The 213978-nt window shown below is 34.2% G+C and overlaps 1 protein-coding gene across 1 annotated transcript; it reads right to left on the reverse strand.

Moving 5' to 3' along the window:
- Positions 1-8310: 8310 nt before the first annotated feature.
- LOC129223084 (arrestin domain-containing protein 3-like) lies at positions 8311-147704 on the reverse strand. Its single transcript, XM_054857650.1, has 7 exons — positions 147593-147704; positions 86971-87093; positions 80978-81204; positions 27893-28072; positions 17051-17248; positions 14919-15033; positions 8311-8555 (listed from the first exon to the last, which is right to left on the reverse strand). Exons 1-7 carry the CDS (start codon positions 147702-147704, stop codon positions 8311-8313), a joined length of 1200 nt encoding a protein of 399 aa, XP_054713625.1.
- Positions 147705-213978: the final 66274 nt, after the last annotated feature.

Genomic DNA, 213978 nt, shown 5'->3' on the forward strand with positions numbered 1-213978 from the left:
GAAAACACTTTCTGTTTCTCATAGAAAATATAAAAGTAACATACATATATACATCTGTTAAATATAATAAACATTCATTGTCCCATTTAAGAGCTGTTTACATTCAAGCATTCAAATTTTTCTTTCGCGATAAAAAAAAAGATGCTGTAAGAAAACAAAAAACTTGCCAAGAAGTTTACAAATTTTAATATTGTAGTGTTTCATTCAATCACTTAACATTGACACTCAATCTCTAAACGTTTTGATCGCTCGTGATATTACGCTGATAACAATTTTCTTGAAAGGGATTTTAACTAATAAGACATTCAGGATTTAATGGAAATGTTAATGGCATTTTAAATAACAACCTTGCGGTGATTAACAATGCTACCGAAAAAGGTAAAACATTCCATTCCACGTGTTTTCTTTGGGGTAAATTACAAGCTTCAGGCATTATATGGTGCAATGCAATTTCAGAAGAATAGAAAAGAAAGCTTCCCACAAGCATAATGAAAAGTTACTGTCATTCACAAAGCGTCAAAGCAAGTTATAAGTTACGGCATTTGTTTGTTTTACCTTTTTCATCCGCCATTAGAAAGTGGCTGCAGCGCCCCCTATAGTTTATTGAGTTGCGAATAACTTTTTAAATAAACATTTCAACTCGTTTCATTATTGCATCAGCATTTCTTACGGATGAGTTTTACGTCAAACCATATATATATATATATATATATATATATATATATATATATATATATATATATATATATATATATATATATATATATATATATATATATATATATACTTTTTTTTTTTTTGAAGAAAGTAGTCAAACGATCTGACGGTGATGTTCCTTTATGTTAATAGTCTATAAAATATATAGTTCAACTTTTAGAGAGTATATCTGCAACGAGTAATTGGTTTTTCTGGCTTGCATTAAGTCGACAATGTACACATTCTGTTCATATATTGTTCCGGTTGTAATTTCAGCTCGGACAGTTGAAAATTCGATTACTAGCAATGCGTTGTAAACTCTTTTTTATGTTACTATTGTTGTAAATCAAAAGCTTCAATTGAAAGTCTTCATTTTTTTAAAATTCTTACTTATACTTTCTTAAAACGTAGTAGTTCTTGTTTGCTGAGCTTGCCACACCGGAGTAATACATTTATTGATAGGACTCACGAATGCCTAAACTCTACATTAATCGGAAGTACTTTTCGTGGAAAAAAAGAAGATCTAAACAATAATTTACTACTATATGATTTTTATATCAGTGGCGTACAAATGATTTTCTTTAAGGGGGTGTTAGGGGGAAGGAGCAGGGTTTAATCTAAAGGAGCATTGGAGCCAAGGGGCGAATGACTAATACATTAATAGGGAGGGGGCGGGGTGACTGATGTAAATAAGAGAGAAAAAAAACGTAGAAATGAAGCAGGTCGCTTCCTTTCATTTTTTAAAAAGTATATATATGAAGTGATTCAATGAAAGCTAAAAGGGGTCTAAAAGTCCGGGACTCCACTCGGAAAATTTCCTTAATTGAAATCTAATTTCAATGAAATTGTAGGCCATCTTTAGCGACGTTGGGCGAAGGTATGAGCATGAGGTTCAGAATTTTTCCCAGGAAATGGTTCAATATTTAAGTTTCAAAAACGTAGTTATAGGCTCTTTTACATATTATTTTAAGAAGAAGAGAGGTTCTCGAAATTAGAGCATTAAAAAAAAAAAAAAAACAATTGTATGAAGGTTTTTTTTTTTTTTTTTTTTTTTGTTACGCTGTGCAAAGGTATGGGTTCGAGGAATTTCAATTTAGCAATTGTTTTTTTAGAAGTTGAAGCTCCAAGCACGCAAACGTTTAAAGAAGTTTTATTGAAATGAAAGAAGGAAGTTTAGAGGTTCCTCCTTGAAAAATATACCAATGCTAACATTTTTCGCGGGACAATTTAGGGCCAATGCTTCGAAATGGAAGCCTCTGCTTTATTGGATTACATAAAACGATTTCAATTTCAAGTTTTTAAGTTGCTGTTTAGTTTTGTCCCCCCCCGTCCTTCCACCTCTCTCCCAAAGACGAACCAGAAGTCGAAAATTTTTGCTAGTGGAGTACTTTTTATTTTTATACAATAGAAACTAAAGGAAAAATATCTTTAAATTGATAAAAAAACTTCGGAACATAAGAATGTTTTTAGGTAAACTCGAAACTCAAAGGTTGAGAGGGGTATTAAACCTTGCGTACGTCACTGATTCACACCAACTAAACGTAGTCATAACCAACGCCTGATAACCCGAAAGGCACAGGAAGCACGTGATTTCGTCCAAAAATACTGCAGGTCTCTAAATTGTAAATTTATCTAGCTTGTGCAATTAAATTAAAAGTTCCTTTTTCAATTATTTCCAACGAAAAATTAAAAATAAAAAAGGCCTCACAATATTTCAGCTATTATTTGGATTGAGTATATTTTGGTAAATTTATTTAATTTTTTGGAACATCTATTTTCTTTTTAAAACGACTTTTTTAGGGTACTTTATTAGCACAAAAAAATATTATCTAGTGTTTTGTCTTACTTGTTTTGTGCACTTTTATACATGCTTGAAAAATTTGGCATTGCTTGAAATCAATCTTTTCTTAGCAAATATCGCAGATTACCTATTGTCTACGTAAATTCTCGAAACTTATCAGATCTTATTTTATTAAAAAGATTTCAATAGAGAGGTCTTGAATTTTCTTTGAATCAATCGTTTAATAAAGTGCTACTATCAAGATCTTATAATTAGTAAGGATAATTGATGTTGGAAGAAGCAAAGGGATGTAAATAGACGTTTTAAGGTTTAGAGCAAAACATGTTTCAAGTTTGGCTCCTAAGTAGGTGTTGATTGAAAAGTTTTCTACATCATTCTGTATTCCAGCACCTACCAGGGATACTAGTAACTTCTCGATTAAAAAAATGATCTTCCCTTAAGCAACATCTTCCCCTTAAAAAAGGGAAGATGTTGTTCTATAGTTTGTACTGGTAGTTATTTCCAAAACTTCTATTTTGGCACTTAATCCCTTTGTTTCTCACTGCCTTAATTGTAATTGGGAGAGGGATAAAAATTTGGACTTGAAATAAAAACTGTTGAAATCATGTCTTGATTTATGCTTTTAAAGAAAAAAAAAAGGTCCGTTCTAAATATTTTATGTGCTTTTAGCAAAATGTCTGATTTAACGATTTAACTCGAGATAAACCTCGTGTTTCTTAAACGAATATTTTTTTTTCTTGTTCTAACTATTTTCAGGAATTTTACTCCATGTCTGACGAAGAAAAAAGCTTTTTTTTTTTTAAAAAAAAAAATGAATTCTGTAAAATGTACGTTTCAATGTTTTATTATGAATGTTAATTGGCATGTACCACAAACGTATTAGAATGGGGTTGTTTCCTTCAGTCAAAAGTACTGCTTTTAGTCACTGAAATTGATCAAATAAGCAAAAGAAAAAAAAATCACATGGAGCCAGAGAAAACTTTTATTTTCCCAACAGTTTTTTTAAATTATTTTTTCTTTAAATGTCTGATGGTGGAAATAAGGCGTGGTCTTCATGACGTCACGAGTGATGTACTTTGGCATGCTGAATGCTTACGATTGCTGTCTACCGCGTTTCCAGATTATGATAATTAAGAAGCGGATTAAATATTTTGCGCTCTACACTTGCTATTAACCACATCGTTGCCACGACATGTCAGTAAAGAAGCAAATTAAATATTACGCTCTGCGCTGATGGCATCAGTGAATGGCATTTCATCACCTGTAATGTCATATGCAGAAGCGTAAAAAATGAATCTCAATCTGCGCACAGATTGAAATAAGTGTTAAAAAATATTAAACATTTGTCAAACTGTTTAAAAAATAGTGAAATCCTATGTTTTTAAGCATGCTCTCTCAGAAAAAAAAAAAAAAAACTTTTAAAATTTCGGAAACAACCCAATTATTTCACAGCATTCGCTAAATGTTTGCTGCTTTCCTACAATGCATCAAAATAAAATAAAATTCCTAGAGAAATAAAGTCTGGAAAATTATTTCTAACATGAATCAGAAAATAAAATGCTCATTAAGATTGAAAGATATTTATATTTGTGGTGAAAACTGATATAAAAAGTTCACTACACGAATAATTTCATTATATTTACGGTTCAATAATTGAACTATAATGGTCTAGCTCTTCTAATTTTATGCCTATAGCCAAAGATACGACAATAAATGCTACATTTTCCAAAAACTAAAACGCGAATATAAAGATAAGCTCTTTAAGAACAAGTCAAGTGCTTCGTGTTTATGAAACATTGATACAATAAAGCCAATAATTTACACATCGTGCTGTGTAATGTATGAAAATGCCCAATCTCTCTTAGTCGTAAACGATACAAACAATTTAGTTTGGAAACAAAAATGTCATAAAAAAGGGCAGCACATTGCATATCAAAAATAAAAGCAATGTTTTATAGATTTTTCCAACTCTGATTTCAATACCACTGTAATAATAAGGAGCAAATTTACTGAAAATGATGATATCAGCATCTGGAACTTCAAGAACCAAAATAGTTGCTGCAGGGTTGCCAACCTTGGAGAAGCAATTTGAGGAGCATCTGTGGTGATTCTAAGGAACAATTTAAAACTTTGCGGAGCAGTTCGGTATTTTGCATGAAAATTAATAAAAAAAAAAGAAAATTAATTTGAATTCTGAAATTTTGAATCCAAATTATGTTTTTCGCAATCACGAACTGAGACAGGACCCTACTCATTGGAGTTATTGTTTCTAGAAACGGCTCCTGTCCCCCCCAAGCCTGCTTCTCTTTCTGGGCGGTTACATGTGCGTAGTTGTGTGTGTGCGTAGATCTGTGTGTATGCACGTAGGCGTGTGTGAGTGTATGTGTGTGAAGTCGCGTGTGTGTATGTGTGTGAACGTGCGTGTGTGTAGGACATGGACGCCTCCGACCAGGAGATCGGATAGCTCAAAACCGGAGCAGCCGCGCCGCGCCGCCAGCAGAGGACGGTGGGCGGTGGTGCTGCAAAGGTTTCTGGTCCAAGTTGAAAAAGGCACGGACACCAAAAATGGTCAAATGAGAACAATAAGCAATCGTGATTGCTCAATAACTAAAACCATTTATCTAAAATTGTTTTATAGCTTTAATAAAACATTTTAAGCGAGTGTATAAAAATAATTACTTTTAAATTAATAAACCAGATTTAAACACTATTTCAATCTTTGAGTACATGCATCTTTAATTTCCCATATTTACATGTTTCTTGTGATAAAATAGCAAAATTTAAGCTTCAAAACTTTCGGCTGGGAAATGAGGCGCAAACGAACTTCTTTGTGGAGCCGCAGAGTTTCGCCATTTTTGCGGAGCAGTTGGCAGCCCTGATTGCTGTGAAGGACATGTTCTCGAAGTTGCAAATAGGAAAAGTATGGGAGGGGAGAGCGGAGCTTATGCAGAACACAGATTAATAGGTTCTGACCAAAAAACCCAAGAATAGTGTAATAACAAAAAAAAAAAAAAAAAAACAATTATTAATCACAAGAGCATATTGAGACATTGTTCTGAAACAAAAAGCATTTGTCCTCGTGACTCTGTTATCAAGATATAAGGTCTTAAATTGGCGCAGTATAACCTACCAAGGCTCGTACACCAAAAAACCAATCAAACCAACCAATAAGGTCTTAAAGTCTGCCGACATTTTCATAACGTTCCAAATTTAAGGACTTGGCGAGAAATTGAAGGTACTCCGCAATTGCATCGTCTGAATGCGACAGGACATCCATCTGCAAAGCGTGTGAAAGATTTTTTCCATTACTCACCGAAATTCGCTAAATTTGGCGACTTTCCTCAAAAGTCTAGCAGATTTTAAGACCATATATTTCGACAACGGGGACACGAGGGAAAATAATTTATGCATCTAGGAACATGTTTTACTGATTGCTACTTATTTAGATTTTTTACATTATTACACTATCATATGGTGTCCATGGTAAGAAACGATAAAACTGGTCATACGAAAAGTTCTTAAAAAAGCGTCTTTTGCATTTGCAACAAAATAAATTAAGGTCTTTTACAGGATGGATAAGTTAGGTGCATGCATTTAGATTCTATTAAAAAAAAAGTTACAGGCTGAATGTTAAAGGTCAATGAAATGTAATAGGATTTCTTCTGCTAAAATGGCAAAAGAACAAAATTATTTTCTTTTACTCTTAATTTTTTTAACTAAAAAAATGTCATTAATCCAGACAGTATGGATTGATTCATTGGTTGGTACTCATAATTAAAAGACTTTCAGATGTTCAATGAATAAAAGATTGCGATATCGATGAGTGTGCATTTTCCTCTTACTATCGTTGATTATTTTAAGGAAAATCCTTAAAGAGATTTTTACCCGTCGCGTCGCAGAATAGCGCATATATCTACTAATAAAATGCAACATTTTTGAACACTTTATCTTTTCTCTTCAAGAGTATGACTATTGTTGAATAATCACAATGACCAGCAAAAACGTTTTGAATATTATTACTTCAAAATTGATATTAGCACCAAAGACAAGGAAAAAAAAGGCGTCTCCCCAGTTTCGCCGACATTTCATCCCCCTCCCTCGTTTTTCAGTTTTAATTATACCTTTGGATGTATTAAAGGGAGAGGCAACTTGAAATGTCGGCAAAACTGGGGATAAACCAAAAAAAAAAAAAAAACATAAATGATTTATTGTTTTAAGTCGGAGATAGCTCGAATCGCAACAATTATTTCGATTAATCTACTTTCCATAAATAATGCTCATAAACGATGCTAAAAAAAAAAACTTAGAAGGTTGACTGAACATTTTGTTTAAGAAGCGTCGGTCAGTAATTATAAAAGCTATTACTTGATAATAGTAATAACCTCTTTCAACTTTGTGTGAGATATTTACGAATAGAAACCAAAGCTTTTCAACTGCAATTTAGCCAAAGTTTTCGTAAAACACATACAAGTGTGCGATCATGGTTTTGTTATCAATATTTTTGTTGTAACTGGAAGCCAAATCTGCATTTTTCTTTCCTCAAAAATCATAGAGAAAAGTATTGTAAATTAGTAATGAACGATGCAAATCATTACTACGCAGATTTCTAGGTAACTTTAGTAATGCGAAAGGTACCTATATGTTATGTATTCACATCTCAAGTTTTTTTTTCGTTGTGATAAACGAACTATATTTGAAGGGCTCTGGGTAGAAATGTGACTTGCCACAAGAAGTGACCTTTCGATCAAAATTTTTGTTTCTCATAACTAAAATTGAAATAAACATAACAATGTATTATGTCATTTGGAAAAAAATATATCAGAATATAGAATGTATAATACCTTTTAAAATTCTACAAATATGTTTTATAAGTTGGAAATTGGTCTACTGAAAAATTAACATCGTGTGGCATATGACATTTTTGCCAGGAGCCCTTCATTTTATCAGAGATCGAAGAATGCTCATTTGAGCAAATAGATGAAAGTAGTTTAAGAAAAAAAAAACCCCTCTGAATTTTTCGTGTTTCTAGTACGTTAATTTTCAAAAATTTACCAAGCATAATACTTTTTAAAACGAAATAGTAAATAAATGTAAACTTGGCTATCAACGGGAAAATATTCGCAAAATGAAAATTATTATAAAATGTTCATTACACCATCGTAATTTTTGTGCATCCATATTTGATGACAACCATTTTGTTTTGCTATTGTTTCCTCTTTTCATAACTGATCATGTCATTTAGGAAGAAAAGCATCATCTCCTTAATCTGTTGCAATTGTACAATCGTTCGCGCATACGTAAATATAGTTTCCGCTCCAATCGGCAGAACTTATGCATAAATATTTAATCCAAAAACATAAATCATTACTTCTGAGTTCTGTAACAATATTTAAAATCTTTTAATTTTATGGAAAACGTCGTCAAAATTAGTCTTTTCGTGACAACTGTATTTCTGGTGAAATGAAGATATAAGAAAATCTACTGGATTTAAGCAAAATTAAACTGACGTCACTGTTGCTAGTAGAGTTCGTTTGCTAACAGTACACGTACAGAGAGTGCAGAGCATTCACATCACAAGGAATGCTCAGGCACAGAACATTCGAGTTCTGCTGTGTAAAACTCAATTGCCATCCAGTGGAAAACACAAGAAACTTCTTCCTCAAGAAGTGCTGAAACACCAAGTGATATTGTAGTTTGATCACCACACTCTTTTTTTATATCATGAACAAACACAACACGGTTTCAAAGAAATTCATACAATTACAGATCCGAACATCATCAACGCTTGAAGACACCGATTTCTGTCATCACTTTCATGCTTGTGTCGTCGTCGTCCCCTCCGAGGGAGGTCTGGGTGACCGGGGGGTGTCCTGGTCTGTTCTGGTGGAACATCCTTGGTCTGTCCTCGTCTTGCCGCTCTTCACACTGACGTAGACTGGCCTGTAGAGGACAACGGTCTCCCCTTCTTCGGGACAGCCTAGTGTACCGTCGTACACTTGGCCAAGTAGGAATTCGGGACCAATGTACATGCCACCTTCGACGTGGTCACAGCACATCTCTGGAAGAAAAAGAGCGCTTTAGCGATGTGTCACTGTTTTGCACTGAACAAATTTTCCAACCTTAAGGTGATTTACACCGTGTGAGGCAGCAGTAAATATTGTCTGTTGCAGTTATTGAGCGACAATCATGAGGTATCCTCCATTCAGGAAAAAAGAAAGATAATGTTAACAACAAACAAAAATAATGCTACCTTGCTCGTGACTTGGTGGAGGTTATTAACGAGAATAAAAGCAATGCAAGACGGACGAGATAAGCTTGTCAACAGTGCAGACGAAATCTCGAAAATAAGTGCTTTGAAGGATACAACGATGGAATGTCAAGGGATACCGATGTCCTCTCGAAGACTTTCTTTATTCGGCAAATTTTGTTGGAGAATTTTAAAATTTGTAGACAATATTACAACAGTGCAATTATTCATTATTGTTATAACAAGTATTGCTATTTTTTAAGATGATGCCTTATGTCATTTCTTATTAGATGTAGGTATGCGTACATGCTCATATTGTATCATTAGGAAAAACTCTGAATTTCATTCGGTAAATTGAGAATTTATCCTCTCTCAAAAATTAAAAATTCAAGGTGACCCTGACTGTAGGCTCCATCAAGAGTAGAGAACGAGGTTACAACTACAGCACTGCGGGTCTACTAGATAAACTGTCCCACCATTTTTAATTTGCAAACGCACACGTTTAGCAGAAGGATTAGAAGATGCAGTTCCACCAGGAATCACTTTTTCGTACAATCCCGAAACAGGATTTATTGCCACAGATATACTGGTATAATGACTGGAACCTTTAATCGAAGTAGCCCACCCTTGGCAGGGGAAAAAACCCATGTATTTACTTTTTCTAGATGGACACTGTCAGTGGCGGATACACCCGGCGGGCAACCGGGCATTTGCCCGGTGGGCCGGCCATGTTTCGGGCTGATCAGTTGCCCAGTAAAATGTAAATACCGCTACGTAAATTCTCTAGTTTCAATAACTCTTTACGCATGGGCTCAAGGCCGCGGATGGAGAGTGCAAGGCCGTCGCCAAGGGGGTCGTAGGGGTGCTACACCAGCCCAGTTTTTCAGAAATGGGGCCGCCAATTTCATTTTAGTAATGCAATAAGAAACAGAAAAACAAGGGCAGTATTTAAAAAAGTTAAAATACTTTTGTCCATTTTTCAATTTCATCTATGAATTGCAATTCACAATTACTTTACTTATGAATGGCAATTCACAATTGTTATGAATTATAGTTCATAACAATTGCAATAAAAGTGACGATTGCAATAAGAGTTTTTCAATAAAGCGTTAACATAAAATGCAATCTTAAAACACAATTTGGAGCATCCAAAGTTCTGTATTATAAAGATTATTTAAGTAAAGGCCTCCTAAATGTGCGTTTCTAACTTTTTTTTTTCTTTTTTGCGAAAAAAAAAATATTCAGTTTCTTTCACTCAATATCCCTCGAAGGGTTCAAACCCACGGTTGAAGACCCTTCAGTTTAAAAATGATTATATAAAAGAGTATGATTCTCAGGGGCCGCCGGCACACCGACCTTTTCTACCATTTTACCTTTCCCTATTTTTTTTAAATGAAAAATATCATCCTGAAAATCAGAGTTTTGTATATAAAAAAATACACAGCCCCCCCCCCCGAAATATGGTTTTAACTAGGAGAAAAATTGAAATATAGCGAAAGAGATTGAAACTAATGAAATTAACAGTCACACCAGTAGTTCTAAGTGTTCGACTGTAAAAATCGTGTATGAATTGAAAATTGAAACAAAACTTTATCAAGAAGCGAAGAAGAAATGATATTTAAAATAAAATAGAATGAAAAAAAAAAAAGATCAAAGACCATTAAGGTTATTTAAGGTCACCAAAGCACCAGATCAGTTCAAGAAAAGTGTTTTACCCTGGGGCCGCAAATGGCTTGCATTTCAAGCAAATAAAATACTAGGCTGGAAATTGAAAATGTTATTATGGAAAATCTAAATGTAAATGGTTTTGAAGAAGAACACTGTTGGAGGGTGTTTCATATTTTATATCAATAAATTTAAATAAAAGAAGATTGGGACGCAGCCAAAAGGGGGGAAGAGAAGAATCTAAAAGCTTATATCTTCCTTTTTAGTCACCAAAGCTTGCCTAAAGTGCGTTTTTGAAACTTAGCTTTTAAAGGAATTCCTGGGGAAAACTCTCGAACTCCATTCCCTAGTTTAACATCATTAAAGATGGCCTACAACAGCGTATTTGGGATTTCAGCTTCGAAAAACTTCGAGGAGAGTATTTCCGCCGCAATCGACCTTGAAACGTTCTTACCCCATCATTAAAGAGTGCCAGAAATCAGTGTCAAAACAATTTCGGAGGCCCCTTAAACATCTCCTTCCCATACAATCATCGAAGATCACCTAAAATTACCTTTTTTGGAATTCAAAAAAAAAAAAAAAAAAGGGGAGGAAAACCTCTAAGTTCCCACATTTTCCATAACATCATGACAGAAGTTTTTTTGACCTATTCCCAAAAATTAAATTAAAACCTCAAATTTAAATCTAAACACCACACACCAAGCAATTTTTGCAACTGGCCATAGTAGTTTCCCTATCGATCTACTTCGTTTCTCACTTTCAGATCTGTATGATTTAAAAGTCCATGTCATGGTGTCATGGACTCACAAGTACACCAGACCTTTACATCTTCCATTGTTCACTTACATCATCTTTCCGCATTAAATATTATCCCTCTAATTTCTTTTTCCGAAGTTTTGATTGTTTACCGGGTGAAAGTCCTCGATCCTCTCTTCTTAGCAACATTATGAAAGATCGTTTATAACTTCGTTTTCGAATCTACATTCTACAGCATCAAAAAATTTCAAAGAAACTCCCCCCCCCCCCGCTTTCCTTTCGTCATCATCAGTTAAGCACGTCAGAAATTTTGTTTTTGATGTTTCAGTTTCGAAAAAATTCCAAGGAGAGCCTCGCCATAACTCCCTCCTAAAATCGTAGAAAGTCGGTAAAAGTTTCGTTTATGGAACTTAACTTTTGAGTAACTGTCGATGTCCTAGTTTTTATTTTAAAAAAAAGTGTACAATTACCTTTTAAAGATTTCAATTTCAAAAAAATTCTTGGTGGATGTTGCCCGATCTCTCCTTTCCCTAGCATCACCCAAAATCTTTTAAAACTGCGTTTTCAGAGCTAATATGTTGAAATTTTCTCGGACCCCATCTTCCCAACATAATTGAAGATAATATATAAATACAAGTTCGGAGTTTCACTTCCGAAAAGTTCCCGGAGAGGACCCTCGAACCTCCGCTCTTCCAAACATCACCAGAGATCATCTAAAATTGCGTTTTTAGGACTACAATTTGAAAGTTTTTCCGGGGGAGAGACCCCAGGATCCCTTATATATGACTCAATGTTAAACTAACAATTAGGTTTCTAATGCTAATATTTAATGACTCCCATATGCAAGAAAATCAATCTACTCCCTATCTCTCTCTGTATTGATACATGTGTGACAAAATTAAGGGGTCACACACACCCTTCGCCTCCCTAATAACCTCCATATTCTAACTGAAGTAATTTTAGAGGATATCATTATGGATATAATCAATACAGCACCAGGCAAAAAACGTAAAAATACTTAGATTATTACATTCACCTCTTTTTTTTTTTTACAAACAAAGGTTTAGCTTATCTTGTATCAATTGTTCACCATTAAAACACAGAAAAGAATACCATCTGTTAAATTTTATTTAAAAGAAAGTATTAAATTTTTTTGAATAATTTCCTCATATTTAAGTGATATCGTTTCCCAATCATTTTTGTAAAAATTGGTATCTGTAGAAACTATGGGGCTGCGACATCCCTTTATGCCAGGGCCGATTTCTTTAACTAATCCGCCACTGGACACTGTACGCACATCTGTCTGCAAGCGTAAGAGAGTGCTGCAGAACATGATGTAATTATGCTCCTACCAGAAGGTCACACAACTCTTAGAATACTAATCCTTGATTTTTCGTTCTATTAGCCATTGATTAATTACATAATGAATTTTTGAATTTTTACAACAAAAATTTAGGGAAAGGAAAGGAAAGGAAAGGGTGTCATCCGGTTACACGCAGCAAAATTGAAAAGCATATGCATAAGTTGCAACAATAAGGAATGTAATGAATGGTAAAGAATTACAAAGCGAATGTCTAATATAACATCTATCCTACATCTACATCTAACATCTATCCTACATCTACATCTAACATCTATCCTACATCTAATCTAACTGGAATCGGAAACGAAGAAAAAGTCAATGTTTTCCTAATCCAAGAGCCATAGTTGCACAAATAAAAAATCTCCTGTATCTAATTACCTTGGGGAAGCATTTTTTTCCATAGTGACAAGGCAGCAATAGTTTTCCCAAATAGTCAAAGTACTCCATACGTAATTTTTGTCTCATATGATTTTGTAGCTGCAAAACTTTCACTAAATAACTCTACAATAATTTTAATTTCATCACATTTCTCTTCATTAGAGCCCATTGAAGAGTTCCTAATTGAACTTGATGATTTCTTAACTTCAATTCCTCCAGCCACTTTAATTATTTCGGGTGATTTTAATGCCAGATAAAGGTGCTGGGGCTAGCCGTATAACGAATCAAGGGGTGAATTGAAATTAGACTTCACAGCCACCCATTAGACATAACAATAGACATTTCTCTCCAAATGGAAAAGGATGTTCAGATTTAACTTTCGAGAAAAACTTTCGCGTCCAGATCACATAGTCCATGAGACAAGAAATTTCTCCAAGTAGTCATAAGTATATAAATGCTGAAATCCAAGATTTTCTTTTTAAATCTCGATTCCTTAGGTATACACTTCATACAACACAGCAAAATTTAGAAGTTATTTAAGACAAAAAATACCTCTAATAACTTCAATGTTAACAATTCAGAAAGCCATTGAATTTGATAGTTACTTTTCAATTTTGATACAAATGATACAAAAATCCGCAAATGGCTCCCTTAAAATGAAATATTTTGCAACTATACAACTGCAAATCCAGCAACGTGGTGGCATAATGGACTTTTTTCACTAGAAAGCAAACTAGCGCAGTAAAGAAGGGATTCCAATGCTGCAATGATTCAAATATGCTTATTCATTACAAAATATTTTGAAAAAAAAAAATGGAATCCTATATTCTGCAATAGAAACTAACCAGCTTTACGAATACCAGAAGGCTTCGAACTTAGTGACTTGTCTCCGATGGTTTTAAGTTTTTCTTTAGTTCTTCACTGTAGAAACGATTCAGAAACGTTCCTGGAAAAAAAATGGGCAGCTGATGTCCCCAATGTCTGACAGTAACCTATCTTGCAAAACCAGGAACATTTCCCGCTAAAAAATCAGTAACCTTCCAGAAATTATCCTTGAATCTTTCTGAAGAATATGGAGATCTCACCGTTTAAGGCCAGTCTAGAGCATTCAAGGAAAATTGGTAGGTATAATACAATTGATTAGAACCTTCTAGAGCTACCGAGAAAGCTCAAGAAGCCTCAATGCAACCATAGCAAAAGTATGAAGACAGAATTGCAAGTAAGACCATACTTGCCTATAATTCTTGTCTTGCAAAGCTGCAGCTTTCCAGAGACTTATACGCTGTAATTGGGAGCTAATTTACCTAGACGGGCCGTAATCGAACTAAAGACGATACACTTAATTAATACACTCAGTTAATCTTTAAACTGGTTGATAAAAATTTAAGAATATATAAACTTGAAGCAATTTAGGAAACCATGTTTGCAAAGATACTTGGTTTTACGGGGAAATAGGTGAAAACCCGTGAAGTCCTGTAACGTTATACGGAAATAATTACTGTCCAACCACGAATTGTATGGAATTTTCAAATGTCCAGATAAGACGAATCTATCTAAATGAGGGGGAAAAGTAAAAATTTGATGCCGTTATTCCGCTTATTTGAATGAGACTCTGCTTCTGCAAAAATAAATTCACTAAAAAATAATAGATTCGTCCGTTTCCGGCTGTAAAACGGATGTTTGTCTTTCCATACAATCCGTGGTCAGACAGTAGTAACGTTTTGGTATTTTTTTAGTGTTCATTTATTTTATTGTTTTACTTTTTCTTCCCGTTTCGTTCGAGACTGTATTTTTCAACTTAAAAAACGACATATTCGCCCAGTAAGCAATTAAAAAAAGTCTTTCGAATTCAGAAAATAGTCTGTAGACTTCCTCAAGAATCTGCGACGAACGTCGCTGCGTCTCTGTTTCTGCTCCCGGGAATAACATCACGACTTTCAAAAAACTACCTTAGAAACAAAATACGAAGAACGGGTTAGAATTATCAGCAGAACAACATAAGATGTACTTACCGTATTCAATCTTTGGCTGTTGGTTGGAGTTGGGAATTCTGAATGGACATGTTGCTATCGTAATAGGGAAGTTCATGTGCAAATCATCGCCTGATTTTTCCATTTCAACCCATACCTTTTACAAAAACAAAACATGCATGAGTAAACTATAGTTTTCCGTCCTTGTAATTAAGATAATAATGTTTATTTTAAAGAAAAATTTGAGGAATAAAAAGCTTCGTCCAATAAAACTATACAAACATATCTGCAAATTGCGATTTATTGCTTCTAATTTTACGCTATAGAGAGGGCAAAGCCATCCGAGTTTAAGAATAACCGTTCATGCAAGCGTCGGTTACACTAATTGTTTCTCATTGAGTGTCTTTGTAATAAAGCCATAAATACCATGAATTGTTAAATCCTATAGCACGATTGGTAATTTTTTCTTTTCTTGAGTTCTGAAAATTTTGCTAGAAGCTGCAGAATGAAGTAAGTTATAGAAAACTTGTACAAAACTGAATTGATGGGTTTTTGCAGGAGTCCGGGAGTTTTCGCTACAGTCATTTAAATTCATGCATGAAAACAAGATTCTTTAACTCTACTATTCCTATAATACGAAAAATACGCAAGAATTGCTTCTTCTTGTAAGTGTCGTAAGGAATCTTTAAAGCTGCACACTGAAATATTATTACACTTTTAAGAGACCATAAAACTTTCCGATTCTCAAACTCGATATCATTCTGAACAAAAATTTGAAGAAAAGTGCTATTTATATCGGAAGTTTTAGGAAAATTGAAATGTAGAATTGTGTTGTGAAATAGCGATTTTGCCCAACGGTAGTCTTTCAATGCATTTGCGAGTCCAATTGTTTGAAGATTTTATAGGCTTAGCAAATTTGTAAACATTTTTCGTTATGTCTCCCTCACTTTTAGACACGTGGCTTGAAACATAGACATTGTGAATAGTGCGCTACAAATAATGGCTGTTTCCTCCTTTTATGCCAGGAAATGTTTTAATTCTTAAAAGCTATTTTTTTTTAATGGATGAATTGGATGATAAAATTTTGCTCATTGCAGCGAAGCCTACCTAAGAGTAACTCTGTGGGACAAATTTAACACTATGACTATTTTTAAAGCTATGTAAACCCCGTTTTCGTTTAATCTCTCGTGTTTTCGTTTACTACATCAAGAGCTAAGGTTTAAAAGGAAACATTCATTTCCTTCCTACGCAAGGTTGATTAAGATATGGAACCAAAAAAAAAAAAAAAACACAGCTCAGAAGTCTAAAAATAGAGCAAATATATTCAACATGTGACCCAAGGACAACATGTGTTCAGTTGATTTTTTTTTGAATGGCCCAGAAAGTGCACATGACAAACTGTGATGTAAAGCTTATGTTTTTGCAGATGCTTCTTAGCAGATACAAATGTCCCCCATTTCGTAGCCCTATTTAGCAAGGGAAAATGTTATTGTCTTAATGTATTTTGGTTCGTGACTTAATTTTTCACCAACTTCAAACAGGAGAAGTTTGCTGTTTTTAGAGACATTCCTATAAGAAATTATACCTGCTCTTGAATACTTTCATTAGTTTATTATTTTACTTATTTCTTCATTTTATTATTATTGTTATCTATATTAGTTCAATATTTTATTTCCTAATTATTTTTTTGCAGGAAAATAGTTTAAAATTGGAGGGAAAAGCCAAAGATCTTCCTATTGTAATCAAAAATCATTTAATAAGAAAAATCTTATAAAATGTAAGCTATTCGTTTTATTTATATAAAATACATACAAAACATTAATCTACAGCAAAACCTAACGCATACCTGTTTAAAAAAAGATAGGAAGTGTGACAAGATGAGGTTTTGCTCAATTAACGTGCACTTTTGCAGATCTTTGTTGAAAATGTAATTATATTTTCTGACATTAACTACCCAGCACCGAGATAAGGAAGGGGCTGCATTTCGTATTCCATTCTGCCCATCTTATCTTCCCAGTCACGTTATTTACATAAATGAAGAGCTTTAACGCACAATGAATCATTATTGCATTTCTCTGCATTTTAATACACAAAAATTGTTTTAACATCGAATCAAATATTTACCAGCATTTAATCTTTTGTGAACAGATAATACAGAAATATGTAGCTCTCACCTTTAGGACGTAGTAGATCTGAAGTAGTCTGCAGACCCCTATAAGAGTAGGAGGCATGACGGGAACTACCAGGCTTGACGAACTGTCGAACTTGGAACGCGTCCCTGGACTGATCGGATCTCCTCTGTACTCTAGGACAGTGTGCGAAGCCTCTTTGGTCAGTCCCAGTACTCCTCGATCAATGAAAAATTCGACATACTGTTTTCAGAAAGAAAGAATAATACTTAAGCTATTGAATATATCTTTGCATAAATGTTTTTTTGTGCGTAATTGAACTTCAACCTATATTCATTGGTCAATGAATTAAAAACCAAAGATCAATATTTTATTGGAACATCTTTTGCACGGATAACCGCTCTGATTCTTTTGGGCATCGAGTCTACAAGCTTCTGGAGTGCATTTATATCCAGAGAAGACCATGCATTGGCTATGCAGCTTTTTGAATTTTGCAAATCAGACGGAAGAGGAGAGTGCTGTTGAATGCGTCGTTCTACCATATCAGACACATTTTCTATGGGTTTAAGGTCTGGGCTACGTGGTGGTCAGGGAAGGTGTTGGAAGTCTGCCTGATGCTCAGCGAACCAATTTTCAACACTTCTGACACGATGTATAGTTGTATCATCGTCCATGAAGTATCCGTCGCCATCAGGACAAAAATACAAAATTGCAGGGAGCACTTGATCTGCCAGCATATTTAGGTATCGCATGGGTGTTTGTGGCACCACTTCCATGCCAGCAGAACAGGCTCCATATGATGATACTTCCTCCAAACTCTTGCACAGTGCACGTATTCAAATGCAAATCTCAAAGGGTTCTAATTCATTGGCCAGTGAGTGCAAAAACGGGTCAATCCACCAAGCTGTACGTTTGAGTAAATTGAGTTCAAAGTTCAACCCCTTCTATAAAATCATCACATGGTTAGACATTTTAGGTTTACTATCTCCAAGTGTGGAATAAATCCAACATTTTACAGTGGTTTTCAATGTGAATGTTAATATCTCACGTGATATGGGGCATAACATGAGGGTTGATACGTTTTTGAACATCTTCATTTAATAATTACAGAAGCATGTTAGCCACTATTACATGTTTTATTGGAATGTTGTGAAAATTAAATGTCATCATACTCTTACGTGACAACAAATCTATAAAAAAACCCCACAGAATATATGTGTATGCATATATATATATATATATATATATATATATATATATATATATATATATATATATATATATATATATATATATATATAAATATATGTTTCCTATACGAATCCAGTTTGCGTCGGATCTCGACCAAATTTGGCAGAGAGGTGTTTGGGAACCCAAAAAAGGACATAGGGACGTTTTCGAACACCAAAAAAGTACCGAACCGTTCGAATTTAAATTTTAAGACTCAAAAATGGTATTTTTCTATAATATGAGGAAGAAAAATGCTTGCAAAATTTAGGGTAAAATATCCATAGAAACCCCTGATTTTTCCGCATCAGATAAAATTTGCTCCAATGTTCAAAGGTAATTACAACATGAAACATAACTGTTATTTACTAATTTCACGCTAAAATATAGGTAAACCTTCAATTAGAAATTCATTGTTGATCACTTTCATTGCTGAAAAATGCTTTTATTAAAATTTGTAGCGTGAAGAAAACATTGAGAAGAAAGATCTGTTGCCATTTTTTTCTCTAATATGAACAAATAAAACTCTGGGTTTTATTTCGGGGCTTTTCCTGTAATAGAAGGAGTTTAAAAATTTTACTTCTTGGTTATTTTCCCACAATCTGTCCGGAATTTTTACAGATTTTTTTTTTCTTCAAGCCTGATTGTTGAACACGCGTCACTTGACGTAACTTTTATTTTCAAGGTAGACCGTACAAAACCGGGCGATGCAGATAGTATCAAAATATGGCAGCAATAGTAAGAAATAGTACCACTGTTCAGGGCTGCGGAATCGGAAGGAAAATGGCAGACTCCGACTCCTGGATTTTGAAATGTCCGACTCCGACACCAGATTTTTTTATTTTTTTATTTTATTTTACTTTCCAATTCTCCTTCATCATGGGAAGAAGAAAAACCTCTAAATAGAAATTAAAACATTAATTCCTTTTTATGAAAATTTCAAATTGTATTTTATTGTAAATCTAAGATGCATACAACGTTAGAAACCCAATTAAAACTAAATTTTCCAATAGTTACGATCTTAGAAGTGAGATTACTTAAAAATCTCATTTTTTTAAAAAAATTGAAAAAAAATTTAATATGTTCCCCTTTAATGTTTAACAAATAGATGTTGATCAAATCGTGTGCTTTCAATTTTTGAAAGCTGTAACTTCAGAGAAAAAAAGCTTTTTTACTAAGTCAAAAAACCTTTCTTGAGATGAGCCGGTCAGCCCAGGGTGACACCCATCTGGTTGGTGACACCCCAAAAAAGTTAATTTCTGAATTTATAAAAATATAAAATACTTTAATTCTGAAAAAATTCCAAAATAAAACTTGAATTATATATCATGTATAAAATTTCAACGAAAATAGAGCACTATATTGCGGGGAGAGGCCGGGCACACGTCCGTCTGTAGCAAATTTTACAAAGTGCGGTGGTATACAGCTTTGTACGAATAGCTTTTACTATACCTATATTTCTTCTTCGCTCAATTTTTTGTTTTAATTTTATCGGCTGCTCTAGAATCAACCTTAATATGAAGATTTTAAAACTAACTGAAATTGTTAAATGTGTTGTAACCAAGAAATTATATTCTTATTTTATTTCATACTTTTTAATGAGAACCAAGCTCATTGATATAGTTTTTAGATTAAAAAAACAGATATGTTTTATATCGGATCTTTTGGATTCTTGCTTTCGCGCCAACATTTATTTGAATTTACCGATCACCCTCAGAATTTTTTTCCCGAGCTACAGGTCCCGACTTGCTCAAGGGATACATTACTTTTATTATTTTAAAACTGAAATCGAAGCAAAAAAAATATTTTCATTTGAAAGTGATTACTTAGAAAATGTTAGGCAACAAAACCGTTTGCTGACAGTTTCTTTGCTATTAGTTAAAGTTAAAAAACAAGCAAACTAGGGGACGGCTATTACAGAAAGTTCGATAAGCAATGAAGCCATCTGGTTGCCAATGACAGTTATTTTCTTATTATTCGACTTTTATACAAGTAATCGAACCAATTTCCTTTACCCCAAATCCTTTACCCCAAAATCAGTCCGACACCGACTCCACAGCCTTGCCACTGTTACATCTCATAATGATGATAGGCATAGAAGTAGAATTTCAAACATTAATAATAAATTACAAAGAAAATTCAAATATTGAAAAACTTGTTACTGATTGAAAAAACTCCTAACCAAAAGATAACATCAGGCAATATGTCAAAACATCTGCATAATGTGGAGTGCAGAAAATCTGCAGAAATGGAATGAATGGTTTTCCTTAACAGCCAAGTATTACTTCTTTACAAGTATACCAGGGTGAGGGATAACTGGTTTTAGCTCCCCATTGTATGTTTAGTTTCTTAGAAGGGGGATGACATTGAATACGGAATTTTGCTAAAATCAGTTTTTCACCCCATTGTATGTCAATTTATTTACCGATCTATGCGAATAACTCATTAAAAAAAAACTTGGTTAACTCATTTTTGCGTAACACCGAACTTTGGCGCTCTTTAGTGTTGACTTCTTACAACTAACTCATGTTGAACTATAATTCAGAATTTCTTGACGTTTGTGATTGTCTTTTGCAATTTACGTTGCATGTGTAACTTAATTTTATTTTGTTTACTGTTTGTTATGTATGTGTGTATTTTGTTAACAAATCTTTATCTTGTCTTACATGCAGCTTATTAACGTATAAGTAACAGACAAAACTAGAAAACATAATAATTCAATTTTTATATGCGTTTCTGCCAGGTTTTTTTTTTCTAAACCATGGAATCTTCAAAAAACTTTGAGCATTTTTAAGCTTATTTATTCCCAAAAATGAATCAATCATCGCTCATTTAAGCGATAACTTTTTGTAGGTTGAAATAAAAAATAGAAATAAACATTTTTTTCCTTAACTTCTTTTTCTTCTTTTCTCAGCGGTTCACAGTTATTGACATCTTTTGTTTTAGCTTTATCGGCTTTATCCTCCGCCAATCTAATATTCGCTTCTTGGGTAGGTTTTGTGCAAATGAGAAAACTTCTGAACATTGCATGTAGTTTTATTGGTTCTTCATTGGTGAATAAGTTTCTTATTGGTTGTTCGGTTAATCCGATAATTTTTCTTTTTAAGTTGTTAGCTGTTCTGCTTCGTTGCTTTTGACGGACGTCTTTTCATCCATGAGATCACTTCTTCACCCGTTTTTGCATTCAAAAGGAGTTCCTTGTTACCCCGAAACACGTGTATGCAGTAAATTCGGGCGATTAAAAGTTGTAATATTTTTAAAAACTTTTTGTTTAGTTTATTTGTTACAAGTAATAATTAAACGGAAATGAACCACAATACCGTTTTTATTGTGATTCATTTCAGTTTGATTAGTCTATCATAGCTAAAGGGAACTTTTTATGTACAAAGTTTTTGACTATTGACTGATTTACATATTATAAAATTTCCGATTTTCTACATCTTACGTATTTTTTATTTTGAAGTACACGGCTACTTTCAAATTGATTCAAAATAATTCGGGAGGACTTTCTGCAGATTCTTTCAGTTATAAACGTATTCAAAAATTTCTTTAAAGGAGTTCTATAGAGCATTTTGTTTTCGTAGGAATGTTTTACCACCACTTCTCCTTCTCAGAAAAAGCATCTTCTGTAGGTTCCCCCCCCCCCTAATACTTTTAACTGTTATAAAAAAAATTTACATAAAAAACTTTTTTTTTTGCTAGATTTTTACAGTGCGACTCAGATGAGTTGTATCAACCTTAAAACTCTGACAATGTTTACTTTTTTTAAGGAAGTTCAGATAAAAAGGGACGTTTTAGCGGATTTGGATTATAATACTTTTCAAAGCAACCACAGGAGTAGCCCAACTCAACTCAGCACCAACTGCCCTCCCCTATTACCCCCAAAAGGGGTATACATTGTCAATGTTATACACCAACTTATCTGAATCATCCTATAAAACCTATCACAAATAAATAAATACACAAAAATAAATAAGTAAGAATAACTAAATAAGTAAGTTGGTTGGTTGGTTGGTTTATTTGATTTTAATGGCGCAAAAGTCCTTGAGGGCTATACTAGATCAAACGATTTTGTTTTAATACTATTTATTTTTCAATTAAGAATTAAGTCAGAAATTGGTAAAAGTAAACGTATTTTGAAGTAAAAGGCTAAAATTTCAAGTACTAGTTTAAAATAAACAGTCATTAAAAACATGTAAACATTAAAAACATTTAAACTAATTATAATAAATTACGAAAAAATGGATGAAACAATATCTTGACAATGAACTTTGGAAATAAGAAAAGGACAAAATCATATAATGACCAGATAAACACTAAATTAACACGAAAAAACCAATCTCCTGGAGGTAGGAGTACAAATTGCAGTGAGGTGGATCCCCCAGCAACTCCTTCAAAAATGGATTAAAATCATTAAAATATTTAAAACATATATGATTAAAATTTGAACAGTTACTTAAAATATGTAACACCGACTGATTTACATAACATGTAATGCATGTTACAGCTGGTTCGCGGCATAAGAGGTATTTATGGATGAACCTGGTAAGAAACCTGGTAATAACTTAGAATAACTGAATAAAAATAAATAAGTAAACAAATAAAAACAAAAAATAAAAATAATAATGATATCATAAATAAAAAAAATCAATAAATAAATTTCAATTTACTGAATATCAAGTAACTAACAAATAGTTTAGCTATGTACGCATGACTTGTTTTCTAAAATTCATGAAGCTGAGAAAACCTGTCACACTAAAACAATCCAACACCGAACTTTTTAAATTTTGTTACAACACCTTATCACTTACATTTGTTGTGCTTTTGAGCAATAAAAAACTATCAAAGTTAAATTACAATTCTATTCTATAAGTGGTGAATGATGAAAGGCACAAAGAGCCTTTACAGCTCCCGCCTTTTTAATAAAAGAGAAATATCATTCTCTAATCTCCGAAATTCCTATCACAGAGAAACAAGAATGCGTCGTTGCAGTTCGTTTCGCCCCATTTACTGTATTTTGAGTGAGAGAACTAAATGGCGACCATTCATCACTTGGCGTGCAAATTGCTTGGAGGCAAGCCAACATTAGTTTGCATCTTTTACGAAGCACTCTTTCTCTCTCTTTTCGTGCTATCAATACTCTTCCATTAAACACATTCCATTAATGGCTTGTTTCTTGAGAACATAATGAAATTCCAGTTGGTGCTTATGCGAAAAAGAAAAAAAAAAAATTATTATTCAGATATTTAGGGTATTCTTAGTAAATTGTTTCAATGCTCAAAAATGTATTGTTTATAATTCGTAACTTTTGATTTTTTTCTGCTTTAGAAAAGTGTTATTTCTCTACAAAAACTAAACGAAAAATTAAAATTACATTAATTAATGCTTGGCATTTTGCCTATAAATGACAAAAAAGAACAATAAACTGTTTGTAATTAAGTGAATTTTCAGAAGAGAATTACCACAGTGGTAATTTTGAATCTTATTACTGTTTTTAAGCTTATTTTTGAAAATTTGAAAAGAAAAGAATTTTTTTTTCTTTTCAATGTTTTTTAGTTTTAATTTCTTATCTTGCGTCTTACAGTTATTTTTAAAATACGTAGACTGATAGGATTCAATTAAAAACAGTTGTGTAAAGTTAGTTTATTCTTTTTTAAATATAATTTTCAAAAATTTTAAAATTTCAAAATGGAGAAATAAATTGTTGTAATAATCATGACGTAGTACCTTTTAAAATCTCTACTGTTCATCCTTTTCCTTACCGTGCTTAAAAATTTTTATGGTAAAAACATTACTCATTGGACTTGGAATTTCCTGAAAAATTTTACTGCCGCTTCGGCTCTGAAGTGAGTTAAGTTTTACTACCCATAAAGGACTAGCTCATTTGCTATTGGTCATCGCAATAAAACAGTACTAAGTTAAGTCTGAAACCTGTCTTTTTTCCTGGTTCAATAATTATGGAACTTCGAAGCTTCTAGCGCTTAGGATTAAAGGTACAGTAAAACCTGTAAAGTTGACCACCCTTGTAAGTTGACCACCTGTCTATGTTGACCACTTTTGTCAGGAACGGAATTTGTCCTATCTCATATAATGAAGGAAAACCTCTGTAACTTGACCACCTCTCTATCTTGACCACCTGTCTATCTTGACCACTAATGCACGCCGAATTTGGTTTGAAGTATTGTAAAAAACCCTTTGTAAGTTGACCACTTTGTTTATTTTTTAAACCTTTCTTTAGCAAATTATTTTATTTTATTATTTATTAATTATTGTTATTATTATTATTTGATAGCTTTCCAAGAATGTTTTTAATGCTTTGATGACGGACTAGCATTTTACTAACTAAACAGCAGCATAAAGCTTATGCTGCTCTTTATTCTCTAAACTTGTTTTTCATTTGTTGTTCTATTTGAGATAGCTTTTTGTTCTCTGTTCAATGAAAATAGGTGTCAGTAGAAAAGTTCAAAATCTTTTCTTTCAGTTGCAATATGTTATGGCAACACAGGAATTGTGCAAAAAGAGCTGGCCCGGATCTAGCTATTTTGGGCCTCCCTGCAACAAAATGTGTTGGGCCCCCTCCCCTAGTGGCCAGCAGTGTCTATTTGTAAAGTGCTTAAGTCTTAGTGCTAGTTTTTTTCTATTTTATCTTCAATTTCTAGGGTCAGTAGCCACTTTAAGGACGCGGGCCCCTCGCACTGCGGGTACACAGATCTGAGCTGCTAATGAGTAAAGTTACATGTTTCTGGTGCAAGGGATTAAGAGAGAGGACATTTTAATTTTGCCTTTATGAACTGGGAGAGTCGAGCTTGTTACTCTTTGTGCTATACATAAAAAGGCTTCGAAAAGAAAGTTAGTTGAACTTGAGATTAATAAAAAGTATCAAATATTAAAATTAATTGAAAATGGAGAAATCCAGAGGAAATTAGCTGGCATATATGGAATTTCTAAACCTACAGTGTCTAATATAGTTAAAAACAAGGAAAAAATAACGAAATTATTTTTTGTTTATTATTAAAAATACTAATAGGTATTTTTAATTATTGTTTCACTTTCAATGATGTTAAACACTGAAAGTGAGTTTAACAGAAAGAGTAAGGGTGAACTCCTCAAAAAATGAATACATGACGCAAGAAATGACAAAAAAAAAAAAAAAAATTACCGCCCTTTATAAGTTGACCACCTGTCTAAGTTGACCGCCAAAGTGCTGAACCGCAAGTGGTCAACTTACACAGGTTTCACTGTATCTGAAAACGCTCGGAACTTTCTTTTTGAATATTCATATTTAGAAACATTGGGGAAGGTTGCCGTCAATGATCCGGTTCCCACGACTAGACAGCGAAGATATTTCCCGTACCAGAATTTGAGCTGACGATTAATCAATTTTAGTACCTTCCTTTGTCCGAAAACAGTCTACTGCAGAGTCGTCAAATAGCTAAAATTATTTCATCATATTGTTAATGGTTCAGAAAAGATTTCTACCATTTTCTTACTAATTATTGAGGTTTTCATTTAGTTATGGTATGCTTTGAATATCACTGATCAATTAAACATGAAAATTGACTTAAAAGAGTGCCTTTTCAAGTATAATTCCCCGTACTCTATGTTTCATCATGATTCGTCATAGCAGGAACACCTATAAGAATATTCAAAATGACGCAATTGCTATCATTGGACCGTTAGGTGTTTCCATGAATGGATCACTTGACAAAGTGGTTTATTTCTGAAAAATCTCAAATGTTGTTGTAATTTCAGCTCAATTACCTTTGAAAATTGCTCAGTTGTTTTAAAATAAATATAATAGTGAAAAAATAATCTGAGTAATTCATGAAAACTCCTATACTTTATTATAATTTCAAGTCAAAATTTTTTAAAGTTGATAAAAAATTTAAAACATAATAATACATTTTCAAATACTTTTGTTGTTCCAGAAAAATGCAAAAATTAGTAAAATATGGCCAGTGGACAAGTGAGAGCATGTAACGTGCTACAGTAGCATACAGAAATGGTGGCAAAGACCGTAACAAATTCTGCCGTCAATAACGAGTCCTGAGAGCAACTTTAAACAGTCGGATTTAAGATAAAAACCGGTTTGTTGTTACTTTAGTCACTAATTAGAAATTTTGGAGATAAGTCCTCCGAAATAGGAATATGATTAGTGAATCATATTTTGAAACTAGAGAAGACTTTTTTGGAATTACTTCCGAAAAATTGGAGGAATTGGCTTTTTAAGAGGCTGAGAAAAATAACATGTCTCACAGATTTAATTAAGACAAAAAGGTCTGTTAGTACTGTATTCTCTGGTAGTTTGAGACTTAAGCGTCTGGTTTCAGTAATAAAATGATCAAAATGTTCTCTGACATTTTAGATAGCAAGTACAATCTTGCGTCAAAAGAAAATTTTCAAAGTCGATTTAACAAATTCTCAACAGTTCAAAAGAGATTTAAAAGATATTAGCTAACAACAGTGTTGCAAAGGTTGGGAACATATCAAGTGGTGAACGTGGTGTGATGACAACAACTGTGTGTTGTGTGAGTACTGGTTTTTTTCTGTTCCTCTTATCCGAAAATAAAACATTTTAAAATAAATCTATTTTTCTTTAACTTACTGTTATTTTTAGTGCTTATTGATCACCTGTGATAAATAATTGTAAGTCACACATCGATTTTTTTAATTTGAGAATGTGGTCCATCGATGGAAACTCGATGGTCCATCCATAAGAACCGGTAGCCATGAATGGACCACATGCTTACTTATTTATTTTTATTTTTCATTCTTTATTGTGTATATTTATTATGAAAATGAATATTTTTATTAAAAGAGAAATACACTGAAAAAGTGTTCCTATAATTAACATAAAATTTGAGTCAGATTTCCTTTCTAAAAAATCGAAAACTGTAAGTGGTTCATTGACGGCAACCTTCCCCTATAATTAGTCTTTCTTTGATGTAGTTTAAGTAAAAATTAAAAATTAGGTAGCAATTTTTGGTGTTGGAAGCAGTTGTTTTGTATGCCATAGGTTGTGGGTTCAGTTCCCATTATAATGCACTCAGTTTTCGTTTAGCCATATAAGAAAATAAGTGGGGCATAATATGAAAATATTCAGGAAAGACATTTTAAAAGAACCTACTCAAAAATAAGGAAGGGGCGCCTTCTCGGACAAAAACGAAAAAAATTTAAGTAATTAGCAATGGAAATAGCATAGCAAAACATGTCTCTTGTCTCCCCGTTATCGAAATATGAGGTTTCAAAGTCTGCCGAAATTTTGACAAAAGTTACCAAATTTAGCGAATTTAGGTGAACAATGTTAAACATCGTTCACATGCTTTGCAGATGGATGTCTTGCCACATGCAGACTTAAGTCGTGTGGTACCTTCAATTCGTTGCAAAGTCTTTAAATTTGGCGACTTTTCTCAAAATTTCGCCAGAATTTCAGACCTTATCGCGATAAGCGGGACACGAGGGCAAATAATTCATGCGTCAAAAAAAGAAAATTTTGAGTATGATCTCTTTTGATTGCTACTTATTTATTTATTCATTCATTTTCTCACTAATACACAATGCGTGAGGTTCCCCGGTAAGTATTCGGCATTTTTCGGTCTTTCTCGTGTTAAGCGAGGGTCGTGAATTCGTTAGAAGTCACTGTTAAGCTCAAATTGTCACCTGCACGAGCTTGAGCTTGAGCCTGAGCACCTCATCACTTTGGTTGTCTAGGTCGGCCTTGAGTCGTATGCTCTCTCCGCAGCAGTAGGCAGATCGCTCCAGAGAGCTCCGGACACTGACGATGCCCCGGCGACAGCACAAGCAACAGCTGGCTCGCTGGTCGGCACCCATCAGTGGTTTCTGCAATTAAAAGAGAGAAAGAGGAAGTTTAGTAAGAGCTAAAGTTTACATTGGAACCCCGATTTTACGTATTCCATCGGACTAGCTATAAACAAACGCACAAAGCGGGAAAACGTAAAATCGGGGAACCCCATCTTACATATTCCATTAGACAAGTTATAAACAAACGCACCAAGCGGGAAAACGTACTATCGGGGTCTGGGTAAAAAATTAAGGAATATTGTTAAAAAATTGACATTTTCTCCTTCGACTACTAGGGGAAGAAATCTGTAATTTTTACGTGACTTTTGCTTTTGCATACAATTTCATTTATAGCATATTCCATACAAGCAAATTTTTTGCAATGCATTCGCAGTTAAAAAATTGTTTTAGTGTGCCTTGTGCTTTGACAATAACGATAGCAAGACGGAACAGAATAAATACCAGAAGGGCTTCAAACAGCCGAGAAACAAATTTATCTCGAAAAAGACACAAGAAAAAAGTTTATGGGAATCTTGTAGAGGGGAAATATGGGTTCGGTCTGTTTTCAGCAAAACGTATTGAGCGGATTTTCCAGGGGTGCTAGTGGACTCAGACTATATTTTCTGAAGACCCCCGCTCCCTCTTCTCTTGTAAAAACTTTTAAATATGCATACAAAATCATTGAAATCATTAAAAAAAAACAATGTAAAAGTTTTTTCTTTTTAAAATAAGTTTTCAGTTTTAGAATATGTTGTCAGCGCAAAATTTTCGGATTTCTTGGAAATTTCTGATCGCAAACACTCCTTGGATTTTCCGAAAAAAAAAAAAATGCAACGTAAACTGCGGAATATTTCAACACTAGCAGTTTTCACGTATCAACAAAAAATGACGTCAGAAGCGGGATAAAAGTGTTAAACGGATAATGTAAAATCGGGGTTCGCAATCAAGTTGCAGTCAGATGATTACTCTGTGTTCCTGAAAGCTATAATTTTGCATACATTTCAGTCTATATTTTTAGTGTGCTATATAGATCATACAAAAATAACACCAATGAATCGTAATATTCTAAAAAAATATACCACGATTAATCAAGCAATAATAATAAAAATAAATAAATAAATAAATAAATAAAATAAAAAATAAATAAATAAATAAATAAATAATAATAAAAAAGATGAGATATATCTTCTGTGAAAAGTGAATAATGATAAAAAAAATAAAATAAATAAAATGAAAAAACATTACTCATGTATTATGCGAAAAAAAAAACAGCAATCAGTACAAAATCCAACGAACGAATCTCATTGGACACGGCGTAAAGGATTACGTGGTCGCGATTTACCAACCGCAAATACGACCTCCTTTTCGGACCATTCCATTGGACGCTTTTTCTGAAGCCATTAAGATTTTGTCTTCAAATTCGTCACTAAAACCAACTAACTGAACTCAACCTCTCAGTAGAAAGGAGTGAATTCTGTAAAAGTTGTTTTTTTGCCAGTACGGTATTTATGCAGGAAAAGCGATCTGCTTGTGCGACTCGATAGTTTGTTTAAAAGTTGTTTGTCTGCCAGCACAGTGTCAGTGCAGAGAAAACAACCTGTTTACTCCACATTCTATTGTTTTGTTGGTATCGCTGAGTTATACATGTACTACATACATACCGAGTTATACTGTTTATTCAGTAACTTGCTCGCTTGTTCTATCGCGCTCTGTAACATGAGCAATTCTAGCATTTCGTAAAATTTACTAAAAAAAAAAGAAAATTATTTGGAAATCATTGCAGTAAAATAAAATTGTCTGAACAAGCGTGACTCAAACCACATAAAGCACCCTCGATCGTTAATTTCAAGTCGACAGGATTCAAGGGAAGGGACAAAAATTTACATTAAAAAAGAGCCACACCACTTAAGAGGTTTTTTTTTTTAATTCCATTCAGGAAAAAAAAAAAAAAAAAACTATTTTATTTTTTTTAAAGCATAGAAATAAACATTCTTTCAAAATTTTAAGTGCAACAGAAAAACAAAGTAAAAACTAGTTTAATGTGTGCAGACAATCTCTTCAATGGTAGTGTGGTCCCTTCCTTCTTTGGAGCGATTTTATAGGAGGATCACTTCACGTTTTAAAAAAGAATGTATCATGTAGAAAACTCGTATTAAGTTTGATCATGGAAAACCTTATAGAAAATAGGTGTGTGGTTTGAATTTATTTAAAATTTTTTAAAACTTGAATGAAGATGAATTTGTTTATTAATCCAGAAGTATTTTTCCACATAACGTCAAATTTTACTGTGAATAGTTTGTTTATTTTTTATTTATTAAGTGTTAAAGATTTATTTATCTATTTCTTTTTTTTTTTTTTTTTTTGCATTTTTCCAACTTTGTGTTTTCTTTTTTGAATTGCACTTAACCTTAATAATCCGAATCAGTAACATTTCACTAAGTGAATACAATTTGTCTTGGATTTCCTATGAATCTCCCTTCTTCCAAGGTTCTGCATATTCGTTTAAGATTTTCTTTTAAAGAAAATTCATTGGAGGGATAAAAAATAGTAAATGTTGCCAAAAACCAGCAAAGCAAAGTTCACCATCATCCATTTTTAAAAATTTTACAGGAGAGACACATGAAGCATTTCAGCTCTGTCCCACTTTGTTTTTCCAGAATTTTTTTCGCTTGAAAAACATTCGGTGTACGGCTTCATTTTTGTTCCCATTTTCAAATTAGCAGTACTGTCTACTTATATAACGATACACATGATTTAAGCTGATTTTTTCAGTAATTAAAAAATATTTTATTTACATTTTATAATTTTCTATTCAAATTCCGATGAAATTCGTATGGTTCTCACGTACTAACCTTTGAAGTAAAAAATATGAGTTGATCAAGTAATATATAGTAATAACGTTGCTGGTGTTATGTTTTTGTTGTGACGATACGGTAAAAGTACGGTTTGAGTTGGTTTGAAAGTAAAACGGATTTTTTGGGTTTTCTACCTGATTGGAAGGATTCGTTACAAATTTGTGGCGTAATAGAGGTTCCCAAACTTCTGATTCACGGCACCCTTTAAAGAATTTGATTTTTCTCACGACACCCTAGTCTGGTTCTATTATACACTGATTATTACTTCCATGAACACTTCGCGAAACCCCAGCTGGGTGCCGCGGGGTTTTTGGCATCGGAGTTTGGGAAAGAGATTATAATCAAAGAAGTATCAAACTATGAAGGAAAAAAAAACTTCGAAAAATTCATAGACTAGGCTAGTTTTGACATTAAACGCTTCATTTTAACAGTTGAAAAAATAAGACAAAAGCGATTGAACTAATTTTCAAAATCAAAAGAATTTTTAACTTTAAAATCTTTAAAAACAAATATTTCTTGATGAATTTAGTTGTTTCTCATTTTTTAAAAATCTTTTTTTTTTTCTGAAAAGGATGGTCGAAAACACGGGGTGAGTTACCTTTTTTCTTAATGTTGACTTATTCACTGTCTTAAAAAAATAATCTTGAAAGGTGTTCAGCCATTTTCACTGTGACCTACCAAGTGAGCAAGTCGCTATGGTTAACAGAATAAAGTTTCAAGACATTGCTAAGTTTCGCCAAATGAATATTTTATTTAACTAACAATTCTCGTCCCGCTAATAATTGCTCGCAGTGTAAAATCACCAAAAGGCGATATCTTGCTAGAAAAGACAAACACACGCTACAATTCAAGACGGCTTTCATCACTTATGACGTCACACGCTGTAACATCTTGTTTTAGAAGTCTGACAGTTCAAAAAATAATTAAAAATTAAATGTTGGGAAAATAAAAATATTTTCTGGTTCCATGTTTTTTTTTGCTTTTCTCAATTTCAGTCACTAAAAGTTGTACTTTTGACTGAAGAAACAACCCCATTATCAATGCCCTTTTTTTGTTTGAAAAATAAGCCAATAAAAATAGTTTATCTACTTTTATAGAAGGTTAAATTTTGGCTATCTTACTCCTAGAAATCTCCCCAAATCATAAAATCAGTAAAAACAAATGACACTGCACAAAAATTTAACTGTAGTCATAGCACCAGAGCTCAGAACTGTGCAAAATGATACTTGATTCTTCGACTCTCCAATAAATAACATTCAAATTTTCATGATAAAGAACGTAAAAATATATAGTTGAATCATTGGAATTCTTTCCATGCTCACTGAAATCGGTCTTATTTATTGGCTCGATATTCGGGGGCAATGTCGGGTCCTGAATTAAATTTATTGGCAGGAATTCGATAAAAGCGAACGGCACGTTTCTATTACGAGTGCGCTGTTGAATAAAAGAGAGTTGCATACTTCCTACAAGTCGCTTTTAGATGGATTAATAGTGCTGCGAATGGTTGGAAAGAAATAGAATTAAAACTTGGGCGAGCGAGTTTCACTTATGGCGGCAGTTAAATATTTTACTGTTTCTAACTTTTCGAGAAAATATGCTAACGAGACCAGAAATACCGTGAACAAAATGCATTTGATTAAAATGTGTTTTAAAAATTCAGAAAGATTAGTTCTGGTAAAATAAATAACAACTTCAAAAGGCACAAATTGCAGTTAACTGCAGGCTCGTGTTTTGGCGTTACAAGGAACGCTTTTTTCAATGCAAAAGAATTGAGCTTATGGTTTAAAAGACATCCGACAAAAGCTTTATGAGGAAAGCTTGACTCTAGGCATATTGAACGACTAAAATATTTAGTAGTACGTAATATACATATAAATAATACGTATGCAAATTTTTGTACAAATATTTTTTTGTAAATGCATCCATTTATGAGATATTTACTGTCTTTTGAATATGTTTGACGGAAAATTTTAAAACAAAATACAAAACAATTACATATGTGAAATTTATTGATGCCTATAGATGCATATTTTACTTTTACATATAAAGGTATGTTGAATAAATGTAATACAATTGATAAATATCAATTTTGGTAAATTGGCCAAAACTATGAGTTGAAAAAAAAAGTGGAAACACTAAATAGTTGCGTCTAATTAAAGTTGGCTAAGGAATAATTATTATCACTTTATCTTCAGCAATAATTTCAACATTATCTGCACCAGGCCCATAAAAAGTGCCAGTATTTCTATTCGTTCTTGCAAGTTCAGCAGTATTTTTTTTATTTAGTATCATCAACTTCCAAAATTAGAACTACATAATACTTAATGGTTTTCTTTTGAATTTCACAAATTCAAAGCCACCAACTTTAACAGTTTTTGCATCTGAACTATTAATGCCTACTAGGTCATCATATTTCTCTCGTATTTCACTAATACAAATATTTAACCAGAGTTGCTTTTGATTTTAAAATCCTCACTATTATGGGGGAGAGGCGGGGGAGACCACTTTCCCCACAGTGAAGGGACCTACTTACCCCATAGTGAGGGGACCCACTTACGCCATAGTAAAAGGACCCATTTACCCCATAGTGAGGAGACACACTTATCCCATATAGCGAAAATTTACGGAGTAAGTCCAACCCCTCCTCTTAAACACTTATTAACAATATTTCATGCAAAAATTCTTGTTGCAGCATTCACTTTAAGTTAAACCATATATAAAATTTTAACGATCATAAAAAAATAATAAAAACTAACCTGGAAACACTTTTTTGAAAAATGCTGTTTGATCTCACAAAGGAAATATTTTTCATGATTTTGTTTTGATTAAGTTCTATGACCTAGAAAAAAATTCCACGAAACCCAAATATATGCAAAGCCAATCAATGTGATGACATATGAAATTATCAGTGTAAAAAAAAAAGCATAAAAATCATATCCATATTTCAGTTTTAGGAGGGGTTACCCACTTACCCCAGTGACCCACTTCTCCCAACCAATCCTATTTTGTTTTAATGCTCATTGTTATCTGCTTAAAAAAATCTCCTTTTTTAAAATTATTTTGTGTATCTTTTTATGTGATTTATATATTCAACGTTTTATTCCTTCTTAAAAAATAATTTTCAGTTTTTTCATTTGTAAAATATTTTTTACTCTTAATTAGAATTCATGTCAGCGATTTAATTTTAAATTTCACTATTTATATATGTGTCGGAATAATTACTCCAATTTTGCTGAATAATTTTGATTCAAAATAACTTCACGAGAGATGTTTTTTGAAATGTAGAAAATAAAGAAATTTAGATGCGATAAAACAACTAAGACACTGAAATTATTCCTCATGCCTGATACATTCATCACTTCTATGGGCCCGATATTCCGCTACTATGTCGAGTTCCGAATTAAATTTATCGGAAGTATTCCGATGAAAAACGGCGACACATAAGTTCCCCTCGAGAGGGCAATGTTGAATAAAATTGAGCTGCTTATCTCATGAAAGTCGTTTTCAAATAGAATTATAAACGCTCTGAGTGGAATTTGGAAAATGGGGAGCGAAGTAAAACTAGGCAAACGAACTTTATCTTTTGAACTGTATTATTTTGTTCCGTTCTTTGTCCTAGTAAAATGTACTCATCAACTATATTTTCATAAAGGAAGCAAATTTAGCGATTACATTTGAAAGAATTTTGCTTAGAATGTGGCATGGTTAGGTAGTCAAATGCGAATAAAACAATGTTGAAATAATTTTTAAAGCTGAACTAAGAAAATTAAAGATAAGTTGAGCAAAATAATAAAGATGAGTTGAGAAAAATTATAAAAATGAGTTGAGAAAAATAAGGAAGTTGTGTGGGAAAATATTTCATATTTTGAACGGTAAAATCCATCGTTGTTCTAATAAAATGTACTATACTTGTGAACTAGATTTTTATAAAGGAGTCTAAGTTAGTGATTACATTTTAAGCAGCTTTGCATGAAATATAACAAGATTATAGTGTTAAACGAAATTAAAACATTGTGTTAAAAAACTTGTAACTGAAAAAAAAGCTACGAGGATGAGTTGAGCAAAACAATGAATTTTCATTGGGATAATTTAAGGCAATGAGTTGGGAAAAATTATACTGTTTAACTTAGATTTAATGAAAATGAGTGAAGAAAAGCCATAAGGTGAATTTTAACAAATAATTTACGGCTATTAGTTGGGAAAAATTTTACTGTTTGACTTAGATTTAATGAAATTGAGTTAAAAAATCATAACCTGAATTTAAGTAAAAGTGGGAGATTTATATGGAGAAAATTAGCAAGAGAGTTGAGCAAAATAGTAAAAGAAGTACAGACAGTTGAAATAATTAAATTAAGAAGAACTAGGCAGTAGTGTTGAGAAAAGTGAAAAAGTTGAACGAAGGAAAATGAAATTAGTCGGGAAACTCTTTACTAGGAAAATATTTTTCAGAATTTTCTGAAAGAAATGTAGGGTTTAAGATAAAGAGTCTTTCGGCTAAAGATGGTGCAGGCGTGTGGCATCGCTAAGTACGGTAATGTTTTGTAGCAAGTAGGGGATTGTGAAGCAAAGTGAAATAGTTAAGGTAATTTACCTTTTTCAAAATGAACAAATTGAACTTACGCTCATTGAAATTTGTTTTGAAAATCACAGTACATAAAGAAGGAACAATATATTTTACTTTAAAGCTCGCATTGAAACCTTATTTTTCATTTTTCACAATCAATTTGTATCTTGAAAAAAAGAAAAAGAAAACAAAAAAAAAAAGAGTTGAAAACTCTCCCACCCCTTTTTTTCCCCCATGGGGAAAAATGAAATATTTTTCGACTGAAATATTTTATATTTCATTGTTAAAAATTTTTTTGATCAAAAGAATGAGTAAATAAAGTAAAGAATGAATAAATGAATAAATAATGAAACTAAAAGAATAAATAAATAAATACATGAGAAAAAACAATGAGTGAACAAACGAGAGAATTAATATATTGTGAGTGAATAAATGAAGTGAGTGAATAAATAAATAAGTGAATTAATAAATGAAGCCATGCAAATGAATTAATTCATGAATGAATGAGCAAGTAAATGAAATTAACTATTTTACTTTGCCACGCGTATACCTAACTGACAAATTATATTAAGCATTGAAAATCCAAACATACCTGATATTTACAAAATAAGTACTGCACCGGGCATCTGTAGATCTCAGTTAAAACTTAAAATGTTAATTACAGAAACTGTATCATTTTATAAAAACAAAAATTACGTTCTATAGTCCATAAAATCTTACAATATGTACTATAAAATTTTGAAAATGGCTTGCATTCTTATATTATTTCATATTTAGAGTCATTTTCTTTTTGATCGGAATCAGCCACGTATATGTTTAAGAACATAAATAAAGTATTGTGGGTAAGTGGCGCTGCTAATTGTAAAAATATTGTACCATTTCATTTTGTTCCACATCTCTCTGCATCGAGTAATGTCGCAGACGATTTATTTCTAACTTGATCGTAGATTTCGAGAAGAACAAGGCATAATAAATCTATGTTAAGATTGTGAATGTAAAAAAGTTGCACCAACAACGAGACAGACAACGGATAAAAATCATTACAAAGGGGGGGGGGGAGAACATTTTTCAATGTCTTCTTAAATGTTGCGTGAGATAAATCAACAGTTTATCTCATGCAACATTTAAGTAAATTGACTGGCAGGACAGTGCGATGTCACAACGTGCAGTTTCTTTATTTTTAAATTTAATTTATTTTTAAGATGCAGTTTAATCAAAAAGTGACGTTGTAGGTGCTAGAGTTTTCTATCATAAGCTAAATCTTGATGGATATTCAGAGGAATATAGTTTGATTCGATGACAAAAAGAAGTTAGGATTTTTCTTTTGAGAAAGGTGAGTAATATTAAAAGAAAAATGTGAGAAACTGATGAAAGTACTTTCACAGAGAAAGAAAGAAAAAAGAAGAAGGAAAATTAAATATCTGTTAAAAATTTTTAATCAAAGTTCGTAATTTTTTTGATTTTTAAAAAAAAATCAAAAAAGTCGGAATTTTAAAATTTAAACCAGATTTTGAATTTTTTTAATGTTCAAAAATTTGTGGATATTAATTACTATACATTTATAAACATGAAAAATTTCATACAATAGATGAATCCATTCAGCTTACTTTTAAAACTAAGATAAGTTCTCTAACCTTTCAATAGTATCTTAAGATTTATAAATACGTTAATGCTTAGATAAGATGCGATTTTGCTTTATGCTTTGCTTCAAGAAAAAGTCTTCCACCATCATGTACATTTTTAGTGTAAAATAATGTGTCGAACAATTACTTTTCCTAACTATATTAGGCATGGTGTCATAAGAAAAACTAAATTTTTATTTTGTTCTAAACTGAAATTTTTGAGTTAAAGCAATATTGCAAGAGGGAAAATCTATTATACACACAGAAAGAGGGATCTATGTAATTTTGTCTGTTGAAGTTATGATGTCTAATGCAGTGTAATTAAACATAGAGATTAATTAATGATTTCGTTTAAAAAAATCAGTTGATTTAAATCAATGATTTTTTAAAAACATCACTTAATTTAAATCATGATTTTAATCAAGCTGACTTAAATCAACGAACCCTGTTTTTATCCCATTCTATTCTTCATATACCGGTCAATTTTAATTCTCAAAGCATTGTTAAACCTATTAAAAAGTCAAAAATATATTCGTTTAACGAAAACACTAATTTCGACCTTTTGGATTCTTCGTATTTAAATACGTTACATTGTAATTTAATAAGAATGTGCCAACAGTTAACTTAGCTACGAATCAACTCCTAAAGTTTAAATGAAAGTTTAAATTCATTGGCCTCTCACTCATATTTTTATGACATCATTCAGAATGGATTAACCCTAACATTTCCTCGGGAGCAAAGTTGTAAAAATGTCTACAAAATTTACAGCTCTCCAGGACACGTTTCCTCTAAAGTAGTTTTAAAGGAAAATAAATTTGGAGAGCTTCGTAACCCAAAGGTCAAAAGCTTTTCAATTTTGAGGACATAAAGTGTCAAGAAATATTCTTTATACCACATTTGATACCATCGGGAGAAAGCTTACTATATTTATGAAACATCCTCGCGCGATTTGGCTGTGAACTTTAGCGTCTTTGCTTTGGACACTGAAGGTTTGAAAGAAAAATAAGGGAAAAAACCGGTGGAATTGATCGATAGCGATAGGTACTTCAACTCATTTATCATTTAGAGTACTTAGAGTAACGGCTTCTTGCCTCAGAAACTTGTACAAGAAACAGAAACCTGAATTCTTTATACTACAATGCAGCAACCTTGACTTCTAAATCGGATTTTCTGTTCCGTGTTTTCTCTAAATTGTTCTTCCAAAAGCCAATTGAATATTTAATAGATACTTCCTGGTAGTCTTTAAATATATAAGGACTTAAATTTGTGTGAGCGATCGCAAGGTTTTTTTTTTCATGTGACATTTGTAATCCAAAGTGCTTACCGTCTTGTTTGCCTTGTTTTGAGGGAAACGACAAGAGTTCGATTGAGAAACAAGATTTTACATTCGTATAATTCGAAATAATTGAAATTTTTTTTAACTGCTCTTAAAATAGTTTCTGGTCACGTCAGTTGAAAGTGGTATTTTGTTATACAAAAAATAAAGTGCTTATATGTCAAGAATTTATTAATAGCGAAACAAATGTGAAAAAGCAAAGTTGAAGAGTAATTTAAAAAACAAGAAAAATGAACATTAAAACAATTAAAAACCTGCATGGCTCGGCTGTATTTACATTTTTCCTGGATAGCATGGGAAAGCACAGAAAAGGAAAGAAAATTACGACAAAGATTTATTTAGCAGTAAGTTACTGCCCCAAAGGCAGGGCTAAGGGAGAACTGCTACAATGTACCAGCTAGCCAGGTTATCACACCAAGAGACCACAGTTTCGTTCATGTTAGAACTCATCAGTCTGTAATAGTGTTTAACCGAGCTGGAGGGAGATGTCACAACAAACTGGTAGATAAAGTAAGTTTGTTATTTCTACATGCTTACTTCATCAGTATGAAATGTTCACCTGTTTTTTAGAAACCAATTTTTGACTATTCAGCCCTAAATGTTCAATAATCAATCTTAATACCGAATGACAATAATTGGTTGTTTTGGAAGACTCCAGAACATAGTATTGCGATTTGAAAACATTAAACACAACAACGGGCCAATCAGCTTCCGTATTCGTAGGCCCCATATGGCCTGCGACCGGCAGTAGGCTGGGTACCACTGGTTAAGAACGCTCTCAATCAAGTCGCTTTCAGAAAAGGAAAAAAATACTAAATTGAAATTAATTCATCCGCTTAGGATTTATGATGCCCTAGACAGGCAAACAGGTATTAACCTCACAACCCTCTTCTAACGTCGGAGATTATATATATATATATATATATATATATATATATATATATATATATATATATATACAACTTTTTTTAAAGTTGTCATCCGTATTGTCTTCCTACCTTTTTCACTTAATTGTATCCTTTTTGCATTCCTTATCGTCTGTACACCAAAATGAAGTTAACACATTCGACAGTTTATTGTTCTGTAAGACCTTTTGCCAGATTGTCACCTTTTATTGTATATTTCTACATCAAGTCACTTTAGAACAAATGACTTTGGTAAATACACCATTGATTCTCCTAAGTTTAAGCTAAATGTGGATACGCTTCCCGATACATTATCATTTTTCTATCCATTGTCCCCAATTATTGTATTCATTTTTTTTTTTATAAAATTGAGCCGCTGCCGTCTCAAATGGGAACATCCATGATTGTCAAACCGGGGCCGTCCCTTCTTTGGACAAAGACAAGGAGAAAGGCATTCACTGTTACAGATGCCAAAGTTGGGTATATGAAGCCTGTTTAAAGAGAAAGGCTTCATATACCCAATACAACCCAACACACCCCTCACAAGGAGAAAGGCATTCAGTGTTACAGATGCCAAAGTTGGGTATATGAAGCCTGTTTAAAGAGAAAGGCTTCATATACCCAATACAGCCCAACACACCCCTCACAAGGAGAAAGGCATTCAGTATTACAGATGCCAAAGTTGAGTATATGAAGCCTGTTTAAAGAGAAAGGCTTCATACACCCAATACAACCCAACACACCCCTCACAAGGAGAAAGGCATTCAGTGTTACAGATGCCGAAGTTGGGTATATGAAGCCTGTTCAAGTGCGAAAAAAGGTGACATACTTTTATATGACTTTCTTAATTAATTACTTTCCTGCAGCAAGCTAATACTTCGCTTATTTCTTGCAGGAAGCGTAAAACAATAGGCACATGCCTTGTATTCCTATTAGCAATTTTGACTTTTCTTTCTTTCCACCGTAGGGTGTTCATAAGTTTTTGAATTACACCTGAAAAATTCATTGTTTTATATAAGTACCCCATTTTACTCAATTGGTTGTCCAAAACGGGGCTCATGTTTCAGAAAAATACTTTTCTACGTTGACCTAATAATTTTTAGAACAAATTTGTTTCTGATAGTCCAAGAACTGTTTTAAAAAGAATATGAATTAAGTTTTGTTTTCCTTTCACTTATTTTATTTGGCAGGCCAAAACATGCTAGATTTTCCGTATCAAACAACTTTCCCCCCATGAGTAGCCCTATTTAAAATGCGCAAACGACCCATTATTTCATTGCAATGGGATTTTCTGTGAACAGATTTTCTTTCGCGAACTCTTAACCAACACCTGTAAGATTTATGAGCAGTGAATGAAATGCTTGACAAAAAAAGCTACGCTCAAAATTCGTTGCCTAAATTTGACGTAAAATCATATTTTAAAAGATATATTTAACGATTGTAGTCGTAAATTTTCAAAAATGCTTAGAAAATACAAACTATACGTTGGCTCAGCATCAGTCCTAATATGCCGGTTTTTATTTATTTATTTATATTTACTACACGTCGCAACAGTTTCGTTTCTGATTTGTTTATTTTATTATTTCCCTGTTTGTCACCTCTAAAAAGTAAGATATCCCTGTTTTACGATCTTTCCTGTGCTCGTAAAATTCGTTCACAGATCTGTTTAGTTACTTTCTGACTTTATTTCGCTCGAATTTGCTCTGCATTGGTGCGCAAATCTATGCTCGTATAACTTTTACGACATACTGTTTTTTCCCTTTGACTTGAAATGCAATGCATTTTTCTTAAAAGTTATAACGGTTTCATGTTTTGAATTCTTCTCATTTGTAGCAGCATTCGGAATTACAAACCCACTGAGTTTCGCTGCACCTCTGATTAATTACTTAAATACCATTTAAATCAGTCAAATTGCACTCCTTAAAAAAAAAAAAAAAGTATCCAGACTAAATAAATAAATTTAAAAAAAATAAAGAGAAAGAGAGTTGTCAAATTTTGCAGCAGTTTTAGCACCCTCTAAATATTATTCAATTTTCAAGTATGATAATTTTTTTTTCATCCAAAGGAACAAAATGAAAGGGTGCCTCATGAAAAAATAACACCTTTAAAAATAAGACGCACCCTAGTCTCCATTCTTTCTTGAGCAGCTTTTCAAAGCCCTCCGACTGTTCATAGAGTTCACAATATGTTGATTATAGCAAAACCGTTATGAAGGCTTTTCCGGTATGTTTTTTCAAGGAACGCGTTTTCCATGTACTAGTAAAGAAGGAAGAAAACCAACACCTCAGAGCAGAAAAACATGAGGAACGATACAGTTTTGTCACCACACTTATTAAAAGTAAGAAATCTAAATGAATTGAACATGAAATTTCGCCTCGTCGATGAAAATATTAACTTGTAATAAAGGCTAGAAAGTATTTTATTAATGCAGTTAGAAAATATATTAACACTTCGCGTCTGTCTCTGCATGTATTTGTTTTCCTCTCGAGCTCCAAAGGTACTGCATGAAACCGAAAGAAAATTAGCAGACATATGCACCCCATGTGAATTGGTGCTGATTAGTTTTTGTGCTCCTAGGGAGTGAAGCAAACAAACGTTTCTTCTTTAAAGATATTTGCTTTATCTTAAGAAGTAATACAACGATTCAGTAAAAAAATGGCACTCTCGGGGTGATTCTGAATGTCAAGTAACTCTATTATTAAAGGATGGAAGAAAATTTAATTAAGGCTACGGTAGACACCAAAAATGCTGAAAGTTGAGCAAAAAATCGAAAAGAATTTTTAGCCATTTTTTAATACTATATCATCTACTGTATTCAGGGGAACAAGATTTTTTTTTCATTACATGCATTATTTAATGAATTATGCGTTAGTTTCGTTTCCGAATGAACGAAGTGGGTTATAAACTTTCAGCCACGCCCATTCGGATGATCTTATCCCCACTATCCTCAAAGAAGCTCTTGCGTCAGGACTGCCAACCGAAAGAATAGGCAAGCTGCTCTGCCCCACGCTGTAAATAAAGTTCATTTTATCACTCCTTCACGACCTACAAGAAGCGCTTGCCCGTTTTACCCTCCAGTACCGAAATTTTTCAACCCTCTGAGTAGTTTCTCCAACCGCAAAGAAATTATATTGCATGCCATCACTCTCTCTCGTCTTAGTTCATAAATCGCTCTTTTGTTCATACAACAATTAACAGCTATGAGTTATCACTCTTCCGCCGGAGCATAGGCAAAGCTCCAAGCAGCTTGTTACAGCATCCAGAGACTGCAGTTTTACACTTTATGAGACGGAGCAGCACCATTATTGCGGCCTCCTCGGTTTCATGCTAAATCAAAATTTAGCTATCATTGTTAAAGTAATCACAGCTAATATGACTGGCTTTACAACCTCCAGCTGTGCTATGTTTATTTCAAACCAACGAGAATCAAATTGCAGTTTCTGAAAGTCGCAACGAGCTGTGTGGTACATGATGTACCACACGGCACATGTTTATAGTTAACAGTTAAGCACGATGTATTTTTCAAAATGGTGTGACCCGGAACGCAAAGGCTTGAAGCAAAAAATGTTTAAAAAAATAAATAAATTGAAATTAGCTGCGTTATGTGACTGACGTAAAGTTGAACATTTTCTGTGATTTTTTAAAATATTTATTTGGTTTTTATTGTACTTGGAAAAAAAAGAAAGAAAAGAAAAAGAGAAGCGAAAGAGTGAAATAGGTAAATGAAGTTCAGGCGCCAACCAATGCTGGCGCCGACCACAATTAAGAGATTTGGTCCATCCTGTCGCCGCCATCTTGTTTCTCACATCAAAAAAATAAAAAATCAAAGGTTACCAAGGCAACGGCAGCCGGCTGCCATCTTGTTTCATCATCGTTGTGAGAGACCTTGAAACCGAGGCGCAGCCATTTTGGTAACCAAGGAAACGCGCATCTTCCTTCACCATTCCCCCCCCCCCCCCAACTTCATTTTTCGCTCGGAACGATAAATGGATGCGAATCGAATCCTCACTTTTGTTGGGGCGCTCAAACGAATAATTTGAAAAATAGCAAAAAAGAATAGTAGTTTGTTTTTTGTCCTTTTCCTATCTGAAACGAAAAACTTTGAAAAGCAAAACCTCCCATTGAATATGATCCCTTTCATAATATTTCTGAATGAAAGCAACAGATCGAAGAAAATAACAATGATTCTGGTAAATATTTTAGAAATGTTTATGTTTTGAGTTCAAAACTTTTCTCCGGTTTCTTTCAAATCGGGCAAAACGTTTCTCGTGTAACAGATGGTTTGCCAATTTTGGAATGATATCAAATATTTTTCAATAGTATTTTATTTTTAATGTTCAACAGATATGCAAATTTTAAAAAAGTCTTTGAATATTTTTTTCTGAAAGTACTAAATTGATTAAAAATTATAATAACAATTTAGAAATACATATTGCTGGGTTTCAAACATTTTGTAAGCAAAAAAAAAAAAAAAATCCAAACATTTATTAAGATCATAAGAAATTATCTGTTAGACACGTTTTTGATGTTAACTGCATGAAATGCAATTCGGTTGTTCTCGAAATTTTAAAAGTATTTTTTTCTGAAACAGCATGCTTGATAACATAGGATATAAGCAATTCTAAAAAATTTGACAAAGTTTAATTTGGTGCGCCGATTGAAATTTAATTTTTACGCTTCTGCACATGACATCACAAGTGATGAAATGCTATTCACTGAAGCCATAACGCATAGCGAAAATTAGCATGTTCTGGCAACGCGGTTGACAGCAAAGGGTTCATTTAGTGCGCCAATGGTATAGCGCGCCAAAGTACATGACTTGTGATGTTATAAAGACTATGCCTTATTTTCAAAGTAGGACATTTAAAAATACTAAATATAAAATAACTGTTGGGAAAGTAAAAGTTTTTTCTGGCAAGATGCTTTTTTTTTTTTGCTTATTCTTTCAATTTCTGCGACTAAAAGTAGTACTTTTGACTGAAAGAAACAACGCCATTTATAACTTTTCAGTTTCACAACAATGTCAACTGAACTAAGAGCATTACAAGCCTGGAAGGCCAAGGAAGGACAGTCAAAGGATTACGGCCGTGCTAAGTACAGAAGTCGTATCTGTTCTTTTTCTTCCTTTACTATTTTTGTTATATTTTTAAAATAAAAACTGTTATTGTCACCAAGTGCAAGTGGTAGTGATTGTAACAAATCCTTGTAACCTATTTTACCTAAATACAATGTTTTATGGACATTTGAGAATGTGAAATAATTTTTAAAAAAAATTCCTAAAACGTAGTATTAAATAGAGTTTGTGGAGTCGTACAACTTTAAAAAGCAATCTTTTTCTTCTTGTTCAGCTGAAAATATGACTTTTGTGCACGACAGTTTTGGGGAATGTAGTCTCATTAGTATTTTATTAATTGAAATACATTGGTAGTAATAATCCGAATGAATAGGTTGTTGATTTTGTTTCTAAATCACCCGGTAAACCGATCCAGAGAAAAATACAATTCGATTTAAGTCACACATGTATGCAGCTTCCGTTTGATGAGCACGACAGGAGTGGACGCCCGACTTCGCTCAAACGATAGAAAGCGATATTTTGATCCAGAACAGAATTCGAAAAACCCCCTCTTCAGTACCCGCAGGGGTACTGATATGTTATGGGGGGCATGGAGGACTTAGTGACCACAACCTACTTTACCAGTCACCATTAATGCACTTAGAGGACTTTCGACAAGTTGGCATTGAATCCGACTCTCCAGTTACGAGTATGGTTGCTGTTGTTGCTTAAACCACAGTAGTTTTCGAGCGCGAGTAGACAACGGGAGCCGATTTAAGGAGGACATATACAGCTTTCGCCAACAGAGCACCAATGAGTTGGAAATCCAATTTAGTTCAGACAGCACACTATAGGTGGACACACTGTGTACCAACATTTCGATAATTTTGATCCAAACCAGAAACCGAACAACGTCAGGTTCAGCAGATACAGAGGTATAGATTTGGAATGGAAACTTGGAGCACTTTGTGACCACGATTGATTTAATGTGCATCAGTTACCATTAGCGTTCACAGAGGGTTTTCGACCATCCGGTATCAAACTCGCTAATACCCTCCAGCCACGAGCCCGATCGGGACACAGCGTCTTACAAATATGGTCAACGAGCGAAGAATTATTTTCAGGAAAAAAAAATAGTTGATTATCTATTGACCACAGTCAGTTCCATGCCATGAAAAGTTGATTTGAAATTTGATAAGTTGATTTAGTTGTCAAGTTCTCCACCAGTAGCAGTAACATAGTTTTCACTACCGTTCTACTACTTCAACTTTCCAAATGTAACTTGCATATTAAAAGATATTTCAAGTGATTTGTAGCTCATAAAATGTTTATAAAAAGAATTGAATAAAACTATTCTTCAAATTGATCGATTTTTTTTTCAAAGAACCTATTTATTCATATACGATTTAATAATAATAATAATAAAATATATTTTAACCAAGGTAAAAATTAACAATTTTGTATGTATATTGTCAATTATTTAAGTTACGATTAGAAATCTGTGATCATTCCTTTTTAAAAGACACTTTTAAGAAACGAAACTCTATTTCTCCGTTGTAGAGATAAGGAAAGAGTAGACACTTGAGAAGCGTTTTATCAATGTTAAAACAGGCCTGAATGTAATTTGGTGTACCTAGTTCTTGAAGCACAACCGAAAGGTTTTTACCAAAACAAGAATTTTGAAGAAAAAAAAATCGCGAGAATAACTTTACTGTCAAAGTAAGTGCAGCGAACTAGGAGTTCCGACAACTGCCGTCAGGTAGACGCACAAAACAGGTCTACTCAACAGACGTGATTTTAGACTGAACCAAAATAGCGTGTTCCACAGAAAACCCCATAAACTAAAAATTACCCATTGTCCCAAAGTTAGCCACCCAGTCCCAAAGTTACCCCGTTTTACGGTATCGTTGATTTGAAACTTGCAAATGTTCAGATCTCTATCAACAGCAGTAAAATATATAAAATAGTTCTCTCTTTTCAGAAGAAAATATGTACTATTATTTTAGTATGGAGAACACAGACATAGTTTAGCAGTATAATCTTAAAAACAATATCTACATCGAGATTTTTTCTAAAGTTAATATAATTATTTTATAATCTTTACTAATAATAAAGCTGAGAGTCTGGATCTCTGTGAGGCGCATAGCGCCTAGACCGTTCGGCCGATTTTCATGAAATTTAGCACAAAATTAGTTTTTAGCATAGGAGTGTGAACTTCGAAGCGATTTTTCGAAAATTCGATTTTGTTCTTTTTCTCACTCAATTTTAAATTGGTGGATTTAATTGCTCTGCAGCAATACCGAGTGAATTACCATAACGCGGACAAGTAAATTACCATAACATGGACGAGCAAATTATCATTACATGAACGAGCAAATTGTCACAACATGGACGAGCAAATGAACATAGCATATTGGCGAGAAATTCATCATCCATTATTTGTAAATATACAGGCGAACTAAATGACTTTTTAATTTTCTACTACGGGCAAAGCCATGTGGGTACCACTAGTGTTGCAATAAAGTCCTTCCATGGAATTTAACATTCTGCCGAAAGAGTAATTATGGAAATTGCTCAATTGGCAAGCATGGGAGTTCAAACTCATGTTTCACAAAAATGTTATTTTTCACGCGCAGACAATTCGTTTACATATTCAAATTAATAATTAGCAAAAGTTTTTTTTTTCAAAAGCAAATTTTACGTTTAAAATGTATTGGATTAGCATAACTATTGTTCAATCACTTGAAAATTGGCTTGAAGTTCATAAAGTAATTTTTGAAACAGCTTATTATTAATAATAATGAGTATACCCACAGAGAAACAGTAGAACATTGAGCAAAAATTTAAAAAATAATTTTTCTAACTTATATTCAGAATTGTAGAGAAATACAGGATAGAACAATTAGTGTCAAAAATTACAAAACAATAGTTTAAGCCTGGAACATGAAAAACTCAATTCTTCACTTAAGTTATTCATACAGTTTCAATGTATGTAATAACACTTAGTAAAAAATTTAAAAACTTTCACGAATCTACAGTCTCACGGAGGATAATTAAGAAAACATTAGTTACACTTTGTAAAGTCACGCAATGAATTTAAGAGATGAAACTCTCAGTGCCTAGACTAGAGAAAAATGAGTTTTTCAACAATTATTATGCCATAGAAAAATAAATATTTTTTCGTCTAGACATTCGTTTTATAGCCACCAGTGTCATTTGTAATTTTTCGTTGACAGTTTTGTGCTTGGCAATCAAACTTAAAGCCATCAGTAAAAATAAGCCGCTAATTTCTAACTGGATACTTGGCCGTGATGCGCTCTCCAATGCTAGACTTTTCAACAATTAAAAAAAATATTTATAGAATTTTTGATATGTTTACTAGGGTGGTTCAAAAATACGTGCAAAAAAATTTCCCTTAGATAACAGGACACTCCTCAATATTTTTAGACTTGTGGATAGTAATATACTGGAAGAATTTTAGCTTTCTCTTTCAATTGAAAGAGGGTGCTCAACCCCCTCCCCTAAACTTCATAAGTATGGGAAGGGGGACTAAACAAATACATTGAACTGAAAAAACAATGCTACATTTTATAATATACACGAGCAATATACATATACATTGCAAGAAAATAATTATTTAGAAAAAAAACAGCTGGGGAAATTAAATATTTCTAAATTTGTTGCATTTTCTATGCTACGACTAATGTTAAATTTACGGCTCATTGAGCACCCTCTTAAAATTTGAGCAAGAAGCTAAAACTTTTACAGCATAATACTATTAGTAAGTCTAAAAAATGTAGGGAGGTGTCCTGGACTCTAGCTGAAAAAAGTATTTTTGCATCACCCTAATGTTTACGCTGTTCAACAATAAATAAATCGAGTAACACATAGGCATATAGTAATTCGTTTTGTTGATCTCAATATGCTAAAACTAGTATGTTGTGGCCATCACGAAACTTTCTTCTATATTTTTCCTTTTTCTGATCCCTCCCCATGCTTGACGAGGAAGCAATATTCTAAACAAAAACAAAATTACACATGCAAAAACTTGACGAGCATCCCAATGTCTGAATTATTGTAAAAACAAAACAAAGAGCGAAAATGGAAAGTTACTTTAAAAGCCTTACTTGAATTAATTGCAAATATTTTATTTATTAACAAACATAAAATGGCAACAGTTAAAAATTTTAAATCATTGAGATAATATTTCCGATCATTTCCATACAATTAAAATCACGAGAAATACGCAGACGACAATCTATTACGATTTATCTTTCTTATTGTTGCATTAATAAAACTATTTTTATTCGCAAAAAAAAAAAAAAAAAAAAATTAATTTGAATTTTGGCATCTTGAATTCAAATTATGTTTTTCGCAATCACGAGCGTGTGTGTTTGTGTAGGCGCATGTGTATGGGTGCGTGGGTGCGTAAGTGTATGTATGCATGTGTGTGAGTGAGTGTTGTGTACGTGCGTGTGCGTGTAGGTGTTCGTGTGTGTGTGTGTGTGTAGGCGTTCGTGTTTGTGGGACATGGACGCCACCGCCCAGCAAAAGTGGATTTCGGGGGACAGTGCTGAGGACCAGCCGCGCCGCCGCCGGTGGACGGTGGTGCTGCAGGCCTGGTCCAAGCTGAAAAAGGAACCACAACGCCAAAGACAGTCAAATGAAAGCAATAAGCAATCGTGATTGCTCAAAAAAAAAAAAAAAAAAAAAATCAACACCTCTTGGAGCGGTTGGAGTCAAAATTGAACCAAAGCCTGTTTACGTATGGATTCACATATATTCCAAATTTCAACCAGAACGTAGCATTACTTCTTCAGATAGGGCACTCACAATGGAAAAAAAGAACGAGCGATTGCGCTACCCCCTTTTTAGCTGTTGACACCAAAATAAAATCAGCTCTTATACCCACTAAGGGCTACTTGTCAAAAATTTTTTGTTTGATTCCGTTAGTTATTTCTTGAGATACAGCAGTCACAATTGACGACGAAAAACGTTCTATAATTCAACCCCCGTTTGAGCTATTGACACCAAAATTGAATCAGCACCTGCTCCTGTTAGGGGCAACATATGGACCAAATTTTGTTTGATTCCGCCAGTTACTTCCTGAGGAATAGCAAGCACGCGTAACTCAAAAAACGTCCCATTGCTCCACCCCCCTTGGAGGAATTCGTGCCAAAAACCAATGGGCACAAGTTCACATAGGGGCACATATGTGTACCAAATTTCGTTCAATTTCATGCGGTAGTTTTTGCTGTAGAGCGGCCACAAAAAACTGGTCACACACAGACGTGACACACATACACACACACACACACACACACACACAGACATTTTCAACTAGTATGTTGTGGCCATCACGAAACTTTCTTCTATATTTTTCTTTTTTTTTTCTGATCCCTCCCCATGCTTGACGAGGAAGCAATGTTCCCAACAAAAACAAAATTACACATGCAAAAACTTGACGACTATCCCAATGTCTGAATTATTGCAAAAGCAAAACAAAGAGCGAAAATTGAAAGTTATTTTAAAAGCCTTGCTTGAATTAATTACAAATATTTTATTTGTTAACAAACATAAGATGGCAACAGTTAAAAATTTTAAATCATTGAGACATAGACTAATAATAAGAGTAGACCGAGCTTTTTCATTCTTGCTGATGAAGAAAGTTGGTTCATAGATGTATCACGTGACTAGTGGAAGGGCTTGGCGAAGACTTTGGCAGCATGGTTGCTAGATGGCAGCATTATCTATAGTTTGACACTCGACATGTATTTTAAGACAATGTGTTTTCATTAAAAAAAAATTTCCAAGTGCAGAGATTGAACTATTTTTTTTAGTTATGCATTATTTTGACACTAGTAATAGTTTTTGGTCACAGTTTTCAGTAACTTTTGTTTCATTCGGAACTACTACGTAAGCGTTGGCGTAAACGTCATGGTGTAAACGTTTTGCGTTAACGCAAAAATGTACTAATCGGTATCTTAAATTGAAATTGTGGGTAAAAATCTTACCGTTTGCCGATTCTTTTTGGGCGCTTGAATATTTAATTGCTTAGAGAGTTATTGAAATTGACTAAAGAAAATGCACAATACTATCTAAACGAAAAACTCACTATAATAACAAAATATTTACAACTTTGAATAACAAATTTACAAATCGGACTCCATAAAAGATCATTCTTCCGTGTTCCATCAATTTTATTTATTTTATTTCGATCGTCTGCTACGATTAACGCCCGCTGTTGCTAGGATATCCACCAGTCACATGGTTTGGTTTATGAGCAGCAAAAGGGTTGCCATAGCTCGGTCTATTCTTATTATTAGTCTATGCATTGAGATAATATTTCCTATCATTTCCATGCAATTAAAATCACGAGAAATACGCAGACGACAATCTATTACGATTTATCTTTCTTATTGTTGCATTAATAAAAATATTTTTATTCGCAAAAAAAAGAAAAAAAAACACCTCTTGGAGCGATTGGCGTCAAAATTGAACCAAAGCCTGTTTACATATGGATTCACATATATTCCAAATTTCAACCAGAACGTAGCATTACTTCTTGAGATAGGGCACTCAAAATGAAAAAAAAGAACGGGTGATTGCGCTACCCCCTTTTTAGCTGTTGACACAAAAATAAAATCAGTTCTTATACCCACTAAGGGCTACTTGCCGATAAATTTTTCTTCCATTCCGTTCATTATTTCTTGAGATACAGCAGTCACAATTGACGACAAAAAACGTTCTATAGCTCAACCCCCGTTTGAGTTATTGACACCAAAATTGAATCAGCACCTGTTCCTGTTAATACCAACATATGAACCAAATTTTGTTTGATTCCGCCAGTTACTTCCTGAGGAATAGCAAGTACGCGTAACTCGAAAAACGTCCCATTGCTCCACCCCCCTTGGAGGAATTCGCGCCACAAACTAATGGGCACAAGTTCACATAGGGGCACATATGTGTACCAAATTTCGTTCAATTTCATGCGGTAGTTTTTGCTGTAGAGCGGCCACAAAAAACTGGTCACACACAGACGTGACACACATACATACACACACACACACATACACACACACACACACACACAGACAGACAGACATTTTCCAAAAATGGTCGAAATGGACTCAGCACACCTCAAAACGTTCGAATCCGTCAAAATTCGAAATTCGAAAATTTGCATGAATCCAATACTTTCTTCTATATATTAGATATAGAAGAAAGTAAAAATAGTCGAAATGGACTCAGCACACCTTAAAACGTTCGAATCCGTCAAAATTCGAAATTCGAAAATTTGCACGAATCCAATACTTTCTTCTATATATTAGATATAGAAGAAAGTAAAATAAGACCTTAGAACAGTATAAAAACCACTTTATTGGAGTTAGCTAAAAGAGTTGTCCATCGTAGTAAATAAAGATATTTGTCGGATGAATTTACGTCCTTAAGCTCACGTCGTTTCGCGTTGAAAAAGAATTTTGTTGGAATTTCAAATCACGAGCAGAAATTTTCTGCAAAATTTGGGCCTTTTCTTACTTTTTGGGAAATTTGGAGCAGAGTAAAAATGTTAAGATAACTTACTTTTTTCAAAATGAAAAAATTGGAAATTTGTTCTGAAAATACGTTTTCGACAATAATTCGCAACTCCAGAGCTCTAATACGCTACCTTGCGGTGATTATCAATCAGGGGCGGATCTAGAAAGGGGGCCATGGGGGACATGGCCCCTCCCAAAACCCCCCCAAAAGATTGTAGGAATTTTTTTAAGGGGAAAGAAAGAAAAATATTATGAGAAGATAACAAAATTTAACACATGTATTTTACTGAAAAAGAAGTATATGCCTTAATTGGGAAATAAATTATATTCCTATCCTCAAAACAAAACTTTTATTTCCAAAATTTTTCTCAATCTTTTACGTCATTTCTTGATTCCAACTACAGACAACACTTGGACGATCTCTAAATGCTGCGGTTCTCAGAGTATACCTATTGTTCACAAGACCAAAGAGAGCCTAAATTTTCGTTTTTATGGCTTTAATTTCGAAACTAGGAGGAGAACCCTTTTTCCCATGCCCTTTCACAAATGCCTTGATATGTAGCAAAAAATTGCATTTTAAGTCTTTTATTTGGAAAAAATGTCAACGGAAACTAGCTTATCCAGCCCTTATCACTTAACTTGCTTAAAAGCAACTTAAATGATTTTTTTTGGGACTTCAATTACAAACGAGTTTTGATAGGACCCCCTCTCTTCCTAGTTAATATTGTGATGAGAGCTTTAAAAGGAGGTTTTTTGGAGGAGCTCACGAATCTTCCATCCCTTTCTAAAATATGTATAAATATAGTTAAAAATCGAATTTTTGGAGCCTCAAAGGCAAAGTATTTCCAGGAATGAAGGATTCTAAGCATCTTCACACTTCTTTTAATGTAAGCAAACATTACCTAAAGGTGCATTTTTAGGCTGGACAGCTGAAGAACTAGAAGAGCACCCATCATCTTCTAACTTCTCAATGTATAATGACAGAATATTTTGGTTTCTAAGCTTTATTTTCAAAAAGTATTTTGGGGCCAGCGCCCGAAACCTGATCTTTCGCCGTACATCATCAAAAATAGACAAAATGCGTTTTTAGCTACGTAATTTTCAAAAATTGCTCGGAAACTTAAATTTTGAAACATTTTTGAAGGAGATTCCTAAATTCACCCCCTCACCTAATGTCTCGATACTCCGAAAATTGAGTTTTTAAAACTTCATTTTAATAAAATTTCTGGGGAGTTATCAGGACCCAATTTCCCAATAGGCAGAGTAGGCAGCTGCCTAGGGCGGCAAACTTTTCAGGGGCGGCAAATTTGCTATTTTAAACACATTTCTTGAATTAAATTTTTATTCTTGAAAGTAAATTGTTAGCATTCTTTCATTTTAAACACAGACAATTTTTTCTTGTAATTTAATAATGATTACTTTCACACATCTTATAAAAGTCAAATGTTTTTCAATCATGGTATTTGCCGAATCGGCAGCAGAATTTGCCGAATAAAAATTTTTTTGAGAGATCACTGTGATCATTTCATCGGGGCGCCTCAGAATGTGAAACGCCATCATTTCTTCATAAGTTTGATAGTTTGAATCTGGGGAACACTTTTTTACGTTTTTTTTTTTTTTTGAGTCAAGGATATTTTGTTTCTTTTAGGGGGGGGGGAGGGGGCGGCAGATTTCAAATTTGCCTAGAGACGGCATGGAGCTAAATTCGGCACTGGGAAGTTTGTTCAAAAATTTCGGATGGTCCCTCCCAAAACAATCGGCTGGATCCACCACTGTTAACAATACTAAAGAAAAAGGTAAAACATTCCATTCCACGTGGTTTCTTTGGGGTAAATTACAGGCTTTAGACAGTTTATGGTGCAATGTAGTTTCAGAAGAATAGAAAAGAAAGCTTCCCACAAACACAATAAAAAATTACTGTCCTTCACTAAGCGTCAAAGCAAGTTATAATTACGGTATTTGTTTGCTTTACCTTTTTCATCCGCCATTAGACAGTGGCTTCAGCTCCCCCTATAGTTTATTATGGTTGCAAATTAGCGGAGATATCAATTCGCAACTCCAGCGCTCGAATATGCTACATTGAGGTGATTTACAAAATTAAAGAAATAGGTAAACTGCGTTCCACGTGTGTCTGTTGGTAAACATAGGCAGTTTGTTATGAGTATTTAGTAACACAATCTATGTGTCTAAAATTGCTTTCAACTACAGAAATTGTTTCGTCCCTTAATAGTATTCTCGAGCTTCTCAAAATAATGTTAGTTTTCCTTATTTCTATCTAAAAAGTGAGTTGATTGAGAAATGGTGAAAGCGTAAACACAAGAAAACTCCTGATTAACAAACTTGGATAACGTTATACCGGGTAAAATGTTCATTGTTTTGTGAATTTGTAACAATATGGTTTTTTTTTTTAAATCTTAAATTAATTTAACTAACCATATTTTACAGCAGCATTTAGTTGGAATAGACAGTATGCAAAATATTTTCTTGAATATATTATTGTAGAACGAAATGAAAAATGTTTAATCGAGAAAGAATTTACTTTATTGCTTTTATTCTCAGTTGATTGGTTTCGCCAAATTTCTTTAGGGTTATAGTTTTAGTACTGTGCGAGCTAAGTACCTTTGGCGAGATTCCACATGTTAGTTAAACCATTTTTATTTTTTTTTATCATGAGTAGAATAAAATGGTAGAAAGATTACAGAATTCGATAAGTAAAAAGAAATAATGGTAGATCAATTGAAAGGAAAAGTACCACCATATATCCGTGAGAATTTTGTTGATGGCTTGCATAGCATGACACAATTAAATCATAGTTCAAAAATTAGAAACATTTGAAACAGAAAAATTTTAAATTAACCGATTCGGCAATTTGAGAAAAATAACTCTGCTACAAATTCAAAACAATTAGCGTTAGCAAAGCATGGCAAAGAAGTATCATCTTCTTTTGATAATAATTCGTAATGTCATATAATTAAATTTTCTAGCATTAATTGTTATTCTTGTCAGGCCACAATTATTATCCAATTTTATCAAGAATTGATAAATATCGAATTCAACATCGTGGAACTGACTGCTTAGAACTATGAACTACGTAATTTGCATTAATTTCTAACGTTTAGTAATGCTTCTTGAATTCTCATTTCTTTCTACGTGGGCCAGAATATCAACAAGACTTTGAAAATTAATTAAAAAAGAATAAAGCGAAAAAATCATGCATACGAAGAACATTTACTAGGCTTAAGAGCATTTTCTACGCTACCGCATGCGTTGGTTTTACCTTTTTCATCCGCTATTAGACAGTGGCTGCAGTGCTCCTTATAGTTTGTTGGAGTTGCGAGGGAAAAACTATTAATTATGGCACTTATATTTCGACATAAAATCCATATTTTTCGAAGGATTTCCTCCATTCAAATTATTATTCAGTGCTTCATCTCAACTTTCCGCAACAATGCTTTTATTAAAATTTATAGAGTGAAGAAAATCACTGTGACGAAAGATCTGTTGCCATTTTTTTCTCGAATATGAGCAAATAAAATTCTGGTTTTTTTTAAAGGCTTCTCCTGTGATCGGGAGATTTAAAATGTTTACTTTTTGGTTATTTTTCCGAAATCTGCCGCAAAATTTTACTGATTTTTTTTTGTTCAAGCCTGATTGTTGAACACGCGTCACTTGACATAACTTTTATTTTCGAGGTGGACCGTGCAAAGCCGGACGATGCAGCTAGTTATTTTAAATTTCTGGTGAAAAGAAGAATCAAGTGCTATTTCAATAAACAAGTCGTATCCTAGAGCTGAGACGATTGATAGGCTGTGGGACAAAGGCATAAAAGATGCTTAAAAACATGGTTTCGTTTGTCAACTTCGGGGACTACAAAAAGTGACATTTTTCTGAATCCTTAGTGTCTACAGATGAAAAAAACCCATTGCTCACAAAAAAAATAGTGTCTCATAATTTTTTTTACAGACCATTTAGAAATACAAGACAAAATGAGTAAAAATCAAAAAAGGCGAGAAAATTTAAAATACATCAAAAATATTATGCAACCACAATAAAAATACTATGCATGTACAACATTAAAAAATTTTTTTTTTCAAGAAGCAAACATTTCCTTCATCAGGGGTGCCAACCTAGGGGAGGGGTCATGGCGCAGACTGCGCCATTGAATTTTTTCGGAGGCGGATTGTTTTAAGGGGTATTTTTCTCCTTAGGGGCTCTTGCTCTTCAGAGGTCTTTGTGAAACTTAAGGGCAGGGGTTATGCCCTTGCTTTTAGGGTGGGCACCCCTGCCCTCGTCCTTAGTAAAAATCCAATTTCTTACAATTTCTTTTAGTACATACAGCAGGAGAGCAACAAGCCAATAGTCCAGCAAATTGACCAAAAAAGGCATATATTTTATAATTTAAATCTACTTTTTATACTTACTAGATTTATCAAAAACTAATTCTAAATGGATTATCATATCTAGAAAATTTAGTCCTTTATTCTGGAGTATCATCGTCAGAATCACTTATTTCATCCATCCAGTCTTCATGCATAGAACTGATTTCTTCTTGGGAATTTACACAGCTACTGTCACAAGAGCAAAACTCTGTGCATGAAAAATTTTTCATTTGCAAGTACATCTCTTCGAGGAGCACTTTGTTTTCTGGCATGCGCAGGAGATTTGTTTTTGTATAATATCTGGTGCAATTGGAATAGTGTTCCATTGTTGTTGCCAGCATTTACACTCCAACCATGTTGTGATGGACTAGGAGCATTAATTGAATTTTGCAAGCATCGGCGATGAATATTTGCTTTATAGTTACTTCTCTTGATGTGTAACAGAAGAGAATCAATATTAGGAGGTAATGATACATCTAGTCTAAATTTTTACTTAAATATCAGGTAACGAACTTCATCAATGTGCTTCAAATGAGGATATCCGTACAGTGCACAAACAAATGCTTGAAAATCTTTAACCAACGACTCATTTACTTCCCATGAAGAACCCAGTTCTTGAAACATTTTTAGGCTATTCAGTTTAGACTGCATTAAGAAAAAAGGTTTGCTTTTGCCTTTGCCTTTGAAAGCACTACATGTGTCGCAGATAGTAAATACATGTAACCCAATCAATGCTGAGCAAAGATCGTTACCTAACATATAAGCAATGACGGAGGTGTTCTTTAATTTTAAACTGCATGAAGTGCCCATTAGTAAATAGGTATCAGTTGCAAAATACTGATTCATTGCTAAGGAAAGAATGAAAACATTTGTGTTTGAACTCTTTATCAAAACAGTAGCAGCAGAGCTTTTCGATGCATAAAAAGCGTGCAAACGAAGTCTGGTGTCAGCCTCTTCATGGTCAGACCTTAATTCTGTAATTTCTCTCACATCTAGTTTGCTCTCTGTAGGAGTTAGACGGTGACATTCCTGTTCATGTGAAAGAATCATGGACACGCCTTTAAGGACAGCAGAATCGTAGGATGTCCATTGGTTGAAAAGGAAATTCACTAGGGCTTCTTTGTTATGACCACGTGCAAGGAACTTCTTTAACTGTTTCAATGTTTTTTGATTAGGGTTTCTAATGCTAATAAAAATTTCGCTACCAAAATTTCTTCTTTCTCTTTCACTTGCTTTAATACTAATCGGAGGGCATGTATCTATTACAAAATGTGCAGCTGTACAATTATATTTTATGCTTATGTTGGCGACATATTCGATAAGAGTGACTGCTAATTCTCCCATTGTATTTGGTACATCTTTCATTTGCTGCAGCACTGCCATCCCATCCAATATTATTACTCCATTTCTTGTAATTTGACTTAGATCGGCATTACTATCAGCCAGATCCAGTACCTTTGGACCAAGGATGCCTTGCTTGTGTTAACAAGGCATCCGTCAATATTTGCAATTGCAGGTGGGTGTGGAGTTAAGTCATACTTCATGATACTTCTCATGTCGAGCTCTGAGGATTGTTCCATTACAATTATGCGAGCTAAAAGATCTGTGGAACTTTTAAAAAACTCTTTCTCAGACTGCTCTTTTAATGTATGGTTTTTTTTTAGAATCTGAAAATGTCAACAGCTTTTGCAGCTTGATTAGAGAGTATATGACTGAATCACGTTCTTCAAAAAGACGTTCTTTGCATTATTTTTCATAAGCTTCTTTTCCTATAAACTTTGCTTTAGTGAGATTAGATTGTACAGAGTTAGATGCATATGCTCCAGGGTTGGCAAAAACCCGGGTTTTTTTAAAAAAGCCCATGGACCCAGGGTTTTTTGGGGGTTTTTAAATAAACTCAAATAACTTCTTTTTTGGGGAATTTGGGTTCTTTAATAAAACCCAAAAAACCCAATTAAACCTGGTTTTTAAAAAAAAAATGTGTTTTTTTTTGTTTTTTTTAGGGAAAATGTGGGGTACTTGTAGCATATTGTAGCGTAAGTATATGGACAAAGAACAAAAATGTCTTGGGGTAAAAAAAGCTGGAAAATTCAGCGTTTTCTGAAGAAAAGTAAAAAAGACTACAAAGCCCAAATGTAGTGAAGTTTCAGATTTTTTAGTTTCCATGATTACCAACAGTTAAGGCAAAGTTACTTTTCAAGTGATAAATCTATTGTTCGTTTGTTCGCTTTTAATTACTTTTTTTTTTGCATTTTACTTTATTGTATTTCATTTTATTATGCAAAACTACTGTAGAGCCTCAAGTAGTTTAAATCCCTTTTTACTGAATTCCAGCTTAATCAAGACATTTCTTTGAATTTTATGTTGCCCGTTTTTCTATTTTTATGTACAGAGTAAGAAATATTAAGCTTTTTCGTAAGATAATGAAAATACTGTATATCATATTCTGTTTTCTGTCCGACCGTTTGTAAAACCTGTTAATTTCTAAAAAATGTACCTTGTTTATTCGAGATTCGTGACGTGCTGGTTTGCAGAAAATAATTCACATGAAAGCGTTTTAGTTTTTAGCTCGAGTAGGTACAATCTACAAATATTGAGAAAATCAGACGTGACAGGAGTTAGTCAAGATAATTTGAGTTATTTTTGACCAGTTAAAAAAAAAGTTAAACATATTTATTTAAAATCTTAGAAGTATTTTTTTAATGCCATTAAAAGTTAAGAAATGCTATTAAAGTTCAAAATTCATTTTTATGTCCATTGTCTGTGGTGAAGAACAAATGAAAAAGGAGTTTAAATTGTGAAAGTATTTAAATTAATTAATTAAAAAAAAAAAATTCTCAGAAAATTTTAAAAAACCCAAAAGTGGGTAAAATAATGGGTTTTTTTTAAATGGGTTTTTTAAAAAAACTCATTGGGTCCAACCCAATTGGGTCCGATCCGACCAACTCTGATATGCTCCATTTGAAATATTCACTAACGCTTTTTCGCTCCACGTAAAGAGATTTATCATCGACGTTATAGTATTCATAGCACTATTTACCATCGCCTCATGTTTTTGAATTTGTGCGGATTGAAAATCTTTTTTCATGAACTCCTTTATTGTCTTCCAGCGAGTTGCTCACAAGATGAAGAGACATGAGCCCTCAAATGGTGCGATAGCATCCAACGATGCACAGTAGCTGGATTTCTGGTAAATCCTGTAAACCCACCTTTTGTTTTTGAGTCTCGGGTAGCTGTTTGCTCTATTACTTGAGCCATGGCTATGCCACAAAATCCATAGCTTGTTTGTCTTTGAGCCACAAATTTACCAGCACTTAGCTCATTGTGTGCACATGGATGTGTCTCAGGCAAATTCAGCATCTCATTTAAATAAACAGGTAAATAACGAGCATAGTTGATATGATCATTACTGAAAAAACAAGGTATTAATTCTTCAACAGTAACAAGATGTAAATCCCAGTCGGCGCTTCTTGTTGCTCGTAAAAATCTCAACAGACAGCCAACCACCTCCAAGTATGATATCCAAAATGCAAATGTCATGTTGTTTTTACAGTTTTCAGCAACAAACTCATTAAACTTCTTCATAGTCAGAAGAAAATCTTCAGGAAACTGGTTTTCTTTTAAAACTTCCAGTCTAAAACTTTGATAGAGATGAAAAGATATCTTCAAACAATCAAGTTGCTCTTTGACTGATAATGAATCCAGAAATTCAGACCATAGAAGTCTACTTAATGCTTCGAAGATTATTTTGTGGCAGTGTATGCTACGATTGTAGTGCTTACCACTCAGAAGACCATTTATTGATCCTTCACCAATGATTCCAGATTCAATCATAATATTGCAAAGTCCTCCATTCTTGAAGCGTTTGCCTAGCACAGAGAGAAAGGACAGTGAAGTATGAAATTCACCAAGACAGATTACTAAATGTTTGAACTTTTCCTCCTTCCAACGTATTTGTTGTGCCTTAGAATAAATTGCCTGATCAAATACTAGAACAATTTTTTGTAATTCTAGTTTTTGGCACAAATACGAGCTTTTTTCCAGAATTGCATTAACTGTGGAAAATTCTGTTGGGTTTGCTTCTAACACAGGGAGATATCGTATTGTTGATTGAGAAGGTATATTTTCTTTATTCAATGGGCAATTGTAACCAGTCCAAGCCGGTAAAATTTCTTTGTCTTTCATAGGGAGTTTCGAAAAAATGTAAGCAGCATCTGCAAGTCTTGCATTATCTAATTTTACTCTTTTATTGTTGCACGAGAAGGTTTGAGAGATTTGAGGAGAACAACTTTGTCCAATGGAATAATTAGATATATGTATTACTGGTGGATCAATTTTCCTTTTCTTCGATTTTTTCCCAGTTTTAATATACATTTGTGGACTTTCGGAGGAATCTTGTGCTTCTGTTTGTACATTTATACCATTAGTGCTATGAGTAGTCCTGTGTCCAGTGACTGTTTCTTCGTAAAAGTCAATATTATCCCAAACCAGAGTTGCAAACATTTTTGGAACAATACCTATGGGAGGACTATTTGTTGTGTTTAACTGCATTTCTGCTAGTTGAGTGTCATACTCAAGTACAGCTGAAAGTAAAATGGAGTGGCCCAACACATTTAAAATATTGATTACACGTGCTGATCCAATTATATACCTCATTGCCATTGCCAGTGATATGTGCTTCGGAGTCTGTTTTCTTCTTGCTGATGTAACATAAATAAAATCTTGAGAAATAGAAAAAAGTTTACGTTTAACCTTTTCTAATACACTAATAAATTCCACAGTTTCCAAATCTTCGCTTTCACCAACACACTATGCTAAGAAATTAAATAACACTGGATGAATCACGCGTTCAACAGAAGCTTCATTTAAATCTTCTGCAGTAGGAGGCCATATGCATTGAAAAGAAGGTGAGTTCTTTATTATATTATGTAGAATTAATGCTGCTTTATACAGAATATTAATTTCTGTACTGTTACCATTTGACAAATCATTTGATAGTTCAATCATGTCTTCATCGGTATCTGTTGAGTTATTGGAGAATGAACTTTTTTCAATTAGCACACTGTAAAAAAAATCCGTAAAATTTACGGTTTTTTAACGGCAGCTGGGTTGGTTGTGCAAAACCGTAAAAGATGCGGAGAATGCCCGTCAACATAACGGTCTTTTACCATACAAGAACAAATTTACGGTTTTAAACCGTTCATAGCTGAAGCGTAGAATGGGGAAAAACCGTTTTGTCAACGAAACGGGTTTAAACCGTCAAATCTACGGGAAAAACCAGTTAAAATTACGGGTATTTTTTACAGTATACAGGTTGCTCATATTTATTGCACAAAACTAATTCATGAAGATTTCGTTGCTTTGGCTTCACAAACACTAGTTGAGGAAAGTCCCTCTGTAACCATCTTTTCAGCTTCCTATTACTTATATTTTGCTCTTCTGTATTTAAACTTTCTGCAGTGCTTAAATATATCTGTGATAGTTTGTTCATAGAAAGAATTTCAGAATTTCTTGCGATTCATTTCTCTACTATGTCACAGAAAGCAGAATATGCTGCTGGCTGGTAAATTTTGGAAGTGGTCTGAACGCTCAATTTAGTGTAAGATTTATAGCAACTCTTATGATATTTTGCTCCATTTGCAATTAGATCAGTATCTTGAATTTGAATAAGAAGTCGTTGATCATTTTTCTTCAAAGCATTTTCCAGCAAAGATTTACTTGCAATGAATGTCTGGCACACACTTAGTTTTTTCTTGCATTTTTTCCCAGAACATTTCTCAGAGAAATATTGTTCTTTACTGCAGATCAGGCACAGATCAGGGAAAATGTCTTTTCGGGCAGCAGTCTTAACTCTTAGCCGTTTTGGACGATCCGGTATTTTTGGTAGTTGAACTTCACCTTCACAGGGTTTCTTTTCGAATCTTCCAATTCTAGTTTTATCTGTAAATCGCATGTAAAATTTTCGGTGGTAAGAGTAGCGATTTTCATAACATTTTTCATAGCATGCATCTCCACGAAATCCTTCCAACTCCTTCAACTGCTCTGCTGCATCTTCTCTTTGCATTCACTTAGACCTATCCATTTCTGCATGTACTCTCTTATTTTCTCAAAACTTTTTTTTGAAATAAGAATCAGACCTTCATTCATGTCTTCTGTGACATGAATACAACAAAATAAAGGTAATTCATCATCCATGATTGTAATCCAATGAAACAAAAAGCTCAAATCCAACCAAAAATGGCGTAAACTAAAACCACTTAATTGTATTTGGTGTTAATGTCAAATAGAATTGTATGCGAACTTGTAAAACAGTCATAAAAATGAACTTGAAATATCGTTTGTTGCTAAAAAGCAATATTGTTAGAAAAGAAAAGCATAAAACTAAGTGATAAGAAAATGAAATATGCTTTTTAATTTTTAATTTTATCGTCTGCTAATGTTTAATTTTATATTTCCTAAACATGTCTTGGCATCGATTAGAGTTGTTGTTTATTTTCTAAAGATTTTGTAGGTCGGTTTCTGCTATTCGACGATCTACAAATATGTTTTTTGTGCAGTAAAGTTTTTGTACTTTGCAATGTTTTTATACGCTTGCTCTAGTGTAATAAACGAAACCCCGAGATGAAGAGCATGCAGATTTGCGGATGGATACAATTTTCGGTTTCCTTTTCGTATTTAATCACAAAAACAAATATAGTAAATAATTTAAAACGTATTAATTCGCAACTCCAACGAACTATAGGGGGCACTGCAGTCACTGTTTAATGGCGGAATTGAAAACTAAAACAAACGCATGTGGTAGCGAAGAAAATGCTAAAAGTGTTGTGATTTTTGTTCGTATGTATGATTTTTTCGCTTTATTCGTTTGAAAAGATTTTTCAAAGTCTTGTGGATATTCTGACCCATATAGAAAGAGATTAGAAACCAAAAAGTATTACGAAAGTAAACAATTAATGTAGAACACACAGTAAGTTGTTCTGAAGCAGCCATTTTCACGATGTTGAATTCGGAATTCATAAATTTTTGGTTCGCTTCGAACGGCATTTTCATTTTGTACCGTTTTTTCTATACATTAGTACATATTAAGTTCAGTTTCGTGACATTTCCAGGATTTGTTGACATTTTTGTCACATAGTGCACATACGTGGCAGACTGTCAAGAGTAACGTTTAACACTAGATAATTTATTTCTATGACTATATGATTGGATATCCAAAGAAATCATGCATTTAATTCATTCGTCATGGAAATAATTTACCTGATATGCGAAATCTTGTCAAGATACATTATTCTTTCACATAATTTTAAAACCATAACACTATAAACAGATTTTTGGCGAACTTTTATTTTTTATTGTTCAAATTCTTAACGTTCTTTCTGGATTTTTCAATCTGTTCTGCGATAAATATTTTCAAGAGAATTTATTTGCATACTGTCTATTTCAGTAGGATACTGTAGTAACAAATTTTATTTAAATCATTTATGTGGAATTAGGTTAAAGAAAGGTGTCCAGTCAATGTTGTTAAGTTCGTTTTTTTTTTCATCGAATTGAAAAACTGATATTTATTCAAATTCACTCAGAACAAAATAAATAAAATGTGTACTCACAGTTTATATATGGTGGTAGTTTTCTTTTCAGTTGATTGACCATTATTTCTTTTTACTTATCGAATTCTGTAATCTTGCTATCATTTTATTCCACTCATGATAAAAATTAAAAATGGTTTAACTAAAAACGCGAAAACTCGCCAAGGCTACTTTGCTTGCACAATACTAAAATTACTATAACCCTAAACAAATTTGGCGAAACCTTTCAGCTGAAAATAAAAGGAATAAAGTAAATTCTTTCTCGGTTATTCATTTTGTTCTACGATAATATATTCAAGAAAATATTTTGCATACTGTCCATTCCAACTAAATGCTGCTGTAAAATATGATTAGTTAAATTAATTTAAGATTAAAAAAAACTCATATTCTTACAAATTCATACAAAACAATAAAAATTTTTACCTGGTATAACGTTATCCAATTTTGTTAATCCAGAGTTTTCTTGTTTACGCTTCCACCATTTAGTACTTTTTTGAAAGAAATAAGAAAAACTAACATTATTTTGAGAAGCTCGAGAATACTACTAAGGGACGAATTAATTTCTGTAGCTGAAAGCAAACTAAGACACATCGATTGCGTTAATAAATACTCAGAACAAACTGCCTGTGTTTACGTCAACAGACACACGTGATGCGCAACGTGGCAATGTTTTAGGTGCAGACGCAGTTTTATAAATCACCGCAAGGTAGCGTATTCGAGCGCTGGAGTTCCGAATACATTTTGCAACAAAAAAAAAAAAAAAAAAAAAAAAGTAAAAAAGTAATTATACGGTTGAAAATCTGTTTATTTAATTTTTTGACTATAAATATTGCGTCTAATAGCGCCACCTGGAAACAAATTTATTTGTGTAAGTGCTAACAATCCATGGAACATAGTTCCTATTTCAATTACATATTAAAACTTGGTCTTTTGATCAATATTGACATTTTCTTAGTCTTTCATTTGGAAAATTCCCATTGAACACCACTTCACTCAATTTTTTTTTCAAGTGACTAATTTGAACGCTTTGAAATAAAAAGAAGAAAATGCAAGTTTCGTGGAACCCTTGAGTGTTCCCCATGGAACCTTAGGGTTTCGTGGAACACAATTTAAGATACGGTGCACTAAAACAATAATTCTTACCATATTAAATTATATTTTGCATAGGAAAAAAATGTAGAGAGAACCATTGCAGCGGAATCGCGGTGCATTAATTGTTAGTATAAAGAATTATTTGCAGCAGATTATTATTCTCAATTTGCATCAGTGCTAAATCAATATATTTCTTTTGCTCCAATTGCAAAACATTAATTCTTTCTTCATGAAGCACATTGTTCGAAATGCAATTTTTTAATTTCATTCAAAACATTTAAAAATATGCTTCTAGTCCATTAATGGCTTTACCTCGTGATAAAAAGAAATTTTTTTTCTTTCCTTAATGCTTTGATGCTACAAAGAGACAAGGAGCTATCACGTTCCACCAGCGCTACCTTTGTGCTATGTTACCATAGTAACAGAATGGAAGATGGGAATTTATCTCTTGGCGATATGTGTTGGCTCCATTTTTATCCCATAAAGAAAGAGCAGTAGCTCTTGTTTCTGTTTTCATTTCAATCAGGAAAAGAGGTTTTTATTTCTCTCAGTTTGGACTCCCGCTCGGAAATAGGTCTCTGGATTACTGTATTAAAAAGTCAATAGCAGTTTAGTCTTTCTTTGGATGATTATAGTGACATATGTACTGAGCAAAGTTTTAGTCAGCACTCAAAAAATAGTAGTCAGCATTTCTCAACCATGTGTTCATTATTAATTTTAAATTAATTATTGCGCGGTTCCACCGTTCTTTGTCGAAATCTTTGGAAATCATTTTAGGAGAACACCTAAGTTCTTAATATTTAGAGATCTATATTTCTATATATAGGGGGACCCGGGGTAAAATGGGTAGCCGGGGTAAAATGGGTATAGTTGCATTTTTCTTGATTTTATTCTACTGGACAACATTTTTTGAAAATAAAAAAATATGATGAAAATGTTTACATATCAGGCAACATTTTGACTTGAGGAAAAAAAATCTAGCAACTCATTTACCAGGCTTAGCAACAATTTTATTTTTCAGAACACAAGGCAATGCATTTATAGTGAGTGATAAACTTCTTTCTAGAAAAATTTACAGGAAGAGTTTTGGAAGTTTTTTATTTGGATTTGATAGAAAAAGAATTTTTCTAACAGAAAACTCAAAAAATAAGTAAATTTTAATATTTACAAAAATTTTGTAGTACTTTTAGTTGCACGGGGTAAAATGGGTATAGCCAACATTTTCGAGTTAAAGACATTGAATGCATGAAGATTAAAAAACTTAATTATCTTTGCAAGACAAATGTTAGATATTATTTATCTTTTAAACTAAAAGTATGTTTTTAAAAAGTTTTATAAATAATTACTCTTTATTTATTTATGCCAATTAGTACTTAAAGGTATTATATTTTTTGATTATTATCGATATAGTTCATGATTACTGTAGGTTAGTAATTTACTGTAAGTTTATTATGTATAAGGTTCATTGCTACACATTATAAAACATAGTAAGTATTGATAGCTAATATGCTGTCTTTTTAGTTTCATTTTAAAACCACCAACCCCATTCCCACATAGTCTAAGTACAACCTCACATACTATCACAACAGAATCCTTATGCCTCATAGCAAAGTTGTACTGAATAACTAAATCCTCCTATTATAACTCTTGGTTCACAGCCATTTTTTAGCACTGGTAAAGAAACGAAAAATTTACAAAACAAAAAAAGTAAGAGTCTAAACGAAGGTGGGACATGTAATTACAGAGCAGGTGGCTGCAAGATTGTACACAAACAGGCAAGAGACAAACAAAAGCAGAAAAAATATAAATAAATACACATAAAATAAATAAATTAAAAAAAACATTAACAATAATTGATAAAATAACTAATGAAGTAGAAGTAAAAACTAGTGGTTCTTCTACTTGTTAATTCCAGCAATTGGCGACAGGGACGTTGTTAAATTTGTGGAATTCATAGGTTTGATCACTGAAATCTCAGCTGAAGGTGAATATACTGAGAAGTTTGCTACAAAATCATCTGCCAAATTATCCTATGTGCTCCCCAAGAAAGATGACACTGATGTTGTGCAGGCATCACAAAGTTGTAAAAATACTACCTCAGCCAAACCGCAAGTCTTTGCCAATGCGCCTTTTGTTCATAAATTTGGTTCTGTAAACATTTTTTGTGGTTGTTTTGAACTAAAGTTTTTATCCTCCAATGCAATTATACTCATTAAAAGAAAATTCTCTCCATTAGTTACAGTGTAGTTCAACTTTAAACAGCATATACCCATTTTACCCCGGTGTGTACCCATTTTACCCCGAAGCACGGGGTAAAATGGGTATACACAGGGGTAAAATAGGTATACCCCTTTACATTAAATTTAAAGCAAAAAGTTAACACAAGCTATACCCAAATTAGACCTAAGATACACAATGTATAGAATATTCAACAAAAACACAATTATATTTCATGATATTTCTGCTATGGGTCACTGAAATTAAAAATGCTGTTTTTTATACCCATTTTACCCCGGGTGACCCTATATATATAGCTCTATCTAGCTTGATGTTTCGCTATCTTTCTCTTAATAATTTATATTGATTGACAAAATATTAATTGCAATAAAACAATTTTTGTCACGTCGACCTCTATATAACCGTCAATCTATCTTTCTCTATCTTACCAAAAATAAATAAATAAAATAATTTTATCGACATTACATTGAACGGAAAAAGACAGGACACCAAACTGTCAATCATTTTGAAAATCACCCTATGCAGATATTTATAGACACACATAGCATTACTAACAACAATGCATAGGCATTCATTTCTAACTTAAACTGAATTCTAGGAGAAGTTTTCATTGTTACAGGCTCTTAACAACTAGAAGGATAGTATAATTGAGTTTCTTTATTTACAGCAATACATTAAAAAATAACACAACAATTAGTTTCGGAGTCTGTTGGATCAAAAATACCAAAAAAAAAAAATCATTACAGTCGACTCCTGCTACAACGCGATCCAACTTACGCGAAATGGCTATAACGCGATTTTTTCCTCGGTAAAGAATTTTATTCCCAACGCGAATTCTTCACCCGAAACATGAAAATTTTCCGAAGGGAATCGCGGTTTTTTCGTGAATGAACCTTCATCCCTTTGACATCGCTGAGGGAGGAAGTTCCTACACCGTACTAGTCTAAACATCGCTTATACAAATAACTACTCTTCATTTTCCATTTATTTTTTTCATTCTTTATGGTAAAGTTGATTGAAATATAATGACACCTAAGAGCGCTGTTTCATTTAAAACTGTGAATATAGAAGGAAAAAGAGAAAGTTTCAACAACTATAGTGCATTTGTTTTTCTTACTACATAATATACGTACCGTAGCGGTTTATTTTACGTCTTCCTTTCCCATTGATCATTGACTTTGTGCATCGTAGCAGTTTTTTATGTTAAATAAAACGGGCTTTCTTTTTTTTTAATACAATAAATAAAAATTCAATTTTTTGTTTAAGAAACAGTAATGTATAGTTAAGAAATGGTTTTTAACAGTTTGAGGTGGTGTTTACAAGTGTCTTTAATCGTATGGGTACGTTTATAAAAGTTTTTACACATACCCTTTTCCACAACGCGAAATTTCAACTTACGCGAAGGGTCTTGGAACGCATCCCTCGCGTAAGTCGGGACTCGACTGTATATGTATTGACAGAAGATAATGATCTTTGAATCTAAAGCCACCTTTCGGCTCAGCAAAATTATGGCCACCTTTCCTTGTTCTTATAATTTCTCTCTCTTTTTAGTCTTTAAGTTTAAGCGAAAGTATTTCGATCTTTGAACGGTTCAACCTTTGGCTGAGATCATAGAAATGGGAACCAGATTTCTCATGTCTATGGCTAAGAGGCGCAATAGAGGGCAATATATGGACAGGCAATAGAATGGTTCTAGAAGTGTGCGTAGCTAAAGATTCATTTATGTTCATTAACTAATTCGAGTTAATAGTAAAGTGGTAATTGGAATGGAATGGTTCCAGATATGCGTTGGGTTAAAAATTGATGAAATGGTTACTATTTAATGTAATTCCGCAGGCGACAAAAAGGGGACGAATCGCTCGAAGTACAAAGTCAAAGGCGGTGTCCACCAATCCGCTACAGGAGGGTTGCACGAGTCGCCTAAGGCGGCTAGTTTCTTTGAAAACCTGTTGTTTTCTCTAATTGCTGACATGCAACTAAATGCACAAAAACTCATCTGCTGTATTTGATGCATGCATAACTGTGGATGGGTGATTTTTTTTTTTTTTGACAGTTTATTTTAGTCTTTTTTGGATAATTTGACATCCTGAGATTCGATTTGGTTTTTTTTGAGAAGCTTTTTCCAGTCTGATAGCTCAGTGATTAAGTTTCTCCAAGTTTCTTGCCTACTAAAAATGTTGTGTCGCGAGAACATGGGATGGACCCTTCAATTTGCGGTTTCAAGAAAATCGTTTTGAAACGAAAGTTAAATTGACAAAAAGGATTAAGTGCATTCAAAGTTATGAAAAAAGTATCCTGATTTGAGCAGTGTGATATCGTTATTGACAAAACGTGTTATCCGTATATACTTTCTCCTGTAGTGTCTATAAAAGACTAAGCCTTTGTTCCTTTTGTCTCTTAATTTTTCAGAGCTGCAAGAAAGGATGCCGTGCTGCCCATAACGTTGCTAATGCCATGTTGAGTAGAATGGCTGAAATAACATTTCCGTATTTATGTACAACGTGTGACTTAACGTTCACACTTAAAACTCCTGAAAGATACACAAAAAAAAAACTTGAAAAAATTTTGTCTGTTTTCTTTCAGTCAATCTTTTTTGCTGTATTAGTCTTCGTTTTTTACAAGTGATTCGAAACTCCGGAGGGAATTATGAATGACTCTGTGGTTTTATATTTTATTTCACTCTTATTATTTATCGTCTGTGTATTTCTAAACTATTACGTTAAACTTCTTCGATGATGCATTAAGGTATAAGACTGCGTTCAAAGATATTCCTTTGAAAAGGACATTTTTTTAAATGTTATTTTTTAACTACATATGTTTCAAAACTATGAAAAAACTGCAAAAACAAGCTTTCAAAATATTACTTTTAAAAAACATTCGACAAATTTGAAGAAAAATAGCGAAAAAACGTGCCTAACGCTAACAGCTATGGACAAAATTTGGCTATAATCACGCGTAAATCCCTGTAGCAATACATTTGTATGACATTTATGTGTTTTGCTCTAAAAAAAGTGTTTTGCTCTCTATTTTTCAAAATAGTTCTGAAATATAGCTGAACAAAATTTCTATATTGGTATTTTTTTGTAAACATGCTTTTGTTTAAACTTATCCTCATAAAAATGTTACTTAATTCAGAAATTCAACTTCACTTTTAGAGGAAAACATCAAGCATATTACAGAGTATTGTCTCAGAAAACTTCTTATCAATACTTTAATAACTTTTTGATATATCATTGTTACAGTAGACAACTTTCTTCAAAAATATCATTCTTCAGAAGACGCATTTAAAGGCAATTTTCGGTCTTTAGGTAGGTGTACGACTCTGTAATAATATACAGCTGTAACTCCAGCTGCAATTCACGTAGAGAAAAAAACTAAGACAGTTTTGGATAGCTACTGAATCAGACTGCAAAACGGAATCATAAAAAAAGTTTCGAATAGTTCATCGAAAATGTCGATTTTAACGCAGTCGGGATACCTTAATACGTAATTTACACCACTTGTGAATAGTCTTTGTGTCTTCGTTTTGTGAATAAATAGTTTGAGTTTGTCATGACCGTTATTGTCCAAGAATTGCAACTACACAAAGCCTCGAAAGTTAAGAGCGAGGAAGTCGCGATATAAAACCTATATTCTTTGAATCGAGTCTAGATAGCGCGATTCTAGTTCCTTTATTCTGTTTCAAAATAAAACTTTAGTTTGTTACATTTAATAGATACAAACTTACCAAGTAACGATAACAACATTCTTCAACAGCAAATATCTCCGCAGGGAACGCGTTAACATAAAGAAACATTTCTTTCGAATATTGCTTCTTGATTTACATTTTTAAATATTTTCCTTCATTTTTTTGCTATGAAGGTATACTTTGTGATGCATGAGTAATGTCCAACCGTTTTTTAAAAGAAAATATGCAGATTCAGTTATTACTTATTCATAGAAAGATATCATAGCTCTTGTCTCGTACAAAGAAACATAATTTTTTATTTGTGATCACGTCGCACTTTATTGTAAAATATTTTTTATATTTCTCTTCAAAAGCGGTTCTAACTATATTGAAGATTGTTTATCAATAATCATGCGGGCACGAATTTAAATCTACGAGGTATGTCGAGAAGAAAGTTTGATTTTAGTTTGGATGGAGGCCAAATATGTAATTGATGTTCCTTCCTCTATGCATTGTTCAAAACTCAACGCTAGCTTAGACATTTTCAAAGCAAATATGCATCCAAAGTTTGCTGCTAACACAAAGAACGAAAGGGTACGTTTGTGTTTGATTTATATAAAGTTGTATATGTGACATAAATTTCAATTTTAGAGCATTAAAATCTCGTTTTGTTACGTGATGTGAAAACTTCAGACAGAACTGCTTCATTTGATACGCTTAATTTATGCATTTGTGCAATAGTTCTGGTCAAGACGCATATATTCTAAAATTAATCACTTTTAACGGCTACTTTTTGCTCCTTGACAGCCGGTGCTTGAGTAATTTTCGAAAACAAGAGCTGTAAGTTTGGATTGACAAATAGTGTGGAATTTCGAAGTAGTTTTGTAGGCAGGTAAACTGTAGTACAGTTTTCGATTTTGTATGATTAACACAGGACGCTGTCAATATAATATGAAGTAGTGTGTAATCTTTGGGTGCAACTGACTTATATTTTGTAGCATTTTTTCACTGTCAAGTTGAAAACTTTAATGTTTGACATTAGTTTACAAAACGAGATGACGACCAAAAAAAAAAAAAAAAGTGATCTTAACAGGGTGATGCCGCGTGGAGAAGACAGAACCTAAATCAGACCAATACAGACAGAACCAATACAGAAACTAACCTTGCGTTCGACGAACCTCACCAGTCGACCGGTAAGTAACCGGTTACTAACCGCAGCGTTCTATGATCAACCGGTTACCTCACCGGTTACCATTCTAAGCTGTTTATTGGTTCATTGGAGCACGTGATCATTAGCTGTCACGTGATTAACTAACCGGTCGCTACCGGTCGTGCTCGTCGAACGTAAGCTTCAACTATTATTTTTTTAGTATGATTTGACAGTGATTCTCTTGGCTCAACAGGTACCAAGCAGCATTCCCACTCTTTTATAAAGGCATTGCCTTTTTTACATTCCTTGCCTTTTGCTGTTTTAATATATCTAGAATTTCTAACAGTTACTTTATACTTCGTAAGATTAATAATTCTTCATCTGGGGTCTAAATAAAAACTAACACATTTGCTTTGTGATTTCATTTATCGCAATCATTATATCACACGTATGTTGCTATCGTTATTTGAGGTACTTTTTCAAGATCTGAGAATTTTTCCTCCCGTCTTTCCCGATGAAAAAAGCAGAAAAAGATAAATCAAGGTCATCTGATTGTGGATCTGATTTTCAGGAATGCTGAAGCTGATGAACCTTCCACATTTGACGCTATGCAGAACCAATGACACCCAGTTTGACACTATGCAATTGGAATACCATCTTCTTCTCTCAATGAAATTATGATGACGGTTTTAATTAAGTAATAACTAGAAATCATAGGACTTTTTTATTGTCTTTGGAGTACTTCATTTGTTCTAACACATCCGGTCAGATTTCATCTCAAGCGAATGTTTTTGTCATAAAATTCTGTCATCTACTATTTTACCACTTCTCGAGCTATTATTATCCGAAGTACACAACTTTATGCAAACAAACGGGTTCTTTGCTTGCTCGGAAACTCGGCAATATTTTTCCAATGTGTGCTTTTTTCACGTTAATTTTTCTTATTCAATACATTTTTTTTTTGAGAAAAAAATATATATTCGATTAAAAAACAGTTTCTCCGAGGAATAAATTAGCACACAAATTTCTAAGTTGATGGAACATTTCGGTTATTATGAAGCCTTTCTTCATTTCTGATTTATTACATCAGTAGATCGCATAATAAGTTTATTGCGTGGTGGATGAAAGTTCTTTTCAATTACTGCAATATCACAAATAGCACGAAAATCAGACATTTCCACAAGAACGAGAAGAAAAGGAGGAAACAGAAGATGCAATGTCAAAGTTTACTTCCAGTCACTTTTCTCCGGAAATTCTTTATGTTCTGATATGCCATTTGCGGCACATCTATCTTGATGAAACTGATAAGTTTCGAAAGACTGCGTAGATAAAAAGATGAGATCGCCAGTTAAAATACTGGTTTTCAATCCAATATTTAACCATAACAGGAATTCATTTTAGTCTGTTTTCGAAATCTCTCCATTGTAAGTTATGAATATGTTGGAATCCTTCAATAACATGAAGCCTTTTGAAAACTTCCTGTAGAGACTTCGATCGAAATGTAGGTCTTCTATATTTTATTGCAATATTTTGCTTTCTTAAAGTAACAATGTTTTTTACATTTACGAGTTAGAATGAGAGTAGAGTAAGTCCAAAACATTAAAATTTGACCTAAGCACAAATTGGAGGTCCACGCTAGTTCACCAGAACGGTTTTGCCAGTGGTAGAAAATTAAAAAGTCATTTGGTTCGTCTATAAATTTACAGGTAACTTATGTTATGCTTATAGTAATATTTTTCTCAACATATTTTCGGCAGATGTAAAAACTTATCACATATATCTGCTGTCCAACCATGGATTGTATGGAATTGGCTAACGTCGATTTAAGACCAGTCTATCTGAATGAGGGGGAAAAGTAAAACTTTTTGATGGGCGTGTTCCACTCATTTGAATGAGACTCTGCTTAAGTTAGAGGCTAATATACATCTGCAAACGCTGACATCCCTAAAAACTAATAGATACGTCCACTTCCGCCTGTAAACCGGATGTTTGCCATTCCATACAGTCCCTGGTCGGACAGTACCAGCTGATTAACCTCGATTACGTCAACCATTTTTTTTCCCCACAAAAATGCAAAAGAAAACAAAAACATGGTTTCACGTGCTTATGTACACTCGCCACTGAAATTGGTACATCATTTTAGACTTCAAATTTTTCGAGAGATCTCCAAGTTGTCGTCAAATGCTCACCCATACCGCCGATGTAAGTTGAAATTTTACCTTTTCATCCTACCAAAAGTTTTAAGATTTGTGAGCTTCGAAAACGATTGTTTTGTTTATTGGATTGAAATTCATAAGAACAGTTCGTTTTAAGGAAATGTAACATTTGAATTCAATTTTAAAAAAGTTCAAGTAGGCCAAACTGTTAACTATAAAAATTGTTAACGTAAGAAAATGTAAACATTTCTTCTCGGAATTAGCATATTGTTTGAAAAGAAATATCAAGTTTTTAAATCCGAATTAGTAGTATTGAACCTATAGCGAACAATTAAAGGATTTTTATTTTTAATTATAATTAAACTATTATTCATTAAAAGTATAAAAGTAACACAAGAGAAAAAAAAACGAAATTTCAATTGCTTACAGAAAACAGCAGCTGTAGAAAAGTTTTAAAAGAGGAATGAAGTTTTCCTTCCCAGCTTAAAAAACAAAATAGTACATTTTCTCGAAATTTAATATTTTAGAAAGAACGTTGCAATAGCGTTTTTTAAGCGTAAGATATTTTAATAATTTACTGAACATAATTCCAGAAAAACAGGGAAAATAAAACCTGACGACATTTTTGACAGGTGAAATATTTGAACTTGATTCATTTTTAATAAGAAAAAATTTTGGATAGCTTTTAAATAAAGTACATTTTTAAAAATGCGAAGAACCAAAAAAAAAAAAAAAATGCAACCTAAGTATCCAGCTCTTGGCAAGTGACTTGATTACAAGACTTAAAAATATTCAGAATATAGCGAAGGCTCTAGAAACCAATACCCTTTTATTGCTGCTTACAATTGAGAAACTATAATATTTTGTTTAATTTTGATTGTAACGTTCTGATTTAAGCTACAAACTTTCTCCAAATATCATGACTGAAAAAAGAAGTGCGTTTAATAAGAAAATAGTGAATTTAAAAACTTTATTTTGCAATTTTCGGTGACGGTTTATTTGCTGATATTTTCCTCTTTCCCCTTAGACGCTAAACATAATAATTTATTCTTCCTAACAATCTCGGTTTTTGACCCCTTGAAGTACATCGCTATTGCAATTTCTATAAAATCTATGAATTTATTAGGCGTTAAAAATATATTTTAGAAAAATAGATAATTTAAGGCAAAAAATATTCTTCCACCCCTATAGTAAAAATATGCAAGAAATACGAAATATAACCAGATTGAGCTATTAAAATCTTGATATGGAATCATTTAAATAAATATAGCTAACTTGGGACATAGTTACTTCTGGTAGCACTCCGTAAAGGGAGAATAACAACACTGTAATTCATCTATCTACAGCACTAAGCTCTACATTCCAAACTCTTTTCACGAAAAGTACAAAATCCTTTTATATTTTGTTTTTTATATTCACGATTTTTTGTACATTTTTAATGGTTGTTGTACACACACGCCATGGTCCTCCTCGTTGGAGGTGGTTTTACCGGTTAAGTGATGACTAGTTGTTATACAAGAATCTAAAATGACAAAGTACTAAAATAGCTTTTAATATAGCTTGATTGAGCTATTTAAATCTTTATCCGAAAACATTAAAAGAAAATATAGCTAAGTTGGGACATAGGAGCTTTTGGTAGCACTCCTTAAAAAAGAAAGCAACAAGGCTGAAATGCACCATTCTACGACTAAGCTCTTCTACTACCCGAACTCTTCTCATGAGAAGTACAAAAGCTTTTGCATTTTTCATACACGATTTGTTGTACGTATTTAATGGTTGTTATGCCCATACGCGACGGAGGTGGTTTTATCGGTAGAATAGGGATTGGTTGTTTTTCGGAAACTAAAACGAGAAAATAAAAAAAGAGCCTAAAATATAGCTTTAGCTACTTAAGTCTCTATTCGAAATCAACTAATCAAAATATAGCTGTAATGGGACATAAGTGCTTCTAGTAGCACTCCTTAAAAAAAAAGCAACAGGGCTGTAATGCGTTATCCTACGACTAAGCTGTACATTCCACTCTTTCATGAAAAGTGCAATAGCTTTTGTATTTTTGACAATTGTTTTTGTATTTTTGCATGCAAGATTTTTTTTTTTTTTTTTTTTGCACATTTTCACTTTCTTTTACATAATAAAGGAAGTATTGTATTCGCAAAAACATTTTCCTCAAATACCGGTCTAAATTTCCATTTTGCTCACCCTACGTATTGTATCTGCGTATGTATCTTGCATAACTCAAAAACGATTTGCCGTAGAAAGTTGAAATTCGGTATGCAGGCTCCTAGTGAGGTCTAGTTGTACCCTTCTCCTTTTGGTTGCATTCGGATGTTCCAAAAGGGGCCTTTTACACGTTTTTGTGGAAAATAAGTGTTAATTTCTGTGCAAACTCAAGTAATGTTTTTATTTGGCAAACACTTGGGATGGTCGTCAAGTTTAGTCGCTAACTTGGTGATATATTGCCAAGTTGGCAAATCATTTGGCGAAAAAAATTATTTTTCGAATCTGGTTTCAATTTGGCGATATTTATAGAGTTTTTCATATTGAATCACGTAAAAATTGTCGATACTGCTAAAATTAATCTCGGTATTTTTTATTTATTTATTTATTTATTTTTTGGCAGCGACAAACTAGGGGTGAAAATATTTAAAGTGTCCTTGATTACTCCAAGACACTATTAGGGTAAAGTAGCCATTTTTCTTCTTTTCTCTTTTCTCTAACGGACGCGTACATAAGTGCACGCACCCATTTTTTTTAGAGCTATTAAAAAACATGGATCATTTTTACAGATGTAAAAGGAAGTAGGGGAGACCGGGGCAGATTTTCGCGCGGGGCACGTTTTCGATTTGACTTTAACTCGTTAGCGAGCCGGTAGAGCGAAGCACCGACCAGACTACTTGTAAGGCAGCGCCACTAGACGACAACTACGAGAAATTCAGTTGGATGGCTGTTCACATCGCTTCGTAACGTCAGTTTCACTTGTTTTTACACAGGTAAGTAAATTTTGATGACCTCATTTAAACTAAAAACCAACATATACGTCTTAAGTTAAGTTTTTGTCTGTTGTAATATTTCGAAAGAGCACATTTAGGAGCTACCAGTGATTTGTCCATAAAATTCTTTTTTTGACCGTCTGCGTGAAGCGGGGCATATTTTCGCATTGAAAACGTGTCCCGTCGCATCGAAAATATGCCCCGCCCCCTTAGATCGCTACTATTTATCGATGTTTATTATATTATTTACTCTTAAATGAAGCATAAATAGTTCTGGCCCTTCTGGTAGTGCAGGGGCCGCAAATCTTTCAGACTAGATGACGGAAAAAACTTTTTTAATTTTGCTCCCCACTTTGTAGCCCATGCTCGATGTTTTCAAGAACGTCCTTGTCTTCTCTTATTAGACAACCATGAGTCCCATTTATCTGCTGAAGTTTTGGACTATTTAAAAGCTAATGGTGTCACCCTGCTTTCTTTCCCACCTCACTGCAGCCACAAGCTTCAGCCGTTGGATCGCAGCGTGTATGGGCCATTGAAGAAGCACGTCAATACTGCCTGTGATGCTGGCGTTTGCACAAATAAAAGGCCTATGAAAATATATGATGTCCCATCAATTATGGCAACAGCAACGCCTCTGGCTTTAACGCCAAACAATATAATGTCTGACTTCAGGGTGTTTTAGGGATTTTTCCCTTGAACCCAGATATCTTTACAGGTGCCGACTACATGCCAGCCTATTTCACCGACAGATCTGCCCAGTGCAGGCAGAGGTGTAGGGGCCTACAACAGGGCAGCGCGAAGAGGCTGATATATAAGTTCTAACACAGCCAAACGTTGGTTGTCCCACCCCAGAAGAAGTGAGACCTCTGGAAAAAGCGGGTCCGAGAAAACAGACCGGCAAAGAAAGAAAGAAGAGAAAGTCGGCCATTTTGACCGACACTCCGGTCAAAGAGCAGCTTAGACTAGAGCAGCAACAAGCTAAGCAGAGAAAACAAATGAAAAATGAGAATGAAAAGAAAGATAAGAGAAATGTAAAAAAGAGTTTATTTAACAGACAAATTTTAAAACCTAACAAGCCCGAAGAAAATGAAGAATCAAGTGATGAAGAGGAAGAAGACTGTGCTTGCATTTACTGCTTAGAATTGTACAGTAAATCTAAGGCTAAAGAGATGTAGGTAAAGTGCACTCGTTGCAAAAGATGGACCCACGAGTCTTGCATCAAAGGAAACCCTATGTTCTTTACGTGAAATACACCGCCAGCCGAGGACTGCAGTTCCGTACTATTAGCACTCATTGCTGGAAATGACTGAGCTGGCGGTGTATTTCACGTATTTCTGCTATAGCCCTGGCTAATGGGCGGTAATTTACTGAATATACCTTGCCTCGCGTTCAATCTTGGAGTTGAACCGAACCATTGCTTCAGTCACTCGTCTGGTCTGCTAATTCTATATTAGCTACCAGTTTGTTTCGCACTCTTGGCTCCCTTAAGAGGTTTTCCATCTCGAACTCAGGCACTTTCCTATGCCGGGTTGATGAGTGCTAATAAGCACAGAATTGCAGTCCTCGGCTGGAAATGACAGAGCTGGCGGTGTATTTCACGTATTTCTGCTTCAGCCCTGGCTAATGAGCGGCAATTTACTGAATATACCTATGTTCTTTGTACGCAATAATTATGACAGTGACGTTTAGTGTTTTTAACATTCCTACATGTATTAAAACTATTAAGTTGCCAAGTTGGTGATGAGTTTTTTTAAATGTACATTTACTGAAAATCAATAAATAACCTACCTTGAAAATATTTTGTTTGATTTCCTGAATTATATTGATATAAGTGCATGCGAAAACTTGCCCCTGTCTAAAAATAAGGTATGCGAAAACTTGCCCCGGTCACGCGGCACATTTTCGCACGTGACATAACGACTTCAAACTATTTTCCTGTAAAACAAAGCTTAATTAATTGATGTAAGTAATTCCACGTTACAGCCAAGATTCCTCTGAATGGTGTAGTACAGTTTTTTCAAACTTATGTAAATACTAGTGGTACCCGCACGGCTTTTCCCGTAGTAGAAAATTAAAAGGTCATTTGGTTCACCTGTACATTTCAAATAATGGATGATGAATTTATCGCCAATTGGCTATGTTCATTCTCTCTCCCATTCCACGTCATGATAATTTCGTAATTTACTCGTCCATCTTATGATAATCTTGCTCCGTGAAATGTTCTTAAAATTGAAAAAGAAAAAGAAAAAAATCGAATTTCCGAAAATTCGCTTCGAGGTGCACACCCCATGCTACAAACTAACTTTGTGCCAAATTTCATGAAAATCGGTCGAACGGTCTAGGCGCTATGCGCGTCACAGACATCCAGACATCTAGACATCCAGACAGAGAGACTTTGAGCTTTATTATTAGTAAAGAAGTAAAAAATATAAAAAATAATTTAAAAAATGCGCGAAAACCTGCCCCGGTCTCTCCTACTGTGGTGTCCACATCAGATTTTTAATAGTTGTAGTATATAAACTCTAAGGTCCCCTTTTACCTAACTTACCATGAAAGTGATTTACCAGTTTGATGAAGAATAATTGTTATACAGGAACCAAAAACGGCAAAGCATAAAAACAACTTCAAATATAAACTTGATTGAGTTATTTAAATCTTTATTCGAAACCATTTAAATAAAATACAGCTAAGTTGGGATATAGGAGTTTCTGGTAGCGCTCCGTAGAAAGCAAGCAACAGGGTTGTAATGCATCATCCTACAACTAAGCTCTACATTCCAAACTCTTGCCATGAAAAGTACAAAAGCTTCTGCTCCCTTAAGGGCTACTATTTTTTTTTCTTAAAAGGAACTATCTCTTGGTACCACACCTCTATCTTCTCTTTCTGTTGCTATGGATACCTTGGGAGAAGAGGAAAACTCATTTCTTCCAAGAGAGGTGTCGCATCTATTTTTATCTGTATAGCGAAAGAGAAATACACAAAGAGATTTTTTTGTCCGTTTGCGTATTCCATCAAGAACAGCCATTTTCGGTGGAATTTATGCTGGAGCAGATAATTTAAGATTTAATAAGGGCATTAACTGAAAGAATTTTCATTTTTGTTGCAAAAATTATTGAGTGCACTGCTCAATAACTAAATTAGCAGCTGTTTTACTTTATTTACGTAACATGTACGCACTAAAGAATAACTTGCATCGAAAGAAAATTTTGGAGAAAAGTTTTTTTTCTCTTTTGGTTGTTCTGAATTACTTTTAAGATAGGTTTTACTGCACAACGAGTTTTTTGAATAAAGATTATAATATGCACAAAATTATGTGTAATAAAATATAAAAAAAGGTAGTTAGTCATCATATGGGTTAATGTCAGTTAAAAGAATATGTTATGGTTAACAAGAACAGAGAGAAAAAAAAAAAAACCCCGCCGTTTCACAATTTTTAGTTCGTAAATTAAGGCTAACTGGCTTTTAAAGCAATTTTCAAACGTATGCTATGAACAGAGTCACATCAAAATGAATGAAACAAGCGCATGGAAGTCAATCGCTTGCTATTTTTCTTTTACCGCTACTAACCTCATTCACATAGAATCGTCTTAATTGGCAGCGTGACAATTTTCCACGGGAAACGTGGTGGGACCAGTTTTTGCATCACACTATAAAAAAAGCTCAAGCGATTTGTTTGTCTTCAGGAAAGGTTAAAGATTTCTTTTGATACGGATACATTATAGCTTTTCTGAAACACAAAACAAGCAATAAAGGGGGCGTAAACTATTGAGGAATAACAGTGATGAAAATGTAAGCAATAAAAATGTTACGTACTAGGTATTGTTCATCCATGCAATCGATGTGAGGACCAATAACTGTAAAATATTTCATTCCCTGTGGGGGTGAGGCATATGGAATGTCGACCGTGACCTTGACATAATATCGGACGGTGCAGGGTCGAGATTCGAAGCTGCAGGGTAGGGCACTTTCCGGAAGTTGGAAGCGGAAAGGAAAGGAGTGTCGACCTCTGGGAAGGATGGGCATGTTGCCATCGAGCTTCTCTGCAATAATAATAACAGCAATGAGAATAATAATCGTAACCCTACCAATAAACTAAAGGAAGAACAAATATGCACGTCACAGCAAGAAATAATAATAATCGCATGATGAAAAAACTTTTTGTACTTCAAATACCATAAATTTATTTTCAAGCTAAAAAAAAAAAAAATCTAATGACTCAATAGGGGTGCGACATCGATGTCGATGGCTTGAAAACATCGATGTTTTGCTTTTGGTTTCGATCGATATTAATGATTTTGTATTTTAATTGAAAATAATAATAAAATTTGCTCCAATTTTCTCGCTAGGTAATTAAGTATACTTATGAAATTGCTCGAAAAAATTCATTTAGTTATTTGCACACATTTTATAAGAGCAATTTTTCCGTGTAGAGGGTGATTTTTGGGAAGATCACTACAAGATGGAAGAAAATACAACTGGAGTGCGGAGAAGAGGTCTAAGCTATTGGAAGTATTCGCCGCAGGTAATCGGGGTCCAAGACCTGCAGTCTATTTCAAGGCTTCAGCTCTTAAACTACAGAAAAATCCTATGCATTACTACGGTGAAAATTATAACTTTAAAAATTCAGAACTGGTAAAAGTTGCGTTAAAGTATTTGACAGTGATGGGAACTTCTGTCCTATCGGAAAGCGTTTTCTCTCTCACTGGTTGGATAGTCAGCGAAAAGAGAAATGCGCTTCTGGATTGCAAAGTAAATACTTATTTTTCTCAAAACTGTCAACACCAAATATTAAGGGTTACTTAGCGACTTCCCCCAACACGTCGACCCTCTATTACTTACAATTTGTGCTTAATTACGTAGTACAACACATCTTTCTTGCATTGATTAAAAGATCGATGTTTTGAAACATCGATGTTTGAAAACATGGATGTTTTTTGGTCAATGTATCAGTACCATCGATGTTTTAATTTCTTACAGTGTGTTTTGAAACATCGATGATTTGCCATCGATGCCGCACCTCTACTCTCAAGCAAACTTTTTAATGAATTGATACTTTTGATACGCTAAGGTCATTTCAATTATTCTTAAAAGATTGTAAAAGCTTGAAGCTTATTATTACAGTAATGGTTGTTATACACCACCCCAAAGTTCCCCGTGCCAACCGCAAAGGTGAGGAGAGAATTCGAAAAACAGCATAATATTAACAATTCTGATTAGTTAAAGATGAAATGGCTTTATTATAATTCCTTATTGGAGTTGTCATTTTAGATTATTAGATTCTCATTCAAGAGCTATTTTGCAAGACACTTTCAATTTATACGCATCATTGCAATCAGGCAAAATTTGACGAAATCTTACATTATTATATGGTGCCCCAACATTCCCCTCCAATTCCGCCGACACAAAATTTCCTTCCCCCTGTTTTTGAGTTTCAACCATACCTTTTGACAGATTTAAAAGGGGAGGAAACTTTAAATGTCGGCAAAACTGGTGGTAGACCCATTATATCTATTTACCATACATGTAACTTCTTTTATTATTGCTAATTCGGTACCTATCTTATAATATATTAAGGGTGCACACGCATATTATACATGCATATATACTGAACTATAAGGTATTATCAAATTTGGCCTGGTTGCAGTAAAGCGTAGGTATTAATATATATTATTAATAAAAAGAGGGGGGTTAGTTCCAACGTACTTTAATTTCCAAACCAGCAACTAAATGCCAAAAGAAGCTTGCACCAAATTGAAAGAAGAAGCAACCATAATCTAACACGTGCAAAAGCCGTTTCCTCTTAGTTCCGGAAACCTGTTTGGAAGTTCTCCCAATCTATCAACGCGGATCGATTCGTCGCATTGTTTAAACTCTGTAGAAACCGTCTTTTATATAAAACGTGAGAAAGATGGACTATGACAACGTTCCGGCAAACTGGGATGAAAACTATCGGAAATCGTTTCTTTTCCTGTCTTGGAGTAGCATTGGATTCCGTTATTTCATTTTTTCCCCTCTCTCTTCTCTTCTTTTATTTTGGCCTGTCGTCTGCAAAGTAAGAAATTTATTCTTTGACAGTTTGTTGAAAACAAAGTTTTAATGTTGTTTCTCGGAGGGAACCCCATTGAACACGTTCCTAATACTTCAATCAGAAGCGATTGGCAATGGTAATCAAGTCGTTTTTTTTTTGCAAAAAGAAGAAATAACGGTTTAGGTCTCTTTGTTGGACACCGAGAAAGCTTCTTCTTTTGTGTGGGTTTTTCATTGAACATTTTATAAAAAGGTTTTCCGATTTTAAAGATTGCAAAGACTGCACAATTTGAAACAGTACACAAAATAAAATTGGTACAGATGGACTGCTTTCATATCAAAAGTGTAACTTTTCTGTCACACACCTTTTACTGTAAAAACGTTAAAGAATAATTCATTTAAAAATGATTTTTAATTTCATCAAAAATATATCTATTTAAAACTGCCAAAATTTTTTAATAATAATTTTTATTTTAGTATATTTTTGGTTCACAACATGTGAATTTTCACCTCCCTGGCATGTCACACCTTGTGTGACTGTTAATGTTGTTTAATAACTTGTTTAATTAAAAGTATGTACTTATTTATTTAATTATCCCTTTCAGAAGTGTCTCAAATACTAATTGTTTAAGTATATTTAATTTTTTAATATTGTGTTTTAGTTCGTTTTAGTAGGACAAGGAGTCATGTCACACAATAAATTCTCACTTCCGTTATCTAAACACAAAATGCCATTCCTCATTAACACGTGGCAGTAATGACATCAAATTTTATTTTCTGTGCTACAAGAGAACTCCCTTGTTTATTTTCAGCCATAGTTGAAGTTGTGAGATTTTTTCGAATAACAAGAAGATAGATTTTACTTTAAAAGCTTAATGTGGTTACTCTGACTTCTCACCTCCGTGAACTTAAATTTCGGGGATGTAAATTAATGTAAAAAAAAAGTTAACATGTTTATCATTTGCTTAACAAGTGCAGATTGTAGTAATGAAGAAAAAAAAATCTCTGAAAAATGTATCTATTAGTCCTATATTAATGGAAAATTCCTCACCTCCGTGACAGACCTTACCAATGTCATTATTTCTGAATTGAAAAAAATGATGGAGGAGAAATACATCAATAATAGGCATTCTACCAAAATTATAAATTGCCAGTATATCTTCAAATTTACTAAATACTATTTTTAACATACATTTGAAACTACACTAATTAAGTCGTATTTTAATTAAGAGAGTTAGAAGTTATGTTCCCACTAATCATTAAAATAGCTAAGTATTTGCACAATCAGCAAAATTACTACTTTGATATTAAATTGGCCTTGATTTTTAAATATTAAATTTTTTTTTCGTTTCTTTTTAATTTCCATGAACAAGCCATTTTTAATTTTTTTTTATTTATGTATAAAATAATTGGAACTTAGCTGGGCCATTATTTATGGTAACTTCTAGTAGGTAACACTTTCATGTAACAATAAAAAAAAAAGAAAAAGAAAACAAAAGGTTTCGAAATTTAAAAATATTTGCCTTCAAAAGTAACGTTTTCTGGAGAATGACCCATATATATATATATGAAGCTTTTATCGGATGTCTATTCATCCATAAGCCCCTTTTTGCATTGAAAAGGGGGCTTCTTCTCGCTCCGAAACACGTGTTTGCAGTAATTTGCAGTTTTGAGCAATTAAAAGTTGTTTTTCTCTTTTTCCCCCCTTCTCAAGCACACAAAGGTATTTATTCAATTTTACTCACATATATATATATACTTTTTCTGCCAGTGGTAGATTTGCCATGTTGCAATTGCTGCGAGGGATCCCTTTGATAAAAGGAATCCGAAAGAGATCCAAAACTGCGCTTGAAAATAATCTTTACCTTAGAGACAAAGATGTCCCAAAAAATGCATTGCGATGGGTTCCCAAATATTTTCGAATGAATTCAAGATTAAAATTATCATATGCCGTTTTTTTTTATTATTTTTGCATTGTGTCGATACTAAAAAGTCATTTGGTTTTAACTTTTTGTTTATTTATTCCCTAACATTCTGCTTATTATTTTTAAATGGCTGGTATTCGTAAAAAGAAACAAACACCATTCGAAATTTGATTTTTTTTCCTCAATGTAGCGAGAAATTATTTTGAAAGGTCTTTAAATTAGCTAATTTATACCATTCTATAGTGAAGTGCTTGATAAAATGCTTTAAAGAAAATAATTGGGTGGAAAAAAGGTAAGAAAAGGTGAACCGGCAAAGTTAACAAAGCGTGATCAGAGATTTACAGTTAAAAAATTTATGAAAAATACACATTTGAATGCTGTAAAAATTTCTGCAGAATTTAATGAAAAATTTTACGGTTAATTTTTCACCTGAAATTTTTTTCCAAGTTCTCTTATTATTGCTGGATTAAATGGGACCTCTTCCTGCAGAAATTTTCTTCTTCGTGCGAAAAACGATTCGTGCGAAGAACGATTTCTCTAAATATGTTACATTAAGTTTAAATCTGTCGATCGAGGAGATATTTCAAAGCTTAAAGGGCAATTTTTGAGGCACCAGACACAAACGTTGGAAAAACTTCGTGCGAAAAACGTTTTGGAATAGCGTCTTACTTACAGATGAAAATAATTTCAGCATTTTTGGTTTAATTGTTGCATAATTGTGACGAGGAGTTTAATCTTAAGAACTTAATTGGATCTGTTAATGAGGACGGTGCAAGTGTTCTTGTGTGAGAGTGCATATCAGACTAGGACTTAGTAGTTTGGAAGTTTTTGATGAAATAATGCATCATGCTGTTCATTTAAATATCTTAAAAAACAATTTTAAGTTATTAGCTCAAAATTTGGTTATCAGAAACAACTTTATTTTTTTTTTATCAAGGTAACGATAAGAAGCACACAGTTTCCAACGTTTGTGTCTGATGCCTCAAAAATTGCCCTTTAAGCTTTGAAATATCTCCTCGATCGACAGATTTAAACTTAATGTAACATATTTAGAGAAATCTGAAGGCTAGATTATGAAAATACGGCTTTGAAAGAAAACTAGAGTTAGAAACAGTAAGACTCGAAGTGTAGTTGAACACTTACTCAGAAATTGCAAAAAAGAAAAAAAAAAAAAAGCTGTTGTTGATACTGCATGATATTCCACTAAATAATAACTTAGTAAAAAGTTAGATTGTTCATTAATATATAGATATTTTTTCAAAGTGTACGAAGACTTGTGAGATAAAGCTTCTCGCACTTTTTGATTATTGATTTCTCAAAAATAAAGTTTTATTAGATTATTAAAAATTTTCACGTAGTTTTGTTGAAAATAGATCTTATAATGAAATACACATTCTAAAATATTAGTTTTAACCAACGGATAGGCGCGCATTTCATTGAAAATCGTAGGTGTACGAACACTTTTGGGAGCCACTGTATATATATATATATATATATATATATATATATATATATATATATATATATATATATATATATATATATATATATATATATATATATATATATATATATATATATATATATATATATATATATATATAAAGGGTTTTTCTTTTTCTTTTCACAATTCTGATTGGTAAATCCTGTCCGCTAATTCTTCTACCATGGTTCAACTTACTAAGTAGTTGGGGTTTTATAAATAGCTTTGGTTTCTACTTTCTCTCTCTCAAAAACAAAAGATGTTGCACGTATTTACAGCTTTTCCTCTACACGTATTATAAAGCATTTAGGTGCAGTTTTCTTTTTCTATTAGAATTTTCGAAAAATCAACAAGATTGGCTTTTCTCTCACCTTTTCCCCAGATAACGACTCTATCGTCAATGAAGACATGATCATCTTTCACCGTTCTTCTGTCTCCACTGACAACCACTTTCCATTCCGCATGAGCTTTCCCTCGAAGTAGCACACGGATAGCTGAAACAAAAAATCACCAGAATTACAGCTTAAGCTATGAATTCCCCGGATAGCTGAAATAAAGTCACGAAAATCACAACTTTAATTTAAAATTTCACGGACAGTTGAAACGAAATCGCCTGGATCAAGTTTCATACCTAAAAATTTCATGAATGGCTGAAAAAAAAAATAATCAGAATCACAACTCTTAGGTAAAAATACCGTGGAAGGCTGAAAAGAAATCACTAGGATTACAATTTACGACTTTAAATCTAGGTGTGTTTTTGCTTTCTCTAATCTAGACACATCTTTATAATTCAGTACATATATGTACTTTTCATATATGCAGTCAGACCTCGATATATGGTCACCCGCTTAGAAGATCGCCCCGCATATAAGGTCACTTTTCTAAAGTCCAAGCTCGCTGAATTGGAATTCTATGTTATGTATTATCGGATATATTGTCAGATCATAATACATTACTCGCTTATAAGGTGATGTCTGATTTCTTTAACTTTTTTCATTGCATAATAGATTCAGTTCCAAGAATTTTCCGCGATATACGATCCTTAAAAAGTGAAAAGTCATTTTTCCTATTAACGTAGTAAATTAACGGTAGAAAGTGAGTGTTACGACAGTGATACTAAAAATGAAGCATTAACATGCGCACTCAGTATGTACATATCACAATTTTTTACCAGTTATTAGAAGCCGAAGAAAATTTTCAGAAGATTCTTAGAAACCATTGTGCTTAAACTAAAGAAAAAACGCGTCAGTCCTGTATTAAACCAATTTTAAGTAAGGTAAGTTGCACATTTGTTCTTTTCTTGGGAATATTTGAATGCAGTTTTATTCCAAATGGAAGTTTTAAAAAAGCATTTCGAAATTTCTTAATTCCAAAAATTGCAATTGGTTCAAATCAATTCAACTATTATAATTTAATTAACTGATGTTTTTAGACGTATTAAATTTTGAAAAGAATTAATGTATACATCCTTGTAAATACATCCCTATTTATCAATAAATATACATATGAATCGGTTATAAGGTCACCCCGCTTATAAGGTCAGTTTTGTGAAGTCCCGTGGAGTGACCTTATATCGAGGTCCGACTGTACATATAGTTTCCTTTTCTACTTCCACTTGAAACATATATTTTGTGCAATTTTCCAATTCAGAATGGAAGATGTTTTTATCCTTTAAACTTTTAAACCATTTTAAAGTTGGGAGAACTAAAGCCGTAGGATGGAATTTAGGAAAAATTTAATAATGAACAAGAATAAGGATAATCACTACAATGAGTTACTTTGAAATAAAACCGAAAAATAAAAAAGAACCTACTCTGTCTTCGGATACATTTTTCTTAAATTATGACTTATCCTACAGGAGGTTTGGAGATCAAAGCATCACAATTTCGTATTGCGATGTTCTTTCTATAGTGATTTCACTAAATATTTCTTTTTTTGCTAAATCTCTTTGAGAGACAACTATATTTCAATTCTAAATACACAAGAACATTGAGAAAATTTTCCTTTGCAAAAGGAACATCTTTTGCGTGACGAAAAAAAAAAAAAAAAATAATTCGAACTGTTTAGGTGTCATGAAATTAGAAATCACCATAAATGGCAAATTTTTCCATTGCTGATGTTTCTTGACTGACACGCATTTAAAATTAACTCATGACGGTAAGGAATTTTCTTTAAAAATTCATTTTGATTCATTGCATTAGTATAATACCAAAGAACTTTTACTGAGTTAAATTTTAATGGTGCTTTTGCAAACATTGAACTTTATTTTTAAGAATGCATACAACAAAGTTTATTTTTGATTCTTTATGTTTCGTTGTACAACATGATCTCTTCAAACAGCCAAGACATATTTTTTTGCTCCTTTTCTGGAAAATACAACTAAAATGTTAGGAAATAGTTTTACTCACACGCAGTTGGGTTGAAGTGTCTGAAAAGTATTGATCATGTCTCTGGAGTTGTATGCGAATGGCGATACTTTCTAAAACTTGCCTTTGAATAACATCTCTCTCCTTGGAGAGTAAAAAACTTAGGATGCATTTATTCATAACTTTTATAAAAGAGGGAAGTTTGGATGCTAAAAGCTGGCGCAACAGCTGCAAGAATTTTGTATGCTCAGAAAAAACACCAACTGAGAACAGCGTTTACTTTCCAGAATTAAAACAGAAAAGAAAAACAATGGTAGGCTTCACCCCTAAGTTAAATGTATCATTACGAAGGATTTTTTTGCATAAAAAATCGGATAAAAGGACTAAATTTCAAAAGCATCTTATGCAAGTATGAAGTACAGAAAAAATAGTGAAAAGTACTTTTAACAAGTTAAGGAGACAACTGGATAAAGATTGCTCTTAGTGAGTTCATAAATAAAAACAATCCTCTTTGACAGTAGTACTGAAACTATATCAGTTGTATTTTCATTACTAGTACATTCATTTCAGTTACTTACATTATTAAGGGGAATAAATGTAACAATGACATCATGCGCTAACAAACAGTCATGAAATCAAGTTTTTCACACCCAGTTACAGTCTACCCAAGGGTTACATGGATTGGCAACCGTCCAGTTAAGACGAATCTATCTGAATGAGGGGGAAGTTACAATTTGATGTGCGTATTCCGCTCATTCGAATGTGACTCTACTAAATTTCAGGGCTAATATACATCTGCAAAAGCAGTCATCTCTAAAAACTAAAAGATGCGTTCATTTCCACCTGTAAACCGGATGTTTGCGTTTTCATCTAATCGGTGGTCAGACTGTACTCTCAGAGAGTGTAGTATTCGACACATTGCAGAAAATTGTATGCGTAAATTCATCCAAAAAAGACGGAAGGATCTAAAAAATTGAAATTCTGCTTTCCTATACACCAACCAGTGGTACAGCTAAGATTATTTTTCGAAAGGGGATCTGAGAAAGAGAGAGAGAGGGAAAAAGAGATTATTTACAAAAAAAAAAAGAAAAAAGAAAAAAAGAAATAAAAACAAGAAAAAAGAAAAACTCAGCATAATAACAGATGTCCTCAACTCAAATGCAGTGAAGCTTTAAATTCTCGAACAAACTTCTAAACCGGGATTTGAAAACGTTTTTACCCCAACAATCTTTTAACAAAAGAACTCATACCATGCTTTGAGTTTAAGTGACATCTTACCAAAAAATCTATTTTAATGTAGCACCATTTTTTTTTTTTTTTTGTAAAATAATAACATGCAAGTATTTTAGTTCTATTATAGTTACGCCACTTGTAAAATTAAGTAGCAAATCGTGGTGGATCAAACATTGCGACACACACACAAGAAAAAAACGAGCTGATGTGTGCAGCAGCACATGACTTCCTTTTACTTCAATTTAATGTCATTTCCCCATTATTGGCATTTTAAATGTAAATTCAATAGTTTATTCTCTAAATATCACAAACAGTGAACAAATTGAAACCAAATAAAAAAAAATCGCCAAATTTGTCGCCAAGTTGTCGACAAAACTTGGCGACCAAAATACCGGCGATATATCACCAAGTGTCCGCCAAATTATAGCACCACTTGAGTTTACATCGAAATTAACAATGATTTTCCCCCAAAAAGGGGCAAAAGACCCCTTTAGAAACACCCGAATGCAACCAAAAGGGGAGGTGCACAACTAGACCCCACTAAGAGTCTACGTACCAAATTTCAATTTTCTAGGACATACTGTTCTATAGTTATGCGACATACACACGCACATGCGTACATACAGACATCACGAAAAAATTCGTTGTAATTAACTCGGAAATCGTTAAAATGAATATTTCGCGTGTCTATACGTTTTTAGACACTTATCGAATATCCACGTGTGGTCGAGTAGAAAAAAAAAAAACACAACATTCATTCGGGGGTGAGTAAAATGGAAATTAAGGTCAATTTTTCAGTGAAAATTTTTTCGCAAATACAATACTTCCTTTTTACTTCCTTAAAACGTTTTTACTTCCTTTTACAAAAAAGGAAGTACTGTATTTGCGAAAAAAATTTCACTCAAAAATCGACCTTAATTTCCATTTTACTCACCCCCGAATGAATATTGAGTTTTTTTTTTCGACTCGACCACACGTAGATAAGTGCCTAAGAACGTATAGACACGCGAAATGTCCATAATGATGATTCCCGAGTTAATTACAACGAATTTTCTCGTGATGTCTGTTAATACGTATGTATGAGCGGATGTATGGCGCGTAACTCAAGAACGGTGAGTCCTGAAAAGTTGAAATTTGGTACGTAGACTCCTAGTAGTGGGGTCTAGTTGTGCACCTCCTCTTTTGGTTGCATTCGGGTGTTTCTAAAGGGGTCTTTTGCCCCTTTTGGGGGGGGGGGAAATCATTGTTAATTTCGATGTAAAACTCAACTGGTGTTATAATTTGGCGGACACTTGGTGATATATCGCCAGTCTTTTGGTCGCCAAATTTTGTCGCCAACCTGGCGACAAATTTGGCGATTTTTTAAAAATCTGTTTCAATTTGGCCACTGTTGGTGATATTTAGATAGTAAAATATTTTAACAACATTAAAATTTCCAGTAATGGGGAAATGACATTAAATTGGAGTAAAAGGAAGTCATGTGATGCACACATCAGCTCGCTTGTAAAAGGAAGTAAAAATAGTCATTTTTACTGAAAGGAAAATCCGTCATTAAGAAAAAAATTTTTTTTTTGTTGAGGTTTTGTGCTTTTCTAGTCGTTTAAAATCTGCATTCTTAAACGCAAAATTTATTGTTAAACTGGCATCAGACAATCGAATAACGAAGGCATATCTAAAGTATACTGCCATCTCTACTAATAATAAAGCTGAAAGTCTGTCTGGATCTCTTCTCCTTCCTTGATCTCAATCCCTTTTTCCTTTCTTGTTTGTTTGTTTATCATGTTTCTTTGTTTACTGAACTGCCAAATCTCCATGGATTGACTTTCGTTTGGCAAAATGTAAAAACAGCAATAACCATGTCTGGCGACCAAAACATTTTTCTGACACCTATGATTTTAATGTTTATGTCGGACTCTTCTCATAACACACACTATATTTATACACTCACTTCTTTTAATGTTAAAACTTTTAATTTGAAAGCAGGCTCAAAAAATGGAGAGCTTTCATTTTCAAAATTAGATACAGTCAACTTCAGTTTTGCATGCCACTTTCGTAGCACTTTAAAAATTTGTCATGTAGAACTATTTTAAATTGTTCTGTAAGTATTCGTTTTTCAAAAAGAAAAAAAAAAGAGAGAGAGAGAGAGATAGAGAGAGAGAGGAGAGAGGGGGAGAGAGGAGGGGAGAGAGAGATATTCTGTGCTTATTGGAAAATTGCCTTTTCAACTGTGATTGAAAAAATTTACAATTTTTTCCTTTGTAAAACCATAAAAGATGAGGATAATGATGTTTGGTTACCTAATGAGCAAAACTGAATATATTACATCGATATTTTGCGATACAAACTGAGTCGATATATTTGGTGTCGATTGTATTAATCTGCTTACTAGGTGCTTCGGATTTTTCACTTCTCTTTTCTTGATTCATTTGAAATTGTGGGGAGAATTAAATTTGGTCTGCGTTCAAGTATCCAGTTACAAATTGTCTTGAATTCAGTATTTACTGACTTTGAGCCAATTTTTATCTACTTGACGAGTCCGAACCAGGCTGAAGTGTTCTTGAAAGAAAATGCATCTCATTCTTTTCCTTCAATGGAGGACTTTTTTTAAACCGCTCATAATAAAGTGAAAGATTTGGGTATGGTTAGCAGTATTGTAGCATTACACAAATTGTGGAGTTTGTTACATCATTGTTTTAAAAATTAAAATTGTTGAAAGAACCTTGCACTATTATTTGTGTAATGTCCCACCTGCAGTCAGTAGAATTCAAAGCGCATGCGTTAAGATCAGCATCGGCACGGAGCTGGTAAACTCTTACTAGTGAAACGAAAAACGGCTTTTGTGGCCGAACGGTAAAAACTCGTGCTTTGCTATCTGTCTGGGAGATTCGCGTTGTGGGTTTGAACATCACTCAGTTGTTCTGCGTGGTTCATTTTTAATGCTTAAAACAGTGGTTTCCAATCTGTGGTACGCGAGTTCCTAGACAGCCCGCTTATCACATCCAAAGACTGCAGTTTCGGTGTTATTAGTCAGTCTGCATTAGTGAATAACCGAGTTGGAGGCAGATGTTATCTCATTGAAGCTGAGAGTGCCAACAATCTCGTAGATAAAATAAATTTATCCTCATCACTGCCATCAGCAGTAAGTTACCACCCCTAAGTTACCACTCTTTACTTACGCTTGAACAGATCTGTATCTGCCCAGTGGCTATCGAGTGGAACAGTGAGTAGGCAATGGGCGCCACCGGAGTCAGGCCTGTACCTGGGTCCACGGTGTCTAGAGTCGTAAGTGGTTGGATTTCGTTCCCGTAATGGTTTAGGGGGCCCCGGCCGAAAGGTCTGTACTCTGGAAGCCCACGATGGCATAGCAGAGCGGGGTTCCCTATTGTGCACCACCCCTAAGTCAGGGCTAAGACACAACTATATGCAATGTACCAGACAGCCCGCTTATCACATCTAGAGACTGCAGTTTCGGTGTTAGTAGTCAGTCTGCATTAGTGAATAACCGAGCTGGAGGCAGATGTCATCTCATTGAAGCTGAAAGTGCCAACAATCTGGTAGATAAAATAAATTTATCTCATCATTGCCATCAGCAGTAAGTTACCACCTCTAAGTCAGGGTTAAGGCACAACTATACGCAATGTACCAGACAGTCCGCTTATCACATCCAGGGATTGCAGTTTCGGTGTTATTAATCAGTCTGCATTAGTGAATAACCAAGCTGGAGGCAGATGTCTTCTCATTGAAGCTGAGAGTGCCAACAAACTGGTAGATAAAATAAATTTATCTCATCACTGTCAGCATCTCTGTATGTGATAATCGTGCTGTCTGGTATACTTCATATAGTTCTGCTTAGCCCTGGAGTAAGAGCGGTAACTTACCGCTAAATACCCAAATTTTGCCTTCAATTCACAACACGAGTCGAACCGCACCATGCTGTGGACACTCGCTGGTAAGATAAATTTACTTTGTCTACCAGTTTGTTGGCACTCTCAGTTTCAATGAGATGACAGCTGCCTCCCAGCTCGGTTATTCACTAATCCAGACTGACTATTAAAAACGAAACTGCAGTCTCTAGATGTGATAACCAGGCTGTCTAGTATACTGCATGAAAACTTATTTCAAAACTTTGACTGGAACGTGCAGCACTGGATTTGTAGCTTTTCTTAATTTCTTTTTGTGCAATAAAAAAATGTAAAGAGAATTGAAGCGAAGTAAAGTTATTTGGCTTGGCTCAAAGTTTTCCCAAATGACTATTATTTGAAAGTTATCTTTGTTACTGCTCACAGCTTTGTATTTCCTTCTTGTATTCTTTGTTTTCAAGAAACGACATTTTTCTCTCAAGACACACAGAAATTTTAAAAGATACTCAGAAAATACATTATTATAAAAGTTACTAATAACATTAATTGACCATAAATATTGTTTTGTGTAAACAAATCTTACGCTAGAAGCGAAACGGTAATGATTCTTTCAACACTGCTCACAAAAGGGATAGAAAAAGAAAATAAAAGAAAAACATGAAGCAAATTTGAAACGATTTACTCAGTCTACCCATATAAGCAGCAATTAAACGAACAAGTTCGCACACACCTTGAGTAAATGACCATGCAATAACCAAATCACTTATATTAAAACATTGTGAAATTTTAAGTGACAACATGTATATGTTACAGCGTTTGGCATATTTGCCATTCTCGCGTTAAAAACAAACCTGAATGAGAAAATGAATGAGCAAGACAAACGTGTGGTAATCACGGAAGCAATTGAATGCACTTAAATCCGAGACCTGCAGGTTGGGAAACGGAATAAAAAGGGCCATTCAGTGGCTCGTTCGTTTATTCGTTCGTTTATTTTCCGCAGTAAAGAGCAATTAACCAACATTCGCTTCTTCCTTTGAGAGTTGAATAATTCAGCATCCTCGGTACAGCTTATTCAGAATATTTTTTTAACATTTATTTCTCGCGTGTGGCAACGCCCGATTTAATATTTAACGCTTCTCCCAGCCATCACATTTGTTGGGAGATTTCAACACAGCGTCTTAATAGCTCCAAGAGTTTTCCCAGATAGGAATTCGGGATTCTATTGAAAGCGCTCATTAAAACTTAATTCAATGGGAAAGGAGTGTATTAGAAGAGTAGCGGTAAAAGCGGATTTCATGGCTTTAAAACGATTTTTTTTTCTCCGGGAGATTCTGTCGGTAAAACAATACGCGGATTTATCAAAAATATTTTCGAAAGGAGAAAACAGTGCTTCAAAAGAAATTCAATCCTCGAAGAGAAAAGGAAAATAAATCAAGACTTTCTTCTGTTTCCGAAATAAATTGAGTTCAAGAAGAAAAATATCGCAGTGTACTAAAGCAAGAAGGAAAGAAAGTTTTTTATGTTGACAATTACAGTATATTTTTCAGAGGTACAAATATAACGGAAAGTGTTTTCAAAATTTAACGAGGCTACTATTCTTTGAGTGCAGACGGTGGGAATGAATTCTCGTGAAACAAATAAATCAATAAAAGGATTTAATTGTGATAACTTTTTATAAGAAAATAATTTACTTTTCGTCAAAATTCTTTAACGACTAGAAATGTCTTCTCTTATTAGTTAACAATGGCGCTGTTAATCTCAAGACACTAAAAGCAGATGAAGGTAATTCGCAATTCCAATAAACTATAGGGGGAGCTGCAGCCTCTGTCTAATGGCGGATGAAAAAGGTAAAACAAATAAATGCCGTAACTTATAACTTGCTTTGACGCTAAGTGAATGAAAGTAATTTTTCATCGTGTTTGTGGGAAGTTTTCTTTTCTATTCTTCTGAAATTACACTACACCACAAACTGTCTGAAGTCTGTAATTTACCCCAAAGAAAACACGTGGAATGGAATGTTTTACCCTTTTCTTTAGTATTGTTAATCACCGCAAGGTAGCGTATTCGCGCTCTGGAGTTGCGAATAGATCGATTACAAGTATAGAAATGATATTTTTGCTCACTGAAATCTATTTTCAATTCGTTTGAAAATATTTAGAATTATAAAAACATCCACGCATTACATTATTTATGATCTCTTCACATTCTTAAACTTACAATAAAGTGTGTTCCCTACATCACTTGTCCATGGTTCTCCTATTAAACTGTTTTCCTTTTATGTGAAGTAAAACAACAAGCAATATTCAAAGTTTCAGCAACGGTTTGAGAAAAATCTGAAGAATTCTATAAAGGATATTTTTCTACTCAAAGAAATGCAACTAAAAATATAGGAATATAAATAATATAGGGGAATGTGGGGCAAAGTGAAGAGGTGAAATATTTACTCTGCTTTTAGCACCACCTATCTGGTAATAGTTTAACTATGTAGTAGAACATGTAGTCTATTCCACTCAGGAAAAAAAATACGTTTGAAGTTTAAAGTTAATGATAATACAGGCAATTTTCAAAAAATGAAAATCATATTATAATGTTTAGCTGTAATTCAAAAATTATTTTGATTACAAAATGGGAAAAAAAACAAGAGTAATTGACATTAATATTTAATATTAATCGAAACTTTCTATGATTCGATGCAGTATTTATTTAGTTCATATTAAGCTCATTTGTATTTTAAATGTTTTGCACAATTAATTATATACATGCGGGGCAAAGTGGATGGAGAAAAGTGAAATAGTTCTTTTCGTTTGCTCATTCAATCATTTACTAAATCATTTACATATTCATTTATTAATTCATTTACATTCCTTTAGAGGTGGGCAATGTCGTTCTTTTTAGTGGTCCGTTCATCAGAGGATCGTTCATCCTTTTGTTCCGTTCATTCAACTCGTTCATTTGAACGAATTCGTTCATTTAAAAAATGTTGCTGGTGATCTCTCTGTACGACCTACTCACGTACATTCGAAATGTTTCATTAGATCTGTAATACGCTTGATAGGAAAAATAACTTTAATCATCTAAAAGTAAGAAAATATTTATATAAAAAATGAATTAAAAAAACTTGATTCAGGTTTTAATGTATCAAGCAGTAATAGTTCATTTTGTAAGATATTTCTCAGTTGCCGATTGGTAAAATATGTTTTCCATTCGAAAAATTGCAGGATCAATTTTAGTATGTCACAAAATTAAGTTATTAAATTTTACTATATAAAAAAAATAAATAGTTTGTGACGTCAGAAAATTAGCAAAATTGAACTTATGTGAAATAATGTACTAATTCTAAATAGCAATATCATATCTCCAAGTGTTGTATGATCACAGGTGAAAATAAAACAAAGGAACAGAAAAATAAGGTAACATTTTTTTAATGGGGCGGGAGGAAGGAATTAGACAGTAATAGTCCTTAATAAAAAAAATTCTGGATATTGAATGTTAAATAACGGACGGGACGACTCGGAAGTCGCCAAGCAAGTTAAAAATAAGGCCAAATCAATATAGATGGTAGTTGGCAGGAGGGATATTACAAAAGACAAAAGGATCGCCAGAAAACAGACAAAAGGTACTTTTAGAAATAATTTTGGCAACAGAAAGAGCGAGAAGAAGTTTAGCGGAGGCGTGGGACAAGAAGTGAGTGGAAAGTTCAAATATTTTGTTAGTAGCCCAAACAAGTTACACAAAATATTACTAATGGATACATTGAAAAATTACAAATGAACTTCAACTTCCGGTTAAAGAAAAATGATGAATAACGCAGCAAGCAAAGAAGTTCGAAGTGAATATATTGTACTGCACTGAGAAAAAGGAAATTTGAGATTTATTAAGAGTTAAAAATTTAAAGATGAATGCAATTTAAAAAAATGTAATTTTTTCACAAGTGCATCAATACAATATTCCAAACTGCCCACCTGAACGACCGTTCAGAAGAACGGTCGTTCATTTTTTAGGTGAACGAACAGATCCGTTCTTTTTAAGGATTCGTTCTTTTTGACTCGTTCGTTCATGAACGACACATCCCTACATTCCTTCTTTCAGTAATGGGGTCGTTTCAGAAATTTTAAAAGTATTTTTTTCTGAAAGAGCATGCTTAAAAACATAGGATCTGACCATTTTTTAAATAATTTGTTCAAGTTTAATATTTTTAAAAAATTACTTAAATCGGTGCGCTTTCATTGTTTATATTTCTGAGGATGACATCACAAATCATGAAATGCCATTCAGTGTTGCCATTCATGGAACAAAATATTTAATTCACATCTTTACTCACGTGTATTGACAACGATATGGTTGATAGCAAGTGTAGAGCGCAATATTTAATTCGCTTCTTGATTATCATAACGTGGAAACGCAAATGCGCCAAAGAGCATCATTTGTGACGTCATCAAGATCACGCCTTGTTTGAAAAATCGGACATTAAAAAAAAAATAATTAAAAAATAACTGTTAGGAAAGTGAAAGTATCTTCTGGGTCACGTTATTGTTTTTACTCATTCTATCAATTTCAGTGACTAAAAGTAGTACTTTTGACTGAGAAGGAAACAACCCCGTTCACCCCCAATTTCTTTTTCATTCGCTATTTTATCCGCACATTTATTTTTTCTTCATACATTAAGTATTTTATTCATTTAATTATTCGTTTATTGCTTCATTATCTTTTAATTACTTATTCAACACTTTATTTACTCACTCATTTGATCAAAATTACTTTTTATGATTGAATAGAACATTTTTCATAAGCGAAATATTTCATGTTTTGAAGGCCCAAATGTTCCGCCAAAAATAAAAAATAATGTTTCAATGCAAGTATTGCAAAAAATACAATGCTATTTCTTTGTATACTGTGATTTTCAACAGAAATAATCAATTTGTTCATTTTGAAAAAGCTTATAGTCATCTTAGCTGTTTCATTTTGCCCCACGTATTGCTACAAAATAAAGATGAAAGGCTTTGCCAAACTGAAAATTAAATATTCACTTCAAGGGAACACATTAAATTAATTTTATGTGAAATCTATATAAGATCACAAAATTTTGTGACATCATCGTGGACAAGTATCTGATTCTTGAAAATTCTAGTTATTTACAAGTAAGACATTTTAATGCTTTCATTAACCGCTAAGCCAAGTTATTGCACTTGAATAGCATTATTCTGGATTATCGTCCATCAACGCCCACGCTCTTTTCCAGTAGCATGTCGTCGACATACACCCACAACAAACACCCACTAAATGTTATTTTATGGGATATTTTACGACGAAATGTCCGTTCTTTACGTCAAGAGTGAGATATATTATCCAAAAATACCAACACGGCTACTTATCATTTAGTTCTCATGAGAGGCAAAAATTTGATGCGCGTGTTCCGTTCATTTGAATCATGATTTTAAGCGACTCTGCTTAATTTAGAGACTTACATACATCATCAAAACCTGACATCCCTGAAAACTAATAGATGTGTCCATTTGCGCCGGTAAACCGGATGTTGCCATTCCAGCTAATCGGTGGTCAGACTGTTCTAAAGACATTTGAACATATCATAGTATTTTTGTTAGAAATTCAGATAAAGGTAATGGTAATGCAAAAACTAAGTGCAATATTGATAGAAATATATTTTCTATCTATTAAAATTAGATTCTTTGCGCTAAAAAAAAAGGAAGAACCAGGAAATGTTTTTAAAAAATTCTGCTTAGTGATGAAAAGTTTTATAACGCGTTATATAATTATAGTTCCAATGTGTATTTGAAATTATTAATTCACTAGAAAATCGCCTGTCAAGGTATGACGGGTGAAAATTGCATCTACATTTGAACGAAGCAATTGTATGTTTGGTGATAGTTTAATAGTTAAAATTTCAACCCTAACTCCAGTGGGTGAACCCTAAACTCTTGAAGATAGAGTTCATTGTTGACCACTTTTTTGTTTCTTCATTCCCCTGAAATGTCCGTCTTTCCCGTAAAACAGTTAAGTTATCGGATCCAGTTCAGACTGGTCAAAATAAAGCATTTCCTTGCATGTCAAATATTACTAAAAATATTATCAAATTATCATGCTATGGCGCGAGTTACATCGTTGATGACGTTAGAGCGTTACTCGATCAGTGAATTTGCTATTATATGTATGAGTACAATAAAAGGTCTGCTGCAAAAGCTAATGCATTTTCCACACATGCATGATCTGTTCACTAATCAAGTAAATATATTTAAGAGTTGAAGATTCGGGATTTTTGATTTTAAGTTACAAAATACATAAACTATTATAGGAGTCAGTGTTCTTCAATTTATTGTTATCGCATCTTTCTATCCATTCGCATAGAAAACTTTTAAATATCTAGTCTAAACTGCTGCCACACAAATTGCACAAATCTGTCGAGGAAACCAGCCAATTAAAGGCTAAACCGATGTACGAAATAACGAGACGATGCTGTGACTTCAAAGTGAATAAATGAATTGCTCGGATTGGATTTGGTCCTCCATCCGGCTCCGATCGATTTTGACGATTGACCCGATCGATAAAAACAGACCATCCAAACGTAAATGGGATACTTTACAATGATAATAATAAGAAGGAAGCATTCGATTTTATCTTCTGTTTTAAATTGAGATCTGCAGTGCCTCCCTTTATCTTCGACGGAAACATTTTCTCTATTTTTTGATAGCGAATGGAATGAGGATGAGCTTCCCGATCTAATGGAACAAATGTAGCTAAGTTCTGCTAACTATGATAGATTGTGGTAGACTTTTTGTGAAGTTGAAACACTTAAGTCCCTGAATAACGTTTAAAAATATACATTTTTTAAATATTATATTTATCCTTTTTAATAAGGAAATAGAAAATAATTTCCCGCCAATAGTTGAGGCAAAACTAACCTGGCAGCATTGTGAAGGCTACTCCGATCCTAATTACTGCATTACGATGGCGCCAGGGTAGGTTTGCCTCAACCATAGTTTAACAAATGATAGTAGCTATAATAAAACATCTGGCCATTTCTGACTAATAGGGGAAAGTGGGTAAATTCTGTGCATGATGGTAATTTTGTGCTCTTGTGATCCCGTGTTCACATAATACAAACGGTTCTGTGTACGTTAAAATTTGCACGAGAGCTAGAAAACTTACTGTAAAGAAGACGTCATTATGCTTGTTTGTTTTGTCTGTTTGTGTGTTATAATACAGTCTGAGTAAAAACTTTAAGGCCAATATAATTTTCTTTGAAAAAAGGAAAATTAAATTAAAGGGATTTTAATATTATTGTATTATTAATTATTAATGTTCATTGGTAAGAAATAACGCAACAGACAGGATTTGTAAAGCATGCAATAACCAGAAAAGCAGTGGTTTATTCAAAGTTGGCATTTCAGCTTGAGTAAAAACTTTAAGGCCACTAGTATTTTTAAAAAACTGCAAGTACTTATACTGTAATCAATGTCACCTCAGTTAACAAGATTGTGGAAACCCTTCAACTTGCAGTTTTGTGATTAATTTCTTCAAAGTTTTTGTCCTACTTGTGACGATATCGTAAGGTAAAAAGTTAACTGTTCAAGAAAGAGGGCAGATTGAAGCTTTTTCTTCAACAAGGATAAGTAGGCGTACTATTGCGAAAAAATAGGAAGATCGAAGACTGAAGTCCACAATTTTGTTCGATTTAAACACAATTAGGGTAAAAAGAAAACCCGGGAAAACTTAAAGCTTTGTCCTCGCGTCATGGAAGAAGAGTTTGGACATTATTACATTACCTGAAAAGTACTCAACCAGGAAACTTATTCAGACGATAGGTTTAAATGTTTGTCGTGTGCAAATTTTATTAATGCTGCAAAATTGCTCAACCCTCATTTATTGAAAATGCATAATATAGAGAGTTTTAACTTTAGCTAAGAAATCATGACCTGGGATAACCAATGAATACAAATATTTATACGCGTCCCATATTGGACCACTCATAGAACGCGACATCAAATTTTTTTAAAATTGTAACTATGTTATTACTAGGATGTGTTTAGACATATAAAACAAAAATTTTGAAAATATCTTTTATATTTTAAAAAATACAAGCTGTCCTATAAATAGGACAACGGTCCAAAGCACTACAAAAATCTCAAATTTTTATCTTACCTTCTGAGGAAAAAAAAAAATCACAGATGAAACTTTGGAAAACATACTAAACAAAGTCCAACATTGCATTTTTGGCATATAGTTGTTGGTTTGCGCTTACAATTTTTCAATTGGCATTTTCTTTGGCGACCATCAACATTTTTTACCAGTATATGCTCATTGTTGAGATGAAGGAGTTCTTTGTTATTTTGTAGCAGACTGCGCTGTCTTATTTTATTCCTTGGAATTGATTCACCTAAGTAACTAATTGTTACTGATCGTCGGAAGCTTAATATATCTTGTGCTTCACTCGGACAAAATAATTTAGAAAGCTTCCAGGCTGCAACAAGAGCTGTTTCAAAGCAGTTCAAGAAAAGTGGCCAATACCACTTTTTTCCTTGGATTGAAGCAAAATAAACTTCAGCATGACTGTCAAAAAGGTCTACTCCATTTTTATATTTGTTATAGGTGGTGACACAATATGGCACATCGACTTCTTTTCTGCCTCCCTTGATCCGGCGTTCTACTTTGTTTTTCACTTTTGTATCTTCAAAATTGCTCATCAAAGAAACGACACGATTATCATTCCAGCGTACTGCAGCAATTTTGTTTCCAGCATCAAATGCTGCGTCGGAAGTACCTCTTTCTGTCTTAGACAAATCTTTCACAGACTTCAATGGACATTTTGCCATCCTATTGACTCTTACAGTCCCAGTTGCACAAAATTCCCTTTGCTTCAATCGAACAAGTAACCCATGGGAGGTAAAAAAGTTATCCATGTATACCTTGTGAAATGCAGGATTTTTCACAACAGATAGTAAATTTTCAACTACGCGTTGAGAAAGTGGTTCGTTACATTTTTCATGAGCTCCTTGATAGAGAATGATATTGAAAGTGCCATCGTAAGATGCCAGCATCCATAATTTGTATCCAAATTTTACTGGCTTGTTTTTCATGAACATCTTACAGCTATGTTTACCAAAATAACGCACCATTCTTTCATCAATTGTTAGATTCTCTGAAAAAAAACTCCAAAACTACTGCAAAGCAACAATAAGTTTTTCAAACAATGATCGAATTTTGTAATAACGATCTCTTTTGTCGATTGTGGAATTTTCATTGAAATGAAGATAATGTTTGATGTCACTGTATTTTTTTCTTGATTTTTTTTCTTTTGCATTACTAATGTTGTGCATATATCTGGAACATTTTCCCAATACATTTTTTCACGAGATAAACTGTGATAACCGCTATAAAACATAACACTAGGAACAGCTTGAATTCACTCTCAGAAAAGAATGATCATTCTTTTGGGAAGCATATCAGTTCGTCTCTCTAACGGTGTGTGATATCATGTCTTCAGCCATTATATGAAAAAGTTATTTTGATTCACAATTTTTCCACTTCACATCCTTCATTTCGAAAATAGCCCCATCGGGTTTGTTTTTCGTAAAAATTTCTACAGTTCCAGCAGCATCTTATACATCAGATTTGTCATTCAATGCTGGTGTATGACAATTTGTGAAAGAGTCGTCTATTTCATATTCGTCACTAACTAAATCAGGTTCGGGAGGAATAATAATCACTTCTGGTTCATCAATTTCATCATCAAGAGAGAGAATTTATATAATCAAGAGCTTCCTCAACTGTCAGAAATTTTTTCATCATTTTATAAAAATCTCATTATTTCACATATCATCTAAGAAACACCCTGCACTGCAAAGCGAGTCAAAAAGTAAATGATACTCCGCTCTTAAAGGAATCCTAAATTTCAGAATGGTTTCCTCTAAAGAGAACAGGTGTACACATACAAAAGATTTCGTTTCAAGGAATGCAAATCTTTACATATCTTGTACATACCAAAATATTACTTAGTGGGGAAAGGGGAAGCTTCTGTCAATCAATTAGACACCTTTCCACCTTAAAACTCCACCCATTTGATCTTGGTTTGTTATTGTATGAATACAGCTTGTTTCACGACTATTTTTGTAGGAATGTGAAACAGAAAAAAATAAGGGTTGGTATTGGACTGTTGTCCTGTTTTTAGGACACCCGAATATTTCGCTAAATAAACCTATAAAATATAATTGTTTTCTTGAACTTTATTATTTATAGCAAAAGCACTGTTCTTCTACTCCAAAAATAAATTCATAAATTTCTTTTTAAAATGAATGTATAATTTTTAATTAATCATAAAATAACATATGTTTATTAAGTTCTAAGTTTTATGGTTATTTCCCAATTTAAATTAAATTTATTTGACAAACTTTTGCTTGTATATTATACACACCTACGTCAGAAAAAGTATGTGACAAAGTTTATAAAAATCGGTCTATTTATTTGTGATTTATACTTGTTTATTTCAGCTGTCCTATTTATAGGACAGCGGTCCAATATGGGTTAGTAGCAATTTCATGGTCGGAAGATAAGGAGAAAAAGCTCAATGATTTAAAATTTTTACCTGCTGTCAGTTCATATTTGTTAACAAATGTGTGTTCTGACCCGCGAAATTCATCTCAATATGAGATCGGCTCTCTAGGACATGTTTTGTTTTTCTAATTTTTAATTTAATATTAGTTTTTGTTATTGATTTGGGGTGTCTGTTATTCTTCATTTTTGTTTTTCTCGGCATCCTTCAAAAAAAGTGAGACTAAATTCTCTATTTACTGTTTGTAAAGGTGTTCCCGGCTGCATTTAAGCATACGGTACTCGAATTTGGACATGTGAATAACACTCGCTCTTCATTGGTCGAATCGTCTGTCAATCAATCAATCGCCTTTCGCTGGAAGTGAACTGAGAACGTTAGGTTCGAATGTAAACATCATGTTAAAAGCTGTTTACTGAGTTGTATATTTGAGAAATAAATTGCTTTGTTGAGATATAAATTGTTTTGCTATCTTTTTATGTTTCTCGAAAGCATAGTGGCCGCAATTTTGCTCTGATTTCAAAAAGAAGGTTATGTTTGAGCGGCTACTATTTTGTTGTTTACATTGTGGATTTCTGTTGCTTGCGATTCGAGTATGCTTCTTTATTGCCTTTTTCTTTAATGAATTTTATGCATAAGTGGCGTTTTGTTTTACGCATGGAATGGATCATTGAGAATACTCACTTTTATCTCATTGTTCGATCATTACTAAGGTGAAGTTTGCTACAAAATAATCTTACAATAAATTTTTTCCAAAGTTACTATGAATCGTTATACCAACTGAAACTCGAGTGATGCAATAACTAGAAGCAAACTTAAAAGAGACATTAAAAAGACGATGATTTAAAGGCTTGCAAAATAGCTCAGAAAAGTTATGTGGAATAGTTTGCTGGAAAACATATCCTTTATAGTATATTTAATTTCTGTTCTACGCTGTCACATACTTTAACGCTGATTTAAAACATCAAGTTGCAGTTATTATTATTATCATAGTAATTATTTTCATAGGAACATTTTTTTTCAGTCAAGCATAAGCAAAAAATAACTATAATTGCTTAAATATAAAAAATAACTTCTTTTTCTATTTTAATTGCATTTTATAAGAAATTTTATATATAATTTTGATGTTTAGCTGTGTTTCCCTTTGTCAATTAAAACATTTTGCAATTGATTGATTCAACAATAATTTAAAATATTTTAACACCAATGGCAAGTTTTGTACTAATAAATCCTGCAATACATCACTCTGTAGTTTAACAGTTCAATTAATCAAAATTTACTTTGAAATATAAATATATACATAAATTAGCCATAAATAATTGTTTTTTAATCATTTATTAACACTACAAATCTATAGAAAACATAGCTGCACAATTTAATTTACACGTTCATAACATGTTTAAAAAAATCTTTGAAAAAAAAAGGTATTCAAAGTTCAATTAAGTATTTTAAAAAAAGGACGAAGGAAAAAAATAAACTTACCAGCAAACGAACTTTTGACCTGATGGGCATGAATTTCTCGTGTTCCACTTAGTATTTGTTTTCTTTCCAAATTCTTGGACCAAAGTATCTATGTCTACCGTGGACGTTACGTTACTTCCTATTTAAGATACTTTCATCATTTTCTACAATAATATTGTGAAACTTAGCAGGTAGTTGTTCGCTTTTTATTTTCACGAAGAACGAGAGCGAATCCATATCGGCCATCTCAGAACAACATGGCGCGCGTTTCAGCGGCGGCGGCGCGAAAGGCAATTGATTGACAGACGATTCGACCAATGAAGAACGCGTGTTATTTACATGTCCAAACTCGAGTACCGTATGCTTAAATGCTTCCCGGCTCTGTATTTCGTCGGTCGGAGAAGTTCGGTGGAATGGGTCAGCGCTGCATTTATGCTGAAATAAAATGGGAAAAATTATTTCTAGCCTGTCCAGTAGCAGCTTTACGCTCTTGCTCCTGTATTCCACATCTACTGAGTAAGCTAGAAATAATTTTTCACATTCCATCTAAGCATTAATGCAGCGCTGACCATTCCTTCAAACTCTCCCACAATTTTGACGGAGATTTCTTTAGAGCAAATCATAGTCTTGATTATATTTTTACTGCAGTTGATATTTTTTGAAGAAACTGCCATTATTCTGACGGGAATACCTTCCGTAACAAATTTTACACTTGGATAGTTAGTTGAATTGGGTAAAAAAAATTGAGATCCGTATCCGTAGTTCTTGACACTAGTGATCCGTATCCGTATCCACGGATCTACTTTTTTAACGATCCGGCGCATCACTAAATACTACTATACGCGCAAAAATATTATAATGTGATGCTTACTGGTTAGTTTTTGTTGTCTAAACTAATAATGCATATTTAAAGTTCGAAAAATTCCTTCCAAATTATGAAATTTTAATGTTGTGTTACTAATGATTGTATCGATTTTACGGTACTACGCACTAGTTATGTATGTAAGCTAACTTTGTGGGAGTTTAGCGGTAAGAAAGAGCATCAAATGTAGATTTGAAATCAATAGCTAGTACGTGTTTTCCGAATTTCGAATTGTGTTACTTTCCTTGCCGACGTGCAAAGTGTACTCGAATCAAACCGTTTTAAGCTTCATGGCACTAGAAAAAATGTTTGTCTTTACGGATAATTCTGCGTAATCTTTGCGGTGTAATTCTGCGCAGTAACAACTTGCAAGGTATTTAAATGTTACTAGCACTAATATTTTAATGTTGGGTTTTATGCTTTTAAAATTGAATTAAGAATTAATGCACAGCATGCATTTGCAAAAAAATGTTAATGACGTACATTAAAACAATAATTTTGTTCCAGAGCAGTTCGTCCTTCCTAAGTTTATATTTCGAGCTTGAGAATGTCTCTTGTAGCTTCAACATTGAGGTCCAATAGGAGAAGTCTGTAACTGTTTAATATAATTTATAGTTAAAAGAATATCAGCAAAACAAATCTGGTTTCTGTTTGTGTAAAAATAACATTAAATAATGAATATAAAATTGAAATGGCAGTTTTTTGAAATAACTTTTCCTCAAATCAATGCATATAGAGAAATTACTCAAAATGGGATGTAGAGAATTTCTCATAGCACGGCTGACGACTACCTATTGTGTAGAATTTCCAATTGAGAAGAAATGCCCTTGTAACCATACTGAAGTAGGTTATATTAACCCTACAATTTGCTTCGAAGATAAACTTAAAATTCAGATGGTCAAAAGTCTTTTTTCGTACCCAATTAGAGTGCTTTCAATAGGATGATTGACATCAGTGAAAATGAATTTACCTTTAACAAAGAAATAACCGAATTATTTGGAAAGAAATTACGCAATTTTGCAACAAAATCAGTTGAATTTTAAGCACAGAATAAACGAGTTCTAAATGAAGATAACACAAACACTAAATATTTAACAAGTTCAAAAAAATATTTCCAATATTTGAATCAGTAATACTCAGTATGTTCCTATCATTTTTTCTGAGGGTATACTCAAATCCACTATGCACAATATGTGTATACGACCATATACATAATATGTCCTTTTCCAGAAGTGCTTTTATTTGGTAGACAGTGTACTATGGTAAAGAGTATGTTATAGACAAAATTTCAAGTTTATAGGTGAGAAATTAAAAGAGTTATAACACGTCCAATAATCCGGACATATATTATTGAAATACATATTTCAGATAATAAAACGATGAAACATCAAACTTCTTTGTAAAATATTCTATAAACAATAATAAAACATAATAAGCATTTGAAATGGTTAGTATAAGATTGTATATTTTTTAAAAAATCAGAAAAAAAACTCGCTTTTGCGACGAGAATTCGTGGTTGGAGAAAATGAGCCAGTCCCATTCTCTTCAAACCCCGATTTCTTTTGTTGTTAGTCTCAAAATGAAAAAATTTCATACAAATAATAATAAGCAGACAGTAAAGAGTCAACTACGAAAAAAATTGAGTAGTTTATTCAATTAATAAATGATTAGCAGCTGTTTAAAGTTCATGTCCGGTGTTGATTACCTAAAAGAATTATCTAACTTTCCTCCCGATATTTGTGCAAAGCCTTTGCATTTATTTATTGTTTTTCTTATTACCGATTGGCAACGAACTGTAAGAACTTTTTCAGCATTGCAAGCCATGTGTTTTGTCATTCAACCATTATGTTATGTGAAATGCAGCTGTGTCTTCTGGTTTCATGTTAACTGAGCTAATAGTTTTCTGCTTTAAGATAAAATAAAATAGTTATTTAAAATTATACAGTCCACGCTTATTCCTTTGCGAGCCATCGAATATACATGGACCTTCGCAGCCGGATACTTGCTTGTTTTCAAAATGGAACTGTACACACTCAATCGCAAACGAGGTGTACTTAGAACCAAAATCGGCAAAATTGCCTCATTTATTCAAAGCTTTGAGCCAACAGAAGACAAAAACCAAGACTTGGTTATTATTGGAACTAAATTGGAAGCTGTGTATTCTGCAAAAACCGTCGCTACAGAATTAATCGACGGATATTAGTCCAGTCAAATTAGGTCATGACCCAGACATTCAAAAAAAAGAATGTGCACCTATACCAAGTTGTTCAGTATCATGAGGAGATAACGTACCAAAAAGTCCCAAGAGTTTGAGCGTCGGGTTTGCGAGTTATGGGGGGGCAAAGAGGGGGCTCAAAATGCAGATTATTGCTTTATTTCAGCTGTATTTCCAACACTATTCGTTTTAATGAAAGGGTAATTGAATAAAAGTTGAATATGGTACATATAACTAATATTACAAGTAATATTTTTTGCAAAGATTTGTCTTTGGGGGGGGGAATTCCCCCCCCCATTTTTGAGATAGGCATTGTACAAATGAAAAAGTTTCCTTGCTCGTGTTTTATTGTTTTTAAAATAACATTTTTTGAGTACATTCCCTTTGCTACCCCTCCTCCTCACCCTCCCCCCCCCCATGTTAATGAAATAACAGGCTTAATCGGGTCAAAATACAAATTTTTGACGTGTTTCTCAGACATTTCAACGTCTATTTCTGACAAATATTATACCAGATTCAATTGAATGCAGGGAAATTTTTTAAAAACATGATCCAGATTTAGGTTTTATGTGGTTTTTAGCTTTGTCTTGTTCCTCACCATGTGTTTCCGTAGTTTGAACGACTCGTTCAAAAATGTTTAGTTTTGATAATTGAAATACTTTACTTCCTTATTATTCAGTCTTCAAAATTTCATAAAAGGTTTTAATTTCCTGGTTATTCGTTGATAAAACCACGTCTTTAACTCTTCATTGGCCGAGTTTATAAGACGCTGGATTTTGTATGAATGCCGTTTAACTTCTTAGTTAGAATTTCATAATTTAAATAATGGGAATTATATGCTTGTGAGAAAAACACATATTTGTTAGTGTGTCACTTTTTTCCCGATTTTATTTCACGTTCTACATTTTCTGCCATTTTAGCTCATTTTTCTTTTGCTAACATTATAGTCGTACATTCCGGACAAATTTTTTAGGACCACGAAAGAATGTACCGCAATGCGGCTTTTTCAACATTTTAATTTTGCTCTTCAATTTCATTTGTAAGCAAAACTTTCCCAGAAATACCTTAATTTGGAGACAAAAAGGTTTTTACATTCTTTTAAAATAGTACGTTAATGGAAATGAAAGTTCAAAAGTGTAAACCTACATTTTTCTTGAAGTAAACAGAAAATATATTTATGTTATGTACCCAAGAAAAACAGAAGCGGGTCGGATTGAAATGTAAAAAGATAAGAACAGACGTTAAACACACTTTGCCGAACTTTGACTGTACAAGCGATACACGAATTGATTATTCATCAGCATTCGATTGATTGTTAGTCTGAAATACTGAAAGATTATGAACTATCTCAATTAAAAACGTTGAGCGAAAATAGTACACTGAACTTCCGTAAATGATCGAATCCAAGTGTCAAAAATTGATGGCTACTTTTAGAACCGACGCAGCACCGCTAGGGACATACTTGTTAGTATTTCAACCACAGGAAGGGAGGGGGTGGAGATTTGCAAGTATAATCTTTGCTCTTGCCAAAAAAAACAAAGGTTTTTAAAAAATCAGAGATTCTTTGTCATTTCCTTTTTTAAATGAAAGTAAAATGTTTGTAATTTTTTCTTAAACCTTTTCAGAAATATAACATATTATACATTTGGAAGCAAAAGTCTTTGTTTTTACTTTTGAAAATGTTCCAAGGAAAAAAGCAATTCAAACTTGAAAAATGCCAAAAATTACGTTCGAAAATCAAAACAAACATCGTTTAAGTGAGTTCTTTCCTATGGTGCATTTACTTTTTTTTCTGCACTCAACAGAGGTTATAGAAATAGAAGCTGCAAATCTGCAAAGTGAAGAGAAAACACAAATTAATTTTATAGAAGACTTTAAGCAGGCCCCGATTAACCTCTGAAGTGGGAAAGCTCCTTCTCATTTCAGGGCCTCACAAATTCTGTGTTGGAAATTTTTCTAAAAATTCAACGCACAGTTAAAAAAATTCACTGTTGCTAGACACAGCAAAATTCAGATCAATGTTTAACCTCTCCTCCTACCCGACTGATAGAATTTTTGTAAATTACATATGTTTTCACTGAAATTCTAAACAATAAAGGGTCGTTAGTTGCTGAAACAGATTTGTCCTGTCACAAAATTGTTATGAAAGTACATTGTAATAGTTCGGCCAAATTTGATAGAACCAGTTCCAATGTTTGCAGTACCTTTAAAAGCTGAATCTGGAATTTTTAAGCAGTTTTTCAGTAATTTTTGGGCTTCCTGAAAGTTCTGAGGGGGAGCTCTAGCTTCCCGAGCCTTTTGGGTAATCAAGCCCTGCGCTTACGGCGCAACGTCTTACCTTTCAGATTTCAGAAACTAATCTTTTCTATACATTCAACATTCATTCCGACATCCGATTCACACTGAGACCCAAAAACAGACGTACAGAGCAGTACCTACAATGCAAAACTGCAATCGCTAGACCACCAAATTTTCTTCTATTTTTGTCCTTCAAATTTTTAGAACCGATGTGTGTGTGTGTGTGCTTTCGTTTCTATATTTTAAAACTTTGAGGATTCCTAATGATTATATATATTTCTGTGCATAGTATGTTTTATTATTAAAAGGAATTTGTTTCAAATTCACAACTTGGTGACTCCTGTTAAACTATTTTTATTAATTAAGGTTCGCTAAAGTTCATAAGTAATACTATGTGTTGAGTTTCTCTATATATAGTTCCTCAAATTTTCACTAAAAGATTACAAAAACATTTTCAGCTTTTAAATTTGAAGTATTGGTTTTTATTTAGTTTCTTAAAGTTTTTTGGTTTAAAGCCCCCCCCCCTTCACCGCCCTCCGTCCCCAACAGACCCCCGCATTGCTGGGTCTGCGAGTACGTAGATTCGAGCCTGCGTACAGGAGAATTAAATTTCAATGCCATTTTGACGCCATTTTAACTTATAACTGGAAAAAAAAAACACTTTAAATACAGGATTACTATTAATATTCTTAGTATAATATCCATCGGCAAAAATGAATCTATGAAATGTCATATTCTATAGCACTTCTTTAAAAAAATCCAAAGAGAATGCACTTCGGAATTTTTTTCTTATTCGATGAATAAATAAGTGTCAACGTTATTTGGGATTCAGATACGTATGATTAAGCCCGTCATTTCATTTACTCATGGGAGGGGGGGGCAAAGGGAATACACTGGAAAATGTCATAAAAAATAATAAAATACCTGCAATGAAACTTTTGCATTTGTACAATGTATATATCTCAAAATCCAAAGGGGAGGGTGCGGGGGGGGGGGGGGTCAACTCCCCCCTTAATGACGAATGTGTGTAAGAATAGTACTTGCAGTGTTTGTAATTTGTTCCATATTCAACTTTTATTCAATTACCCTTTCATTAAAACGAATAGTGTTGGAAATACAGCTGAAATAAAGCAATAATCTGCATTTTGAGCCCCCTCTTTGCCCCCCATAACTCCCAAACCCGACGCTCAATTTCTTGGGACTTTTTGGTACGTTATCTCCTCATGATACTGAACAATTTGGTATAGGTGCACATTCTTTTTTTTGAATGTCCAGGTTCGGCCCTTTTTCGACCTAATTTGACTGGACTATATTGCAACCTTCCTGATTCCGTGGATATCAAAGATAACCTAACTTTAGCGGAGGCTATCGCTGAAGAACTTGAAGAACTGGAGGTAAAATATAAAATTTTACTTTCTAAATTGAATAATGAAGAAGTTAAAAATGGAAACATTAAAGTTAATATGAAAATTCCTGACCTTCCTTTACCAACATTTAATGGTAAATATGAAGATTATCAGAACTTTAAAACTCAATTCACTACCGTTATAGGAGAAAATAACGCTTTAAACGATACTCAAAAATTGTGTTATTTGAGGGCTTCGTTAAAAGCCGATGCTAAGCTTATTGAAAGTCCCCAAGACACCTACGATTCGCTATTTAAAGCGCTAGATAGTCGTTATGAGAACAAACGTGCTATTGTTGATGCACATATAACTAGCTTAATTAATTTTGAAAAGGTTCATGAGAACTCCTACCAATTAAGATTGCTTGTTGACAATGTAAAAAGACGGCTCTCCTCTGATATGCCCCCCTCTTGGCGAGATTTTAATTTTTCGCTCGATACGAAAATCGCCAATAAGGCGATAACTTGGCAACCCTGGTTTTGCAACTTGAACGCTGGAAAGTAGTTTCTCGAAGTCTGTCTTTTTGCACGTGTGTGTGTGGTAGGAGGTAGGTGCTCATATGTTCCGCTCTTAGGGAGATTTTAAGTTGAATACTCTAAAATAAAGTTTCAATTCAAACTTTATTTTAGAGTATTCTTTTTCTTGTTGTTTTTTAATGTTAATTTAGTTGAATTTTCTATTTTAATTATGAGTTCGGTTTGTGATGTTGTCCAAATGTATCAATTGAAATTTTTGAATGAATCTTCTTTTTCTTTTTCGTCAGGTCGTCCAACGTTTGGACGTACCGGAGTCCTAAATAGATTTTTTATATATATATTTTATATTTAAATATTTTTGTAAAGTAATGATAATAAAAAATGGGATAATTTCCCTAAGAGCGGAACATATGTGCACTGCCTCACGTGAGGAAGTAAAAGAAAAGTAAAAAAGGTAAGTGAACATATTTTGAATTATTGTGTTTTTAGTGTGTTTCTGGTAGTTTGTATTTTGGTCTGGTTGGCATTTTTGTAGCACAAAAATGGTGTTAATTTCACATAAAATCTGTGACTTTATTGTATACTGAACGGAGGAGATCTGTGACTTATATCCGACTGTGATGTATATTAAAAGTCGGAGGGATAACGGACCGAGCGGCAGCGAGGTCCTGGCGAGCCCCAGGTCTCATAGTACTTTCGTAATGAGACCGAGGCAGGGCCGGCGAGCCGAGGGCTCGTATCCCGGAGAAACAACGGAAAAAAATTAATGCATTAATTTCATTAAATAATTAATGACATGATTTGAATTTTTCCTGTTGGCGCTAAAAAAGCATCGCTAAGAACGATGTATGACATATGACGTCATACATAGTTTTCTTGGCGACGCTTTTTTGGCGCCAACAGGAAAAAGTCGCTAAGAGGGGATCAGAGGGGTATATCAGATTTGTTCCAAAAAGACATCTTCGCTCAATTCAAAATTTGGGTTTCGATAGAAATAATTTATCTGATGCGTTTCTATTGAATGTATTAAGTCAGAAATTAGATCGAGAATCCAAGAAAATATTTGAAATGTCAAACAAATCAACGGAAATTCCCACTTTTGATAAATTTCTAGAATTTTTAGAAGAACGAGCTAGAATTTTAAATGGGCTAAAAAATTGTTCTTCAACTAGTAAACAACCATTTCCCAACAAGCAAAAACCGAATTTCGATAGCAAATCCAAATCGCTTGTAAAAAAAGGAAAAATTAATCCTTGCGAGTGTGCACAAATCTACAAAATTATACCGCTGTCCTAAAATCAAGGCTAAGTCTTTATCGGAACGTATTGAATTTGTGAAAGCGCATAATATATGTCCTCGATGCTTGAATCATACCACTGATTCAAATTGCAGATCTGAATTTCGCTGCTCAAATTGTGTTTCGCAAAATAAAAACGCGTTACATTCGTCACTTCTTTGCTGGTTTTCGAATGAGAATCGAAAAATGTTTGCGCAAAGGGAAGACGAAAGAAATTCATTCAATGAATCTGCAGTTATGAACTCGTTTATTTCAGCTGTGGAAAAAAATTCCGTCAATTAACCGTTAGTTACGAACTCGCTTATTTCAACTACGAAAACAAAAAGTAGTGGTTTAATTAACTCGTGCGTAATATTTATTGCTGAAAGACATGGCAAGAAAATTCCAGTTAGATGTACTTTAGATTCAGCTTCTGAAAACTCAATTATATCTAAAAAGATTGCCGACGGTCTAGGATTAGTCAAGAAAAAAATAAATATTCAAATTACTGGTATTAATAACTCATTTTCTAAAGTTTCACATTTCGTTACTGCTCAAGTCTCTAACCTCTTAGGCAGTTTCAAACAAAATGTTGATTTTTTAATTGCTTCAGAAATTATTAAATGTCATCCTTCGAAAAGAATTGACATTCGTTATTTAAATATACCTTCTAATATTACACTTGCTGATCCTAACTGGTGTAATTGCTCGGAAATTGATTGCTTGATAGGCTGTGAATTTTTCTTTGATATTTTAATGCCTAATAAAGTTAAAATTCAGGGAAGTAATCTACTTTTGCAAGAAACAGTTTGTGGTCACATTGTTAGTGGTTCCATTCCAAATTCAAATGAAAACCCCAATCAAGGCAATCACTGTTTTCTAACTAAAGGTATGGTCTCTTTAGACAACACTTTAAAATCATTTTGGAATATAGAACATGTTCCAGATAGTGAAAAGCCTATAAGTGATGAACTCAAGTATTGTGAAGATTACTTCACGAAAACTCATTATAGAAAACCCGATGGTCGTTATGTGGTTTCGTTACCCTTCAAATCGGATATAAACGCAATAAATTTAGGCAACTCAAAACAAATCGCTTCCAAGAGACTAGATAAATTATGGCGAACTCTCGAATGCGATCCTAAATTAAAAGCCATGTATACTGAATTTCTAGACGAATATCAAACTTTGGGTCACATGGAAAAAATTGTCGATTCTCAGGATATCTACGATTCTGAATATTTTCTTACTCATCATGGGGTACTGCGTCCTGAAAGTGTTTCAACCAAACTTCGCGTAGTCTTCAATGCAAGTCAGAAAAGCAATTTAAATATCTCTTTGAACGATGTTCTTCATAAAGGAGGTGTTATTCAAGATGAGCTCTTAGCTATAATGCTACGCTTTCGTAAGCACCGGTTTGCATTTACCGCTGATATTAGCAAAATGTTTCGTCAAATTGAAATCAACCCTGATCAAACTCAGTTTCAAAAAATACTCTGGAAGCAAGATATTAGTGAACCTGTATCAGTTTTTAGTTTAAAAACTGTTACGTATGGAACTGCTCCTGCAAGCTTCTTAGCAACACGAGTGCTAAAGCAATTAGCATTAGACGAGCAAAAGGAACTTCCTCTTGCGTCTGACGTTCTTTTGCACGACTTTTACATGGACGACTGCTTGTCTGGCGCTTCTAATGAACAAGAGCTTAGGACACTTCAAAATGATTTAGTTGAGCTACTTCAACGGGGAGGCATGACGCTTCATAAGTGGTGCAGCTCCAACGTACCTTATGGCTTGGAAGTTTTCTCATTCGACAAGGAGTCTGAAGCCACAGTGAAAACTCTAGGAGTGTTATGGAACAATTCTAGTGATGCCTTTCGTTTCAAGGTTGCTATAGCAACAAATACAAAGCCTACAAAACGTGATGTTCTTTCACAAATAGCTCGTCTTTTCGACCCACTTGGATTATTGGGACCCCTCATCAGCAAAGCCAAGTTTTTTATGCAAAAGCTTTGGCTCCTTCAGCTAGACTGGCAGGATCCTTTGCCAGCTCCTGCTCTGCAAGAATGGCTCTCATTTATTGAACAGCTCCCTACTATTGAATTTTTGAAAATACCAAGATTCGTACTAACTCCAAATTATAAAATAATTGTCCTCAATGGTTTTTGTGACGCATCTGAAAAAGGATTTGGTGCAATGATATACACACAAGTTTACTCAGAAACCGGTGAAAGTTCCAGCCGACTTCTTTGTAGCAAATCGAGAGTTGCTCCTATCAAAACTCTAACCATTCCTAGGTTAGAATTATCCGCTTGTCTGCTCTTAGTGAAACTTATGCGCAAAGTAATCCAGTCTCTCAAGATCCAAATAGCTGAAATAAATCTCTGGTCGGATACAACGATCGCTCTAAACTGGATAAAGACATCACCGCACTTGCTCAAAACTTTTGTTGCAAATAGAGTAAGTAAAATTCAAGAGCTATCTGCAAACTGCAAGTGGAAATTTATTCGATCTGAACTTAATCCCGCTGATGTTTTGTCACGTGGTTTAGACGCTTCATCTTTACTTGACTGTCAACTGTGATTTAATGGTCCTGATGTTTCATCAATGCTCAAAAATGATGACATCAGTTTCGATGAAAATTTCGAAAAACCATTCAAACAAGAGTTTAAGGTTAACACTTCTCCTAGTTTAATTTCAAGTAATGAATGTGATTTCTTTGATTATATAGTAAATTTGTCCAATAATTTTGTAAAAATAATTCGTATTGTAGCATTTATTTTTAGGTTTGTAAATAATTGTAGAAATGTAAGTAAGTTAAGTGGAGCTCTGTCTACTGAAGAATTTAAATATGCTAAATATGCTTTAATCAAACATTTTCAAGGTAAGAATTTTCCTGCAGAAATTAAAGCTTTAAAGAAATCACTTCCAGTACAGCCAAGTTGTCCGTTAAGGTTTCTTAACCCTTTTCTAGACCAAAATGGTTTATTGAGAGTTGGAGGACGATTGTCCAATTCTGATCTTGCCTATGATCAGAAACACCCTCTCATTTTGCCTAAAAATGAAAATTTTACTAAGATCATATTTTTGCACTTTCATTTATGTAATTTACATGTTGGTCCGCAGGGTCTACTAAATGCCGTTAGACAACATTATTGGCCATTAAATGGACGTAACACTGCGCGAAAAATTGTACAGGAATGTGTAAGATGTTTTAAAGTAAAACCCTCTAGTGTAAGTCAAATCATGGGAGATCTTCCAGGTGAAAGAATAAAGCCTAGTCCCCCATTTACGAATGTGGGTCTTGATTTTTGTGGCCCCTTTCAAATAAAGTTTAAAGGGCAAAGAAAGGGAACTTATCAAAAAATCTATGTTGCAATATTCATCTGTTTGGTAACTAAAGCGGTTCACTTTGAAATTGTAACCGACTTGACAGCTGGTGCTCTTATGGCTACTTTGAAGCGATTTTTCGCTCGCCGTGGAAAAACTCAGTCATTTTCAGTGACAATGCCACAAATTTCAAGGGTACATCTTCGGAAATTAAACATTTAATTAAACTTGCAAAAAATAATCAATGCTTTACTAATTTTGTGACAAGTGAAGAAATTAGATGGGAATTCATTCCTCCACGTTCCCCCTCATTTGGAGGATTGTGGGAAAGAGGAGTTCAGAGTTTTATGTACCACTTGAAACGAACCATAGGTACATCTAGATTAACCTTTGAAGAATTTTTAACCGTTACTATACAAATTGAAGCCATCTTAAATTCTCGCCCCCTATCACCTCTTTCTTCCGATCCTGAAAATTTTGAAATATTAAAACCAGCCCATTTTTTAATCGGTAGGCCATTGACTGCCCTTCCTGAACCACAGCTTACTGATGTGAATGAAAATTTACTTAAAAAATGGGAAAAATTACAAAAAATGACGCAAAGTATCTGGAAAAATTGGTCAAATAATTTTCTAAGCCATACGCAACAACGATCTAAATGGTTATTCAATAAAACCAACATAACTGTCGGAATGATGGTACTTTTGAAAGATCCTGATTTGCCTCCATTGAAATGGTTTACAGGCCGGGTGACTGAAGCTATACCTGGGAAAGATGGTAAGGTAAGAGTGGTCATAGTGCGTACATGCAATGGTTTATTTAAAAGATCAATTTCCAATATTTGTATACTTCCAATTCGGAACTCCAGCGCTCGAATACGCTACCTTGCGGTGATTTATAAAACTGCGAATGTAACTAAAACTTTGCCACGTTGCGTTCCATGTGTGTCTGTTGACGTAAACACAGGCAGTTTGTTCTGAGTATTTATTAACGCAATCGATGTGTCTTAGTTTGCTTTCAGCAACAGAAATTAATTCGTCCCTTAGTAGTATTCTCGAGCTCCTCAAAATAATGTTAGTTTTCATTATTTCCTTAATAATAGGTGAAAGCGAAAATTCTGGATTAACAAACTTGGATAACGTTATACAAGGTAAAAAATTTTATTGTTTTGTATGAATTTGTAAGAATATGGGAGTTTTTTTAATCTTAAATTAATTAAACTTACCATATTTTACAGCAGCATTTAGTTGGAATGGACAGTATGCAAAATATTTTCTTGAATATATTATCGTAGAACAAAATGAATAACCGAGAAAGAATTTACTTTATTCCTTTTATTCTCAGCTGAAAGGTATCGCCAAATTTGTTTAGGGTTATAATTTTGGCATTGTGCGAGCAAAGTAGCCTTGGCGAGATTTCGCGTTTTTAGTTAAACCATTTTCAAATTTTATCATGAGTGGAATAAAATGGTAGTAAGATTACAGAATTCGATAAGTAAAAAGAAATAATTGTCAATCAACTGAAAAGAAAACTACCACCATATATCCGTGAGAATTTTGTTGATGATTTGCATAACATGACACAATTAAATCGTAACTCAGAAATTAGAAAAATCGAAACAGAAAATTTTTAAATTAACCGATTCGGGAATTCAAGAGAAATAACTCAGCTACAAATGGAAAACAAGCGCTAGCCAAAGCAAAGCAAAGAAGTATCATCTTCTTTTGGTAATAATTTGTAATGTCATATTAAATTTTCTAGCATTAATTGTTATTCTTGTCAGGCCACAATTATTATTTAGTTTTATCAAGAATTGATAAATATCGAATTCAACATCGTGAAAATGGCTGCTTAGAACTACGAACTACGTACTTTGCATTAATGTTAGACGTTTAGTAATGCTTTTTGAATTCTCATTTCTTTCTACGTGGGTCAGAATATCAACAAGACTTTGAAAATTAATTTAAAAAGAATAAAGCGAAACAATCATACGTACGAACAAAAATCACAACACTTTTAGCATTTTCTTCGTTACCATGTGCGTTTGTTTTAGTTTTCAATTCCGCCATTAGACAGTGACTTCAGTGCCCCCTATAGTTCGTTGGAGTTGCGAATTCAAGATAATGCTCAAATAACTCCTTCAAATTAAAATTTATATCTTTTGAAATTGAATATTTCAAGGCTGCCCGGGATGTTGATTACCTAAAAGAATTATCTAACTTTCCTCCCGATATTTGTGCAAAGCCTTTGCATTTATTTATTGTTTTTCTTATTACCGATTGACAACGAACTGTAAGAACTTTTTCAGCATTGCAAGCCATGTGTTTTGTCATTCAACCATTGTTATGTGAAATGCAGCTGTGTCTTCTGGTTTCATGTTAACTGAGCTAATAGTTTTCTGCTTTAAGATAAAATAAAATAGTTATTTAAAATTATACAGTCCACGCTTATTCCTTTGCGAGCCATCGAATTTACATCCGGTATGCCGGACGCCACGTCTGAAAGGGCTAAAAACTGTTTGAGAGTATACGGCGCATATGGAGTATACACTATGGGAACACCATTGGGGTAATCCAAAGTAGAATGCCGGTCTTGTGCACCTTAGGTGAAGCACAAAACCTAAAACAACTAACCATTGGTGGAATGACATAGCGTTTAAAATAGACTGAACTGACTTGACTACAGAAGTAACAGCTCTGAACTAATTTTTACCAGGATCCTTAGAAAATTTTCAATACACGTAAGAAGAAACTAAACCATAAGTTTTACTATAATAAGTAGACTTGCTAAGAGCAGCAATGTGATTTCCTTTGTCTATTTGGGTAATAACAAAATCGGAACTAGAGATTAAATTGCAATGGTTGAAAAATAAATAAAATCAAGTTGTCGTATTCCAACCAGTTTAAGGTCGAAGAGAAAAAATACGGCACGAAAATAATTTTGGTACCTTTTGGTTTTTAGGTATATAAATGTGTATCTAAGAGCTAAACTAACGTGAGTCAAAAAATGGCCATTTTCATGTTATCAATTGCTTTTTATGTAGAATCCTATTCAGTATCGAGTCATCACAACGTAATTCTATTAAAACAAATTCCTTTATAGTTATTTATTATATTTTCCTTCATAGTTATGCTATATATAATACAGCATAAAAGTGCGCTAGCGCCTTTGTAAGCACCCAGACGAAAGTTTTTTCACTCTCCCGAAAAATAGCAATAATGTGACTTACGTTAGTCCGGTCCTGAGGTAAAGAAATGGTATTGTGAAAGACGGAAATCCGAAAAATGTCGACATCAGCCGGTGAATATCAGCATTCACATGCCAAAAGCATCAGCGAAACATCAAATATTTCCGGTGAATCACCGGTGAAAGTCGACATTCTCCAATTTCGGTCTTTTGCGGTAACATATAGATATATGTACGGGATTTCTCCCATTGATCCCTTATCAATATAATTAATTAATCACCTGGTTTTCACTCGCAGTTTACTTTTGAGTTATCCCTTATGACATTCCAGCAATAGTCAGCCAGCATTGAATGAGTCCTATTTGGCCTGGCTATGAGTCCCGCTTGGAAAGAGGTCGAGATGTGAGTCTAAAAAGTGTTTTGTGTAATATATTACTACATAGCTGCAGGTGTATAAGTTGGTGGTATGTTAGGTATTAACAATCTAATTTTATCACTATCATTAAATTTATTACTGTTTACTTAGAAAGGATAACTAGTAAACATTGTACACATCAGATTCGTTTATGTCAAATTATATTTGTTTATGTAAATGATTAAGAATTAACCAAATTTTTACTCTAATACATTTTAACTGTATAACTGTTATTAACACAACCTACGCCTGAATTAGCAAAAACTGGTTCAAAAGTTTGCGAATATAAGCCAACACTACGCAATAAGATATTGAAATGACTCTTTAAGTAAAACATTAAGTATTAAATTTGAAGTTGTCTCGTCCATGGTAGAAAACTTAAACTGTATAGTCAACAAAATAAAATTTTCCTAAGATTAGAAATGTGTTTTTCAAAAAGATTTATGTGCTATTTTGGAAATATAATTCTCTACGCATTTCATTCTCAGGAAAATGTGGATTAAACATTATTTTCTTAAGATAAAATAAAAGAAATCGTCCTTTTGAAGAACTTTCAGCTTTTCATAATAGCAACAGAAATCAGTTCGTATGTGTGTGTTGGGGGGGGGGGGTGTAGAGGAATCATAGGTAGTTTTGAAAACACATTTTCTTCTCCCGATTAAGCAATGAAAAATAATGGAAAAGCATTAAACGAAAGAAGGAGCGATAGGGAAGAATTTGAATCGTCGGCAATTGAAAATTTCTCTTCCCCTAACAAGTTAGTCAAGCCAGTAATTGCTCCGATTTCTGTAATTGCAGCTCGGATTTGCGTCAAATTTTAAGGGCAGAAATTCTCGGCGAAATGGATTTCTACTGAAATCCGATCGAATAATTCGTATACCGGACCTTCTTTTGCAGCTGTCGCGTCTTCACCGGACCAAATGGGCTTATCATTATTGAAGGGACAAGATATGCTCAGAACCAAAACTTTGAATGGAACATACAGATGAGCTCGCATAAATGCGCACAGCATGCTCTGGGAAAATTTATTGACTCTTTCGTTGTTCTATTTATTCCCAGAAAAGTTTATAAAATGCCCGAAAATTGACACAGAAAAAGATAAAAAGTAAGAAAAAACAACGTTAAAAAAAGCACAAATTTGCCAATTACAGCAGACACGTGTTTCGGCGTTACGGGGAACGCCTTTTTCAATGCAAAAAGTAATGAGCTTATGGATGAAAAGACATCCGACAAAAACCTTGCTGTAATTGGCAAATTCGTGCTTTTTTTTAACGTTGTTTTTTCTTACTTTACTGTTCAGCACAAAGGTATTTTTTTATCTTACAGAAAAAAATATTTTTCAATTCACAAAATTATATAGATGCTATTTCTAACTATCATATACCAGTGGCGTAACTAGCTTGAATGGTAATTTGTGGTGTCACCCGCCACCTACTCCCCTACAAACTCAAAAAAAAAAGGTTTTAATATTCTATGTAAACAGGAAAAAATGAAATTCATACAATTTTCAGAAATAACTACATTTTTGCTATAACGAAATTCATTTCAAGTGGGCTAATGTACAAAAGACAAATAAAAACTGAATGCTTTTCCTATAACTTGCTCTAGACGCATGTGTGCAGACCATCGATATATCAAACTAGTATGTTGTGGCCATCAAGAAACTTTCTTCTATATATTTTTAATGGATTCTGACCCCTCCCCATGCTTGAGGAGAAAGCAATATTCCCAGAAAAAATAAAATTACGCACACAGAAAACTTGAGAACCGTCCCAATTTCCGAATTATCGCAAAAGCAAAGCAAAGAGCGAAAATTGAAAGTTATTTCAAAAGCCTTACTTGAATTTATTACAAATACTTTATTTGTTAACAAGCATAAGATGGCAAAATTTAAAATCATTGAGATATTTCCGATGCAATTAAAATACGCAGACGACAGTCTACGATTTATCTTTCTTATTGTTGCATTAACAAAAGCTATTTTTATTCGTAAATAAATAAATAAATAAATAAATAAAAATAAAAAATATTAATTTGAATTTTTGGCATCTTGAATTCAAATTATGTTTTTCGCAATCACGAGCGTGTGTGTGTATGTATACGCGTGTGTGTTTGTATAGGTGCATGTGTGTGGGTGCGTGTGTAGGCGCTCGTGTGTGTTTGTGTGCAGGCATGAGTGTGTGTATGTGTGTGTGTAGGTGTGTGTATGTATGTATGCGTGTGTGTGTAGGATATGGACGCAACCTGGAGACGGTTTTCACTATAGGAGCAGCATCGTGAGGCCAGTCGACGGTGATAGGAGCAGCATCGTGAGGCCAGTTGACGGTGGTACTGCAGAGGGAGGCGGTTGGAAAATAAAATCATAGGACATCAAAACAGTCAAATGAGGACAATAAGCAATCGTGATTACTCAAAAAAAGAAACGAGCTGATGTGTGCATCACATGACTTCCTTTTACTCCAATTTAATGTCATTTTCCCATTACAGGCAATTTTAATGTGATTCAATAGTTTACTCTCTAAATATCACCAACAATGGCCAAATCGACACCAGATTTTAAAAAAAAATCGCCAAACTTGTCGCCAAGTTGGCGAGAAAACTTGGCGATATACCGCCAGTCTTTCGGTCGCCAAGTGCACCCCAAATTATAACACCACTTGAGTTTACATCGAAATTAACAATGATTTCCCCCCAAAAAGGGGGGAAAGATCCCCTTAGAAACACTCGAATGCAACCAAAAATGGAAGTGCACAACTAGACCCCACTAGGAGTCTACGTACCAAATTTCATTTTTCTAGGACATTCCGTTCTTGAGTTATGCGACATACATACACACATACATACGTACATAGAGACGTCACGAGAAAACTCGTCGTAATTAACTTGGGGATCGTCAAAATGGATATTTCAGGTGTCTGTACGTTCCTAGACATGTATCCACGTGTGGTCGGGTTGAAAAATAAATTCAACATTTATTCGGGGATGAGCAAAATGGAAATTAAGGCCGATTTTTGAGTGAAATTTTTTTTGCGAATACAATACTTCCTTTTTTGTAAAAGAAAGAAAAAAATCAGCACCTCTTGGAGCGATTGGCGCTAAAATTGAATCAACGCTTGTTTTCATATAGGTTCACATTTGTTCTAAATTTCATCCAGAACGTAGCATTACTTTTTGAGATATAGCACTGGCAAGAAAAAAAAAAAAAAAAAAAGAACGTTCGATTGCACCGCCCCCTTTTCAGCTCTTGACGCCAAAATAAAATCAGCTCTTGTACTCTCTAATGGCTACTTGTCGATAAATTTTTGTTTGATTCCGTTCATTATTTGGTGAGGTATAGCAGTCACAAGTAACGACAAAACACGCTCTGTAGCTCAGCCCCTTTTTGAGCTATTGACACCAAAACTGAATCAGCACTTGTGCACGTTAAGGGCAACATATGGACCTTTTTTTGTGATTCTGCCTGTTACTTCCTGGGGAATAGCAGACACGCATAACTCAAGAAACGTTCCATTGCTCCACTCCCATTTGAGGAATTCGCACCAAAAACCAATGGGCACAAGTTCACATAGGAGCACATAAGTGTATAAAATTTCGCTTGATTTCATACGGTAGTTTTTGATGTAGAGCGGTCACAAAAAACCGGTCACACACATACGGACACACACAGACAGACATTTTCCAAAAATGATCGAAATGGACTCAACACACCTCAAAACGTTCGAATCCTTCGAAATTCGAAAATTTGCACAAATTCAATACTTTCTTCTGTATATTAGATGTAGAAGAAAGTAAAAAGTAAGGTGGTGTATGAAATTCATGGCCCCTTCATTATTTCAAACGTATCTCAAACACAGGTGTACTGAAAATATGAACCTAATCTTGAGTATAGTATTCACTTCGTGAAGTGGGGTGGGAAAGAGGGTGGTCGAGGGGCTTTCCCCCGGAAAATTTTCTAATTTGTAGTCTTAAAAATGCATTTTCGCTTCATATTTTTCAAAAGCTTGCAATTCCACTTTGGGTGTAAACCCCCCCCCCCCGAGAAGTAGAACCCAGACCCTTCCCCCCGTAGTGACGCCTCTGCATATACAGCATGGGTTCCCAAGCTTTTTCGATTCGCGGCACCCTTTAAAGAATTAGCATTTTCTCACGGCACACTTGCCTATTCTGTAATATTATATAAATTGGTGCCATGGGACATTTTACGGCACCTTTCGCCTCTACCTGCGGCCCCATAGAGTTTCAGGGCACCCACTTTGAGAACCCCTAATATACGGGGTGTATCACAATTCCAGTGGGGTTTGAAAGGCTTATTAAAGCTAACACATTACTAATACAGCTACAATGTTGACTTTACTGGAGAAAGAAATTACAAGTTTCGCTTCCCAAATATTCGACATGAGAACCTTAAATATTGCGATAATATCAAGTCTTAATTCACTCGCTCTAATATGTCACGATCAGTGGTAGCAAATGAGGTTGTGACCTTTTGGAGTAAATCTGGTAAGTCATGTAGCAGAAACACACGATCTTTGATGCCAACCCCATAAAAAATAGTCTTGTGAGTTAGATGGGGGATGTCAATTGAGAAGAAATAGAGATGGAGAGAGTGTAACCTCATTATCTTCAAGAAGCAACAGCACCATGTAACTTAAGCAAGCAATTTCGAGTTAACTACAACCTCTGAACAAGTTCAGGGTTGGCAAAACCCCGTTTTGTTTTGGGAAAGCTCATGGACCCAGGGTTTTTTGGTTTTTTTTAAATAAAACACAAAAAAAAACAACTAAAGCTGGGTGATTTTAAAAAGAAATGTGGTTTTTTTGTCTTTTTGTAGAGAATGTGGGGCACTTGTAGCATATTGTAGAGTAAGTATATGGACAAAGCGCAAAAATTGTCTTGGGTTTAAAAAAAAAAAAAAGCTGGGAAATTAGTTAAAATTCAGCGTTTTCTGGAGAAAAGTATAAAAGACGAAAAAACCCAAGAATGGTGAAGTTTCAGATTTGTTTTTAGTTTCCATGATTACTAACAGTTAGGACAAAGTTACTTCTCGAGTGATAAAATCTATTGTTTGTTTTAATCACTACATTTTTATTTTTTGCATTTTACTTTATTATATTTCATTTTGTTATGCAAAACTACTGTAGAACCTCAAGTAGTTTAAATCCTTTTTTACTGAATTTCAGTTTAATCAACAAATTTCTTTGAATTTTACTTTGACTGTTTTTCTATTTCTGTGTACAGAGTAACAAATGTTAAACTTTTTCGTAAGGTAATGAAAATACTGTACATCCTATTCTGTTTTCTGTCAGACCGTTTGTAAAACCTCTTAATTTCTAAATAAGATACCTTGTTTATTCAAGATTTGTGACGTGTTGATTTGCAGAAAATAATTCAAATGAAAGCCTTAGGGCTAGAGTAGTTTCTTCTGTACAATCTACAAATATTGAGAATATCAGACTTGACAGGACTTAGTCAAGATAATTTGAGTTATTTATTGATCAGCTAAAGAAAAAAGTTAAATATATTTATTAAAAATTTTTGAAGTATTTTTAGTGCCATTAAGAATTAAGAAATACTATTGAAGTTCAAAATTCATTTTTATGTCCATTGTTTGTGGTGAAGAACAAATTAAATTAATTATTTTTTTAAAAAACTTCTCAGAAAATTTTTAAAAAAATGCCCTTGGTTAGTTAACTTTCGTATGAAGGAGGCCGGGCGATTCCTTCACTTAGCTACTGCTACCTAGTTACACACCCTGATAACCACCCGCTTGACAGTTGATTAAACGAAGTTGTCTCGTGTGACAACTTCGGCCTTAGGCGCCATTTTTTAAATAGCGACAAAAATTACTTTTAACGAAAATCTCGCAACTAAATTTCAATTTGTAAATTGCATCGGGTTATGAGCAGTTTGAACTTACTTTCACTGTTAACAATTAGTAAACTACAAAAGAAAAAAGAGAGATCTAAAAATAAAGAGTTTTGTGTTTCGCGTCAAAAGAATTATTTAATTCCAAAATCACTTACCGTAAATTCAAAGCTTCGATGCCTTTAAACGTCACGGTTTTATATCCTTGCGCAAAATTTCTCAACTAAACATTGCCAACCAAAAATCCAGTTTTTCTAATAAAAAGTCTGTTTAATTGTAAGCCTGAAGTGCACGATTTAGAATTTTGCACATTGATCATCACAATTTCAGTAGAAAAACACACAAAAACAAACCTTAACACATCGCTGCAACGTGATGAATTACCGCAAAATACCATTTTCGTGAGGTGAAGAAGTCTTCCTATTCCTATTCAGAGTCACAACTGACTACAACTGTATTTATGTCGAGGACTGCATACTAAGTGCCTTGCCTCCATTATTTTATATACCGATAGATGGCAGCACCATCACCGGATCGAACAGTTAATGAGAATTTAGAACTAGTCCAGGAGCTAATAGCTACCTGGTGCTAGCACCCCCAGAGGTATCGTTTCACTTGGAGGACATTGAGACCACGAGCATATTTAACGTCGCCCAGTCCCCTTTAATGACGATGGTGGGTCTTCGACCTTCGAGGTTCGAACTCAGGACCCTCCGGCCCCGAATCCGACACTCTACCGATCGGGCTACCACGGCCCCTGAGGAAGTCTTGCTATTTTAAAACATTGCAGTGTTTTCATTTCAGTTCTTGTGGAAGTTTTCAACTATCTATCCTATCTATCTATCTATCCAATGAGCAATCAGCTCAAAAACTCATAAGAGGACTGCGTACTCTTGCGCCTAGCCTCAAGTTTTTAACACTTTGACACTTTTACATAAGGCCTCCGTTGCCGAGTGGTCTTGCTTGCCTGTGTTCGGTGTAAGAAATCGTGGATTCGATTCCCAACGGTGTCCGGGGAGATAAACTTTTTTTTTACTTTCTTCTATATCTAATATATAGAAGAAAGTATTGGATTCGTGCAAATTTTCGAATTTCAAATTTTGACGGATTGGAATTGAGTCCATTTCGACCATTTTTAGAAAATGTGTGTGTGTGTGTGAGACCATTTTTTTTGTGGCCGCTCTACAGCAAAAACTACCGCATGAAATTGAACGAAATTAGGTACAAATATGGGCCCTTATGTGAACTTGTGCCCATTTGTTTTCGGCGCGAATTCCTCCAAGGGGGTGGGTGGAGCAATGGGACGTTTCTTGAGTTATGCGTGCCTGCTATTTCCCAGAAAGTAACTGGCGGAATCAAACAAAATTTGGTCCATATGTTGCGCCTAACAGGAACAGGTGCTGATTCAATTTTCTTGTCAATAACTCAAACGGGGGTTGAGCTATAGAACGTTTTTTGTCGTCAATTATGACTGCTGTATCTCAAGAAATAATGAACGGAATCAAACAAAAAGTTATCAACAAGTAGCCCCTAGAGGGCATAAGAGCTGATTCTATTTTGGTGTCAATAGCTGAAAACGGGGTGGCGCAATCGAACGCTCCATTTTTTTCCATTGTGAGTGCCATATCTCAAGATATAATGCTACGTTCTGAATGAAATTCGGAATAATTATCAATCCATTTATAAATAGGCGTTGGTTCAATTTTGACACCAATCGCTCCATGGGAGGGCTGATTTTTTTTTCTTTCTTTTTTGAGCAATCACGATTGCTTATTGTTCTCACTTGACTGTTTTGATGTCCTTTGATTTTATTTTCCCACCGCCGCCCTTTGCACCATCACCGTCGACCGGCTCCTTACGATGCTGCTCCTATAGCAAAAGCCGTCTCCATGTTGCGTCCATATCCTACACACACGCGCATACATACACAACTACACACACACACGCGCGCACACACATATACGCACAAACAGATACACGCACGCACACACATATACACACAAACACATACAAACAACTACCCACACATTCATGCCTGCACACAGACACAAACACATATGCCTACACACTCATACACATACCCCCCCTACACATACACACACATTCATACACACAACTACTCACACACTTATGCCTGCACACAGACACAAACACATGCCTACATACACACACTCGTGATTGCGAGAAACATAATTTGAATTCAAGATGTCAAATTATTACTACTTGTTACTATTTGTATCATTATTATTACTACTATTACTAATATTATTATCAATAGTAGTAATAGCTTTATTTATTTTTTATTCTTTTTCTTATTATTCTGAAAATTTAAAAGTCATTACATTAAATCTAGTCATTTGGGACATATGTCTACAGTTTTGTTAAAAATAGAAGTGCTAACAGACGAATGCTTTGGCTTTAGAAGGAACTCCTTTCTCAAAGAGAAAAAGTTTGGCTGACAGATGAAAAAATACCAAGCTCACTTTTTCGATTTGAAAATACTTGTAACACCGAAACCTGTGTCAGCAATAGTTTATATTTTATGCCTTGCTAACAAAAGTTTTTATCATTATTATAAACCGTTGTAAAGTTTGAACAAGAACAAAGATATAAGTAGTAACTCGAAGAGGAAAAAAGTATTCACAAAAGAAAAAAGATTACTGAAGAGTGTGGACAAATAAATAAATATATAAATGAATGCTAAAAACAAAATAAAGTTTGAAAGGCCTGGGAAAATTGTGCAAAAACAGTTACAACGTTTTTTCCTATCTGAACTTAAGAACTTTAATCAAATTTCATCTCATGCAGAAAAGTTGGTCTCTTTAAACGGTGTAAAAATTTTAGTTTGTAAGAATTTCTTTCTTGTCTATGTCAGCGAAGTCAAGATATCTTCGTTAAGTTAAAACAAAAAAGAGCGAAACTGACCTGAAAGATATTCCTGCAGGGAGTCCACCTCATAGTCCGTTGACAGCTTTTGAGTCAACGGAGTCTAAGTCCCTACCTTACAAGAACTGTAAGGTAGGGACTCCTTGGCATTGCAAACAAACGTTCACACAGACGGACATTCTGCTTATACTCTCACTTGATTCGCATGTTACAGTTATTGCTCTCGATACGATAACTTACACGATATCTAAATTATCTTGCTGCTGCGCGTACTATTTATTCATGAATGAACTTAAAAAAGGTAATTTTGTCTCAAGCAATTTATTTCTCACAGTGTAGCGAAATTAAAATGTAGAATAAGATAATCGGTTAGTGAAATGACAAGTGCTATGAAATGCGTTTTTCTTCTTTTAAATAAGCCATAAAAGTAACGAAGAAAATGTTGAGAGTGAGAGAGAAGTATGCAAGAATTTAGGGAAAGAACTTAAATTGTCTTCAACTGAAAATGCTTCGTTCACTAACTGTTAACTAGCGCAGTAATTTCTGTAATTATAGTTCTTATTGGTGAGAGTTTTGAAGAAACAAATTCACGAGATAGATTATTTTGTAGATTATCTAATTTAGTACTCGCAACCGTGATCTAAAGACTCTGATTAAATGATTATGATATGTTGCTTTTTTAACTAAAATTTGAGCACTGACTTAAACAGTATACTTAGACAGAAAAAGTAAACAATATTGTAAAAATATTTATTCAGTAAAATCTCATTACAGCGAATACCAATGTAACGAAATATCCGTTTTCACTAAATAAATGTTCAGTCCCGTTTTAACTGCCATTTCATTGCTTCAATTCCAATACAGCGAAATTCCAGTTACTAGGAACAAAATTTGTGGTCCCTTAAAGTTCGTTGTAATGGGTTTTGACTAGTAAAAATTATTATACGCAAACTTTTTTTCTAGGATTTAAAAGAGGGATGTTTAAGACTTTAAAACGAAGTTGAGAGCTGAAAAATTGTCTTAAAAGTTATGATTTTTTTTTTAATGGTTGAACAATGATATTTTGTTTTCAATTTTTTATTGATTTTTTGAAACTTATTGATCAAAGTTTCCACCTCAACTGGTGGCGACGAGAACTGTCTCCTATATAGCGGTGTACTAAATATATATTTTTTAAATGTAACTTTGTAAATTGTAAGCAGTTGATTGTTAAGCTGAAAAGAAATCTATTCTTTTCAACCCCCCTCCAAAAAAATAGGGGGCGTCTTTTTGCAAAAATGAGAGTTGTTTATTCTGTGTGGCATACAACAACTTTTAATCTCTTCCTAGGAATCAGAAAAACTCCAATTGAAGAAACGCTTGTTATTTATGAGCAATTAGTCATTGCCAACTTCTCGATTCAGTGTAGACATTTCTTGAAACTATTTTATAATGTTTTCAGTGCAGTCATTTACACTACCATACTGAAACTACATGTAGTGTTTTCACAAATTTTTTATTATAGCTCTAATAATACAATACACCACTGTATTTGAGGACCAGAACGAAATGTTATTTTTTTTTAAACTTTCTCTTTCTCAAACCGTTTTCAAATATAGTGGCCACCGCTTATTGAAATCATATTCGTTTTGAGGTCATTTGAATTTATAAAGCGGCTGATTTTATAAAACGGCACACCTACATTTAAAAAAATGAAATGCTGTGAAGTTTAAACGCTCTTAAAACGAAATAAACTACTTCATTAATTTTTGTTTTAAGAATTTCAAAATACAGTTACCATTCAACTAAACATGAGGTACATTTTTTTATTTGCACAAGAGTCTTAAAATACTGACGTATTGTTGTTTGGTTAACAAAATTGGAGGACAAAGATTCAACATCGTTGGAGAGTTTACAAATTGTTTTGTAACGTTCAACATTATATTTTCCTCTTTGCTCTTACGTAATGTGCATCGTATATCATCAAGCGCTTTTCTAGCATCTATTGAAGAAGCAGATTTGGCACTGAGATTTTTGCATCTTCTGAATCAGATTCTTTCACTTCTTGGTGCTTCTTTATTAATTTTTACATAAACTATGTCCAAAAGTTTGATTTTATAAAACGGCGATAACGATTTTATTAAAGGATGGTTTTAACATGTCTTGGTATCTCAATAGTTTTGTTCTTCCAGATTCGATTTTAAAAAGAGGCTGTTTTTATAATCCAGTGATTTTATATAGAGGCAAATACTGTACAGTGAAATCCTGTTACAGCGAACTTCAAGGAACCTCAAATTTGTTGTAACGGGAATTTCGTTGTATTGAATTGAAGCAATGTAATGGCAATTAAAACAGGACTGAACATTAATTTAGATGAAATGGATATTTCGTTATATTAGAATTCGCCGAATTGAGATTTTATTGTAAGTACAATTTCTCTCTGAATGGATGAGACTGAAAAAGCTGAACGACATTTTCAGAAAAACAACGTAACTACAAGCTTCCTTCGTAAAAAAAAAAAAAAAAAAAGTAGAAATGAAGAAATTTATTTCTTTTATTCTACTTTGGCATTTTGCATTTTCATTTTAAAATTCTTTCCTTACTTCACGCAAGAAGAAACTCACTCGTTTTTTTTTTCAGTAAACAGAGAATGTTCACACTAAAACTAGTGGTTTTCATGGAGGAATACATAATTTAAACTACTTTACAGCTCACAGAGCATGAAAAAGATTTTTTTGTTCACATGTTGCAATATTTCAATGAGTTTAAACTGAAAAAAAGAAATAATGAAAACTAATTTTGATGACGAAATTGCGCTGCAAAGGAATGATCATCTTATGAAAAAAAGACGTTACAAATCGATAGTTGAAAGACATGATTTCTGTAAGTATATATTTGGCTCCATCCCTTTTTGCTCCAACTATATTCCTTAAAAACTTCTGCTATTCAATACAGAATTTATGAACTTTCTGTATGAATTCCATTGGTATACTTTTTCTAACGTTTCATTTTACTAATTGAATATCTTGATAAATGACTTATAGCACCTTTAGTGATACGAATTCTCTTTCATTAAAAAAAAAAAAAACTACTTCGGGTACGCTTAGCGCGAAATATGAATAAATTTGAAATAAAGAAATTCAATAAATAATAATATATCAAGATAATTGTAATAAATATATTTAAAAAATAATAATTCAGAAAAAAAACGAGAAAAAAAGAAAACAGAAAGAAAGGAAGCAAAAAAGAAAAGAAAGGTTGCGTTTACATGTATTCGAAAGAATTGCATGAAAAATTCATTAATTACGTAAGGCTGCCAAGGGGGAGGAAGGTTAGAAAAATCTCTACATACCCTTACTTTGAGGGGGACGAGGGGGGGGGGGGTCAAACCCATTCTTACGTGAGATTTTCAAAGTCGATATTTTATAGTAGAAATCGCGCGGGCAAGTGGTTTGGCAGGGATCATACTTAATTTGCGTCTGGAAAGTAAAAACGTGTTAGGATGAGCTGTTTTTTACTTGCTTTACAAAGCCTGAATAGTGTAAAATATAATAGAAGAATCACAGTATGTATGGCATGTTTTATTTTCAGCTAGCAAAAATACCCGGCGCTGCCTGTGTCAGTAATAATTGTGAGAAACATTCGCTAAATTCTTTCGTTTTCTGTTTTTACTGAAAGAACTCAAAACACACCGCTCTGATGTGATTGAAAATCGAGCTTCTTAGTTACCCATAAAAGTAAAATAGCAATAAGTATAAAGAACGAACGAGTAGTATTCATTTAGAAACGAAAGCACGAATTAAAGCATATAAAAATTTGAAGAATTTCCAAAATATGAACTAACAAAAACAAAGATCACTGAAAATACCGTGCGTTTTATTTAATTAAATAGTACACACACACAAAAAGCAAAAAAGTTCTCTACTGTGTTTCCCTAAGTGTGCAGAAAGTAGAGTTTCCAAATGTTTAAATGACTTTAAACTCATGTTTGCTCCAGAAAAACCTTGATTCAAAATTTTCATTATGATTACTTTTAATATTGTTGTTGTAAGGCAACGAATTTTCGTAACAATGGGGTTTTTATTTAATCATTTAATGGGGAAATTACATGACATTTACTGTTTTCCATCATAACGTTTTTAAACTAAGTTTATTAGGAATAAATTATAGCCTAAGTTGCTCCCTGATAATGTAGCTATCTATGGTGAAAAAATGATTAAAATCGGTCCAGTAGTTTTGAAGATTACCCCGAACATACATACATACTAGTGATGTTCTGGATATCCGTATCCGCGGATATCCGAGGGAAAATAAAGATCTGTATCCGTATCCGTTACTTTTTTTGACGGATCTTACGGATAATTTTTATTCGAATAATGTTTAAGTATTTTAATAAAAGTCTCTTAAATTCCGTTTAAATTAGGTTTTATTCCCTATTTGAATTATAAGGTATCATTTCAGAAGCCAATTTGAACACCCCTCCCGTTGTAAAAAGGAAGGGGAAATAAGTTTTAAAAGTGTGTATCAGTGTGTCTTTTTGCGGCATCGTAGCTCCTAAACAGATGAACCGATTTTCATAGTTAATTTTTCGTTCAAAAGGTGACTTGATCGAAAGTTTTCTTAGCTTGGCCTCGTTTTTGTAGAACTTTAATTACCGAATTAATTAATTAAAAACCTATTTAACGTTTTTCACAATTATGGTAGTAAAAATTTACCCGTACGTTGAAATGTTGGCCCTAATTGAAAGAACGAAGTTTTCTGCGTTTGATATTTATTTGAAACTTCCAACTTATATACAGTAGGAGCTATAATCTTTTAGGTAAATTTTAAATGTAATACTAAGCCTTTGTACGCGTGATTGGTAGCGATTTCATAGTGGGAAGATAAGGAGAAAAAGCTCAATGATTTAAAATTTTTACCTACTGTCAGTTCATATTTGTTAACAAATGTGTGTTCTGACCCGCGAAATTCATCTTAATATGAGGTCGGCTCTCTAGGACATGTTTTGTTTTTCTAATTTTTAATTTAATATTAGTTTTTGTTATTGATTTGGGGTTTCTGTTATTCTTCATTTTTGTTTTTCTTGGCATCCTTCAAAAAAAGTGAGACTAAATACTCTATTTACTGTTTGTAAAGGTGTTCCCGGCTCTGTATTTCGTCGGTTGGAGAAGTTCGGTGGATTGGGTCAGCGCTGCATTTATGCTGAAATAAAATGGGAAAATTATTTCTAGCCTGTGCAGTAGCAGCTTTACACTCTTGCTCCTGTATCCTACATCTACCGAGTAAGCTAGAAATAATTTTTTACCGTTCTATCTAAGAATTAATGCAGCGCTGACCCATCCCTTCCAACTCTCCCTCAATTTTAACGGAGATTTCTTTAAAGCAAATCATAGTCTTGATTATATTTTTGCCGCAGTTGACATTTTTTGAAGAAACTGCCATTATTCTGACGGAAATACAGTCCGTAACAAATTTTACACATGGATAGTTGAATTGGGTAAAAAAAAAATGAGAGCCGTATCCGTATCCGAGGATCTTGACACTAATGATCCGGATCCGGATCCAGATCCGTATCAGCGGATCTACTTTTTTAACGATCCGGCACATCACTAATACATACATACATACCCACACACAGAAGTAGCCATTTATGTATAAAAGTGAGGATACAATTCCTAAGAAAGCAATAAATGTCATGGTGGCTCCAGAGAAGCCTTGATTCAAAATTTTCATAATGATTTCTTTTAATATTGCTGTTGCAAGGCAACGAATTTTCGTAACAATGGGCTTCATATTTAGTCATTTAATGGGGAAATTACATGACATTTACTGTTTTCCATCATAACGTTTTTAAACTAAGTTTTAAAGGAATAAATTATAGCGTAAGTTGCTCCCTGATAATGTAGCTATCTATGCTGAAAAAATGGTTAAAATCGGTCCACTGGTTTTGAAGATTACCTCGGACATACATACATACACACCATAGAAGTAGCCATTTATGTCTAAAGTTTAGAATCGCATCATATAATATATTTCAAAAACAAAAAACTTAAATTCACGTCAAACTGGGAGTTTTAGTGTTGTGTGGCTGATCTTTTGTAACAACATTTTATTACTTTGAAAAACGAAATGGAATCTAATGTAAGAATACGGGGGGGGGGGGAGGAGTTTGAAAAATCTTACGTACACTTACATGGGGGGGGGGGGGGGGGCAAAATTTGCCAAAATTATCCTTACGTAATTAATGATTGCTCCCTAAACCGAAATAAAAAATGTGAAAACAATACTAAAATAAGTAAAACTTGTTCTCTCACAAAATTTTGAAGTTCTGACGGAGGACGAAATCATAAGACCTATAAAAACAAGAGGCATAATAAAAGGACGGCCATGACAACATTTACAGAACTATTCCCACTTGGTGGTCTACGAAGGTTCATAAATCACTCTTTTAACAGCGTTGGCAAGTGCTGTGTATATTCATCGTATTCTACGTTGACACAGCGTCAGCACACGACGAATTAGTTGATTTCTTTTAGTTTGGAGCACCATATATTACACCGAATGCGCCTGATGAACGGATTAATTAAGTTAATCCTGCTTAAATATTAACTAAAACAAAACGTGATGCAGTTTTTTTTAAATCTATTTTATCAGAGGTTTTAGTTTGAGTTTTTCTTCGGAAACTAACCGAATGTTTTTCTTATGAAACGATGCTGCAGTATAATAACTATGCGTGCCGTTTTCGTCGGATATCAGTAGCACTGTTTGAATAATCAATTAGCATTTACCGTTGCTATGGAAACTGAAATTATTTTCTATTTTCCCATGAGATATAACAAGCGTGTCGGTATTGCAGAATTATTTAATTTCAGGAAACAGAAGATGCAACTACCAAAACTTATAGCAAATTAAAAATTAATAAAAATCGTGACCTTCGTTGTTGAACTTACGTTAAGATGAATCTTGCGGGTCAGGTCATACATGAAATTCACATGCATTCAAATATTTTCCAATTGACATGGGGAAAAAATTAAAGGAAAGATAACACAACTATTAGTTTCTGCTTATCAAAAAAGCAGATGAAAGGAAGAAAATTGAAAATCCTTATCCTTTCCTCTCCTTATGTGTTAAAATGAATCCTCATATAGAGGATGTTCCGTTTCAACTTGCAAGACCTATATTTCCGCAACCCTTAGTCCTAGATGCTTACTTCGAATTGCAAAAATGTTCAAAATCAGATGCAGAGTTTAGATATTGGAAGTTTGAAGCAAAAATAAAAATGAGTCAAAAGATACATTATTTAACTTTTTATACGGACCCTAGGTCTTCTAACTTATATCCAGGGAAATAATCTCCATTGAAAAATAATTCCAACACAAAAAATTTGACATTAGTACGACCAATATTATTCGAGATATGAAATGCAGCGTGTTGTGACTTGCACTACTTTACACTCACCGTCAATAACACCTTTTGGAGGAAAATATAGCAATTAACAAGGGTTTTAAATTATATGTGTTCATAGAGTGCGGTTTTTCAAATTGATTGAGGTTTTGTAGTGTGTTTTTGCGTATCATGGCATAACATTTGCATTTATTTTTAAATAGCAATCAAAAACATAAATGTTTTTTTTTTTTTTTTAACTTCGGCAGCCTGCCATTCTTTTGAAAGGGCGATAAGTTTCAATCTCATCTTCTACATGATCCCTTATCACTAGAGAAGTCGCGAAGTCGCGTTTCCTTTTGTTAGGCTAGTGCTCGCGCTTCGGTCTTTTCCCTGCCGTAGCGATCCTTGAGACGAAAGCAGAAGAAAAGAAGTGCCGAGGAGAAAATGACACCTGACTAGGATGGCGCGCTATTGGTCTAAATGACCAACATACATTTTCAAAAGCTATGCAACCTTAAAATACCGAAGAAAATTCTCAGAACTAAGTGTGTGGGCTGGGGAGAGTCTGACCTTCAGCTACACAGATGGGACCCATTATTAGAATAAGAGGTGGTGGGATAGAGCGAAAATATCCGACAACGGGCGGAGAATCGACCGAAGCGCGACTTCTCTAGGGTTAAAACTTTGAACTCTAATATCTCCTTGAGTTTCGATTGCACAAGTGTCAAATTTTTTGTGTTAGTAATATCTTTCAATGGAGATTGTTTCCCTAAAAATAAGTTACGAGATCTAGGGCCCGTATAAAAATTTAAATTTTGTATTTTTCGACTCATTTTTATTTTTGCTTCAAATTTCAATATCTTAACTCTTCGTCTGAGTATGAATATTTTTGCAACTGGAAGTATGCATCTAGGACCAACGGTTCGAAAATAAAGGTCTTGCAGGTTAAAAGGAACACCCTGTATATAATAACTAATTCACTGATCGAATAACGCTGACGTCACTAACAATAAAACTCACGCCACAGCATGATAATTTGACAAAATGCTCTGGTAATGTTTGACATGCAGGGGAATGCTTTTTTTAACAAGGCTGAACTGGATCCGGTAACTAAACTGCTTTACTGGTAATACTGTCATTTTGTGAGAATGAAGAAACAAAAAAGTTGGCAACAATGAACTCTATCTACTGGAGTTTAGGGTTCATCCACTGGAGTTAGGGTTAAAATTTCAACTATCAAAATATCACCAAACAGGCAATTCGGAGCTCCAGCGCTCGAATACGTTACCTTGCGGTGATTTACAAAACTGCCGTTGGAACTAAAACATTGCCACGTTTTAGTTCCATGTGTGTCTGTTGACGTAAACACAGGCAGTTTGTTCTGAGTATTTATTAAGGCAATCGATGTGTCTTAGTTTGCTTTCAGCTACAGAAATTAATTCGTCCCCTAAGAGTATTCTCGATCTTCTCAAAATAATGTTAGTTTTCCTTATTTCTTTCAAAAAAGTATTTAATGGTGGACGCGTAAACAAGAAAACTCTGGATTAACAAAATTGGATAACGTTATACCAGGTAAAATTTTTTATTGTATGAATTTGTAAGAATATGAGTTTTTTTTAATCTTAAATTAATTTAACTAATCATATTTTACAGCAGCATTAAGTTGGAATGGACAGTATGCAAAATATTTTCTTGGATTTATTATCGTAGAACAAAATGAAAAATGTTTAACCTAGAAAGAATTTACTTGATTCCTTTTATTCTCAGCTGAAAGGTTTCGCCAAATTTGTTTAGGGTTATAATTTTGGTATTGTGCGAGCAAAGTAGCCTTGGCGAGATTTCGCGTTTTTAGTTAAACCATTTTTAATTTTTATCATGAGTGGAATAAAATGGTAGTAAGATTACAGAATTCGATAAGTGAAAAGAAATAATGGTCAATCAACTGAAAAGAAAACTACCACCATATATCCGTGAGAATTTTGTTGATGATTTGCATAACATGACACAATTAAATCGTAACTCCGAAATTAGAAAAATCGAAACAGAAAATTTTTAAATGAACCGATTCGGGAATTCGAGAGAAATAACTCAGCTACAAATGGAAAAAAAATAAGCGCTAGCCAAGCAAGGCAGAGAAGTATCATCTTCTTTCGATAATAATTTGTAATGTCATATTGAATTTTCTAGCATTAATTGTTGTTCTTGTCAGGCCACAATTATTATTTAGTTTTATCAAGAATTGATAAATATCGAATTCAACATCATGGAAATAGCTACTACGAACTACGTAGTTTGCATTAATCTTTGACGTTTAGTAATGCTTCTTGAATTCTCATTTCTTTCTACGTGGGCCAGAATATCCACAAGACTTTGAAAATTAATTTAAAAAGAATAAAGCGAAAAAATCATACGTACGAACAAAAATCACAACACTTTTAGCATTTTCTTCGTTACCATGTGCGTTTGTTTTAGTTTTCAATTCCGCCATTAGACAGTGACTTCAGTGCCCCCTACAGTTCGTTGGAGTTGCGAATTGCTTCGATCAAATGCAGAAGCAATTTTTACCCGTCATGCCTTGATTGGCGATTTTCTAGTTAAAAGTTAGTATTTTATTTTTTAACAACGGAAACTTACAACAGATAATAATTTTAAATCATTGAGCTTTCTCTCCGCGTCTACCAACAATGAAATCCTTACCAACGATTTTAAAAATGATTTTTTAAAAAGAACCTTCTAACACCTATGTATGGGTGCTAGTAGATGCCTAGTAGATCAAATTTAATCCAGTGTAGTTTTTTAGAACTTATAATTTTATGTCCAAGATGTTACGTCACGTATTTCCAGCAGAAGAAAATCGTCGTAGACGCAAATATAACGCAAGAAAAATTTGTCTGGTAATTATATTTGGCTGAAACGATATGCTCTTGAATCCAGATCGTTTAAAGCTATTTCTTTAAAACATAAGTAAATACACCAGTAGTTGCCAATGCTTCAGTAGGTGCCACTTTAAGGTTTAAAACACACTAGTAGTGGTCACAGTGAAGTATATTTTTAAACTGTGGGTCTACAATATTAATTACCTCTCTTGAAACTCAATGAGCGTATTATAGCGCAACTCTTCCTTAATCGTCCCATTTCCTAAAAATGCCAGAATTCCAATGTGTTCAATTTTTTATATATTTCATACCAAAACCTCAAATCTGATTCAATAGTAGCCACTCTAAAATCTGAAAATTTAATTAGTTGTCATCTTGACGTCCCATCTGAAGAATTTAGTTTACTTACTTTAAATTCAAATAACTGATGAATAAAATTGATTCAATATGATAGTTACATTAAGAACCAACAAAAAAGCACATTATTGAGCAATCACGATTGCTTATTGCTTTCATTTGACTGTTTTTTGGCGTCCTATGATTTTATTTTCCCACCGCCACCCTTCGCACCATCACCGTCGACCGGCTCCTCACGATGCTGCTCCTATAGCGAAAGCCGTCTCCAGGTTGCATCCATGTCCTACACACACGCGCATACATACACAACTACGCTCACACACACACACGCACACACACACATACACACACATACACATACAGACACCTACACATATACACACACAAAAACATACACACACACATACACACAACTACAAACGCATTCATGCCTGCACACAGACACAAACACATATGCCTACACGCACATACACGTACCCCCCCCCCCCCACACACACACATTCATACACACAACTACCCACACTTTTATGCCAGCACACAGACACAAACACACATGCCTACACACACATACACATCCCCCCCACACACAAACACACATGCCTACACACATACACATACCCCCCACGCACAAACACACACGCCTACATACACACATTCGTGATTGCGAAAAACATAATTTGAATTCAAGATGTCAAAATTCAAATTAATTTTTTTTTTTATTGTTCATTTCGTTCTTCAAAGTAAAAAGTAAACTTAAAGTGACTAGCTGAAGCACTGGCCACTACTGGTATTTTACCTTAATTAGCATGTATTCATGATGCAAACCATAAAAACTAGACTAAAACTAAAACAAATAATAATTTTAGAGAAATAAGTAAATGAGAACTTGTTGACAAAACCCGTTTTGATTCTTTTCAACACTCGGTTATCGAATTCAATTAAAAAAGACAATTCTAAAATCCCAACACGGAATTAATACTGATATTACAATATTTTCTTCTAGTTTTATCTTCTTTCGTAAGCATGCCTTTAATTCCCTAATAACTTGATGATTTAATCTTTTCAGAAGAAAAGTAACACTAGGGTGAAATTTGGCATTTTGCCTGTTTAAGGGAGAAATGAAAATAAAATGAATATTGTTTTAGAAATTACAAAAAGAGCGAGCGATTGGAATTGTTCCTCTACCATTTTGATTTCGAGGCAAATTCCGTTTAGGGAATCAAATGATGTCGCCACAATTTCGGCTCTAATTTCATTAATGGAATATTTCCTTCTTCTGCAGCAAATTAAAATGCGAAAGAAGCTGAATAAATTCCATTTCTTTTTACCTCTGTAATGATTACGTTTCATTTGGAAGGAAAAAGAAAATCTGTGTTCTTTAAAAGGAAAAAGAATTATTTAAAATTTGATTCCACTAACAATTTTTTTTAATTGAAAGCTGTCAAAAATAAACCTTTGATTAAACTCTATTATATAAGGTAATAAAGTCATGATATGCATAGGTTTAGGATGATTTTATACAAGTAATACATGATGGATTTAAGATGAATGATCACGAAAATTAGTGGGGACACTAGATGGGGCTGATATGGTATTATTACCGGGACAGTTGCAAAAACTGGAAAAATCAAGAAAAAACGAGAAAACTAAAACAAATTTTAAAAATGAACAAAAGAGCAATTTTCTTTTGTTCATAATTCAATTGAGACTTTAATCAAAATAGACAGTTGAGACTTAAATACGTTTTTCATTCATAATTATTTGATAGTCTCTAAGAACCCTCTTGTCGAACCCTAAGGAATCCTCGATTTTAACGCAAAATGAGGCATTCAAAGAGAAAATGGATCAAGTTCATTTCGACTTCATCTGCCTTAGCTCTGAGCACCTTGTTTCTGATCGTAATACGAGGGACGTTCGGAAATTAAGTTCCATTTTTAAATAAAAAAATAACAATCACTGGTACAGCAGCGAAATTTATTGCACAAAAATATATCACCCTGACAGTGTTTTTCGACATAGCTTCCGTGATTTTCCGGGCATTTGAAATAACGTGGTACAAGTATTTGTATACCCTCCTCGTTGAATGTTGCCGTCTGTGAAGTCAACCATGTTGTAACATGGTTTTTGGAGCTCATCGTCGCTCGCCGAACGCCGACAAAAGACTTTAGATCTCGAAACAAATGAAAGTTGCTGGGAGTTGGGTCGGGGCTGCGTGGAGGATTTTCAAAAGCTTCCTAGCTAAAGCCCTGCGAAAGTCCTCATGGATGACTAAACAGGCGACAACATTTTACGAATTGGTATAGAAAAATTTGCATCACGCTATGAGAAATGTTTGGAAAATCACAGGAGCAATGTCGTAAAATAGTGTAAGGGTGGTAGATTTTTGTGCAATAACTTTCATTGTTCTATCTTTACACAAGGCTTTGAGTTGGACAGTAGACTGTATTTACGTTTTAGCTCTTAAACGGGGAGCAGCATTTCATCAAAGCTGTTCTAAAATTAAAACCGTCACATAACAATTGTAGAATTCAACTTTAAAACAAAAATTTTAACATTTATTTTCTGTGAATTTTTTTTTGCATATCATGTAAACTTTACTATTTTCTTAAACTTTCCGGGATGAAAACGGTCCATGTGCTACTACTGATATTAAATGAATCATCTAGAAGCTAAGTGGTGTTAGTGCCAAAAGTAAAAAATTATGCTGTTGTGCAGCAGCGTTTCTTAAATTGTGTTCCGCGGAACTCCGGGGTTCCATGGGGAGCAATCAAGGATTCCGCGAAGAGGTCTAATCAAAGGTTCCTTCATAAGTTTAGGGTTGCACTACTGCTATCCTTGAAACAGAAATTTAATGACGATCATGTAATTTTGATAAAATTTGAACAAGTTGGATATTATGGACTGTCATGACGTCCAGGCACTTTTACCATTCGTACTTACGTATGTGTACGAAGCATTTTCCTATACTTATGTGTCGAAAAAAAATAAATGCCACAACGGAGTCAGGGCTGAACCGAGCCTGAAATTTAAACTTTGATATATAAAGCATAATATTAATTATATTTGAGATAGTGAAATCTAAAATCCATTCAGCACTTTAAATTTCAAAAAGAATTCCTTTTGTCGGTTTTCGAAATTACTTTCCAGAGGAAATAAATTCGATTCAAAAAATTTGTTACCTTTTACGGTCCACAAACCTGTTGCATTCAAACTATAGAAGAAAAAACAGGGATTTCTCGAAAAAAGTGAACATAAAAAAGGTTCTACCAGTCAAAGAAATAAAGAAACGCTGCACTACAGCATAACTTTAAAAACTTTGAAATGAAAGACTACTTAGGTTTTGAACTTTGAGAGGTATTTATTCAAAACTTTCAAAAGTCCGTTTATATTCCTTTGTTTCACCCTGCCCCAACTGTCCAAGCTTTTAAAAGTTGCAAAAACACGAAATAGGAGGGAACAAAATGTACAGCAACAAAGGATAGCATAATTTATAAATATTATTAAGGCTTAGTAATATGAAATTAACTAAATGAAAGAGTTAACCAAGGCAATTTCAGGAGTGGGTTTTTAGGATTGAAACCCCCTCCGAAAATTTTTCAAAATTCTTCCAAAAAATACTTTTTATAAGTACTGTTTTTTTTTTTTTTTTTGGCTGAAAAAATGCTCATTACTGTTTTGTTTTTTATTTATTATTATTTTATTCAATTTCATTTGAGAAATGAAATTATCAATACTGAAGAATTGTAGTAACTCAGCGCTTTGTTTCACATAACAATACAGCTTTTTCCTCCAAATTTTGAATTTCTGACCCTAACAAAAACATCAAAATTCTTTAAATTTGACAGTGGAAAACTCTATATTTAACATATATTATGTGTAAACAAATTTGAAATTAAGAAGTGTCACTTCCAATGCGAGTACATGAGTACACGCGACTTTCTTTTGATTTGTTAAAAAGGCATCAAATAATGTTATTTACATCAGATTTTCTCCCCTTTATTCAATAGATACGTCATCTTTTACATATGCTCATATTAATGCTCTTTCCGCAGTACTCCTCATTTAAAAAACCTATTGTAACAAAAATCTATAGAATATCCAATTGAAATCAAATTTTATTGATCACTAGCTGCGCTGCCCGGTTTTACGCGGTCTACCTTGAAAATAAAAATTATGTCAAGTGACGGATATTCAACAATCAGGTTTAAATAAAAGAAAAAACAAACATCCTGAAAAATTTTGCTTCCAAACAATGACGACAGATAATTAAATACTTTTAAGAAAGTAAAATGAGAAAGATGGACTTAAAAAGCGTAAGCTTGGAAACACAAAATAAAATAAGTTGAAGAAATTAAAATGAGAAAGACGGAAAGAAACAATGGATTCAAAACCTGAATCAAAATAACATACTTCGAAATTGATTTAAAAACGCTTGTAACTTTTTTCCTTTGAAGATAGAAGCTAATTTTTTCGAACAAAGGTCGAGATATTTCCAGAGTAAAAAATGTCGCTTTTTTCAATGGTGTCAAAAAGAAAACTGTGGGACAATTCCTTCACTTTTTACTGATATATTTTATGAAGAAAGTATGTAGTGCCTAAATTTTAGCTAAGCTTAAAAAATTCGAGCTAAAAACGCAAATAATTCCCCCCGTAATTAAATTAGAGCATTGAAACAAATTGTATAGAACGCGGAAAATTCTACCCTTTCTAACGATATGTAATATTAATATGTGCAAGTACTTTTTTACTCCCATATTCGAGAATTTATGTGAAAATTGGGCCTAAATTGGAATAAAAAAAGAATTACTCATCGATTTTCGAACTGATCTGCAAATCTTTCAGGTGCTAAAAGAAACATTCTGTAAAAATTTCAGCGAAATCGGCAGGGTAGTTCTCGAGCTTCGCGTGTTCAAATAAACAGGCGGTCTTTGGAGACTTCATTTTATACTATGTAGAGATATAGATTTCACGAGAAATGGGTTTTTGTAAAACCTTCCCCGAAAAAAAAAAAGTCTGGTTACTGCCCTGGTTTGAACTAAAAGTTAAAACAATATTAAAATAAAAATTATTACATCAAGAAATAAATACTTCATATGAACATACAAGAAATATTGCAATAACACTTTCGGTATGGTTAAGTATTTAATTTAACAGAGCAAAATATATGAAAATTGGTGCAGTTATCATATGGGTTGGCTATTTTTTTCACCATCTTCATAGCTTTATTTCTGATATCTCTCCAGAAACAGCGAATTAAGTAAAATTTCCAAGCTTTAAAATAGTATATAATTTTTAGTTAATCATTTTCAAATCCGTACATATTTCCAATTTGGACCTCAGTAAGGAGGAAGGCTTGAAATCTAGGCGTCTGATAATCAAGGACGGATACAAGGGATGGCGATGGGGCGATCGCCCCGTCCTTGAGTCAAGAGGCAGGAGCTCTCCATGGACATATTTTCGATACTGCAATTCCAAAAAAAATGTTAATTTTAGACGATCTGCAATAACGTCACGAAAAAGAAGGCTCTTCCTCGGAGTCTTTTCAGAATTATAGTCTTGAAAACAAAATTGTAGCAAAACTCTTCAGAGAGGCAAAACTTCACAAGGGCAAATTTCTGGACAGGGATCGGAACTTTGAACAGGACGTTTTTCGAAGTTCCAAGAACTCAATTTTATATGATCTTAGATGATATCAGATGGGGTTCAGGGGAAAAGTTTTTGAAATTGAGGCCAAAAAAAAAAAAAAAAAATAGGAAGAGAAAAAGCAATTATAGGAAACTTTGATGACGTTAGGATAAATTCCAAAAGTGGTAGTTCTAAATTAATAATAATAACAATAATAATAACAATTTGAGACGATCATCCATAATGTAGGCTGAGGTCTGTTTGGTCTGATTGTGGTAGAGGTAAATTTGGGAATTCATAAAAGGGTAAGTATCTGAAAGCAATCGGCCCCTCCTTGAATATTTTCTGGATCCGTCCTGGCTGATAATCAGGGCTTGTACATGAAGATATTGTCTTCTCTCAGGGGGCTACCCAAGAAAAAGTCCATGACGCAGATTGCGCCATTAAAATTTATGTGGTTGCTAATTCGAAAGGGTTTTTGATCTTCTTTGGAGGTGCTCCGTAGCATTTAAGGGAGACGCACTATCGCCCTTGGAGGGGGAGGGGGGTACCCTGCTCTCTCATAGGAAACTGTTTTACTAAGAACTATGCTTTCTATGCTCCAGAGATAAGAAAAGACTGATATTCTTTACGAGACTGAAAACTCTTTAGGATACAGTGGACTAAAACCTCATGTAATTACTTTAGCTTTTAGAAGTACAATACTAAAAGATATTTTGTGTTTATTGCTTCCATCAAATAATACGCTTCTTAAGAAATGAGAAAAATGTATGTCTACAATTGTGGAAGTGAGAAGCAAAGGGATGTAAGTGAGCTTTTCAAAGTTTTAAGAAAAACGCTTTTGAAGTTCAGAATCTTCGTAGTCTTTCATTGAATTTTTTTTCTAAATCCTGCTGTAGAGCAACACCTACCAGGACCACTAGTTCTATTTCTTGCCTCGAAATAGAGGAGAGGTTGTCCTACCATTTGTATAGACTAAGTCGAAAATTTTAATTTTGGCCATTACATCCCTTTGCTTCTAAATTGCCTCAAATAATGTTTCACTTCTACCATATTTTGGTGAAAGTTAAACAATACCTTTCAGCTTAAAATTTTCCACCGTGTCCAGGATGACGTGTCCGGACAGTTGCTCACCGGCATAGTACATTTCTTTTTCCAGCCGGATATCAAATTCCCGTATGTAGTCCATGTCGCCGTCTTCTCGTCTGAAAAATGCAAAAATATTTGATATTAGACATAGAGAGTAGAGTTAAACATGGTGGACTTATAATTTGTAAGGAATGTTATTAGAATCAGAGGAAGAAATGGTACACTGGAACAACATTTGCTGCTTTTTCACCTACCCACAATTTTTTTCATACACACAAATTAAATTTTGAACACATTTAGTCTTCAGTTTTCTCCATTTGACTAAATTTTTAATGGGTTTTAAGCAATAATAAAGGTTAAAGTAAGTTAAAATGTTAATCAAACATACTATCTTCAAATATAACCAGCAAAGTTTTTTCGTACGTGAAAAAAAATAAACAGAAAACCTACGTCGAAAATTCCCATTAAAGAATATATTCTCTTCATTGCAGGTACTTTTAAAGTCATCAATATTTAGTTGAAAAATAACGTAGCAATATTAAACGATCCGTTGACGATAATTTGTTATCAGCAATCGTTTGCTTTACTAATAGTTGCCACCCGCGAAGAGCAAAAATATTGATTAGAATGTGACAGTGATAGACTGCCCTTTTTTTTCATTGGAATAGCTAAGTTTTTTACATTTTCATTCCCCCCCCCCCTCTCTCAGAGGTTTTATGTATTGTTTTTAGATATTTTACTTCTACATTTTCTTTTCTTTGAACTTAATTCTTACTTTTATTAAATTTCTCTCCTTTTTTCTTATCTTTCTTTCTTTCTTTCTTCTCTTTTACTTTCTGGTTTTTTCCTTCTTTTTTTTTCTTTTATTTGCATATATGATGTCGCTCAGGGGCGGATACAGAAAACCATTTTTGGGGGGGGGGGGGAGGGGGGGTTCATGCAGAAGAATGACCCACCCCCCTTCCCCATAAACAAGCCTACGGTTTTGGGTGCGAAAAAGTTCTGAAACTGCTCTGGAGTCAATAAAAAGAAAAAAAGCCGAATTGGCTAGGAATAAGGCACCTAATTGGGGATAAACATTGCAAATTAATTTTATTAACAATGAAACGAAGTTGTTCAAATACTTACTTTCAAAAATAATTAAAGAATTGAAAAGATACTGTAATCTTTTTTCCCCCTTTTATGCACAAAGTGCTTGAACACAATGTGGATGGATACTATTATTGACGGCTTAGGAAGGGGGGGGGGGACAAGGGGAGGGTCATGACACCCATGACCCTCCCCTTGTATCCGACACTAATGTTGTTAACATATAATTCTAAGAAACATACAGCACACAGTTTGGGCAAGTTGGCTGGATTTCAATTTTATTTCACATGTGTTGGCATCATACCGGACCAAATATGCAATCCCGGTAATGGATATTTTTTAAACGTGATACCGGAATACCGGTATTTCCGGTATTTGGATTTTTTGTCAAATAAATAATCGAAAAAAAATATTCTTTCTTTGCCATGTTACATAATTTTGTGCAAAAAGTTCACTATTTAAGAAACTTTATTGCGAACAAATATAAAATGAAGGAACTAATGTTATAATAAGAAATCAATGATAATAAGAAGCATAATGCATGTATTGTATTGTCACAAAGCCACGAACTCGTTTTAGGGTACCGATTATCTGCAGTGGAAAGTACTCTTTCTGAATTCCTGCAGGTCGGTGGTACTGTTAATAATGCGAGTGTTTTGCGAGTGTTTCTTTTCTATTATGTGCAGCATTTTGTTTTGTTAATACACCCAGTTGTAATTTCTCTTCGAGAGACAATTCTATCCGAATATTAACATCATTTTCAACAATTTTCTCTTGATCAGGATAGGCTTGCGTTTGTGTTTCATAAACCCTTTGATTTAAAATTGATGATAAACTTAACTAAACTTGATCTTTTTTCTTAGTTTATCTTTACCGCTTTTGTTTTCGTTGCAAAATTCCTTACAATCATGTAAATATCTGAAAATATGTTCAGTTGATTATGCCTTTCTTCTATGTACATTTTTAAGTTAAGGGGAGGTGGGGCACGTTGGTCCGCTTTTTTACTTTTAAATTTTTATTCCATCAAAAAATTTAATGAGCAGTGCGATTTTCTACAATAAGTTTCACTAAACATTTCTCAACACCACAGATTTTCTTAAATGTCGAATTCATTAACCTTTTTTTAATTAATTTTTTGACGGAACCTTGTAAAGTGGACCCATGAGGGGAGTACGTTGGTCCGTCTGGTGGGGCATGTTAGACCGCATAATTCAAACAACATCTGTTATAGTTTTAGTAATGAATACTATCAAATATTGTTATTACCTTATTCTCTTTAGTGTGTAGAGTGAAAAACATTAAGTTTAAAGATCAATATAACATATTAAATTGATTTTAATTGATAAATCATCTTTAATTAAATGCAGCAATAAGCATTCACCATTAGTACACAATTATTTTTTAAAATCAAAAGGAAAATCAATTGCTGAATAGTCATGAGAAAATCAATGCAGATTAAATTTAAATGATATCTGGGAAGGCAAAAGTGCTACTTCCTGAGCTTTGGAAGTAGAACTTTTATTGGACTGGGTTTTGGAAGGATAAGTCATATGTTACTTTTATGCACCGTAACATCAATATTTGCTTGGGGAAAGCTTTTCTTTTTTCTTCAATTGCATGAAACAGTTCCAAAAAAGAAAAGTATCCAGCTATACTAATACCATAAAAAAGTACAATAAAATGAACAGCTTTAAGTTAGCATATCTTTGTGTTCTAAAATCAAATATAAAAAGAGAAAAAGAAATTATAAGTAAAAGTGTACTTTTTTGTTATTTTAATTAATTATTTGTTTTACTTACTTTCTATGTAGAATGCTTGTTTGGCAAAAGAATTATGTTTAATAGAGGAACTTTATTATAACATATATTACATATTTTACTCTTAGAAAACAGTTGTCTGCAAAAATTTAGAAGTATATTTCAAAATTTAACTAGTAAAAAGTACAGATATGAAATAAATCTTTCGGTAAAATTATATAGTACAATTTTTGTAAAATAATTATAAAATATATATTTTTGACCGAAGTTAATATTATTATTATTTCAAAACATGTGTAACATGAAATGAAATGAATGTGTAATATAAAAACACTTAGAATATTGTTATTACTATTGAACTTTAAGAGAAAAAAGAAGTTTTTTAATTATATAGGGTAGGTTGATCCAGTCCAACGTGCCCCACAAAGAGTGGACCAACCTACCCCACCTTCTTGGTCTGAAAAAGTAATGTCATATATTTTTCTTTTAGACAAAAAATTTTAAAACTGCCAATAATTGTGAACTAAAAGAACTTATACTTTAAGACAGGAGCTCTTTTTTTTTTTTTTTTTTTTTTTTTTTTGCGAAATCTTGATGAAAACCATTAAAAAGAATAAAGTTATTTTCTGAAAATTACTCAGGACTACTGAAATAACACTTTCTGGAATAATACTTGTTCAATATAACTGCACCATGTGATTACACAATAGGATTTGTAGGACCATAAATGTTATTTGTTGGTCATAAAATAAAATAAAAAATACTAATAGTGTTAAAATAATTGAGACCGGTCCACCGTGCCCCACGATCCAACGTGCCTTATCTCCTCAACTATAAAATTGCGAAATGTTATCTCGCCAAGTATACAGCTAAATAGCAAGAAAGAACAGCAATCCAATACCCGTGACATTTGCAACGTTAAAAAAGGAAAACTTTTTCTCAAAATTTAGTACAGTTGGGACAAATATTAAAAAATATGTGTCATAAAATATTATTGCAACTGATGGTTGGAAAAAAGTAGAATAATTCAAGCACAAATACAACAAATCTAACATCACTGACAGTCAAACATGCGTTTCACCCAAGGAGATACTTTGGTGTATACCCCCTCATCCCCCACTCCTGCCCTAATATTTTATGTGAACATGAAAGTCGTGCATTTTTTTTATAGAAACAACTTAATTTTATTTTTTGAGGCGTAAAGAATGTTTAATTTAAAACGCAAGCACAAATTACGAATGCATTTTATGTAAAATCTGTTCAGGACGCTTACGTAAGCAACGCCTCAATTTTGTGGTCAATTTTCGTCGAAATTTGATAGACTAAATATAATTTAAGAAAATTAGGAAAAAATTTTAGAATTCAATTTTTTGAGTATTTTATAAAAACATCATTACGTCCCCCCCCCCTACTGCTAACATATTTGGAGTTCTTGTACGGTGTTTGTTGCAATTAGTGATATGCTATAAACCGTGGATTTGCTCTTTCATAAATATATAATTTGCATCAAAGTTCTTCGTTGTTTTTTAATAACTAATGTTAGAAAGAAATGGAGAACATAGAGAGAGAGAGAGATTATATTAAAATCTAATAGGAGAAACATGGAAAAGAAAATGGAACAGGGGAAAAAAAGGAGAAGAACTCGATTCTCCCAGGCACAAACTTCAGAAATGCTTCGCCTTTAAATCGGTGAAAAATTATGGAATAAAATGTTCTTTTCTCCTCAAATAGTTTTTATTACGCTATAACCTCAGCTCTTCAGTTTACCAAATCGATGCTGATGCCAGAAAGAATTACGTAACAAAAGTCTAGTCGAAAGAGGAGAGGGGGGGAAGGGAGGAGAAGTCAGGAAATCTGTTCACTTCTGTGCTTATAACGCATATATATACATATACATATATATATATATATATATATATATATATATATATATATATATATATATATATATATATATATATATATATATATATATATATATATATATATATATATATACACACACACACTCATACACACACACACACACACATATATATATATATATATATATATATATATATATATATATATATATATATATATATATATATATATATATATATATATATATATATGTGTGTGTGTGTGTGTGTGTGTGTGTGTGTGTGTGTGTCCAGACTCGCTTATTACCAAAAGTGTGGCTCTTCACCAGCCTTAAGTTTCGAGTATTTATAGAAAAAAAATGTTTCGTCTCGTATATGAAGTGATGGAGATGATGGAAAAAAGCAAATCCTTCAAATGGTCATATAAAACTTGTTTGTCCAGACAGCTGCTCTTGACAGCTACTCATGACTTTCAGCTCAAGTAAAGATTTGAGCACCCTTTATATATGAACTAAGCCTTTTGAACTGTCTGACATAAACAGGGTTCACTAATGCTGCCGCTCACTGATGCTGTGATCCCTAAAAGACGCTGAGAAGAGTGAGTGAGTCATGGGGAACTTTTCCAAATCACCCTGCTAATCGGTATGGCGCCATACACACTGCAGATTAAGCTTCTAACAAAATATTGAAACAAGAAATACGACTGAGATCGAACATCTGGAACTAAAGAGTGTGGATGCATGCGACAGACAGCTAGAGCTTAGCGGAAATCATTTCAAGGATTTGTCGCGGAGAAAATTAATGCTGAGTTGATCATGCTACGGAAAACTTAGTAATTTTTTTGTTAAATAACTTAATGCTACATGAAATACACCGCAAGCTCAGTCAATTCCAGCCGAGGACTGCAGTTTCGTGCTTATTAGCACTCATCAGCCCGGCATAGGAATGACTGAGCAGGAGGTGGAAAACCTCTAAGAAAGCCCAAGAGTGCCAAACAAACTGGTTTAATACAGAATTAGCACTGACCAGACGAGTGACCGAAGCAATGTTTCGGTTCAACTCGAAGATTGAAGGCAAGGCAGGTATATTCAGTAAGTTACCGCCCTATAGCCAGAGCTACGGAAGAAATACATGAAATACACCGCCAGCTCAGTCAATTCTAGCCGAGGACTGCAGTTCGTGCTTATTAGCACTCATCAACCCAGCATAGGAGTGACTGAACCGGAGGTGGAAAACCTCTTAAGGAAGCCAAGAGTGCCAAACAAACTGGTAGCTAATACTGGTAGGTGTCAGTGCTAATTCTGTATTAGCTACCAGTTTGTTTGGCACTCTTGGTTTCCTTAAGAGGATTTCCACCTCCGTCACTCCTATGTCGGGCTGATGAGTGCTAATAAGCACGAAACTGCAGTTCTCGCTGGAATTGACTGAGCTGGCGGTGTATTTCATGTATTTCTGCGTTAGCCCTGGCTATAGGGCGATAACTTACTGAATAACTTAATGCTAGCCACTTCCTAGTAGCATAGTAACTAAATGGAGCCCCCTTCTGACTGACCACGTTTGCCAAAGAAATGGAAAGCTTAGATAAGGCGATTCTATCCATAGAGTAAAGAAATTACATAGAGGCCCCGCTATAGTGAGAAATTGAAGCCGGAAGTTGCACTGCTGTATTCCAAGATCCTTAGCTTCTTACTAAATATCTTCAGATACATTTTAATTCAAAACGTTCCATTACTGATTCGCAATTGGTTGTTAATTTAAAAGTAGATATTGTTGCAAGTTTATGAAGCACGTTTTTGAAATTGCATCAAAACGTGAATTAAAATACAAACCAATCCGCCAGCTACTTTATTCAATCTCTTTGCGAGATTGGGGAAAGCTATTTTCGTGAAGCGATCATGTTATCATAACCCCGCTCATCGTTGCACCGCTTTATACTATAATTCCGGCTTTAACATCATCTCCTTTTTACCATAGACCGGGCCTCTCTATGTAAATTTCTTTACTCTATGATTCCATCTGACTGAGGTGGGAAAGAAAAAAATAATGCGCGTGTTTCATTCATTTCAATTTGGCTTTACTTAATTTATAGACTAACGCACATCTGGCATCCGTGCTAACTCCAGTTTTTGCCTGTAAACTGGATGTTCACTAAGGTGGGTCGAAAAACACTTTCTTTCTTAATCAATTTCTAATAGTGCGGAAAACTTGCGCATTGGCATATGAATAACAGGAAAAATAATTTAAAAAATTATAATTTATTTTTGAAATCGCGCAAGAGCCCTCAAATTGAGAAAAAATAGAAAAAATCGGCAGTTTTCAAAGATGCAAATTTTTTTCTGCAATTTTTGCTTTTTGACGTTGTTCTTTCTTACTTATCGTGTTTCAGGCTTTAAGGAAACCCCTTTTCAATGCAAAAAAGTGTGAGCTTTTAGAGATGAACTTTTCATCATTTCTCTTGCTCAAAAGAGAGAAAAAAGCAGGTCGTCGTACTTTTGCTTACAAATGTAATTTGCTCCCACAATTGGACTAAACATCAATAAAAACTGTTGCCTAACACGATAACATGCTCAGATAATTATGATCACGGGACGCGGGAACGTCCCGGCCGCCAAGAAAATCCAAACGTCAGCAGCCAACAAAGCAAATCTACCGCCAAGAGAGACGAAAGAAAATAAAAGCGACCAAGAACAGTTGACACGACAGAACAAGTTGGGGGTTTTCACATCTCTGTATCTCAGCCCCATGAAGACCACCGGAGTTGATTTTTGGTATACTCAATCGCTAGTGGCCCCTGAAACAACCAAAATACAATCCCCAGGACTATCAGGGGAAGAGGAATTGAAGTTAGAAAATCGCTGTTAAAAAAAGTTTTCGCTTTCTTTGACAGGGCTACAGATCAGATGAGAAGAGGAATCGAGCTGAAATTTCGCACACACATTCTTTGTGCCCTACTGATGCGCCATTTGACCCCCCTCGGTTTTTACCCCACATTGTACTTTCCCGGGGTTCTGTAGCAGCCTCCCGGGGGGCTACGGTAATGATTTTTTGTATACATATTCTTGGGAGGGGGGGGCATTGAGAACATATACGAAAATTCAAACCCCAGTGACATCATGGGCCGGAGTAATTAAGGTTTGAAAATCATTAATTTCCCCTAAATTCATGTGTACTTAGTCTCAGCTTAAAGGGTTTGTTAAACTCTGACTGCAATTGCTAGGCAAGAACAGAAGTAAAATCTAACAGTTATTCAAAAGTTGTCTTTGGAAATGAAATTCAATCAAGAGACAGTTGCAATCAGACGTTAAATCGCGGATATCTTAAATTTGATACAGCGACTGCGCATGCGCGGACTGAGCTCATTGGGCTTTCTGTTTTAAGATTCCATGTTTTTTGTTTATATTTAAGCAGAGAAACAAATTAATGAATGAGATTAGAAGGCTGTCCCCCCCCCCCCTAGTTTGCCGATACGAAATTTCTTTCCTTCCTGTTTTTCAGTTTTGATATATTTAAGGGGGAAGAAATTTTAAATGTCGGTGAAACTGGGGTTAAAAACCATGAAAATATTTTGAGTAACATATAATATGTAACTGCACGCATATCTAACTTTATAATTGAAAGCGAAAAATAGCACTTATTTATTGGTTTGCTTATTTTCTAAATTAATGCATTTTTCACAAACATAACACGTTATGAATTGAAATATGTAAAATATGTGTGTGAATATCCATGTTTTGCAGTAATTTGTTAACAGACAAAATTTTTGCAATTAATTTGAGCAGGACTTTTGAAATGAGCTAAGTCCGTGCTCATACGCAGTCGCTGTGGCAAATTTGTGATATCCGCGATTTGACGTAGATTACAGTTGCATACATCTGTTGACACATTCAAATTTAAAATATTTAAAAGCTTGTTTTTTTTTTTTTTTGTTTGGTCATAACATACGTTATTTTGTCTTTTTAATGAACTTTTAAACAAAACTAGGTATTAAACAAGATAAAGAGTTCCATAAAAAAAAAGATAATTCAGCCAACAATTAAAATTATCCCATAAAACGTAAAATATTCCACGATATAGGAAAAGAAGTCATTAAATAAAAACTGAAAAGCTAGATTAAAATATCCCGCAAGTTGTAAAACATTTTTTAAACAAATCATGAAAATGTTGAATAATCCGCCAAATAAAGAAACTGTAATAGAATTTATTGCGAAACTGTAAAATATTTGAAAACAATATAATTTAAAATATAGTATTTTATTATCCAAGCAGTTTCTTTGCAACAGAAATGATACAAGGAATGCAATAAAATTTAAACGGCCCAATTCTCACCAAACGAACATAGAATCTTACTGGTCAGAAAATAACAGGACCTAAAATTAAGCTTGCTATTATTGTTCCTTAAAAACACAAAACAACGTTGTTTCAATTGAATATTTATGACTTGAAATTCTCAATTCTAAAAATACAAAGCAATAATATCAATGCAAAAAGATGTGATATCTGAGAAAAAACAACCCTGTTGTAAAAATTTCCCCGCCAAGAAAACCTTTAACTCTCCCCCACAAAAAAAAAGGCTTCATTCTAAACCCAAAAACCCTCAGCCTTAAAAAGTCTTGATATCTAGTTTTCCCGCCAAGTATCTACCAAACTATCATCCTCCCTGTTCTCCGCTTTCATCACACCTACTTCCGTTAGAACCTCCTTCCACTTTCAACTCCTCAGAAATATGGATAAATCCTTTAAATTGTTTATCTTGTCTGGCGGGAAGCTCACTAAGCAACCACCTCACTTAGAAAAGCTTCCCGCCAAACAAGGTAAACAATTTAAGCAATTTTTTGAGCATTCAAGATTGCTCATTGCTATCACTTGACCGTCCTTGATGTACAGTTCCTTTTTCAACCCCAACGCCCTCTGCAGGCGTGACTCCTCCTGGCAGCCGTTGCTCCTGGTCGGTGGCCTCCATTTTCTAGTCACACGTACGCTCACAAACACTCACACACATACACACACGCGCCTTTACACACATAAGCACAAGTCAACGTGCATAGACACAGGTCTACGCACACAAATAAGCCTACACATGCACAACTATACACACATAACCGCCCAAGAGGAGGGACAGGAACCGTTTCTAGAAACAAGCGAGTGGGGTAGTAACCAATGAGTAGGGTCCTGTCGCAACTCATGAAAAACATAATTTGAATTCAAAATTTTAGAATTCAAATTAATTTTGAAAATTCGAAAGGTTTTTTTTTTTTTTTTTTTTTTTTTTTTTTGTTTTTTGAGCAATCACAATTGCTTATTGTCCTCACTTGACCGTCCTTGATGTTGTGGTTCCTTTATCAGCTTGGACCAGGGGTCTCTGCAGCACCACCGCCCACCGGCCTCTGCAGGCGCGGCTGCTCCAGTCCTCAGCTATCAGCTTCTTCTAGTAGGAGGCGACCATGTACTACACACACGTACGCTCACAGACTCACACACATACACACACACCACTTCACACAGGTCTACGCACACACACAAGCCTACACAGTTACACACACAACTATGCACACGTAACCGCCAAGGAGGAGAGGCAGGCTTGGGGGGACAGGAGTCGTTTCTAGAAACAATAACTCCAATGAGTAGGGTCCTGTCGCAGTTCGTGATTGCGAAAAATATAATTTGAATTCAAAATTTCAGAATTCAAATTAATTTTTTTTTTAATTTTTATTTTTTGTTTTTCGCGATATTTTCAAGATGCATCAAGCCTTCGTTCGTGCTTTTTCTTCTTTCCCTGACTTATACTGGGAAAGTAGGCCAAAACAGGGGCGGACTGGCCGGGTCGGCTAGTCGGGGATCCCCGACTGGGCCAACCGCCGAGTGGGCCACTTTAAGGAATTTTTTATGGAACTTAATACATTTAATTCACATCTAACATTTTTTAAAGCGTAATAATAGAAGAAAAATGAAATTTGTTCACTCTATGGGAACAAAGTGTGTGGAAGCAGGTTTATATTTCTCCCATCCTTAGCCCCTCCCAGGGCCCAAAGTAAATAGCCGAAGTCCACAGGTGCGAATGCTTTCCACTCTTTGTCAACTTTTCTCTAGTTTTTAGATCTCTGGGATCCATGGCTCCCACACTGAGGAAACGGTAGGGGGCCAGAGAAATTAGGGTCCGACGCGGCCTGAAAAAGGAACCGGGACGAAAAAAGAGCTTTCAAAAGTGCGTCTATTAACAACAATTGGCCTGCACCACCAGACAAAGCGGCCCCGGCCCTTCTACAAATGTGAAGGCCCTGCTATAAATGTGTGGACCATGCTTTGGGGTGTCGATACATGAGCAGCGGCATGCACAAGGTTGGGGACTTTGATACAGGAATGAGTTAAGTTCAAACTTTTCCTTTTTAAAAAATTCATTTTTGCGTGTGGAGAATTGGTTGTTCCGATTGGTGCAACAACGGGTCACAAATGTAAGATAAGACCTCTGCTTTCTAGTAAATAATGTGGGAAAGAAATTAGACTTTCGATCGTACACTAATGTTATTTATTGGTCTTACCAAAAATGAGTGAGTCTGGACTTACTGGATCTTGGTTTTTGCATCAAGACCCAAGAAGGAAATTGTGTATTACAGATTTAAGGTGTCCGGGATACATTTTGAAAAAAAAAAATGGTATTAAACAATTTAGAGTTTTGAAATTTTTTGCACTGATTCACCATCAGTTTGATTCGCAAAATCATAACATAAATATTAAAAAAAATATTAAAATTTAGTTATTGTTTTCTAAAAATATGGGTTTGCTTTAAATTGCTAAAACTCAAAATATTCTTGTTCAATTTTCATACTTTTTTCAAAAAACTATGCACAAATATCTAAGTTTTAATTTTTATTCGACGATTTAAAAAATATCGATTCAATAAAAATAGAAAATATTTCAAGAAAAATTTCGAAAAATTCAAAGATACTTAAAAAAAAAATCTTATTTTTTGAACTAATGGTTTTTTTTTTTCAAATTCACCGTATAAAAATCAAAGTAAACTGTTTGAAAAAGATATGCTCCAAATTTCATTGCTTTACCTTTATCAGTTCTTGACTTATAAGAGTTTGAATGCCAAAAATCGGGAAAAATTGCATCATGGAGAGAAACGCGTTTGAAGTTTTAAAGTTAAATATATTACTTAAAAGAATGCAACAAAAAATATATATATTTCGTTCTAATTAAGATAGAAACAAGATTCAAACGTCCTTTTAAGCAGAAAAAGACGGAGAAATTTTTTTAAATGATTAAAAAAAAAGACATTTTGTTTCTCAGACCCCCTTAAATATCGAAAAATTGCCAAACAAAGTCTTCGAACCTTAGGCATTCCCTTAAAGTCACTAAAGATAGCTTAGAATTTCAATTATAGAAATTTTCATGGGAGAGCTTCGTAACGCTTTTATTTGCATTATAGCCAAAAATTGATTTCAGTTTCAGAAAAAAATGCTCAGAGAGAACTAGTGTTTCCTCCAGACCAAAGAAGGGGCAGTGCGCTTTCAGATAAAAGTGTAGAGAAGTTTTGTTGGATAAAAAAGATGCTTCTTTTACTTTTTGGTATACTAGGTACATACAAAGTTCAAGTGTTTTTTGATAGTAATTATTTTTAAAATATTAAAAAGTTTTTGATGCTTGGTTTTAAAGGTAATGCAAAAAACATTTAGATATATTCTAATCAAATTCTTGTGGATAAATGACTGAAACGAACGAATGACGTTTCAAAGACAGGGGTCGAGTCGAAGGTTAGCTTAAATGCGGAAGGGCAAGGTGCCCTTCTAAAAAATCTTGGGGGAAACCTTTCTCTTTTCCTTTCAATGTTTCCAAACATATTATAAGATTATATTTTTAAAATTTCAATGTTGGAAATTTTCGAAGGAGAGTCGCCAGATTCCCCATAGAAACGAAATGTAGCTTAAAATTGGGTCAAGTATACTTCAGTTTTTAAATGTTTCCAAATGAGATCACTGACCCTCCTATTCTCTCAAACGTGACCAAAGTTAGTTTTGGGTTTTTTAATAGTTCAAACTCTAAACCATTTTGTAGAGAGCTCCCTATGCTGTTCCATAAAATCACATTAATTTTATTAATGGTATCCTAACATTGCATTTCTAAAACTTCCCATTTCGGAGAATTTCTGGGAAGAGCCAACGACATTCTATTGTAAACAAAGATTGACTAAAATGAATTTTAATTTTTTAAAAAAAAAGTTAAGAAAACAAAATTGTGGTGAAACCCCTGGTTTTCCCTCTCCTTGAACGCTACCGAAAATTGTAAAATTGTGTTTTTTGACATCAACTTTGAAAATATCGCCTGGAAGGGAACTAGAACCCTGTGTCCCGATTCTTTTCTTAGGCCTATATAGATCAATCAATTTCAAAAAATTTCCGGGGGGATTTACCTGGCTCCTCATCTCTTTCCTCGTGTCCTTCCTATGTTGTCAGTATAGAAGCTTATGTGCCTTTTCAGGCTTATAACCATATGTATCCTTTCAAGGCACATAAAATATGTGTCAGTGTTAGCGATATTTTATGTTTCATAATTTTCTATTTTAGAACTTTAAATCTTGATTGAGAAATTAAAGAAAAATAGTAACTTGTGGTAGTTTAATGTCTTTGCTCGACTAATTTACAGAAGTGGGCCAAAATATGATTTTGCCAAAGTCAGCCAGTCCGCCCCTGGGCCAAAATATGGTCTCAACTGCTCTTAGTCTAGTCTTGATGACTCCAGAGCTATTGAGGGAGATTGCTGAATGCGAATGAGATAAAGGAATATGTGTCAGGATAGTGATTTTTTTAAAACTGCATAACTTAAATCGTGCTTCATTTAATGCTGTGAACCTTTACTATGTGTGTGTACTACTGTGAACCTATATGCAGTAACTGTGCCATAATCATCTTAAAAATAAGTTTAATAGCAATCCAGTCAAGATGCACTTGAGTTCGTTTTTCGTCATAAATTTATAATTTACGACAACAGTATCATACATTCACTTGAATCAAAAGTAACTTCTGCACATATTCAATGATTAAATAACTGATATGCTAAAACTGATCTCCACTTGGAAAGAAATAATTAATTTTTCTACTAGATATTGTACAATACAAAATTATTTTCTCTTTTTATGAAAATGTTGACATTCAAAGCGAGGATTTGGTTAAGCAAAATGAGTCTAGTTCATTTGTTCTAAAAATTAAAAATACACGATATTGTTCCACTTTTCTAAGACTTGTACGTTTTTCTCTATGTAAAAAACAAATTCATCTAGAAATATTTTAATAAGTTCTAATACCCCAGTTCTCCATTAGTTTTCACTATACAGGGTGTTTCTGAACTCTTGGGCAAAACTTTAAGGGGTGGTATTACACATCACAGGACAAATAATATAATATCCAAAATAAGTTTCCCAAACATCTTCCGAAGGAGATAGGCGCGATTAAAGTTTAGGGTCCAAAACTTCAAATGATCATAAAAAGCGGAAAAATTGGTCGATTCATTTGCGGTTTTCGCTAAAATTATTCTTTTTATCAGTATTTTCTTGAAAATAAATTTTGAAGATGTAGTTTTAAAAATGCCGATAGAGGCTGCTTAAGGCTTTGGAGTAACAAACAACTACTTTTTACCGCTATTTTTTAATCTCATTAAATGCTTTCTAATACTTGAACTTACTTAATTAACAGCTTGGACTTAACTTAAATTTTCAGCTCAAACCTACAATCATTGAGAATGGTAAAGTCGCTCAAACTGAACAGTATTCAGAAGTTGAAATACACACCGTCACAAAATAATAATAATAATAATAATTTGAATTTTGACATCTTGAATTCAAATTATGTTTTTCGCAATCATGTGTTTTTTTTGCGTGTGTGCAGACATGTGTGTGTGGGTATGCGTGTATGTAGGCGTGTGTGTTTGTGTTTGTGTGTGTATGTGGGTATATGTGTGTGTGTATATATGTGTATGTGTGTGTGGGTATGTGTGAGTGTGTGTGTATATATATGTATGTGTGTGTGGGTATGTGTGAGTGTGTGTGTGGGGGGTATGTGTGAGTGTGTGTGTAGGTGTGTGTGTTTGTGACTGTGTGCAGGCGCGTGTGTATGTTAATGTGTGTGTAGGCGTGTGTTTGTGTCTGTCTGCAGGCATGAGTGTGTGGTATGTGTATATGTGTGTGTGGGTATGAGTGTATATGTGTGTGAGTGCGTGTGTGTGTAGGCATGCGTGTGTGTATGTATGCGTGTAGGATATGGACGCAATCTGGAGACGGTTTTCGCTAGAGGAGCAGCATCGTGAGGTTGGTCGACGGTGGTGCTGCAGAGGGAGGCAGGGGGAAAATAAAATCATAGGACGCCCAAAACAGTCAAGTGAGAACAATAAGCAATTGTAATTGCTCAAAAAAACACATTCATCCAGAAGAAAACGAGCTGCAACCAACAAACTCGGCATTAATGTAGTTTGGTAAAAGATGATTCAAATTTCATCGCCAGAGCAGAAGCGTTTCGTCGCAAGAAAGGGTAAGCGCGCTATGCTCATACAAGAAGGGGAATATGTTCGATTAAAAGTGGGAAAACTTGTGTCAAAGGGCACATCAAACAAAACTGTCAAGTTGGAAGGACGCCCAAGAGATAATACTCTTGGGCAAATACCCTGCAAGTATGTACTTCTATATGTGGTTCTATCTATGTATATAGTTTACTAGATATGTAGTAGTACTTCTAGTACCCATTCTGAAGAAGTTGTTGTTTGGAACTGTAAAGCAATTACAGGTAGTTTGGATTGTAATATTTTGACATGTCTCTTCAAACAACATTTTAATCTTTGGCAATCATTTTCAATAGTTGCATGATTTTTTAATAAACAACCAGTCCAGTTGAAACAAATGAACTACACTCCAGTCTGTGAAGATTGCAACACCACGATGGACTTACGCGAGTGAGCTGAAAATTGCAGGAAATGTAAAGTAGGGCATGATATGCAAATGATTAGAATTGCAGACCGGTAGAGCATGCGTATGCTGAGCAGCACCCTCTGAACGGCAGATCGAACCGAATATAAATAGACGGCTGTAGCTTGGCGTGTATGATTACCGGTGGTTATATGCTAGAGTAAACGTTAACTGAATCTTTACTGCCTCTTCAACGAAAGAAAGCGAAATTTGAGCAAATTTTGGAGTTTGAAAGCGGTAGAATCGTCGGCCTTCCTGAAGCTGGATTGTCTTATCGTGCAGTAGCCGCTCGTGTGCAGCGTAACAGCAGCATAATCATGCGTGTTTGGAAGCAGTGGACGGACGAGGATCGGACAGTTCGGAAATCCGGGAGTGGACCCCGAAATGTGACGTCAGCTAGCGATGGCAGACACCGGGTGCGTATGGCGCTGACGGACCGCACAGATTCTTCTAGGCAATTGGCAGCACAGTGGTCAACAGCTACAGGTGTTTCATTGTGTCCTTCATCAATTCGGAGACGTTTTCTGCAGCGTGCGCTAAGCACAAGGATTCCTTTATACAGGATTCCTCTCACGCAAAACCATCGCCGCCAGCGGCTACAATGGGCCAATGTGCATAGGAGCTGGCGTGCTGATTGGCAGCAGGTCGTCTCTTCTGACGAATCCCGCTTCAATTTGTGGCACCATGATGGCCGAATTCGTGTCAGGCACTATGCCGGTGAACGGCACATTCCGGAGTGCATTATCGAACGCCACAGTGGACGAACACCCGGAGTTATGGTCTGGGGTGCCATAGATATCATGGACGATCACAATTGCTACGAATTGTGGGCAATTTGATCAGTACCCGATACATAAACGAAGTTTTACTGCCCCAAGCTATTCCTTTCCTGCAAGGATTGCCAGGGGCTGTATTCCAGCAGGATAATGCCCATCCACATGTCGCCAAGACTGTCAAATCCTACCTTGATTCGCAGCAGGTACAGCTTCTTCCTTGGCCTGCACATTCCCCGGTTATGTCACCGATTGATCATGTGTGGGATTTCTTTGGGCGGCGACTCGCTCGTGATCCTCGTCCTGTTGCTTCGACAGACGAACTTTGTTTGTGCACACAAACAATATGGATTACTCTTCCGCAGGCAGATATTCGAACTTTGTTTCATTCCATACCGAGTTGTGTAGCAGCTCTTATTGCGGTGCGATGTGGCAACACAAAATACTAATTTCTATCTCTTTTTATTGTTTGTTTGATTTGAAAATGTAATCATTTATTTCTACCATTACCACTCAACTGTGTATTAAATTTCATTCAACTATGATGCTTCCTTCATGGTGTTGCAATTTTCACAAACAGAAGTGTATAAACCATCCATACATAAAAGATGGAAATTTATTGCAAAAACTTTAAATTAAAAATAGCTTCGAACATTCTATTAAAAATCAAAATAAATGACTGAAACTCTTTTTTAGAGGAAAAAAAAACATTTTTGAAATAGCTTTGCGTGTTTCTAGCTAATTATAAACGTCAAAGAATTAAAAATAAGAAAAGGAAAGTAAAGATAATTATTTAAAGTCCGGCTATCACCTCTAAAACACATATTTTAAAACAAGCATCCAGATAGATTTTTAAAGCATTTTTAATAAATTATTCTAGTAATTATTTTCAAAATAACTAAAGTAAATTGATTAACTTTGTATTTCTGGAAGTTTTTTGAACATAAAATTATCTTTTAATTTACTTTTAAAGAACTAATTAACACTATTTTCTTTTGGAAAGAGTTTATTTTTTAATACAAACATTTTATACGAAATTTTTTTTTTCTAAAGGTGGAATGAGCTACATGAGTTTTCAATTCTTGACTGAGAATGATGTTTTTATTTATCTTTTCGTATTAATTTTTCAGAAAGAAGTAAAGATTACATTGCAAAATGTCATTGCCTTTCCTGTTAAAATCCATGTGATCCATCTTTTCCGCTCAAATACTGGAAAATGGATTTTCAAAAAGATGCTCTTATTAATTAAATGCTTGGAGCTCTGCCAGAATAACTGTATTTATTTTTTTTAAGTCAAAAATTTTCATTCTGCTTTAAAAAAGTTTATGAAAGCTTTCATTCTTATTTCTAACATTAATTATATTGTCCGTTTAAGTGGGAAAAGCTTTTTAACCGCTGCCACAAACAAAAATGAATAATAGTAATTATGAAGATAATTGTTAATAAAGATGCACCTCATTAGTAGTATGTATCTCTACTTATAAAAAAGAATGAAGTTTGTATGTCTGAGTGTCGGCATGTCTGTCTATCTGAACGTTACGTGCGTAGGGCCAAGACTGATTGGTTGATTTTGATAAAATTTAGCATAAAATTAGTTTGCACATGGGGAGAGGGGGGGAGCACCTCAAAGCGTTTTTTGGAAAATTTAACTTGGATCTTTTTCCTGATCCAGTTTAAGCTCATTTTTCACATAAATTTGACAAAAGGGGGGGGGAGGGGAGATTTCTTTCATGTACATTTTTAACTGTTAGATCATTCGAAAGTTCGGAATTTTCTATATAACTTGAAGGTTGTTCAAAGCTTCTATACGAGCATAAGGAGAGCTGCGAGAATCGGCTTCAGAAAACTGGATTCCGTGGCTAATTTCAAGTAGGCCAAACGATTTTAAATGACTGAGCTCTAGAATAACATTGTAACTCAAAGATGAATGCAATTCGCAACTCCAATAAAGTAGGGGGCGCTGCAGCCACTGGCTAATGGCGACTGAAAAAGGAAAAACAAATATATGCCGGAACGTATAAATTGTTTTTAATCTTAGTGAATGACAGTAATTTTTGTTCGCATGTATGATTTTTTGTTTCTTTTTTCTTTTGAAATAATATTTTTATGTTTTGTAGATATTCCGGTTCATTCATAAACAGATGAAACATCAAGAAGCATAGCTAAACGTTAGAAATTAATGCATATCACTTAGCAAGTGTTTCTCAAGCAGCTATTTCGACGATGTTGAATTCGATGTTCATCAATTCTTCATGTTCTTCAAACTACAATTTTATTTAGTATTAGCTGCGTCGCCCAGCTTTGCACGGTCTACCTCTAAAATAAAAGTTATGTCAAGTGACGCCTGTTCAACAATCAGGCTTCCACTGGAGGGGAAAAAAAAACACCACAAAACTTCCCGTCAAAATAATCATTCTCAAAGAAAAAACGGCAAATCAAAAGTTTTCGAAAAAAATTAAACGCAACCCTTAATAAATACAACTAAAATCCTTAAAAAAAATTTAAAAAAAAAAAAAGAAAGAAGATAAATCGCCAAATAATAATCAAAAGGGGAAATTTTTACCTCAAAACAAAAACAAAATTTTATATAGTCACAAACGAGAAAAAAAGAGTGGCAACCTTCTGAACATTAATTTAAAATGAGATCGCGCAAACGATAATTTTCCGATTTAAAATTTCTGTTCCATTAGGCTTAGCTGTGCTTTTCAATTTTTTACAGCCTTTTTCTTTGAAATTCGAAGGAAATGAATGAACTCTATGAGTGTTTTTCGCGAGTTTTCGAATGGCCTCAAAATCGAACTGATCGCATAAGTCAAGGCTGTCCAACTGGCGGCTCGCGGGCCGCATGCGGCCCACCAACTTCTTATTCAGCATATTTCTTTTTTCGACATTTATTGGTATCAAGAAGCATCCGAGACTACCCTTCTTGGTCAAACCGGGGTCCTCGAAATTTCCTCTTGATCGTCCTTTTATACTCTTTTCATTGTTTTGAGAGAAAAAGGTACAGGACATCTACAGGTCAAGGTCAAGAAGTCCTACCCTGCAAGCTGGTGTTCAAACGAATTCCTAGAAATAGTATTGCCTCGCGTTGGCGGAGGGAGACTGGGAGGGAAGAGAGAAACATTTCAGATAAGCAAAACCTGCCTGCAATTGGTTAGAAATAAGGATCCCCCCCCCCTCACTGATTCTACGACCTTTGTCGATTTCGAAAAAGAAATTGAGAATTTGCTCTCGTCGCTTCCATGTTTGGGAGCATATATTTATGCGAAAGTGCTTCTTCGACAATGAACTTAATCAAGAATCGTCACAGGAACTCTCTCTCCGACAGTTCATTGATAGACCTTCTTCTGCTGGCAACGAAAAACATCGATGTTGGCATTCCTGCCCTTGTAAAGAAGGCGAATCTGCCTCAATTTTCCCATTACAATTTAAGCAATTTGTTTTATAATCCTAGTGTTTCATTTTATTATTAATTACCTCTTATACATTAAGAAATATTATTAATTGTTATTGTATAAGAGATAAGAACTTATTGTTCAAATTTTTCAAACTGCGGCCCGCCAGATGATCAATGACCGGAATTCTTTCCCGTGGGTTCTTTGCAGTTGGACAGCCCTGAAGTAGAGCATAGAAAAATAAGCTTCTTCCTAAATGGATTCGTTTAAATACTGAAACGAAACTTTTTAATAAAAACTAACAAAAAATTTATTAACATATTAAATAATTAATCATAATAGACAATCAATGTATGTTTAAACATCGTAATTTAGCAAATTTCAACTTTTTTTCCCTTGAGGTACAATCTCCAAGCAACAAACTACAATACTTTTCAAACTGCAGTGACTAAAAAAACCATCATTTTGCAGATGCATCAAAAACTTTCTGCCCATCTGTCATGCGATTGGTTTTTTAAAACTATAAAGAACGTAGTTTTTGTTGGGCTCGTGCATTTTACATTAGATATATATGCTTAACTTAGCATTTAAAAAATTAAAAGATTCCATTAAAGCAATTTGAGAATAAAAACTAATCAGCAACAGTTCGAATCAGAATCTATCAATTTTCATTAAAATCCTACCATTAGTTATTGAGAGATGATAGTCCCAATAAGAGAGAAGAAAGTTCCTTTGACAACCCTCGTTTTTTGACTTAAATCCAGACATTACTTTTGAAGTGCAGCTGCAACGAATAGCAATAAAAAGTTCGATTTCCCTGCCCTTTTCAAGCAATTCACACCAAAAGCTAATCAGTACTAGTTCTCATCAGGGTTCATTTATGCACCGGATTTTTTTCTTTTTGACTCCACAAAAGAACGTTCACCCGCAACCAGACATTCGCCAAAGAACAAAAAAAAAAAAAAAAAAAAAAAAAACCGTACCAAAATGTATTCAGTTGCTTCTAAAACATGTATATCCGACGTATATCCGACGAAATTTGAGAAACGAATATTTTCACGATTCCAATATGTTCTAAATGCACAGGAAAGTGGAAAGACTTTCTTCGAAAAATTTTTAGAATTACATCAACTCTTTCGGGACAACCAAAATTTTATACGCACTAGTAGCGTCATGTGAGGGAATATTTTAAAGATATTTTTCAATTTACATAAGCTAAACAAAAAAGTACCGCGCGTGTAGAATGGGGTCGTTTCCAAAATTTTAAAAGTATTTTTTTCTGAAAGAGCATGCTTAAAAAGATAGGATCTGACCATTTTTAAATAATTTATTTAAGTTAATTATTTTTGAAATTTTTTTTAAATCAGTGCGCTTTCATTGTTTACGCTTCTGCCGATGACATCACAAATGATGAAACGCCATTCAGTGTTGCAATTCACAGAGCAAAATATTTAATTGGCATCTTTTCTCACGTGTATTGGCAAAAATATGGTTCATAGCAAGCGTAGAGCGCAATGTTTTATTCGCTTCTTGATTATCATAACGAGGAAACGTGGTAGAAAGATGCGCCAAAATGCATCATTTGTGACGTCAGCAAAACCACACCTTGTTTGAAAAATTGGACATTTTAAAAAATTAATTGAAAAAATATTTTTAGGAAAATAAAAATATTTTCTGGGTCTATGTTTTTTTTTTTGCTCATTCTATCAATGTTAGTGACTAAAAGTAGTACTTTTGACTGAAGGAAACAACCTCATTTCGCGCAAAGATGCTACAAAATAGCATTCATATTTCTTTTGCTAAAGAAAATGGTTATTATTAATTTGATGACCCAACATGAAGTTTGAAAGGGGGGGGGGAGGACAATAATAGAAACTGCTCGTAAAAAAAAATGACAAAAAAAGAACGCACATGAACTTTGACGATAATTTCCTGAAAACAGAAAGAAATGAAATATTTTATCCAATTATTACTCGTTGGCAATTTACAATTTAAATTCAATATTGGAAATGCGAACTTTTAAAGCTATTTTCATTGTTGTGAGATACATTTAGCGAAATCAGTGTTGATACAAAATAGTACTCTACACTAGGGACAATCTTATTTGGTTCACGAAGTTTCAAAGCGTCAGTTAATAAGAATAAGATTAAAATACACGTTACGAACCAAATAAAAAACGCTCTCTCTTTCCCGTAGAAAATAGAGTTTCAGTAAAGAACTCATTAAATTTTGAAAAATATTGAGAACATCCAGTTTTTAAGTTGCACCAGAATTTTCCTGAATGGCATCAGTTTAATTTTCTGGAGCAACGAAGGATCAAATTATGTAATTTCAAAAAATGAATTCAATTCTAAAACTGACTTAATTGAAGGCCACACATTGAAAATAAATGAGGTTTTAATTCACTAATACTGTTTATTTTAGCTGTTCATTCAGTAAATACTTCACTGAAACCTTATTTTTAAGGGACTAATTTGAAAGTTTTGTAAAAAAAAAAAGAATGTAAGTTTCGTGGAACCCTTAAGTGATCTTCGTGGGACTCGAAGGTTCCGTGGAACACAATTTAAGAAACGCTGCTGTATAAAATGATAAACAGCAGGCGAAATAATAAATCTTGGTTTCACTCTATGTACAAAATACTTTATTAAAACTACTGCCTAAGATTAATTCGCATTGAAGTTGAATTGATGGTGCAGAAATGCTTTTCTTTTAAAAAAATCATCTGAAAGGAACACATATTATTTTGGTTTTGATGAAAAAAAAATAAATAAATAAAATTCATAATTCTAATTTTTATGTTTAAGAACTCCTTTTATCGGCAAGTTTTAAATCATGCCAGTAGCTCCAATATTTCCTCTCAAAAAAGCTATGCTCAGAGTAATTGTCCTCCAGAGGGGAATTTAACTAATTGCTTTCATTCTTAACTGGAAAACGATAATTTATATTTATTATTGTTGCCTGCATTTCTGAACTTTTTTCGAATTAAGTTTCCTGAGGTTATAAACACATAAATTTCATAAGGGCAACAATTGTTGAAATACGCTAAATAAATTACTTTTCATCCCTTTAGAACTGCTGACGCAACGAAAGTAATATTTCATGTGTTTAATTAAAGCATTGAAGAATTCACGAATGTTTATTCGTTTTTATTAGCTTTTATGAAACTTACTCTTTCATTGGACGGTGGGAAATCGTTGCCAAAAACGCAAACGAATAACAGAATTTAGAGTTCGTTTTGTTAACAAATTAATTTTAAAGTTGAACCTAAGGGAGTATAGATTCGTGTATTTGGGGTTTTTCAAACTTTTTAAATAATACAGGTTTTTGAGATTTTTTGTCTATTTAAGTCATCTGTTTAAAAGAGTTTAAAATTTTTTTCACCATATGGGCAATTCCACGTGATTTGATATTTTGAGCGTGACTCACGTTACACTGCTTAGTAACCCACGTTATATTTCCAACTTTAGTCTTCGACGTAAAGATATTACCGATTTCAAAACATCTTTTTTTTTTTTTGTAATTGTTTTTGCAATTTCATGTGATTTCAATGTAACTAATGGTGAATTGCCTATTTTAATGAGTCAATAAATTTAAAAAAATTGATTTTGAATTAAAAATTTATAAATATTAAAGTAGGTTAAAGCAAATAAAAATCATTTGTGAAAAGATTAAAAAAAAAAAAAAAACAACAGCAGTTATGCTGTAGAAAGAACAGTGGTACATGTGTGTAAACTGTCATCTTGAATAAATAAAAATTTGAGTTTTTAGTGTATTAATCAACTTAGAAAATAAAATATTCTTTTCTTGTTTTCATGCCCCTCCCAATATTTTCATCTTGTTTCCATCGTAGTGATTTCAAATTTTACGTACCTTGATCTTGATACAACAGGGAACTTTTACAGGTTACAATACACTATCACATTCCAGCTAATGCCAATTACATTTAATAATGCGTAATGGTTGTAATAATTGTTGGATGTTAGAAGTAATCTCATCAAAGAAATTAATTTTATCTCAACTACGACTGATTAATAGTGGATTTTAAACAGCTCAACTAAGAATAAACGAGATGTTGAGCTTGCTTTTCAAAGTTATCCCACACTGTAACTAAATCTTATCTACCTCAAGCTAATCTGGTTAATCCATTCCTTTCATAAAATTCTTAACTTCGATTTTCTTGGGATAAAGATTTTTCTTTGGATCGGTTCTCTGGACACTGAAACCTTCTTCTCAAATCAATATTGCATTTACTGATGAATAACTTTCTCGCGATTACAGCTTTGAAGCGATGACAGTTGAACAATTTTTTTCTTGTTTTGAATTGTGCCTTGTGTACTTGTTGAGGCAATACTAAAGAAGTCTGAATTTAGCCACTTTTTCACATGCAGTTTTCTTTTTTGAGCAATCACGATTGCTTATTGTTCTCATTTGACTGTTTTGACGTTCCTATGATTTTCTTTTCCCACCGCCTCCCTCTGCAGCACCACCGTCGACCGACCTCACGATGCTGCTCCTCTAGTGAAAACCGTCTCCAGGTTACGTCCATATCCAACATACACACGCATACATGCACACACCTGCACACACACACATACACACACACACTCCTACCTGCACACAGACACAAATACACACGCACACACACTCCTGCCTGTACACAGACACAAACACCCACGCATACATACACACACACTCATGCTTGCATACAGATACAAACACACACGCATGCATACACATACCTATACACACACACACAAACCCACACACTCATGCCTCGACACAAACACACACGCCTACATACACACACACACTCGTGATTGCGAAAAGCATAATTTGAATTCAAAATGCCATAATTCAAATGAATTTATCTCTTTATACTTCAGTTTATCTTGAATTGCTTGAGGCAACTTCCTAGTTTTCAACTTTCATCTTCCTGTACTCCTTCCTCTCGAGACAATGTTTCTGTTTATATGCATTACAGTTGTTTCGGTACTATTGCTGACATTCTGCTGCTGATGCCTTTGTTTAAAAACTTCTATTTATAGGTAGGAAAAGACTTTTAAAAGTACAGAAGACAAAAATCATCATGCGGAACCCATAATGTAAGCAGACAGCAAGCTGAGAGCAAAAATATTGACTCTTGCAATAAGTAAAACATTATGAAAGAATAGACCGAATAAAATTATGCCATTTAAGTAATGTCGGTAGTATTATTAATCATATATATAGGCGTGTATATAAAGGCTAACCTCCCGTTAGCCCCTAAAATAACATTAGGGTGCATAATATACCATTGGGAAGTTAATGTTATCTTGTATTGGCTGTGACTCACATTATGGACTCACGTTACAAGATAAATATGCTTATTTTCAAAATATAGTAGTGTAACACCCCCAGTAATTGGCAGGTCACCAGTGATTGGCACTTCCAACAAAAATGTCCTAAAATGAGATTCATATCCAATCTTTTTAAAAGTAGAAGTCTATATACCCCTGAATGTACATTTACTTTAAAGATTATAATTTCAATTCATGTTACTAAATGGTAGCAGAGCATAGGTAAGAGAAACAATTGTGGCTTGTGTCAAATCAGCCATTTAGGTTGCAAAAGCTTCTTCTCTGGCTGAAGGGAAGCATACGCATCAATCGATTAAAATCTGACTTAAAATATATTCTTAACTTTCGCTGTCAAAAGTTTTGTTTAGTTAAAAGGTGTTACTTTCAGTGGGTAGAAGTATATTTTTGTCCCTTTTTGGATTTTTGAAATAATGATGGATGCCATTGAGTGGTGCTTCAGTTTTGCTAGTCTCCAGTAATTGGCACATGTGCCTATAAACACTAATGTTGTGCAATATGTCACTAGTTTGATTTCTGATTCTTTTTCAGCAACTATATTGTATGGGTTCTACTATTGATTTGAATCTTACAGAATATACTGTTAAAATTTTAAGAGAATTAATAAAAAAACAAATATGTTTGGCCATCAGTACGATATTGCGACGGTAGAGAACCGGTTCATTTTTTATGGTCCCTTAGAATCATCGGGTCGATGTCCCTAATGTTCCTTTTTCTGTGGAGACAGCTATAATTCGTAAAATCGAAACTGCATACCGACTAATGAAACAGCAATAATTTCGATATTTTTTTCTATGCAACACTTCAAATTTAATTTTATTTCTCTGAAATGCTTTTTCAACGTCAAGATATGTGATTTAACATTGATTTATGTAAAATTACCTATCTTAAATTAACAGTAATTATGCTTCATTATGTTGATAAAATTTGTATGTAATCTAAAAGTGAAAAATCAAGTGATTTTCCAGTTCTATTAACATGTGCCAATTACATACAATGGGGTATCAGGTGCCAATTACTGGTGATTTTGGTAACTTTTTATAAAAATATTTTTATAAAAATAGCATTTCAAATATTTTTGATTTTAGTGAACTAAATAGATGCACAGATGTGCATTGTTTAATGCAAAAATATTTGCAAGTGAATTTTTTCTTTCTAAATAATGAAAACAGAGGTAAGTTTAAGGACAAACTCTTAAAGTGGCAATTACTGGGGTCATTACCCTATTAAAAAAAATTAAAATTGGTCTATAATTTCTTTTTAGTTACATAAATGAGTAGAAGCAACAGTAAGATCGTTTTAATTTACTAGCTATAACATTTATAAATATTTAAAAATTCAATTTTTTGTGCCTCACGTTACATAGAATGGTTTCACATTCGACTTTTTACAAACATTTTTAGGAGAAAGTTCAAAACCTACTACAATAATTGACACCTTGTGAAATGAATTTCTTGGAAAAAAGGTAAATAGTTGGCAGAAACAAGGTGAAACAAAAAAAAAAAAGCCCGTTTAGAATTGCTTGTAGCGGAGAGAGAATTCACTAGAATATAAGCTCATAAAACAAGTCCTCTTACGAAAAACAATAGTTCACCTGAAGTTACCCGATTCTAACTTGTAAACTTCAGTTAATATAGAGAACATACAAAAAAAATTCGGGCATTTTTTCAAGATTTTTTTTTAGCACCAAGTTGCCATGTTTTGTGGAATTGCCCTTATACACTCTAAAAAGAAAAATTCGACGCACCCAGAAGAAGTTGTCAGAGTGAAACGAAATTTTACATACATGAGGACGACATTTATATAAGAAAACGATTACCAAATGAAAGCGAAATGAAAATTTTTTAATGGAAAAGTCCCAAATGAATGGAGGTTTTAAAAACCTGTTGGGTCAGCTCTAGCATGAAAGCATGAGACGATACAGACAAGGATTGAGGCGTAAAAATATCGTACGATGTCCTAAGTAATCTTGTTCCACATTTACTGCAAAAGCGCCAATAGTATGATCAAACTCGTATCTCGTCCAATTTTTCGACCAGAGTGAGCCTAGATATGCTCGACATGTGACAAATCAAGGCTAAAGAAGGTGATAACGTAGAAGAGAAATTCACCTGTCACCGTTGTTGTATGAGACCGAGCATTGTCCTATTAAAAAGGTCTCTTGGGATCACCAGCACCCCACCGGCACATATTATAGAAGCTGGTCACAAATGTTCTGTTAGGTTGTCATGTCGTTGGGGATCACTAGAAGGGGTGGCTACGCTTCGTGTACGATAGCACCATATAACATCGTCCCAGACATGGTGCATTGTCCCAGAAGTGGTGTGCCACTGGAAAGAACTATTAGGGCATTCACAGCGGGGTCTCCACAAGCGTACACGCGATTGCTATCACTGCCCAAATTAAATCTATATTACTCGCAATAGACGATAAGGATCCATTCGATTGTAGTCCAATCACGTCGAATGCGACACCACTCTAAATGGAGGCGACAGTGTGAAATCCCTAATCCTACTTCTGTTGTCAGCAGCATACTGCAAATGCAGTTGGGTCGTACTAACGCGTGCCATGTCATATGATAATTGTCAGCAGCATACTGCAAATGCAGTTGGGTCGTACTAACGCGTGCCATGTCATATGATAATTGTCAACATTAATATTAATTAACAACACCATGACAACCTAACGGTATTTTTGCGGCATACTTCAGACGCATGTGTTGGTACTCATGACGGGGCTCCTAAGAGCCATTTTTTAATAGGTCATTGTCCAGCCACACACAGCAGCTGCAGTTGGGTCGTACTAACGTGTGCCATATCGTATGATAATTGTCAACCTTAATATTAATCCACAACACCATGACAACCTAACTGTATTTTTGCGGCATACTTCAGACGCAAGTGTTGGTACTCGTGAAGGGGCTCCTAAGAGCCATTTTTAGTAGGCCATTGTCCAACCACACACAACAACTGCAGTTGGGTCGTACTAACGCATGCCATGTCATATGATAATTGTCAACCTTAAAATTAATCCACAACACCATGTCAACCTAACGGTATTTTTGCGGCATACTTCAGACGCAAGTGTTGGTACTCGTGAAGGGGCTCCTAAGAGCCATTTTTAGTAGGCCATTGTCCAGCCACACACAACAACTGCAGTTGGGTCGTACTAATGCGTGCCATGTCATATGATAATTGTCAACCTTAATATTAATTCACAACACCATGACAACCTAACGGTATTTTTGCGGCATACTTCAGACGCAAGTGTTGGTACTCGTGAAGGGGCTCATAAGAGCCATTTTTAGTAGGCCATTGTCCAGCCACACACAACAGCTGCAGTTGGGTCGTACTAACGCGTGCCATGTCATATGATAATTGTCAACCTTAAAATTAATCCACAACACCATGTCAACCTAACTGTATTTTTGCGGCATACTTCAGACGCAAGTGTTGGTACTCGTGAAGGGGCTCCTAAGAGCCATTTTTAGTAGGCCATTGTCCAGCCACACACAACAACTGCAGTTGGGTCGTACTAACGCGTGCCATGTCATATGATAATTGTCAACCTTAATATTAATTCACAGGACCATGACAACCTAACGGTATTTTTGTGGCATACTTCAGACGCATGTGTTGGTACTCGTGACGGGGCTCATAAGAGCCATTTTTAATACGTCATTGTCCAGTCACAGCAAAGGCTTCAGGGCACTTTCGCTCACATCATCACGTTCTCTGGCCTGCTAGATCCTCTGCTTAGTCACTGATCTAGAATATTTAAGGTCCAATAATTATTTAGTGCATTACAAAATTGTAACATTTATTTTTTTTTCATTGACTTCGAGTAAAACTTGCTTATCTTCTGTTGTATAAAATTTCAGCGTGACTGTCTGTCTTTCTGTCCGACGCTTCATTTAACAGAGAATCACAGAGAGTAAACGGTAGATCGAGCTATCAAAAAATTCGAAATTTTACAGAAAATCTATTTCGCTACGTTTGCGTCGTCTTGCCTTTGTAAGTTTTTAACAAGAATGGGTTTTGATTAGAACGTCAATTAGTATTATTTTGCTTTTAATATCCTTACAGTTAATTCGGTCGCCAAAGACGAGTGCTAAATAACAATAAGGAATTCAAAATGTTAAATTTTTGGAGTAAGTTGAAAAATTTTCCTTTTTGTAGAAACTTAAAACTGCGTGTCACGGGAAGATCACGTAATGTCGATAAGAGTGCCAATTGAGTACATTTATATCCCGAACTTTAGCTGCATTGACACATCGAGCAACGACATATCTAGAATTGCTTAAGGAAATAGACTTGTGTTCAATACCTCAGAGAACACAAACAAAATTTTCATGTATCAGAAAACGATTTCTTTCTCAAGGAACAGAGATTACTTAAATCCCTTTACCATTCACACAAAGCCCACTCGAAATGTTAGGTATAAATACTGCCTGGAACAAGCTATAAGAAAATCCACTCCTATCCCGCGCCATTGTTCGAATTGAATAAAGCAGCATATCAAAAGTCAAGTTCCGAGGGAGTTTGGCATTTCTTTTGGAGGGAAATATAAATGTAGAGCATTCGTGTCCGGAATCGAAAAGAGATCTTATTTGCTTGCTTTTATCGCAGCCACCCATTGTTTCTTCCACTTTATTCACTTTGCCAGAGGCAGTGGGTTTTGAAAATCAGTGGGGGGTGCTCAAGTTTGGAGTTTAAAACAGGGGGGGAGGGGGAAGTTTCCGAAGAAATTAGCATCCCAGGGAAATGTTCTTCCAGTGCTGTTTTTTAAGTGAAAAATACTAAAGGGGGTAGGAGAGCTTAAGTAATGTTATGCTTGGTATATTTTTCCACAATAATTAATGAGCACCGAAAAAACCCTCGTAAGAAAAAAAAATGTATGTGTTATTAATCATGAAAACATAAGAAATAATCTTACGTTACAAAAACGTGATAGTTTCGTTTGTCTTTTAAATCAATGCGGTCGAAAATTTTATTACAGGTTGAAAAACCGTCTGGAGTAGCCAGAATGTAATGTTGGAGCACTTCTGTAAGTTTAAGGAATGCAGTCAAAACTTAAATTTGCTAAAAGTTCACAATATTTTTCTTCAAAGAAGAAAGCAATGAAAAGCCTGACATTTTTTATGTATTCGGCATGACTCTAAAAGAGGCGACAGAAATTTGGGTAAAATGCTGGATGACTCGCCTGTCAGTGCAGTAAGTTAAACTGCGCGAGTTTTTGAATGTTTCTTTAAAGTCGACAACAAAGTGAAATCAACGAATTTATACAAAACTTTTAGTGAGACAGCGACTTGGTATATCCAACCAGCATTCGCCCCTTTCAGGATGATTTTCCTAATCGAATGCACTGATACAGTGACCAACATTAATGAAGGAACAGGGGTATTCTAAATACAAGTTAAATTGTATAGAGCAAAACACACATCCAATTGACATCGTTTTTGATCGAATTTTGCCACTCTCGATCTAAAACCCAGTATAAGAAAAGAAAAATCTATTTCAGAATTTGATGCAATTAATGGGGATCTTTTGCTAGCTGTCCACAATAATTTAATTTCAGTAGAACCAACTGCTGTGGAACAACAGCACGTGTTTTCATCAAACGCATCATTTTTTGAGTAAAAATTCTTTCCCATTTCATACGAGTATTGTTAAGCCGCATTGGACATTTTTAGGCACGCTTTTGCGTACTTAATGATCATTGCTAATTGGGAATTGAATTTGTAGTACGAAACAATTGATGTACATGTTTCAAGAAAACTACTAATTCAAGTAACAAAAACAGTACCTCCTAAAAAGCACAACGTTTTCTGTTTGACATTAAAATTTAATTAATCACGTTAATCCCACGTGATTCCGGGATCCCTCGGGATTGGCTCCATATAATACCGAAATCCCGTGGAACTGAATTCGGCGCAACATTAGAAACCCTAATGGCAACGCAGCTTCTCTAAAAGGCTCCAGATTGACAAAAAACAAAGCATCTTAAGTGTGAAACAATTAACAAATATAAAAGCAAAAAAAAAAAAAAAAACGGAGAAGTAATATTGTTTATGAGGACAAACTCTTCACCATTTTGCTCGAAAATATTTCGGGATTTTAAATGCACCGAATCGCAACTAATTTATAAGCATGTTGCATTTTCAGGCATTCTGATGACTGACATAGACTCAACCTACCATTTCAAGTTCACTCCATTGCTGCAGCTTTACTCGTAATACGTAAAAACTTTATGAGACTCGCTATTATTCGTATGCTCCACCTAAACTCTGTCACATCTATCGGCTACATCAATCAATACCCTGCAAATTCCCAGTACACATTGGAAATACGTTTGGATTACTTTAATTCAGAAAAAGTGTTCCGATTGCCTGAATGTGCACTAAAATTCGTTCCGAATGTGCTCCGTTTAAAAGATAGTGTTCTGAACTCTGCTTCGAATGCGTTTCGTTCAGGATAATGGTTATATTTAAACTTCTGAACACATTTGAGGACAGATTGATGGAACATTTGAAAGCAGATCAGGAACACAGTTGGGCACACTTCGGAAATCATCGCTTTCATTCCTACAAATATAATTCCAATAACTTTCTTTTCACTATCAGTCAATAGAACTACCTCTCAATATGATAAAACTAAAAATTTTATTGTAAAGATTTGCAGCTGGTTGGTGTTGCAAATGCTGTCAAAAGGGATGGCGCTACACTGGGCGAAAGCAGTCCATTGCCCAGTGCCGGTTGAGTTGTTTGTCGAGATAACTGTAAACGTAACAGCAAAAACTACTGGTTCAATCAAAGGAGTATTCCATAAGTGCTTTATAAGTGTGCTACAGAATGTACTAAAGGAAGGAACATAAGTCGGTGTTTGTGTGCTGAACTGAAAGTGTTCTCAGAAATGCTTTGCTTACTGTGCCAAATGTGATACAGAATGTACTAAAGGAAGGAACATAAGTCGGTGCTTGCGTGCTGAACCGAAAGTGTTCTCAGAAGTGTTTTGCTTACTGTGCCAAATGTGCTACAATGTGTTCTAAAAAAGGGGACAAATGTTCATGTTCAAAAAGTGTTAGAAACATGTTCAAAAAGTGTCTGAAGATTTTCAGAGAATACATTTTTTTCTGTGCTTAATTTGCATAAAAATTGAATGCACACTTTAAGAAAATTAATTAACAGTTTTATTACCTTAATAAGTTTGAAATAATTTCAATTACCTATATTAGGCCAATACATGATTTTTCAAAAGTGTTTATATTTCATATTGTAATGTTTCTTGGTAGATTCTATTACGCTACAAATCAGTTTAGAATGCATCCGGTTCAATCAGGTCGAAAACTACTGTCAAAAAAAAAAAAAAAAAGAAATTGTAATCACTCTATATTCCTTTTTAAAGGGCTAAAAATTCTACAAAATAAAATATTCGATTCATAGGAAAGCCAGCAAATGTCTTCATAAAAGTGTGTTAGCTAAAAAGATTGCCATTAAAATTGATTAATGACTTTCTCACCAAATGATATTTTAGATCTCCAATATTCACTACTCTTAGCAACAGTTAAAGCAAAAGTAACGCGCCTAATTACAATTTTACGACATAGTACAAAATAATACATCATTATAAAGCAATTAAGTTGCTCTACTTATTTCAGAAGATTTATCTTCAAGTTCAAAATCCTAAAATGCTTTCGGTTTTACGGAAACTAAAGAAAATTCTTTTTTATTAAAGAATTTTTCGTTTGAAGAACTAAAAACATCAACTTCTCTTTCTTTTCTAAAAGTGCACTTATTTTCAAATTTTCAAGTCATTTTGGATTTAGTTGACATTCTCACGGATCGATCGGTTTAGTAACGCTAATATGTAAACAAGTAGAAAAAGAGCTAGTTTACGCATAGTTAAAGTTTCGGACGATTTTTATTTTTAAAAGATTTCAGAATACAATCGGACTAATTTAGTATCAATCACTCTTTTGAGCAGGTCTTAATTATTATAGAACGCATGCGAACTAATGGACTGCAGATTGAGTCGTTGCTGCAGAATTTTTTAAGGAGACAGTAGACCTTCAAATTAGCAAAAATCGGCAAAATTTTCAGTTTTTCAATTTTTTGCTCAAAAATAACTGGCACTGTTTACCATAACTCTTTTTACTTTCTTTTACAAAAAAGGATGTATTCGCGAAAAAATTTTCATTCAAAAATCGACCTTAATTTCCATTTTACTCACCCCCGAACGAATGTTGAGGTTTTTTTTTTTCGACTCGACCACACGTGGATAAGTGCCTAAGAACGTATAGACACGCGAAATAACCATTTTAACGATTCCCGAGTTAATTACAACGGGTTTTCTCGTGACGTCTGTATGTACGTATGTGCTTATGTGCGTATTAGCGTATGTATGTCGCTTAACTCAAGAACGGTATGTCCTAAAAAGTTGAAATTTGGTACGTAGACTCCTAGTGGGGTCTAGTTGTGCACCTCCTTTTTGGTTGCATTCGGTGTTTCTAAAAGGGTCTTTTGCCCCTTTTTGGGGGAAATCATTGTTAATTTCGATGTAAACCCAAGTGGTGTTATAATTTGGCGGACACTTGGCGATATATCGCCAGTATTTTGGTCTCCAAGTTTTGTCGCCAAATTGGCGACAAATTTGGCACATATATATATTTTTTTAATCTGGTTTTTATTTGGCCACTGTTGGAGATACAGTTTAACTCGCTTAATACGTTCACTTTTAATACGAAATCACGGAGAAAACGAACATTTTGTTCGTCAAGTTTGGTTTGCTATCCAATTACAATAAAAATGTCTTGTATAATACGTACATTAAATTGAAAGCACCACTATGACGAACAAAAATTTCTGTCCTCTTTACTTAAAATGTTCGGAGTTGAATACTGTAATTCTCTTTTTTAGAAATTATTCGTCATTTTTCCATGTAGTAGAAGTTCAATTATGTATCGGAAGAAAATATGAAATAATTTGCATAAAAAATAAAGCTCGTACATTTGTTTACCCGTGGACCTTGCAATTTACTTGCAGATAAAACTGTTCATTTTCCATTGTGAATTAAAACCTATTCCGCGATTGTCGATTATTATCTTCCTTTTTCGATATGCTCCAAACACATTCTTAAAAGAAATAAGTAATTTTTTTCTTAATGTATTAATTGTTAAATTACAATGCATGTATTAGTAGTAAAATTTTTTAAATATAACTAAGCATTCCTTCGATTTTTCACAGTATCACTCATTCACGGTTGTTACGAATAACGGCTAATACGAACAATTTCGTGGATTTTTGACATTTCGTATCAACCGAGTTCAACTGTATTTAGAGAGTAAACCATTGAATCACATAAAAAATGCCAATAATGGGGAAATGTCGTTAAATTGGAGTAAAAGGAAGTCATGTGATGCACACATCTCAGCTCGTTTTTTTTTTTTTTTCTTTGTATTTTAGGGTCATTCCAAGTGACGGGAAGGAACATTTGTAGTAGTTTTGTCAGTATATTTTGTTTCATAAATACAAATAAAACAATCTAGAAATTTCATTTTTGATAGCAACAGTAAAGATGTTTCATAAGAATTACGTAGAACACTAATACTTATCATTTTTCAGTAAAAGAATTGCAGAATCTTTACTGATAATAAAGCTGAAAGTCTCTCTGTCTGGATGTCCGGAGGATGTCTGGATCTCCGTGACGCGCATAGCGCCTAGACCGTTCAGCCGATTTTCATGAAATTTGGCACAAAGTTAGTTTGCAGCATGGGAGTGTGCACCTCGAAGCGATTTTTCGAGACTTCGATGTGGTTCTTTTTCTATTTCAGTTTTAAGAACAAAATTATCATAAGATGAACGAGTAAATTACGAAATTTTCATAACCGTAACATGGGCACAAGCCAATTGGCGAGATACGAAATTATCATAACGTGGAACTGTAACATGGGTACAAGCCAATTGGCGAGAAAATTCACCGTACATTATTTGTAAATATACAGGCGAACCAAAAGACCTTTTAATTTTTCTATTACGAGCAAAGCCATGCGGGTACCACTAGTATGCAACAAAATGCCCGTGACGGAACGGGACTCGTATGGGTCCCGTTCCATCACAAACATTTTATTGCATGTCGTTCAATAATTTTCTTCAAACCGACAAACGTTTGATGTACGTAAAATAGTTCTTATGACACATCCTTACTGTTGCAATCAAAAATAAAATTTTTAGCTTGTATTATTTGTATTTATGAAACAAAATACACGGACAAAACTGTTCCAAATGTCCCGTTCAGTCACAGGGAAGGGCTATTCACTGATTTTTCCTGGAGTTATTAGCAAACTGAGTTTAAAGGGAAAAAAAAGAAAAAAAAATTAAAATTAATTTGAATTCTGAAATTTTGAATTCAAATTATGTTTTTCGCAATCACGAACTGAGACAGGGCCCTACTCATTGGAGTTATTGTTTCTAGAAACAGCTCCGCCCCCCCCCCCAAGCCTGCCTCTCCTCCTGGGCGGTTACGTGTGCATAGTTGTGTGTGTAAGTGTGTAGGTTTGTGTGTGTGTAGGATATGGACGCCTCCGACCAGGAGAAGCGGATAGCTCAGGACCGGAGCAGCCGCGTCGCGTCGCCTGTAGAGGACGGTGGGCGGTGGTGTTGCAGAGGCTTCTGGTCCAAGCTGAAAAAGGCACGGAACATCAAAAACAATCAAATGAGAACAATTAGCAATCGTGATTGCTCAAAAAAAAAAAAAAAAAAAAAAAAAAAAAAAAAAAAAAAAACGCCCAAGCCCCTCTTTCGACAGCTGTCAAAAAAATTTCAGCTACATTAGTCGAATTTCTAGTTATGTACTAGTAATTATTTTTTTACTCAGCAAATATTATTTCAGTGTTTCAATTTGTGTTTCTACTGTGTTTTCGTCTTGCACCATCTTCATGGACTAGAAAATCATCGTTTAAACGTATCCCCTACCCGTACTCTTTGGATAATGAAAGCACTGAGAGATTAAGAGAAACCTGATTGCATTCAGTAGCAAACAGTCATAAGATTTCATATTCAGGGGATTTTAGCATTAGATGCATTGCACAAAATTTGCTCTCCAAACTCTTCCAAAGGACGGAAATGATTTGAAGCTCAAACATTGAAATTTCGTTTTCATTTACCACAACTGACCCTGATTAAAATGTAAAATGAACAATTTAACAATAGTGTATTTTCAAAGGAAGTTTGAAAACAACAAATACATTCGTCATAAAAAATTATGTTACTTCTTTGTTGTTGCCAAGTGAGAAGAAACGTATTTACAATTATTACTTGCATGTATGAAGAAGACATAAAACTCTAAATCTCATTTATAATTTTTTGCATTTAATATTTGATTGCTTATGATTCTTTTTTTTTAATAAAATATGAAATGAACGGAGTTTGGCATTTTCACCATCAATGTCTAATTAAAGAGCAAAAAGAAGAAGAAAAATCGCTCAACCCCCCAGTTAAGGGGGGATCTTAAAAAATATAACGAAAGCAAAATACTGAGTCAATATTCAAACTCTTTGCAGTGTTAAAATTTTCAGCGTGTATTATTTTATTTTTAGCGTTATTAGATCAAATGCTTCGAATTTCACTGCACAGAATCCGAAGTTGAGCATATTTCAACCGTTAAAAATATCATTAAACCACAAAATCTCTTTGTAAGTACGCAGCGGTTATACACTACTGGCCATTAAAATTGCTACACCAAGAAGGCGACATAGTACAGACATGAAATTTAAACGACAGGAAGAAGATGATGTGATATGCAAATGATAAGCTTTTCAGCGCATTTAGACAGCGCACGCGCCCGCAGCGACACCTACAATGTGTTTAAATAAGGAAATTGTACAGACATTTTCCCACGTGCTAATTCAGTTTGAACGTTGCTGCGTGTTGGAAAATTGTTGTGATGCCTCGTGTAAGAAGGAGAAATGCGTACCAGCACGTTTCTGACTTTGATAAAGGTCGAATTGTAGCCTACCGGGATTGCGATTTATCTTATCGCAGTATTGCTGCTCGCGTCGGTCGAGATCCAATGACTGTTAGCAGAATATGGAATCGATGGGTTCAGGACCGTAATACGGAACGCCGTGCGGGATCTTAAAGGCCACCTATCACTAGCAGCCGAGAAGACAGGCATATTATCCGCATGGCTTTAATGGATCGTGCAACCACGTCACGAGCCGTGAGTCAAGAAACGGGCTCGTTTGGAAGACAACAAGTGTCTGCACGAACAGTTCGAAGACGTTTGCAGCAGCATGGACTCTCAGCTCGGAGACCATGGCTGCGGCTTCCCTTGACGCTGCGTCATAGACAGGAGTGCCTTCAATGGTGTGATCAACGACGAGCCTGGGCGCACGAATGGCGAGACGTCATCTTTTCAGATGAATCCAGGTTCTGTGTACAGCATCATGATGTTCGCATCCGTGTTTGGCGGCATCGTGGTGAACGCACACTGGCAGCGTGCATTCGTCATCGTCATACTGGCCCATCACCTGGCGTGATGGTATGGGGCGCCATTGGATACACGTCTCGGTCACCTCTTGTTCGCATTGACGGCACTTTGAACAGTGCACGTTACATTTTTGATGTTTTACGACCCGTGGCTCTACCCTTTATTCGAGCCCTGCGAAACCCTACGTTTCAGCAGGATAATGCCCGACCGCATGTTGCCCGTATTGTACAGACCTTCCTTGATACGGAACATGTTCGGCTGTTGCCCTGGCCAGCACGTTCTCTAGATCTTTCACCAATCGAAAACGTCTGGTCAATGGTTGCCGAGCGACTGGCTCGTCACCAAACGCCAGTCACTACGGTTGATGAACTGTGGCATCGTGTTGAAGCTGCATGGGCATCTGTACCTGTACATGCAATCCAATCTCTGTTTGACTCAATGCCCAGGCGTATAACTGCTGTTATTACTGCCAGAGGTGGTTGTTCTGGGTACTGATTTCTCAGGATCTATCCACCCAAATTTCTTGAAAATTTAATCATTTTTTATTTCTAACATAATATATGTGGCCAATAAATATCATTTTGTTATCTGCATTTCCTCCTGGTGTAGCAATTTTAATGGCCAGTAGTGTACATCAAAACCAGGGCTGCGGAGTCGGAAGGAAAATGACCGACTCCGACCCCGACTCCGACTCCTGGATTTTGAAACGCCCGACTCCGACTCCGGATTAAAAAAATAATTGTATTTCTTCAACTCCCTCGCTCTCTTCAGGGGAAGGGGGAAAACCTCTAAACAGAGATTGAAATATTAATTCCTTTTTATGAAAATTTCGCATATTGTTTTTTATTGTAAACCTAAGCCGCGTACAACGTTAGAAATTCAATTTAAAGATCAAATTTTCCAATAGTTACGAGTTAAAAAGTGAGATGACTTAAAAATCCCTTTTAAAAAATTTGAAAAGGATTATCTGTAATTTGCCCCCCTTTAATGTTTAGCAAATAGATATTGATCAAATCGTGTGCTTTCAATTTTTTAAAGCTGTAACTTGAGAGAAAAAAAGCTTTTTTTCTAAATCCAAGTTCTTGAGAGGGGGTGGTTCGCCCCGGGTGACACCCATCTGGTAGATGACACCCAAAGTTAATTTCAGAGTTTATAAAAAATACAAATACTTTAATTCTGAAAATTTTAGCGAATATATTTTAAATTATATTTTATCAATAAAATTTCAACGAAAATAGGGCACATATACGTCAGGAGCTAATTTTACACAAAATGCGGCGGTATATAAATTTGTACGAATAGCGGTTACTATACCTATATTTCTTCTTCGCTAAATTTTTAATTTAAATTTAATTGGCTGCTTTGAATTAACCTTAATATGAAGATTTTAAGATTAACTGCAATTATTGAGTGTTGCAATCAAGAAATCATTTACACTTATTTTGTTCCATACTTTTTAGTGAGAACCAAGCTTATAGAAATAGTCTTAATAAAGAAAAAAACATTAGATTATTTCATCGAATCTTTTGGATTCGTACTTTCGCGCCAGAACTTCTTTGAATTTGCCGTTTACCCTTAAACGCTTCAACCTTAGCAACTGGCCTCAATTTACTAATTTGTTACGTTTCTTTTACTATTTTATAATTGAGATCGAACAAAACACTATATTTCTATTTTTATTTGAAAGTGATTACTTGAAAATGTTAGGCAACAAAACCGTTTGCTGACAGTTGCTATTAGTTAAGTTAAAAAGCAAGCAAACTAGGGGACAGCTACAGAAAGTTCGATAAGCACTCAAGCTAGCTGATTGCCATAATGGCAGTTATTTCCTTATTAGTATCTTTTTATACATGTAATCGAACCGATTGGTAGTCCGTTTTTAAAAAATGCAAGGAGAGTCAGGGAAAAGGAAAGAAAAAAAGAAACCCGGAGTCGGAGTCGGCATGTTTTCTAACGACTCCGACTCCAACTCCTTTACCCCAAAATCAGTCCGACTCCGACTCTTCGATTCCGACTCCGACTCCGACTCCACAGCCCTGATCAAAACTACTTTCGGATGAAGTCCCAAGAAAAATGGGCTTATTTGATTCAGATGCATTGAACAGTAAACTCTACTACTTTCCCTAACATTCCTATTGTTTCACTCTTAAACTGCTCAAAGTTTTCAAAAATTGTTCAAATTAAAATTTAAAATATGAGAATAGAGTGTCTGATGAAAGCTAAGAGAAAAACAAGTATATTTTTATACACACATTTCCCCATTCAAAACTTTTCAATTTTATAACTTTTTTAAGTAATTAACCTTTTTCATTTTTCCTTTAGAAATATTTTACGAAAGACTGAGTCTAAGTTTATTATATTTATTTATTCCTATTATTTATTTTATGTTTCTTTATTGTTCAGTTTTTGGATAAATTTGGCAGAAATGTTGTTTTTGCTACTTTTCAACGTTATTACGACAAGCGACATATTACTCGTTGTCACGCTATGTTCTGTTTTAAAAGAATATGTTTGAGATATTTATAGAATGGGTAGTACAAATGTTTCCGATGCACATGATGTATGAACTTTGCTGCGATTACAAAATTTCCTCATTAAATAATTGTAAAGTGTTAGAAGTGGCTTATCTTTTTGCACAACTATATCATGTTTTAATAATGAGTATGACGCAGCAAAAGAAAAAAAAATGGTTAGACATGGATATAAAACTCTGAAGAGAAAATTTTTCAGCCGTGGGTTTTTAAAATTATGATCCTCAACCTTTTTGCATGACGGAAGTGACGTAATTGCTTTTTAAGTGTTGCCAAAAACAATGAAAAATAATATTAGTATTAAAGTTAGCTTTGTAGACTTTAACAAATTAATTTCAAAGCTGAATCTAAGCAACCATATATTTGTGGGTTTTGTTTATTTCAAACTTTTCAAATAGTGCAGGTTTACGAAGATTTCTTTGCTTCAAATCGAGTCATCTGTTTAAAAGTATATTCCACATTGCTAAAGTTCAGTCTTGAAGTTAGTTTGCTAACTCTTAATTAACAAATATAACTGTACATTGTACAGTTACTGTTATTTTACGTTGCTTTTGGCCACAATTTGAAAGCGGATTTCAAGTATTGTTTAGTTTTCCTAATGTTTGTTATCTATTTTCTTCATTAAAATATACAATTTTGTTGTGAATATGCCAAAGTCAGGCCCAGAAAGAACAAAAGCGTGGCGTTAGAGAAAGCGTGTGGGTGAAGTGACAGTTTACAATGTAAGAAAAAAAGATAAAAGTTTCACTGCTATCGTGTATCTTTACGACACACAAGATCTTTTAAAGAAAAGAAAACGAAAAAACATGTTTGGTGGTTACAAAGAGTTATAAAAACATTGCAATTTACTAGAAATTATATTATGTTTAAAAATAAAATTTACATGGTAAAACTAAATTTGAACGTGTTATTTTTAAGTTTTTGAAGCTTCGTGTACTGCATGCAAAATATATTCCATGGTCAGCGGAATGCGCGAGCACGGAATATTTGTCTAGTTATTTTCTCTTTTATAAAACACGAATTAACACTAATTGCATATTTTTCTCCTTAACTGGAAGTTTTTAATCGTCTGACTTTCGCTTACGATTAAATAATAAATAACTTGCGGGTTCTTTTGCGCTTTTGTACTTCTCAGAATTATGCTGTAATTAACGAAGAATTTAAGGAAAACATGTGCAACGAATGTTGTTACACAAATTTCAACTACAATCAACGCGAAATTTTTTTCATTTCTTTTCCTTTTTTTTTCTTCTTTTTTTCTTTCTCTTTTTCCTCCATCTCTCTCTCTTCTCCCGTTTTTCTCTTTTTTTCTTTCTTTTGAATAGTTTTGATGGTATTCATCATGATCCCCATTTAACCGTTGAAATACATTACTAATACCACAATATACTTACCCCCCCCCCCCCCCTCTCCCTTTCTAAATTTGTTCTGTCCAAAAATAAGGCAAAATTTCCGATGAAATTCAACAAAAAAACCCCAAGAATGTATGACTATTTGCGCATTAGATATGCAACTGAAGTAAAAAGGCTCATGTGACTGGTTTGACTAATCATAAGGACAATAAAAACCCTTACATCAGGCTGTGGCTAAAGTGAGGTAAAAAAAACAAGCATCTTTATTTCAATAAATAAAGAAATATTTTTTTTAACACTTTTTCCAGTCGGTTTCACAACATTTAATATCTGGCATAAAGTTATTGTACATAAAATACGACTTGGTCAGTTAGGAATTGATGGCTTGAAACAAAAGTTAGCCTGATTTGCTGTAGTTAATAAAATTTCAAAAATACGTTATTAATAAATCTTCAAGAATGCAATACTCTGAGAAGAAAATAGCTTCGAAATCGTTTGAAACCCCTTCGGTTACGAATTAGTAATAATAATTTAAAAAGATAGTTCGATTTACTATTGTTAATAAAATTACGAGAACACGTTTTTAACAAATGTTCCAAAACATAAAACTGCTGAGGTTGTAAGAAAGCACTATTTGTTTGTAGTTATACCAGAGAAAATAGTTTTTAAATCGCTTAAAATCATTTAGAATCTTTACTAATACCTTAGCTTCCGCTGAGTTTTTAGCCCCGTTTGTCACCCTCCCCCTCATGTCTTTCTTAAGTCTCGATTTTGTGTGGCGACAAACTTAAATACGGATATGACAGAAACACTTGTTACTCATTTCAGAGACTTGCGTCGCCAGGCGGTCGTTCCCATAGCAACCCGATCGATGCCTTTTCTCACATAATCTTCATCGGAAAAGGATTCATGATCTTTCAACGGAGTATCCCGAGATACGATGACGATGACAATGTCATTACGTTAGTGCAAATTCATTTTTAAAACTTAATGGAATAACAAATTCAGTTTACGGCTCCCGGGAGAATATCCAAACGAAAAGGATTGCGTTCTAAAAGCGATATTTTGTGGTTGACCCAGACAGTGGATTTAGCATGGGAAATTCTTTCATGTTGTGAAGTTTTTGAATTCAACGTAAAAATGCATTTTATGGTATTCAAATAAATAAATAAATAAATAAATAATAATAAAATCACTCGGATTTTTTCTATTAATCCATAGAGCTAAAATGCAGATCGAACTATTGAGTAGTGCTATAATTTAAGCATGTAAGGTTACACGAGAAATGCAATCCGTTTCGTATCACGAATTTTCTGATGACCAGGGAAAATATTGCTTTAACGTTAAACGATGTCTTATCCAGTTATCGATAAGATGTGTATCAAACTAAGCCTTGGTTTAATACTACTATCCTGGTTTGTCATTATCCATGGCACGACAGTCTTGGGTGACCCAAGGTCTTCTCTCTAAACCAACCGTTTAAGCCTCCTCTATTCGCAGGTGAGCTTTTCCAGTTCGTAGACTTAAAGACAATACAATTTTCTTCCACATCATCCACCCAGCACAGTTTTGGCTTTCCACGTCTTCTAGTAAAACATGCTTTGGCCATGAAAATTCTCTTTAGAATGCTACTATCATCAAGGCGGATACCCTGGCCGAACCAATTTAGACGGTAAATCTTAATGGTGTGGACAACATCAAGGTGTTTAAATAAATTGACAGTTCAAAATAGCGTTTTCTAAGCCAGACCCAATTTTCCCGAATTGCTCTTAAGATACTTCTTAGCACTTTCTTAAGATTCTGCCCCTCAAAGGCACCCAACATTCTTTCCTCCCTCCTAATCAGGGTCGAAATGTCTAAGGCGTAAGTTCAAACCGGACTTAGGCTTGTAGAGATAGAACTTTATTTTCGGAATTCAAAAAAAAAAAAAAATTAACTCAATAAATGCTTCAAACCAAAAAAGGCTTTATTAGCTGCAGCAACTCGTCTCTTAATTTTAGGAAGAAAATCGTTGTTCTGAGTGAACAACGATCCTTGGTAAATGAAATCTGTAACCGTTTCAAATTTAAGTCCCCAATCACAAGATAGTTTTAGGAGTAAACAACTCTAGTATAGGGCATATACTATTTTCCTTTGGCTTGGTTGATTACAAGGCCCATTGGCTCAACCTCTTTAGTAATTGCAAAAAATGCAACCATTAGGAATTTCTTGCTTCTGGCAACCAGCACCATCTGGTTGCCATCAACAAAATCAAGCAGTCGGACAGATTTATTGAAAATGTTTCCACTGGTGTTGATCCCAGACTTCCTTATTATACTTTCCAAGGTGATTTTAACAGACATAAAAGTATATCACCCTGTCTAACTCCTTTCTCGACAAAAAAAAATCATCTGAGAGGCTCCCTTGAATCAAAACCTTTCAGGTAGTTGCATTAAGTGTCATATTGATCAAATTAACCAACCGTCTTGAGGTTTTTAATTCAGCTCTAGATTGGAAAGGACCTCTTGGACGTACTAAATCTAGGCTCTAGACATGATTTCTAGGTTGTTCTTGAGAAGTGTCGATGTTGAGAATACCATGTCACAAAAATCCGTTGTTTAAAATAGTAGCGGCAGGTAAATAGCGTAATCTTTATACATAAAGGACTAATCTCCGTCCGGATGTCCGGGGTAAACTTCAAAACTACTGGAGGGATTTTAACCATTTTTTCACCATAGATAGCTATATAATCGGGGAACAACTTAGGCTGTAATTTATCGCTAAAAAACTTAGTTTAAGAAGGTCGTGATCGAAAACAGTAAATGTCACGTAATTTCCGCATCTAACGGTTAAAGATTAAACCCATTGTTTCGAAAATTCGTTGCCTAACAACAGCAATATTAAAAGCAATCATAATGTAAATTTTGAAACAAGGCCTCTCTGGAGCAAGCATGACATTGCTTTCTTAGGAATTGCATCCTCATCTTTATACATAAAGGACTAATCTCTGTCCGGATGTCCGGGGTAAACTTCAAAACTACAGTACGGATTTTAACCATTTTTTCACCATAGAGAGCTACATTATCGGGGAACAACTTAGGCTATAATTTATCGCTAAATACTTAGTTTAAGAACGTCGTGATCGAAAACAGTAAATGTCATGTAATTTCTACATCAAACGATTAAAGATTAAACCCATTGTTTCGAAAATTCGTTGCCTAACAACAGCAACATTAAAAGTAATCATAATGTAAATTTTGAAACAAGGCCTCTCTGGAGCAAGCATGACATTGCTTTCTTATGAATTGCATCCTCATCTTTATACATAAAGGGCTACTCTCTGTCCGGATGTCCGGGGGTAAACTTCAAAACTACTGGACGGATTTTAACCATTTTTTCACCATAGATAGCTACGTTATGAGGGAGCAACTTAGGCTGTAATTTATTCCTGAAAAACTTAGATGTAAAAAGTTATGGTGGAAAACAGTAAATTTCATATCATTTCCCCATTAAATAATTAAATTCGCAACTCCAATAAATTATAGGGGGCGCAGCAGCCACTGTCTAATGGCGGATGAAAAAAGGTGAAACAAACAAATGCCATAACTTATAACTTGCTTTGACGTTTAGTGAATGACAGTACTTTTTTATCGTATTTGTGCGAAGCTTTCTTTTTTATTCTTCTGAAATTACATTACACCACAAACTGCTTGAAGCCGGAAATTTACCCCAAAGAAAACTCGTGGAATGGAATGTTTTACCTTTTTCTTTAGTATTGGTAATCACCGCAAGGTAGCGCATTCGAGCTTTGAAGTTGCGAATATAAAACCCATTGTTACTAAAATTCGTTGCCTAACAACAGCAATAATAAAAGTAATCATAATGAAATTTTTGAATCAAGGCTTCTCCGGAGCAGACATGAATTTAAAATCGTTTAAACATTTAGAAACTCTACTTTTTGCATCCTTAAAGAAACATAGTAGAGAGCTTCTTTTTTTTCTTTTGAGTGTGTACTATTTAATTAAATAAAGCGCACGGTTTTTTCAGTGATCTTTGTTTTTGTTAGTTCATATTTTGGAAATTCTTCAAATTTTTATATGCTTAATTTCGTGCTTTCGTTTCTGAATGAATATTCGTTCGTTCTTTATACTTATTGCTATTTTACTTTAATGGGTAAGGAAGAAGCTCGATTTTTAATCACGTCAAAGTGATATGTTTTGAGTTCTTTCAGTTAAAACAGAAAACGAAAGGAAGTAGCGATTGTTTCTTACATTTATTTCTGACCCAGACAACGCCGGGTATTTTTGCTAGTCTATATATATAAAAATGGATGTTGGTAAATTTGTTCCCTAAGATCTCAGAAACTACCCGGCAGATTTGGCTGAAACTTTCACCGTTTGTTCTTTTTAGTACTGGGGAGGTTTGTAGACTAGTTTGAAAAAAAATCCGATTGATAGTTCCTTTTTTATTCTAATTTGTCCAAATTTTCGCATAAATGCCCCAATATGACGGTGAAAAAATACGTGCACATATTAAAATTATGTGTCCATCGGAAGCGCTTATTTTTCTGCTGAAGATGGCATCTGTTAGAAAGTTCTAAGTTGTATGAAAAACGAGTTATGAGTTTTTTTTGTTCCATGTTCGAAGGCTTTTTTCAACCCAATTCATTATTTAGTGTATCATCTCAACTCCCAGTTCATAATTAGAATTGTTGAATGTTTTTGTGTTTCGTCTGACTGTTTGAGGCTTTTCTCAAGTCAAATCTTAAAGTAACGTTTCCCCCCAAGATTGGCTAATAATAACTAGATATGGTTGATTATTTTCCATTTAAACGAAACTTCAGTGTAATTAATGGGTTTTTTTTATTATTTGTGCTGATTGGATTTTTTAATCATTATCCAATCTAACAGCAGAAACCTCGACAAAATTTATGTAAAAAGATTTCAGTAGCGGATGCATTTGGCTTTTTTTTCAACTGTCGCGGTTTTTGAAGTCAAAGACTACGTAATAATGTTTGTCAGCTTTCACCATGTAAACAAAATATCGTCAATCAAAGAATCTTTAAAAACTTTTTTACTGTAAAATAATCCAGCAACTAAATTAGGCAAATCCATAAACAGCACAAAAACTTCCATTAATGTGACTTTGTGCACAAATTCAAACCATCGCCAAATTTTACTACTTATTTTGGAAACATTTCGATGAAATTGTTTAGCGCCATTTTATTGTGACCAAAAGTATCTTAGCATATGGCGACAATATCTCTTTAACAAAAATTAGTAACATACCGTTTTACAAAGTAAGGAGGGGGAGCATTATCCAAGGTATCCCAAAACCATTCCCGCAAATTCGGTAACATTTTAAATCGCACCAAGAACCCACAATAATTGAAATTTTCCAAAATAACAAAAGCAAGTTTAAGGGGATTACGGGCGCGCGGCTACATTTTTTTAAACAGTTCGTTCTTCAATAGACATACAGAGAAGGTAAGACTCCATGTAAAAAAAAAAATAAGTATTAACTGATAAATCTTTTTAAACATGTGAAGTTTAATTTCATATTTCGGAAATTCTTCAAATTTGTATACGCTTTCGTGTTTTTGTTTCTAAATGAATACTATTTTGCTCTTTTTACTTACTGCTACTTTAGTTTTATGAATAAGGAAGAAGCTAGATTTAAAATCACGTCAAAAAGGTGTGTTTTAAGTTCTTTCACTTAAAACAGAAAACAAATGCAAGTAACGATTGTTTCTCATAATTATTGCTAACCCAGGCAACGCCGGGTAATTTTGCTAGTCAAATATATTTTCGGATACAATTTTTACTTGCAACAAATAGGGGTCCAAAAGCTCTTCGTTGAACTTAAGTTTCAATGAGCGCTCACTTTTATGAGGTTTAAAAATATCTCTGGCACCTTCAAAGGGATGGGCACATAAATGTTGGGGCTTTTTACAAATGACTTTTAGAGGCCCCCTCCATATTGTTTATCCCTACGTCCCTACATATATTTCACCCTTCATTTTAAAAATCTCGGGCACCTTCCAGGTTCGGGCCCATACTAACAGGTGTCCCTTCTCTCTGTACACGCCCCTGATTGGAGGTAACCTCAAAGGACCACGATACACGTACCCAGTTATATTGTTCTATACCAGTCAGCTTGAAGTCGTGCTTGAACTTGTTCTGATACATGTCCACATGTTTTGCCGCACATTCAGTAACTTTTTTTCAGGAGGTGTGTTTCTGGTCAGTTTGGACATATCCAGTGAGCCCCGAACTCTCTCCACAGCTGAATGCTTAGCCCGTTTAACTTATTTATACACGTAAGCGCAATTTAATCATGACTTTGCATTCTCTAATTCAATTCTTTAAGATTCTGTCAGTCATGTACGCTAGTTTTCCCGGCCAATATTTGTCTTGCAACGAAGTGGCATGTAGCACTTCGCTGTGAAACATCAGAAAAACTTGTGACTCGTCCATCAAATTAAAACTTCTTGACAGAACCTTGCGTCTTAAAATTGCTTTTCGAAGAAGTAGGAAGTGATAAATTACCTTCTTCTCATCAGAAAGTACGATGTAGAGGCAAAAATTAGGCGATCTTGATTATACAAGGTTAGATAGTTGACTATTTTTACGGTTTCAAGTAAAGCTGACTTCAGTTCATTTGACAGATTATTCACGATGGAGGAAACTGAATTGAACATTTTTTTTCTCTCATTTGACATTATACAGAGCTGGTTAAGAAAATTGCATCTCCCTCGCATTTTCACAACAATGGTGACAAGTTTTGGTCGACGGATTAACGATGAATGTATGTGAAATTCTGCAAAACTTATGAAATAAACATTTAACAGCAGGAATCCGACAATTGTTTACTTTATTCATGGAAATACATGGCCAAAACTGTAACAAGTACAATATGAAGTGCATCCACGTTGCCAAGTGGACGACGAAAAAGTAAGTAGAGGTTTTAATTGTAACACTCTTTCTGTTCAAAAATTAACAAAAGTAACATGGAAATGTTTAAACATAATAAAATATAACCTAATATTTTGTTGGTCCGCCTCTAGATTTAATGACAGCTTGACATCTACGGGGTATTGAACGGATGAGCGATTGAATGTATTCTTTACCGAGTTTATGGTGCCAGACACGAATTATTGATTCTCGGAGTTTTGCAAGTGATGTTGGCTTATGTTTCTGATCACTTCTACACCCATTCTATTCCAACAATTTTCTATCGGATTTACACTGGTGTGCAAAAATTAAGGACGAAGTCGAAAAATTAGCATATCAGCTGAACGAAGAGGCAGAGCAGACAGAAAGACCAATCAGGAGATTAAGTAAGGTGATGTACGGTAGCACATGCGCAGATATGCAGGCAGACGTAATGGGGGAGTGTCTGAGTAGTATAAAGCATGTTGTCGGTGTAAGATCAGTATTTCTGGCAAAGAGATTGCACGCCGTATAGCAGTTAAAATCACACCGAGTTGCTGCCTCAGCGAGAAATGGCGAATAATCAATCTGTGAAACGACATCTGGATGCTTTTACCCGATGTCGAATCATTGGGAAGATGGAGGAAGACCGCAGTGTGACAATTGTGGCTGCAGAGTTCGGAATTGCTCACAGCATCGTTTCACGACTTTGGAGACAATTTCAAACTACAGGAAACAGCTATCCGGGGGTTCAGTAGTGATCGTCCACGAGGAACCACACCCGCAGATGACCGGTATATTGTCTTACAGGCCAGAAAAAACAGGCGACAGACAGCGGGAGAAATCGCTAGACACACGACACAGGCGATTGGACGACCGATATCGCGTTTTACCGTGGCCAGAAGACTACACGGTGGTGATCTGTTTGCACGACGCCCTATACGGTGTGTACCTCTAACGCCTGCCCATCGGAGAAGGCGTTCTCTGTGGTGCCGGGAACACCGGAATTGGCGAGACAATGAATGGGGACGAGTACTCTTTACAGATGAGAGCAGATTCAGTCTGAGTAGCTACTCTCATCGCATACACATCTGGAGAGAGCGGGAAAGCCGCAATCATCCCTCGAACATCATTGAAAGGGACAGGTATGGATGTCGCGGTGTTCTCGTTTGGGAAGGCATCATGCTTGGTAGTCGTACAGACCTTCACATCTTCGACGCAGGTTCAGTCAACGGGACCCGTTATTGTAACGAGATTCTTCTTCCACATGTGCGTCTTTTTAGAGGCGCTATGGGTCCGTAGTTCCTTTTCATGGACGACAATGCACCATGTCACCGCACAGTAGCTGCCGAACAGCTCTTAGAGAGTGAGGATATTGAACGTATGGATTGGCCGACACGATCTCCGGATCTCAATCCCATCGAGCATGTATGGGATTTTCTAGGCAGACGCTTGGCAGCTCGTACCTTACCACCAGTAACGATTCGGGAGCTTCGATTGGCGCTGCAAGACGAATGGGCCGCAATGCCTCAACAACTCATTGACACCCTCATTCTCAGCATGGGCAGACGCTGTGAAACCTGCCTAGCAGTCGGGGGAGATCATATCCCGTACTAAAGACCGGATGTTTCTTGCTGGACACCCATCACAGGGATGTTTCGGCCTTCAGTCGCATTGCGCTCCATGCTACTTTTTCAATAAAGCTTCTTTTTATCCCTCTGATTTCTCTTTTAGTAAGTGTTGCTTACATTACACATGTCCTTACGTATTGGGGATCTTACGGAATCAAATGTGTTGATTTGGAAAGCTTTTGTACAAAGTTATATTGAAAGAACGGTCTCGTCCTTAATTTTTGCACACCAGTGTAGATCGGGGCTGTTTCCGGGCCAAGGCAAACTGCTGACCCCATGCTCATTTTCCCATTTCTGAACCTGCGTGTGAGTTTAGAAAAAAAAAATTACTTAACCTCATGTCAATTTAAGTTTAATGGCAGGATATAGGTTTTTAAATTGTTACTTATCAGGTTTGCAATATGGCACGGAGCAGAATCATCCTGGAAAATGACGTTTGAAACTGAAGGAAAGTGAACCCGGATAGTAGGAAGCAATTTCTCCTCCAAAATGCCAATATACACCTGAGCGTTTACTGTTCTTTGCACAAAGTGAAGCCCACCAACTCCTTGATCAGAAATACATCCCCAAATCATCTGGGATACGGGATGCTTGACTGTGGGTTGGATACAGTCGGGATGTTATTCCTCTCCTTTGCGGCACATAACTGTGTGTTGTCTGTCGGACCCATGCAGATTGAATTTTGACACGTCCGAAAACGCAACTGATTTCCATTGATCGACAGTCCACCCTTGGTGAGCTTTTGCCCAGTCTAAAAGCTGTTTCCTTATTTTTTTTTTGGTCAACAATGGCTTCTTTCGTGGTCGACGTGCCACCAAAACCGCACCACACAGTCGTTTTCGTGCAGTAGACGTGGATGCGTGAACACCCAATTCGTTTTCCCATGCTTTTCTAAGGTCTATGGAAGATGATTGTCTGTTTCGAAGACTGAGTCTATCAAATAACTGTCCTGCGCTGCATTGGATATTCGTGAACGACCACTGCCACTCTTTCTTAATGTGCTTCTGGTGCTCTTTAGCTTATTCAGTTGTCGAACAGTCGATTGCGAACAGTTTATTCTGTTTTCTATGGAATGTGACGACAATACTTCTTTGTCCAATGCAACGGCAACACTCTTCATTTATGGTGTCAGTTGAACGTATTTCGACATACTGCAACTCATAAGTCCTGATCGTAAATGAATGCGTCGAACATTCAACTATTTTTTTTATACAGTTAGAAGGATGATGCAATCTTACGCAATAGAGCTTACGTCATGTACCGATGCCAATTCGTGTTATATGATGCAAGAACCGTTAAATATTTCATAATTATTTATAAATGCTAAAAATATTTGGATTTCGCGGGTGATGCAATTTTTTTTACCACCACTGTAATCTTCAACACTTCCTCTCAGTGTAGTCGCACCATTACAAATACTTGTGTAATTTCGCCGCTGGATCTAGTTGCTTTTTAGATACTTATATCGTAGAACATTTCATCTCCTGATATTTTTCTTGTGTCACGCGATATGTCGTTAATCTGTCTCCTGATAGCGCCGTCAGGAAATAGCACTTTGATCACTTCATCCATTGAACTGAAACCTGTTATTCTCCATCAGTTTACATTACATGCTCGTAAAATAAGTGTTTTATCGTTGGTACGCATTTTTTGCTTTGACTTAGAATTCCACTAACAACTTGAGGTCTGACCCCTTGTTTCCTGTCGGAAATTTTTGCTCTGGTAAAATAAATCTATGTCCCTCCTTTTTCTAAAATTTCGAAAACACCTTGAGTCACCAAGGAGAGCACTGCTATAGAAATGGCAGATCGACTATATTGGGGCAAACTTAACATGGCAGCATTGTGACGGCTACGTAAATCCTAATAACAGCATTACGTATATACTAACAATAGCTTCAACATTTTCCATACAGTCCACAGGCACAAACAGGAGAAAGATTTGGGGATTTAACATCCTCCAGAACCAGTCATACAGCCATCTTTAGTATCTTAATATATATACATGTAAAGACTGTCTCATAAAGACTGACTAATCTCCACCAGGAATAAGCCCTTGTTGAACCACTCACAGACTCAATCAAGGCTTAAGGTCAAACTTCGGGGTTGTAAAGGCAAGGGCGAGTGCCTTTTTGCGATGGTTTTTTTTTTTTTTCTGAAAAGTGCCAATTTATTACTCGAATAAATTAAAACTGCAAAAAATTAAAACATGTAGCATTATTGGTGTAATCATATATCATAAGAGCTACTTTGCCAGCCTGTTTCCAAGAGTAGCAACTACTTTTAAGTTTTGTTCCTTTTTCAATTCCCAGTAGTTTTGCTTTAGTAATCAAAAAATTCTTAGCTGAGGTGCATTATCTTACATTATGCGCAATGTTTTCTTAACTGAGTCAAATTTCATTGCTTGTCCAATTTCTCTGGTCAGTTCAGATGCGTCCATAACGTTTAATTCTGACAGACGTTTCACTTTTTTTAATTAAAAAAAAAGAAGAAAAATGATATCCGTCAGTAATCTATAGAGTATGCATAGTTATATTTCTAAAATCAAGGAAACAATTCACCTCCCCCCCCCTCACCCCATGTTCTTCAAATTACAGGTCTGTTTCTAGCCGCAAAAAAAGCAACACTTGAAAGAAATTTTGTGAAATTCTTTAAAAAGAAAGAAAAGCGGGATTCATCTTTCAACATAGTTTTAGGGGAAAAAACAACAACCAAATATAGAGAAAATTACTGACGCGACGACTGAAATTTCGTTTTCAACACGGACCAAGACAGATTGGTTCTCAACTTACAGGCTGTTGCACTGCCCCGACAGACACTACCCCAGTTAACTTGCACGGCTGGAGAAGGGACGACTGTACATTTTGCAGCCCTCGTCTGAAGGTCATTGGCCGTCTGCAGACGATTTTAAGGATTCTTTTCCGCGACGAAAACGGCCAGATCACAGATATCGTTGACGCCGTCACAACTCCCGAGTGAAAATAACCAATCGGTTTGTTTGAATGGATTCATTTCTTGCTATTCAGGATATCGACCCACGGAAGGAGAGAGGATTACGCAGAAACTTTAAATTAGGTTCCGGTTTCTCCGCTTGATAAAAGTTTAAAAATCTTAGTAAGTTTGCGTAGGATTTCAGAAGATTACACTTTAAAAGTTGCTCTATTTAAATCAAAAGGCTGAGACGAGGCCTCGTGGATGGGTTTTTTTTTTTTTTTTTTTGTTCTTATATTTTACTCTTAAGATGATTTTAAATTGTAATTGATGTGTTCAAGTTTATGGCCATAAAATATTGAATTACTTTCTCATAAATGAGCCTTTCAAACGTACCCGGTTTGGCTGGGACAGTTCCGATTTTCAGAAAAAATTCCCGTTGTCCTCCTGACCGGCTTACATCACGTCCCGGTAAAAGATTCATTTGACTATAAATTACCAAAGAAGTCGAAAGATAATTAACTTGAAGGATTAATTAAGATAATTATTTCGTCATTTCTGATATTAGCATTCGAAATCAATATCGAATAAGTTGTGAAGAGTTTTACAACAAGACTAAAACCAAAAAAAAAAGAATTTCTAAAAAAAAAATCTAATTTGAATTCTGAAACTTTGAATTCAAATTATGTTTTTCGCAATCACGAGTTGCGACAAGACCCTACTCATTAGAGTTATTGTTTCTAGAAATGGCTCCCCCCCCCAAGCATGTCCCTCCTCCTGGGTAGTTATGTGTGTATAGTTGTGTGTGTGCAGGCTTAAGTGTGTGCACGTAGGCCTGTGTATGTGTGTAAAGGCGCTGGCGAGTGTGTATGAGCATGCGTGTGAAGGATATGGACGCCACCACCCAGCAGAAGTGGATTCCGGGGGACAGTGCTCAGGAACAGAGCAGCCGTGCCGCCCGCCGCCGCGCCGGTGGGCGGTGGTGCTGCTGGTCCAAGCTGAAAAATAATCCCAACGTCAAGGACTGTCAAATGAGAACAATAAGCAATCGTGATTGCTCAAAAAAACTCCTGGCCAACGAAAAGTACATATCAATATTGTTCGAATTTTATACCTCATTCAATTATTTCTTCTTGTTTTTGCAACTTTTAAACATTAATGTGTAAAAAATAAAATGTTTAAATTTATCTGCTTGTGTTGTTTATGACCCCTGGATTTGGTTTTTAATTATACCAACCATTTATTCATAGCATTGAGATTGAACAACCTTCTAAAACACTAAAAAAACAGCCAAGGATGTGGACCCTTTAAAATACCAGCAAAGCATTTGGGTATAACGGTTAAACATTTCAGAAATCTGGTAGACCTACTTATTAACGTTCTAACTATATTAGTTTTCAGAAAGACTTGATTTTATTTTCAGTAGAAGTGTTATACATTCTGGCTTTTATTTTATCGAAGGAAGATTATTTCGAAGACTATTAATTTAAAATGTGAATATATTTATTATTATTTAAACGATAAAAACAAAACACAATTCAAATTAACTATAGGATGATGGCTGGCTAAAACAGCTGAAAGAGGTAAAACCAAGACCGACCCTACTTACGTAGGGACCTATCCAATGAAACATCTGCCTTGTCTGTGCAAAATTGAAATGTTTTATCTCTTTGGCTAAATTCTTAAATCACCCCAAGTTGGCGTTTTCAAACTCAACTAGAGCTGCGAATTATTTCAAAGAAATATTTCGGTGTACAGCGGAAGGCAAAATTTTACATTTGCTTGGATTTTATTACACACCTTACATAGACAGAAGTGAGTAGAACGGAACAGTACAATTTCAAAGACGTGAAAACATATTAAAATATCTTTGTCAATCCCTTCTTGTCACATCAAATGACTTTTATGCCATGTACAGCTCTGAGTGTAATTAGCGCCGATTTATTAAACTCCATCCTCATATGTATTATAGCGAATGATCGAGTAACACGGACATCATCAACAATGAAACTCGCGCCACGGCATGATAATTTGATAATATGTTTTGGTCATGTTTGACATTCAGGGAAAAGCTTTATTGTGACAAGGCTGAACTCGATCCGGTAACTTAACTGTTTTACAGGTAAGACTGTTATTTCAGGGGAACGAAAAAACGAAAGAGTGGTCAACAATGAACGCTACCTACTGAAGTTTAGGGTTCATCCACTGGAGTTAGAGTTAAAATTTCAACTATCAAAATATCACCAAACAGGCAACTGCTTCGTTAAAATGTAGAAGCAATTTTCACCCGTAATACCTTGTGTATAGTTAGGCGATAACAGCCTTAATAATGCAACACCACCTTCTAAACTTTGCGAAATAATCCCTGATTTTCTTAAAATTTGAATAAATTTAAATTTTCAAAAAAATTTGAAAGTGCTCTGTTAAGTAATGTTGGTAAAAAAATATCAATTACTATTTCCATGCTTCTTTCCCTTTCATCCAAACCTGTAACCAACAGAATTTTCTTGACGTAACTTAAGTTTCTAACTTTATAGTCTTAATAGTAAGTATGTATTCACTGAAAATAAAAACTGAAAAAGGTATGATGGAACTTAACACTTAAATATTATATGTTTTCATTTGACAACGAATCCAATTTAGTATTGTAACGTTCTACATTTCAGTACAAAATTGAAGCTTTGCCGTTGTCAATGACAAATATACTCTATAAAAAAATCCACCCAGAAGAATCTGTCAGAATTAAACGAAATTTTACATACGTTAGGACAACATTCATGTAAAAAGTGATTACAAAATGAAAGCAAAATTATCGTTTACCGGAAAAATCGCAAATGAATGGAGGTTTAAGTACACTGTTGGGTGTACCCTTCTAGTGTGAATGTTCGTGGTGATACAAGCGAGTATTGAGACAACAATTCCGTACGATGTCCTACGTCATCGCACGTGACATTATTTGTGGACAGCCACTTAACCCTTATTTGCATAACGTCTCTAAATTTGAGTTGATTGAACAAAGTGTATATAAAGTCTTGCGTTGACAAGGAAAATTCATTTAAAAAACTACTACTTCAGATTTAAACATAATTCTTTTATTTTGATTCTTACCTCAAAAAGTATTTTCACAACGTTAATTCTCTTCTGCGTGTTCATTTTTAAGTACCTTTATTATACTTGGCCTGATTGTCACGGAGAAATCTGAGGCCTGATTTTGCTTATATCTCTGCAACTGGACCACTTAAAGACTTCGGGGTTTCACTAAATGATTTGCTTAATCTTAACTTAGTACAACTTAGCGCGGATAAATTAAAATTCTAAAATAAAATAATTATTTCAGTTAGGATGGAAAATAGCAAATTTCATGCAATTTCCCTATTAAATGTTTAATTATAAAACCCATTGTTAGAAATTTTGTGGTCTTGCAACAGCAGTGTTAATAGTAATCATAATGAATATTTTGAATTAAGGTTTCTCTGAAGCAAGCTTGAAATTAGCAAGCCTAAATCCTAGGGAGGAACAAGGATTTCATTTTAGTGCCAACTGCTTAAAGTTTTAGACACGTACATAGGTTTTTTCCCTTTTAGTACCGAGCATTTATATGAAAAAATAAGGTGAAGTTTCGTGATAGTAAAACTATTCTATTTCTGAAATACATTTACACTAAAAAGAATAAAATAATAGATTTTTTTAAGAAATGCTAAGCACTTTTCATAATGCCCCCAAAAGGACAAAATAACTTTTCTGGGTCAGAAATGACAATTTAAGCATTCCTGTAGTTTTCGAAAATTCCAAGAAAATGTCACCACAAACGAAGAAAAGTGCTGTTCTAGTCATTTCAGACCAAACTTTCTCAATAAGAAAAATATGCATGTTTTAACACTCAAAGTTATGATTGAAAACTAGATAATGATAAGAGAGAAATTCTCTTCGTGACTTGAGCCGCACTTTTCTTCGTTTGTAGTGTCATTTTCTTGGAATTTTCGAAAACTACAGGAATTCTTACATTGTCCTTTCTGACCTAGAAAAGTTATTTTGTCCTTTTGAGGGCATTATGAAAAGTGCTTAGTATTTCTTTAAAAAATCTGTTATTCGTAGTTGTGGGAAGAGTTGAACAATTTTCAACTTTCTGTCAGGCACCAGGACAGCCAGAATTTACTTTCTAGAGGGTGAGGTTTTAGCCACATCAGTCCTCATTGAAATTGGCATTATGCCTCAAAAAGAAAATTTCTGGGGAGGGAGTGACCCTCCAAAGTAGCACCCCAGTGAGTTCTTTCTTTCTTTTCTTTTTTTTAAAATAGATTCTCTTTTCAGTTTTTGATGTTAGTACCACCTACATGACATTAGCTAATATTGTACCAATGGGACTAAAATTTGATGAGATGAAGATCAAAATGAAATAGAATAGAAATGAATCTTAAATAGTATTTTTTGAAAATTAACTCTCTTTTTAATTCAAGACTTTATAAATGCCACCTTTTCAAAGCAAATTAACTGTTACAAATCTGCTTTGGACCAACATTTGCTCTAAAAGACGGATGTTTCCATAGAATTAAATTACTAGTATATCTAACCGACGAAACATTCACACATGAGTATACATATTCAGGATACCATTGCAATATCGCATAACATAGTTCAAAATATTCGTATAACTGGGGCATAATTATTTCAGTGCTAGCGATTGGCGTGAGTACATATTCATTTCAGTCCCACGATTAAGCTGGAGTCTGTATTACGCGTCGAAGTGACCTCAGGACATGTCATTAATTTGAAATGAAGAGATTCGATACATTAAGTATGCATGGCTCTAGGGTTGCGTTAATCAATTTTTCCTTACTCCCCTCTATTCTTACGAATTAAGCTTTTTCAACGTCCTAAGCGTGTCTCACGCTAAAAGTGATAATTATCACGACATTTAAAAAAAATGTAGAGCTACCTGATTTAAAACATAAATTTATTCATTTTACGTTGAATTTCTCTAGTTAACTAACTACTTTCTACTTATCAGATTCAACTTCATTCACATTATCTCGTGAATAATCGACGAAGATCAAGCGTGACTCACACTCTTTAAAAGGAACGCTAATTATGTACTGTTTAGTAATTTATTCGTTGCAAAATTCAACTTCATTCACATTATTCCGTGAATAATCGACGAAGCACAAGTCGAATCGACGAAGACACTATTCAAAAGAGACACTAATTATATACTGTTAAGTAGTTTATTCATTTGCAAAATTCAACTTCATTCACTTTATTCCGTAAATAATCTACGAAGCACATGTGTGACTCACACTATTCAAAAGGGACACTAATTATGTCCTGCTATTCATTGCAAGATTCTACCTCATTCATTTACTCCCGTGAATAATCTACGAAGCCCAGTGTGACTCATACTATTCAAAAGGGACACTAATTATGTACTGTTAAGTAATTTATTCATTGCAAGATTCAACTTCATTCACATCATCTCGTGAATAATTGATGAAGCACAAGGCTGACTCTTATTGTTCAAAAGGGACACTAATTACGTACGATTTAGTAATTCATTCATTGCAAGATTCCACCTCATTCATTTACTCCCGTGAATAATCTACGGAGCCCAGTGTGACTCATACTATTCAAAAGGGACACTAATTATGTACTATTTAGTAATTTATTCATTGCCTTTGTTTATGTTTAAAAATTATTTCGATTGCGATTGCGGTTCTTGAATAATTAAGTTTTAATCAAACAGAAAAAGTAATTAAAATATACTTTTAAAACAAATCTGGGAAATGTTCACTTTTGTGCCTCACACTGCGTGACGCACATTAAGGCTCACATTCCCTATTCAGTTCTTGCTCTGTTTTATTGCTTCAAATTTTCGTTATTTGTTTTTGAAAAGTAAATCAACGTCTTTGGGATGACATTTTCACAAGAAAAATACATGAATAGTAATTGCTTGTCTCGTAACATTACGTCAAAAAACACGAAATTCCGTCCAGAATTAAACGAGCCTACTTTCCCGTAAACCAACATCGAATTTCTAGCATATGTTCAATAACATCTTAATCCACTAAAAGTACAAACTATAGGCCAAACATACCTTTTTAATACTTAAAGTTGTTTTCTCGTCGTGATTATTTGACAAAATAGAAACAAAAAAAAAAAAATAAACGGACAATAAAGCAGTATCACCTTTTAAACAATGCAGATCATACATTTTTTCCGTAAAAAAATTTAATTGTTAAAAAAAAACATCAAAATGAATACATTTTATTTAAAAAAAAAATCGTTTACTGTACTTTTTTTGGGGGTAAAAACAAAGCGCCTTGGGTTTTATTTTTCCCCGTTGTCAAATATTTAAAAAAGGATATTTTAGAGAATCTATATAAATAAAACAAAGAATATGTGTGTATATATATATGTGTGTGTGTATGTATGTTCCCTACACAAAAACACAGTTTACGTCGGATCTCGACCAAATTTGGCAGGAAGGTACTTGGGCACCCGAGAAAGAACGTGGGGGGGGGGGGTCGAAAGCCAAAAAAGAGTCGAACCATTCGAATTTCAATTTTAGGACCCGAAAATGGCATTAAATGGCTCTTTCTAAAGAAATAATTATCCGATTTCTTTGATTCAGGTCCCATTCAAAAGCCCGCGAACTATAACCATTGAGTTCCTTCATTTCCTTCGAGTTTCAAAAAAAAAAAAAAAAAGCTGGAAAAAAACTAAAAAGCACTGCTTCGCCTAGTGGAAAAAGAAATTTTAAATCTGAAAATTATCGTTTGCGCGATCTCATTTTAAATTACCGTTCAGAAGGTTACCACTTTTTTTTTCTCGGCTGTGACTAAATAAAATTTTATTTTTGTTTTGAGGTAAAAATAAATAAACGGACAATAAAGCAGTATCACCTTTTAAACAATGCAGATCATACATTTTTTCTGTAAAAAATATTTAATTGTTAAAAAATAAAAAAAAAACATCCTTTTGATTATTATTTGGCGATTTATCTTATTTCTTTTTTTTTTTAGGATTTTAATTGTAGTTATAGAGGATTGCGTTTAATTCTTTCAGGAACTTTATATTTGCCGTTTTCTTTCATTAAGAATGATTATTTTGACGGGAAATTTTATAATATTTTTTTCCCTCTAATTGAAGCCTGAGTGTTGAACCTGTGCGTCACTTGACAAAACTTTTATTTTCGAGGTAGACCGTGCAAAGCCGGGCAATGCATCTAGTAAATAAATAAATAACAAAATGCTCTCTAAAATAAATAACTTTCGTGAAAATCGCAGCTCTCTTTCCTTCTTATCTAAATCTTTACTAATAATAAAGCTGAAAGTATCTCTGTCCGGAGTATGTCTGTAGGATGTCTGGATCCCTGTGACGCGCATAGCGCCTGGACAGTTCGGCAGATTTTCATGAAATTTGGCACGAAGTTAGTTTGTAGCATGGGGGTGTGCACCTCGAAGCGATTTTTAGAAAATTCGATGTGGTTCTTTTTCTATTCCAATTTTAAGAACAAATATATCATAAGATGGACGAGTAAATTACGAAATTATCATAACGCGGAACCTTAACATGGGCACAAGGCAATTGACGAGATACGAAATTATCATAACGTGAAACCGTATCATGGATACAAACCAATTGGCAAGAAAATTCACCATACATTATTTGTAAATATACAGGTGAACCAAAAGACCTTTTAATTTTTCTATCACAGGCGAAGCCGTGCGTTTACCACTAGTAAAAAATAAAGCATCCCGAATTTCGTTTTAATTTTTGTTGCCAAAAATAAAACAAATGAGCTAAAACTTTGGAATGAAAATGAAAACAAGTCACCTCAAAATTCATTATTTCACTGCAAAAACCAGATTTGTGGACCCGGCAGCGGAATCGTGAAGTCGGAATCGGGCTGGGCGGTCAATCCAAGCTCGTCAGCTTGCGAGATCGAGATTTTCGCTTACGTGATCGGTTGTGACGTAGAAATGTTGCAAAGTAGTATTCTAATCTACTCGAACCTAGCCGAAAGCTAAGTTCTAGTACATTAGAATACTACTTTGTGACATCTCTACATCACAACCGATCACGTGAGCGAATATCTCGATCTCGCAAGCTGAGGAGCTTGGAATGACCGCCCTGATGTTGAGGTAAAGAAGTCGGTGTCGGGAGTAAAAGTCTTTAAAATTCCAAGAGTCGGAGTCGGTCATTTTCCCTATGAGTCAGTATTTATGAGAAGGCTTGAAAGTCAGAGTTGGAGTCGGAGTCATGACATCGGATTGGAGTCGGAGTCGGAGACCCCCCCCCCCCATCACTAAACTTTTTGGATTTGGGAGCTTTGTCATTTTTCCAACCGGCAACGCCGTTAAAAAACATTTGTACTTTGAATTTATTTCATTTTGATTCATTCATATTTATCTCTGATTTGCGTCATTGTAAAGCCTATAGGATGCTTTTTAAAAGACACATGCACTTTTTAGCCTACTTTCCCAGTAAAAGTCAGAAAAAGAAGAAAAAAGCATGAAAGAAGGCTTAATGCATCTTAAAAATATCGTGAAAAACAAAAAAAAGTCAAAAATAAATAAAATAATTAAATAAATATTGAAAAATTAAAAATTGGAAAGTAGGGTATTGAGATGGGGAAAAATGTCTGTCGGTCTGTCTGTCGGTCTGTCTGTCTGTCGGTCTGTCTGTCTGTCGGTCTGTCTGTCCCCCCCCTAATAACTTTTGAATGAATAGTCCGATTCGAACAAACTTTTTTTTGTTCGAAAGATATCGGCGAGGACACCTCATTCCCATATTTCACTTTTTGATTTGAACTATTTTTTGTTCAATTTTGAACAGTTCAATAAAACTTAACATTAGCGCCTACGGGGAAATTCAAAGCAATTCCGAACTGTGAGGCGAATTTGCTTCAAACAAACTTTGTAGGAAAAAGCTTTTGATAAAAAACTTGTATATAAGATATCTTTTTGATTTGAACAATTTTCCGTTCAATTTTGAACAGTTCAAATCCCTTAACATTAGCGCCTACGGGGAAACTGAAAGTCAATGTAGATTCCGTACTTGAAGGCGGATTTACTTCAAACAAACTTTGTTGGAAATAGCTCTTGACGACCTACTCCCGACTCCGACTCCGAGAATTTAGGGGGACCTGACACCGACTCTGACTCTTGTTCCCGACAATTAATCGGACTCCGACTCCCCGACTTCGACTCTGACTTCGTAGCTTTGGCAAACATTTATACACGGAGGACAAATGACCGACTCCGATTCTTGGATATTCGACTCCGACTCTTTTATCCCAAAATGAGATTGACTCCGACTCCGACTCCGCTGCTGTGGTTTTAACTGTAAAATGATTATTGTTGATATGATTTGTTTTTATTTTCACGCTAAAGTTTTAATTTATTTATTTAGTTTTCGGTGAATAAACTCGAAAAATATGCGCAGACGATTTTTTTTTTTTTTTTGACAATGAAAATTATTTCTTTAAGTTGACATTTTATTGTTTTTTTTTTTTATTTTGGTAAGTGCATTAATTCGTTTAAAAAATTATTTTCGGCAACAGGGGAAAAAGAAACGATTTTTTTTTATATGATGTATTTATTTTAATGAACTTATTATTATTTTTTCGTTTTGAAAGCTGTTAAAAAAAATTTTTTTAATGGAAAGAAGTGTATTAGCTGCTTTGTTTAAAAGGTGCTGCTATTTTATTTGTTCGTTTCTTTGAAGAAAAGTAAGGAATATTTTATTCCTAGAAATCAGCTTAAAATATTTAAAAAAATATGTTTGAAAAAATTTGCGATTTTAGCTATTTTTGAGAATATTGATCAGGTACTAGAAAGTAGTATGGGTATACGGGAAAGTAGGCTCGTCTAGTTCTAGACGGAACTTCTTGTTAAAAATAAATTCAATCATTATGCGTAATTGTAGGCCGCTAAATTTTGTTAGGATTTTCCTTTTTAGACTATTATCAAGTAAAATTAAATTTCAGAAATAATTTTTTAATGAAACTGATCAAGCGAATCAAAGCTTTAAAAAATAAATGAAAAAAATCAAAGTTATTTCAGTTTATCTTAAAAATGCTATCACATAAAAAAAAAGCAAAAAATGCCTTAACTTGTTAAATTTCGGATTAAACAAATACTCGATAGTAGCAGACGAGATGCTATTAATCAAATCATTCAGAATTGCACGAAGATGATTTCGAAGTAAAAGAATTATTTTTGCAGCAACACATTTTTTTGGGTCAATTTATTTAATAGAACTCTAAAACGTCCTGTTAGTAAATAAAGAGGCAGAGAATTTCAACGAAGATAAAAGGCAAGCACCACCTGTTTCTCTATAACAGGCAGGAATATTTATTTGAATTACGATTTAAACTTTTCGACAACACTTTTCATGAGAATTGTTAAAACGTTTTTTAAAAAGTGTTCATTATAAATCATTTACAATTTGCACGAAAATAATTTCGGAATTCTAAATCCTAACGAGATTTTTCAGCAACATTATTTTTTGCTGACTTTCTTAAATGGAATTTTAAAACGTCCTGTTAGAAAATAACGGTTAAACAATTTCAGCAACTGTAAAAGGTAAGCACAACCTGTTTCTCCACAGCAAGCAAAAAAGATTTATTTGAACTGCGATTTGAATTCTTCGAAAACTCATGTAAAGTAAGTAATTGCGCTTCGCTTAGACGGTAATGGGTACATATATTCTCAAAATTACTTTGATTACCGAACAGTCGATGAGAATGTTCTTCTAAACTAACGACGTTGTTATCTGGGAAGTTTAAGTCAAATTAACTTCATTATGAAACACATTTTATTAATGATCATAATTTCAGATCAATGTGTTGGAATGCAATGTGATTAATTCTGTTTGGAATTTTAATTTGCATCAGAGAGCATTAATTATAAGCATTGAGATTAGTACTGTAGATCAGCATTTCTCAACCTTTCTAAACCCGGGGACCGGCAAAAGGTTTTGAAAAAAATTTGGGTCCCGTTGAGGTTTTTACCTTAAATATTCAAAACAAAGATTATCAATAATATAATAGCTAATTAAACTTTAAAAAAAAATCTTCGACCTGCAGACTGTTAAAAATGTGTGAAAATTTCTTTTTTATTTTATTTATTTATTATTATTATTATTATTTTTTTTGGATCGGCCAACTCGAAAAAACTTTTCATACCGGTAAGGTTTCGTTTTTTTATTTAAAAAATAATAGCTATGAATAAAGAATTAAATACAACTTTACTTGATTTTTAAAAATTCCCACAAAAAATGTTGCAATGAATATTCGTTAGTAAATAAACATTAGTGAAAAATCATAGAAAACAACTAAAGTTAGCCACAAAATTTTTAAAAAAAAAAGCTCATAAGGGTTTTTTTTTTCTTTTTTTTTTTTAATTTTTAATTTTATTTTTAGAGAAGAAATTTTTTTAACGTTAACGAACAAAAAATGTGTGAGGACCGGTCAAATTTATATGCGGACCTGTTCCGGTTCGCAAGGCATGAAATTTTGTGCACTGTGTTCATGACTACTCTCTCTGAGTGACCTCGAGCGGAAGCTGTGGCCCTCTTTAGGCCTCTGTAAAGGCCATGATTGCCTGGCTGAGCACCTCCACAAGGTAGGTATCTTAACATCTAGTATCTGAGGCCCCTAGTTTCAAAACCAGATACTTGCAAAAAATTCGATTTTCTTTTTTTTTTTTTTTTTTTGTTAATCTTGTAGAGAATCATAAGGCCTATTTGCCTGCTCAATATTAGGTTCAAAAACCGCTTCTTTCCCCCTAGAAATGGGGCGGGAAGGTCTGCCTCAGTTTCAAAACCGGACTTTTTACAAGTTGAGCGTTTGTCCGCTCCTACAAGTATCCGGTTTTGAAACTAGGGGCCTCATCTGTCTAATTTACGGCTCTGGCAACATGAATGCTATTCATCTCCTTTTCTGCTCTAAACTTGACCCAACTGATCAAAGACAAAAATTACTCGGAAAGCTGTAGTGGTCTGCGCGATCTGTCATGGACTCCCTAAAATGAGTTTCTCATTTGACTCTGCTCCAATTGTGAAATCATCTACTTAACAGATTTCTTTTTGATTTTAAATCCTGGCTTCTGTTGTATGTTTAATTGTTTACTGTAGTTATTTTCCTCTTCTTGGCTGCCTTTTATATGGATTAATATCTTCTTTATTACGAATAATAAAGCTGAAAGTCTCTCTGTCTGGATCTCTGTTTGCCTGTCAGGATCTAGCGCCTAGACCGTTACGCCGATTTTCATGAAATTTGGCACAGAATTAGTTTGTAGCATGGGGGTGTGCACCTCAAAGCAATTTTTCGAAAATTTGATTTTGTTCTATTTCTATTCCAATTTTAAGAACATTTTCCCGAGCAAAATTATCATAAGATGGACGAGTAAATTACCAAGTTATCATAACGTGGAACCGTAACATGGGCAAGCCAATTGGCGATAAATTCATCATATATTATTTGTAAATATACAGGCGAACCAAAAGATCTTTCAATTTTCTACTACAGGCAGAGCCGTGCGGATGCCACTAGTCTTGAATAATGCCATATGTAACAACTCTCTCTGAGAGTGATTGTGTATTAAAAATTCAAATGTATGACTGTGTTAGCAGAAGATATCATCTTTCCTTTTTCTCTCAGCATGTTTCCGTTAATCCCAGAGACCAGGGGACAAATTGAAAATTCCCATTTATTTCCTCATGAGGTTGATGTAGGTTAATAATCACACTGTACACAATCATTTTAAAAGCTTTAAAAGTTCTACACCGACATTACTTAAACTGCGGCCCGTAAGTCGAATGCAACCTACTGAATCCTCTAAATGTGCTCTGAAATCCTTCAAATGAAGTGATTTAAAAAGATAATTCATACAAAATATTAAATTATGTGCCGAATTAAGGAAAAATACATCCCCAAAAGGGTAATTTACATCAACATTTAATGTTGCAAAAAAAAAAAAAGGACGAATAACAAGCGAAGTTATTTTCATTTATCCCAGAGTACAGCATTTGTGAGGTGAATAGAAACACCTAAATTGCGTGTCAAAAACACCTGGAAAAGTGAAATTCACAAATAAATTATTTTGGTAACTTCCCACATGAAAAGTAAAAGTAGCTGAAACCAATTACTTAGCCTTTGTAGAGCTGCTGGAGTGGAAAAGGTAAGATCACTAAACTTTTTTTTAAAAAATCAACTTTTTAAACAGTGTCATCTGCAAACAATGATGACATAAGCAAAAGAGTTTAGAGCCTCTTCCAGTCTCTGTTCACCAACAGTTTAGTTTTAAAAATAACCCCACGTATGATATTTTAGTTTGTTTCCATTAACCC

Source organism: Uloborus diversus, chromosome 5 (genome assembly GCF_026930045.1).
Source record: "Uloborus diversus isolate 005 chromosome 5, Udiv.v.3.1, whole genome shotgun sequence".
Taxonomy (NCBI): Eukaryota; Metazoa; Arthropoda; class Arachnida; order Araneae; family Uloboridae; genus Uloborus; species Uloborus diversus.

What these genes read in the sequence shown, in the direction of transcription:
- LOC129223084 (XM_054857650.1), bottom strand. Translation starts at nt 147,704, where the DNA reads ATGGACTACATACGGGAATTTGATATCCGGCTGGAAAAAGAAATGTAC. An exon ending in GCATGGATGAACAATACCTA is followed by an intron (nt 28,073 to 80,977) that starts GTACGTAACATT and finishes TTTTAATTGCAG; the next exon opens with AAACCACTGATGGGTGCCGA. An exon ending in TCAAGCTCAAGCTCGTGCAG is followed by an intron (nt 17,249 to 27,892) that starts GTGACAATTTGA and finishes TTCTGAAAACAG; the next exon opens with TATGTCGAATTTTTCATTGA.